We start from the raw sequence: 271,382 nt of genomic DNA, 5'->3' as shown, positions 1-271,382 counted from the left end.
GTGCCATGGATGAATCTCACCAGCATAATGGTGAATGAAATGAGCCAGACACAAGAGTATGTTCAGTATAATTTGTTTCATAAAACTACATACATAGGTGAAACTAATCTAATCTGTTAAGAAGTCAGGAGAGTGTTACTCTTGGTGAGGGAATGGGTAGTGTCTGGAAAGGAGCTCGAGAGGGACTTTTGGGGAACTGGTAATGTTTTTTTTGTTTTTGTTTTTTATCATGATGATGCTTATACAGGTGTGTTCAGTTTGTGAAAGTTTATCCAGCTGTATAATTACAGCATATGCACTTTTTTAAAATGTATATTATATTTTAATGAAAAATAATTTACTGAGAGGCAATTCTGTGGGGATAGAGTCCCAGAGAGCAGTTTCCAGGCTCTCGGCCTCACGTGGAAAGGTGCCGGCTAGGGTAGTAGATGGCCATCAGCTGTGACCGGTTAGCCATTAGCCACTGATATAACTGCCGTGGCTATGCTAGTTGGTGAGTTGGTTGGCAGAGAAGTGGACGGCGGATTGAGCATCATTTGGATCCTGCTTCGTGTGTCTCGCCCGGCTGCCAGAGACACTGGGGTGCAGGAAGACCCCTTGTTGAGGTACTGGTAGATGTTTGCTTTTGTGTCTCGACCAGCCGCCAGCGAGAATATAGTGGTATGCCTCCCCTACCTATGACTCCGTGGTCGTTCCTTTTTGGCCTCAACATGTCCTGCGTTCTTACGCGGGGCGTAGGAGCTGAGTCCCCGCATGACAAATTCTATGTACAGGAACATGGAACAATATGCAAGGTATATACAGTAGGTAATGGGAAACGCAGAAACAGAACAGTATGCTATTATTTGTGTAAAAAAATATATTTAGGTATATAAATTGTATAACACAGAGAACGTCTTTGGAAGGATACTGGAAAGAATGTTTGCCTCCGGGGTGCCTGGAGACAGAAATAGGAGGAGACCTTGCTTTTCAGTCTACATCCTTTTGTGCCTTTTGAATTTTGTATCCTGTATACTCATATATTTTATTCATTAAAATATTAGCTAAAGAAGACATTATACTAAGTGAAATAAGCCACAAAAAAATACAAAAGGATAAATACTGTATGATTTTACTTATATGAGGTACCTAGAAGAGTTAAATTCATAGAGACAGATAATAGAACGGTAGTTGCCAGGGGCTGGAAGGAGGATAAGATGGGTTGTTTTCGTTTAATGGACGCAGAGTTTCAGTTTGGGAAGATGAAACAAGTTTTGGAGATGGACGGTGGTGATGGTTGCACACCGATGTGAATGTACTTAGGACCACTGAAGTGTGTGCTTAAAAATGGCTACAATGGTGAATTTTATGTTATGTATATTTTGCCACAAGTGAAAAATAAATAAATACATTAATTAAGGCGAAGCAGTCATTTTAAGATTAAGATAAATTTATATGTGCTGGCTTTGTCATTTGCAAGCTCTATGACCTTAGAAGTTACTCAACTTCCCTGTGCCTCCATTTCTTTATTTCCTCATCTTTAAAGTGGGATAGTATTATCCCACCCTCGATCATATGGGGTTGTTGTAAGAACTGAATGAAAGAATACATGTAAAAAGCTTAGAAGAGTCCTTAAAATGTAAGTACTTAAGAAATGTTAACTATTATCATTTTTATATATTGTGAAATAGAAAAGCAAATTGCAGATTTCTATGTAAAATATCATCCTCTTTATATTTTTATGGAAAGAGTGTGTGTGTGTGTGTGTGTGTGTGTGTGTGTACACCTAATGTACTCACCCATGAGTTTATCACATATTTATCAAATACCTTCTCTGTGCGGGACATTGTGCTAAGGGTTGAGTAGACAATGGTGCACATGGAGTGTGGGGTACAGAATGGTGGTGGTGATGGGACTCCTGTTTAAATGGAGAGGTCACAAAAGATCTCTCAGAGTAGGTGCCAATTCTGAGTAGATAGTAGCAGAATACTGAAGGAGCCAGCCATAGAGAGATGAAAAAAGCTTTCTTGACAAAGGAAATAGAATGCTATGAGATCCCAAGTTTGAAAGCCTATTGTGGGTGAGTAAGGAGGAGAGTAGTGTGAGAAGAGGTTGGAATGTACGTAGAAAATTCTAGAAAATGGGAAAGAAATTGTTAAGAAAATTGTAGTTTTTCTGCTGGGGAGTGGGACTTAGGGAGGTGCGGAGAGGAGGGTGTGGAGTGGAAAAAAAGGAATTTTACTTTTCACCTCCTTCCCTTCTACATGGTTTGAATTATTTGCCATAAGCATGTATTCTGTTATAGGGGGGGAGCTGGTTAATAAAACATTGAAGAATCTTAATGATTAATAGTAAGTAATCTAATAACCTTTCCTTCTTTCAAGAATCACCTCATCTCAACTCTCCAGTTACTTTTCATGAAGCGAGAGAGTGGTGTAATTTATATCTGTTCATTGGTCTGAAAATAAGACAGACATTGCCTTCTCCTCCTATCTATTCAACCATCTTTTTCTTTGAGCCAGTAATAATTTTTTTCAATTCCCTTCAATGCAATCCTTAAATCATCTCTTCCACTAGGACTACTTTTATTTTATTCATTCATTCATTCATTCATTCATTTGCAAATATTGGGGAACAGTGTGTTTTTCCAGGATGTCACGTTGTTGTTTTTCAATCTAGTTTTGGGGGGCGCAGCTCAGCTCCAAGTCAAATCATTGTTTTCAATCTAGTTGTGGAGGGCGCAGCTCTGGCCCATGTGGGACTCGAACCAACGACCTTGGTGTTTGAGCACTTCGCCCTAACCACTGAGAAACGAGCTGCCCACCAGTGGCCCAGCTTCAAGCTCAAGCCATTGCCTTTCTCTGGTCCATGTGGGACTCGAACTGTTACCTTGGTGTTATGAGCACTATGCTGTAACCACTGAGCAAATTGGCCAGCAGCTCAGGTCCAAGCTCAAGCCATTATTTTCAATCTAGTTGTGGAGAGCGCAGTTCACTGACCATGTGGGAATCGAACCAGCAACCTTGGTTTTAAGAGCTTGTACTCTAACCAACTGAGCCATCCAGCCGCCTATTATTATTATTATTATTATTATTATTATTATTATTATTGGATGGTTTTTCAAATTCATGTAGGATTTATGCTTTGTGTTCACTGTAATGACAGATGCATACAGTGGCAGGTGCTGGGCTCTTCCAATTAGAGTAGGAAGAAGAGAGGAGATGGGAACAGAGGGGCTGAGGAAGGGGTAATTTGCCAGCAAAATGTATTCCAGAGGCTCCACAGAGCTGTGTGCTTCCCTCTTCTGCATCTCTACTGGGGAGCGAGTGCCTTGTCTAAGTGGGGCAGGAGTGAGAATTTCCCTATAGAGTGCCTTCTGGAAGGCAGAGAGGTTCTCCTTGTCCATATAGAATTCCAGCAGTGGTAAGACGGCTTAGACTCCAGCCTTGGTGTCAAGACAACGGATGATATGTTTAGGGCAGATCTGAAAACCAGCTCTGAGGCCGTGTGGATGGGTGTTTTGATCAGGAAGTCTCCTGGCATTTTCAATCCTCTAAAAAGAGCTGGAGTCAGAAAGGAGGACAACAGAGCATCTGATCTGTTGTTCTCAGCCTGCCTCACTGATCATTTCATTGCTCATATGGCAGCAGGAGGAATAAGGTAAATAACATCAATTCACAAACTTGCAGTGGGCTATTTGTATGCCCAGCCCAAGCTCCCAGTATCTCTTCTGTGTCCCCTGTATTAATTCCTGGACATTTTGATACTCATTTCCAACCTGGAAGAAGTATTTTAGTTACAACTTTATCTTTGGCGTGTGGCCCGAGGCAACACTTGGATGTCTTCTCTTCCAAGCCCTGGCACTGCCCTTCACGCTGTGTGTACGCCATTTCCAAAGTCCTCCTGTCCAGACAATTCCACACATTGCAAGGGGATATTTTCCTTTTAGGTTTGAACCACACAGTTCCTATTCTAGGAAGACTTCCTGTCTTCCCCCATCACTTTGTGTTTAGGAAACTCACTCTTTACCAACTGTGAGCCTTAATATTAGTAATAAACTACTTTTTACTGAGCACTTATGTCTCAGGCAGTATTCTTTACAATGGATTAACTCACTTAATCCTTATTATGACTCTGAAGTAGGTATGGTTATCGTCCCTGTTTATAGACAAGAAAACCAAGGCACAGAGAAGATGGCTTTCATAGCTTTCCTTTCTGCCAGGAGTCTGCTCTCTGAACAAGCCAGCCATTCTCTGTGCATTTAGAGGGCCCCTGCCAAAGGGGCCCAGCTCTGGGTTAATAATCTCTCCTTGATCTCACCATCTACTTTCACATCCTGAGCAAAAAATGCGTCCCAGATTCCTCATGCCAGCTCCATCTGTGAAGCATGTGGGCCGATGTTTGAATAAGAATGACTAACGGGGAGAGCGGTTTTATGAACTTCAGACTGTGAACTCAAGGAAGAGAGTGAGTCAGGCCTCCACATTCCTGAAATACTTTCGGGAGGCTTGGTGACCTCAGACAATAAGAACCTGAGGCAGAGCTCTCTGGTGTCCTTGGGAGGCCCCCCACAAAGAAGAAGGTGAGGACAAGCTCTCTGCACCTGGTTCCTGTGTGGGGTTGTGTGGGGTTGAAGGAGATCAGTAGCCAGAGTGGTCCACAGCTGTTGAGAGCACCTCCTCACTTTTGCCCAGGCTGTTCCTTCTGCCTGGAATGCCTTTCCCTAAGTCCTTGCCGGCCTGTCCTCCAAGGCTCAGCTGATGGGTCGTTTCCTCTGGCTGCTCCAGGCAGAAGCAGAGGCTCTGTGGTCTGGCTCCACAGGGCTCTGTGTGTGTTTCTCTCACCCTGCAAACTCGTGGCCCCTAGAGAATAGTGCTTTCAACATGTCTGCTCGACACACTCATTACACCTTCTGAGGTTGGCAACAGCTCCAAGGTTGAGGAAAAGGTCCTGTCCTGGAAGGTGGGAGATGTGGGTACCAGTCCCACCTCTGGCCTTGGCCATGCCATGGAACCTCCCGTACCTCATATTCCTTGTGAATTAAAATGGTTTGTTTTCACCTGTCTCTCTCACAGACGGTGACCTTCAAAGTAGAGGAACTTTCAACCCCAGACCCTGTTCTCATCAGTGAAATTCATTAACAGATCTATTAAGTAAGTTTAAAGAATGTTGGGCAAATCTTTCTTCCTGGTTTGTACCTCCATCCATTCCTTTCATTACCAAGTTTAACCCTATCGTTGGCATGGTGTACCACCACCCACAAAGGGAAAGTATCATCCACTAAGTGAAAAAAAGGTGACTTCTCGTTTATGCACTGCAGGGACAGAGCAAGCCAGAGGCTGCATGGGGCTGAGTTCCGGCACCACACAGGTGAATCGTGGAGAATGACTCTCAAGATGAACTATGCGTTACCTCAGGAATCGTTCTCAGACTTGCGCAGGGAAGGAGTGAAAGGTTGTACTTGGGCCCATTTTGTGGACGGAAAAACTGAGAGGGCAGATTCACTGGCAAGACAATTGTCTAACAGCTGCACCAGTTTCCAATAAGTGAAGGATGGATTGATGACATGGAACTAAGCTATTGGTGAGTTACTGGTCTGAAGGCCAAGATTTATTTAGATGCTTCAGTGCCCTGACTCCTTGGGGAAAGGGCTTTCAACTCTCCTTCCAATACATTAATTGCAGCTAATGAGATTGGCAACAGCACCAATGCCAACGAAAAGCCTGGCCCTAAAGGCAAGAGATGTGGGTTCTGGTCCCATTTCTGGCACTAATGAAATTCATGGCCTTGGCCCTGTCACGTAACCTCCTATGTTACCTCCTCGGTGACATGAAGACGATGGGCTGGTGAAGAGCTTAGGTGATGTCCTATGACTCCTTCCTACTAGTCCTATTCTCTCACGTCATCGACACAAATGTTTCTCCAGTGACCATCAGGTATCAGTGTTTCTCCAGGTGTTTGGCATTCACCCCAGCCTCTATTTTTACATGATACAGAGCTGTCACCCAATAGTTCCACCTTCCAAGAGAGGAAGGAGGGAGTAAATGCAGGTACACATATGGCACACATTCAATCAGGCAGAAGGGATTTTTATTACCGAATGAGTTTAACGTCTATTTACAGGTTGGAAAAGGGAGACCCTTTTCCTCCATCTCACCGCCATTCTTGCCCACTGGTCCTATCCCCATCTGACCCACCCCCGCCCAGTAGTGGTCTTTCTTTCATTCTGGCTGACCAGTGGAAGCTGCCTGAGGAAGCACAGTTCTGCCGTGCTAACCTGAGCTGCTCTGGTTCACCTTGCTGCACCTGCCAGATGCCTTCTGCCGCCTCCCAGGTAGTTAATGTTCTCCCCCTAGGCAGAAGAGCCCTTTAATAATTTACCAGAGTAGATAAAGAAAAAAGCATAGTTCTCTACTTGGAGGCCAATTAGACTGGCAATTCAGACAGTATGGATGGAGTTAAGATTGACTTCAAGTTCAAACCAAGCTTTTTTGTATAGGAACCCTGCCTTCTAGCTATGTATATAAAGCCTTATCAGAATCTCCATTCAGATATTTAAACATCCCAGCCCTTCTGTATGATCAGCTCTTTAGGGCTCCTTCACTGCTCAGGGGAATTGGCTATATAAAACAAAAGAAACCAAAATGCCCCAGGACAAAATGAGATTTAAACATTTAAAGAACTCTAGAGTAAGAAAAGTTATTTTGCATTTTCTGACTTATTCGGTTCCTTATCAGAATTTGAGGGGAAAAAAGTCTTTTTTTGGCAAGAAATTTTGTATTTCTTTGTGTCGAAAGTGCAGACTCTGTGACACAGTGTGATACAGTGATTTAAAAAAAAGTAATGCTTTGGAATTAGAGACCTCGGTTGAAATCTTGCCTCCAACTAATTGTGAGACTCTAAGGAACTTATTGAACTTCTCTGAACCTTTATTTCTTTATCTCTAAAATGGGAGTAATAATTCTGTCCGTGAGGTTTTTTTCATAGTCATTAATATGTAAAGAAAAAACCTGGCACAGCATAGACAATAAATGACGCATGCTTCTCTTCATCAGCTTTGTCCACATCCAGCAAAATTTGGATTTTGTAAAGACATGAGAAAAAAATACTCACGTTCAAAAGTATAACAATGAAATGTATTAAGAAGAAGAATAAACATGGTAAACTATAATACTGGTGGCTCCCAGTGCAAGGAACCACATCTCCTGGTACCCATGGCCTTGTGCAGTTTCCTCCCACAATGACTCTGGGTTTGACCGTGTGACTTGCTTTGACCAATGAGGCATTAGAGCGAAGCACTCAGAGGCTTAATACGTTCTTGCACAGTGGGGCTTGTCCTCTTGGCACCCTCTCTTAAAAGCCAGCTCTTTGGCTGTAAAGAAGCTCAGGCTAGACGACGGAATGATGAGAAACCACAAGAAGAGAGATCCTGGAGGATGAGAGGCCATCTTGCACATTCCAGCCCCAACCAACTTAAGTAACTGCATGAGTAACCACCCAACTGGATTTAGTCAACCAACAGAATTGTGACAAATTATAAGTCACTGTTATTTTAAGCCACCAAATTTTGGAACAGTGTGTTACACAAATGCCAAGTCCTAAATTTACATTAAGGAAAGCCAACAGTACGAGTAGAAGTGGTAGATTACTTTCACAGGAGTTCATAGGAAATAGGACGTGGGGTTTCAGTTAACCATGAGTATTGACATACTGCGAAGAAACTACATGCAAGCTTAGCCTGCTTTTATTAAACAAATGAATCGGTTGATTGACTATATAGTTATTACTTGCTTGGTTACCATGCTTTCTGCTGGGCCCTGGGGATAGCAAGAAAGTTTAGACCCAAGTCTCCTGTACCATGTTGTCTCTTGGATTCTGAAACTGAAGTCTGTACTTGTATTGAGGTCTGGGAAGACAGGAGAATAAATGCTCATAGTTTGGTAGGGAAGGTAGATAGCACACTTAGCTGATAGACTTGCTGGAGTTGGCACTCGAGGAAGATCTAACAGATTCTGTTCACCCACCAATACCCCATTTTTTGTGACCTTGACACACTCAAGTGTATCTAGAAGGAAGTAACTTGAAAAACGAAGATCTGAAGACCAGATCATAGGAGGAATACCTGTACCCACTGTAAATGTATATCCTGGGGTGGGGGGCGGTGGGAGAAGGAAAGAAAAGAAAGGCTTGGAGTACAAGTGCAGATGGAGCACTTAATTCTGAGGGATTAAGAATGACAAGTGGAAGAGGAATAAATTCATTCTGAGGAATGCCAGAAGGAGGACCATTAACAGTTTACTAAAACTTATAGGGAGAAGGATTTCAAGTTAATACTCAGAAGAAAGGCTAACACTTCTGAAGCATGAACTCTAGAAAGAGGCAGAGTGGGCACCATTTCTATCAATGAGGAAGGCCTGGATTGCCCCTTGTCAAGGAGGTGGGAAAGGGGTTCTGGCAGTAGGTGGAGCCAGGAACTTCTAAGTCTCCCAAGTGTAAGGTTTCACGATTCATCCCCGGAGTTCTATTACCCTTACCCGAACTGAATAATATTAAGAAGTAAAACAGATGACACCCACCTGCCAACAGTCAGTGGGGGGATTGTCTGCCGATGATGATAGGAGATTGAGCCCAGGGATTAGAAATATAAGAATTGAAGAGGTCGTGAGAACTTGTGTTTTCCGGGGATTATTTAGCACCCTCTGGGAGCACACTCAGAGGTGCAGTTCAGGCTAATATGAGCCTGCAGATTTCACAAACATGTGACCATTTAGGAAAGATGAGGGAAGGGGCCTAAGCAAGTATAGGGAAGTTATCTGGCATTTCTGATTGGGGATTACAGCCCTATTCCAGAAGCATCATCAGGGAAGCTAACTGGCTCTCCCCTGCTTCTCTCACCCTTTAGCCTGCAAAACTATAGGAGAGGAGATATTTTCAGGGGTGTGGGCCCCATTTTCTGTCAGTGGGTCCTGCAGCACCAATAGCACCAGGACTAGAGACAGGACCACAGGTACATAGGTCTGTAAGAAATAGGATATCTGGGAGGTCAAGTTCAGGATTTCCTGGAGACCCTGCAGTTGTGGGCCCAGTCAAGTGATGTCTTTCACCTACCTTACAGCCATGGCTCTGGGTGGAAACAAAGGGAGAGACTGCAGAATGCCCTCTGACTGACAATTCCCCGGGCTCCATGCTCTTGCACACCAGTGCCTTTGCACATGCTGTTTTCACTAGCCAGGCCACCTTTTCCCTATCCCCTTTTCTACCAAAACCCAATTTCCAGATTCTATCCCATATAAAACCTTCCCGAAGTCCCTCAGGCTGAGACAGCCTCAGACCTGCTTTGCATCGTTCAGCACAGTTTACTGCAACTGCACTGACTGTGAGGCCAGATGCAGAGTCTTGTGCCTCTCTTGATTCCCCAAAGAGGTGGCACAGAACCTGGAATGTTTCCGATGCTCAGCATACATGGGTCAAACATATGACGTGCCCTTCTTCTCCCTCCACACGCATGTGGCATGCTCACTTATGCTCTATTTTGTGCAGGGTACATACCTGCGTTATCGCTGTAGCCCATCTCTCTAAATGGAATGCAACCCTTGTCAGAAGTAACTTCATTCTAAAGTAAATGAAACAAAGGAAAATGTGGTCTCCATTTGCTCCTTCCACGACAGGGAAATCCTGGCATCTGGGGGAGGAGGTTTAATCTAACTGGGGCCTGAGCGGACTGGAAACCCTCAAGGGAGAGAGGCTCGTCATGGCACAAACTCTTCAAGCCACTGACCCAGCACAAAGACTCTACTGTGGGGAAACTCGATATAAGGGTGTGCCTTGCTCTACGGGAACGCGATACGCAAAAATCCAAAGTCATAAAATAGATAAATCTGGGGTGGTTATTGACTTTGCAAGAGAACTCACCAGCAGGTTCCTCTAAACAGCCAGCTCCCACAGTCCACTTAAACTGTGATTTTATTTTCAGGAGTTTGATATTACACACCGGTTTTCAGGAGAAACATAAATAGGTCCTCAGGGAGCCTGGCGTCGCAGTGTGTCTGGCCAGCAGCTCGTTGACCAGCCCTTAAGATGAGTGGGCCTTGAGCAGCTCTAAGTGCTGGAGGAGCTGAGGCTCAGGAGCTCCCTCCGTGTTTGCTCATCGAGTCTGGCTTTTTCCATTTGTTCGATGTGACAGCAAGATCCAGGCCGCCTCTGTACCTTCCTGCCTCTACTTCAGTAGGCTACTGATTGCTCAGCATGCTTTCCTGTAAGGGTCACATAGGATTTGTTTCAGCAAATCATGCATCATTCATGCAAAAGTGCTTACTACGTAGTTTCTCTGTGCATGACACTGCACTAGGCACAGCAAAGGAGTAAATAATGACTGTAAGGTGTGTTCCTGCATTCTAGAAACTTATGGTCTGCTGGGAGAGACCAGCCCCTGGATGTCACTGATTCTAAAAAGTACATTTTTTTTTTTTTACCCTTTAAGCTCTGAAATCAGAATGCATCTTACGACAGATAGTATAAAAGCTTAATTGGTGGATTTTTCTTAGCGGTAAGTAAAATGATAGTGTATCTCGCCATTGTCAGTGTTTTAGATGAAACAGGGTATATAAAAGTGCTAAGTAATGGTTTAATGATACAGGACTCCCAAGTGAGATTTGATGTTTGAAGGATAAAATTGAGCCGCTGTGTCATTATACCTCATGGGTTGTTCTTTGCAGAGAATGTGGGAGATGAGTTTGAAATAATGTTCCTTTGCCACAGCTATCCAGGGAAGCTGGGCTACAATGGCCTCATCCTTCCTCTCTTCTGGAAACGGGAAATGGTCTTGGCCAAGCCCTAATTCCCATCCATGCAAGTCCTGAGAAAACCAGAGGAGCAAAGTAGCAGAAACAGGTCTGAGGTAGCCCTTCAGGAATGAGGAAATTGGTATTGATTCTCTGACTCCTACATGGAAAGTCCTTGGTCCTCTGTACCTTCCAGCAGCAAGCTCTGTGCCTGCTATGAAACAAACAGGAATATAAACAACTGCGTGTGTGTGTGTGTATGTGGTTAGGTAGACATAAATATATGTACAGATATTTGTCAAATGAATGAATTTCTGTTACTGAGGCCAAATTCTATTACAAAAAAAGTTTAATGTGACTGCTAATCTTGACATCTTAGCCTAAATTCAGAACAATTTCTTATTTGTCTAATGTTACAGGGGATTTCTTTCCTTTCTTTTTTTTAGCTTTACCATTCCTCACTCCAAAAAACAGTGGCTCTTGTTGCTGGTGCTGAACTGTCGCCATGTTCTATTTGTTTAAATGGCTATGTTACCACAGCATGCCAAAAGATCTGGTCTCTAACTTCTGAGAGCATAAAGAGAATGTACAGCATCTAGGCAGATGACAGTGAGAATGACCGTGGGGGATAAATAAGTTCTTAGGAGCATATGTGGACACCTGGAATGGTTCAGAACAAGTGAATTGACAGAACAACATCATCCAAACCCTCTAATTCAATTATCCCTGATGTAGAACATAATGACCATAAATTACTTTAAATTCTTGTCCATACAGAATATAAAGCCACTTGGCGGTTTAGTTATGCCTTTTCTTGACATTCACTTTAAATGTGAGTGCAATTATGGTATTTATTTTGTGTCCGAAGGAATAGATGAGGTTTACGGCACCAGCATGGAGCTGTCCCCGTGACCTTCTGTTTACATGTTACATTACTGCAGGCTTTAAAATCTGGGGCAAGAGAGCTGTGTGCAGCTAGTGGTAAGCATGAGCTTTACTCCAGGAGGAACGAACCGGAAGCCATTTAGGGGCTCGCCTCCTTGGAGAATCTGATTTGTGGCACAAACACAAGAGCATCAGGTAGCAGTCACCAGGTCACACAGGCCACTTCTCTCTGGCTTTTTGCCTTTGCTGCTGGGTCCGAGTAGTCACTGGGGCTGCCTCAGGTGACCCCCCCCCAGTGGGTGAAGCCTACGCGGGGTCCTGTCAGCCTGAGATCGGCATGTCTCAGTAGGAGAAGCAGACTACTTTGTCTCCTGGTGCTTTGGTGCTGTCGTTGCACCGACCATTTCTAGCTCCTACCTGGTGGTGCCAATGCTAATCCCCCCTCTGCAGGCTGGCAACTCTTACTACTGTAACAGTGGTGGGTTTCCAAAGGTAACTGCCATGGAAGGGACAAGCCTGTCCCCATCACCATAGCATGTCTCCTACAGGCACTTCTGAGGGCTACTTTTCCTCTTATCAGCGATAAAGACCAAAATGCAAAGAGGCTCTTACTATTCGGGTTTTGTCTGAGGCTGTAAGTGCTGGCTTTGATAATATTTTCAGGTTTCAAATAATTTGGTGTTTTCCAATTTGGGGGCTAATTCCAAATAGCACACTGCTATTCATCCTTCCAGACCCAGTTCACAGGTTTTGCCTTCTGTGAAACCTCCTCTGACTGTCCTCTATGCTGTCGTGTTCCTCAGTTCTCTGACACTGTTACAATGCACCAGAATTGTTTGTATACATTACTATCTCTGCTGGACGTGACATCCTTGAAGCCAGCGACCACGTCTCATTATTTTCTTGTTTGTCACCAATGTCTGGCTTTCCTGTGGCCTGTCAAGTGCTGTAGACTCAGTAAATGTTAGGTAAATGAACGAATGTTATATTCCTGCCAGATATTTCTTTGCTGGTTCATTCATTCACATCTACGAGTATTTTTTTCTCCTCTCGGAGTGGTTATCACTGTGTTGTTTATAAAGCCCATAGGCCTCAAAAAAGGCCAAGTGTAAAATCATCAGGATGATTTTCACTGTAAGTAACAGTTGACTTAATGAAAAAAACTTAAATGATAGGAGGTTTATTATCCCACCAAACAAGAAGTCTGGATGTCAGGTGGCCCAGGGTTGGGTGATTCAGCAGCTTAGTGATCCCTTCAGGGACCTAGGGTCTTCCCACCTTTCTGCTCTGCCACCTTCCATGTGACAGTGATGCCTCTGTCCTCGACTTAGGAGGCGTGACTGATATCCAGCAAAGAAAAATGGCATTTCATTTCCTAGCATCATTTTTGTTGTCAAGGAAACCCTTTCTTAGAAGCTCTCCCTCCCCTGGGAAGATTTCTCCTTGAGTATCATTGATCAGGATTAAGTCACATCCTACCCTTGATAAGGAAGTGAGTCCATTGTGCTGGCTGAAGCCAGTCCTGATGCAGTCCCTGGGGTTAGGGTGGATGCAGGATTTCCTTTCCTGAACACACAGAGGGGGAGAACACCTGGATAAAATTGGGGCTCTGCTAGCAAGGAGCCAAGGAAATGGGGGTATGGTCATTGGGTGGGCATTCAATAATATCTGCCATACAAAGTATTTAAATAACTTATGGCACATCAATAATAGAATGAAAGTCTATGAAACCCTTACAGTGGCTGATGGAGAACTCTGTGTATCAACATTAATTGACTTCCAAGGTAAATTTTCAAACAAATGTAAAGCTCTATATGTAGTCTAATCTTTTCTGTTCGTAATAATAATATTAACAAATGCCAGGTTAAGCACACCCCAAAATTTATAAGAATAATGCACACTATGCACTTCAGAGTGGCTGTTTGTGTGCGCGTGTGTGTAAAGGAGAAGGTTTAATAGAGACCTCCATTTTTGACATTCTCTATTATTTTTTTTAAAACATTTTTTATTAGTTTCAGGTGCACAAAACAATGTAATAGTGAGACATTTATCATGAATATCCCTCACACAGTGACACCCCCTCCCCCTTTCTACTACTCCTCTGACATCACACACAGCCATTACATTTCCACTGTCTCTATTCCTAATGCTGTACTCCGCTTCTTGTAACTATATGTATATATGTGTGTGTGTGTGTGTGTGTGTGTGTGTGTGTGTGTGTGTGTGTGTATATATAAAATTTTAGTTGACATTATTGTTCAACTTCAGCTTCAGGTGTACAGTGCAGTGATCAGGCATCTACATCACCTCTGAGGTGGTCTCCCTAAAGAGAAAAGTGTCCATCGGATATCCTACAAAATCTTTACAACATTATTGATTACAGTCCCCAAATTGATTTTTGTGTCCCTGTGGCAACCATGTGGTTACCAACTGTGCTTTCTAATCCCCTCACTTTTCCCCTTATCCCCAGCCCCCCAATCTAGCAACCCTCCGATTTTCCCTCTATATTTCTGACACAGTTCATTTATTAGTTCATTTATTTATTCTTTTCTTTAGATTCCACATATAAGAAAGATCATATGGTATTTGTCTTTCTCTGTCTGACTTATTTCACTTAACATAACGTTCTCTAGGTCCATCCATGTTGTTGCAAATGGTAAGATTTCATTCTTCTTTATGGCTGCGTAATACTCCATTGTATAAATGTACCACAGTTTTTTAATCCAGTCATCTACCGATGGGCATTTCAGTTGTTTCCATGTCTTGGATATTGTGTATAGTGCTGCAATAAACACAGGAATGCATACATTTTTTTGAATTAGAGTTTTAGATTTCTCCGGATAGATACCTAGAAGTGGGTCATAAGGTAGTTCCATTTTCAGATGTTTGAGATACCTCCATACTGTTTTCCATAGTGGCTGCACCAATCTGCAATCCCACCAAGAGTGCACAAGGGTTCCCTTTTCTCCACATCCTCGCCAGCACTTGTTGTTTGTTGATTTATTGATGATAGCCATTTTGACTGGGGTGTGGTGGTATCTCATTGTGGTTTTTATTTGCATTTCTCTAATGATTAGTGAGGTTGAGCATTTTTTCATATGTCTGTTTGACTATCTTAAGAAATAAGAACAAAGTGGGAGGTATCACAATACATAACATCAAATTAAACTGCAAGGCTACAGTAATCAAAACAGCATGGCACTGTCATAAAAACAGACACATAGATCAATGGAACAGACTAGAGAGCCCAGAAATAAATCCATGCCCATATGGTCATTTAATCTACGACAATGGAAGCAAGAATTTATGGTGGGGTAAAGACAGTCTATTCAATAAATGGTGCTGGGAAACCTGGACAGACACATGCAAAAAAATGAAGCTGGGACCACCTCCTTACACCATATACAAAAATAAATTCAAAATGGCTTAAAGACTTAAAGGTAAGATCTGAAACCATAAAATACCTAGAAGAAAATATAGGAAGACACTTTACAGACATTACCCGGAGTAAAATTTTTACTGATATATCCCCTCAGGCAAGAGAAGTAAGAGAAAAAATAAACATGTGAGATTACATCAAACTAAAAAGTTTTTTCACAGCAAAGGAAACCATCAACAAAACAAAAAGGGATTCTACTGAATGGGAGGAGATATTTGCCAATGATATATCTGATAAGGGGTTAATATCCCAAACTTATTAAAAAACTCAACTCAACTCCAAAAAAAAACAAACAACCCAATTAAAAAATGGGCAGAGGACACGAAGAAACATTTTTCTAAAAAGGACATACAGATGGCAGACATTCTGTATTTCTTATAATATTAAATTGGTATAAGTATGCCTTTTGTTAAAGGGCCAAGTATCATTTTAAATGCAAGAAGTCAATTAAAGACACGGGCTCCTTTGCAAGAATTAACTATTTTCAAATATAGGAAGGACCTCCCTGAAAGTTTTGCTCATGAACCCAGGATTTAAACTCCCTCAATGAATAAGCAACTTTTTTTTTAGCTAGCAAAGCTCCTTAACAGAAGATCCAAACTTTTACCACGTTGAATCATTCTCTATTTGCTGGAGAAGGGCATCGTCCTGGCTATGGGATGCTGATGAGCCTGACTCACCTAGAGGAAACCCATGGGCGGAAGTCTTCCCAGGAGCGACATTGACACCGAAAATCAGCCAAACCTCCCAAGCCCGAGAGCTTTCCTGTGCCCCGAACACCTCTGTTAGGGATAAGCTCAGAGAATAAAACCTCTGAGGTCTACCTTCCACTCTGCTACTGGCTAGCTGACTATAACTACTTAGGCAAGTCCTCAGTGTTTCTGGAGTTCATTGAACACCTCTGAAAAATAAGTATTATTTGTGACAGCACTTGAAAGAGAGACTTTGTGTCGTTAAAAAAAAATTCTGGAGCAAACCTCCTGGCTATCTGTAGTGATTCCCCTGGAAAGGTTCTTTGGTTACTATAAAAATAGATGGTTAAATTCCACAGAGGTTCAGGATACGGTGTATATCTTTGATCAACTTATCCAGTGTCTGTTGGAAAATGTGACATGGTATAACAGATGGAATGGGTACACTTCACCAAAATACACAGATTAGAATCGTAGAAGGAAGCTGGCAAATGAGAGCATGCTTATGCTCCATGACAATTTGAAACTAAGTAGTTTCTATTCTTTCTTGGTTTTGTAACACGGCATTTCCATGCCTAAAATTATTTTTCTAAGTGCTATTATAGCAAAAAGCGTGCTCTAGGTTGTGCCATTTTTAGAAAGAATCTGGGTTTTTCAAAGATCACCTCTTTCTGCCTTTACACTCCCCAACCACACACAAAAACACACGTATCTCTTCTCCATTGATCTATACTGGTGAACTGCGAGGGCCCACTCTAACAGAGAAAGCTGCAACTCAGCTCCCACAGTGGAGAAGCTGCCACGTAAAAACTACAGTTCACTGCTGCCAGACCTATGAATTTTTTAAAAGAAGATAGAAATTTGGACTTTTTAAAAAATCTCTCAGTTTTCAACTATTGGCAACAAGTTTCAGTTTTCACAAACCCTATGTAGGCTGAACAAAACACATCTGTGTATTGACCCAATTCCACCTGAGCCACCAGCTTGGGGTCAATGTAGAATAAACTTGCTTTCTCTTCTTCTTGAAGATCTGAAGATGTCAGAAGATAGCTCTCAAACTCCTTTACAATCTATTCTTAGTTGGTACTCATTAACAAGAGTCTTCAAGGAGTTTAAAATTCAGCAGAAATAGTTAAACAACCGGTCACAGTATGGTGGTGTCTTTGCTAGGTCAGAAGAAGGAGCGCTATTTGTCTGTCTTGGGGTGTGTGCATGTATCAGGCTGTGTCCTACCATATCTATACAGATTTGAAGAAGGCCATTCTTTAGAGCTTTTTATAAGGATTCCCTCCACTCCCTGGTCCTGCAGCCATCCCGACTGAGATGGATCCTGCTGGTTCTGTATGGAGCTTGGGGTCAGTGTCTAGGAGACTTCTTGAGGTACTCCATGAATCTGATCAGTACAAAATGGATACTGGAACCCTTCCCCCACGTACACAAGCATGATGACAACACCGGGAGAATCTTAGATATAACTAGCAAAGCTTTTCCTTTTCCTGACTCTCTTCAAATCCATTCCATTTTAGAAAGTGCACATGAGTGTCTTGCTCCCAAAAGATTTTACTACACAGGTACTGTGATGGTTAATTCTATGTGTCAATTGGCTAGGCTGTGGTGCCCATTTTGTCAAACACCAGTGTAGATGTTGCTGGGATCTATTTTTCAAATGTGATTAACATATAAATCAGTGACTTTGAGTAAAACAGATTACCCTCCATAATGTGGATTAGACTCATCCAATCAGTTGAAGGCCTTAAGAGAAAAGACTGAGATTTCCCAAAGAAGGAATCTGGCCTGAAGACCGCACCATAGAAACCCTGTCTGAATTTCCAGCTTGCCTGGCCTGACCTGTGGATTTAACTCTTATCTGAGCTTTCAGCCTGCTGGCTTGCCCTGAAGATTTTGAACTTGCCAGCCCCTGTGATCGCCAGTTCCCTAATAAATCTCTCTCTTTTTCTTTATGTATACACACACACACACACACACACACACACACACACACACACACACAAACATGCACGCACACACACACACATATATATATATGTGTGTGCGTGCGTGTGTGTGAACCCAAAGCAAAAATACAAACTATTTCAAATGCTAATGTCCTACAAGCCTCTAAACTCAGGTGGTGTTGGTGTCTTTGATTTCTCTTTATGGCTAAGATGAAGAAGGTGTCACTGGATTTCAGAAATTTTCAACTTAAGCGCCAAGACTTTCAAATAGTTTCCAACCTATTTATCTTCCAAAGCGTAATGGAGGTGACCACTCCTCCAGGAATCCCTCTTTGACCCCAGTCCCAGGCAATTGGTAGCTTTTCCCTCCACCTCCCTCTGTGTCCTATTATACTTATTACATCGTATTTTTGGCTATGTGGTACTGACCACTAGTTCTCCCTTCTCTAGTTACAGAATCTCTGATTTTTAGCTCGGTACATGGCAATGCAGGATAAAAAGTATATTTCCTAGCCTCCCTTGCAACTAGATGAGGTCATGTGTTATGTGAATGAGGAAATGGAGGCCACTCATGGTGAACAACAAGATAGTAGGAGCTTTGCATAGAGACAGTGGAAATGTAACATCTGTATGCGGTGTCAGAGGGGTAGTAGATTGGGGGCGGGAGGTTGTCACTGTGTGAGGGATATAAATGATAAATGTCTCTTACATTGTTTTGTGCTCCTGAAACTAATAAAAAAATAAAGAGTAGGAGCTTTGATCCATAAAATCTTGGGGCACTACATCAGCATAGCACTGCTTATCTGGATTTTCACATGAGAGAAATATAAACTTCTATGTTAGTTAAGGCATTGTTTTTTGGGTTTTCTGTTATTTGCAGCTAAGCCTAACCTTCATCGTCGGACTCATTTTTGCTTACATGTATATCTCCTCTACCACAAAGTAAGGGAACCATGCTCCTTCATCAACTACTGTATAGTACTTGCCTGAAATATAGTGTCCATTGAGTGAATTTAAGAATGAAAGGATGAGTGAGTGAGTGACTAACAGGCTAGGGAAAAGCCCAAGCGGAAGTAGAAGGATGACATTGTACCAGTGAGAGGGTGCCTTCTAATTTCGCTTCAGCTTAAGACAACATTAATTCTATATTAATGAGCACTTAACTTTATGCCAGGCACAGCGTCAGGTGATGCTTTTATAGCAGTGTAAACAACAGACAAAAATTTCTGCTCTCATAGAGGTCATTCTAGAGGGGACAGACATAATAAATAAACAATGTCAGGTAGTGCTAAGTGCTATGATGAAAATAAAACTGCTTCATGTAATGAACTGCTTTAGAGTAGATGGGGAGGGAGGGTCACTGAGAAGTAGCGTTTATGCCGAGACCTGCAGGACGAAAAGAAGCTTAGGTCAAGGCAAGGGGCAGTTGAGGCAGAGCAACAGCTCGTGCAAAGACCCTGAAGAGGAACTTATTTGGATAATTTCAAAAAGGAAAGGGCAAGTGGGTTTCTAGTGAGTAAGGGTGAATGGGAAGAAGTAGGCAGGGTCCAGGACCTGTGTGCCAAGTGAGGAGCTGAATGTAATTCCAAGAGTAATGGTAAGCCAGGGAGCCTTCGGCTAAGATAGGCATGTTCTGATTTATATTTTTAAAGAATCACTCTGGCTCCTCTAAGGAAAATGGACGTTGCAGGGCAAGAATGGAACCCAGTGATGTTTTGGTTATCTATTGCTGTGTAATAATCTACATGTAAAACTTAGGGTCTGAAAATAGCCACATTAGTTTGCTATTTTATGAGTCAGAAATTCTGGTAAGGACTCGACTGGTAGTTCATTTTTGATTCACGAGATACCAGTTTGTGAGGCACCTGGGGCTGGAGGATGCACTTCCAAGATGGTTTCTTCACGTGTGGGTGATGAGCAGGTACTCCCTGACCTTTCTCTTTCTCCACATGGCATCTCTTTCTCCACATGACATCTCTTCCTCTAGGGCCTATCCATGTGGCATGGGCTTCTCACAGCCTGCTGGTCTCAGGGTTGTTTTGTTGTTTCAATGGAGGCTCATTTCAAAGAGAAAGGAAGTAGGAGCTCCTAGCCAGTGCTACCCTTGGAACCGGTACCACATTGCATCACTTCCTGGATATTTATTGGTTAAAGCAGTCAAAGAGCCCACCCAGATCCAAGATGGTTGAAAAGTAGACCCCATCTACTGATGGGGGAGTAACAGGGTCACATTGCAGAAAAGCGCATGGGGTGGAAGATATTACTGCAGCCCCCTCTGGAGACTACAATATACCCCAAGTGAGGAGGCCATTTCGGTAGTTCAGGCAAGAGAAGATGGTGACTCAGATTTGCCTGTTTGCACTGACCATGAGAAAGGGGTGGATTCAGAATATCTGAGCAGAATATATGAGAACTGTAAAGCACTAACAGATGCATCTGAGCACTTGTTTAATTGACTTGTACTTTATAAGTTTATGTGGATGAGTGTTGCCCACCACCAATAAAGTAAGTCACACATAAGTCTGTTCTATTCACAGGACACATACATCATTGTCATGCCTCACAATGTGTTTTGTTTCAGAGAATGAGTTCATTAAGGCAGGGACTTAATGAGGCCAGCTATCAGAGTTACACAGAGAGGCGAACCTATGGACTTACAGACTGTGAGATCCAGGGATTACCACATCCTATAACCAGCGGTGCTTTAAAAAGTAAAGAGGGCCTATCAACATTACATTTTCAAAGGCTTCATAGAGATGAGTGCATTTGCCCCCAGAAACACCTGAGCAGTTTCACTTCATACATTCAGTTGCATGACGACACAAAGTTTGCAAGATATGGGAATCAATGCACCAAAGAGACTGTATGAAAAAGAATGCTTTGAGTGACAAACATGCTGGAAGCTATTGTTCAATTTTAAGACAAGAGAGAACAATCCAGAAACTTGCCCAGAGTCACCCAGGAAATTAATGGCAGAGCTGGTGCAAAAAGACATGTCTCCAGATTCCAGTCTGGGATTCTTTCCACTGCATCACCTGCCACTCTGTGCAGAGCATAGCTTTGTTCTGTCTTACGGTCCTACTGGACCCTTGCTATTGCTCAACTGTCTTTCAAATACTGCCAGATGGCAGGAGAAGAGGTTGTGAACAAATCAAGTCTGATCTCTCTCCTGGAAAAAATAAGTCTAAAATATGCTTTGCTAATTTTGACCTAGTCACACCTCTTTGTAAACAGCACACACATTTATGTAAAAATCTTCATGGTGACACCACTTAACAACAGTTCTAAATGTCCAATGGAATATTTCTCAGAATTTACTAAAATTTTTAAGATTCTGAAGTCATCCTATAGCTCAGTGCTTATATCTCTACCAAAAAACAAAACAAAACAAAACAAAACAAAAAAAACAAAGAAACAAACAAAACCCAGCTCAAGAGTACCAGTGCCTTTTGGATTGGAAAGTGAGAACACATGATTCTTTGCTGTGTGTGGATGGGTACATAGTACATATATATTATGATTAATGTTTATGTATGTAACTTCTATTTCATATTTGCAGATGCATAGTTTTTTTGTTTTCTCAATATTTGAAATAGGCAGAGCTCCATGCCAGACATAGATAAAAGTTACATGTTCTAAATCGCATTATTTTCATTCTCAATTACTTTGAATTATTTCACTTTCTTCTATAGCCAAATAAAATGTACATAATTTGCATCTATTCTATTTTTTTTCTTAATTGAGCACTCTTATTTAAAGAATCAGCACTTATGCATTACTCTTATTGCATTTACCCCAAAATCCAGTATTTTGCATGCCAGGTTTTGTTTCACATTTGAGCTTATTTGGACAAATATCACCTCCCTACACACTTAAAGGATCTATAAAATATTGTTCCTTGATCTCTATGTAAGAAGTAATTTGCTGGGCTCTAGTGTTGGAGGAAAATACCTCAGGATTGGTGCCTGGGAATCTATAAATCTCACCTATGAATTTAGATGTCTGTTCAACAAGATTGTACCTCAAAAACCTCACACCTTTATTATGTTTCACGTTATGTTGCACTGACAAGTTTAACTGCACCTAAGACTGAGGCAGGTAGTGTTTAAATTCCCAAATAATACCTTAAAATTTGAATGCCTCAGGCAAGAAAAACTGACGACTCAGTAGCCACAAGTTGTATTTCAGACAAGACATTGTCAAAATCAGAATGAATGTCTTTGCCCATAGATTTTACTATCACATTTATATTAACCTTTATGCATTTCGGTAAGGCTTGAAAACAGATGCTTAGGCGGTGCTTTTCTGTAGGTCTTCAATAAGGCATCGATATTAAACTATTTTGAAAAATCACCCTTATAGAACCCCAGGAGCTGTACCCCCCCTTCCCTTTTAAAGCACTTTCTCTTATTGCATAAAAATTCAAGTACTCTCTTAAGCAAGTGCAGACTGAAATATTTCACTATGGATTTGAACAGGAGCCAAGAGGGTCGATGAAAGGAAAACTCTCTATAAAAGGTTTATTGTCAGCGCTTTCTAAAGATGTAGTTTCTTCTAAAACAGGCTACCAACGTTTTCACAAACATTGACGCAGCCTTCTCAACCTCTCCTAGACCTAAGATTCAGGTTCTTTTCTTTTAGGAATGCTCTGCATCTAGCCTTTGACCTTCTGGATGGCCGACTCTATCTAAGTGTTCCCTCCTCCATTAATATAATGTATATTATAAAACGGAAAGGGGGATGGGGTAGCTTGGTCCTCACACTGTTGGAAAAGTACTTGAAATTCCTTGCATTCTTTTGCATTAAACAGCATGTTTAGCTAATCACGGGCTTATTAGGATTAACACAAGTCATTGCTTCCAGCTCATTCAATGAAAACAAACTGATTCCTATAGACTCAAAGGTTGTTTTTTCTCTGATCGCAATCCAGGGTGAATTTTTAAGTAGTTCTCTTAAGTGTTTGGAACAATATTGGGAAAATACGAAGTTATAAACAAGTGACCTTTTATAACACATTTTCCAACCATACTTAATCTCGCCCATGGATACAGATATGCACAGCCTGAGTTATGGGCTGTTTTCATTCAAGTTTCTCTCCTCTACTGAAGTGACATGCGGAATAACCTAGTGATTAAAATGATAAATGACTTTACTACACCCACCTCACAGTGATTGGGTGATGGAGACCGGTAGGCTTTGAATTCTTATAAAAATAAAGCATTATTATTTGAATCACAAACTTGGCTTCAGATTCCTTCTTGTGCTTCTCACAATGCCTGGTGTTCAATACATTTTTTTTATACAGATTACTTTAAATGCAGAGATTTTTCTCTATTGAAGATATAAAAGGAATCATTGTCTCATTTTTGTAGGTTATTTCCCTGCTCTGTCCCAAGCACCTAGAACAGATCCTGACACAAAGCAGACACTCATTAAATCCTGTTTGAATGACTGAATGGAGAATCTAGATTGTTCCCAATGACTCTGGACAGCCTCTAAAAATACTGAATGCCATACACTCAGACATTAGGTAAATATTTCTTTATTAAATGATTAATTCCATAAATAAATTCTTCTCACTGAATATAAAATTAAAATCATTTACAAATTATTCCAGTATTACATTTCCCCACCCTCCCCGAAAGCTACATTTTGATAAATAAAAACATTCAGTCTTAAAAACACCTGATTTCTGTTTGCAGTTTAGAGTGCAGATAGCTGCCTCTCACAGACACTCACAGAGTGTCACCTTCAGGAAGGGATGAAGCCCCTCCCATTTACTTCTGTCAAAGGATGAAGGCTTTAACTGTCCAAGTAATCTTATTATCTTTTACAACTGCAGAACCAAAAGGGAAAAAGCCCAGAGACAAATACGCTTACCAAATAATTTACAAACAGAAAACAGAACAACGTCATCAACACCACAAGCTCCAAAATGAAGCAGTAACATGTGCTCCAGTATTATGAAGCAAAGTATTCTCCATCGCAGCTGCATTAGTGTCCATCTGCACCGGCACACCTGGCAGGTTCGAAATACCGTAATACTACTCAACAATGAGCAATGCATCCCTTCCACAATGAGTCCCTTCGCCCCCACCGCCCCCGCCCACGTCTCCGTGATTCTGGCACTCTTCTCTCCCGTTTGTCTACCCTGCGCTGGAAACCCAGGTAGCACTTAGTCCCTAAATTTGTGAATGTCATTGAACAGCCTGTAGAAGGGAAACGCCGCCTCATTTGCATGCGGGCAGTTGTAGTTGCATTTGCAGGACTGGATCATCATGACATTCTTGGAAAACGTCTCCCCATCTTCGCAGCGGAACCGCATCTTCACAGTCCTGGTCTGCTGGGGGGTGCAGCATCGGCCGTCCACGCAGGAACCACAGTACTTGGGCCGGTATTTCTTCACACTTGAACACCCAGCGTAAGTGAACTTGACTGGTTCCGGGGATTTCTTGGTCTTGCTGCATTTCTTGCCCTTCTGTAAGAAAGAGGAGAGCAGGGAAGTTAGGGGCGATGTTTCTCTTTCTCGGAAGAGAGGTTCACACCTCACCCAGCTGCCCAGGAACCGTCTACCTGCCACCGCAAGAACTTACTTTCAGGCTGCTGTACAGCGGCTGTCCACAAGGCCGCACTTCACAAATCCGGGTTTCTTTCACCAGGCGGCATTCAGGGTTGTCATTGGTAACTCGTGTGGAGATACCAGTTCCGCAGGTCTTTGAGCACTGAGACCATGAAGTTGTTTGAACGATACATTTCTGGCCATGTAAAGAAGGGTTGTATAGGATGCGAGGTTCCGTTCCAAAGACTAGAGAGACAAACAAGAGGAAAGATTTCTCACAGGCGTACTGACACAAACAGATTCGAGTACTCATTTTATAAAGTTTCAAACTAGGAACATATTTCAGTGCCATGTCTTAGGGGCTCAGTCTTAACTTACCAGGGAGCTGCTTCAGAGAGCCACCTTTTCCAAATGCAATTAATTCATTGTTTCTCGTTAACTCCACCTCTGAGGCATCGAATGTGGGCCCCTTGCCCAGGAGGTCGTCCCTCTCCTCCATGGGGTCCTTGGCACCATCCTCGTCACAGACCCACTCCTCACAGCACTGCCCGGTAACTTTGACCAGCCGGGGGTTGGGACAGCCCAAGTTGGGGAGAGAGAGTTCTTGGGGACACAGAGGAATGCAGCCCACGGCGCCATCAATACATGTGCACTGATGTTTACAGTTGGGCTGGAAACTTTCTCCGTTCTGGTAGATTCTGGAGTTATATTCACAGGGTCTGCCCTCTGACTGAGCTGCAAAGAGCACCAAAAGAGAAAGGGAGAAGAGGATGAAGTTAAGATTCCAAACCGTGGCCTGAAACGCATACATATTTTCTGCTGTTAAATTCAATTTATGGTAAAGTTCCCTACAATTCCCTGGAGACTCCAGACCAGAACAATAAGTTAGTCAGGAATCACTTTTCCGTATGCGCTTTTCGTTGGGCCCAGACACACTGAATTGCATTCCAGACTGCTGAAATCATGTGCCTTTCTGCCAAGCTACCAACAACAAAGCATCACCATACATGGTCTCAAAATTACTAAACTTCTGGACTACGGGGACTATTATTTTTTTAAAGGGGCCAAACCACAAGCCTCTTACCTCTGCAGATCCCCTTCAGAGCGGTGGAGCTGGCGCCGAAATTGCATTCCAGCCCCTTGGTGTGGTCGCAGGGCTGCGTTTTGCTGCAGTCCTCGTTGAGCTGCTTGGCGCAGACCTTACAGCAGCCGCAGCCGTCCCGGACCAGCCCGACTCCCGGGGCGCACTTGGGCGCCTCCAGGGGGCAGTGGCAGGCGGCGGGGCAGGTGGAGAGCGCCTGGAGGGGGGGAGAAGACTCGTGTGAGACTCGGCGCTGAGCGCAGGAGGGGCGCCCAGGGAAGGGACGAGGATCTCTGACCCTGTCGACAGGGGGGATTCTGATTCGGTCCAGCCGGGCCACCTCCGGCAGGGCTGTGTCCGCCAAGAGGCCTCGGACACATCTTTAGGGGGTACTCAAAGAGCTACCCCGAAACGCCCCCGAACTTTTTACTTTAGTTTTTTTCTGCCGTGGGCAATCTGGGAAAGGGGAAGAGACTGGGAGAGAGGACGCAGAAGCGGTGGCAAAACTCACCAGCCTGGCTAAGTGGAGCAGGGTGACGGCGACAGCGAGCGTCCTGGCGGTGCGAGAGCTCATTGTGGCGCGCAGGAGGAGTCCGGGAGAGCGCGGAAGCAAAGACGCCAACACACCGATGCGCAGCGGACAGGCCCGGCGGGGCTGGTTCGGGGCGGCGGGTGCGGTGGGCCGGGTGGCAGGGAGGCGAGGGCCGGAGCTGCGGGAGGGCTGCGGCGTCCTTCTGTCGAGGTCCTTCCGGAGGAGTGCGCTGAGGGCGCGGGTGCTGCTCGGGGGCGCTCTCGCTCGCGGTCTGCCCCAGCGCGCAGAGCCCGCCTTTTTATGGGCCGGCGCGGCGCCGCGTGTTGCAGTGACGTAGGCTCAGTCTGCGCGTTCCAGAATTCTCAAACATCTCAGGAATGCTGGTTGGCGCGGGCTGCTGCCAAGCGCCTCCCCTGGCTCCGTTGCACCTTTCTTTCTTTCTTTTTTTGGGGGGTGTGGGGGCTGGGGGAGTCCTGGATCCAAGAAAACAATCTTCCGTTTTTCCACTTTAAATAACGACTTGTATTGGGTAGGGCTCTTTTTGGCGTGATGGTGGTGATGGTGGTGGAAGGGGCGAGGGGGGCGAGTTCAGAACTTTGCCTGGACTGGGAGGGTGGGAGGACCTGAGAGGGAGGAACAAAAGTCGTTTTGTTTGGTGATGCCGAGTTGACCGGCAGCCTCGGAAGCCCTCACCCAGGAAGGCAGCGAGCTGTTTGCCTGTTTACAACCAAGGTGAGAGTCAAGGTATCTACTGAAGCGAATGGGAAGGGGGAGTGTGTCTCTGAGCCAGGAATCTACTTGTGGACTTCATAGAAGCATGCTCGGATCAAGTCCCAAAGCTTTGGCATGGTGTTTATTAGCCAAGTTAAGTATATTGCAAATTAATACCCGTAGTGGCATTTATGAATGAGAAAGGGGGGGAAATCAACTTCCTTCATGTCTGGCAGGTTTCCAGGCAGAGGTCTTCCCCCTCCCGCCCCCCACCCCCCCTTTTTGGTATGTCGAACTTGTTTGTTTTTGGAGGTTCCCACTTTAGTTCCAGCCCACTGCCTGGGTTGGAAGTCCGAGAGGAAACGAACGCAGGGAGCTCTCTGGCTGGCTGACTTACACTTCCTGACGGATGCGGGAGACCTGGGAAGCGCTTCCAGCCTCCCTCCGCTGGCAGGAGGCGATGCACAGTAAGCCGCCAGCCAGAAGCGGAGGGGACCACCGTGGAGTGATTTGTACTGAGATCATCACCTGTAAATACTTCAAGGTCAAACCAGATTCTAGTACCATTGTGCCCAATGGATCTCTGGAAAAAGCAGACTCCTTAAAGCTTGAAAGTGTTGCGGGATTTTTAATCCCGTTCCTTGGGACCGCTTAGAAACCTGCCGTTTCAAGTGAATTGCAATGCTTTTCTCTCCAAAAGAAAAAAAAAAAAGAGAGAGACATAAGAGGTTTAGGATGTAATATTCTGTAATAAAAATGTTAGCAGGTTTTAAGATCCTATTCTACTTGCAATACATTCGGTAGAAGACGCCCCTACAAAGCAATTTAACAGCATCAATATCGTTAGTGTGATTGATAAACTTTCCCTCAAAGTTTCTAAAATATGTATGTTTTTAGCAAAATATACACAAGAAATTATGCTACTTTCCTTTTTATATGTGCTTTAGAAGAAGAACTGCACGGTTCTTTTGTCCTTTTTAGTGTTTAGGGCTGTTCAGTCTTCATAATGTAGCAGTCTTGCTTTAGAAGGCCTTCAGTGCTGACTTTTCTGTGAATGACTGACAAGCACAATGAGAAGCTATTGTAATGAAAACACTCCAATGAAGAGCACCGACAGGAAAGAGTTAAATTTCATTCATACGAAAGTGCCCTTTCATAAGTCTAAGGCTTTTACTAGAGGGAGAGGGATCTCTAAGGCTTTGTTTGAGGGGTTTAGGGTGGGGGACTTAATTTTCAAGACAATAGATTATCAGGTGTTATGCAAATAAAGTGAGGAAAGTCTGGGCCCTATGTTGTACCCAGGCCAATCCATCAGTAATTGTTTAGAAAAATGGTTTTTCTTGTATTAGGGTTTCATTATTGTTTCCTTCTTAATGAAATGACTGGGGACAGGGTGAGTAAGGGCAGTGCGGGGTGGAGGAGGTGGTGAGAGAAAATGGATGGAGAGGAGCGTTCCTGGCTTCTGTTGTGGTGTCTTTTCTATTTGACTTCATGGTTGTAAGTATTTCCAGATGGTGAATCAGACACCAGACGTAACAATATTTCCATATTTGGGTATAGCAGTAGCTTGCGTTTTTAACATTTTTCTGCCTGTTATCCAACCACAAAGCATTCTTGACAGCTTCAAATGTTGTTAAATATAGACTTAACTTCTGTTCCCAGAGCAGGAATTCTTTGGAATTCCTTGTTTTTCACGCAATCTGTCTATCATGATTTAAAATAAAATCACAGTGGATGATCCAACTGGCCTGTGTATATACCTTGTTCCTTTATTGAAGTGTGTGTGGGTGTGGGGTGGGGGGCAAAGAAATTCATTTTACTGCATAGCATTCAAACGCACACCATTCCTGGAATTCCTTTAAAAATCAGATGAAGGTTTTTCTAACAAGAGCGTTTGGGTTTGTTTCTGGACTTTAACTAGAGAATCTTGGAGGATGAGTTTGCACCAGGGGAGAAATGGAGAACTCTACCATCAACTGCCCATTTAAAGCAGGCGGTGTGTTACAGGGAGGGGGTTTGGGAAGCTGTAGCAAACATGGCCAGGAGGTGGGGGAAAGAGAGAGACTGGAGTAACTTGTGTGCACAGCCTTTCCATATACTATGTCCTGGTGTGCCTGCTAGTAAACCATGCCATCAGGGGAGAGGAACAGCAGCTTCTCATGTCCTGCCCAAGGACCGTCCAGAAACCTCAGCCGTCCTGTCGCCTTCTCGCCGCCTCTGCTGAAAGCTGCAGATCAGTTCACGTTGACAGATTGGAGGGGAAATGTGCAAATATTTATGGGTAAGTGTTGCTTCGGGTGCTAATTCTGCATGGCTCTTTTGCTCTATTTCCTCCCTCTCTCCCTATACGGGTGCCCCACGGGGGAATAACGGCCGCCTTGTTTCCTTGGGCTGCAAGGCACGGAGAAGGGACTGCTTGTCTTCTGCAGCTCCTGGCTTTAGGCTGAGCAATGGGGACGTCTCTCGCCCGCTGCTGCCAGGCAATTTTAGGTCACCCAAATAAGGGTTCACTGTCTGGCGGCAACTGAGAATAATAATCACCTTAAACCTGGCGACTCCGGTTTCCTAGCCCTGAACCAGTGGTTTTCAAACGTAAGCGTGTCTCAGAATCACCTGGAGGGCTGGTTAAAAACCGATTGCTGGGTCCCATCCCAGAATTTCTTATTAGTTACATTTCTAACAAGTCCCTAGGTGAGGAAGCTGCTGATGGTGTGGGGAATCAAACCCTGGGAACCACTGCCTCGGACGACAGGAGTGCCAGTGATAGCTGTTTATATGTACGTACGCGTGTCTTCATAGTTAGGCACTCACCTGCACACATAGTCTCACAACGCCCCTTTTTATACCACCTTAATGAATAGAATAATTTATGGTGATTGGGAAAGTCCAGCTTTAAGGTGGTGCCCCGCGCCATCCTTTTTCTCTCCACAACCCTCCAACCCCTGCGCCCCACCCAGTGGAGTGATCGCAGGGAGAGCTAGAGGAAGCCGGGATGGCAGTGGGACCTGGGGGCCGACGCGGGAGGATGGGGCGCGGGGCCAGAGCCCCCGGACGCACTCGGCCTCCTGCTGCCCGCCGCCCCCTGCCGGCTGGCTGGCCCGCGCGCCCATAGTCGCCGCGGTTGCCAGGACTCGAGGTTTCCGGCGGCGCAGGACGTTTCCAGCCTTAGCCCATATTTGGTGAAAGTCTTTCAAGACTCCGTCATCCAGCTCTCGGGGGCAGCGGCGGCGGCGGCGGCGGCCCTAGGAGCCGGCCCCGCAACCGCGGGGCTGTCGCGTTGCTGAAAAGTACCCGCGCCCAGGCTTTGGGCCGCGGGTCCCTAGGGGGTGTGGCGACCCAGCACGCGGTCCGTGGGCAGACCGCCGCCGCCCATCCCCCTCCGCACCCCTGCGAGGGCCGAGGGCCGCCCTGCGCTGCGTGGGAGGCTAGCGCGGAGGGTGCCGCGGCCTGATTGTGTCACTTTACCCGTCCACCCCACTGTTGACTTGTCCTCCCAGTGGGTCAGTGAATGTGGCGCTGTGCCAAACTTAAAGGGTACGCCCAGGCGCGGGGTGTGTGTGTGTGTGTGTGCGCGAGTGTGTGTGTGTGTATGTCAGAGGGCGGTGTTTGCTCAGACATCCAGCCCATCGGAGAGCGAGAGCAGGGACATGGAATTGACTCTGGAGAGAAGTCCCAAAGGGCCGTGTCCCGTTATCCCTAAAATTTAGAGATGCTAGAGCTCAGTCTTGGTTTCTCTTAGTCTCCCACCAACCCTGCCTCCCTTTCTCATCAATAAGTTCCATGGCTGGGGGGGCGGTTGGTGGGGGGAGGAGAGGGCAAGCGTGAGAAGCCTGCATAAGAAGCCCTAGCTCTGCCATCCGCGAGCCTTGTAGCCGGCCATAAATCTCTCATCCTCTCCAGACCTTATATTCTTCATCAGTAAATTGGGAAAAAGAGACAGCAGGTAGTAAAACTGGAGCAGTCCTTTTCAGGGCTGAATCTCATGCCATCCTGTCCTAATAACGACAGAAGTAAACACGAATATAGATAGGGCTCACTCTATGTCAGGCACTGTTTTGAATGCCTACTGTAAATTGACTCATTTAACTCTCCAGTGTCCTACTGAGGCCGATCCTCTTGTCAACACCACTTTCTATCTCAATGAGAAAATAAAGGCACAGTAGGTAAGTGACTAGCCAACAGGCACTCATCTACCTGGTAGCAGAATTGGACCCAGGCATCTTTGGTTCAGTCGGCCTTACGCTTAACCACTCTGCTATACTGCTTACTCCCCATGTCTTACTTCAGATGTTCAGGCCTGTCTACTGGAAATTTACCTGTACTTAACTATCACAACTTACCCAAATATTCCAGGATAAATGCATCAGATAGAAAAATGGTTAGCAAGCTAACTGGAGCTGTGCTAACCTCTGAGAATTGCCTAATGTACTGGCTTTTGGAGGAGGAGAAGAAGAAAGGTGTCTGTTTTAACACAAAAAGTCTTAATGCAGATAAGTTTACATGCTGGACTTTTTGGCACCTTAGTTAGCTTATCTGGGACCTTTGAGGTCCTTCTGACACTTCACAAGCCACATTGATCTGGAAGCACCTACTTCTAGAGTTAGGCTTGGTCTGGTGGGAACTGCATTTGTCACTAAGATAAGTTTTTGGATGTTACCTACTTGATGGTTCATCAGTCTGAGTGATCCTTATGGGCTGGATATGCTTTTAACCGGTTTTTTCCAACTGTATGTTATGAGTACAATTACCTAAGTATCTGAAGACAGATTGTTTTTTCTCCCTAAACCCCAGATTTATTCGGAGCTCACTATGTGTCATCGCATTGTAGTAGGCACTGGTGACATAAAAAAGGACTTTAACTAACTGACCTTCCCTTTGAGGACTCTACAGTCTGTTGCTGAAGTGGGTACAATGTGCTATGTGGACACTTCCCTACCTGGGGAATGAGGATAGAACTAATCTGAGTCTGAAAGTTTGATCAAGAATCTGATACAGGGAAGGGCATTTGAGACAGAGGGAACCGCGCCTCAACTATGCTTAACAAGGGTCTACCTGGTATGGCTGGACCATAGGATTCCTTTGCAAGGGAACTGGCAAGAGAGGTCAGCTGGGACCTTCTGCAAATGACTTTTCCTGTCATGGCATCAGGCCTCTGCCCTACAGGCAGTGCTGTGAGCCATGTGAAGTTTTGCCTTGGTTTCCTCATTGTGGGTACAGAGTCCCAGAGAGCAGTTTCCAGGCTCTCGGCCTCACATGGAAAGGTGACGGCTCGGGTAGTAGATGGCCATCAGCTGTGACTAACTGGCCATCAGCTGTTACCGGGTAGCCATTAGCCACTGATATAACTGCCATGGCTAAGCTAGCAAGCGTGGATTGCAGTTAGCACAGCGGACTGCAGTTAGCAAGTGAGGTTGGTTGGCAGAGAAGTGGACGGCAGGTTGCGGAATGTGTGGCTCCTGCTTCCTGTGTCTCCAACCCAGCTGCCAGGAGAGTGTGGTGGTGCGACTCCCCTATCTATGGCTCCGTGGGTGTTCCTTCTTGGCCTCACTGTATCCTGCGTTCTTGTGCGGGGAGTGGGAGCTGGGACCCTGCATGACACTCATCTATAAGGTAATGGGGTTGCCTCAGCTCAAGGGACGTGCACTGAAGGGCTCACAGGGGTCAGCTGGTAACAAATGCCATTTCCAGGATTAGTACCGGCTGACACCTGGCTTTGTCTTTAGGGAAGCATGGGGATAGTAGAGACCAACAATGGGGGATTGAGTGGTTGGTAGGTGAAAATGTAGGTCCGGTGTTTGTTGTCTCATTTTATAAAGAGACACTAGACATGTGAGTTTTTATGTGAAGTCTTTTAGTTTTTAAACTGTTGGCAATTAATGCAAACAATGTTAAAATGCCACCTAACTGTGGCAAAAACCAAAGAAGACAATGTCTGGGCCCTGCCAGTTGTGATCTCTGCACTGAATGTCTCCGGTAACCTGTCCCGGTCCAGCATTGTTACTTCCAGCCAGTCCTGAAATATCCCGGCACAGGACCCTAGGCTCCATTTAATTGTCAGGTTTTATTTAATTGGCTGGACTGTCATTTGTTTTAGAACCAGGGCAGCCATTTGACTCAGTTTATAGGAGTCAATACTTTATAGGAGTTTATACTTTATCAACAAACTTGGAGTAAGTATCTTTTCTCATTTTCTACTTTACTCACTCCCCAAACAGTATTCAGTTTACATCTTTCTTTTCCCCCTGAACTTATTTTGTAAGCAGCTGGCATTGCCTTGGCAGCATGATAGGAAACACTTTTGTTTTTTAGGGCATCCGTATCCAGTGGGAACTATATCTGTTTATTTCCTCCACCTGGCATCTGTCCATAGGAAGCCAGGCATTTCTAACCTCCTTACCTTATAGAGTTTCTCGTTGTGTGATAACGTAGAAACATTTCGTTGGAATGGACCGGAAGGCACCTCTCCCACTCCACCCTGCAATCCATCTTCTAGACATGATTGAGCAATATGAGATATATTAATGATAAGTCACTATCAAATGGGTTGGCACCAGATTCAAGGGATTAAAAATTAACCTCCACCTCTTGTGTTTTATTTCCAAAGATACCTGTCTCTCTTCATTGCCCACTTAAAACGACACATACTACATTCAGAATTTAGAAAGGATTTGATTTGGGCCCAGTACACGCGCACTCAGGTAGATCCTACAGAGAGGTAGAAGCCATTTATTTGTGCCAGCTTTTTGCAGTTCCAAGGATTAAGTGTAAAGGAGGATTCTGGAAGTTGGGTTGATCATGTGAAATAAGACATAAGACATGTTTAGTGCTCAGCAGGATGCTGAGCTTAATAAATTACAACGGTCTACTGCTAAGTACCACCCTTCCCTTCACTTTTACTACAATTAGCATAGAATGACCTAGCCTTATTCTCTAGAGAATATTCTGTGTTCTTTAGACTAGATGAATTCTAGTTAGAAAATCATTTGATAAATGGCGTATAGGTGATGTGATTTAAAGGTCCACCCAGACCAGCATTCTGGCTTGCATTGGGGCCCCTTGCATAGGGGCCCCTGTGGCCCTCTAGGAAAGCACTCAAATGGCCTTTCTTATCACAGAATTGCAACTTTACCTGCAGGCAGTGGTGAGCCATGAGAGATTTTGTCTTGGTTTCCACATCTCTAAGATAATGGGATTGCCCCAGCTCAGGGGTTGCGTACTTAAGTGCCCCAGGGATCAGCCACGTATAAAATGCCATGCCTGAGGATTAGTTCCAGCTGACACTTGACCTTGGCATTGGGGAGCCATGGGGATAGTTATATCTATGGGGTCTGGGTTTTGCCTGCTAAAGACTAGGCAGTTAATATATACAGATGAGTTAGTGATCTCATCTAATGTTTATAAACAACCCTGTAGGGTGAGTATTTTTATTTAAATAACGAGAAAACAGGCTTAGCTTGTGTCAGTAACAGGTGCAAAGACACAGAGCTATTAAAGTAGAGCTGAGTGTCTGTCTCCACAGGCCATTCTTTGGAAGGAGAACTTGGTAGTGCCCTCCATAAAATCTGCCTTAAAGTTTAGGAACTGGAACTCAACTTCTACACTTCCCCTTCACAACTGACTGTGGATGTCACTTAAATATATTTCCAAATGTTTCTTGAGCTTATTTGTGTTTTCAGTAACTGTGGACTCCAGTTTCTTCATGAGAGTTTGGTAATGAATGAGTTAAACAATAAAAGAAGGTTCCTTCCTCAGGGACCGTTGTCTGAGCTTGTCCCTATTTCCTCTGGAGAAAAAGAGATGTGTCAGAACACAGGAAGAACTCAGAGATTGAGAGATACTTCTACTGTAACTTAGTCATCCATTGATTTTGTTACCTGAGGCAGATGGAGCTGCCACATCCTTCGACCTGTGGTCATCTGCACAGCAGTTACTAAGCACAAAACCCTCCAGGCACTCACCAAGAACCCTGTGTGTGCTTTAGGAAAGGTGTCCCCAGGTCTTGGATGTGGGCTGGGGGTGGGGTGACCAAAGTTATGGTGATAAATAAAAAGCGGAGAGCAATTTTAGATTAGTGCTAGGCATTTCTCTGAAATCTTTTACCCCTCTTCCTTGATTAAATTTTAGCTTTCCAAAGAAAAAACTAGCAGTTTTTAAACTGTTCTTTTTTTGATGTAGTTGTTTCTAACTTTCTTTAATTGAATATAATTGACATATAACTGTATTAATTTCAGGTGTCTAACATGGTTTAATGTATGAGTATATTGTGAAGTGGTTGCCACAATGTCTAGTTAACATCAATCATCACACAGTTACATTTTTTTTCTTGTGATGAGAACTTTTAAGATCTACTCTCTTAGCAACTTTCAAAGATACAATATGGTATTATTAACTAGAATCACCATGCTGTACAATACATCCCCAGGATTTCTTTGTTTTATAACTGGAAGTTTGTACCTTTTGGTCACCTAAACAGTCAATTCTTAAAGGACAAAGACTATATGTGGTCAGTGCTTGAAATTTCGGAGGCTGTCGGAAATGCTGCGAGGGGAATTATAAAGTGTAGAATACACAGTAAAGCACTGCAAGTCTAGAAGACGGATGGTTCAGTTCAATCCTATAAATATGACATGTATGACAGGCTTTGTGTTAGGTGGCGATGCAAAGAGGAATAATATCTAGACTTTGCCATCATGGCTCTTGCAGCCTAGGGGAGATACAGATGCTTAAACAGATAATACAAAACAGTGATTCATGCTCTGAGTGCAATGCAGTTAAATTGCTTTGGGAATACAGACAAGGGGCGTCTGACTTTGAGTCCCACTCTTTAAAGATGTGAGGTCTTGTCTGATTTGTATATCTCGATGGATGGAAGGGGTTGGGCGCAGTTGTCCCCTAACATACTCATTCCCTCTGAAGCTGGCAATTGCAGAGAACATGAGCATCTTTGTGAGACATCAAAATACACCTAAAAGTGAGCACCTTAGGATGAGCCTTCTAGAAATGCATGATTATAGACAGGACCAACCCTTTGGGTGCTGCTGGAACTTCTTATCATTATGGAACCTTCTTTCTGAGAGGGGAGGGAAGAGAACTGACATTTACAGGGCACCTGCCACAAACCAAATGCCTGAAGGGCTATCTCACAATGTTCAAGAGACTCCTCCAAAATGAACATTTTAACACCTTTCTAAGCTTAGGAAATAGGGGTTCAGAGAAGTTAAGTTCAGAGAAGTTAACTTGCCCGAGATCAGACAGAATGTCATCAAACAAGGATTCTAATCCAAGACTGATTCCAAAGCTAATGCCCTTTCTACATTTCTGCTACACCATCCTGGCTACCTGAGTTTCCACTCCCTTTATGAGTGTTCTTTTCTAGTATCTTTTACTGTGACTTCCTTGCCTTTATAGAGACAGCCCTTTAACCCTTTCTTTTCTTTTAATTTTTACGTTTATTTGATGTTTCCAAATATAAAAAAAGTCAAGGTTCTCCTTTAACCTTTTCTTATTACTTTCACATCCATTGACATTGAAGTCTTTGAGCCACTGGTGGGTCTAGCTTCTGAAAGGAGGTGCAAATGAAAGTGAATGGGATCGTTGCCATCATGTCTGACATCCTCATCATTATAATCAGAGAACAGGCATGGTGATATTGACCCTGCACTTACATTTGATTCCTTGCTAGGCACTGTATGAGAATGATTTAGGTACATGGGATTTCTGTCTTCTAGGGACAGATGACAAGTTCCCAAGGATGTGGAGTTTAATTAGAAGTAATGAAAGAAGTATGACTTGGGGATTTGGTGTGTGAAAGGCAAATGGGAAATGCCATGACTGCCTAAGGCTGTACCACTGCATTAAGAAGGAAGTTAAATGACCCTCTGAAGAAGGTATTGGACAAGTACACTGAGGTGTGTGTGTGCATGTGCATTTGTGTGCTCATGTGTTGGGGAAAGAAGGAGGGATGGAATGAGAAAAGCATACTGAATTATGACATTCCTATGGGTTCATTGTCTTTTCCTGTTACGACAGCTGATCCGGACTCCATTCACCTTCCTTTTCCCTGGGCTTTCTGCACTTTCTAGGTCACGGCTGTGCTAGTATTTTGAATAGAGAAGTCCTTGAATCACAGTCCAAAACAGTAACCAGAAAGGGCCTACTTTCATAGCCGGGAATATCCTGCAAACACTATGTTCAAGGGCTTGAAACCCTGAAAGCTGAGGCCAGGGAAGGAGGTAGGGAATGAGGGTGAGGGTGGGAACAAACTGAGGCAAAACTTCTGAAGTGACAGAAAGTGAGACTTGAGACAATTTCCACTTGAAGTCACCTCTCCACTGAATAGTTCTTAACCATCTGGAACCCAATGCAGTTCATTTAGCACTATCTTGGAAAGCGTATAATGTGAACCACATCCTATGGCCCAGGCATCCAGGTTTTGATCCTTTGTAAATGCCTCTCTTTTGGAATACAATTTGGTGTCAGTGCATAGGAACTAAGAAGGATGCCAAGTTGTGAGTCATTGCTTTCTGCTTTCTTCCAGAACACCGTGGGAAAAGGATGGGCAGACTGCTTTAGATGTAAAACCTAGTCCCACCCAAACTCTCATTGAAGTCTAGAAACAAATTCATTTTTTAAAAAATGTTTTAAAAATCTAATTGAACTCAGAAAAGAGATAACAAGCCTCTGTTTTTTTTCTGTTTGTTGGCTTGTTGGATGTAAAGCCTTGTTATGTTTTCTGTTAAATCTCCTGGCTATCACGTTGGTTATTGTCTATAACCCTTTAAATATCTATTGGAGATACAAAGATGACTAAGATGACATTCAGGAGAGTCAGTATAGTCTAGAGGGGTGACAGTATGTGTAAACAATGTGTGTGTGTGTATAAATACTGTGTGATAAGTGCCTTCATAGAAGTACAGTGTGCATGAACTGCTTCAGGATCCCTGCCTGAATATGGCCCCAATCTAGGGGTGAGGTGAGGTCTTCTCGTTGTACTAGATGGTATTGCTCTTGGAACTGCCAATGATTCCTCTGTAACGCTTGGAAGAACAAGCTATGTTTTTCTCTGCTTGGATTTAATTGACTATGCTTAGGACATAGTATCAGCATGTCTTGAAAGTCCTCTGACGACCTCTCATTAATAAGGGATCAGATATGTTTGTTTTGAATGCTTTTCTACTTCCTGTTGGTAAGCAATCCAGGCTTCCTGATGTTTATAGCCTTTTGGGTAAACTTATATCTCCTGGTGTTCTAATGATAGCTAGTGGAACGTGAATTATATTCTTGGCCATACAGAAATGGTACCCAGTTGATCTCAACATTTCTGTTATATGAGAGCTTTAAAGGTGAGTTCAGTTATTTGAAGTCTTTCCCTAGGCAGTGAGCCACAATGGAAGAGGATAAGAAGGGAGAACATATTGGGTAAGAGGACCAAAGTCCAGGATTCCATTACATTTGGTAGCATTTTAGGGTATTGTTTAATTTGAATCCACCATTGTCTGTGATGTGCCATCTGGCTTTATTTCCTTTCTTGTATACTTTGGGTTTAGTTTTCTCTTATTTGTCTAGTTTCTTAATGTGGAAGCTGAGGTCACTGATTTAAGATCTTTGTTCTTTCTATTATAAGCATTTAGTGCTACAGATTTCCCTCTAATCCTGTTTCAGCTGCATCCCACAAAGTTTGATATGTTGTGCTTTTATTTTCATTCTGTTTCAAAAGACTTCCTCATTTCTTTTTGACTCCTGGGTTATTTAAATGTGTGTTTTTTAGGATCCAAATATTTGGATATTTTCCAGGCATCATTCTGTTATTTATTCCTAGTTTAATTTCATTGTGGTCAGAAAATAAATTATGTATGACTTGAATTTTTAAAAATTTATATAGAGACTTGTTTTATGGCCCAGAATATGGACTATCTTAACAATAATGTCTATACTGTTGGAGGTGGAGTGTTCTATAAATGTCAATTGGATTAAATTGTATGATAGTGTTGTTCAAATGTTTTGATATCCTCACTGTTTTTTGTTTGTTGGTTGATTGGTTGGTTTTGTTCTGTTTTTATTTTTGTTTTTGTCTATCTATTCTTTGGAAATTGGGAAAGGACTATTGAAATCTCCAACTACAATTATGGATTGATCTACTCGTCCTTGTAGCTGTCAGTTTTTGCTTGATGTATTTTCAACTTGTGTTATTAGGTGCATAAACACTTAGTATTGCCACATCCTCTTGATAAATTGAATGCTCTATAATTATGAAGTGATTCTCTATGATAGTTAATTTTATGTGTCAACTTGAGAGGTAAGATGCCCAGATATTTGTTCAAACATTATTCCAGGTGTGTCTGTGAGGGTGTTTGTTGGATGAGATTAACATTTGAATGGGTTTCCTGAGTAAAGTAGATTGCCCTCCCCAGTATGAGTGGGCCCCATCCAATCAGTTGAAGGCCTGAATTGTATAAAAAGGCTGAATAAGAGGGGATTCCTCCTGCCTTCGCGCTGGGACATTGAATTTTTTCTGCCTTCAGACATGAACTAGAAATTATCTGCCCTTCCTGGGTCTTGAGCCTGCCAACTTTTGGTGCAGAACTACACTATTAGCTCTTTTGATTCAAGCCAATTGCAGATCTTGGGACTTGTCAGTCTCCACGCTTACGTGAGCCAGTTCCTTAAAATAAATATATTTATCTCCTATTGGTTCTGTTTCTGTGGTGAACACCTTCTTTATCCCTAGCTATATTCTTTGTTCTGAATTCTATTCCCAACTTCAGCTTTCTTTTGATTAGTGTTAACATGCTGTATTTTTTCATGCCTTCACTTTTAATCTATTTGTGTCTCCATATTTAAAATTGGTTTCTTCCATCAACAAAATGAAAAGACAACCTACTAAATGGGAGAAGATAGTCATTTTGATACATCTGATAAGGGGTTAATATCCAAAATATGTAAAGAACTCTTATAACTTAACACGCAAAAGACAAAAAAATCTGATTAAAAAATGGACAGAGGACTTAAATAGACATTTCTCCAAAGAAAACATACAGATGGACAGTAGACGTATGAAAAGATGCTCAGCGTCATTAATCATCAGACAAATGCAAATTAAAACCACAATGAGATAGATATCACCTCACACCCATCACAATGGCTGTCATCAAAAAAATCAACAAATAATAAGTGTTGGTGAGGATGTGGAGAAACGGGCACTGTCACGCACTATTGGTGGGATTGCAAATTCATGTAGCCACTCTAGAAAATAGTAATGGAAGTTCCTCAAAAAATTAAGAATAGAACTACCATATGACTCAGCAATCCTACTTCTGGGTATTTATCCTAAGAAATCCAAAACACTAATTCAAAAAGATATATGCATCCTTATGTTTATTACAGCATCATTTATAATAGCCAAGATATGGAAGTAACCTAAGTGCCTATCAATAGACGATTGGATAAAGAACATGTGGTACAGGGCTGGCCTGGTGACTCAGGCGGTTAGAGCTCCATGCTCCTAACTCCGAAGGCTGCCAGTTCGATTCCCACATGGGTCAGTGGGCTTTCAACCACAAGATTGCCAGTTCAATTCCTCGAGTCCCACAAGGGATGGTGGGCTCCACCCCCTGCAACTAAGATTGAACATGGCACCTTGAGCTGAACTGCCTCCCGGATGGCTCAGTTGGTTGGAGCTCGGGCTCTCAACCACAAAGTTGCCAGTTTGATTCCTCGACTCCCGCAAGGGATGGTGGGCAGCGCCCCCTGCAACTAAAATTGAACACGGCACCTTGAACTGAACTGCCGCTGAGTTCCCGGATGGCTCAGTTGGTTGGAGCGCGTCCTCTCAACCACAAGGTTGCCAGTTTGGACTCCCACAAGGGATGGTGGGCTGTGCCCCCTGCAACTAGCAATGGCAACTGGACTTGGAGCTGAGCTGCGCTTTCCACAACTAAGACTGAAAGGAGAACAACTTGAAGCTGAATGGCACCCTCCACAACTAAGATGGAAAGGACAACAACTTGACTTGGGGAAAAAAAAAGTCCTGGAAGTACACACTGTTCCCCAATAAAAAAGTCCTGTTCCCCTTCCCCAATAAAATCTTTTAAAAAAAAAAAAAAAAGAGTTCCCTGAATCTCCCAAACAAAAAAAAAAAAAAAAGAAGAAGAAGAAGATGTGGTACATATATACAATGGAATATTACTCAACCATGAAAAAGAATGAAATCTTACCATTTGTGACAACATGAAAGGACCTAGAGGGTATTATGCTAAGTGAAATAAGTCAGACAGAGAAAGACAAATACCATATGATTTATGAATACAGAGAACAAACTGAGAGTTGTCAGATGGGAGGGGGGTTAGGAGGGCTGAGTGAAAAAGGTGAATGGATTAAGTACAAATGGGCAGTTACAAAATAGTCATGGGGATTTAAAGTACAGCATAGGAAATATTGTCAACAATATTGTAATAACTATGTATGGTGTAATAACAATGCTGCACACCTAAAATTAATATAACATTGAATGTCAACTGTAATTTTTAAAATTAAAAAAAACATTTAAATAGGTTTCTTGGTTTGCTTTTTTATTCAATGTGACATTCTTTGCCTTTTAATTTAGGTGTTTAGACCCTTCACCCTTAATGTGATTATTGATATAGTTACAATATATCATCTTAGTATCTGTTGTCTATTTGTCCCATCTATTCTTTATTCCTCTTTTTTACTTTTCCTTCTTTTTTTAAATTGAATTTTTTTTAATAATTTTATTTTACTCCCTTTATTGGCTTATGAGGTATAACTCTTTGTTGTTTTATTTCAGTGGTTGCTTTAGAGTTTTTAGTGTACATTGTGAATTTATCACAGTCTACTTTCAAGTTATTTTATACTGTTTCACATATAGTGTAAGAAGCTTACAATATACTTCTATTCCCCCCTTTTTTGCTTTTGTGCATTTTTTGCCATATATTTTACTTCTGCATATGCTATAAATCCGATGATACTTTGCTAATATTTTGGCTTTACACAGTCAATTATTTTTCAAAGACATAAAAATAGGAAAAAATATTGTATTTACCCACATATTTACTATTCCTCATGCTCTTCATTTTTTTTGTTTGGATCCAGATTTACATCTAGTATTATTTTTGTTTCTACCTGAAACACTTTGTTTAATGTTTCTTGTGCAGTTTGTGCTGGTGATGAATTTTTTCAGTTTTTGTATGTCTGAAAAAGTATTTTTTTCATTTTTATTTTTTAAATTTTTATTTTGAAATAATATAGAATCATGAGAAGTTGCCAAAAATAGTACATAGAGTCAGTCCCATAAACCTTTCACCTAGCTTCCTCCAATGATGGCATCTTATAACTATAGTACAATATTGAAATCAGGAAATTGACATGAATACAATACTGTTAACTAGACTACAGACCTTATTCAGTTTTTACCAGTTGTTTCATGTACTCATTTGTGTATTTCACCTTCATATTTGAAATTTTTTTTTTATTGGATGTTGGACTTCTATATTGACAGATATTCTTTTTTTACTTTAAAGATATTGTCTCACTGCTTTGGCTTGTGTTGTTTTTAATGAGAAGTCTGATGGCATTCTTTGTTCTTCCCCATGCAACATATCTTTCCTGTGGCTGCTTTTAAGCATTTCCTCTTTATGACAAGTTTTAAGCCATTTGATTCTGATGTACCTTGGTGTATTATAGTTTTCTTCATTTTTCTTGTGCTTGAGATTCTTGAATGTGTGCGTTTATACTTTGCATCCAATTTAGAAAAACAATTTCAGCCATTATTTCTTCAAATATATTTTGGTCTCACCACACCCGCTCTGAACTTTGGAGACTCCAATTACTTGTGTATGAGTAACTTGAAGTTTTTTCTAATTCACTGGGAACTCTGTTCACTTTACTTTTACTTTTTTTTTTCTCTGTGTGTTTTACTCTGGGTAATTTCTTATGCTGAATCTTCAAGTTCATTAATCTTTTATTATAAGTATATAATCTGCTGTTAATCATATTTATTGTGTTTTTCATCTCAAGCATTGTAATTTCAATTCTAGAAGCTTGATTTGGGTCTTTTAAAGTATCTTTCATGTTGTTACTTAACATGGTTAATCTTTCTATGACTTTGTTGAATATATGTATATATTTATAATAACTCTTTTTTTTTTTAAATGTTTTTATTGGGGAAGGAGAACAGTGTGTCAGTCTCAGTTGTGGAGGGTGCCGTTCAGCTTCAAGGTGTTGTCCTTTCAGTCTTAGTTGTGGAGGGCGCAGCTCAGCTCCAGGTCCAGTTGCTGTTGCTAGTTGTAGGGGGCGGAGCCCACCATCCCTTGCGGGAGTCGAACCGGCAACTTTGTGGTTGAGAGCCCACTGTCCCATGTGGGAATCAAACCGGCAGCCTTTGGAGTTAGGAGCATGGAGCTCTAACCGCGTGAGCCACCGGGCCGGCCCTATAATAACTCTTTTAACAGGATATCCTGTCTGCTAAGTCTATCATATGTGTCATTTCTGGGTCTATTTCTATTAATTGGTTTTTCTCTTCAGTATAGATCAGATTTTCTTTCTCATTTGTATGTCTGGTAATTTTTGACTGTATATCAGACATTGTAAATTTTACCTTGTTGGGTGCTAGATTCCTAATGACATTAGACATATTCCTAATGACATTAGATTTTGTTCTGGACCATCAGTAAGTTAGTTGGAAACAATTTCAAGTCTTCTTTTTAGCTTTGTTAGGAACCAAAGCAGCATTTCATCTGACTAATTTGGCTCCGTTACCGAAGCAAAACGTTTCTGAGTACTCCACCTCATGGAGTGTATTCCATGAATCATTCCCTCTGCTCCTTTTAGGCAATCATTTCCTCTGCTTTGGGTAGTTCCCTCATCTGAATGCACTGATTAGTACTTAGTTGAAGACATGAGAGCTGTCCTTTTCAGATCTCTGAGGTTTCCTCTGTGCAGTTCTGCCCTGACCAGCACTCTACCCTATATTCTCTAGACACTTTGGTTTCCCCAAGCACCTCACTCTGTCTGGTCAACTTAGGGAGGCTGCTGGACTCTGACTGGGTTCCCCTCACCTGTGCTGCAGTCTGAATATTCTTTTCAAACAGTAAGCTGGGGTAATTATAGGTCTCATCTCTTATTTCCTCACTCTAAGTAATCACTATCTTATGTACTATTTTATGTTCTATTTCTACAAAATATTATTTCATATATTTTGTCCACTTTTATTATTTGTTTCAAATAGAAGGATAAATCTGATCACTGTTTCTCTATTCCGGCTGAAAATGGAAGTCCTGCAATTGGAATTTTGCTGAAGAAACTTTATTGGTTCCCTACGGCTGCTGGAGAAAGAACTACAAACTGGGTGGCTTAAGACAATAGAAACTTATTCTCTCACAGTTCTAGAAGTCTAAAATAAAGGTGTCAGCGCCATGTCATCTCCAGAGACTGTAGGGAAGAATTTCTTTCTTGCCTCTTTTATCTTGTGGTGGTTGGCTGCAGTCCTCATTTTTCCTTGACTTGTAGATGTATCACTCTAACCTTTGCTTCTATCTTCACATACCCTTCTCTCCTGTGTGCCTGTGTTTCTGTGTCCAAATTTCCTTTTCTTATAAAGGCACTAGTCATTGGATTAGGGTCCACCCCAATTCAATATGGTCTCATTTTAACTTGACTACATATGCATCTTAGTTCAGACTGCTATAACAGAATATCATAGACTGGGTGGCTTAAAAGACAGACATTTCTCTCAGTTCTAAAAACTGGGAAGTCCAGGACCAAGGTGCCAACAGACTTAGTGTCTGGTGAAAGTACACTTCCTCATTTGCAAATAACCTTAGGACACTGTGAGGACATAGTAAACAGAGCAGAAAAGTGATCATCTCTCTCATGTCTCTTTTTATATGGGCACTAATCCCATTTATGAGGGCTCCACCCTCATTACTTAATTACATCCGGAAGACCCCATTCATCACATTGGCAATTTAGGCTTTCACGTATGAATTTGGTAGGTAGGGATATAAACATTCAATCCATATCAATCTCCCAACACCCTATTGCCAAATAAGGTCAAATTCACAGGTATCAAGAGTTAGGATTTCAACATAATCTTTTGTCAGGGACACAATTCAACCTGCAATGGAAACTTTTATTCTTTTTCTTGAGTAAAGAATATTTTAAGTAGAACAAAGGTGATCTTTATAGGAAACTATTAAAATACTCTGCCTTATTAGTTTAGATATCATCAAGTATTAATGACAGTTATAATTTCTAAATCAATTACATATTTATCTTCTTAAATATGATTTGTTAATATAATGAAATTATTGCTTTAAAACTTCTCATATTTGTTGGGAATTTTTTGTTTTTATTTTTTTCTTTTAATAAAGCTATGGTATTTTTTGGCCTTCTCTTTCAAGCTTGACCAGAAGGATTACTACAGGTTAATTAAGAAGGGGTTAAAACTGGAAATTGCAGTAATCAGCTGCTTGATGCTATCTTCAAAGTAGCTTCTTGTCTGAGGGTTAAAATGTGTAGTCAATTAGTGGGAAATGAGGAAGGAAGGACCAAACGAATGAATGAATGAGGCCCAGACAAGTTACCTTTCTGGCTTTAGAATCATATCTACAGCCACACAGCTGGTTAGTGTTTCTCCTGGTTCTCAAGTAGTGTTTTTTACATCACCTATATTTATCATCTCTTTAAATCTCAGATCAGTATCCATAGTTTACTAATTTTATGAATAATAATAGGTAGCACTCTTATAGTACTTACTATCTTCTGGGTGTTTTTCTAAGTTCTTTCTATATTAAGTAATTTGATCCTTATAACTACTCTATATGGTAGGTACATGTATTCCTACATTACAGGAAACTAAAATCAGAGATGTTAAGTAATATGCTCCAGGTCACTTGTCTAGTAAATGATAAAGCTGACATTGGAACCCAGGCATTCAGGTACTAGAGTCTATACATAAACCACTATGATGTGTGCGAGGAAAAGTAAACTGATCTTTAATAATATAAACTAGCATAATAGAGATTTTATTACACAAAAAAACATATTTCTAAAAAATTTCAGTTGATTTTATTTTAAGATGCTCATTAATTTATTTATTTTCCATTGAAAAACACAGAATCAGTAGAAAAACTAAATTAAGGTCTATAAACTAATATTTCTGAGAAGTAAATTAAGATATTCCTTGCATAGCACACTTTCTGATAGTAGCTTAACAGGGGTTTTATAAACAATAACCAAAGTCAGAATTGATTCTTTATTTCTCCAAGGGGATTAAACCTTATGCTCTTTATTCTTTTCCATATAGTTTTAGTGTGAAAGTCATTTTAGTGCTATTCATTGTTTTATCGATTACTCTAGGGTTTGCGATCTGCATTGTTGTTGTTACTCTTATCACAGTCTTTCTTCAAATAATATTATACTGTTTCATGGATAATGTTAAAACCTTACAACAGTATATTTTCATATTCCCTCTCTGATCCTTTGTGCTATTGTATTTTACATATATGTTTCAAACTCCACAATGCATGGTGATTATTATTGCTTCAAATGGTCAATTACATTTTAAAGAAACTTTAAAATGAGAAGAAAAATATTTCATATTACTCACATATTTATTATTTCTGACACATATTATTCCTTTGTGTGGATCCACATTTCTACCTGATATGATTTTTCCTTTTGCCGGAGGAACTTCCTTGAACATTTGTCATAGTTCAAGTCTGCTGATGATAAGTTCTCTGCTTTTGTTGATTTAAAACAGTTTTTATTTTGCTTTAATTTTTGAAAACTATTTTTGCTGGACTTGGAATTATAGGTTAACAGCCTGCTCACTTCCCCCCATCTCTTTCAGAGCTTTAAATATGTGTTTCCATTGTTTTTTGGCTTGCATGCTTCTGAAAAGTAGTCAGCTGTCACTCTTATCTTTGTTGCTCCACAGGTAATAAGTCTTTTTCTCTGAATGCTTTAATATTTTCTTTTTGTCATCTATTTCCAATAATTTGATAATCATGTGCCGTGGTGTCATTTATTTTTTTTGTTTTTATCCTGCTTGGGTTTCATTGAGATGCTTGGATTTGTGGCTATTTTATGGTTTTCATCAAATCTGGGAAAATTGTTCACCATAATTTCTTCACATATTTTTCTATTCCTCTATTCCCCTCCTTCTGGGACCTCAGTTTCACATGTAGCAGACTGTTATTATTCCATAGGTCACAAAAGCTCTATGCAGTTGTTTTCTTTATGTCTTTTTTACTCTGTGTGCTTCATTTTGTATATATTTTAAATTGCTGTATCCTCAAATTCGCCAATCTTTTTTTCTGTAGTGTCTTATTTGCTATTAACCTTATCCAATAAAATTTTTGTTTCAGGTATTATATTCTTCATCTCTTGAAGTTCTAATTGATTCTTTTTAAATATCTTCCACTTCTCTCCTAATTATATTTATGTCTTACTTTAAATTTTTGTACATAGCTATACTAGTTGTTTTAATGTTGTTAACGTCTAACATCATTATCTTAGTTTTAGGTCCATTTCTATTGAACAATTTTCTTATTCTGAATTACATTTTCCTGCTTATTGGCATGTCGAGTAATTTTTTATTGGAAGCTGAGTATTATGAATATTACATTTTTGAGTTTCTGGATTTGTTGTCATTCTTTAAATAGTGTGGGGCTTTGTTTTGGCAAATAGTTAAGTTACACGCAAATCAGTATGACCCACTTTCCAGGCCTTATACTTTCCTAGAACAGGTCTAGAGTAGCCTTTACTCCAGAGATAGTTCAGCCTTACTACAAAGATGTTACTTTACTGGTATCTTTACTGAATGACCTAGGATGTCACTGAGGTCTCTCTAGTAGTCCAAGTTAAAAGTCAGGGATGCAATTTAAAATAAGGTGGTCAGGTATGGCTCCACTGAGGAGGTGACAGTTTACATATAGATGCTTTTATTTTACTTTTTATTACTGGATCAATGGGTATGAATTATTTTAATAATAATTGATATATAATGTGAAACTGCTTTCCAGAAGGTCATAGCATTTTATTTCAACTAACAGTTTAAGAGAGTGCCTACTTCACAATATTATTGCCAGCATCGAGTACAATGTTTAATACATTATAGTATAATCTTTTGGAAGGAATGTCATGCAGCCATTAAGCATCATATTTTGTTTCTTTTTTGTTGTTGTTGTTGTTTTTGAAAACTAATGACCTGGGAGAATGTAAACAATGTAAATTGAACAAATGCTGAACAAAAATTCCATATATATTAAGATCTCACTTTTATCTAAAATTTATGTTTGTATATATATTTTGCTTTGTTAATAGCATTTATCTGTTGATAATGGGATTGTGGGTGATTTTCATATTCTCATTATTTTCTCTCTTGTGCTCGCTTCGGCAGCACATATACTAAAATTCATTAGTTTCTCTGTGGTATGATTTTTATACTAAAAATTACCTTAAAATTTGAGGTATCTGATACCTGAGTATATGGAAAAGAAAGGGCTTTCCTCAGAACATGGAAATAACTGAAGGCAAGAAAATCTACAGACATAGAAACCATATACCCATAACAAAGTATAACCGGAGTCACATTTTTCAGTGTCTGTATTCATCAGGGATCTTCTGAGAATGGAGCTCTCTGGGCCATCAAAATGAATCCTGATAGCACATCCCACCTAATTAGAAACTTGCAAAAGTTGTTTAACTGGTCAATCTATGTCCATGGCAGTGAAGGAAGTATCTGCCTTGGATTGGTTTTATTTGTTTAGACTAATATGAACCAAATGCATTTTCCTTGGCTCCCGTTTTATACATTAACGCTGAATATTTGCTAGGACTGCCATAATAAAAACCACCAATCTGATGACTTAAACAACAGAAACTGATTCTCTCACAATTCTGGAGGCCAGAAGTCCAAGATCAGTGTGTCGACGGGGTTTGTTTCTTCTGAGGCCTCTCCATGGCTTGTAGGTGGCCTTCTTCCTGTGTCTTCCTATGGTCTTCCCTCTGTACATGTCTGTGTCCAAATTTTCTCTTTTTATAAGGACACCAGACAGATTAGGGCCCACACTAATGGCTTCATTTAATTTAATCTCCTCTTTAAAGACCCTATCTCTAAATACAGTCACATTATGAGGTACTGGAGGGGAGGACTCTAGCAGAGGAATTTTGAGGAGACACAATTCAGTCCGTAATACTGAGTAAAGTTGGCTCTTCTCTTTAAACTCCTCATGGATGGCAGCAGAGACAGAAAACTCATTGCTTTACAAGTATAAGCTGTAGATCCAAAGTGTCTGATGTTGAATTCCGGCTCTCTCATTTAAGAGATGCTTGACTTGGGATAAGATGTCTTGCCTCTCTACACTTCAGTACCCTTATCTCCCGAATGGAGACAATATAAGCACATATGGGTTCATTGCAAGCATTCAGTGCGCTAATTGATGCAGACCTGGTAGAAAACTGCTTGTTGCATAGCCATTCACTAAGTGCTAAATAAAGGTTAGCTGTTTTTGTTATATCAAATTATCTCATTAATGTAGCTATGTATTTAACATTATACTTGACAGAGAAGACATAGTGATGAACACAAAGATAGTCTCTGGCTTCACTTAAGAGGGATTTCCTCCCTAGATCTAGGTGTTGTTTTTATTTATGGTGAGGAAACTTTTGTTCTCCTTTTAAAAATGCTCTGTAGAAATACTTTGCTAAAGGATCCTGAACAGCCAAAGCATGCTTGATCCCTTTGCCCTTCCTTCACTGTGGGTACTGACTCTTACATATAGTTTATAGATTTAGGGAGAGGTAAAGTCTAAAAAAGAAACCTGAAATGATTCATTTTATATATGCTTTATGGTTATCTCCTCTTTCTCTACCCCTTAAACAATAACAGCATGCACGCACACACACAAACACACACACACTTCTACCCTTTTAGCTCTACGGGACACATTTTCTAAATCCACGTGCCTAGAATCTGCACCTAGATAATGCTGTTTTGTGAGTTTGTGGTATCTACTACATTAAGCAGTCCTTCTAGAATGCTTTGATGACTAAAAATATGGATGATATATCTGTCCTTGGTACACCAGCTCTCTCACTCTCATTTGGGAACATGTGCTTTGGGCACTTTTTCAAGCACTTTTTCAGACTTGTGCTGATCTACCTCATACATTAATTCTAGCTGTAGTAATTCTTTGGGGAAGGAATATGATCCCAAAATAACCACCAAGAGAAGTGTGTCATGAAAGGTCATGGCAATGGGGCAGAGGATGTTGGACAGGAGAGTTCTAAAAATAGGGAGCAAGAGATCAAAGGACCAGCAGCAGTGAGGAACCTTTTTTGGCTTTGATTCACAGAAGGAGGAGGCAACACTCCCCAGCCTGCTCTTGCCTTCTCCTCGACCTGCCACTCACACCTTACTTGCAGAACTGCAGGAGGTGGGAGGATGGTGAGCACATTTTTCTGTCCTGGGTGCTGACTGCCTTTAAATCATTTTGATGAAAAATGTATTTATATGACACTTAAACCGTGTCGAATTAAGCAACATGGAGAATTTTACCCTATTGTCACATTCCTAATATTGTAAGGAAAGTCCAAACATTTCTGATCAAGAATGCTTAATTTCAGCTTTCTTCTAGATCTTTAGGGTTTTTTTGTTTGTTTGTTTTTAATTAAAGTTTATTGGGGTAACAATTGTTAGTAAAGTTACATAGACTTCAGGTGTACAATTCTGCATTAGGTTTAAAAAGTTAAAGTGGATATTTCATTGTCTCCTTTCATAGAGTCTGATGGTTGTTTGCAAAGCCAAGCACTGAATTGTGTGTGCATACACTGGAAATTGGGTTGGCAGATTCACTCACATCAGATTCCATCAGGCACCCTGCGTGCTCTGTGAGAATGGGGTTCGGGCGTAGCTGGCTACAGTTGAAGAAAGTGATATTTTAGATATGCTGCCCAATGCTCTCCTCCTATAAATATAGCTGTGACAATAATGAGGAGGGTAGGTTAAGCGACATTAGAAACACGGGCCTCTTGAATGAATTTTGGCAGATGATTGTATTTGTGTGTGTGCATGCTTTGGGGATAGAGGGTGTTTGATTTCTACTTCTTTGAAAGCAGGGAATCAGGAAATCTGGGTTGAATCCCATAATTTCTCTAAAGGTCAATTTCCTCAACTGTAAGATAAGCTTATTGACACTTGTCTTCGAGTGTCAATAAATATGTGGCAATGCTTGCAAAATATACAGTGCTGTACAAATGGTCCTTTCAAATCACATGGTTGTAAAGAGAACCAGTCTATGCATTCAAGCGGAATCCACCCATTCAAAGTGGCTTCTTTTCATTCATTCCACAACTATTGACTTTGGTCCAGTGTACAAGGCAGTGTGCCAGGCACTGAGAGGCATTCAAAGATGAATCATACCCAGATCCTGCCCTCAAGGAACTTTGGTTGCAAGGAGCCCGATAAACCACTGAAGGAATGCACTGCTTAGTTTTTTAAATTGAGCTTCAAATGACTGTATAATTAAGCATTAATATCACATTTAAAAAATGACTTAGCAGTCCCTCTTAAATAATCATGTATGTGTTAATTAACATACATTAGTCTGTGAATAGACTAATTAACATGTATGCCATTATCAAGAATATTGAGAAATGCATATGAAAACAAAGGTGTCTTGACTCAAGAAAGGCCATTTCGGGTGCAGCAGTGATTAATGATGACTGACAGTGTGCTAATCCCAGCCCTTGTTGAGTGATCAGTCTTCATTAGGCTCCCAGACCAAAACTGACCTGAAAACAATTGATTCTGTCTGGCATGAAAGCCAATTTCTCCATTTGTTTTGATTCAAGCCTTTCCTAGCTTTAATCCCTGAGTGAAAGCCTCTTTTGTTTCACATTTTAGTTGCAGTATAGTTAACAAATCTCTGACTTTATTCTAAAAACAGAGACAAAGTTGAGATTTCTCCAGGAGAGTGGGAATCCTAATATTTATCTGAGGGAACTATGCAGTCATAATCCTGAAAATTATGTAATTTGTTGTCAATTTAATAAAAATAAGATATTTGCCTCATAAAGTTTCCAGCCATTTAAAAATCACTGCAAAAACTTACTCTTGTAAAATTCTAAGTTAAAGTCAGAATTATGGCTTCAAAAAATATTCCTTGAATAAAAATATTAAAGGTCTTCTGAAGATACAGGACATAATTCTAATCTATTTTCTCAGGAAAAGAAAGCTGCTTTAGCGATCAGAAACTCACAGTTTCCTTTTCAGAATAACTGTAATGGCCTATGCATTGGTCTCGAGTCTGCCTCTCCTTTAGGCATTAATAGAGTTAAATCAGTATGAGAGATCTTAAATATGGTCCTTAGAAAAAAAGAAGCTATTGTGAGTACAGAAAAGAGGAATGTTTCATTTAATTCTCGGAATAATGGTTGAAAACTATTAGGGGGAATCTGTGGTGGCTAACACTTAGCTAATGAGTTCCACAGAATGAAGGGAAGACAAATGTAAATACTGTATAAGAAATAAGTATAAGCTTCAAGTGAAAATGCTCATGGGAGGTGTAGAGGCCTGAGTTACCGTCTGAGGGCAGGACTCCCAGCCAGAACCTTCAGAATGTCCCTCCACAGAGAGTCCATCAGGCTGGCTCCAATTTTCCAACCTGCAGGCACTCTGACTAAAATGCCTCAGAAGGAGAGTTCAGATCTGCATCGCTGTGGGGACAGAGCCAGGAGTGCGGTTTCCAGGCTCTCAGCCTCATGCGGAAAGGTGCTGGCTCAGGTAGTAGATGGCCGTCAGCTGTAACCAGTTAGCCATTAGCCACTAATATAACTGCTGTGGCTACGCTAGGGTGTTGGTTGGTTGGCAGAGAAGCGGAGGGCGGATTGTGCATCATGTGGAGCCTGCTTCCTGTGTCTCCAACCCAGGGACCAGCGAGACTATAATGGTATGAACCCCCCATCCATGGCTCCATTGGTGTTCCTTTTTGGCCTCAACATATCCTGCGTTCTTATGAGGGCAGCGGGACCAGAGACCCCGCATGACAACCACGTACCCAATTACAGACTCGTTATGGCAACTTGTGATGTCTCTGTTGCCCATTGCATCTCAGTAAACAATGCCACCAATATTGCCATGGGTCCCTAGATTTATTCAGTTTATAAAACAGATATTTATTGAGCCTCGGATCGCCACCATCTGCCAGGTGCAAAGAATCTCTTCATGCCTCTGACCTCTGATTTTTGCTTCTACAGAGTTCAGTGAGCTTCTGCAGGCCTATGACAGGACACCTTCTGCTGGTCAGATTGGCAACACTGCCCTTTGCTGGTAGCCTCTGGGTCCTCGGTAGCTTCTGACCTCATGTTCACAGTTAGGACCCAAGTCACTCCTTGGTTCTCACCAAGCACCCTAAATGTTTTCGGGAGATCCCAGAAGTTTTCATTGTGAATTGGTCAGTGATGACAACTCTTTCAGAAGACTGACTAGCTTTAGGAATAAAAGATAGGGTCAGGGATTCATTTTCTGACCTTTCTAGTATCTACTGCTGTGAACCAAACCACTCCAAAACTTAGTAACTTAGAACAGTACCTGTTATATCTTATGGACTCTGTGAATTAGGAATTTGGGCAGGGCTCAGCTGGGAGGTTTCCTCTGTTCCTCCCGAAATGCCTGAGGTTACTCAACGGTACTCAGCTGGCAGGTAGACTGGTCAAGGGAGTCTAAGATGATTTTACACACCTGGCACCTTTGTGGGGATAGCTGGAAGGGTAAGCTCAGCTGGGCTGTCTACAGAAGCACCTACACATGGGGTCTCCAGTACCACCGTCTTACATGGAGGCTGAGCAAACGTCCCAAGAGAACCAGGAGGAAGCTGCATGACATTTTCTGACTTAGGCTCAGAGGTCATGCAGCATTACCTCTGCAACATTCTGTTGGTTCCAATAGTCATAAAGCCATCCCAGATTCAAGCGGAGGGAATAGGTTCCATTTCTTGATGGGAGGCCACATTGTAGAAGAGTTTAGGAACTATTGTTGCAGCCATCTTTGGAAAATACAATTTTCCACTTTGATCTCTAATCATGTCTCACTTATTTACTGCTTAACTGTCTCTGAATATTTAATTCTTGTCTAGGAGTCACTGTTCTTATCCAGAAGCCAACCTTCTTTTCTCTATCCTATCCCTTCTCCTTAGTCAAGATGCCCACGCCAAAAAAGAAAAGAAACTTTCCAAAGACTACATAAAACACAAGGCAGATTAAATAGGTGCTTAGTTGGAACCAGCAAGATGATATAGGTGAAAGAGGAAGGAATAATTATGATGAGTAGAATTAAAGGAGGCTTCATTGAAGAGGTGGGCATTATGCTGGATTTTGACAGACAAGTAGAATTTTGACAGATTGAGAATAGTAAGAAAGGTATATCATTGCTATATGAGCAAAAGCATAGAAGTGTAGAAAGGTACGTTGTATGAGAAAAAGCTAAAGCTGCTAAAGAATTTGAGCTGCACGCTCTGTAGCCACTGAGAAGCCAGGTTTTCAAGCTGTGTTTTAGGAAGACAACTCTGGCAGCATTGTGCAAGATGCATTAGAAAGGTGAGATTTGTGGGGGAGAGAAATGGCCAGTGTATGTAGAGGATAATATAGTATCATTTTGAAAGGAAAGGAGAGGGTTTTCTTTCTCTCCTGACCTATAAGAGAAGCAGTTGCAGTGACTCTTTCTCCAGCGATGATGGCTTAAACTGGTATGGTTCATCACTAGGCTTGGAACTTCCTTCAGCAGCTACTTGTCCAACTGTATGTGGATTGGATACTTGGTAGGACTAGTTATCCTTTTGCAATTTCATCCCACCCACCGTACCCCATTCCAGTGAACCTATGCCTCAGCAGTGTTGGAAACCCACCTTCAATTTCCTGAGTCTCCAAACTCTTGCCCTAGCTAAGAAGGTCTAGACTTTCTGCTGTTTCTTCCACCATTCCCTCAAACTCTTTGCTACAGCCACACAGAACTTCTCACCATTCCCTGACATGCCATGTCCTATCCCTCTGCCATGTCTTTGCATATGATCTCTCTGCCTAACATGTTCTGTCTATCAGCCTCTTCTCCACCAGGCAAATTCAGTCACCAGTTAATACCCAACTTTAATGTCACCTCTGTGAAGCATGATGTAAAAGGTGGCTATCTTCTGGTCTCCCATGACGTTCTATCTTTTAGTGTAACATCTGTCCCATTATTGTGTCTTGTGCATTTTATGTTTACTTAGTTGATTAGATTGAGCCCGCTGAGGGAACATACCATGTTTCATTATCTTTGTATTACTAGTGTCTCTCATAGGAGTTGGTGCTCAGTAAATATTACATGAGGAAGGAAAGTAGGAACTTCATTTGACTCTTGTTAATGTAAATGTTGGCCTGTGTTTCTGATCTAGAAATCCTGACACTCTGAGCCAGGAGTTGGTACCAATCAATGCAGAATAGTGGTGTTTAAGTCTGCTCAGAAAAAGCTGGGTTCCTGTTGACAGAAGGTTACCAAAGTAATCTAGATAATCAACCAATGAAAACCAGCAGACCTCAGAGTAGTAGAGCTCTAGTCACAAGCCTGGTTTACTTCTAACACTTTCCCAGAAGTATCATGAACAGCCCAATTTCCGTGTCTTTCATGCCCAGTCACTTTTAAAACTGGCAATTTCTTGCCTGGTTCCAGAGCTGCGGAGCAGCCCTACGTAGTGGCCTGGATTCATCAGTAACGTTCTCTTTGCTGAAAGGCTGACATTAATGGGTAGTTTAGGTCATTGTCAACTACTGTGGTCCTCTTTTAAAACCTAAGGTCACACTGTCATAAAATCTTTCCTGACATAGGGGTAACAGCGGGGAACTCAGCTTTCCTATCTACCAAGCCCCAAAGAGTGTTCTAAGGGCAGAGCCCAACTCACTTGGGAGAACTTTGTTTGCACAGGCTTTCAGAGCCTGGGTAGACGGGATGCTTTCCCTTTGACCCAGCCGCGAACTGCTTTGTATTACCAAGGCAGTGCTGGTGAGTTGGTGGTGGTGTTTCCACTATGGTTAGAACGCTGCGTGTGCCTTCTTAAGCCTCAGACTACATGGAGAACCTGTAACTTGTACTATTTTTTTTTTTTTATATACCCCTGGGTTGTTTGCTGGGCTTATTAAACAAGAATCTGTAAAGGTGTTAACATTGCATTCTTCTGAGTACAACACTTTGATTTAATTGTATCCATTAGTGAGCACCCACCCTGCCTCTCTTACTCAATTTCAGCTTTAGATGTTTTCACCTCTAAGGTGACACATGTAAAAATAAAAATAATAATTTTAAAGCTTGTAGATTATGGGTGATTCATCCCAACACCAAATAATTCTCCCCTAAAGTTGTCCTTTGAAGAGGGAGCTCCCCTATTCCATCCCAGGAGCACTAAGGACTTGAAGCAAAGTAGTTGGTGGAGAGTAGTGACCAGTTTGAACTGGTCACAGTTGGCTTGTATCCATGGGACTGGCACCTATCTGGGCCTCAGCTTTTCTTGGGACCAATCCCTCATCACAGATTTGATATAGTGAAATGATGGAGCCTTTAGAAGATTCTCAGTAAAGATTAGTTTCTGTCCTTTCTTCCTTGACAGATCAGTAGGGCTGGAGAGGGGGGACAAAAGAAGCAGAAACTTCAAACTAAAGAGTTAAGAAATAGTGTCATTTGGGCATATCTAAAATTAGAATATGTAAATATGTAAATATGATCCAAATGATGGTAATTTGACTTGCAATTTCCCAGGAACACATCTATTATACCAAGCAGTGCCAATTTTGTGATTCTGCAGCTACATATATAATCACCATTATTTTAAAGGGCCCCTTGACTCTATCGCTTCTCTAGCATCACGGAAATTTCTATTGTAGAAATTAAAAGTCTAGAATTGAAGGTCTATGGGTTGCAGTGAATGAGCTCCCAGCCCAAGTGTCAGTGATGTAAAACTTGTCTACAAAATATTACTTAATCACTCCTCCAAAGAGATAAGAATAAGTTCATGCTACTAACCTTTAATCCCCAAGAAAAAAATTAGAATTAAGAGTTTTACCTCTTAAATATACTAATACTGAATACTTGCAAGATATCTTCTTCTGAAATAGATCAAATATACTCTATTCTCCCAAATCCTTTCTTCTCCTTTGATTCCTGAAGCTTTTGAAAGTTTTGTAGATAAAAATTTAAAGCACAAAGAAAACACCATAGATATTTGGCTAAATATCCTAGCGTCAAACTTACAGAAAGTAAGAGACAATATAGGAGCCCTTGATGATGGAAGCAGAGAACAAACATATTCCATATTCTACTTCATGATCTGAATCTAATACAAAAGGGATTTCCAGTCAAGATGGCAGAATAGGTAAACGCTGTGCTGACCTCCTCTTAGGACCAATCAATTACAACTAAACCACAGAATTACCATCATTGAGAAGTCACCTGAAATCTAGCTGAACCAAAGCCCTACAACTACGGACATACAGAAGAAGCCACCTTGAGATTGGTAAGAGGGGCAGAGACACAGAACAGGCTGGTCCCACACCTGCATGTGACCATTAAAAATTGGGAGGGATCTCTCAGCTGCAGAAGTTACTAGCAGAGGAGCAAGGGCTCCCAGCCCCACACCAGGCTGCCCAGCCCAGGGTCTCAGTGCCAGGGAGAGACATCTGGCCATGAAAACCAGCAGAGATTATGGATGAGTGACATAGAGGATGGCTGCAGTCTCTGGCACTCCTCTTAAAGAGCCAGTGCATGGACTTACTTGCTGATGGACTCACTCTCTCTGAGTTCCAGTGCTGGGGCAGCAGCTCGAAAGGCACCAGGGACATTCAGGTAGGAACTGAATTGTCTAACTTCAGGGTGAGGGCTGGAGGGCAGCTTTCTCCCAGATAGAGGATCTGGTGGAAGCCATTATTTCTTTGTTGAGCCGTCCCCCTCCCTGTATTCAGACGCAGATAAATGCCATATTTGATTTCCATCAAACTGGCTATCACCTTTCCTCTGTACCGCCCTAGTGATTCCCTGAGACCCTGCCCCATCCAACTTTTGGGCACACCTTCCAGTGGCTTTTCCATACAAACAACCTGTCTTAGCTGATGTTTTGGACTTTCATAAAATTTCTCAAAGGTGCACAAAACCCAAACAAGCAGTATCTGGTTTTAGCATGTCCTGTGCCTCTGGCTGAGCAGCTCTAAGCCTGGCAGTAAAGACAGCCAGCCTTGGTTCACAGATTGGCCTCTCAAGGCACCTCCAAGCCCAGTGCAGGCAATGGCCATCTGCAGATTGCTTTGTGGCTTATACCAGGTGGCTCCAGGCAGGGCACAGGCTACAGCTAAACTTGGCCTGCGGTAGGGCCCCTCCCCGGAGGCCCTGGGCTGGCACGCCCCGTGGCCAGCTTTGGACCAAGCCTGAGTACCACCCAGCCACCTCCAAGGACAACACACCCAAAAGGCAGACTGGACAGACACCAGAGCCCCACTAAAGCAAGCCCTACCATGTAGGGTTAGCCCTTGCACCACAGCTCCTCTACTATAGACAGAGTCAGTCCTCACAACCAATCAGCCTGAGGGTCAGTCGCTCTCATTGACATGAAAACAGCAACTGAGGCTCAATTACAATAGAAGGAAACATACAACAGAAGGGACACACCTAGAACACCAGTTCTGGTAACCAGGGAGACTGCACCATTGGGTCTCACAGGTCACGTACTACAGAAGGCCACTATACTAAGACCAGGAGGCATAGCTACCCTACCTAATACATGGAAAGAAACACAGGGAGGCAGCCAAAATGGGGAGACAAAGAAACATGTCCCCCCAAAAAGAACAGAACAAAACTCCAGAAAAAGAACTAAACAAAATGGAGACAAGCAATCTGCCAGATGCAGAGTTCAAAACACTGGTTATAAGGATGCTTAATGATCTCAGGGAGAACTTCGATAGAAAGATAGGAAACATAAAAATAGAGATAGAAGACATGAAAAGAACTAGTCAGAAATGAAGACTCATGAAGAAAAAAAGAGAGAGGACCCAAATAAATAAAATCAGAAATGAAAGAAGTGACAGCTGGCACCACACAAGTACAAAGGATTATAAGAAAATGCTAAAACAATTATATGCCAACAAATTGAACAATCTGGAAGAAACGGATAAATTTCTAAAAACATACAATCTTCTAAAACTGAATTAAGAAGAAATAGAAAATCTGAACAGACCAATTACTACTCACAAAATTGAATCAGTAATCAAAATAGATAAAGAGGAGGTAGTCCATATATACAATGGAATATTGCTCGGCCATGGAAGGAAATGGATTATTGCCATCTTCAGCGGCATGGATGGATCTGGAGGGTACTGTGCTGAGTGGAGTATGTCAGACAGAGAAAGACAGATGCAGTGCGATTTTGCTTATATGTGGCATCTAAAGAACAAAATAAACAAAACAGAAACAAACTCAGAGACACAGAGAACATATTGATGTTTGCCAGATAGGAGGGGGATGAGGGGGGAGTGAAAAATGGTAAGGGATTAAGAAGTACAAATTGGTTATTACAAAGTAGTGATGGGGATGTAGGGGATAGCATAAAGAATATAGTTAATAATATTATAATAACTGTGTTGGGGTGATAGATGGGACAGGGTTGGGGGTCAGAGTGAAAAAGGTGAAGGGATTAAGAAGTACAAATTGATAGCTATGAAATAGTCATGGAATGTAAAATAAAGCTTAGAGAATATAGTCAATTATATGGTAATAACTATGCATATTGTCAGGTGGATCACTACACTAGTCAGGGGGATCATTTCTTAGATTATATAAATGTCTAACCACTATGCTGTACACTTGAAATTAACATAAAATAATATTGAATGTCAAAGTAAATTAAAAAGTGTTAAAAAAAAGAAATAAATCTAATCTAAGAGGTCTACATGCATGATATAGTCTCCAGACCAGCAGCATTAGCACCAAGCGGGAGCTCGTTCATCATGTAAACTCTCAGGCCTTATTCCAGATCTACTGATTGAGAAACTCCAGGGTCCGCACAGCCATTCCTGTCTTAATAAGCCCTCCAGGTGCTTCTGATGACGGTAAAGTTTGAGAACCGTTAATCTAGAATAGATTTTGAATAATAGAAAAACATACCCTTCAGATTTTCATGGTTATAAAAATTTTATTCCATGCTTAAAGAGAAACAAAAAATTAACAGTCTGTATAGTCCTCAGATAAATCTACCCCTAGACCAAAGAGCTTTCTGAAAGCTGATACCACTCTCCAATGACAATTTTTGGAAGACTCTCAAAGGTCACTTTTCATAGTCTACCACATTAACACAGAATATTTTAAGTGCCAAAGTTGGGTTATAACCTATAAATGGTCTGTGGAACTAGTTCCATGAAAGATTTATGTACAGAAGGGGTTATTGATGCCCAAATATTTTAGGGTACTCTGAGTTATGCAAAATGAAAGGGTTTTCTTTGTGAGAAATCTTACAAGAAGAGACCATGTTTAATTTTGTGTAATCCAGTGCTCTGTTAGACTTCTTAGAGTGAAAGTGTCATTACAAATTTCCAAAAGGTGATATTCTCTTTTGTGCAAGGCGGTTCTTTTAGTTTACGGTGCTTCTCAAACTTGCTTGGCCATGGAAACATTTTCTGTGGAGCATCCCTTGGGACCAGAATTCTACAGAATCTATTTTGGGAAATGCTGACCTGAATTACAGAATGCTAGGATTTCTGGCTTGGAGCTGTCTGGAGAAATCAATCAGTTGAATCCCTCAGTTCTAAACACCGGGCTTCACCAAAGTCACAGAGCTAATTATTTTGAAGTCACTTTTCACCTCCAGTTTGTACAGTTGCTAACCCTTGCAGATATGAGAATCTTTCTTAAACATTACACGTCATGGATGAACACTCACTTCCTGTACTCGTGTACATGTTAGTCACTGTTTTATTGATCAATTTAAAAAATACATAATGGATAAAAGTTACAACCAAATTTACAATGCTTTTAAAGAATTTGTGTTTTATTAAATCAAAATAGACTGCACGTGCGTTTGGGGGAAAAGTGTTGTATGTAGGTGCAAGATATTATTCATTCTACCATGTTTTTGATATGCAAATCAGTTTGCAGATCCTTTGCAGGAACTCCAAACATTTGGGGTTTGCCTACCACAAACAGGTTAGGAACCAGTGGCCTGTGTCAACCCATTTTTGTCTAACAATAGACTCTATTTTTTTTTAAAAAAAAATTTATATGATGAGAGAGTCCTCAGCCTTCTTTGTTCCATTCTTCCTGTATTTAAATTCCCTTGCAGATAATTTCTAATGTGTCTCTTTGAGCATGTTCGAAACCCATTTCCTCTGATCTAATCTTCTGCATACCTGGAGAGCTGGTCAGCATTTTCTTCCCAGTAACATTTTATTCAGAGTAAAACCTCTTCCTAAAGAAACTATTCTATTAATCAATTAACAATATTGTGTGCCCAGTATTTGAGTAAACACCTGTGGATAGGTAGAAGGAATTTGAAACCTCTTCTGTCACTTCAAGGAATTTATAATATAATCAGGGAATAAATTTATCATTTGAGAGTATGAGAGTATCCAAGTGCTATATTGATGGTACTGGTTGAAAATGCAGTTGATGTTCAAAAAAGGGCAAAATCAATGTGCAAGAATATTTGCAAAGCTCCATGAAAGAGGAAGCATGTTTAGTGCAAAAATGCTGAATTAGGAATCAGGATTTAAATTCTAATCCAGGAACGAATGAACTCACTGTGTGACCTTGGGCGAGATCTTAACTTCTCTAGCTAGATTTTAGTTTTGTTATCTGTAAAGTCAACAATTTGATTAGGCTTTGCCTGCTGCCTTTTATGGTGGGAGACCTTTATCCCCAATGGACATGTTCACATTGAATGCTCAGACAGCCCTCTGAGACAAGTACTATGTATGAGCAGCCCCATTTTTCACACGAGAACACTGAGGCTCGGCAGGCTTATGTAACCTACTACCACATACATAGCTAATAAGTGGTTGTTCCAGTCCTCCCACCGGGGTTTTCCTCACTCTTGCCTCTTTTTTCTTAATCACAAGGCCAAATTTCCCTTCTGAAGGGATAGGGAAGGGTTTGAGCTGGACCTTCTGCGAGGGCTGAGGGCAGAGATCGAGTTACCCTGTGGGTCTAACTCAATCCCCAGAGTACACGATAATTTAAAGTGCAGTTCCCTCCCTGAATCCCAGGAAGCCTATAATTTGTTGCTTATTCATTAACCTTTTCTTTTTTAAGCACTTCTTTACTGTTTTAAAATTCTTTGGTCATTTTAAAATTGCTTGTTTTCCCCTAAGTTCGCCTTACTTCCTCAAATAAAACTCTGCCTATTATCCTGTATACAGAAAGGTCGTTTTCTCCCCACCTCTTATAAATCATCAGCCTGTAAATCATCACCAGTATAACGGCACGGTTAGACTTTTAATAAAAGAATGCCTACATTGACTTTCATTTGCCTCTACCCCACCAGGAGTTCAGAACTCTTCTATCTGTGACTTTCGCTCCCTTAATTCAGTGTCGTTTGCATTCTGTCCTTGTGTGGTCTGCGTGACGCTGACCATTGCGAGATGGAAGAGCCAGTAGCACTAACCATGGACTTGGACTCAGTGCTCGCTTTGTTTCAGGTGTGTTATATTCGAGGTGTGTTATATTTAATCTTCACAACCACTGCAGAAGTTAGAAACTACTATTGTTCCCATTTTACAAATAAGGAAATTGAGATGAAAGTAATTTGTCCAATGTTGCATAGCCATTTAGCAGAGTCAAGAGTCACACTCAGAGTTTGGCACCAAAACCTAAGCCCTTATCCTTGAGACTGTGGGATATATCTGGGAGGATCAGTCTCCCCCTCTTGCTCCTGCTCCTCCTTTTCTTCTTTTTCAGGTTGAGTGGATTTCGATGGAGTTTATTTGAGCAGTGCAGGGAGATTAATTATTTAGGCGAGGAGAAATTAGCAGCAAGAGAAGGAAATTAAGCATGGGAACATTTGGGATATACATCTACATCTCATATACACCTCTTTCCCAAATGGAGAGTTGTTTCCTGACCAATTTTCTTAGTGAAAGAGGTTATTCACAGCTAGGAAAAGCACACCCCTCCACTGGCAGGATTCAACTGCCACTTCAGTCACAGTTAGTAGGGAGAGTTGGAGATATTAATAGCTTACTGTCATTTCTAACGTATTTTAATAATTGACAAATAAAAATGGATTCTTTAAAAAAGCATGAAAGGCTTTCGGAAATAACTCCCTCTGTCTTATTACCCCTGCTGTGTCTTACTGTCATGATAAAATCATGTGTCTGATATTTTCTTTTCCCCTGCTAATAGCAAGGCTTTAAATTATTAAGGGAGAAAAATGTTAAGTCCTCTTGCTCTGCTGTTTCTCTCCTCTCTATTTTGAGAGTTGGTTGACTCTTTGAGCTTCCCTCTCTGTGCCTTGGAAAGGTTCATTTTCTATTGGGAGTCACATCCCAGCCCTGCTTCGTGTTTATGAATGTGAAGGGCAGAATTTAGGCTTTGGTATGAAGCAGAGGAATGTTTGAGTGATGGGGGAAAGGGGTTGTTGACTTTAAAATTTTTTGAAAATATCTCATATGGTGTAGGTTTTGCAGCTCCCCTCCACCCCAGCTCTTTTCTGATCCCCGACTTTTAAATAAACGTGTAGAATTATAATGTGTACAGAGGAAGTTAGAAAATGAACTTCACTGTTTCTGTCTCCACAGGTATCTGTGCTGTGTGACAGGGTGAATGGGTCCTTTGGGAATTTTAAGGGGAATCCTCTGGAGCCAAATTCCTCAAGCAGGGCAAACTTCCATCAGCTGTGTAAATAGTGTGGCGATGTGTAGAAGCCACAGGCAGCTTCCTGATAGTCAGCTACTGTGTCCAGGTAGTTAAGGATTCGGGTTCCATCCATCCTGAGGCTAGCAGGGTGTGAGTAGAGTCTTGTAGTCCCTGACAAGTGGGTGGGCAGAAATTTTCTTTCCACTTTATTTAATGCAAGGGAAGACAGTCTGATGAAGATTGGTAGGGCTGGACGATACAACTACGCCTAAAAGAGGGCTGCTGGGTATCTGAGTGAAGACAAAATTGGAGACAGAATTGGGCACTCACTGGCAGACATTCATCCCAGCTCAAGAAATCCCTGGGACTAGGTTGGGACCTTGTGCTCTGAGGTTGTTTATTTAGCTGTTCTTTAGAATGTGAAGTTGAATGCAGTTCATATATCTAGTTTCTTTTCCCCACAACATCTGAAAGAAGGCAGCAACGCTGCAGGCTTTCTGTCCATCACGCGGTGCCGCCTATGTGTGCCTGAGCCTCTGCTGGATGTTGCGTTGCAGCTGCGTTAACCTCAGCTCTTCCCCATGCAGAAATCTGGATGCTCGCCCCAGCTAGGGGGTCTGAAGTTGTTTTATTTATGCATATTCTGCAGCCATCATCACTCTGACATCCAGTTTGTTTGTTTAGCTTAAATGAATAGGCATGGAGACAAAACAACGTAGAGGCAATCCTCTATGTACTTCTGTATATAATGTATTCCTTAAAATAGGAACAAATCTGCAAGACTCAAACAATAGATTCACGTTTTGCAAACAACATGTTAGTATCAAAGATGTAAAATTCTTTAAAACACATAAATACATTTTGTTTTTAGAAATAGTCTTTAATTACAAGTTCCTGGCATTTTGTTGTGCTCTTTAATTCTTTCCTTTCACCACTGGACACATGGAGTACTGGCTGATGTCCAACCATCATCCAAGTGAGGCAAAAGTTTCTCTGCTCTTGGGTTGGCTACTGTTTTCCATCTTCATCTTAATTGTATTAAGTTTGAGACTTACCCTTCTTATCAATATTATCAGTATTTGTTTTTCCATTTTTCAGCCCCACTTTTGTAGATGTATATGGAAAAAAATCCATCAAAATATTCAAATAATTAAACAACTACCCTCGTATAAAGATGGCACCATGCTGGCCCAAACAGAACAACTGTACCTGCCATTAAACAGTTTCACCAAGTGCCGTTTCTCCTTTCTTTAGTGTTCTCTCAACTTGCTTAAATCATTGCAGGAATTACCAGACACCACCAGGATTGCATGCTGCTGTGCGTATGTTTTCTTGAAGTGACCAACTTTCGTTTTGATTAATGGTCCAGAACCACAGGAGTTGGTGGAAGACAGGTTTAGATGCAGTTGCTTGTTTCCTTTGTGCATTACGAACAAATTTGCCTCATACTAGTCTGGGAGAAGCCTGTCTCCTACACAGATCTCAGAGTATCCTTCATATTTTGTAGTTGTTTTCTTCAAAACAATAGAATGTTTGAACTGTTGTTTTGTTGTTGTTTTTAAGGTTCAATGTGTTAACGTGTATATACGTAGATAGTTTTGACCAAAAATTTAATTAAGTGTAATTCCGGAGAGGAGGGAGGAAATGGAAACTATTGGGAGGTCTGAATCATTCTTTGTCTTTTGCTACTATATTTACTGGCTCTTGTGAGGATAATACTTTGATATACTATATTGGACTTCATATACATCTTAATAGCATCTAATAAACATCTTAATATGCATCTAATAAAAATAGATCAGAGAAGCAATGTAGTAGAATCATTAATAGCATAGACTTAGCATAGACAGAGAGTTTGGGTCCCAACCCCACCACTTTCTAGCTGTATAATCTTGGGTGAGTTATTTAATTTTGCTGAGCCACAGTATCCGCATTGGTAAAATGGGAATAATCATGACTATCTCTCAAGTTCATTATAAAGATTAAACATATATTTCATAAAATTTTCTGAGATCACCCAGTGTTAGCCAACCAACATAGGTTTGTTTCAATGGTTTCCTGGTGTGGTCTGAAAACCTGTGTTTTCCCGTTTCATCTCTAACAATTATTGGCAAAATAATAATACTAATCATGGCGGAAAGGGAATAGCAGATGGCTGGAGGGTATATGTATGCAACTGTACTTTGGGGTTAGACAAGTTGGGCCTGTGTCATCACTTTCTCCCTGTTTGTGGGTGGCTTTTCATAAATCATTATGTTGGTTGAGGATACAGATTGACAGAGGGCTGTTTCCTTAAAAAGACTGAAAAACCATTCATCTCATTCTCAGATCCTCACATCTTATCACCATTTATCTGGATTTATGATGTTGAAAGATTTTCAGAAATTGAGATAATGAGGTGACATACATTGCCTGTTTACTTGTGATGGGAATTCCAAGCCAGATAGCTGGAAATAGGAGAACTTGGACAGAAAGTTTGAGAGAGTAGAGAATTCTGATTTCTTCAGAATCTAAGCAGTAATGGGCTAAGGGAAAACATTTTAAAATCCCAAAGATTCTTGCATGTCAAAACTGTAAACTTTCAGGATTATTTACTCTTGGTATCTTTTGAAAGGTCAGGATATAGCGGCAGTTTATTAGACTCTTCCACAAATGGTCTCATATTTAAAAACATCAGTTTCTCAGATCATTTCCATAGAATTTTAGAAAATGTTTAGGCTGTGGAATAAGGAGATTTGGATTCAAACCAACCTCTACCATTTATTAGCTACATGATTTGGGGAAAGGATTCTTTAACAATTCTGAACCTCAGTTGATTGATTTATAAAATGTATATATTAATACTGACATCAAAGAGTTGTTTGGAAAAGTAAATGAGAAAATGTGTTTAAAATTTTTGTAAGCTCTGCCACTAAACTAAAGAGTTTTAATAGTAGATCATCACAGGATTCTGCTGTATTTTATAAAACATAAACAAACACAAATCTATACAGCATCATTTACTAATGTCTGAGACTGTAATAATGCAGAATACAAACAAATGGCAGTGAAGTATTTTTCTTTTTTAATATAACACTTTCCTATGAAATATTTGAGCAAGGGCCAAGGCCAAGAAATATTTCGGTTTCCCGCAACGACTTCCCCTCCAGGCGATGGCAAGAACAAAATGACAAAAAATTTCCACTTTAACACACAGGCCATTTCTTCTGTTTGTTGCTTAAAAGGTTTTTATGTTTTTAAAAGGAAGGTTAGTTTAGCCTAAGTTCTAAAGAGCTTCCTTCAACAAAATTTGTAATCTTAGAAAAATAAAAAGACTATCACTTAGAAAAAGTGCCGTTGTGTAGGCCATTAAGTTGTGACTTAACTGCTGCAGGAGAATGAACTTTTCTTGAAGTATACTATACCTCGATTCTTGGTTGAGTAGTGGCAAAATGCTTGGGAACTATCAGTCTTCATTTGGTCATAATGAATGATAGAGAAAAATGACTAAATGTGCTCTGATTGGTCATCCAATTGATACAGATTTTTAAAGAGTCTATTATATGCAAGAAGTTGCAAGGCTCAGCAGTAGAAACAGGAGGAAAACATTGGGGTAGTCGGGCAAAGATGTTTGAGTTACAGTCTGGATCTCAAAGAAACGTACACTCTAGTGGAGAAATGGAGTATACATAACCCCATCACAAGATACAAACAGTGGTTTCATCTGAGAATGCAAAATGCCCGATAGTTCAGAGGAATAGGAGGTCCTTTTTATTTGGCAATCAGGAATTAACAAAGGAGGGGGTGTTGGAGCCAGGCATGGAAGCATAGCTGTCTTTGAACATGTGGAGTAAGAAGGAAGGCATATTCCTGGTATAGGAGAAATCAAGGCCAAGACACCAGAGAGGGTCAATGTAAGGAACGTGAAGAGAAGGAAATAAGACGAAAAAGTTAAACCCTAGGCCAAAGAAAAAGGGAACATAGCATATTGGAAAGAGCATTGACTGGGCATAAAATGGGATGATATTGTATTTCCTTGAAAATATTCACTTTTTTCCTCATCTTAATATTTTTGAAATCAAGAAAGTTCTTACAGTCAATATGTACATTTAATGTAATATTTCGTTACTGCCTAAAATGAGATTATTGAATCAATGGTATAGCCACAATTGCTGGAAATATCTTAATATTTCATAATTAAAATTATGTATTTTATACACCAATACCCACTTTATAAGCTTTTTTTGAGAAACCAGTAACATGATATATGTAAAGCATTGGTCGCATAGTATGCTCGATAAACTCACTATTTTTATAAAAATAGAGTTGAACTAAGTTTCACAGGCAGTGGAGAAGTATAGAAGGATTTCAAAAAGGAGAGGGATGATGAATCAAACTAATATCAAAGTAACCTGCCAACATAATTTCAAGAATCAATTTAGGGGTGGAACCCATCTGGGACACTATTATAATTATCTAGGTAAGAGTTAATAAAGGGTTAATCTGGAGGAGAACGAGTAAGAGTGAATGTGACTTGTGCCTTGCCTTAAAAATGCTATCAACAGACTTGATAACTGATGGAGTACAGCAAAGGGAGAAGTAGATATGACTGAGAGGATCGTACTATTAGCAGAAATAGAAGATGTGGGACACGATATTGTGATCTATAAGAAAAGTATATATTTGTTCATTCAAATCACAGCTCCCAAAACCTTTGGAATTTCCTAAACAGTGAGAATTACAAACGTATCTCTTATGTTAACGAGGAGACTTTTTTGGACCTCACCTAAGGATGGGGGCTTATTGCCAAGAAAACCAGTCATGTGATTAGAAGATTGGAAGTGTCAGTCCCATTCCTGACCTCCAGGAGCGGAGAGGGCCTGGAGGTTGACTCAATCACCACTGACCAATGATTTAATCCATCATGCCTATGTCATGAAGCCTCCAAAAAACCCCAAGAGGACAGAATTCAGAGAGCTTCCAGGTTGGTGAACACATGGAGATATGGCGGGAGCTGTATACCTGGAGAGAGCATGGAAGCTCTGTGCCCGTTCCCCAGACCCGGCACTATGCATCTCTTCCATCTGGCTGTTCCTGAATTATATCCTTTTATAAGAAACTGGCAATTTACTAAGTAAAATGTTTCTCTGAGTTCTGTGAGCTGCTCTGACAAATTAATTGAACTCAAGGTGGAGGTCAGGAGAACCTCTGATTTATAGCCAGTTGGTCAGAAGTACAGGTAACGACCTAGACTTATAACTGGCGCTGAAGACCAAGGAAGGAGTCATGGGAACCTCCAATCTGTAGCCTGTCCTGTTGGTCAGAAGCACAGGTAATAATCTTGGCTTGTGACTGGTGTTTGAAGTGAGGTGGGGATGGAAGCAGTCTTGTAGGACCGAACCCTTAACCTGTGAAATCTGATGCTGTCTCCAGGTAAATGGTATCATAATTGAGTTGAAATATAGGACACCCAGCTGATGTCCTGAGAATTAGTGATCAGGAACTTTTTACAGGAAAAGCAACAAGTGTGGAAGCAAAACTGATATATTTGATTTGGGACACATTGAATCCAACTCCAGATGGAAATGTTAGGAGGCATTTAGAAATCTGTAATTTCATTTTGGGAAAGAGATGGGCCTAAAGAAGTAGTTCCAGAGTCATTTTCATTTAGGTGATAGTTGAAGCCATGGATGCAGATAAGATTTTTAAACAAAGGGAATATAGAGAGGAAAGAAAATAAAATTAAGAATGCAAACTTTAGAGAAAAACAACATGTAGACATTGAAAAGGAAATAGCGGAGGAACCAGAGAAAGAAGAATATGAAAGTTTGAAGAAGTAGAAAAGCGCCATGAATCTGAATCCAAAGAGAAAATAAAACTAGTCAACATTGCTAAGTATAGTTGATTCCACAGGCACACATGCATGGACAAATTGGTATGAATACATACCTCTTTTTTGTTGAGATATAATTGACGTGTAACATTAGTTTCAGGTGTACAACTTAATGATTCAATATTTGCATATGTAATGAACAGCATGGTGACTATAGTTAATAATGCTGCAATGTATATTTGAAAGTTGCTAAAAGAGTAAATCTTAAAAGTTCAAGAGATACTTCTTTTTTGAACACCGGATCTGTTCTTGAATATGTCTTGGCCTTCGGCTGCCATCTTTTTGCTGCTTTTACTTCTTTTGCAGCAACTTCTGAGCCCTTTCATTTTGACCTGCATTTCTGTGGTTGCTTTAGTAACTGAGTGTTTTATTTTCCCTCCTGTCTGTTTACTTATGGAAAAATGCAGAGCACAGACTATCTGAGGTAGCCTCTTAGGGTAATCCAACACTGATGCTTAAGAATGTCCCAGAAAGAAATGAAACCGAGCCCACCCGGGCCAATCATTGAGGCAGGCTCCGGTGTTCCCCCTTTTATGGCAATCTAACACTCATAATAATAATATCATATGGTTTACAATCTAAGCACAGACCTACCCTGATTCACCTTAAAATATCCTGGAAAAGATGCTCTTCCCTCTCACGTAAAGCTTTCCGACTTCTCTTTAGCTCTTCCCACTCTGTTGATGTTTCTATTTCCATGTTATTTTATACAGCAATTAGTTATTTCTTTACTTTGCCATTCAGGATCCTTTAAATGAGTTCACATCCACTGAAACCAGCTTAAATTTTGAACTATGTAACTTATGTTGAATGCATTATATACTTGCAGACAGTGGTAAGTCTCGTATTTGTCATAATCACATTTTCATGTGATAATGTATTACACATCAATAGCCTATTGGCAGTGCATTTAGTTCTAGTGTGGGAAATTTATAGGCATGGATTAGGTTTGGTTTTGATTTTCCTGCTGAGGGAGATAGTGATGTCTATATTCAGTCCAGCACAATATACCTGACTCCATTAATGTGTCAGTTTAAGTGCAAAAGCAGAATTGGCTTTACCAAAGAGAAAGAGAACACACTTATTGTTTTAGTGTTTTGTTTGTTTGTAGGTTTGTGTTTTCATTTTTAATAATGGGCTCAATAATATCTTTTAAAATGTTCTTGGTAACTGAACCAAGTTAAGACATTTGCATGAGAGCAACTGAAAGATGCCAGGGCCCAAAAGATTATAATTTATTGAGTCTCAGTCAAGACCTGGGCATCTTATTTTTAAGAAGCTTCCCTAATTTTTCTAATGCTATTTTTCTAATTTTTCTAATCACTATTTTTCTGAAATAAGTTCTAGAATGAGTTACAGAAAATTGAGCATTAGTAGGGAACTATCTAGTAAAAACTATTTAAATTAACTAGATATACTAAAATCTGCAATTACTTGTAAGCTTATAGCTATGTGCTAAAATGACCGACTGAGTAAAGCCTTTGAAAGATGGACCGACATTCTGAAAATTTGTGGAAGAATGGAGAACTTTCAGATAACTGAAAAAGTGCCAACGTCATATCTAAATATTTTTGGAGGAATAGAACAGATCCAGAAGGCTGTGTGTTTAATTTCCATTGCTGAAAAAATACACAGCACTGGGAATATCCTCATAATGTTGATTCGGTAAGTGAGTGACTGTTCTTCAACCCTCCTTAGGCAGAACAAAAGGAAATGGGCTGAAACTAGAGCGTGAGGGATTTAGGTTAGAATGTAAGAGTTTTATGACTGGGAGGAATATTGGAACCACTTCCTAAGAAACATTGTGCAACCTCTTTCTCTAGAGGTCTTTAAAAATAGGATAAATTTTCATGTCTGGTTTAAATCTGGTGCTGCCCAAAGGTGAAGAAAAGCCAAAGTGCTTTATTTTATGCCTCATATATATTTTGAAGACCTTATAAAGTCTATTTCCTCATTTTCAATATTAGAAACCAAGGATTTGTGTTATAATACGGCATCATTAATTTTTAAAATATTCTTTTAGCTCCAGTGAATTTTGCTTTACAAAATACGTGTATTGCTTTACCTTAAGACTTTCATTTCCATGGAAAAAAAGAATTGTTAAGCACATCTCTCTTCTCTGTCTCCTTTTTTTCCTTTTGCTTTGGTTCACTGTGCTTTTGGTCACATGTATACACAACAAAGTTCAAATAAGTGGTCACAGGAACCTTTTCTGGCAGGCTTTGGCAAATCAAGTAAATGCTACATAATGTATAATAATTATACATGGAGAAAAGAGGCAGAGGGCCCAGAAGCTCTTGGCAGCTGTGCTGTCTGGTTAGAAAAGGAAGCAAGTTACGGAGTTTGGACATTCAGTTCTGAGACATTATTCCTGAGTCAACAGGATTTTAATTATGTACGTGGCTTAGAAGAGACGTTTTCGCAAGAGAAACATTGTTGTCAAATATGTTTGTGATTTTGCTCATGGTTCAGAACTAGAAAGAAGCCCAAAGTAATTTCTGAAGGTACATCACTGAATGAAACGAACATAGAATAAGTGTCAGAAACATAACCAATATCCCCGGCTTTCTTTTCTCACCCCCTCATTCAACACACTCCTTTTCTTTTATAGTTATCTTTTTATTAAAAATATATATATATACATATATATATTTACGTATATATGTATGTGTGTGTGTGTGTGTGTGTGTGTGTGTGTATATATCCTTCCTCACACAGGACATTCATGCATTTCAAATCACACTATTTAGACACAAATATGTGTTAAATATTACTTCATTTTCAAATATCTTTTTCTCCTGTCATGATGTTGAGGTCACTTAAAGTTATAGTTTTTGTTGATAAGTTCGTTGCGTCTTTGTGTGTATTTCAGCCTAGTTTTGGATTGCACTGAACTCAGTGAGATGCTGCATGAGGAACAGAAGACAATTCTGAATTCTGGTGGATAACTTCTCTTTTATGGATAGATTAGGGAGGATCAAGGGGCCTGCAGAAGGCGAAGAATTTAACTTTTCAGAAAGGAAGCTTTCCTTTCTGTGACTCCATTCACTGATTTATTCTCTGATATATCATTGATTGATTCATTCATTCTTTATTCATTCAGTATTTACTGAGCGCCTACAATGTATCATGTAAATCTCAGCAGTAGACCTATGATTATCCTTGTTTAGTTTTAACTGACCTTCTTAACTTAACTTCTGAACTTACCATTGTTTAACTTACCTTCTCCACACTCATTCCTGTGTGCTGCAACGATAATGACATTTTCTGCTTTTGATAGCAAACAGTCATTGAGCACTTACCAGACATTGTCCTCAGGGCTCTTTATAAATTGTCTTACTTAATTTTCATGCAACCTTATGAGGTAGGTCTTATTAACAACCCCTTTTAAATAGGAAGGAACTGAGTGTGGGGAGGATAGGTATCTTGCACAAGGTCACATACTTAATGAGTAAACCCAGGTTGTAGAATGCAGAGCCTTTTTTCTTAACCCCATGCTGCATTGCCTCCTGGGATTATGTATTCTGTGGTTTTCTGACTTAATTTTTTTAGGTGCAAATTCTCAAGGTCACCTGTGTGCCTCGTTTAATGATCATTTTATCTTCTGTCTCTTTTACCTCCTTGAAAAAGCCATCTGTACCTGTTTTTAAGAAAACACTCAACTGCTTGAGTCAGTAGTTATTTTAGGTTTCTCAACACTCTGAATGCAGTCTTAATTCTCACTCAAAGCCTTATAAAGTAACCAAATCAATGTGACACATTTGTACAGATTAAAGTAAAATAGATTATCTTAGAACATAAAGTAACTGTTTCCTCTAATGTCCATATAGAGAAGAACAGTCCTGTGCTTTGAATAACCAAAAATACCCCAAACCCTATGAGGTTCTTTGGTTAAGGGTAGAAAAGTGCAAAATGTACCTAAGTATGTACAGTATTGGTTTTCTCCAACTTAGCAAAAATTACAAAACAGTCTTTGGGAAACTTAGAAATAACAACTATGATTTTATAAGCATGAGAACTTGAATCATGTTTCTTTAATTCCATATTATTCAGTTATATCTTCCAAAAAAACTTCCTTTTAAGATGAGCCAGATCTGCCAAACCAACATATCATCTTGGAACAATTAAAGGTTTTAGGGTTTCCCCCTCTGGAATCTTATTTCCAGTTGACAGATTTTGAAGGTTCCCCAAGGGTAACTATTTGGTAGATGTCATGTACCTTTTAATGTAGGGCTTGCAAAAAGCAAATGATCACTTTGTTAGAACCTGGGGGCTCATACTTGGCTTTGCTTTGTGCACCCCAAATTTAGCATCTAAAATGTCTAAGGACATTAAAAAACTATCTTCTCCCTCTCATACCTTGGCTCCACTACGTGCTAGATAGCTGTGTGGTCCTGGGCAACTTACTTGAACTCCTAGTGCCTTGGGTTTTGCTTCTATAGGATGGGGATAACAACAGTATCTACCTCATAAAGATGTTGTGAAATAATGTAATCTATGGAAAGCACATGGCAGAGCACCTGGCCCCTAATAAACACCCAGTAAATGTTAGAATTGTGTCAATCCCAACAGTGGTGAAATAGAAGATGACTTATGTTGAGCTTAGTTTTTTTACAGGAACTTCATAGAATTTATTTGATAGTCGCACTGTAATTCATGATTTCATAGTCCTAGAGACCTTAACGGTTTTTAGTATTTTTAGTTACTCAAAGCATAAAAGATTGTTTTTCTCTATATGGACATTGGAGATAGAAGTCCCTTGATATTATACTATAATTTATTTTACATTAACCTTTACAAATGATCCATTTGGTCATAAGGCTTGTAGAGAGGATCCAGAGTACAAATGGGCAGTTTTTGACTTCCAGTTTCTGCAACCAGGAGATGAGGTTAGTGAGATATGCAAATGGAGACAACAGGGTCTCCAAGAGGCAGGCGGAATCTAGTGGTACAGGGAGTGGACTCTGGTTTGGGAGAGGCTAGAGGTGCCTGATCAAGGGGAGGGAGCTGGTCCTGTGATTCCCAAAACTGTGCTCTCCCAAACTGTTAAGTGTAGTAGTAGACATAACCTACAAATAATGATCCCCTAGTCAAACAAGTTTGGAAAGTCCTGGGTTAAATGTGGTTAGATGGCTTTCTGAATAGTAGAGCCGTCAACAGCAGCCTTAGTCTGAATTCCAGCCCTGCCTCTTTCTAGCGGCGTAATGTTAGACAGATTGGTTAACTTCTTCAGTCTGTTGCCCCAGTTGTAAAATGGAGATAGTAATAGTACCTCCATTGGTTTATTATGAGTCAAAAGTTGGCAAATGACTCATAGTCAACACTATTATAAGTGTAAATCTTATTCATGTGGTGGAGGGAGCATAGGAACTGGTGTCATTAACTCCTAGCTGTGGTCTTTGGGCCACAAAACTTAATGTCTTTGAGGCACTAAAGATTGTCTATGAAATGGGGGCAAAAATATCTAGTTTTCAGCTTACTGTGAGCAATGTAATGTATACTAGAGATATTGAAAATGTAAAGCATGGTATAGTGTGAAAAGTCCGTGGTGGATATACAATAAATGACATGTATTATTATTCCCAAGTCTCTATTAATATTGTTCACTAAAATACCTAAATGCTGGGTTGATGGCATGGTGAGACATGCACAAACTGAATATAAAGTCAGTAGAAAGCAAACTGTGTATTTGCATGCGGAGTATCCTGAGCTTCTGCTTGTTTACCATTATTCCGAAACAGTGAGAAGTTGAAATGGACCTCTGTCAGGGTCCTCTGTGTCTTATATATGGTTAAATGTGTAGTGAATTCAGGCCTACGGAGTCAGGGATGGGGAGAGGCCTGGATCTTAGCGGGGAAGTCGTTTTGCTAATCCCAAACTGTTAACTATGATAGTAGGCGTTACCTTCAAATAAAGCTTCACTGGTCAAATTTGGAATGTCCTGGATTAAACATGGGTAAGTGACTTTCTTTATTGTAGAACCATTCAGATTCTTTGATGTGCTAATGTGATACTTTAATACGAATTCTGAAACTTTAATATGAATTCTGAATTGTTTGAAGCATTTCCTAAATCAGTCCTTTTCTTTTTTCCTTATAAAATGTTTTACGGGACTGGAATTCCTTAGACTACATTTTGGGAGAACCGACCTAGTATAATTGTGCATCTTTTGTGTCTACTTCAGTCCTTAGTTCTCCCAAAAGGCTGCTAATATGCCATTCAGGCTTATTATCAGCAGGATCAGCCTTGACTTGTTTCTAGCAATAATGTGACACATTTAAACCTCTAATAGGTTGAGCTATATAAAAATGTTGATATTTGACACTTTGACCTACTAAAATGACAGTTTGATATGGTTGAATCTAATAGGATAGTGACTGCAAAAGCCACTTGTGTCCACCTGGTTTAGGTACGTCTTCCTAACAACATCTGAAGGAGGGCAATTCATGTACCAGGACTGGATTCTCTGCTTTTACCTTCACTGAACAAATATGTATGGAAAGCTTTTTATAGGCCTTGGACAATGCTGCCCACAGCCATTTACCTGGTAACCATCACCTTCCTTCTTATCATTTTAGCAGTGAAATACCTGCTGCAAAATGTTTGGAGGAAGATAAGGCAAAAAATGACATCTGAATTTTTCTGTCAGACCCTGGGTGTCAGCACCTCTGCTGCTCCTGGATTTTCCAGATGCCTGGGTCAGCAGTTCTCATCCCCTCTGAGACTCACTGCTCCCACTCACGTGCTGCCTGGAGGTCCCCTGAAAGTGACCTCCCTGCTGGCTATTTTTTGGGGGGCTGGGGGTATGTAGGGACTGTCCTGAAGAGTGCTTGGCACTTGCTTCCTGACGGGCCAGGTATGTGGAGAAGGCTGACTCTCAAAGGGTACTACAAGGTAAAATGGTGATTAATTTAAAATTTGTTCATTTATCTATTCTTTCCCTCAGTACATTGTTATTGCCCCCAAAATGTGTACAGTTCACTGTGCTAGTTTGGGGATGCAAGAGTGGACAAGATAGAAACCCTGCCGGCCCTCTGCAACTTAGAGTGTCGTGAGGGAGGCAGAAGTCAGCAGGCACTTACAACTGGGTGTGGTGAGCGCCAGGGTGGGTGACTCAGGGGAGGCTGTGTGAAGAAAGCCAGGTAGGGGTGGGGGACAGAAGGGCATGTTGAGACTTGTGTCATCAGAGTTTCCTGCTCTGGGTGAGGAAGAAGTTTGTACAGTGTTTTCACTTCACCTGCCACTGAGGAAGGATCCATCCAGTCCAGGAAGACGATTCTCAATGGGTCGCTCTTGCTGTCTGTCTGTCTTACTGTCCAGGGAATCCACATTGTAGTATCTGGCATTTTAAAACACTTCTCTCTCAATACCAATTTGTGAAATCAATTTTGTAGGCAGCATCAAGAAAAAGTATAAGGAGGGCCCATTTTAATTTATGCAATATGAAAAAAAATCTAAATTTACAAACCAGATGGGTTAAAGTGGAATACAGTCTATTTCAAAATTAGTCATCTCTATGTATTCAGCTTACTGGGTTCTGACAAGCGCATCAACTTTATCGAGCAGAAGACTCCTGTATGAAGGCATCATTATTCACACTACAGAATGATTTGCCATTTTTCACAGATGGAGTCACTACAAATTTATTTAGTAATTAGCCTTTTTGGTAATTAATGTCTGATCTTATCTTCAAAAGTTAAACTTATAGGTCAATTTTAAGGAACCGAGTGCTCAGAGCTTGATTCTGCATTTATCCTCATGCTGCATATGGCCTTTTTATAATTCTAAAATGAGCTAGTAGAAGTCTGTTATGATAAAACCCAGACTTTTAATTTTGTGTTCTATTAAATATTATTATCTTTCTTTAAAAAAAATTGGGGATGGGGGTTCAGAAGCCTAAAGAAAAGAAGTAGCTTAATTTTTAAGGTTGAAACCTTGTGGAAAAAGTTAATTTCAAAGAAGAAAGGGGTTATATGACTATTCTCACTTTTTAAAAGTTAATATTCTCAAGAATGTGATTACATAAAAATAATGATCATAATGTAGCTTAGGAAAAGATACAGAGTCCTTTTATTAGCACTCATTTATTTCCTTGAATCATTTTAAATGGGTACCCATACTATTGCATTATAGCATTTTATTTTATTTAATAGGATTTGAAATTATTTAAAGGTCTAGGCAGAACAGTATTTTCTAAACTCTAGGTCAAGACCCATTAATGTATAGGGAAATTATCATGATAGATATTTTATACAAATGAAGAAATAGAATACAAAATACCAGAGTGTATCATACTTTGTAAAGGTAGGTTATGTTTCATGCTATTTTGTTGCAGATATATATATATATATATATACATATACATATATATGTATGAATATATATATACCTACTTATATATGTATATAAATAGCATATAAACATGCACATGTCAGTGTACTGAATCAAAATTTAAAAATTTTAAATGTGTTTCTTACTGTGGAATGTACAAAAAATTTGAGAAATCCTAAGATGGAGAATATTCACAATAAAAAGTAAAAAATAAATGACTGTGTCACTGTATACACTAAATATGATTTTAAATACCAAATATCTTTATTAAAGCAATGTCTCCAGCCTTAGCAAGTTTATAGTTATAATAAACAAAAGAGGCATTCAGGCAAAATGTATTCATATATGTGTATATATACATACATACAGACGCCTACCTATAAATAGAATTTTAAAAACCTTTAAATATATTTAAAGCCTTTAAAATATAATTAGAAATAGAATTTCCCGATTCCATGAATAACAGTTGTTAACGTAAAATCAAAAGTGCAGTTATGCTGATATTTTAACAGAGTTCACTCATTCATAATACTAATCTAGCCAGTATGAAAAAAAATTGTAGGTAGTTGCTACTTTTTAAATTTAAAGCTATTTAGTACCTACCCTCTCATTAGCCTGGGACAATAGTAGATGGTCTGTGTGATGCAGTTGGAATAGAAAAAGAAATTCTGACCTGCATTTAATGGTTGAGAAGAGGCAATCTTACCCTCACCTTAATGATTTTTATCTCCTGAGCTCTCTGATCTGAATCAGTCTTGCTGAATGAACATTGTAACACTGCTTTGCCCATTTATTCTTCATCATGGACCATATAGGCTATAAGCTTCCCGGGAACTCTCAGGACTAAAAACATTCCAGACATTCCTTAACACAACATTCCTCAAAAGGCTGGTTTCTTAGGATCCTGCAGGAGCAGTGCCTGCATGGTTCACAGAGACCGTTGCACACGCCTTTCATTAGCAGATGAGCCAGACGGCGGCAGCTCCCTCTTCGCTCTGAAAGACTTGCTTTACTCAACTGGGAGTCCATCAAACTCTCTTTTAGAGGGCTAAATGAGGACACTTGGATTCTTGGTAAAGAAGAATCAATCAGTGGGGCCGAGTTTCCAGCAGCACAGCGAAGCCACACAGAGACTGTATATCTTGGTATAATGTGTGTTTTCTTTGGAAAGAGGCATTTAAATGAAGTTTCCTATAGCTAAGTCTTGGCCCCCCAAATCCACGATTCTCAGTTAACGTTTAATGAATTCAAGAAATAGAAATTCTACACTGGAACTCTTATTAGCTGTCTTTCTTATAAAAATAATTACAGGACACACCATTTCCCTCTTTTTCCCTATTAATATTTCCGATTCTGCCTCTGTCCTCCCTCGTTCCTTCCTTCCCCCTTTGCTTCTCATATACTTCGTTTCTAAGTTCTCCATTCTCTTTTTAGACCAAGACAAATTGATATCACACATTCCAGAGTAAAAGATTTTCAAGAAGGAAAAAACAAAAACCAAGAAACTGCTTTCCCATATGACTGGGTCACTTCACATTGTTCCCTGCTGACGGGCAGTTCACTGCCAACTTTAGGGGTTTGATTTGCCAGTTCTCTTTACGCCCTTCCCAGTTCAGCCCCTCTGCTTGATTTCCACATTCCTTGATAAATACAGCCAAACCTAGCATCTTTCTCAGAAACACAAAACCCTAGTGCAAGGTCTTACACACAGTCCTCACTCCATTAAATATGAGTTCTTGACCAAGTGGTATAGGCTGTCAAAACACCTGGATCTGGGCAATCTGACCAGTGGAGTTTGTCCTCAGGCCCTATTCTTTCTCAGTGACCCATGAGATACTGAACAAATCAGAGGTGCTCTATATTCAGCAAGTGATTGCCAATGAAATGTGACTCAGAGCCCATGAGTGCCTCGCAGAATGAGGAGATGATTAAGAAGCTGGGGATGATTTCACTTGACAAATGCACAGTGTGGTAGCTGGAGAGAAATCTTTAGCTGTGGGGTGAGCATTGTTCTCTTCTCATCTCTCCTCCATGCAGCTGTGGTCTGGGGCTCACTGAAAGCGTTGCTAGAATGAGTGGAAGGTGGGTAGGGCCTTTTCCTGTAGCATGTATAGGACACGTACATGTCTGTGTCCCTTGTTGCCATGTTTGTTAGTCACTTTGCTGGTTCATCTATCCAAATGACTTTGGCATCTGTGGCAGAATTTTGAGATGCTAGCTCTGAGACAGAGAAATTCACCTAGGCGAGTCCCACAAGATGTCATCACCTAAAAATACCCCTAGTGGCTTATTGGGAGCAGGAAATGGAGCAGAGATAGCAAGTTCACACTGACTTTTAAAAGAGTCACTATGGAGTGTTTACAAGGATCCCACAGATGACTAAAATTAGTTTATTCTGCACAGCGTTATCCACTGCTGACTCAAGATGGTGATACAAGCAGTGTTAAGCTGTGAGCTCACCAGGAAGCTCATTCCCTAAAATTATTCTCTGGCAAGGAAAGACCCCTAGTTCACGTCAGCGGTTGCAAGGTGGGGTATAAATAGTAACTTGTTATGCCATCACTCAAGAGCTGTTCTTTCAGCTTATCTCCAGTTCTCTGATTCTTGCAGATACAAGGACCTCCTACTCAGTCTATTGTCTCTCAGTGCTCAAGAGAAGTGTGTGTGTGTGTGTGTGTGTGACATTCTTTTAGTTGTGCAATACAATAATTAAAAAATATAGAAGCTAAATGATCTAATAAGGATCATCCAGTGACTCACTGACACTCAAAACTGAGTTTTTGGTCCTATAATTTTCAAAGAAATTTTAAGCCTACTGAGCTCTTGCTGCTTCTCTTATAAGGCAAAATACAGGTACTATGAGCTGTCCTAAGTGTGGATGGTCAACTGATTAGAAACATGATTAGATTGGTGTAGGTAGAGAAGAATATGTAGACACATGTGCTGTTGAGGTGGTTTCTCTGTTATGAAAAAAGGGTTTCTGTATATTTAAGGGCAAGTTTATGAGAATAAAACTGCATCGATGCTCTACTAAGAGTTATTGTTTTGGCTTATTCACTCAAGTAGTCAGTTCAATAAAGAAAAAAATGTCATACACATCAACTACTAAATTAAACTGGCTAATTAATCAAAAAGGGCTTCCAGCATTTCTGTATCAGCCCATAACCTGTTATATTCTCTCTTCATGGCTGATTTTATATTCTTTTTCATACAGATTTTCTATAACATTCATTTCAGGGCACAAATCGATATTCTTTCATGTGTGTCAGAGTCATTTCGATTCTAAATCATTTGATTTCTCTGTAGGTGCCCATTCTCTGCCACTGATAACTTCCCCCATCTGTTTAATCCATTTTCTGGTTTATTAACTACTGGGATTATTTCTTCAGTGACAAAGCCCTTAAACTATGCACCGCTGATTTTTTTTTTTTTTGATTTTTTTTTGAGCCCAGGAATTTTCCTTGTTGGGACACTGAGTGCTTCATTTCTAATTAGACTTTCCTTCTTACTCATATTTGGCTTTGCTTTATCAATAAATTACATAACCAATAATTGGGAACAGGATCCCAGAATGTGCTGCAATCATGTTCCCAGTAACATGTGGAAAAGAAGGAGCATTCAGGGAGAAATGGAATTGGAACCGCAATGCAGGCAAGATGACTATCAGGCTTAATAACGTAATGGGAAGTTTTTAATTGTTAAGCAACAGCTGGATTCAGGTTGGTAGTAGTTCTATTTTGTCATCAGATGAAAGTTTTTAGTAGACACGATTCCATTTTATTGGATATTTCCTTTTAAATAACCTTTGTACCAGGAACCATCTTTAGATAAAGCCATTGGACCTATTCAATTGTAAAACCTGAGTTTGAGCATAATGCTCCAGAAGTCAAGTACTTTCTACGGTATGATCCTGTTCTAATGCCTCCACCTTGATGAAGTGTTTTCTCATCACCCCAACCTGGAACCACATCTCCATCCTCTCAACTGCGGCAGTACTTGTAGATAATCCAAGTAAGGCATTTAGCACAGAGCCTGGTGTAAAGAAAGCATTCAGCAGGTGTTCATTACTATTTATTGTCCCTGCCTCTTTGCAGCATGTATCACCTTCTGCTGGAAGGTCTAGTGCATCATTTTATCTTCACCAGTGACTTGCTCTTTCTGGGTACTTGCTAAGCCTGTATTGAATGAATAATAGATTTTCAGTCCTACTCAGGTATCTTTGTACCTTCAGGCCTGACATTCAGTAGACACCCAATAAGTGTGGGGATGATGAATGTTCAGTGAATGGATATAAACAAAACATTCCATTGTAACTCCTTTGAAAGGCCACCAAAGTTCAGCCTATGTGTTCACAGGTTAACTTTCTTAATCTCCTATTGGTGCCAAAGATATTAAACAACAACTTTTGCTCTTGAGCCCAGTTCCTATAAATGTTGTGCTGGTTGTTTAAATAACTGGCCAACTAGCTCCATCAGAACTTCCCACATGTGGAGTGAAATAATAATGGCTAATACTTTTGGGGCATTTGTTTTGTTCCATGCTCTGTTCTGAGCACTTTACATACACTCATGAATTTAATTCTCGCTACAGGTGAGGCGCTGTAACACAGTGAGGTTAAATCTCTTGCCCCAGGTCAGGCTCTTGCCAGATACCAAGTTACAGCTGGAGCTGGGCAAACAAGTTATGGTTAGATGGCACATATCTCCTTGTTTCATGCAAAATGCTAAAAGGAGAGCCAGTGCCAGAATGAGTCCAGCCAAGATGCTCCTACACAGGCTTAATGTCTCTCTCAAATATACCTGAGCTCTCAGCTTTCCTCTTTATTGCAGGTGTCCCTGGTGGAAATGAGGAGGGGAGCCAGAGAAGCTGTTGCTTGGCTTAAGAACACAGAAAATGTTTACTTAGAGGCTCAGACTCCATAACTTTGTAAATATTAATATCTGCTCTGTTCCATCCATAAGCACCACCCTGCCTCATCTACTCCCATTTTCCTTCTCCTACTCTGATCTCTCCCAGCTCTTCCATCAGCTTTGAATTTTCTACTTCCCTACCTTCCTCTGAGCCCGACAGTTCATTAAAGATGCAACTTAGATGGCACTTCTTCCTGGAAGCCCGCCCTAACCGTCCCAGACAGGTGTTGGATCCCTATTAGTTCCTGTGTATCCTCCTATTATGGCTTATCATTCCACATTGTAATTGTTGGTTTAATTGTCTCTGCTCCCAGACTGTGAGCTTAGTGAGACTGGAGACACTGTCTTGTTCACTGGTATCCTGAAAGCTCGGCACAGTTCTGGGCACATAGAAAGTGTCTCATAAATCTCTGTTGGTAAAGAAATGAATGAATAAATTAAAATATTCCCTTGCACATCCATTCCATTCTGAAAGTGTTACATAAACCAACTACAGGGACCATACACCTCCACATTTAGATGCCCAACATTGGCTGGAAAGACACAGCCAAGAATAACAAGTTAAAGATGTTATTTCTTTGTCGCTACATATCAGAGAGAAAATATCCCACTGCTATCCAATCCAAGACCATAGAAGTAAATAATTTTCAATGAGGAAAAAAAAAAAAGGAAGCCTAAAGAATTTGTGGCTGGAAAAAAATGTTTCAAACAGCATTTTATTTTTCCCTTCTGTGGGCTTATTGTGTAAATTATGTGTGAGACAAATATGTGATAGAGAGATTCAGTGAAATTACTTGTTCTCAAATGTTTGGTTAACCATGCCTCTTAATCCCACATACAGTAGCTTCGCACAGAATTAAATTCTGCCCTTTAGGCAGGATTAGCATTTGGAGTTTCTTGTTTCTATAGTTTAAATGTTTTTATCCCAATATTTGTACTTTTCCATTTAGAATAAATGCACTTGTGTGTGTGTGTGTGTGTGTGTGTGTGTGTGAATATAAATAGCATGGAATTTTTATGATTCAACTCACCGTCCTTATTGGTTTGTGGTTGAGTTTTATGGATACTAATGTTCTTTAATTACTCATCTGTAATTAGTTACAGGAACATAGAAAAAATTGCTAGACTGCTCTCTCCTCTAATGAATCCTCTCTTTGCCAATAATCAAGGTCTTTCATTTTATAAAGGAAAACATTTTTCCTCAGCCTTTCTTCTCAAAATGCCGAGACTTCAGGGCTGGTGTTGTGTGACATAATTAGGGAGAAAGGTTTTTCCCTGCTGCCACATACAGCAAGAATCGGAGGAAAAATTGCTGATCTAATTACCTGGGCAATCTCTTTACCTTGTATCAGTGGTAGCATTAATTTATTCATTCAACGTCCATTAGTGTACGCTGTGTGCCTAGAAGGTACCAGAAGTTGCTATTCACTGGCAATGTAAAAAGAACTAAGACTTGGTCTCTGTCCTTGAGGAAGTTACAGTGGAGTGGGAGACAGCTGTATAAACAGTTACAATCAACCAGACAAGTCTTATTCAGAAGTCTATACAAAGCACAGCAAGGCTTGAGGAGAAGAACGTGAGCTGGCTGGAGAAGTCAGGGATACGGATTCACAGAGGAAAGAGCATCGGAGCTGAGACATACAGGAGCCAGAGTTTAGCAGGCAGCGGAGCCAGTAACTGAGCAGTGGGGGAAGGCATTCTAGACCCAGGGCTGAGAAAAACATGTCGTTGGAATCTTTGGGGATTTATTCCCAGTAACATGTGGCCTATGACCCACCGCACAGACACATCCGTGTGAGGCAAACCCACTGTGAGGCCACCGCAGACGGCTTTAAGCATGGCGGGCGTCTGTTCAGATTGATCTAGAGAGAGAGGGAGAGAGTTTGCTCTGACAGCCAGTATGGTGGGGAGAGCATGGGGAAGCTGCCTCCGGATTCAGGCAAAATGACATGAGGCCAGATCTGGAGCAATAGTGGTGGGATCAGGATGTGAGCCGTGACGAGGAAGCAGGGGCAACAGGCGCCCTCTGTGCTGTAAACCACAAATCTGGACTGACTCAAATTTCCAGTTATGCTCATGGCCTCCTACATTCCCCCCCAGTAGAAATGTGGTTCAGCCTTTCACTCAAACTAATTTGAAGTCAGGAAGGTGGATTTAGCCCAATATTAGAATATTTTGATGGCATTAAATGGGATATTTTCAAAATAGATCGTCCTTTTGGGGGGAGGATATTTACCTGTGTTAATCTATTAAATTATCTCTAACCTCAGAGAGGTAATTCTGACACTTCTGGCAGGGAATGAACTGAGGCTTGCTGATGATTCTCCATCAGCATTCCCCTTTTTTCTTCCAAAGCAGCTCATAAATACCATTTAAGCCAGCAAACATGTAGGGAAGAAGGTGATTGTCATAGTCAATGTCAATCTCTGATGTCAGATCTATTTTCCTAGTAGCCTAAATCTTCTATTTAATCACATATTGACATTTTTCTGTGCTTATGTCCATGTAAATATCTGTATCTGTTTTCCTAACTCTTTAGAATTTGAAGAAGGAACTTTGTTCCAACCACTTTAATCCACTATTGTCCCCTGCATTCTGCTGACTGGGTCCCTTCTCTGTACCTCAGCACAGTCCATTTTCCTATCTCAATTGTTCCTTTTAGAAATCCATGAACCTCTTCTCCTTCAGAATCTGGCTCAAAATAACATTTTTCTGAGAGATTTAATCACTATGCCAATTGCTCCTTTGTTTCTTGACAATATTCAAGACCTTATTAAATTTGCATACGTGTTTCTGTTTAAGTCTTCATAAACATTTTCTTGTGTGTATTTTGGACATTTACAAACAATATCATCTTTAACCTATTTTGAGTGTTCAATAGATGGTAACTTTAACTGATGAACAGAAAGTGGTTCACCTACTCCAATTTTATGTTTACCTTTAAAATTTTAGAATTTTTTCTAGAATCCAAACTACATATGCCATCAGGATATCATCCCTATTTCTGACTTCTCAGCACAGTTCATAAAAAAAAATTTTTTAATAGTTTATATGAAAAGTAGAAAATGTAACAAACCAGAATTTTAAAAGGCAAATATCTTGTCATATATGTTTCAGATACTTTATTTTTGTTAGAAAGAAAATATTATAGATATAGTTGATATCCCCTTTATAACTGTCTCTCACACTGTTTCCCTTCTTTCTTCCTAGAAATAACTGCAGGCTTGAAATTGGCACTTTTACTTATTAGCTCTGTTCCTATACTTTTACTAAATACTGTCTGTCCATAATCAATATATTTATTAATGTCTGTGTTTTAAAATTTTACCTGAGTGGTATCTTCACATATCTAGATTTTGCTATTCTCTCCAATCTGAGAATCTCTGTATTTTAGCAAACTGATGTAATCTATTCATATTTATTGTGATTATTGAAATGTTTGGGATTATTTCTAGCATCTTACTTGGAATTTTTTATTTACTCACATTTTCTCAATGCTTTTTTCTTCTTTCTTGTCATTTTATGAATAAGCATTTCTTTATTTCCTTTTTGTTTCCACAATGATTTGGACAATAAACACTCTAGTTATCTTTCTAATGTGGTTATCACTTTAAATTTTAAAATACGTAGCGGCTGTACCTATCTGTGTTCCCACCAATAGTGTATAAGGGCAGGGTGGAGGTTCCTCAAAAAATTAAGAATAGAATTACCATATGACCCAGCAATCCCTCTACTGGGTATCTACACAAAAGAATCTGAAAACACTTATCTGTAAAGATATATGTACTTCAATGTTCATTGCAGCATTATTTACGGTGGCCAAGACATAGAAACAACCAAAGTGTCCTTCGATAGATGATTAGATAAAGAAGATGTAGTATATATACACAATGGAACACTATTCTGCCAGAAGAAAAGATGAAATAGTGCTATTTGCCACAACATGAATGGATCTTGAGATTATTCTGCTAAGCGAAATAAGTCAGACAGAAAAAGTCAAGAACAGTATGATTTCACTGATATGTAGGGTATAAAACTGAAAGCAACAACGGAACAAGACAAACAAACAAAGAAACAAAAACTGATAGACATAGACAATAGTTTAGTGGTTACCAGAAGGTAAGGAGGGAGGGAGGTGGTAGATGAAGATAAACAGGATCAAATATATGGTGATGCAAAGAGAACTGACTCTGGGTGGTGAACACACAATGTGATATATAGATGATGTATTACAGGAGTTGTACACTTGAAACCTATATAACTTTACTAACCATTGTCACTCCAATAAACTTTAATTAAAAAAATATTTTTAAATATGCATTATTAAAAAAATTCCAAGTCTGTACTCACCTTCTCAATCTCAATCTCTTAGTGTACATCCAGACATTTTTTTCCCTATGCGAATACAAATATCTATCTTGTTTCTCCTTTTACAAAAAAATGATTATATTGTACATACTCTTCTATAGCTTACTTTTCTCAAATATATCTTTTGAGCATCTTTCTATGTCAGTGGTTCTGTCTCAATTTTCTAATGCCCACATAGCAATGATGATGATATCTAACATTTGCTCAGTGATTCCTGTGTGCCAAGAGCTTGTCTCATCTACAGTTTACAAGAACCTTATGTGGAAAAAAGCTCCATTTTGGAGAAAAGGCCTCATTTTTAATGCTTAGAGAGGTGTGGTAGGAAAAATAATGGCTGCCAAAGATGTCTACGTCCAGTCTATGTCTGGAATCTGTGAATGTATTACCTTACATAGCCAAAGGGACTTTGCTGATAAATTAAGGTTAAGACCTTGAGATGCAGAGATTATCCTGGACTACCTGGGTGGGCTCAATCTAATCACTTGAGTCCTTAAAAGCGGAGCATTTTCCAGCTGGACTAGAGAGAGAGGTGATGGTGGGAGTAGGGTCAGAAAGATAACAGTGTGAGAAGGATTCAGTGCCCCATTGCTGTGTTTGAAATATAAGGGTCTATGTGCAAGGACAAGGCGCTAAGGGCAGCCGGCAAGGAAAGGGAAACCTCAGCCCTACAACCACATGGAACAGGATTCTGCCAACACCTGAATGAGCAAGGAAAGAGATTCTCTCCTAGACTCTACAAGAAGGACTCCAGCCCTGCCAAGACACTGATGTTAGCCCAGTGAGACCCAATTTGGACTTCTAACCTACCAAATTGTAACATAATAAATCTGTGTTGTCTTACACCTCTAACATTGTGGTAATTTGTATGGCAGCAATAGAAAACTACAAGCAGCCACAACAAATAAGTTACAGTAAAATGGGAATTCAATCTCAGGTGCTCTGACTCCAGGCTGAGTGTATGGCTAAATCGTGATTTATTTAGCCAGTCCACATTGATGAACATGTAGATTGCTTTCAATTTTCAGTATTTCAGACAATGGGACAGTAGATTTCTCATATCTGTATCTTCAAACATTTTAGATAGAATTTCTATAGGAAAATTTCCTAAAAGTAAAATTATTGGGTCAAAGTATAATCACATTAAACATTTTTATAAATACTGCCAAATTTCCTTGCAAAATATTCCCAATGCAGCTTTTAGACAAAAACTAAAATCATCAGGAAAAGAATAAATAATAAGTATGAATGGATCTGGCTCATTGGTGACGGCTCCAGCAAAGCAAAGAACTAAACTGACCATATAACTGAAAATGCCTTTCTCCTATATTTTAACTGGAGAACTTATAGATGTCTGTTCCAGAAAAGTCCTTCTGTTTCCGTCTTCTCTATGTGCTTTGTGGATAAATTCATTTTGTGTTTTTACTTCTGGGTCTTGCTTTTTACCCTTTGAGGCAATAAAGACTGATAAAAATAGTCTTTTTTCAGTAAGTATCCTTTGTACATACATGCATTTTAAAATGCTCTATTACTTTAACTTAAGCCAAATTTTCCCATGTGCACAATTAGATACTTTAAAATACTAATAGCATTTCATTAATTTTGAATGATAGGTTTTCCAGCAGGGCCCTGGAACCCAACTCTTAAAAGAAGTCACTGATTAAAGAAAATTTACATAGCAACCAGCTCAAGTGCATGGGCTCTGAGACTAATGGGTGTTCTATGGGAGTCACCAAAGCAGGCCCCGTCAGGATATAATGACCAATTCCTCATGTGACTCTACATCAGAACAAACCTCTTCACATTACAAGATCCCAGATTCTGAAAGACAGGGAGTCTTTCTTGCTGGAAATAACTTTTACTTTCTTTGGGTATCTAAACTCCATTCTTTTATCTAGAAAGTGGTCTTTCACTTCTGGAATGCACCAATGCTTTTGTTGAGCTTGTAGATTTGATGGTATCCTGCCTTTTCTCCCAGGCTCGCTCTTCTGTTTCAGAACTTCCTTTCCTCTTACTCCACAGCCTCGGAGATTTTGGTTTTCTCCTTAGACTGTGATTTTTCATCTTTAGAGTTGTTAAAAACTGTTGATTCCATTGTTACACTTGTTTTCTGCCTTGTGCTCAACTGCTAGAAGCTGGGACATTGTAATAAACATCCTCTTATCTGTGAAAAAGATTGATGTCTAACCAATGGTGTGTATTTGTTCGTTTAATGATTTCTTTATTTTTGCTTCATTTTACCCAGGAAATCAGAATGGAAAATTTGAATTTTGATACATTTTATGGTATTATAATGAATAATAACATCTCCTATTTATTTAACACTTAAACAATGTGCCTGACACTATGTATTTTTCAAAAAGTACTTTAACTTGGAGTCCTCAGTGTCGTGCTGTGAGGTAGGTGCTATTATAATCCCCATTCCATGCTGAGGAAATCAAGGCTTTAAGAAGTTAGACAACGTGTTCCCAGACTATATAGTAGTAAATGATAAAACTGAGATTCAAACAGAGGCTTGCTTGACTAGTCTGTACTCTTAATCACTACACCAGAATGTTCTTTGACATTTCAAATCATTCATAAGCAATACTTCCAAGAATGTTTTTAAATAGAAAAAATAAATAAACACACAGCTACTTAGTTGTAGTGAAGTAGAAAGAACATTGGGATAGCAGTCAAAAGAGGGAGTCCTAGCTGTCCTTAACCAGTTGAGCAAGTCCCCAAGTCCTCGGGCAAGTCGGTTCACCAGCCCCTCCCTTAGCTTTCATTTCTCCCATTTGTAAAAGTACAAACTAGCATCCTTAAAAAAACTTGATTTCCTCTTCTTTAATTTTTCCTATACTAAGATAGATGAAACCTGCCACTCCCGTATCATTTGTGACAGTTAAGGCTGGTATCGGATGAGTCAGTTGGCACAGGGCTGCTTGTCTTGAAAGAAAAAGGAAAAAGCAATGATTAAAATGCCAACCGCCTGGCAGAAAACAAGCCAAGCGTAATGACTCAAGTTCAAAGCCTAGAAAATCTTGGTGGAAACGGAGTGGATACATTGTTCTGTCTCCAATTTTCTCTGTGTATATTCATCGATGACCAGAGAAATGTGCAGCAATGTGTGGCTCATGTTGTAATCATCATCTCGAACGTCCTCAAGGCATTGTGGAGTAATAGTGCTGCCGAACTGTCTTTGCCCAGTCGTAAATGAAACCCAGACATCAAGAAGACTTGTTAACTTTCTCAAGCATGTATCTTCATTCTCTCACATAGCTTTTTTCAAATCCCGTAAGTTATGGGCTGAATTGTGTCCTCCCAAAATTCACGTGATGAAGTCCTAACGCCTAGGCCCTCAGAATGTGACTCTATTTGGAGATAGGGTCTTTAAAGAGGTAATTAAGGTAAAACAAGGTCATATTGGTGGACCCAAATCCAGTATGACTGATGTCCTTATAAAAAGAGAAGATTAGGACACAGAAAAACAGAGGGAGGAACAGCCGTGTGAGGACATAGGGAGAAGGTGGCCATCAGCAAGCCAAGGAGAGAGGCCTTAGAAGAAAATAAACCTGTTAACACCTTGATCTTGGACTACTAGCCTCCAGAACTGTGGGGAAATAAATTTCTGTTGTTTAAGCCACACAATCTGTGGTATTTTGTTATGGCAGCCCTAGCAAACTAATATACCATGCTTTAAATCCAGGATTATTTTAAGGTTTCTCCTTTACTTCCCAAAATATCTTCACCTTCATTTATTGTTCTTCCCTCCTTCACTTGACCTAGATTTTCTTGTCCAAATAAGTCATGCTCAGGTAACAAGCTTTATCCATGTATTGGGGTAAAGTGATTTCACAGACGTTTACAATATTTAAAGGGTACCCAATATTAGGTGAATCTTGACTGGTACTAGAATATTGCTTACCTTTCTACATCTATATAAAAATCCTTGTCTTGTCACTGTCTCACCTATGTATGTCAGTTATTAAATAGATTACTTTTATAACTAATGAAATAAAACACTGAACTATATATATAATCGATTTCTCATCCCCTATCCTACCGCATGAATTTTTCGACTTTGTTTTTACTTCCCATCTTGATAAAATGGCAGCAGGAGCAGCATCATCCAGGCTCAGGTTCTCAAGCCACGAACTTAGAGAGTCATTCTTTTCCTTGACAGTCTTTTCTTTTCCTTGCCTCACACATCCAATTCATTGCCCACTTCTGTTCATTCTTCCTTTAAAACATCTAATGAGAAAAGACTTATAATATTAAACTATAATACTAAATTTGAATTAGAAATATTGACATGGACTCATGAGTTAAAAATATATACATGTGTGTTTATCTATCTATCTATCTATCTATCTATCTATCTATCTATCTATCTATATCTATCATCTATCTATTCTAGTTTTATCCACTGAAAGAACATAGAAGTAATAATATACCTCTAGCAATAAGTACACCTTGAAACTAGATTTTGCTTTCTAGTCACCTTTATCTACTAAAAATAACAATGATCTTTAAAGAAAATAGCTGATTCTAGTTGTTGAGCAGGAAAACTACAAGGTGACTTTAAGATATCTTGTTGTGCCAAAAACGAAGGAAGTACTCAGTGATTTATGGGGACATATTAAAAGTACCCGGGAGCTAGTTGGAAAAGGCTCCCATTAAACAAATTTTGGACAATTTGAAGATGACTGTAATTGATTGTAAAACACTGAATACATAAAAATCCATGAGTTCATAGTGATCCTCCAAAAATTGAGAGGAGGAAGAAAAAACTCATTTGCATAATTGGGGGTGACTATTTAATAAATCTGTATTCTGAAATTGGTAGTAAAAGGAAAATAACTGAACATTTGCCTTGCCTTTCTAGGAGGAATAGTATATCATCCTAATTGATGAGGGAAAACAAAAAGAATGCCAAAGAAGGAGTGGTAATATTTGAACGCTGCTACTTTGCAACCCCATGAAATAATTGATTCAGTCAAGGATCATCAATGGTGAACGATTGTTGCAGAACAGGATATTCACACAGTGACCAAGCATCACAACACAGTTTACTTACTCGTTGCAAAGGGTACCAAGGAGAAATCTGACAGTCACCGCTTCAACCAAGTGATTGACTTTAGCACCGATAGTATGAGGTTCTTGCATTATGTTCCTTCTGATGTGATGCATATAAAACTCACAGAATTGTTTATGAACCAGTCTTGCCAAAAATGTTTAACCTGAATTTAATTAAGCCTTTAGACTAACTTCAAAAATATAGAAATTTCAGGGAATCAAAGAACAATCAAATTATAAGGAAACCTACAGTGGAATCTCAAATGTGAAATATCTATAGGACAACTTTTTTGGATTCTTCCAAAAGTTATTATCAGTGGCAGGAAAAGAGTAGGGTAGATTGTTCTAAATTAAAAGAGACTAAAGAGACATAACAACCAAATACAATATATGAACTTGATTGACTCTCGGCTTGATAAAAACAGCTCAAAAACATTTTGGAGACAATTGGAGAAAATTTGAATATGAAGTATATATCAAATGATATATCATATTGACAACCTAATACTAGTTTTCTTAGATGTGATAATGACATTGTGGTGATACAGAAGAAAATTCTTACTTTTAGGGGATGCGTACTTTTAGGTGTAAATACTCATGATTTCTACAACTTTTAAAACACACACATACACACACGCACACACACATCTTTTAACAGTGTAATCACAGAATGTCATTGCAATTAGAAATCTTCCAATACTTGCCACTGTATTTAGAATAAAATCCAAACTCCTTACCATAGTTTTATAAGCTGATGGTCTGGGCTGGTCTGTCTGTCTGACATCATGCCTTGTCATTCACTTCTTAAATCATTACGTTCTCATAACTTTGCTGTTCTTCCTGCCTAGACTTTTTTTTTCCTAGATTGTCATGTCATTAGGCCCCGGTGTCATCTTCTCAGAGACCTTTTTTTCACCTCCTCATCCAATGTTTTTCTCCCTTTCGTTTCTATTCCATTGTTCTACTTTATTTTCTTTTGATCATTTATCATTGTCTGATTTGCACTCATCAGGAACTGATATTAGTTTGTTTACTGGGAGCTGCATAAGAGCAGGCATCTATCTATTTTGTATTCCTAGCGTATGGGACAGAACCTGGCACATTTCATTTGCTCGGTACATAATTGTCACATTGGTGAATGAACTTTACCAATAGATTAAAGGACACCTGTATTGTCCAGTAGATTTCAACTTTTTAAAAGCAGGGGACTCTTTTATCAAACATATTTGGTTTCAAATTATTAGTCTCGGTGTTTCTTCAGTTCTTTTTACTTATTTCTTGATAATTATTAGGATTCTGTACACATAACAAGTTATTAACAAACACTTAGCAATTTAACGAGTCCTTGCTTGATGAGAGCTACCACCAGGGGGAAATAAATCCTCTGACCAGGAGCTGTGGACAATGAGAAAATGTGGCTGGAGAAGAAGCTGACCTGACCCCAGGAGACAAGGCCAAATGAGAGGCGCTGAGTGTTCTGGCAGCAGGGCTCATCCGGGGATTTCCCGCAACTCTGTAGAGCGAGGCAGTAGGAAGCAGGAGAGGCAGGGTCATCATTTGGAGCACCCAGAGGAGAAGCATCAAGAGAAGGCTCTTTAATACTGGCCTGGCCTGTGGCGAGAAGCTACCTGGCCTGGAGTAGCTCTAGGCCAGTGGCTGCAGCACTGCAGAAAGGATGGAAGTGGTGGTGGTGGTAGCAATGTAGCTATGGTTGGACCATAAGAACAACACCTCACGGAGGTACTGACATGTGCAGGAGCCCCCCACCATGCTCAAGTCAGGGGGGATTGGGAAGGAGGCAGTGATTGCAGTGACATGCCAGTGGCAGAGAGGAGAACATTTGACCCCTCAAACTCTCCCCAGTGACAGGAAGGGACTCAGGGACCTGGAATTTCAGTGGTTAAGTATGTGTGATCTCAGCCAGAACTACTGGTTTTGTTGTCACTTGGGTTTTTTATCTTTCAGTATCATTTTTAAAAATTACACACACCCAGAGATGACAGAGATGTTGGAATTAGCAAGCAAGGGCTTTATAACAGCTCTTATAAATGCATTTAAAGGATTTTTTTTTTTAAAGCAAGCAGAAAGTAAAGTTAGTAAGTTTTTCAGGATTGCTCCAATATTGACTTTATTTAATTTCTTTAAGAGACAGTTAACTAAGGCAAAAATAGTAACAACTTATTGTGGCGTTTTTCACATTTGTAGAAATATGATGTGTGAAACAATAGTGCAAAAGGCAAGTTGGGGAACAGGAAACATACTTTTGTAAGTTTTTTATACCATACATGTAGTGATATATTATGAAATCATAGTAGATTCTGCTAAGTTAAGGATGCACATTGCAATCTTTAAATCAGCCATTAAAAATAAAATAAAAAGGTATAGCTTTTAAGCCAGTAGAGGAGATAAAATGGAATACTTAAAAATTCTCAACAAATCCAAAAGAAGGAAGGAAAGGAGAAACAAAGTAACAGAAATCATGTGGGATAAAGCAAATAGATGGGAGAAAACAAATAGCAAGATGGTAGGTGTAAATTCAACATCAATAAGTATATTAACTGTAATTGGACTAAACACTCCAATTACAATGCAGAGATTATAAAACCAAACAAAAAAACAAGAACCAATTCTATACAGTTTATAAGACAGATGCTTTAAATATAAAATATAAGCATAAAGATACGAAAGGTTAGAAGTAAAGAGGGATTAAAAGGACATATTTATAGTCTATTCCATTGATCTATTTGTCTATCTTTTACCAGTAACACAGTGAATTTATTATTGTAGTTGAATTTAACAAGATCATCAGGTGATTCATATACACGTTAAATTTGAGAACCAGTGGGTAGATAACCCTTTTAAGGTGTTTAGCAGTGATAAAAGGAAACATTTAAATGCTTACCAATGAGAGAGGATATTAAGCATTAATGTGTACCAAAAACTTAGCTCTACAATTAAAGTGTTTTACTCATTCAGTAAGGAAGGAAAAAAGTAACTTCTATTTACCCAGATATTTACCATTTCCAGCACTCTTCATTTTTCAAGATCACTTTTCATTCGTCTGAGTTTCCATCTGGTATCATTTCCTTCAGCCTGAAGGATTACTTCAACATTTTTTATAGTACATGTCTATTGTTGACAAATTATCTCAGCTTTTGCTTATTTAGCAATCTCTCTCTCTCTGTTTCTCCCTCTCCCCCTCCCTCTCCCTCTCCCTCTCCCTCTCCCTCTCCCTCTCCCCCTCCCTCCCTCCTTCCCTCCCCTTTCCTTCATTTTTGAAGGATCTTTTCACTAGGTTTCTAATTCTAGGTTAAAGGTTGTGTTTCTTTCAGCATTTTAAAGATGTTACTCCATTGTCTTCTGGCTTGTTGAAAAGTCAGTAATATTATTCCGCTAAGTCTTGTGCAGAAAGAGTCTCTTTTTCTCTGGCTGCTATTAGATTTTTCTCTTTGATCCTTGGTTTTCAGAAATTTGACTATGATGTGCTTTCTGTATTTGTTAATATAATATGTGAAGTCCTTTACAACCCCTATCTGTTGGATTGGATGAAGCAATCCTTCAGTGAAATCACCATTGCTGTCCCAATGGCTACTCCTCAGAATCTCTTCAAAATTCATACTAGAAAAAGAGGAAAGCAGGATGCTTAGAGAGGAGGGAAAAGCCCTTTAAGTCTGTATTTTAAAATCTCATTAAGCTTCACTATTTTATGAAGTATACTTTGAAGAGATATATTTCTTCTTAGAAAGCAAGTTGTAAGGCACTTGGGAGTTAGTTCACCTAGGGAGATGCTGATAATTATACTTGAATTGTCAATAATTCCAGTTCTTGCTCCAAAAAACAAAATGCAAGTACTAAAGAATGAGTTTTACTGGAAATCTCTGGGCAAAGAAAGGCCTTTGCTTTCTCTCAAAGTCATCTGGTATGGGAATACCAGAGTTTGCATAAAATGGGTCATTGACGATTTAAAAAAAATAATATTTGACATGAGAGATTGAGTTTTTGTAATCATATTTTTTTGTGTGTTTTGTTGGTTTTTACATAGAAAACTGAGCTTGTCTTAAATCTGCAAGTGTCATATTTGGGTTAAAATTGCATTCAACAACATATTATACACTTCCTAATCATCTAAATATTTGCAATCACTGTGTATCTCCATTAAAATATATGTTTACATTATACTTTAAATCTGTATTTCCTTGGTACATTCTCATATTTTGTAAGAATAGAAAGCTTGTCTAAGGCTTCTCAATAATGGGAATGGAAACCTCACTAACATCTAAATCATGCACAGTGTGAAAAAAGAAAATTGGGGCCATTTCAAAACTCAGTACTCTTTCTTGGCATAAAATGATAGAATATTGGTGTGAAAAGAATCGCTTTTTAAGAAATATTTGAAGTGTTACTATGTACCATAGTTCTTCATCTTTGGAAATACTGTGGGCTTCAGGATCAACTGGCTGTGTGTCATATACTAGTAGAGAGGGTTCATCAGCTGTGGACATTCTTTGCATTCTTATGTTGTTCATGGCTATTTCTCTACCTCATGGGCTGTATGACACCTTTCATTTTTAAAAAGCTGTGTGTTTGTAATTACTATGCGTTAACTTATTGGGTCTGCGGTTGGCCTTCCAGCTGTCCACTGGCCTGAGCTCACAGAAAAGCAGGCACAGTTGTCAGTATCATTATGCTGTTCTATTAGGTTCAATCCAAAAAAACTGGTAGTATCCAAAAGCTTCTGGTATAAGGACTATTTTTGTCTGTTTTGAATTAATGAAGCAGAAACAAGCAATGAATAATGTTTATAAATAGCCTTGGATCTTCCATGAGGACTGTCCTCAGTGTTAGTACCTGTAAGAAGATACCATGTGTCATATTAGTTTTATAATATTAATGTTTGTACAGAATGATGGCAGGAAGACAAAATGGATGTATTCCTTATTGGTTATTATTGGTTGATGATAGTTCTGTGAGGGCTTATGATAGTAGGTTAAACCACGTGAAACTGGTACATGGCTCTAGGAGACAATATATATTTAACTAGTTTTCTGTCCATCATTATGATTCTGCTACAAATATTTGAAATTAATACATGTAATTTATAAACTGGAACTTGAAAGGCAAGATCTGTTTTTTCGCATTCTTGCTGTTTTTACTCTTGGTCATTCCTCCCTTATTCTCAAGGGTATGAAGACACTATAATCAGAACATCTCTTGACATTTGCCATTTGTAGCCACTTGAGAGGTAAATAGGTAAAAATGAAAATATTATTTAGTAGTGTCTTAAAGTCATCTTTCGATCCTTGTAACAATGATTTAAACTCGCAGCTGTTCCTTTATGAATTTTTATGACTTCTTTTGTCTACAGAGATGACAATTCCATCATAGAAATATATTAGAAGTATTGAAATGCTTTTCCCCTCCCTGCTTTTCCATATTTATCCAGTTGCAGTTTCATCTGTACAGAAAAAGAGCTCTGGTAGCTTCTGCTGAGACTTTAAGCACGAAACGCTACAAAAAAAAAAAAAAAAAGCAACAGCTATTTTGAAGACTGAGTTTCTAAAATTATATTCAGGTAAGTTACACTTTAGATGTCATCCCTTATAGCAAAAGTAAACACATTTGATTTAATCATGTTCATCAAAATGTATTTGCATTCAAGTGTTCTTATATACCAATACTACTGGATGGAGTTAAATTATATTGACAGAAAACATCCATTTCCTCACATTTTCAAATACCAAGCAGGTTTTAGAACCTGGTCTACAGCATGGTTGTTTTTGGAAGAAAAAAAAAAAAAAGTAATTCAGCCAAGGCTGATCTTGTTTTTCCTTTATTCTTTAAGCCAGAAGCAATTACTTTTCATTTCAGGATTAAGCAGCTGTAACATTACCATTCGTCGCTGAGGCTCCTGGTTTCAGCATGTCTCCTTGGTTCCCAGCCAGTCCTGGGTGTTCAGGTAGCAGCTGTGGCTGGGAGTGCCTCTCCAGCCCACATTCCTTGGCTATGAATTTTGCAGCCCTGTTTATCTGATGAAGACCTCCCCATAGTGAGTTTCTCAGGACATTGTCACACAGAACTTAATGATTGATATGGAAAGATACTGAGTATTTTTCCTCCTGGAATGCCAACCAATCCTGACTTTCCCAGTCTTTTCATTCTGGCTGATCACCACAAAGCCCTTGTGCTGAGACCTGTCAATGAGACCTGTCCAGGATGTCCATGAGTTCTCTCTGTGAGGCTGTCCCTCAAGCCTGTTCAGAGAATTTTCAACACCTACATTTGCCCAAACATTAACTCCCACATCTCTGCACTAATTATTTACTTCGATGTATATTTTCAATCTATAAATGCTATTACCAATTTCAGCACACAGAGATCTCTCTTTCTTCTCTTGAAATCCATGACTTTACTTGGGATAGCTTGGGATGGCTTTAGAGCATGGCTTTCTCACTATTTCCTGTGTCTTCATTTTATTTTCTCAAACCAGACTATAAATTTCTTGAGACAAGAGACCCTGAAAACTAGCAACACCTTGTATAGACAGATAGAAAAAAGAAAAAAAAAGAAAGATAACAACAACATTTGGACAAAGAGAACTTTGTTGCTTTTAGAAAACCAGAAAATTTCCCTTAATACATTCAACAGACTCTAGATCATGTGCTATAGTATATGACTCCTTTCCCCTGCCTGCCCTCTGCTGGAACTGCTAAATGAGCAGTAAGATGACCAAGGCAGAATATCGAATGGGAAAACTAGGACAACAAGGGGCTTGCCTGACTGCAAAGCAACTGAATAACTGTGGTTTTTTAGCCTGGATCTTTGAAGCTCTACACTATGTGCCTTGGATAACTAACAGTCTCATCAGAAGACCCTTTACTGTTTCAACCATGCACTGGGGTGTGATTCTGCCCACTGGCATGAGATAGACCAAATGACCTTGGCCATCTTCTGTGCTTGTTTCATCTCCAGAACAATTCTGTAGATGGCAGAGCGCTGAGCCAGGTAATGGCCCCTCCCAAACACAAATGCCCTCCCTGTTCACCAGCCCTCAAGCCTTCACCACCTTCATGTATAATAGACATTTTACCAGGATCTGGTGAGACTGCCAGTTTGGTAATGCAATGCAGGAGATAAGTTTGAAACTCTAGACCAGTTTCCTGTTTCGAAGGGCAGCAGGATGTGACAGCTGCGCAGGCAGCCTATTTGCCCTTGGAGAGGAGAAGCAAGAGTGTCTGATCACTAGATGACCTCTCCCTCCTGCTGGCTCAGGAGTGGTGTGGGCAGTCCCCCTCCCACTCTTGGTCAGGTGGCTGGATGTTATGGAAAAGAAGAGGAAAACATGTGTTTTGCTTTTTTTATTATTAAAAGAGGGCACTCTCTGGGGAGGCAGAATCCATTAGCTGAATCCATTTCAGTATCTATGGTTAATTCATTTAGGCAGCTTTAATGCACTTTTTATTATGTAGCCTTTAAGAGCTGTTCTGATAACTATCCATCCCGTAAATATTAGTACTACTTTATATGTAGAATGTCCTTTGTGGAAAAATGAACCTGAATTATTATCCAGATATTAATTTGCACAGAACCCTGTCCAGACAAGGCAAAAAAGCTTCCTCTGCTCAGTACGTTTCGAAGTGGGAAAAACTGCTTAGATATGACATTCTACATTTTAAGTCGGTGGCTAAGACAGTCTGGTAGCTTCCCAAAACATAATTTTGAAAACAAGTTTTACCATACTGTGGATGGAATAATTGATTTCTGCATTTCATTCTGTGAATTAAACACTAGACTGAATTACTAGAAGAAGTAACACAGTTCGCCAATAAACCTTTCTTATAAACTGACAGCATTTTCATTGATTATATTTCTTATAAAATGACAGCATTTCATTGATTAGCATTTATCCATGGCTAAGTTTTCATCAATCAATTTTCCATTTAAAAAAGATGTCTCTGGAAACAACAGTGGAGAAATGCTGAGTTCCGAAAGCAATGTTGTGAAAGGCAGCAGGTCTAGCATTCTGGGCACACGTTCAACTAAATTATGGTCAATAACTCTGTGGCTCCAAGTATAAACCCACATTTTTTTTCACATGTCCACCTTATGAACGGACTCTCTTGGAATGTCAGAGTTTTCAAGAGAAAATATTTAAATTTCAGTATTTAAGAGGTGTGCTATATTTGTTCAAAATTACAGCAACCTCTGATATTATTTTAAAATATTTATTTTGCCACTTTGACAGACTTCTACACTGCTCTTGGGTTTTCATTTTGTTTACAGTAGGACATTTCAATAGTTGGCTTCAGATGAAATGAATCTTAGTACTTTGTGATGGTTTTATTAATTGGTTACTTTTGAAAACTATTTTAAACTAGAAGTTCCTTCAAAATAGAAGCTCTAAGAATCACCACCACCAGATAAATGTTCATTTTAAAATCACTTATTCATTTCATTCATTTAACAAAATTGTGTTTAACACGTAGCAGGACTGACATCCATAGGCAAGACAAGCGTGGCACCTAAAGCTCACAATACACGCAGGAGCCTGTGCAGATGTTTTAATTTTTTTTTAATTAGAAGAGAAAAAAATGAGATGTTAGGTCAAAAAAATGTTTAAATATATCATATTAACATATTCATCTTTATATCAACATAGTCATAAAATATAATTTTTAATATTTTTTATGGAGAAAGAGGTCCACGAAGGCTAAAGTTCTCAAGAGCCATGAAAATCACAATGCAACCTATGCCAAATTTTACCTCTATCAGATTCTACAGACAAAAAATGAGTAAGACGTAATTTCTATGTCCAAAGCACTCACAGTTTAATGAAGAAATTGGACATAAAACAGTTTATAATGTGGTTTGCTTGAAGTTGTTTGAAACAGTAATTATAGCTTGAAGACTATAAGAGTTTTACTACAAAATGTTTTTAACATGTAGACCTGGTTTTATCCTTATTTCAGTTAAACTTATACAAAAATAGGGTTTATGTGTGTTTTAATGATATGTAAACAGCATGATTATATGTTCATTCATTTCAAACACCTCTGATATTGCCATCCAGATCTGTAAGTCAAAATGTACGTATTTTATAAGCACACTTCATCAACAGGGCCACAAAGGACATGGCAATCTCTGGGTATTGACGGTCTAATGAGAAAAATGAGAAATGAGGTTTGATCCTCCCTAGCTTAGCAAAGCTTACCTTATGTCCTTCTGAGTTTTATTGAGGCTTCAGAAATGAAACAGACTCTTGGCTGCTCTTTCAGTCTTCATAAAATGTCTCATTTATATAAGATTCAGCGTTTATTTTTTTTTCAGTGACTGTTTCTAATGCCATAATTGGGGTAGTCAGAATACTCTTCATAACTTAAATCTTCCTTGTTAATATTTGGGCCTACTTCCGTATTTTTGGTTGTCAATTGGAGAATGATTTTTGATCATTTTCTATTTTTAGAGCAACTTCACCTGAATGATCTTATTACACACACAAAAGCTTTTTGAAAAGTAGGGCATCATAGGACACTGGAAAGAGCACAGGCTCAGAGGCTCAGACAAACCTGGGTATGAATCAGAACTCTGTCCCTCAAGCTGTATTCATTTAACCTCATTGCATCTCAGCTTCCTCATCTATAAAATGGGGATCATTATGCATGTGTTACAAAGTTGCTGTGGGAAATAAAATAATGTATGTTAAGCATTAGGCCAGTACCTGGAATATAGTAGATGCTAATAAGTAGATGCTGTTATTATTTGTCATATTTTTCAAATTAGGAAACTGAAACAGAAACATATTAAGTGACCTTGGACAGCGTCAAGGGGCTAGGGCATCCAGTTACTACTGGAAAATTGCAGCCTTACTTTTGATCAAGGAGAATGAGACAGTAGGATACAAAGAAAGTGCAGAAGCAAAAGGTACAGAAAAAGCACTGACATAGAAACAACCAGATAATCAATATATATTTATTGAGCACCTTATAAGTATAAGGTATTGTGGGCCATTTAGGGTTGCAAATGACGGAACCCCAGCTTGCACACACAAAAAGGAAAATTTATTGGCTGCTGTAACCCAAACACAGGATTTAGGGAACTGGCCCTGAGGATGTCTGAGTACAGTGGCAGGAACGTTTTTAGGGCTCACAATCTCTGTTTCTGACTATTGCTTCTGGTTCTCTTTGCAGATGGCTTTCTCCATGCCATGGGGAACAAGGCTCCTAGCAACCTTGATCTCTCTTCTCATCCTAGAAGCAATTCTACTAGCAAAGCAAGAGGATTTCATCCTCTTTGGCTCTAGCCTGAAAATGATTCCAAGAGTTACTTGTATTGGATCAGCTTAAATCACATACTTCTCCCCAAAACAATCACCAAGCCAGGAATTGTCGTGATCAAGCCACATTGTCAAGACTACCCTTGGCATTAGAATGTCTGTTTGTTTGTTTCATGGAGGGAGGTGTATTGAGCAAGCAAAGATAGTAACCTTTATCTTGTATGAGATGTAATGATGAAATTAGTATTTCAATGATAGCATTGTTTTAAAGAGCCAAGCTACTAGAATCTCAGGATGTCTGCCTAAGGTACCACAAGGCCCAAGAGGACATGTCACATGGAATTTTCAGCCCAAAAGGGAAGCCTATCATACTTTATCTCCCAATATGTTAGCTCATAAAGTAAAACTGAAATTTATTTCTTAATACGCATACCTTTTAATGGAGAAAATTATAAACACCTGGGTACTGTCCCAGAAGAAGCAGAACTCTCTAAAGAAGGTGATTGGAGGCTGGACCACAGACCGACATATCTATTGTTTCAAAAACTGCAGGATCTCTTGTCCTGTGGGAATGCATTATTCTAACAACTGGCTTAATGTTTTTCCTTCCTCTGGAGTAGGCTGGAAATGGGAGCTCATAGCAACTTATAAATTGAATTGTATAGTAAATGAACTTCTCTTAAAGTCTGCTGGGGTTATTTAAGACTTCAAACTGTTTGCTCTTGGCTCCAGTACTTCAACATCCACTCACCATTACATTAGTGGGAGAACTATTGTATTAGAGATCTGGAGAGTTTGTGACTGGGTGAAGAGTCAGTATTTTGACTGTTTATGCCAACATCATTTCCCCACTGATTTCACATTTCTCCTGCTAGTTGGGCCTTCAATTCAAGGTTACCTTGATTACGTTCAAAGTCTTTAGTTGTAAATCTTTCTAAACTATTTTTACCTTAAAATGTTTATGTCTTTTTACCAACTCACATTTTCTTTTATCTAACTCAAAATTAGAGAGACTCCTGCGTTTTTCCAGCACTAAATTCTTCCCTCTTTCATTTCCTTAGGAAATTAACTTTATCCATTTCTTCATCTTCCATTTGCATCTTCAATTATCCCTCTCCACTGCATCTTTCTCCACTTATCTACCTACAAGACGATTCCCTTGAGATATCATCAAAAGAGATAACGTATATGGAAGTACTCTGTTGCTCTAAAGTGGAATATAAATCTGGGATAGCATTGTTGAAGAGCCAAAAGACTAGAATCTTGATTTTTACTTTCTCACTATTCAACTCATTACTTAATGTCTTAAAATCTGAACTCTGTCACCTAATGAACTGTTTTGGGGGTCCATATCTTTGTTTATCTTTCTTCCAGCGTGTGATACAATTGACTATACCCTCCTCTTTTGGTTTCTATAAACTCCCTACCTTGGTTCACCTTCTCTCTCTCTGATCACTCTTCTCTCTCCTTTCATGCTCATGTTTTTCCTTCTCCCTTTGAATGTAAGTGATGTCCATCATTCCATCCTTGCTTCTTCTTCCACTGCCCCCTCATTCTTGTTCTCATAAGTACTTCTTGAAACAATTCCCAGATCTCTCTCTTCCCTTCAACCTGTTAAATGCCTGCTGATAATTTTAACCTACATGTCTCATTAGCCTCCAAACATAGTGTATATAAAAATCAACTCTTACCCTGTCCTAAATATCCTCCACCCTATCTCAGCCAACAGTGTTACTTTTCTACCCGGTCACCTAGGCTTGACACTTTGGTTCCATTTGATTCCTCTCTCTCTTATCCCTGAATCGAATTTCAGCCATATTGCAAGGACACAACGTTGTATTCACCTTCTCTCTGTCTCTCCCCTCTGCCTTCTCTTCCTTCAAGCAGGAATAGTTCAGGCTGCTGGGATAGTACAGTCTATTATTTTACTGTCAGTGAGGTTGTCTAGAAATATTTTATGGCTACACTTTTTTTTCTCTTCCTTATCCTTGGTTTTTTTCCTTTTCTGGGCTAAATAACATTTGAACTTTCTTCATAGAGATCACTAAATATTCTTGTATTCAAATACTCTTCTCAGGAGTTAAATATACACTAATGTGTTTAGAATGGCCTGTATAACATGTCTAGTAAATAACAGTCAGATATAAAATGACCATTGTTAATAAGCAATGGCATAAAAAGTACATTTCATAGCCATATGTTTTATTAATGTAATTTACATCTTTAAATACAGTCAGTGTCTTCATATTAGGGCAAGCATATTTAATTTAGAAAGCTGAATTTTAAAAAATTATTATTATTAGTTTCAGGTATACAAAACAATGTACTAGTTAGACATTTATACCCCTCACAAAGTGATAACCCTCCTCCCCAATCTACCACCCCTCTGACATCACACACAGCTGCCACATTTCCACTGACCCCATTCCTTGCACTGCACTCCACAACCTGCGAATATATATATATAAAAAATCACAGTCGACACCCATCACTATTCAGCTTCAGCTTCAGGTGTTCACCGCAGTGGTTAGGCACCTACACCATCCATGAAGTGGTCTCCCCAATAAGACAAGTGTCCATCGGATACCCTACACAATCTTTACAATATTACTGATTACACTCCCCAAACTGTCCTTTGTATTCCCGTGGCAATTTCGTGGTTACCGATTGTGCTTTCTAATCCCCTCATCTTCTCCCCCATCCCCGCCCTCCTCCCATCCAGCAACCCTCAGTTTTTTTCTCTATATCTCTGAGACTGTTTCTGATTAGCCTGTTCATTTATTCTATTCTTTAGATTCCACATATAAGTGAGATCATGTGGTATTTGTCTTTCTCCATCTGACTTATTTCACTTATAGAAAGCTGAACTTTTGGGGACCTAATGATTGGCTAATGAACGTACACTAAATATATGTGAGTGTTGATACATTTCCAGCAATCATCAGAATATAATATAATTATAGCTTATGTGTAACCTTATCAGAAATATCACCTTTGATTCTCTAAGACTTGTGTCCTCTTACTTTATTGCTGCAGATCCCGTTGACAGGGAATAAAGCACAGCTTCAGTTTTCCCAGTTTCAACATTAAAGATGTATGATGTAACAGTAGTACACTGTGCAGCTCTAAAAAAAAAAAAAGAAAGAAACGCTCCTTAGTGTTTATATGGAAAGATCTCTGTTACGAACAGAATGTTTCTGATCCTCACCCCAAATTCACATGTTGAAGCTCTAATTCCCAATGTGATGGTATTTGTAAATACGGCCTTTGGGAGGTAATTTGGGTTAGATGAGGTCATGAAGATGATGCTCTCATGATGGGATTATTGTTCTTATAATAAGAGACACTGGCAAGCTTGCTGTCTCTCTCTGCCAAGTGAGAACACAGTGAGAAGGTGGCTGTCTGCAAGCCAGGAGGAGAGCTCTTACCAGAATATGAACATGCTGGCACCCTGATCTCAGATTTCCAGCCTCCAGAACTGTGAAAAAAATTAATTTCTGTTGTTTAATCCATCCAGTCTATGGGATTTTGTTATGGCAGCCAGAGCAGACTAATACAATCTCCAAGATTTATTTTTAGATAGAGAGAGAAAGGTGCCAAAGTAGTGTACGCTCAAGGTGGAAAAAAAAAGAAGAGAAAGTAATCTGTACTTGTACTGACTTGAATATATATTTTAAAATCCTGGGAATTAAGTGAGAAACTAATAGTGTTGGTTACTTGTTTTGGCATAGGAACTTGGCAGACAGAAAACAGGAGTGGAAAGGAGATGCTGCTGTATTTCTTATACTTTTTGATGCTTGAACCCTGTGAATGTGCTCCCACTTCAAGAAATTAAATAACTAAAATGTATTTAGAAATAATAACAAAAACATTTTACTTGGAAAACAAGATTATATTGAAAGAAGATTGCTGGATAGCAGAATAATTATAGCATAAATTGACATTTGATGCAGGCACAATTTGAAGAAGATGAAGGAATATAAACAGTTGAATTAAATTGCTTTCTCAGTCAGTTACTTAATAATCTCCATGACAGTGTAGATAGGTCTTACCTTCTACTGCTCTTTCTTTGGATCTGCACTGATTATTGTCAGCAGAGCTGAAGTACCCCACGTGACATGCATTTGATTGAAAATTGACGATGGTCACCAGCAATGCCAGTATGGTTCCTGAGAGGAATACCTTCTCCTTCATCTTCCCTCAGTTGGTGGTTCTCTATTCCAGGGCAGCAACTGCTGAGAAAAAGACCTGGTCATTCATTTGAAAGTCAATGCCTCTTCTGTGGACAAGGATGTAACTTTTCTTACAACTTACTTCGGTCAATTAAACATCCAATTGTTTTAGGAAAATTATGTCCTACTACCTCAGAGTGTTATCCTTAACTGTAATTCTGATCATTTCATTTCTGTTTAGCATCTATTAAAGAGTTCTTCTCCATTCATCATCTGGCCTCTACCTATCTCTCTACTCCCACCTACTCATATTGAGTGGTTTTGCCACGACCAAAAAGTGCCTTTCTTCCTGTCCCCATGCCTTCTTAAATTCCATTGCCATTGCCTGGACCACCCTTCTATTTGTTCCTTATGATGAAGCTCCCCCAAATGGAGGTGAGTGTTTTTCCTGACATCACCCTATATTTATTGAACATCATTGAGATTCTCCATAAACTTGTTCCTTCCCATCAGAATCAAGAAGTTCAGGGAGCATAGCATATTCATTTTGCCTCCCCAATGCTGACATCCAGTAGGCACTTGATGGTTGAATGAATGAATAAATATAAAGTCTGGCTGAAATGTTAAAGACAAAAATATCACAGTATCCTATAAGAAAATCCTAAACAATGGTTAGGGAAAATGCTTTAGGGGAGGATTCTAACTTTCTGCATTGTAAGTGTTATTTAGCCCCTGACTGACTTGCAAGAGCTGAATTCTGTCAGGACAATTCTCCACGAGCCTTTTGATTTTTTTTGGAAAGCTCTCCATTTTTTAATGTGTGTGTGTGTGTGTGTGTGTGTGTGTGTGTGTGTGTGTTTTGAAGACTCTGCTGGACATCCCCATACTAAGGCATCTCTGTGAGGATATTCTCTGTTTTAGAGCATTTTATTTCTAACATTTTAAAGCATAGACAGTTGCTTTCAATGAGTGGATTTTCATCCTTATCTCCAGAAAACCATACTTCTGCTTTGTGGTGAAGTCACATATCTATAGAAACACCCTGTGGCAGTGAGCCTTTGGATAGGAGTTCAGGTCCACATTTGCTTGCCAGAGAGCAAGCGTGACAGCAGGGTAAACTCTACTACTTTGTAACTTAGATATCTTTCTTACGCATCTTCCTCAAACAAGTCCGTTTAAAATGTTACAAAATTTGCAGAAGAAAAATCATTAGTATTTTCTAGCTGAAAGAATTCACTTTGCAAACGAAAGGGGCTGATTTTGGAGGATTTCAGCTGTGTCAGTAAGGCACTAGTGAGACAGGTTTTAAAAGTAAGCCCATTATCTTTTCTTAATTCAGTTTACCCTGAACAGAGTAGATAAAATAAATGCTTGAACTCCAATTATTCAGACATGCTTGTATGAACACGGCTTCATAACAATTTGTTTTCAGAGTTCACTGACTTTAATTGTCCTACTGATGCTGTTGAATTCTGTCCATTGATACATCTCATGCGTTAGTATCCATTTTCTATAGTAGCTTGAGATTTAATATACAGCATGATGACTGTAGTTAATAATATCATATTGTATACTGGAAATTTGCTAAGAGAATAGATTTCAGGTGTTCTTGCCACAAAAAAAAAAAAAAGAAAGAAAGAAGTAAATGTGTTAGGAGATGGATGTGTTAATTAGCTTGACTATAGTAATCATTGCACTATGTATACGGTTATCAAAACATCATGTTGTACTCCTTTAATATATACAATTGTTAATTTTTTAAAAAAAACCCAAGATTTGCAATAGATTGAATGCAGAAGGGGATGTGAGAACCAGCTGTCCTCCATTTTTCAGAAATGGAAAATAATGCCACGCAGTACATGTTTTTTGATTTGGAGATTATGGTTATTGTTTTTTTCATTAAAATATATTATTTGTGTCCACCTTGAAAAAAACCTAAACATAATTTATAGTAATGAGCACTATCACGAGCCTGAGTTCAATATATTTTTTAGCACAACCCTGACATTTTTCTCAATATAAATAGCACATTTGCTCTTGGTGACATGTGGCTAAAGACAAAACTTAAATCCAACAGAATTTTCTGGACCTTAGTTCTGATGCCATTTCTTGCAAGGTTTGGAGATAAAAATATTAGGAGTCCTGGAATATTTCCCACTCCAGAACTTTAGTTATTTTGCAGTCAGCACATCTGCAAAATTTCCAGATTGGCCCTCCTCCAGGAAAGAGTATCTTAATTAAATAATTAATTAAGCCCTTTTAAAAAGTCAGCAGTTCCCTGTGGGTTCCTTCTATAATTGCCTCTTCTCTCATCAACTAAAGGTTTACTCAATATAATGTTTTACGTATTTAAATCCAGCAATTGTTTACTATAAAGCTTATATGTCTCTGTTTGGTGTCATCATCTGTTCAAAATTGGAAGGTCCCAGAAGACAAGACACAGGTATCCTTCACTTATTTTCTCTATGCAACAATAAATGATATTAAATAGGTAGTAATTACTTTTAGTGTGATACGGACAGGAATCTATAAAAGCTGATAGAATGTGAATTTAACATGAACAAAGAAACTTACTGAAGCTCTGGTTGAGCTATAGAATGTGAATTTAATATGAACAAAGAAACTTACTGAAGCTCTGGTTGTGCTATTCATAGCTCACAGTAGCCTGTATCAGTTTCTAAGAATTTAGTATTATGTGAAAACAGCGATAAAATAGCCAACTCCCAATGACTCATAAGGTATATGTGTCCCTGATGTTGTGCGCCTGATTTTGCCCTAGGGCCATGTTTCTACCAGAGGCTGAAAAGGCATATAGGAGGTCAAATCAACCAATTTGCTAAATACTGATAGTTCTAGTAATAAGGGTACTTGAAAAGAAGCTGGTAATGATTACCTAAACCATTATTTTGAGGGCTTTTTGTGGAATTTAAATCTTGATGGTCAATTTGTATTAACAAATCAACATTTATTGAATGCATGGTTTGTAAAACCATGAACAAATTCCTTTTTCTGTCAAAAGCTCAGTATGTTATGCCTGACTGTATCCACAGGAGAAAATGAAATGGTTCATCTTGATAAACTAGAAGAACTTGGAGGAGCCAGCCTTAAAGACAAAACAGTTTTCTAGAACTGAAGAATTTAACCTTTGCTCTAGTCCTACCTCTGTCAGCCTTGTCAGCAGAAAAACTGTCATGGTTGATTTCAAATGAATCATCCTGGGCACTTTCCCCCCTCCCAAAACCACTTACCTGGCACTTCATGGAAATTACTACTGGTCCTTAGTGGTAGGTATGCAATATTAGACAGTACACACTGTTCATTATACCACAAAAGTTGAAAAAAAAGAACACATTATATATAATATAAATTATAAATAAATAAAAAAATTTCTCCTAAACTGGCTCCGTATCATTAAACTCAGCAGTTTTATAGTTAAGGTCTGAAACCACAGCCTTTTGGTCTCTTAGCTGCCAGTGTTCTTCCAGGAGAGATTAGGAAATGTTTGGCTTAGAGACAACCTTTAAAGAGTACTAAGAAATACATTTTGCCAGCTCTATTAGTATTACTTCTATTTATAAAACCCACATATTTCTTGATGTTTTTAAACTATTTGTAAAGTATGTTTATAACAACATTTCTTTCTCTTTTAAAACAACCCCAAACCCCTTAAGCATTCACTTCTTCAAGACAGACTTAGAGCATTTTCACTCCTGGAGTACATGTCTATGATCAAATACGATCATAAACTCTAACATGATTCAGAATCAGTTTTATGACTCCTACAGTTAGAGCCAGTGTTAGTTTAATGAGCTAGGAGCTGAGAAATAGATATCAAATGACACCTTGCACAGGTTCTGGTTCTCACTCCCCACATTTCTCATCTAGGTCCACAATCCTTAATCTGCAATTCGGAAATCCAAAAGGCTCCAGAAAGCAAGACTTTTTAGTAACAAATCTGGTGGCCTAAACTAATGAGAAGCTTTGTAATCCTTATTCTAATAGTCCCATCTCACTAAATGGGAATATTAATATGTTATATTATGGGGTGCTGCCCCAGACCCACTAGAAGTGTTATGTAAATGCATACACTCACTTTATTACCTAAAATCCAAAAAAGTCTAAATTTTGAAACCAATATGGTGCTGAAGATTTTGGATAGGGAATTGTGAACACTACCTTTCCTTACAATACTAAAGACTTTTACAAAATTATTGGGGGCAGTAACATGTTAAATCTTCCATTATTTATATAGGTGTCTAGTTGTTCCCGTAACACCTTGTACCACTTATATGATAATACTTACTATACTTATTATAACGTCCTAATAGTTTGTTTTCAATCTGGTATTTTCTAGATTAGACTGACAACTCTTTCAGAGAGAAATTATCTTTAAAAAAAAAATCATGTTTATTGTTTGTTTTCTGATTATAGCCTAAGTATACGCTCCTTCAAAAAAATTTGGAAAATACATAAAAATTTGAAGAAAATAAAAATCATACATAATCCTACTTCTTAAAGATAAACCAAAATTACTATTATATTTTATTGTCTTTTTTTCCTATGAACGATTTTAAAATACAACTGGTATTATATTAAAGCATTATTTTCTTTTTTTCCTAGTTTTATTGATATAGTTGATGTACTACACTGTGTAAGTTTCGGGTGTACTGCATAATGACTTGACATACATATATAGTGAAATGATTAGCACATTAAGTTTATCTAACATCCATAATGGATGGAAGCATTCTTTACAACATCATGACTTTTAGTGGCTGAAGAGTGTCCTACAGATATGGATGTACAATGATTTATTTAACAATTCTTTTATTGTGGAGCTTCCTAGTTGTTCCCTTTTTTTTTTTTAATAAATAGAGAAACTGTTTCTTAAGCAGATTATTAGCCACAGTGCCAAGTACGCTTAGTCACTCAATAAAAAAGTATTGAGTTAATTGAAGTTATTTTCATCTACTAAGATCGTAGTGCAAATCGGTTTTTTTGGTTTAATTAGATGCTTAGGGGGAGTCTGAAAGAATGAACTCTGGAGCTAGTACATCTTTTTTTTTTTTTTTTTTTTTTTTAGCTAGTACATCTTGGTTATGGAAGGAAGCAGTTTAAGCCTAGGCATGAGAATTGCTAACAGTGTGTGGGTGGGGAGCATTGGAGAACTTCTAAGATAAATTTTGACTCTGTCACAGTTTGACCTACTGATATAAGTGTTGAACTATATGCAATGCTTTCGTTCTTCCACTCTTCTGAAGGAGCTATTCTGTCGCATATTCTGTTTTCTCTTTTAATTGCGTGTAGTTGTTCCTATGAGAGCAGACATGTGCTCTTTGAATTGAATGTCTGTTTTAGAACAATGTGACAAAGAAATACTATCTTCTTAGATTCCGGTATCTGTTAAGATGGGTATAGTCATTTCTGGAAATTCCCGATTCAGATCTTGGTGAACTCTTCCAGGAAATGTGATTAGGCCAGCCCAACAGGACGCTCCCCCAAGCAAAACCAAGCAGATGGAAGTTGGAAGCACCATTTTCACCCTAAAGCGATTAAGACAAGACCCAGCAAACAAAACTAGCATTATTTAATTGTCATTTTGATAATACTCACACGTGCTCCACCTCCAGAATGCCTGTTCCCATACCATGAAGAACTAACACTGCCTGTTTTGATTTATGGCCAAACCTACTTTGCTTTCAGACTGTGTGAACATTGTCATAATACTCAAAAAAAAACCCCACAAACAATTAGTGCTGCAAACACTGGTCATGGTAATATTAATATGCGCTAATTTGTTTAATTTAATTAAGCATTTAATTTCCTTCTGGTATTTTTTTATAAAAGAAACAAGAGGGTGGAAAAGTAATCTCTGGTTATTAACTACTTAAAGTTTTGCAGTTATTACCTCTTGGCCTATTGCAAACCATGACTCTTTTAAAAGCAAAGTGCAAATTAAAGTAAAATAAAAATTACGTTTGCATTTTCAAAAGGCAATGAAAATATAATTCCTTTTAAAGGTTGTATTGGTTCCACCATATTCCTTAAATAAATATTATAAAGTAATTTAAAGTATACAGAATACAATATTATAGAGCAATGTAAGGCCCTAGAAACTATTCCCCCAAATGTGAACAGCCCACTCTTCATCAGTTGACATTCACCCGTCTTTCCTGAAAATGCCCAGCTTCTTCCCCTGATCTCCATCTTACCAGTCGACGACCATTTCTGAGGTTGGATCAGAACGATGAGGATCAGAACGACGTTGCAATGAAGCAGACAATACTGTGACGTTCAAGAAATATGAACTAGGTTATAAAAGGAAGCGTACAACTGAAAGGATAATCCCTACAATTAATTTGGATGTCAGAAGAGTTCTTGGCAAAAAGCGAATATAAGTTGAAACCTCTTTCTTCTTAAAGAGGCAGTGTATGGTCTTTGTGGGAATTCATAGGTTTTCCATAAAAGTGCAATTGTGATTGGTTTATATAGTAGTCTCCCCTTATGTGTTGGGGATATGTTCTAGGACCCCCAGTGGATGCCTGAATTTGTGGATAATACCGAACCCTATATATACTGTTTTTTCCTATACAAACATACATACCTATGAAAAAGTTTAATTTATAAATTTTATAAAAAGTTACAGTAAGAGAGTAACAATAACTAATAATAAAACAGAACAATTATAACAATATACTGTAAGAAAAGTTATGTCACTGTGGTCTTTCTTTCTCTTTTTGATAACTGAGCTGATAACCAAAATGGCTACTAATTGACTAACGGGCTGGCGCATGGATATGCTGGACAAAGGGATGATTCATATTCCGGGCAGGACGGATAGGATGATGCAAGATTTCACCACACTATTCAGAATGATGCACAATTTAAAATTTATAAATTGTTTATTTTTGGAATTTTTCATTTAATTTTTTTGGACTGCTGTTGACCCTGGGTAATTAAAACTGCAGAAAACAAAATCATGGATAGGGGCTGGGGACTACTGTATAACATTCTTGTCCCCTTTCTCCCTAAAATGATGTATCTGTCACAAGCATTCCCCCAGGACAAAAACAACAACAAGAAATTTTGCTTTCCAAGGCAATCTTGCTTTTTTTCCTTTGTTATTTTAAAAAAGTCTTACTTTAAAAGACCTTTCTAAACTGTTTCCACTTTTGAGTTGGCAGCTGGCATAGTTAATTTTTTCAATTATAATAAATACATTACAATTATCTTAAGAACTAAACAAAGAACTGAAGCCTCTATATTAGGTTGTAAAAGCAAAAAATATCTTAGACTACTAAATTACAGATAATCTATGCAATGACTTATATTAATGCATATACTGATTTGCTGAGGTGTTTAAATAATTTCTCGAAAATTTAGTAAGTAGCTACTTATGTGATCTGTATGCTGATAAATCACCATTTTCTTCTAGTTTTCACATAAAAACTGAAATATATATAATGGAGATAGTAGTGTGAATCATACACCATTTTAAAAGAGTTAAATAATTGGCATGAGTTAGTTTTGATTTACATGTAAACTACACTCTTATCTGTAATACCTCCAGGATGTGTAATATTTTCCGTAGGTGATGTTTTCTTAGGATGATTTTTTGTGCTGATTTCTCTGACTCTGGATGACGCTCACGTCAGACATCGTTAGATCTGTGGCGGACACTGTGCTACTTGTAAAAGGCTATGGAAGAGCCTGAAGGCAGGTGGCCCCTCAATGGCAAACTCCTCATCATTGGGTAAGCTTGTTCAGTGGAGCCCTTTCCTTGTCTCAGGCTCTCGGCTAGGTGCTGATCCTCAGTTTCCTTACTTTTGAAACGAGGTTAACAATACCACCCACATTCCAGCTCTTGTGCATGGCGTTTTCTTTTCTTTCCTCAAACACATTAAGCTCCCTCTCACCTTTTGCCTTTGCTTATATGTTCCCATAGTTTAGAATGCTCTCTCCAATTTTGGTTAATACCTACCCATCTTGCAAGTCTCAGCTCAGAGGTCACCTCCTCAAGGAAGCCTTCCTTGATCCCCCGGATAGATGGAATTTCTGTTATTGTATTGATACATGCTCAGGGTACTCAGTTCTTTTATAGCACTTAGTTTGTAAGTATTTAATTATATGATTCTTTTATTAATATCTGCTTTCCCTGCTTCATCGTACTAGTACCTAGCACTAGTTGGTAAATAACACTAGTTTGTAAATAAATTTGTGTGTATGGACCCTGATTTTAATTCAGGAAAAGTTAGCTCAGGAAATGGAAAGCAAATTCTCTGAGAAAGTTATATACATACTATACTGGAATAATAACAGAACTTGGAGAATAAGAAGAATATGGTCAATTAATGATGGGCCTGTTTTCATCAATAGGTATCATGTATTTCCTCTCTCTTTGAGTCTGGACAGGCCTGTGACTGCTTTGACCAATACAGGAAGGTGGAAAGGATGCCATGCTAGTTCCGTGTGTGGCCCTTAAATGGCCTAGCAGCTCCCACCTCTCACCTCTAGGAAACCAACCACCAATGAAGAAGTGAGACGGCTCTGAGACCACCATGTTGTGAGAAGTCCAAGCCACATGCAGAGGCCCTGGAGGAAGAGACTCTTGTGGAGAGAGAGAGATCAAAGAACATTGAAGCACAGGAGATGTGAGTGAGGAATCCAACTTGGAAGTGAATCCTCCAGCTCCAGCTGCCCCAACCAATTCCACATGGATCAACCATCTAGACAAACTCCTGATCCACAAGTGATCAGCAGAATAAAATGATTGTTTTAAGCCATTAAGTTTTGGGGTAGTTTGTTATGTTGCAATAGATAACGATAACAAAGAGTGAAAAACACACATTCATAATGAGGAGGAATTCAGGAAAGATAATTCAGAGGAGAAAATAGGTGAAGGGTAAAATAAGGGAATGTGTAACAACCACCTGAGAGCTAAGAGTTCAGGTAATCAGGATGGTGAGGCTCTCTCTATAAAATCACTAGAAGTTTCCAAGCTCCCTATTTATGTGTGATGCAGGCCCTAATTTATAAGACCCCTATTATAATTTGATACTGGTGCTGGCACGAAAACAATGTGGGGAAATAATCTGACACTATTTTTTGCATGACCTATATTTCTAAGGGTTGTGCCTGTACATTGTCAAGCATATGGAATATAAATAACTTAAGTTATTTAAAATGTAAATTTTCACCAACATTCCATACAAGACGGTTCCCAGGGGAAGTTGGGCAACAATTTTGTTATAATGGGTTTTGACCCTAGAATTGATAAATGAATTCATTTATCATAAGTGTAACGGGAAAGTGTGGGGACAGAGTCCCAGAGAGCAGTTTCCAGGCTCTCGGCCTCACGTGGAAAGGTGCTGGCTCAGGTAGTAAATGGCCATCAACTGTGATTGGATGGCCATCAGCTGTGGCTAGCTGGCCGTCAGCTGTAACCAGTGAGCCATTGGGCACTAATATAACTGCCGTGGCTGAGCTAGCAAGGGCAGATTCCAGTTAGCAAGTGAGGTTGGTTGGCAGAGAAGCGGATGGCAGGTTGCGGATCGTGTGGCTCCTGCTTCCTGTGTCTCCAACCCAGCCGCCAGCGGGAACATAGTGGTATGACTCCCCTACCGTGGGCTCTGTGGGTGTTCCTTTTTGGCCTCACCATGTCCTGCGTTCTTATGTGGGGAGCGGAACCAGAGACTCGGCGTGACACCCTACATGATAGAAAGAGAAAAAGGAGTAACTTTCATTGAAAGCCAATTATTGTCAGCTTTTGCATATTTTATTCTTCCTCTCCTCTTCCTTGTTCTTTATCATCATCATCATCACCATTACCATCATCATCACAGAAATTGAGAACATATGTTGAGTGTTTATATGCTGCAAAGCCTACATGGATTTTCTCATTAATCATTATAATACCATAAGGTAGATGTCATCTTCATTTTACAAATGAAAAATATCAAAGTTCTGTGAATGAAACTGGTTGACCAGGACTGTACAGGAGTTAAGTCGTGGAGCCAGGATTTGAACAAAGGGCTATCTGAATACTGACTATTTCATTGTGTTAATTGATTTCAAATTTTTGTTTCAAAATGTGTCAAAGATCCACAAAAAGTAAAAAGTTGATATTTTGACTATTTTATCCATTTAATAACATTTTGAGCTGCTTTGTACATAAATGACATCATTTGTATTTTAAACCTTTGTTATATGGTAATAAATTTACCACTAGATTGAATTTTAGCAAAAAATACTCAAAACATAATAAGTGGCATCAATTAGATGTAAGTATAGATAAATTAGAATCTAATGGCATTTATGACATAAAAAAATTATTACAAAATGTCCCACAATATGACATACAAAACATCTTTGTTGTTGATAGTGCAAGCCACGGGAAGACATATCTGAACCACTGCAGCAAAATTAAGCAGTGGGAAGGATAAGGAGAACATATTTTTTACATTGTTTAAGTGAATTTTATTTAATCCTCTTAATATTCATCGAAGATTGGTATTACTATTCCTGTCTTACATATGAGGGTCTGAGGCTTAGAAAGTTTAAGCAAATCGTGTACGATCACACAGCTGTCACAGAGCCAGGATTCAAACCCACACTGTGAACTCTCTACTGCCCTACGGCAATTAACAAGCATCTGAAGCAATAGAATCACAGACTCTTGGAGCCGGGAGGGGGCCTAGTATAATCTTATTTTGTTAGAACGGAAATCCATTCTTATGAAAATGGGCTGATGAGCGTCGAGAGAGGCGAATGCTATCCACTGCTTTAATTAAGCCATTCTCTAAACACCTGAATTAAAGATTCAGCGATAAAAAAATGTGTGTATCTGCCAAGAGCTCTTCAGACTAGCAAGTAATACAGTACTGTGTGGTGGGAGTGAAAACAGGGATACAGGTGCCTCACATCCAGCCTGGGGTGGGGGGAAGGGGTGATGCCTTTACTGAGTCTTAAATGAGGGTTAGGAGTTACCCGAACAGGGATGGGTCAAGCACATTCCAGGTGATAGAGCCCGATGTGCAGAGGTGCATGTAAGAGAAAGGATGGGGAAGTGACTAGCATGAGGATGGGCAGGGGAGTCCTGTGGGCCATGCTAAGACATTTGGACTTCATTCTGAGGGTCCTGGGAGGCTGTGGGGACAGAGCCAGGAGTGCAGTTTCCAGGCTCTCGGCCTCACATAGAAAGGTGCTGGCTCGGGTAGTAAATGGCCATCAATTGTGATTGGATGGCCATCAGCTGTGGCTAGTTGGCCGTCAGCTGTAACCAGTGAGCCATTGGCCACTAATATAACTACCGTGGCTACGCTAGCAGCAGATGGTGGCTGGCAAGCGCGGATTGCAGTTAGCAAGGGGTTGGTTGGTTGGTTGGTTGGTTGGTTGGTTGGTTGGCAGAGAAGCAGATGGTGAATTGTGCATAGTGTGGATCCTGCTTTCTATGTTTCCAACCCAGCCTCCAGCAAGAATATAGTGGTGTGACTCCCCTATCTATGGCTCCATTGGTGTTCCTTTTTGGCCTCACCATATCCTGCGTTCTTGTGCGGGGAGCGGGAGCAGAGCCCCTGCATGACAGAAGCCACTGGAGGATTTAGGCAAGAGAGTGACATGGTCAGTTTTGCAGTTTAGAAAGATGACTCTGAAGAGAAGTCTGTTGCAATAATCCAGAAACCAATAATATGTTATGGACTAGGTGGTGGCAGAGTGTGTGGAGAGACATGGAGGGATTTGAGCTGTTTTAAGGAGATTAATCTGTCAGAACATGATTATTGATTAAATGTAGAAGCAAAGGAGATGGTGAAACTAAGGATAACATGCAGATTTCTGGCTTGAGCAACTCTCGGTGTGAATGGAAGAGAGAATGAAAAGGGAGAAGGAGCAATTCTGAAGAGAACGCAATGAATTTGGCTTTGGAGTTCCTGTTGGACAGCCAAACAGAGACGTCTTCTAGGCAGTTCTGAAGCTCCGAAAAGAGCACAGGACCAGAAATGAAGGTTTGGGCATTGTTGTCATTAAGGTGGTATTTGAAGTCATGGGCCTGGATTAGTTCACCTGCAGGAGAGCGTAAGAAGTGCTGGAGGAAAAGAGAGTGAGGCCAGGGAACTCTGGGAAACACCAACATTTAAAAGAAATGGAACAGAAGGGGGCGGGGAGAGACAGAGAGAGAGTAGAAAAGAAGGCCAGAGTGTAGTGTCCCTTATGCAAAAGAGGAAAGCATGAAGGAGGATTCCTGGGACAGGTGTATTCTAATGCCATTAAAACAGTTGTGGATTGTTAGCACAAGAACAAACATGACAATTCCCTGGTATTGCAAAACTGACATTTTTATTGTTTTTCATAAGGAAATGAAGCAATTTAATTTCATAAGGAAATGAAGGGGCTTATCAGAGCCCTGGAGAGTGCCCGTGTGTGTGTGTGTGTGTGTGTGTGTGTGTACATGCACACATCCATATGTATAACAATTTCAACTGTAAAGAAATGTTTTTCTATTCTTCCACATTTAAACTGCCTAAATTTTGAAAAGGCTTTTCCCTTAATCTATTTCTTCCACCACAAATATACATTTGGGAAGAAATAATCATTAAAAATAGTTTTAGAAAGATAATGTTGCAAAAAGCTCTGAAAAACTGAAAAAAAAAAGAGAAATGTACAGGGCCACACTAATCTCTGCAAATCCTCATAATACACCACACTCTTTGTGTTCAAACTCAATACATTTATAGAGTACTTTGTACTTTTCAGTCTACTTTGATCATCTCATTAGCCCCTAATGTGGTTGTAATGAAATGGATGACGCTGGCACCAAAGAGTGACTACACTGCTAAGAGAAAGTAATAAGCAGCATAAGAGAGGACTATAGAAAGAGTTATGGAAATTCAAAAAAGGAAAATGTTGCTTACATGGGAGAAGGTGAGGAGACGAGAAGTTGGACCTTTGAAGAGCCAAGAACACTTACTGAATGCTTCCAGTGGTCCTGTGATGGAGGTAGGCACTGTATGCGTTATATCATTTGAAGAACTTGGATACATTGACTGGAATGGGTATTTTACACAGTGGCAGATGGAAACTTTGGTATTTATCATAGTGGCTGGCACCGATAGCCATTAATATTAGTGGTTCTCATTAATTGAATACTTCCTGGTGCCAGGTGCAATGCTAAGGCCCTTTTTATGTGCTGTCACATTTCAGCCTCAAAACAATTCAGAGAACAAGGTATTGTAACATTTACTTTACACATAAATTCAAGTGACTCACTCAAGTAAGGCCCCTGGTGAAAAAACAAATGGCATACTCAGCTAACAATTTTGAAGAGAATGTTTAATAAGGGAAATGTTTTTAGAGGTGTGGGTAGAATAAAAAAACCAACAAAGGATGTTGAGGAACTCAGCGACTAGCAAAAATGGGAAGCCATTATCACCCCTAGATGTAGGTAATTCAAGTAGTTCAACCGAGGTGTAGTAAATTGGCCACTTCTTTCTAGAGCATGGAAGTTAGGAATTCTAACTTGGCTAATTTCATTGACATGTTTACATCAAACATGTGCTTGATGGTTATGTCAGATCCATCGATTACTTCTGCAGCTACTCTGGTCAATATTCTCAATGTAGAATTCGCAATGCCAGGAAACACTATGAGAAGCTGGAGAGAGGTGACCAGAGAGTTAATGGTCCCAGGCACCACATCCATATGTGTTGAATATTGCCAAATGCTCTGTCTGAAAATGCTGAGTCACCTATTTTCCACATCTTTCAAAAAATATAATGTCATGCGCTTAAAAGTGGGTTTATGTGCTGCTTACTTCCACGTAGGTAGTTACCTGGGGTTATCAGAAACTAGCTGGGAGATGGAATCACCAAACAAGGTCCACCAGACAGAAGCTGTGGTTGTAGAAGAATGCAGCTGTTGCGAGAACAATGAAAAAGCAGGAAGGGAAGAAGAGAAATAAGCACCTTTTTGACCTCTCTCTCCCTCGGCCCTCCCATCCTTGTAGTGTCTCCCATTGGCCAAAGCCAACAATGATGGGATCCCAGGTGACATAGTCCACGATGCACAGTCCTCCAGGACTTACAGCAAGACAGGAAATGGTGGACAATGGGTCTGGGGCACATCAAGGCTACACAACTAGAATACAAGAGGGCTGGGAGTCAATGTCAGCTTCATCACGCCTTATTCACCGCTTTTCTGCCTTCCTCTACCATACATAATGTAGGTGCTTGGTAAATAATTCTTTAATAAATGAATTCCCAGATGAAAGTTGAAGAAACCTCAGGAGGCTACGTATCTTGACTTTAGGAACCAGAGCCCTGGCTACCCTGGAACCATATCCTAGTCTGTAACCTACTACTTGCCCCTTTGACCAAACATCGCTCACTCCTTGGACGTCAAAGGTGCTCTGCGGCAATTGGTTTCTGCCACAGTAAAGGTGTTTGTGTCAAATTTAATGATTCTCAGGACTTACTGTGACATTGCAGATGTATGGTGCTTACTTGATCCAGTATTTCTAGAACTTGGGGTGCATGAGGACACCCTTGAGCCCTCATTCCATTTTAGGATTCCAACCTCTACCCCCAAACACTCATCCTCAATAAAAGTAAATCTTGTATTTGCTAAAAATAGAGTAAGAAAGGAGTAACGCAGGAATAATTGTTTAAATCCTGAAATATTTGCTATCCAAAATTGACATCAAATGCAGGTACCAGCAATATTACCAAGGAAAAAGAAAAATTGCCTCTCTATCAGGCGTGTTCCGCCAGGAGAATAGAAACAGCTGTAGTTATTTCAAATAGAGGGACTTTAAACAGGGAATTAGTTACAATGGTCTTGAAATGTGTGCAAGAGTGAAGAGCAATTTGACCAGAAGCCTCACCTTATCCTTTACAATTACATTCCCGTACCTAGCACAGTACCTGGTATGTAGCATGTATTTAATAAATACATATTGAATCTATGATAAAATTTGTGAATGAGATTTGATCTGTCAACCTAGAAAGACCAGGGGTTCAGTTGGAAAGAATTAGGATAACTCTAGGACTCTGATAATTTAGTGGATGTAGATATGTGCGTGGCCTTTGATAGGAAATCATGTACAAAACCTTCTGTTCAAATATGTCAATGGAGGGGCCAGCCCGGTGGCTCAGGCGGTTAGAGCTCCATGCTCCTAACTCCGAAGGCTGCCGGTTCAATTCCCACATGGGCCAGTGGGCTCTCAACCACGAGGTTGCCAGTTCAATTCCTTGAGTTCCGCAAGGGATGGTGGGCAGCGCCCCCTGCAACTAAGATTGAACGCGGCACCTTGAGCTGAGCTGCAGCTGAGCTCCCAGATGGCTCAGTTGGTTGGAATGCGTCCTCTCAACCTCAAGGTTGCTGGTTCGACTCCTGCAAGGGATGGTGGGCTGTGCCCCCTGCAACTAGAAAATGGCAACTGGACCTGGAGCTGAGCTGCGCCCTCCACAACTAAGATTGAAAGGACAACAACTTGACTTGGAAAAAAAAAGGCCTGGAAGTACACACTGTTCCCCAATAAAGTCCTGCTCCCCTTCCCCAATAAAATCTTTAAAAAAAAAAAAATCTGTCAATGGATAATACTTATTGAGCACTTATTAGGTGCTAGGTACTATTATAAGCACTTTTCTAAGCACTTTGCATTATTGATTTAACCTTCATAATAACCCTATGATAATGGGTTCATTATTTTCCCTTGTACAGAGGAGGATGAAACTGTGGCAAAGAGCTTTTAAGTAACATGTGTAAGATCATACAATAAGAAAATAGCAGAGCCAAGCCTTTACGCACAAAGTCTGGCTCCAGAAGCTACTCTCAGTCTCCACACCTACGTGTCTCCATTGCTCAAGTGATGAAAGCTTAGCCCACCTCTCTACCTTTATTTCCCACTTTCCCCATTGTACTGTGGACAAGAAGCCAACCCCCATCTTCTTTCTGGGCCCACAGAGGCTATATTTCCAAGAGCTTCCTTGTGGTTATCATAGCTGTGTGACTGAGTTCTAGCCAAAGGATTGTGAGCACAGGGGCATCCTTCTTGACCTGACCCAGTAAGTCTCTCAAACATGGTGCTGTATGTTCTTTCCCATTCTTTCAGCTTGAGGAAAGTGGGCATGGTAAACTTGATACCAAATTTTGAAGAGCTGGAGCCACAAAATGGAAGAAAGTTGGATCTCTGAATGTTGCTTGGAGAAGAGTCCGGCACCAATCAGGAAAATCTGTGTTAGGCTTTAAGTGAACGTGAGATACATGTCTATCAACTTTGTACCATCATACGAGTATGTGTTGGGGTTGGTTTGTTACTGCAGCTAGAGTTATCTTAACCAAAACTTATGTGAATTGAGCTGAACTATTCCATGAACATGTGTCTGGCTTTCGCACATACTTTTCATTAGAATTCTCAATTATTCACATCCTAAAGGCCTAAACCAAGTCCAACTGTCTTTAAGCAGCTTTCTTCCATCCCCATCAGCCACAGAGATCTCTCTCTCTCAACTTCCTGTAACATTTTGTTGTCTCTACTTCTGTGCCCTTACCCATATCTCCAAATACGGATGTCTTGTTTTTTCAGTGAGATTCTCAAGGTCAAGGATCATGTTTTTATGCTTTTGTATGACTCTGAAGTACATAACAGGGTGTTGTGCCTTGGGAATTTTCAATAAATATTTGTGGGGAAAATGAATTTATAAATGTATTAGGTTCAATACAGTCCATTGACCTAAAAACAGTTCTTCATTGCTCAGGCAGAAGGTATGTAAATTATAATTTAGACAGTTGGTGTTTTTATTATTCTTTTCAACAATATACACATTCTAACACTTTTTGACAACTGCTTAGAGGAGGCAGAATGTGTGCTTATTAAATTTCAGATGACACAGAACGAGAAGTAATAAATAATGTGCAAGATGTCAGAATCAAAATTAGACAAGTTGGAATGAAGCAGATAACATTTAATAGGGATAAAAGTATGAATTTAGACTTTAAAAAACCAAGAGCCCAATTTATAGGAAAAAAACTTTCAGGTTTCAATTGGCTGTAAGGCTGACATGAGCCCAGAGTGGTACACAGGACTCTGTTCAGTTAGGCTCAGTAACTGGATGTCAGGCAAAGCATTCAGGCTCTGATAAGGCATGGGCATGAATTAAGGTTGCTAGGGAGAGGCCAACTGCAGGTGGATGGAGCCTCAATTTGGAGTAAAGGAGTGAACTACATCCTACATTTTAACCTGGGCTCAGCACATGGGTCAACTTTCACCTGTAGCAGTGGTGGGAATCCACTGTCTGAAGATACCATTCAGTGATTTCTGACACTGAGCTGCTGCCAATGGCGCATCCTGGGCCCCCTTTTTTTTTGCCTTAGAAGTAGAACCTAGTAGGTCTTAAAGGTTTATTTTACTTTTGGTCCCACTCCTCAGTGTCAGGGTCAAAGATGTCCTTCACTTAAGACCCCTCATCTTTAAAGATAAGAAATGCCACATCATCTGGGTAAACTCAAGTTTTACCTTTGGGAGAGGGGAGACAAGGCAGATCACATCTTCTCTGACCTCAGCTGGGACAACTGTTCTACCATTCTTAGATAGATCTGCTCCTAGAAACCTTTATATCCTGAAAACTGGGGTCAGAGTTCTGGCAAGAAGGCTATGACCCAGGCCTTGGAAACAGACTACCAAAAAAGCAAATACAATATGAATCACTATTAATAAAAGCCTAGCATCTGGAAAAAGGGTTCTGTTGTAGTCTGTGTGGGGTCATACCGCACAGGTAGAATTGTTTTTATTTCCAGATACCATGATTTAAGAGGCATACAGGCAAACTGGTGTGTCTCAAAAGGAAGATGACCAGAATGCTGCTTGAAGGGGTTTAAAAACCAAATCACTAGTTCCTTTTTGGTGATTCAGGCTCAAGGCCTGGAAGGGGTCAGGATGGTGGGGCGGGGGTAGTATCAGGCAGAATAGACATCAGAACTGTCTACAAATATGTGAATGCTGTCTTGTGAAAGAACACTAGCATGTTGGGTAATGCCAAGAGGCAGAACTCGGACCAGTGGGATTTAAGCCCAAAATGAAGTTTTTAACCATATAGCTCTTCAAAAGTGGAATACACTTTCTAAGGAAGAGAGGTTTAAAATGCTCGAGATCTAATGACTGTCATATGTGTTTTAGGTGGAATTCAAGAACATTGTGTAGGAAGTTAGATGAGAGGGTTTCTAAGGTTCCATTCAAATCTAATATTCTATGATCTAATCAATCTTTACATTAGAAATGTATTACACAAGGTGAGGAAAGATTATTACCTGAGATTATTTTGGTGTTATAACCTGGTTTTTGAAGTGGATATTCCCCTCAAAAATAGCAGAAATACCATTAAGAAGGAAAAGGCACTCCCTGCGGGGTATGGGAAAAGAAACGTTCAACAGATACCACGGGAATTCTAGAATCTGTACAGGCTGAGGGGAAGGCCCGGGAGGCTGGAAACCTTTTCTCAGTAGCAAGTAATTGTAATGCTACACGGTGGACACCGCACAAGGTGAGCACAAGTCTGTCGTGGGGAAAGCAAGTTTGGTCTTTGCCTCCTTACCTCTGTGGGCCCTGGAAACAAACACACCAGAATCACATTGTGAGCGCGGCTTGTCCTTGAAATACTGTAAGTTTCTATGTCTCTATTTTTCTTCTTGTATGTGTTTCTCGGACCCTCCCTCTTTCTCAAAGACTGTAAGAAAAATGATCTTTATATACTCTCGAATCTCACGTGGGGCGAGAGGTCATTTGCAGAGAAAGTCAAGGTAATGTGCACTGGGTACGAAGGCAGATTCTCAAGCTAAGTAAGAACTGCGGGAGATGCGGGGTGGTGGAGAGTAGGAAGAGAGGTCAAACTATTTACCCACAAAAGAAGCATCCCATCCTGTGCCTCCTGACCACCAAGAAGCCTTTCAGTCACTCCCCAAGTTCTCCTCGGAGGAGATGCGAGATATGCACCTGCGGCAGAATACAGGTAACGTCAGGTCCGGGTACGGTGACTGTGCGCCGAGGTTCCCCCACCTGCGCCCACCTCTCGCGCTCACCGCTTCCACGGTCGACCCCCGTTCCCCGCCCTCCAGCCCCACTCTGGGTGCGGTGCTCACCGCTCCAACTCCGGCCTCGGCTACCGCAAAACCCGGGAGCGCCGGGGTGGGCGCGCGGGCTGCGCGCGGACCGGCGCCCGGAGCTCTGGGCATGCTCAGTCGCGCGGGCAGGGCTCCGGGCGCGAGCGGGCTCGCTCTGCATCACATTCATCGGCTGCCAAGGGGAGCCGCCGGGCGCTCTCAGGCTAGGCGCGCGCTGCCCGCGGGAAGTGCCGCTGCCCACCCCCGCCGTTGCGCCCCCAGCCGCCGCCTCGCCGCCGCCCGGAGTCATGGCCGCGCTCGTCCACCGTGCTGTCTTCGGCCAGGCCACCCACGCCGTGGTGCGGGCGCTCCCCGAGTCCCTCACCCAGCACGCTCTGAGGCGCGCCAAGGGCGACACGGTGGATTTCGCCCGCGCGGAGCGGCAGCACGAGCTCTACGTGGGCGTGCTGGGCAGTAAGCTGGGGCTGCAGGTGGTGACGCTGCCGGCGGACGAGAGCCTCCCCGACTGCGTGTTCGTGGAAGACGTGGCCGTGGTGTGCGAGGAGACTGCCCTCATCACCCGACCCGGGGCACCGAGCCGGAGGAAGGAGGTAACTGCCCTCCGGGCCACACGAGGGGCGCGGCCGGGGACGCGCGCCGGGCCCTCCCCTGCTGCCCGCGCCCGAGTTGCTTGGGGAATCGCGGGATTGGATCCGTGGCTAGTTCAAAACTTGCCATTTTGGGGGGGAGGTTGTGTATATACGAGTCAGAGAGAGAGAGAAGTTCATTGTTCGCGCCTCCCGGCTGTCGGCGCAGCTTGGGTGCCTTCGAGACAGCCCGATTGAGTGTGGTTGTGCGGACTCGGGCAGGTGGGTGGGGTGGGGAATCCATCTCACAAGCAATTTTCTTTGGAAAGATTAAAAAGCGGAAAAGACAATGCAATTCTGAGTGTTTCCCAGGGGCAGTAAGGGGTGCCGCTCCAGGCCGACGGGTAGAGACTGGGCGAGGACTCCAGGGGGTAGTGCCAGTTGGTTACACTGGAGCCCCCAAGTCCTGCTTGGAGCTGGGAGCAGGGCGCACCAGATGAATGAACGGGGTGTCGGTGCCCACAGACCTAGAGTGTCCCAACTTACTTTTCAGTGGTGGCGAGTGAACCTGCAGAAAGGGACTGGCAAGTGAACGAAAACAAGGGGCGTGGTTTGTTGGTGACCTGGGGTCAATGTGCGCATGAAATAGCCTAGGTTTGAAAAACCGTACTTGGTGTTGGGGGGGGGGGGGGGTGTGTGTGTGTGTGTGTGTGTGTGTGTGTGTGTGTGTGTGTGTGTGTGTGTGTATTTAATTAGAAATAGTTGTTTCACAAATTCCGTAATATTTGTTCTCAATATTTTAAAACATAACAGAGCTTTTTGTGTTCTCAAGGGATAGCGATTACTTTAGAATATTGCAGCTTGTGAAAATGGCTGTGATGGCTTTAAACACAAGGTAGGTTAGTGAGGAGAGACAAATCGAGTGAGATTGGATTTTAAAATGCCATCTGGTCTGGGATTCTTCTCATTGTCCTCTGAGCCAAGGCTCAAGACTCAGCAGTGCAATTTACATGGAGTAGTATTGCAGGTTTCTTTCATATCTGGAGGGTTAGGGATTTTTTTTTTCTATTTTGTCTTTATTCAGTTCATATTGCACATGCCTCATACAGCTTATCCTACACATGCTTCACTACTTGGTTGATAGAACCTTACAGTGTCTAAGAGAATAAGCATATTTCATTTATTTCTCAATGAGATAATCAGTTTTTTTTCACCCTACTTGAGCAGAAAACCAAAAGTAAAGGTTTCATTCTCTTTGCTCTTTTATCTCCTTTGCTACACCTCCATCTTTGAGTCTGTGAGATGACCCACTCTATTTTAAACTGATAAGCGTGGGACCCCATTTGAATACTTCCTAAGTTGTCTTAGGCCATATGGCAGAGCTGTGGTTTAAACGTAAAAGAGTCAAATACATTTCAAAAACCCTTTCAAAATGGTACTTCCTTGATGAGGGTAGTTCAATTTCCTGCTAAAATTCTGTCACATATTCATCTATTCCGTTTTATTCCTGTAATAAAACCTTCCACGTTTTGGCCTTCCTGGCCAAAAGTGGGGAGTGACCTTTCTTCCCTGTCAGATTTTGAGGCATACATTTTAAATTGGCTTCACCCTCGTATCAGCCTGGTGATCCACTGCCAGAGGCCATAGAGCATAGTGGATGAAAACATTAGACTGGATTTAATTCTGTGGCCTTGGGGAGTGTCTCTTGCCTCAGTTTTCTCACCTGTACAGTGGACATAATAATACCTAATTTATAGAGTTGTTGTAATGAATTTATTAATCCACCAGAAATTTACAGAACAGGAAATTTTTGTGAATGTTGGTTGTTATTATTCACTTAACAATGGGTTAAGTGATTTACTCCTTCTTGAGTAGTAAGAACTCTACTGTACATTGATGTAGTTACAGTGACATTTTCCCTTCCCAGAGTGAAGGGGGAGTCGTCTTCATGCCTTAGGTTCCATGCTAATCTGCAATGTAGCACTGCCTCCCAGCTTGAGTTTCCTGCTGGTGTGTGGTTTCTCCCCAAAATGCCTTTGCCGCTGCATGTGATCTGGATTGCCAGAGTAACAGACCTTTCATTGGAGAGGAATACAGGCAGTGGTGTTGGATGGGGTGTTTATGGAAAGCAGGCCATGCAGAGTAATTCACTCTCTTTGAAGTCTCTCAGAACACCAGTTCACTGACCTCACTGGTGTTAATAAATGCTTGTTGAGTGAATGAATGAATGAATGGAGTGCTAATTAGCTAATACCAACAAGCTGATGATAATTACTTTAAGGCCCTTGTTGAACTGTTACATATTTTTTTCATGTGACACCTGCCTCCCTAACTGTGAAATTCCACAACTGCCAAGGCATTATTTTGAAATGATTATCGCTGACCCCCTTACTTCCTGTCTCCTGACTCTCCATTCCATTGTCCGCACTGTGGCCAAGCTGGTCTTTCTAAAACTCAAATCTGATCCTGTCCCTCCTGGGATTAAAATTCTTGAGGAGCCTTTAATGAGGTTGACAAATCCTTTGAGCTTAGCTCTGATTGCCTTTCCAGCTTCAGCTGTACCTCTGAAACCTCTCTCCAGGTGCCTCAAGCTCACCATGCTATTGCTTTTCTGGGTGTGCATTTATCCTTTGCCTGGGACACTCTTTCCTCCTTCCTCTCCTCCGTTTTACCTGGTTGTACGCCTGCTTCAGTTCTCAGTTTACTGTTACTGTTAATATTATTAGCTAATCGTTATTGGGTGTTTGCCGTTTGCTGGATATTGTGCCAGATTTCTGACATGCATTTCAAGGAATGATCACATCAACTCTTTGAGCTCAATACTATCACTATTTCTATTTTAAAGTTGATGAAACTGAGGCTTGGAAAGATTAAGTAAATTAGCCAAGGTTATAGATTGGAACAGGTGAAACCAGGATTTGAACTCAGATTTGAAGAACTCTAAAGCTCCAGTCCCAGTTAATGGGATATTAGACATCACCTTCCCAAGCGTAGGCTTGGTTCTCTTTCTATGAGCAGCTATAATCCTGTGCGTTCCCTTTGATGGTATTTATCACACCACATGGTAATTGCCAATTTACAGTTCTGTATCCCCCCACTGTTACGAAAACTGTGAAGGCAGAGAGCATGTCTGCGGTGTTCAACATTTTGTCCTGCAAGACCTTGGTCATGCAGCAAATATTTTATTGGACAAATGTGTCCATGATTTGAAGTCAACCTTTGTTTTCCCTCCTAATGACATATTTGGTGCTTTGCAAGCATTCCCAATCAGTAGAGTCCCAAAAGTTTCATTACAAGTATAGGTGATTTAAACTGTTTTCTCTCCCTCTCCTTTTCCCTGTCTCTGCCTCTTGTTGTTTTGTTTTTATAAAATTCCTGATAAGTTCCTTCTTACTTAAAACATCATGCTATATTTAATGACTTTTCTTACTTGGAAGAAAGGACTGAGAACAAAACTCAAGAAAGTAACCCTCTGTAAAAGCTCCAAGTTTGCCACAGTGGGGCCTCCAAAGGTTAATAAAACACGAACTCTGTCTGCAGGAAGTTTAAGTTTTAGTGAAGAAACTGTATATAAAGGAAGTCAGCAATAATGTTAATTGTCTAATAACTCTGTGTCTTCATGAATATGAATATTTTAATATGTTTAATACTTTGAAAACATACATTAGCCTTGATAAGCCAATCATATTTTAAATGAATCCAGCTTACTTTTTAAAGGAAAAAAAAGTCAATTTCAAAGTCCTGTAAACAACTATCTAAATGCTCAAGTAAGACAAGTGACAGGGTATGAGGACTGGGTTTTTTTAAAAAAAAACTAAAATTTTCAGATAGATTATATATACATGCCTTCAGTACCAAATTCAAAAGGCACAAGAGGCTATGCTTTGAAAGTAAACCTCGCCCTCCTTTCTCCATGTTTGTGTGATTACCCACTTCCCTTCTGTAGAGGTAGCTACTAATACCACTTTCTTCAGTTTCCTTCCAGAAGGTTTTTAGTACCTAATAAATGATTATGACAATGCTTACGCAAGCACAATTGTGAAATATATCCTGTGCCCTTTTGCTCTTCTTTCAGAGCCCTTTTATCTTTCCCAGGTACCAAGGATTAGTATGTGTGATATTGCGTGTAAGCGAAAAATCACACAAACTCATTCTCACAAAGCGGATAGTGGCTTTAATTATCCTTCCCTGGAGAATTTGCATTGTTAGGGACCTCTTTAGGAAGAAGGCAATGCTTAACACAAGGTAATAAATCCCAAAAGTAGAATTAGACATCAAGGATGGGACATGAGGGCATAAGTGGAAGGGATGGATAATATGTATTTGAATAGCAATTCCCCTTCTATTGGGGCTCTTAACTATTCATGCCTACATATTTTGGTCCTGGGATTATTCTTTGGTTAGGAAAAAACATAATTATGCTGATCCCAGAGGCAGGGATGAGCATCAAGGTCACGTCTAATGACTAATGAACGTGTGTCAAGTATGTGTGTGAATCCCAAAAGGTGGTATTATTACTAGCTCTATTTAAAAGATAAGGAAACTGAGACTCAGGCAACTAAGGTTAAGTAACTTGTTCAAAGTCACACATCGCTATTAAGTGGCAGACCTCCTGAGATTTTCATGAACGTACAAAGGTCATTTTTGCCTGAAGTGCTTGTTGCCAGTGGTAGTTAATCATAACAGAACGTTAAATCAATAGAGAAGAGCTAACTGAATCCCATTTGCACATACTAACAATATATAATCTAACTTTGATTTAACTAAGTGAATTATTTTACTTCCCTTTTCTCATAAATGATTGTTTTCCTTTTAGTTATTAATAAAAATAATAATCATTCATTTACATGAAACCCCAAAATTGCGTAGGCGCAGTTTGTGCATTACTGTGTCTTATTTACCCGCAGACTGGATGAGTGCTTTTTTAAATGCACACATTTCCTCAAACTTCTGTTTAACCTCAGGTGAGAAACTGCAGTAAACCATAATTAGAAATTACTTTCTCACCAAGGTGGAAAGCGAACGGGCGGAGGCTCTTCACATGACAGCAGATTAATGGTTCTTGATAACTTGTCATCTCCAACTGGTTAGAACAACTGTTCCCTTTCAGGATGTTTCTTTCTCAACTCTTCTCCATGGCCTTGGTAATAAACGTTTAGAAATTGGGATGCATCCAGTAATGTAATCTATTCCCGTGCAGTTGATCTTGAAAGCCTTGAAAATAAAGAACACGATGAGCAGGGAGTGACTTCTATTAGATACTGTTTGTGAAAATGAGCTTTCTGCAGCGATTCCTAGAATCATTAGAGAATCGTTACAAGACTGAGGAGGCAGGGATGGATCCTTTATAATTCAGATATGCTGGAAAATTGCTTTTGCTTGTTTTTGAATTCTTAATGAGCTCAGATTTCTTCAAAATTAGTTTTATTACAGTAATGGTAGGTATCCATCCACTAATATAAACCACAACACAGAAAAATCTCCTTAAGACTTTTGAACAAACAGATTTACCTTCCATGGTCTTTGCATCATAAATAAATTATCCATAGCCTCTTATGAACCTCAATATAAATTTGGAGGTGCATGTTTAAAAAGTGAGTGCTGGTTATTATTTATTTTATGGCATTTGCTGTTAAAATCTGTAACCACTTCAGAGAGCCTAGTTTTCTTTTTTTTCCCCTATATTGGTTTTTTTTTTATTAGTTTCAGGTGCACAAGACAAAGTAATACTTAGACGTTTATCATTTATATCCCTCACACAGTGTCAACCCCCCTGCCCCATCCACTATCCCTCTGACATCGCACAGAGCCATTACATTTCCACTGTCTCTATTCCTAATGCCGTACTCTGCTTCTTGTAAGTACATACATATACATATATATACATATATATACACATATGTATGTATATATATATATATATAAACTTGTAGTTGCCATTCATAGAAAGCCTAGTTTTCTGACTGGAGATCTGGACATGTGGTAGAGTTTATTCCCCTCATCAAGCTGCATCATAATTAAAGATAAAATAACAGAAATCTAATGAGAGAGAAAGGTTTTATTTCTATCTTATACAGAACACAGGGCATTGCTCACCCCAAGTAGTCAATAAATATTTATTTACCGTAACTAAATCCCTGATGTTTCATCAGAATGCTCTTCTGACCTTTGAAGTTAGCTTTCATTACTTTCCCTAAACTGATATTAAATCTGTCAAAGTCCTCAGGCTCATTTCATAAACAAGCACCTGTCATTCAAACGAACAAGCAGGAATAATCTCGAACAACAAATTCCATTAAAAAATGTGTGTGTGTAATGTCATTCTAGTTTACTTCGTCATTGTCAAATAATTTAATATGTGAAAATGTGCATTGTCTTCCTGAAGCCGAGTGTTGAAGGAGCAGTGGCATCCCATGGAAAGGAATAAATCATCAGACTCCTGTTTCTTAATGTCGGGATTGTCCCGCAAGTATGATCAGAGAAATCAGTACTGCAGAGTATGAAGCTAGAAGTACAAACTATTTCAGGGTTGGTTTAATTTTGTCCAGCAAATCCATGAGGGCAAAACTGACTTAGTTAGGTTAGCAGATTAGGAATACAACTTTTCAGCCTCCTTTGCAATGTACAGGGGTGAGTGGTCATTCCATTGAAGATGAATACATCAATACATGGCTTGATTTGAATATCTGTAAGTAAATAAACCTTTACTTTCATTAAATATATATTTTTGCCTTGATTCCTTTGTTCTTATTTTAACAAATATTAAAGGTTTCTAATTTGCTGATGGCAGTAATTTTGAGTGCCATGATTGCATTAAAAATGACTGTAGTTTGCAAGGTGAAGGAATGATAGTTGCATCACGCATGCGTGTTTGTGCATTCAGCAGCTGTCTACCACTTGTCAGGACGTGTCTGGGGCCGCGGAGCTATAGGGGAATTCAATTCCACTGTTGCCCACAAGGACCTCACCGTCCCGCTAGGGAGGCAGATCAGTGGCAGACACTTGCAGGTTTGGTGGGGTCTCTCTGGTGCTGTGGAAACTCCAGGAGATGTGTCTGGCCCACGCCAGGACTTCTCAGACGAAGCAATTTCTGAGCTGGAAATGAGCAGGGGAAGGCACAAAGGAGCAGTCTTCAGAGACAGAGAGCATTATGAGGTAGGATGAGGGTGATACTACAGTAAGAATTAATCCCTTTATGTTGGGAAGTATGCAGGTCTAAAAAAGCCCTCCTGTGCCCTCTCAGACCTCTGAGATTTGGGATCCCCAGTGCCAAGTTCACCAAGAGAACCACATCTTTAACTGTACGTACTGTTTTGGGTATAGAGGGATTTGGTCGAGAGGGATGTGGGCTTAGAGGAATTTGGGGCTGAGCACACCCCATTTCTAACATTTCTCCTACCGCCTACTCCCTAAGGGTTTGGCACCCTTTCCAGGATTCTTCACCAGCACAGTTTGGGAACAGTGTAGCCTGCCCTGGAGTGAAGTGAAGTCCACTCCAAGTTTGAGAATCATTTCTTGAGGTTGTAGAATGTCATTTGACTGTGAAGTAATGTTCTCCTTTGGTCAACATTTGCCACATTGGGGTGTGTCAGGCAAACCCGGCATCTGTAATATATAGGTATACAGTTGACCTTTGGACAACATGGGGGTTAGGGGCACTGACCCATGAGCAGTTGAAAATCCATGTATAACTTTTGACTCCCCCAAAACTCAGTTGTCCCTCAGTATCTGCAGTGGATTGGTGTCAGGACCCCTTTGGAGACTGAAATCCACAGATGTTCCAGGCCCTTATATAAAATAGCATAGGACAATGCATACAGTCAGACCTCCGCATCCCGAAGTTCCTCACATGGATGGAAAATACTGATCTGCAGTGGGTTGAATACATGGATACGAAACCTGGGGATACAGACGGCCAACTGTATGTTCAATGAAAAAAATGCAATTATAAGTGGCCCCACGTAGTTCAAACTCATGTTGTTCAAGTGTTAACTGTACATAACATTATCCATCTCAATGGCAAGTCAGGGAAAGCTATCTCCTACTTGATGTGTGTAGAAATTTGTTTTTAATTCACAAATATCTCCATCTTGGCAATAGACACCATTGAATCTTACATTAATATAAATCAAACGCAGCCTAAACTGAGTGGGCATCTAAAATCCTGGGCTGGATCTTGTACATGCTGTACAAGTCAGCATTGTAGGGCTACAACACTGTTCTAGGGGTTAGGGAACACTGGTTTTGATTTTTGCAGTGATAACATCTAACATTCTTTCCACCTTGGAGATGCTATACTTTCCTTTTAAGACTCAGGGTGTGTTGAGGTGGAAGTGACGGGTGGGAAAGAAAACAGGAGATGGAAAAATGGAAGGGGAAATTATAATAACTTACATTCATGAGATGGGATTAGGGTTTGATGAATAAAAAATACTGGGTTTTATTCAGTCTAAGACATTACACTTGTTCTACTTAGTCAACAGTTGTGTAAACTCATGCCTTGCTAGTGATAATCCACTATGAAATGAAGTTGAATTTGCTAACTCTATTTCAAAAGCTCTGCTTACTCAGCCATTTATAGAACATTTGATAAATAATTTTTCCTATAGAAAACTTTAAATAACAGCCACTGAGAGAGTGTAAGATTCCTAGACCCACATAATTTCTACCACCACACATCACTTTTATCACTCTCTACCAGTCGATGTTTGTGCAGTAAAGACGAAGAAAGAATAACTAGTTTGGTTTGGGGTCATATTTTAGGCCATTTGTGATATAAACATGGTTTCCAATTTGAGAGTTATCTGTGGAGAAATTTAAAACTAGTACTTTATTTTGAAGTAATCAAATCATTTTTTCTGTTGCTTTTTGGTATTCTTCTAACTTTTTGTATGCCATCTTAGTTCTCCATCAGGGGTCTTGATTTTCCGACTCCCCTTTCTCTGAAAAATGCAATATTGGGAGACAGAGGTGACCTAGTAAGGGCACTGATTTCTTCGTTTTTTGCTATGTTCCTCTCAAACTAAACATATTTAAAGCTCTAGGCCTCCTCTAATCTCTAAGCTTCCCAAGGTGTTCCCCAAATATATAAGCAGTTTAACTCTGAATAGAGCACAACTTCAAGACAAGGCATTTTGTACACTTGTGTGTTTTCAAATTGCTGCTCTCCACCTACTACAGTGGGGTCATGAAATCAATTTAGTGGGTCGTGACTAGCTCATTTATTTTTGTTAAAATCAATAGAAAATGTCAGAGTACACAGCAACATTGTTGTTTCATGAAACTTTTAATTTGTATGCATTTGCATTTATATGTATACTAATTAGGTATATAAAATATGTTTCTTAAAATGGGTCATGGTAAAAAATAAATGTGTGAAAACCCACTCACTATATCTCCTTTCAACCAGACCGCACCACTCAACCTCTTTATAAAAATTCTAGAGGGCCATGCCTATTGCCCAGGGGGTTGTGGGAATTGGCCACAATCCCGAATGTTTCCCTGTGCAGATCAGGTCATGCTTGATTTCCACTGGCCTCCACTGACTCCTTACAGTGTTGAGGTCCTAGCTGTTCGGACCCCTGTCCATCTAGGGATGGAAGGGAGGGAAAGAGGGAGGGAGGGAGAGAGTTTAGAGAACATGAGGAGGAGGACAATTGTCAACTTTACCATTTGCTAGCAGGTGATTCTACCTCTCCTTCTTTGGTGACATTCTAAACCAGTTAAGGGAAGGTTACATTGATTAATACAGAAAAGCACAATTTCCAGCTGAACTTACGTCTTTTTCATTTTTTGAGAGTATATTCGGTGGGCGCAGCCCACGCTGCACCCTTTGCGTCAGGAGGGGTCACACTCTTACCATCTCCCTATCAGCAGCCCCAGGTGGAGGCTGAGATCGGCCAGGACCAGGAGGCCTCAGGATCCGAAGTCAGGGTTTGGCTGTGGGTACTCTTTAAATGGGGATGCAAACTCAGAACATGGCTTCTTGTTCAAAGAACCCTAGAATGTATCAAAACACAGAGTGTGCTAAAACAGTTATAACGTTTTTGTCATTCTCAGACCACTGCCTAAAGATAGGGAAGGGACCTTGAAAATCACTGGTTTTACCATTTTTTTCCTTCACATTTCTTCAATGCTAAATAGATGGAAATCCAACTTAAAGCCTTTACGGAAGAATGCCCAAAGGAAATTTAAATTCTTTTCCCTAAGTAACCCATTTAAGCAATATTTGATGGTGATTGTGCCCATTAAGTATGAGACATTTGGACTGACGTAGGTTGTGGTTAATTCTGACAGAGTATTTTGACTGATTAATAACGAGTTGGTCTGTGACTACAGGGAAACAGCATCCGATTTTCCGTCGTAACCCTTTTTTCACAGCTGAACAGCCGAGTACTAAGCGTGGAGTGTATTCCCTCACACATGCTCTTTTGTCCCCCGTAAAAGGAGTGCTTTGAAAATTTTGATAAGAGACATTGATGATAGAGGCAAACAACGTGTGGCTGTGACTAGAGAAATCGTGCGTTTGTGGGAATAGAGCTCAGAATTGTGCATGTTGGAGCTATAATTACATGAGAAACAAATGGGTAGTGCGATTGTCATGTCCGCGTCTGCATTTCTCTTTGTGAGCACTTAGCTGGATAACTGAAGCCTCTGAGTGGTTTGCAGAAAAAAACAGGATTAATATTGCATCTCAGCTGGACCCCAGAGAGAAGTTCTTGGTGAGATGGGAGGGGAATTAACGGGATTTAAGTTAGAACATTTTCCTGAAAGTAAATGCAGGAAAACATTCAAGATACAGCCCACTGGCCTCAATGCAGCGAAGGGCTCCTTTATGATTCGGTACCCACTCCCTGAACCGCTCGCCTGCCCTGAGGTCAGCCCACTGACTAGAAATTCCACAAATGTAACAGCTACTATCCCTTGACCTGTTTTAAAAATACAGAGAGAGAGAGACACACACACACACACACACAGAGAGAGAGAGAGAGAGAGAGAGAGAGAGAGAGAGAGAGAGAGATTCGTTCTGAATCAGGCTTGGATAAAATCAGTTTTCTAACAATGCCTTCCTTGTGAATAATACCTGGTATTGCGAGTCATCAAAAATGATTAGAGGGATTCTTGAGTTACATTGTTTTGGTGCACCACTAGCCATGAGAAATGTGTTTTTAAGTGAATTCTATTTTTTCACAGGGCTCTTTCAGTCTGTGATCACCTCCATATTGCCTTCCCTTTCTCTTGAGTTCACCATTTTCTGGAGCTGTCAGGGGAGGAAAAAGAGTATATACATTTGTTCCTGGAGCTTCCCTTTCCTTCTTTACATCCCCCTTATTGGGTAGTTCCTGTAACATCATGGATTTGTCCTCATATTCTAGGACTGGATAGTGACTGTCAAATTACAAGTTTCAACTCAAAAGTGGATCATAAAGTCAGCCTACTGGGTCTCTCCACTTCTTGTGTTTTTTGTTTGTTTGTTTGTTTGTTTTTGTAAATGAACTGGAATCAAATAGAAACAATCAGAGTGCATTACCCATAAGACAACAGGTTTTGTTTCATATAACCTTTGTCTCATTTATACACATACATACATATACGTGTTCCCTTGTGTGTTGTGGATTCCAATGTAAAGTGTATTTCTTACTGTGGGTCATTTTCATTGAAACCTACTTATCTATGAAACGAAGACAAAACTTAAATAAACTATCATTTTAGCTTTCGTTGACCATCTTTGCTGTTTGAAGCAACAATAAAATTTTGGCGTGTGTCAAAGGTACTTGACATTCAATGCACAAATGGGAAGTTTGGTCTTAGACACTCCTGTTACCTAGTAGGAAGGTAAAGCCACTTGTCTGAATGCAGCAAAATGCAGGAGACAGAGGGAAAGAGAAGAAAAGTGAACCGTAGAAAGGTAGCGAAAAAATAACGTGGAAAGTCTTGGGTTCTTCTCAGTGAATAGGCATTTTCAAATATCAAGGACGACCTCACATAAATGCTATAGGGTATTTCCATACACTTAGAAGTTTTAGAAGTGAACATATTACCATGTTTCCCTGAAAATAAGACCTAACCAGAAAATAAGCCCTAGCATGACTTTTCAGGAGGACACCCCCTGAACATAAGCCCTAATGCGTCTTTCGGAGCAAACCTTAATGTAAGACCTAGTCTTATTTTCGGGGAAACACAGTAAAATGTTCACTTGTAAACCAAATTCTGATGCGTTAATGCAGCCCAGGACGGCGGGTGTTCAGAAAGCACACTTCTTACTGAGAGGACAGCATGAGAGCCCAGTACATTTTTATGTTTTGTTGACCCCGGCCTCATTTCCACTGACTCTCCTTCCCCCTGCTCCCCACTGATATGCCCGCCTGCATCTTCAGCTTGCTCCACTCCCCAAATCCATAGTCGCATGAAGTGCCAAATCATCTCAGGTACTTCAATCATCATTGTCCGCAGACCTCTCACACAGAGCCTGGTTTCTAGAGATGCGTGCTTTTCAACGGACTCCGTGATGCTCTTCGAGCTGTGCTTTCTCCTCCTTTCCACGTGCCCTGAGGGGCGGAAGAGAACAACTCTGAATTCAGATTGTGGTTCCACCGCTTGTTAGCTATGTAGCCTTGAGCAAGTTGAGCTTCTGTTTCCTCATCTGTAGTAATTGGCAGGGTTTTGATGACCCTATCACTTTGTTATGATAACGAGATGCATTAATATGTTGAAGAGCCTAGCAGTATCATGCGAGAAAACCTCTTCCATCAGTGACCAGTCCTCTCTCTGCTGTTATTTGCTGTCTGTCTTTCTGTCTTTCAAGCCCCTGAAGACTGGTGCCGTGCTTTTCTCCTGCAACTTCCTCTCCGTGGAAACTGGACACTGCTACTCCTTTGGCTGTCGCCTTGCTGCCTGTGGCCTGCCCAGACATTGAGACTCTGCCCAGCAGTTGGGATCATGGCTCTTGTGTTTTGGACTCCAATACAGACTCCACCTGCAACATGCCAGGAGATTGGGAAGACCCTTAGAAATATCCACTTGAGCCTAGGAAGGCAGGTGGGCCAGTCCCCCAGCACCTGTGCTTCCGTAAACACAGGTCTAAGTGGCCACTGGCCATCTCGCCACCTCACCTTTTTAGGAGTAAGTGATCACACTCAACCGAATCAAAAGATACCACCCTGTCCATGATTCCACTTCGTCCTTCGGATCTTCTGAGTGAATGAGTACTTAGAGAATCTGCCTTTAAACCTATCAGTTGATCTTGAACTGGTCGTATGGAGGTGTTTAAGTTTGAATTCCCATTTCCAACTTCTGTACACATCTAATATGTTTTCCATTCTGAAGAACTTTTAAAATTCTTCTTACACTGCAAGGTGAAATTCCACCTGGAGTTGAGTCTTGGTCCCACTTCTCAGTTACATCATCTTGGGCAATTCACGAGTTTCAGTTTCCAGTAAAGTATATTTCTGCCTGCTTCCCAAGGGTGTTGAAAATCAAAGTGTTCTGAACACTGTCACACCCTATACAAATGTGATCACACCTGTAGCACTGTTCCGATGAGTGCCAGATTGTACATTATGGTGATAGTCACATTATTATTTAGGAACTGCAAATGACCAGCTTATTCTTTTTTTTTAATTTAATTTTTATTCTTTTTATTATTATTATTATTATTATTATTTTAATTTATTGGGGTGACAATTGTTAGTAAATTTACATAGATTTCAGGTGTACAATTCTGTATTACATCATCTATAAATCCCCTTGTGTGTTCACCACCCAGAATCAGTTCTCTTTCCATCACCATATATTTGATCCCCCTTACCCTCATCTCCCACCCCCCGACCCCCCTTACCCTCTGGTAACTGCTAAACTATTGTCTGTGTCTATGAGTTTTTGTTTCTCATTTGTTTGTCTTGTTCTTTTGTTGTTTTTGGTTCATATACCACATATCAGTGAAATCATATGGTTCTCTACTTTTTCTGTCTGACTTATTTCGCTTAGCATTATAATCTCAAGATCCATCCATGTCGTCACAAATGGTCCTATTTCATCTTTTCTTACCACCAAATAATATTCCATTGTGTATATATACCACAACTTCTTTATCCATTCATCTATCGAAGGACATTTTGGTTTCCATGTCTTGGCCACAGTAAATAAAGCTGCAATGAACATTAGAGCATACTTGTTTTTATAGATAAATGTTTTCAGATTTTTGGGGTAGATACCCAGGAAAGGGATTGCTGGGTCATATGGTAATTCTATTCATAATTTTTTGAGGAACCTCCACCCTGCCTTCCATAGCGGCTGCACCAGTCTACATTCCCACCAACCATGTATGAGGGTTCCTTTTTCTCCACAGCCTCTCCAACATTTGTTCCTGTTTGTATTGTTGATGATGGCCATTCTGACTGGGGTGAGGTGATATCTCATTGTGGTTTTTATTTGCATTTCTCTGATGATTAGTGATGTTGAGCATTTTTTCATGTGTCTATTTGCCATTTGTATGTCCTCTTTGGAGAAATGTCTCTTCAGGTCCTCTGCCCATTTTTCAATTGGGTTGTTTGTTTTTTTGTTGTTGAGTTGCATGAGTTTCTTGTATGTTTTGGATATTAGCCCCTTATCGGAGGCACTGTTTGCAAAAATCTTCTCCCATTCAGTTGGTTGCCTCTTTATTTTGTCGATGGTTTCTTTTGCTGTGCAGAAGCTTTTAAGTTTGATCTAGTCCCATTCATTTATTTTAGCTTTTACTTCCCTTGCCTTTGGAGTCAAATTCATAAAATGCTCTTTGAACCCAAGGTCCATAAGTTTAGTGCCTATGTTTTCTTCTATTCAATTTATTGTTTCAGGTCTTATGCTTAAGTCTTTGATCCATTTTGAATTAATTTTGATACATGATGACAGATAGCAGTCCAGTGTCATTCTTTTGCACGTGGCTTTCCAATTCTGCCAGCACCATTTATTGAAGACATTCCGTGCTCATGGAATTTTCTCGATTTTATGTCTTTTCTCGATTTTATGTTTTTTGCTTCTTTGTCAAAAATTATCTGTCCATATTTATGTGATTTTATTTCTGGGTTCTCAATTCTATTCCATTGGTCTATTTGTCTGTTTTTCTGCCAATACCATGCTGTTTTGATTATTGTTGCCCTGTAATACAAGCTAAAGTCAGGGAGTGTGATACCTCCAACATTGTTTTTTCTTAGGATTGCTTTGGCTATTCGGGGTCTTTTGTGATTCCAAACAAGTCTGATGATTTTTTTATTCTATTTCTTTAAAAAATGCTACTGGGATTTTCATGGGGATTGCATTAAATCTGTATATTGCTTTGGGCAGTATGACCATTTTAACTATGTTGATTATTCTAATCCATGAGCACGGAATGTCTTTCCATTTTTTGTGTTTTGTTTAATTTCTTTTAAAAATGTCTTATAGTTTTCAGCATATAGGTTTTTCCCATCCTTGGTTAAGTTTATTGCTAGGTATTTTATTCTTTTTGTTGCAATTGCAAAATGAATTGTTTTTTAATTTCTTTTTCTGAAATTTCATTGTTAGTATATAGGAATGCAATGGACTTTTTACGTTGATTTTGTAACCGGCAACTTTACTGTATTCGTTGATTGTTTCTAATAGCTTTTTGGTGGAGTCTTTAGGGTTTTCTATATATAGCATCATGTCATCTGCAAAGAGTGACAGTTTAACTTCTTCATTCCCAATTTGGATGCCTTTCATTTCTTTCTCTTGCCTGATTGCTCTGGCGAGGACTTCCAACACTATCTTGAAAAGCAGTGATGATAGGGGACAGCCCTGTCGTGTTCCTGAACGTAGAGCAAAGTGCTTCAGTTTTTCACCGTTAATTATGAGATTAGCTGAGGGTTTGTCATATATGTCCTTTATTATGTTAAGGTATTTTCCTTCTACCTATTTTATTAAGAGTTTTAATCATAAATGGATGTTGTCTCTTGTCAAATGCTTTTTCTGCATCAATTGATATAATCATATGATGTTTGTCCTTTATTTTGTTTATGTGATGTATCACATTGATGGATTTGCAGATGTTGAACCATCCTTGTGCCCCGGGGATGAACCCCACTTGGTCGTGATGAATAATCTTTTTAATGCATTGTTGCATTCGATTTGCTAGAATTTTGTTTAGGATTTTTGCGTCTGTATTCATCAGCAATATTAGTCTGTAGTTTTCTTTTTTTGTGTTGTCCTTACCAGGTTTTGGTATCAGGGTAATGTTGGCCTCATAAAATGAGTTGGGGAGTAATGTCTCTTCTTCAATTTTTTGGAAGAGTTTGATATGAACAGGTATTAGATCCTCTCTGAAGGTTTGGTAGAATTCGCTAGTAAAGCCATCTGGTCCCGGACTTTTGCTTTTGGGAAGGTTTTAGATGACTGATTCAATTTCCTTACTGGTGATCGGTCTATTTAGATTTTCCAGTTCTTCATGATTCAGCCCTGGAAGGCTGTATGTTTCTAACAACTTGTCCGTTTCTTCTAAGTTATTGAATTTGGAGGCATATAGTCCTTCATAGTATTCTTGGATGATCCTTTGTATCTCTGTGCATCCGTGATTACTTCCCCTCTTTCATTTCTGATTTTATTTATTAGTGTCTTTTCTCTTTTTATGTTAGTGAGTCTAGCCAAGGGTTTGTCAATTTTGTTAATCTTTTGAAAGAACCAGCTCTTTTTCACATTATTTTTTTCTATTGTCTTTTTGTTCTCTATTTCATTTAGTTCTGCTCTGATTTTTATTATTTCCTTTCTTCTGCTGACCTTGGGTTTCATTTGTTCTTCTTTTTCTAGTTCTTTAAGATGTAACGTGAGGTTATTTATTTGGGATTTTTCTTGTTTCTTGAGATAGGTCTGTAATGATATAAATTTCCCTCTTAAAACTGCTTTCGTTGCATTCCCAAAAATTTTGGTAGGATGTATTTTCATTCTCATTTGTTTCTATGTATCTTTTTTTAAAAAATTATTTTTTAATTTATTGGGGTGACAATTGTTAGTAAAATTACATAGATTTCAGGTGTACAATTCTGTATCACATCATCTATAAATTACATTGTGTGTTCACCACCCAGAGTCAGTTCTCCTTCCATCACCATATATTTGATCCCCCTTACCCTCTTCTCCCACCCCCCAACCCCCTTACCCTTTGGTAACCATTAAATTACGTTCCCCAGATTAATTTTCAAACCCCGTGGCCATCTTGTGGTTACCGACTGTTTTCTAATCCCCTAACCTTCCCCCTTACCCCCACCTCCCCCGCCCATCTAGCAACCCTCAGTTTTTCCTCTTTGTCTCCAAAACTGTTTCTGATTAGTTCATTCACTTATTCTTTTCTTTAGATTCCGCATATAAGTGAGATCATATGGTACTTATCTTTCTCTGTCTGACTTATTTCACTTAACATAATGTTCTCTAGGTCCATCCATGTTGTTGCAAATGGTAAGATTTCTTTCTTCTTCATGACTGTGTAATACTCCATTGTATAAATGTACCACAGTTTCTTAATCCAGTCATCTACCGATGGGCATTTCGGTTGTTTCCATGTCTTGGCTATTGTGTATAATGCTGCAATAAACATAGGAGTGCATAAAGATTTTTGAATTGGAGTTTTGGATTTCTCCGGATAGATACCTAGGAGTGGAATTACTGGATCATAGGGTAGTTCCATTTTCAGATTTTTGAGATACCTCCATACTGTTTTCCATAGTGGCGGCACCAATCTGCAATCCCACCAACAGTGCACAAGCGTTCCCTTTTCTCCACATCCTCGCCAGCACTTGTTGTTTGTTGATTTATTGATGATAGCCATTTTGACTGAGGTGAGGTGGTATCTCATCGTGGTTTTTATTTGCATTTCTCTGATGGTTAGTGAGGTTGAGCATTTCTTCATATGTGTGTTTGCCATCTGTATGTCCTTTTTAGAAAAATGTCTCTTCAAGTCCTCTGTCCATTTTTTAATTGGGTCGTTTGTTTTTTTGGAGTTGAGTTGAGTGAGTTTTTTATAGATTTGTGATATTAATCCCTTATCAGATATATCATTGGCAAATATCTTTTCCCATTCAGTAGGATCCCTTTTTGTTTTATTGATGTTTTCCTTTGCTGTGAAAATTTTTAGTTTGATAGATATAATCCCACATGTTTATTTTTTCTCTTACTTCTCTCGCGCGAGGGGATATATCAGTAAAAATCTTACTCCGGGTAATGTCTGTGAAGTTTCTTCCTGTATTTTCTTCTAGGTATTTTATGGTTTCAGACCTTACATTTAAGTCTTTAAGCCATTTTGAATTTATTTTTGTATATGGTGTAAGGAGGTGGTCCAGCTTCATTTTTTTGCATGTGTCTGTCCAGGTTTCCCAGCACCATTTATTGAATAGACTGTCTTTACCCCATCATACATTCTTGCTTCCATTGTCGTAAATTAAATGGCCATATAGGCATGGATTTATTTCTGGGCTCTCTATTCTGTTCCATTGATCTATGTGTCTGTTTTTATGCGAGTACCATGCTGTTTTGATTACTGTAGCCTTGTAGTATAATTTGAAGTCAGGTATCGTTATACCTCCCACTTTGTTCTTATTTCTCAAGATTGCTGAGGCTATACGGAGTCTTTTATGGTCCCATATAAATTTTAGGATTATATGTTCTATTTCTGTGAAAAACGTCATTGGTAGTTTGATAGTAATTGCGTTGAATATGTATATTGCCTTAGGCAGTATGGACATTTTAACTATATTAATTCTTCCTATCCATGAACATGATATGTGTTTCCATCTATTTATATCTTCTTTCATTCCTTTCTTCAGTGTCTTACAATTTTCTGAGTACAGATCTTTTACTTCTTTGGTTAAATTTATTCCCAGGTATTTTATAGTCTTTGGAGCAATTGTAAATGGGATTGTTTTTTTAATTTCTCCTTCTGATGTTTTCTTATTGGTATATACAAATGCAACTGATTTCTGAATATTAATTTTGTATCCTGCTACTTTACTAAATTCATCTATCAGCTCTAATAGCTTCTTGGTGGAGTCTTTAGGGTTCTCTATATATAGTATCATATCATCTGCATATAATGATAATTTTACTTCCTCCTTACCAATTTGGATGCCTTTTATTTCTTTTTCTTGTCTGATTGCTGTGGCTAGAACTTCCAGCACTATGTTGAATAGAAGCGGAGAAAGTGGGCAACCTTGCCTTGTTCCTGATCTTAGGGGGAATGGTTTTAGCTTTTCCCCATTGAGTATGATGTTAGCTGTGGGTTTGTCATACATGGCCTTTATTATGTTGAGATATGATCCCTCTATTCCCACTTTCTTAAGGGTTTTTATCATAAATGGCTGTTGGATTTTATCAAATGCTTTTTCTGCATCTATTGATATGATCATGTGATTTTTATTTTTCATTTTGTTAATGTGGTGTATCACATTAATTGATTTGCGGATGTTGAACCACCCTTGCACACCAGGGATGAATCCCACTTGATCATGGTGTATGATCTTTTTAATGTATTGCTGAATTCTGTTCGCTAATATTTTGTTGAGAATTTTTGCATCTATGTTCATTAGAGATATCGGCCTGTAGTTTTGTTTTTTTGTGGTGTCTTTGTCTGATTTTGGGATCAGGGTGATAGTGGCTTCGTAAAAAGTGTTTGGGAGTCTTCCCTCCTTCTGGATTTTTTGGAAGAGCTTGAGGAGAATAGGTGATAATTCTTTTTTGAACATTTTGTAAAATTCACCTGTAAAGCCATCTGGTCCAGGGCTTTTGTTTGTTGAGAGATTGTTGATTACTGATTCAATTTCCGTGGTGGTAATCAGTCTATTCAGGTTTTCTGTTTCTTCTTGAGTTAGTCTTGGAAGGTTGTACACCTCTAGAAAATTGTCCATTTCTTCCAGATTGTCAAATTTGTTGGCATATAGTTGCTCATAGTAACTTCTTAAAACTTTTTGTATTTCTGCGGTGTCCGTTGTCACTTCTCCTCTTTCATTTCTGATTTTATTAATTTGTGTCCTCTCTCTCTTTTCTTAATGAGTCTGGCTAAAGGTTTGTCAATTTTGTTTATCTTCTCTAAGAACCAACTCTTGGATTCATTGATCTTTTGTATTGTTTTTCTGGTTTCTAATTCATTTATTTCTGCTCTGATCTTTATTATCTCCTTCCTTGTGCTCCCTGTGGGCTTATTTTGCTGTTCTTTTTCCAGATCCCTTAAGTGTGAAGATAAACTGTTGATTAGTGATGTTTCTTGTTTCTTTAGGTAGGCCTGCAATGCTATGAATTTCCCTCTTAGGACTGCTTTCGCGGCATCCCATAGATTTTGGGTCGTCGTGTTTTCATTTTCGTTTGTCTCGAGATATCTTTTGATTTCTTCCTTGATCTCCTGGTTGACCCATTCATTTTTTTTAGTAACATGTTATTCAGCCTCCATGAATTGGTGTGTCTTCCAGTTTTTTTCCTGTAGTTCATTTCTAATTTCATTGCATTGTGATCAGAGAAGACAATTGGTATGATTTCAATTTTCTTAAATTTATCAAGACCTGTTTTGTGGCCTAACATATGGTCTATCTTTGAAAATGTTCCATGTGCGCTTGAGAAAAACGTGTGTTTTGCAGCATTGGGGTGAAATGTTCTGAAAATATCGATTAGATCCAAGTGGTCCAATGTATCATTTAAGGCTGTTGTTTCCATATTGATTTTCTGTCTGGAAGACCTGTCCCTTGTTGTCAGAGGTGTGTTGAAGTCCCCGACTATGATAGTGTTACTGTTGATCTCTGTCTTTATGTCAGTCAGTACCTGTTTTATATATTTAGGTGTTCCTATGTTGGGTGCATAGATGTTTACTAGGGTTATGTCCTCTTGTCGGATCGATCCCTTTATTATTATATAGTGCCCATCTTTATCTTTTAATATGTTCTTCATTTTAAAGTCTATTTTGTCAGATACAAGTATTGCAACTCCAGCTTTTTTCTCATTTCCATTTGCATGAAATATCTTACTCCAACACTTCACTTTCAGCCTGTGTGTGTCTTTTGTTCTGAGGTGAGTCTCTTGTATACAGCATATACAAGGGTCTTGCTTTCTTATCCACTCAGCCACCCTATGTCTCTTGATTGGAGCATTTAATCCATTTACATTTAAAGTGATTATTGATAGGTACATAGTTATTGCCATTTTTAAATTTGTAGTTAGGTTGTTTTGATCTTTCTTCTATTTACAGAAGTCCTTTTAGTATTTCTTGCAATGCTGGCTTGGTGGTAATAAATTCCTTTAGCTTTTTTTTTTTCTGGAAAGCTCTTTATCTCTCCATCAACTTTAAATGATAGCCTTGCTAGGCAGAAAGCCTTGAAAGCAATCTAGGTTGTAGGCCTTTGTTTTCCATCACTTTGAGTATCTCCTGCCACTCCCTCCTGGCCTTCAATGTTTCTGTAGAAAAGTCATTTGATAGTCTTATGGGAGTTCCCTTGTATGTAACCCTCTGTCTTTCTCTTGCTGCTTTTAGGATTCTCTCTGTCTTTCAGCTTTGCCATTTTAACTATAATGTGTCTTGGTGTGGACCTGTTTGGGTTTATCCTGGTTGGAACTCTCTGCACTTCCTGGGCTTGTATGTTGGTGTCCTTCATCAGGTTGGGGAAGTTTTCAGACATTATTACTTCAAATATGTTCTCAGTCCCTTGCTTCCTCTCTTCACCTTCTGGTATTCCTATGATGCCCATGTTGTTGCACTTGACATTATCCCAGAGGTCTCTTAAGCCATTCTCATTGTTTTTTATTCTTTTTTCTTTCTGTTGTTCCGTTTGGGTGATCTCTGCTACCTTGTCTTCTAAGTCGCTGATTCGATCCTCTGCTTCATCTAACCTGCTGGTAATTCCTTCAAGTGAGTTCTTAATTTCGGTAATTGTGTTCTTTAGTTCTAACTGGTTGTTCGTTATGATTTCTACATCCTTCTTTATGTCTTCTCTAAGCTCCTTAAACATTCTTATCACCTGTGTTCTGAACTCTGTCTCTGAAAGTTTGGTTACCTCTGCTTCATTTGGTTCCAGTTGTGGAGGTTTCTTCTGTTCTTTTATTTGGGACGTGTATCTTTGTTTCCCCATTCTGGCTGACTCTCTGTGTTTGCTTTGATGTGTTAGGTAGAAACCCTAGAGTTCTTAGTTCTTGCTAGGTTATCTTATGTAGTATGTATCCTTTATATTTGACTTGCACTACGTCGTTCTTCTCCTCTGCGTTTGCTCCAAAGGTGACTCTTGTGTTGTGTATATTGTCCTGTTCAAGAAGATCTTTAATTGCTTTTTGCTTGTGAGTAGGTGGGGTTAACTCCTAGTCTGACTCGTTGTGAGACTTGGCTCTGCCCAGCGCAGGGCGTTCTGCTGCGTGAGGGTTGACCACTTAAATGTGGTTTGGCCTCTATGGGCTCTAGTGCCTGCAGAGAATTCCCTCTGGGTGTATGACTTGTAGGTCAAACCCAGTAGTACTCTGGTTTGGTCTGGAGTTGGCCTCTGGATATGTGGAATCTTGTGCCTCTTAAGCTGGGCCCTGGTAGGGCAGTTTCAGAACAAAGCAAATCACCAAGCACAACAGCAACAACAACAACAAAGAAAAAAATCAAATACATTCACATGTAAAAACACCCGATAACCCCCACTCGACACAGGCAAAGATATCAAAGATATAAAGACAAAGCAAAACAAAACAAAACAAAGCAAAACAAAAAGCAGTGCCAGTCTTGGCTTAAGCCCACCAAGTAATGTCCAGGTTGTCCTCTGCTGTACCAAAGAACCCCCTGCTTATTGCGCAGGCAGATCCGGTCACCTGGTGCCCAGAGTGACTTTGGGACTGTAGATTTAAATGCGTGGGCCTGAGGGGTCTGGATGATAGTTTTTACAAAGTCAGTGCAGTTTCTGCCCTTGCCTGCACATATGCACACTGAGAGTAGCACCACCAGCCCTGTGTCCAGTACTCCTGAGTCTTAGGGCACTTCTTCAGTGTGTGTGTGCATGGGGGGGTGCGGGTGGGAGATTTCTGATCTGCTGAAAGCCCAGAGCTGCGCCTGCCTTACTGCTGATCCCTGGGAGTGTCTCTGCAGTTGCACTTGCCCCGCCCTAGGCAGGCCAGAAGGGGTGGGGGTTGGGGGTGGAGGGGTCTTCTCTCTCCCAGCCCAGCCGCGCGACACCCTCTTCCCGCAGGCCAGAAAAGGTGGTGGCTAGGGGTGGAAGAGTCTCTTCTCTCCTAGCCCAGCCAAAATCACACTCTTCCCAGCCTCTTCGCTGGGTCAGGGCTGCCTGTCAGGCTTCCCCGAGCCTGAGCACTACTACGGCTCCTCTGTAATCTGACACTACTCCTCAGTTCACGGGCCAGTTTAAGTCTCTGAAAGGGCGGGGGTAGGATTGGAAGAGCAGGGGAGGGGCCCAGGTATGGAGTCTGTGTTCTTTGTCCGCCCTAGGGCCCACTAGCCGCCCTCCTGGCTGGAGAAATCAGCCGTGGGACACAGGGAAAGAGCCCATCTCCTGGTCTCTGTGCTCTCCATTCCGCCCTGGGATCCCGTGCGGGCCCGGAATTGCGGGAGCCACCTCGGTTTTCACTGCCGCCGTCGCCACCGCCGGCTGGCACCCTGCCGCGGGCCCGCACGTTTTCACTCCGCTCCCTTCGTTCCTTCCCCTGCTCGCCCAATTAGCGCACCTTCAAGTAATCCTTCCATGAGTCACTTAGCTGTTCTCTGTCCCCCCAGGTGACTGGTGGCCACTCAAGGAAAGCCGTGGGCAGTCCTGATGGGTGCTTCTCTCCTAGAACTCTCCAGCAAACTTGGCTGCTGACAGCTTTTCAGCTTTCTTTGTTTCCTCGGAGTGACTGGTTTCTCTATGTATCTTTTGATCTCTCCTCTTATTTCTTCTTGGATCCAGTCGTTATTTAAAAGTATGTTAAGTTTCACATATTTGTGGTTTTTCTTGCTTTTTTTTTTGTAGTTGATATCTGATTTCAAAGCCTTGTAATCAGAGAATATGCTTGGTATGATTTCAATCTTCTTAAATTTGATGAGGCTAGTTTTATGTCCCAATATATGGTCTATCCTTGAGAATGTTCCATGTACACTAGAAAAGAAAATGTATAGTCTGATGTTTTAGGATGAAGTGCTCTATATATGTCAATTACGTCCATTTCATCTAATGTGTCTTTTAGGGCTGCTATTTCTTTATTTATTTTCTGTTTGGATGATCTATCCATACCTGTCAGTGATGTATTTAGGTCCCCTAGTGTAATTGTGTTTTGGTCAATTTCTCCCTTTAGTTCTGTTAGTAGTTGCTTGGTATATTTCGGTGCTCCCTGATTGGGGGCACAAATATTGATGACTGTTATGTCTTCTTGTTGTATAGTCCCCTTTACCATTATGAAATGTCCATCTTTGTCTCTTGTTACCTTTTTTACCCCGAAGTCTTTTTCATCTGATATCAGTATGACTACACCTGATTTTCTCTGGATACCATTTGCTTGGAGTGTCAATTTCCACCCTTTCACTTTGAGTCTATATTTGTCCTTGTAGCTGAGATGTGTCTCTTGGAGACAGTATACAGTTGGGTTTAGTTTTTTGATCCAATCTGCTACTCTGTGCCTTTTTATTGGTGAGTTCAGTCCATTTACATTTGGGATATTTGATTTCTTATCATTCTATCTTTAGTTTTCTGGTAAGGCTGTGTCTCCATTGTTTCTTTGCCTTTTTGTTGTTGTCTATTATTTCTGTGTGGTGGTATTCTATGATTTTTCCCTCTGTTTCTTCTTATATTACAGTATATATTTCAGTTCTGGATTTTTTTTTTTTTGAGTGGTTACCCTTAAGTTTATGTAAAAGAAAATTTGACATTTAGAGTATTCTGTTTTGTTCAGCATGCTTATTTTCTCCATTCCCATATTCCAGTTCAGGCCTTTACTCTCCCCGTTTTTATGTATTGGTTGCCACAAATTGTCCCTGTTGATGGTGGTCGAATAGCCTCTTTTAGTATTTCTTGTAGTACAGGTCATGTGTTAGAAAATTCCCTCAGCTTCTGTATGTCTGGAAAGGTCTTTATTCCTCCTTCATATCTAAAGGATATCTTTGCTAGATATATTATTCTTGACTCATAATTTCTCTCTTTCAATAGTTCCAATATTTGGTTCCACTCCCTCCTGGCTTGTAGAGTTTCTGCTGCAAAATCTGATGATATTCTAATGGACTTTCCTTTGTAGGTTACCGTCTTCTTTTCCCTGGCTGCCTTGAGGATTCTTTCTTTGTCGTTGATTTTAGACAGCTTCCATACAATGTGCCTTGGAGAAGGCCTGTTGGGATTGAGGTAATTAGGTGTTCTATTTGCTTCTTGGATTCGAGGATCCAGTTCTTTCCACAAGTTTGGGAAGTTCTCATTGACTGTTTGTTTGAATATACTCTCTGTTCCCTTCTCTCTTTCTTCTCCTTCTGGTATGCCCATTATTGTTATATTGCTCTTTCTGATGGAGTCAGAAAGTTCTTGTAGAGTTCTTTCATTTCTTTTAAGTCTCAAGTCTCTTTCTTCTTCCATCCGTGTCCTTTCCAGTTTTCTATCTTCAATGTCACTGATTCTTTTTCTCCATCTGGTCAACTCTACTTCCTAAGCTGGCTATTTCGTTCTTCATTTCTTTTATTGAGTTCTTAATCTCCAGAAATTCTATTTTGTTCTTTTTTAAAATTTCAATCTCTTTGGGAAAATGTTAATTTTGTTCTCTGATTGTGTTTCTGAGTTCATTAAACTGCCTGTCTGTGTTTTCTTGCATCTCGTTGAGTTTTTTAAGAACTGCAATCTTGAATTCTCTGTCATTTAAGTCACATATTTCCATATTTTTAAGTTCATTTTCTGGAGACTTTTCATTTTCTTTCTGAGCTGTCTTGTTGCCTTGGTTATTCATGGCCATTAATGATTTATTATTTCTCTTCCTAGACATGTACAGAAGTGGGTTCTGCAACAGGTTCATAGAAAGGGGGCTTTCTTTTGTTTTCCAGTAGGTGTTGGTAGAATGTTTTATTTTCTCTCCGAATGCAGCCTTTTATTCTTTCTCACACTCTACTCTTATGTTTTCTCTGCACTATTCCGGCTTCTCACACAATGGGGGGATTCCCTGGAAGGCGGGCTTCTCCTCTGTGAACAGGTGGCCTTGGTCATAGGGCAGCACCTCCATGAGGGAATGTGGAGAGCTCTGAGGTTCCAAAGCTCTTCCTGCCCCAGATTCAGAGCCTGTGTGCTTCAGCAGCTCTTTTTACTCCTGCAGGGATCTGCACAGATAGGTGGAGACAGGGGTGGGGTGCGTTGTGAGAGGTGGCCCAGAGCAATGGCTGCAACCACCACCACAGCCGGTCCTGCTTCCACAGCTCCCTCCCTTTGGCCGGAACTAGTTGGGCTGCGAGTCAGAGTCTGTAGACCACAGTTCTCAGAAATGCAGCTAGGTTCAGTGCCTATGGCTTCCATTCTCTGTGGCAGTGAGGGCTTAAACCACCGTTTTCAGCCTTCTTCCTTAAGTCTTTGCTCCGAGGTCTCTGCCGTGAGCGTTGGGTTCAGCTGTGTTATATGCTGCCCCCTCAGCCCTGTGGGCCATAAGCGGAGTCCTAGCAGTCTGAGTTCTTCCCTCTCCTGCAGTTGCGGTAGTTCCGGGATGCAGTGAGCTCAGAGCACTGAGCTAGGTCTGCATCCTGCGCCCGCGAGGCTCCATCTCCGCACTTCTCCCTTCCCTCCTCCACTGCTGGCGCGATTCGCCCACTTTAGGTGAATTCAGGAGTGGGCCTCTTCGTCTTGTCTGTCTGCTGTGCAGGGAGTCCTTTGTGGAGTTATAGTTGTTCAATTTTTTGTAAATTCCAGGGGAGATTTCCAGAGGCTCACCTCACACTGCCATTTTTTATGATGTCTGACCTGCTTATTCTTGATGATGTTTTTGACTTACTAGATTTGACCAATCCCTCACGCTATGATCCGTATTGACAACCCTTTGAGAGGGACCCTGATAGAAAGAGGCTACTCTTAGAAATATTCAGTAAACTCTAGAGACCCAGATCTACTACTTTATTAGCAAGGTAAACTTGGACAAAGAACCTTTGGATATAGTTTTGTCATCTGTAAAAATGGGTAACATGACTTTTATTCAGTCAACAGGCAATTATTGTTGAGTGCCTGCTACATGTAAAACTGATAAAGTAAACAAATATGACACTTGCCCTGATGGAACCTATAGTGTAATTGGGGAGATAAACAAAATAAATAATTACAAACATATGTGGACTTAAAAACAGTGGTAAGTGCTGCAAAGGGCAAGAATGACTTACCTCAAAAGGTTGTAAAAAATTGATAAGAGACTTTAGCTGGAAAAGGCCTGACTATCAGTTCTTAGGTAAGAACTCTTATTGAAGAGTAGGCAATAAATGTTTGTTAATCAAATGATGAATAACTGGTCTAACATGGTGTTCCCAGAGACCCTCTCCCAGCAGGAAAGAGGTAGGTCGGCATTGAGTAGGACCTAGACTAGGTCCTACTAGTTAAAATTAAGACCTAGAAGTCTTAAAATCTCTACTTACAAAGCTCTGTAGCTGAGAGCTCATAGGTGATCGCTGTGGATGTCAGGATTCCTATCTGTAGACTGGGGATAATGCTACTCTCATTCAACCTCTGTTTTGTTGATGTTTAAATAAAGTAACGTGTGAAAAGCATCTTGTAAGGATTTTGGTTGTGGGTGTTATATAGCGGCTGTCTCTGAACTCTAAACTCAGCATCCATAGGAATCAGGCCACAGACCGCCCTGCCACACCTAAGGTGGGTTCCCAGTCCCGTACGTCTTCTGCAGGATCCTTAGAACCACACGTGGAGCCCCTGGCCTGCCTGAGATGGCTCTCAGAGCTTTGATAGTAGGCTCTACAGAAGTGGCACAGAGTGTGCCTGGCTTTTTACTCCATGTTAAGGGACTAGTTAGTTTATGGGACTCCTGGGGAGAAGCCTCTAGCTTTGAGAGATGCAGGAGACCAGGAGACTAATACATGAGAATGTGCACCGTATATAAGTAGAATTTGGGAGCTAAGCAGGCTCTAAGCACACACATGACTTCCACTTATTGTGTGCTATGCGTGCTGCTTTGTTTATCCTACTTTATCTCACCCATACAACTGAAGAGAGGTTACATGACTTACTTAAGGTTAAACAGTTGCTAAGTAGTAAAGCTGAGATAGGAGCCAGGTCTTTCTGACTCCAAAGACCAGGCATTTGACCACCACACCACAGAGGAGGCACGAGCTACCATACCACCCATTAGAGAATTTGGGTTAGTGAGACCCTACTGATACAAAGCCACACCACCAAAGGGCAGCTGTCCCACCCATTACTGAGGACTCAAATAAGAACGAGACATAAAGGTTTCTCTTTCTGAAGATAGGATTTCAGCTCAGCAAATACTCATCCCTCTATCCCTCATCCATGAGGCTCGCCCAGAATCCTTCCCCCCAGGAGAATCACAAAGGGGCTGGCCAGTGTCTCCAGCCATGCATTTAGTCTGGGCTTGATATTTGTTGGCAGGGTTCCTCGCCAAACAATTAAGCAACTCATGGAGAACTTTGACCTTAACTTGTACACACAGGGGAGCATGCTGAGTAAGTCTGACCAGCAATCCCAGGAATAGCTGCAGCTCAAGGGGTCATTGCTCCCTGACTCTTTGGAGTAAAAATCAAGGATTAATTCCATCCATACACCTACACTAACTCTTACTCAGTCTCCCCAGAGTGGAATCAAAGGGAAAATTACAAGAAAAATACACAAGAGATAGGGACACAGATTGTCACCATTCTGGAAATAGATGTTACCCTACCTCTATGTGTGTCTCAGTTGGTAGCCCAAGTCAACAAGACAATAATACAAATCACGATACAAGAAATAACACAAGCAAGCTGCAACTTATCTGATTCCTGCGCACCTGCATTTTGGTTGAGAGAAAATGCGCACAGAAGTCCCCTGGACCTTGTTCTCCCTCTTTCTTAGAGGAGGGAATGTAAGATGACATGCCTGGCTTTGGACCCCAGCATCCCTTAACACCAGAACTAAGACGCTTAACTTTTGTGATGGCTTGGGTAAGCCCTTGGCTCTTGCTTGGCCCCTTACTCTGCTCTTTTCAGTCTTGCTCTTGGGACCAGTGTTACCCATATTCAAGAGAAATCAGTGCATTTCCGATGCCATTGCTTTTGTTTGTACAGATCTGATTTTATTCTTATAAATACTCCCTCACTCCTCTATAGGGGACTAGAGTCCTGCCCCTGTACTTCAGCCCCATGGGGACCTGCTTCTGGCCAGCTTTGACTTCCGGAGCCTGCAGTCAGCCTGTTTCTCTTCCAGCCTGTTTCTGCTCACACCTGTCAACCTCACCTCCCATTTGTTCCTGTCACCATGCTTTCCAGAGATTCCTCCTTACCTGTGTGGACTTGCACCTATCAAATGTGTGTCTCCGTATGCCTGGGTCTAGTTTTCAGGTTCCTTTCAGGACCCCATCCAGTGTGAACTACCTTCTCTCAGCTAATCCTTTCACCTGCAATAAACAACAGCAATAATAATATCATTTATCATGTATTTATTGTGCACCAGCACTTTCAGTCCTTCATTCTCACCAGCTGTCTTGGTCCCGTTCCCAGCTCTTGGAGCAGTCTGGTCATTAGCAGAGGGAATAAAAGGACCCCTTGGTCAATAGGTCAGTAGGATAGCCTGATCATTTCTGCTGTTGGTACTTGCTCATTTCATATGCTGAGGTTGTGCCCTGGTTCCATTAGCTGGTTTTATATTTTGATCCCTTTTGCTGATTCTTGCCTGGATCCCCCATGAAAGACCTCAAGACTGACCTGTAGTCCTTGTGTGAGAAAATCCCTGAAACTCACTGCCAAGCCATCTGGTGCCATGTTATGCCAGGCCTCTTATACAGAAGGTGCCAAACAAAATATATACATATTTTCAGAAAGGAAAAAAACTGTATTAAAATTGTTAATACTCAATATACACCGTTAACAAAAGATGAATACAAGTCACGTTTGACTTCTGCAATTACAGAAGGTGCTCAAAGTGGTTCCCATCGGCATCCAGACACTTCTGACTAGGGCGAACTACTGCTTGAGCAACGGTGATCAAAGTGTCCACTTGTACACATTTTTTTTTTTGGACATCCCCAGTATATCTGCCTGGTGAATGTGTCAGGCCAAACAGCAGCCTGCCTTATGTTGGGGTGAACCTATCAGTCTGGTCCCTTTTGCTGGGGGTCCCTCTGCTGCTGCTGCCATGCTGACTCTTCTTCCTTCTGTCCTCACTTGGAACCATCTCTGGTCACTGGCCTTGCCCTGATGGACCATTCTGCTCGCTGGACGTCAGATTCAACACATGCTTATATGTTTTAATGTATTTATTAGGTCCAGCCTATTAGGATGTTTGGGGTACGGTGACTTGATGGCAAACTTAATTTTCTCCTTCCCCACCTCCTATAGTAATTAGCTATCGATTAAATGCTATTCTTCTGGCTCGGTTTAATAAATCAGGTTGTTCTTGGAATGCTCACTAAACTGACTTTAGCACAGTTTAGTAAATTGGCATTTGCTGGTAGAAAAATAATCTTACTGTGTTTAACTAAACAAGTTAAAATGTGTTGTCTCAATTGTCAGAACTGTTTTTATACATTTCCTGTGTTTTGTGTTGTTTTTTGGAGAAGAAAAATTATTCACATTATTGTAATTCCATATAGTTCAAACCCAGAACAAAGGAAGTGATGCAGATCCTTTAGCAGAAAGGTCATTTGAGTCATTGGAGTCCTGAACCATAGTGGGGACTAGAGCTGCTGTTGATGCACAGCAAATTTCTTCAGAATATGACACCACTCATTATGGAGATATTTTCCCATGTGAACATTTGCACTGCAGGAGAGCCATAGAGAGACATTCACTTGTAAACAAAGGTGGGCGGTGTGAGGAGGAAGGGAATCCTCCATAGAACTCTAACAGATTCTCAGAACATCTTGCTCAATAATTACTGCCATTCTTTATCTTTTAGAACAGAGGTGATTGAGAGAATGAAAGGAAAGCATTAACGATAATAAAAACATGAATTCTGATAGGTGTTCTAGGATAACAACTTCAAACTAATAGACCTGATGTTCTCATCAGAGAGGCTGGTAAAGACTCTGTCTGACTCCTGATCAAAATTGCTTGATACTTACTGTTGAACACACAGCACCGAGCAAGGTCTCCATGCCTTCCTTGAGTTGGTTAGAATAAGTGATTAGAAGAAGGGGCACAGCTAGCTTGTTTTGATGATTTATTTCGCATTTGTGAAGGAAGAGGGTAGTTTTGCAGAAGAGAAATCTTTCCAGTGTTTCCATTGAGAATTAGCCTGTTGATGAGGAAATTCAGAGAGCAAAGGCCAGTGTAACTTTTGGTTAACACATTGCATAATTCAGACTGACTAAACCTACAATTCCTGGTAACTCAATTGAATCTTGGGCAAGCTTTGGAACTAGATAGGGAGTTATCAGATCTACCTCCAGCCTAAAACTAGCAATCGTATTATTGGGTCAATGATTTTGCATTCTGGTCAGATTTTTTTAGGGTTCTTGCAAACAACAGAGACCTATCCACATCTACTGCAAGAAAAAGGAGGAAGATTGCAAGGATATAGGGAAGTTGAAACCACAGAATCATTAGGAACATGGAGTCTCTTTTTCCTCATGCTCTTCTCTCTGTGGATCTGCTTCATTCTGTTTTGTTTCCTCATAACTTCAGCTTCCTAGTGGTCCAGAATTTACCTCATAGCCCTTTAACTTAGCTGCCATATCAATCTGACTCAGACTTCTAGTTTCATAATTTCAAATTCCCAAATGGGGAGTCTCATGGGCCCATATTAATTTTTTGAGCCAGGCAACCAAGTCACAGGTAGTTAGTCGGCCTAAGAATAGACTGGATTTGTCAGGAGCCCAATATTTGTTCAATCAGCTCTAGTCCAGGGTCAAAGAGCAGAGTTAGTTTGCTTGGAGCAGCAGAGGCCATGGACGGGGCAGATTCCTGCATATAAATAGACAGGCAGTGGTTAGTGTTTCGTGGATGCTAGTAGTGAGTCTGAACACTGAACTGGAGTGAAAGAGAAACCAATGCTCTGGGTGGAGACCACAGTCTAGTCTTCTTTCCTTTCAAGTTTTGGAATTCAATGATGATGACCTTTTCTCTCCTGTTAGAAGGTGGTCTGTCCTATATCCCTTCAGTGAGAACACTTCTCTCCTGCCCCCAGGTAAAAATTAAGACAAAAACCTGCCAGGAAAGTGGTCACTGAGAAGAAAAAGGGCAGATGGGGAGAAAAGGAGCAGAAGAATGGGGGACGAGCTGGCTGGAAATGAGATCCTCAATTTCCACTCAGAAAATTGATGCATTTCCATGATGCAAAGACATAAAATAGACGATGGTGGGGGCGGGGGGTGACAGGAGGTTTGAGGGAGAGGAAGAGGGAAGGACATGGGGATAAAACGGGGAAGACAACATGAAGGAGAGGATTTTGGATAGTGGGCCTCAGGAGGTGGGAATTCCACCTTGATATCTTTGAAATAATGTTGCCAAAGGATAGGACAAAAGGTGGACTTAAAATGGAGATGAACCACCAAGCCAGGCTGGCTTTCAGTTTTCCCTCATCCTGAAAGCACGCCAGAAGACAAGTTCATGAGCAATCTCGGAGGCAGTACAGCTCAGCATGAGTATCTCAGCTTCTAAAGCGGTGCCAATTAGCGATGTACCAGAAAACAAGCATTTGGATAGTCCAGATGTCTGTACTGGGTTGTAATATCTTGGTTTGTCATTCGAACCGATGGTCAGAGTTGCAGATGACATTTAACTGTTGGGATAAGTTCATCTGGCTTTATAATAGCAAATGTATTTTCATTGAGCATATACCCTTTAGGAAGAAGAGAAAGATGTCTTTGTTCTTTTGCATATTTTAACTTGCCTCTAACATTATCCATCTCTTCTAACTTAATGTCCTATGGTCTTGTCTGGAAAGCCAGATATGTTCAAGTTCCTAAATATTTGGTCTTGGGCCCAGTGCTTACCTTGCACAAATCACTAGAGTAATCTTTTACCCTTCTTTTCTTGGCACTTAAAAAAGGGTCTGCTTGCTGAACTCCTGAATTCCTTCTATTAAACCTAGCGCAGACGCCCCATGTCCTCGAAGCTCTCACAAAATCCTAAAGTTACTGTGTCCCCTGCATTTTGGTCAGCATGCACCACTCTGTATTGTAGTTACGTGTCTGCATGACGATCTCCCCCAGTAGTCTAGGAACTCTCTGCCCACTCACCTGTGACTTTTTCACTTCTGAGCCTCTTACATGGAGCGTAGTGTGACTGGCCCACAGTCAGGAATCAACGAATGTTAGTTGAATTGAATGGACTACATATGTTCAATATGGTCCAGCATTCACAGTATTCTCCGGGCCCCTTCTTGTAAGTGGTACCTTTGGTGTAGAAGGAAGAGCACTGGCCTTGGGGTCAACCCTTGCTTTGTTCATTAGGAATGTGTGGCTTTGGTTACAGTCTCCCTGAGCTTTGGTTTGCTCATATGTAAAATAGGAGTAATGATTCCTGTTGCTCAAGGCTTTTGTGAAGATGAAATGAAAAAAAAAAAAAAAGATGAAAAGTCTTTATAAAGTGCTGTATTTAAGCAACATAACATGAGAAACATCCTTTTGGAATTTCAAAAAATAATCCTTCTTAGGTGTGCGCACCAAGACAGACCTTCTGCTGAATCCTGCTCCAGAGTTGGAAGCCATGCTGTTGTGAGAACACTAAATACAAAACATCTGGTACACTGCCTAGCATTTAGTAGTCGCTGAGAGAATGATAGCTGTCATTACTGTTATCACTGCTATTATTAGGATAATGTAGCATTTTCTTGGCTGGCTCCAAGGAAACCAGTTGTGTTATCTGAAGAGTAGCATGTCTTCAATTTTTATATAGTTCTATAACCCTCTATCCCTGGACAAGCAACTGGTTTCTCGTCTCCTTTCTCTGTGCTCTGTTTTTCACTGGTGTGCTGTCAGGGTGGCTTTGAGTGCAGGGAAAGGGAGCTGTAAAAATTCAGGTGAGCATGGCTGTCCTCTTGAGCGTGCACTTTGATTCTTATTATCTGTGTCTGTCAGACAGTGGAGTCTCTACTGAGAATGGTGAGGCTGCAAAAATGTCTGCATTTATCTGCAAGGCCGATAAGCTACTTTATTTGGAAGTCTGGGTGGAGATGGAAACCTTTCAAGTACTTGATGCCATTGAGCCTTGTTAATTTGTGAAAGGGTTTTGTACTTGCCCTCTTTCTTTCTTTCTCTTTTTCTTTCTTTCTTTCTTTCTTCTTCTTCTTCTTCTTTTTTTTTTTAACCATTCTTAATTTTCCAATCCTGCTTTTTGTTGGCTTCAAATGTGCTCACCCGAGTCCTGCCAGCTTTAGTTGGAAGGAATATATTTCCGAGCTTAGTTGGACATCAGTTTTTTTTGGGTCCTGCCCAGACTTTTGACAGAGAAGGTAGTGTTAAGGGGGTTGATGGTGTCTAGACAGTAAAATCAGAAACTGTGTAATTTATGTTGTATTACAGACATCCACTTCCCGGATTGGAAAACGGAAACTGGTTTTTATCTAAGGAAGTTACATTAAAAACCAAAGCCCCTGGGTATTTCTGACCTATGAAACGTTGAAGCTTGAATAGTTTTACATAACATTCTCCAGCCCCTTCAAAGACAAGAATTAATGAGAATATTACTCTATAGACCCAGAGATGAGAAATAAACTTCCAAGTTTCAGGGAGACAATTCATAGTGATCTTTCCTGGCTACTCCCCACTTATTAGACCCCAATAAGCTCACAGTGCAATTGGGGTGTTATACATCGGTTTCCAAGAGATATTGGAAAGTTGGAGAGGAGAGAGGCTAATAGCTAAAGAGGATGGAGTTTAAAACTGTAAAGAAGATTGAAGATTTGACTTGGGGATTAAAAAAAAAAAAATCAGATTTTGCCTTAAAGAAAAAGCATGCTCTGGATTAGGAAAAAGTATAATAAAAAATTTTAAATGCCTCAATTATACCGCAATACTTTATGTTTCTTTTTAGGTAAATGCTCATAAACATAAGAGACTCAATATTCGTTATTGTGGGCAAAAATGGAAAGACGAAATCTTAAGCCAGGCAAAGTTTTTGTGGAACTAAAGATTTTCAAAGCCCAGGAAAGCTTTCGTTTTGTTTTGACTTGGATAATTATCCAGATCTTCAATTAAAACTCTGTTTCTTTCAGAAAAGCATTAACTCCTCTGTGCAGAGCTATGATACATCATATCAAAGGCTGCTATCTGAACCTTTGTAGAACACATGCATTTGAAAATGCTATAGTCTTATTAGTATTAGGAATTAAACTTTGCTTTTCTATCATTCTTTTTAAAATATCTTTTATTAATATCTCTTAAAATAGGAAAGTTAATCATCCATCTTTATTCATTACCAAGGATTGTCTTGTTATCCTTATCAGCTACTAGGTTACTCTACTAGATTTAAATTTCACTTTACTAGTTCTCACTAGATTGTTAATAGGTCCTAACAGGTGCTCAACAAGTGTTGGTTGAACTGTGTGTTGAGTTGCTTCTAAATCTCCCATGAAAAGCATTTTTTAAGGCATAGTAGCTGACAATTAAAATTTGTTTTAAAGACCAGATAATTTCAGAAATATTTGACATTAGATGTTAATATCAAACATTACAAAATACAAAAAGAGGATAATGTATAATGTATTGATTGCTGAATACTCGTGATATGTATAATACACAGAACTCTGTGTAGCAGGCAGGGATTGTGATGAAAGCCTTTTCCACAGCATTGTAGCCCTTTGGCAGGAACACTTGGAGATCAGAATTGCATTAAACACTTGGGAATCTGAATTCACTTGCTCAACCTGTCACCTCAGTTTGGGATGTTTAGATTGCTGGCTTCCCACGGTGACAGTCTACATTCTTCAGTAGTTTCCACAGTTGTAGCACAATGCTGAGAATGTAGAGGATACAGTGGGAAATTCTTGATTCACTGGTGTATTGTCTGTATAAAAGAATGCTTTGGTAACCAGCATGAGCTGGAACATTTATATTTCATTACTGCTAATTATGGTAAAGTGCAACGATGGGAAAACGGCAGAAATAGCAATAATAATAGTCACCGTTAGTTAAAGGTAATAACAGTCATCATTAATTCAGTACTTAGTATCAGCTCACTTAATCTTTCCAACATTTCTGGGAATTTGATATTATGAGCACAGTTTTCCAGATATGCAAATTGAAGTCCAGGGAAGTTAATTAAGTAACTTGACTAAAACCACAAACTTAGTAAAGACTGAAGTTATTTAGATTCAAATTGGCCTATCTTGAGTCCAAGATCCATTCTCTTTATTCTCATCCTGTTATAGAACGTTTGACTCACCTTCTCCACTAGTTTCTCCTAAGAAGTTATATTCTGGCCTACCCTCGTCTCCTGAACAGACCCCTCCACGTAGCCATATATCATACCTTGAAAGCTAAGGGCCCTTTGAAAATAGATCTTCCCTCATCTTCATCTTGAACCTTGTTCTGGTTATTTAAGCTACATTACAAGTTATCCCAAAGCTTAATGGCTTCAAGCAATGACAGAATTTTATTTGCTCATGGATCTGCAATTTGGACAGGACTTAGTGGGGGTAGCTTGTCTCTTCTTTACTAGGTGTCAGCTGGGGTGGCTCAAAGAGGAATAGAATGATTATTTACATTTCTGGCAGTTGATACTGGAAAGACTCAAACAGCTGGAGGCTGACGCGGCCGAGGCTCCACAGGCCTCTCTCTCCTTCTCTCTGTGATTTGCCAGGTGGTCTCTCCAGCGTGTTGGCGTGAGAGCTGCCAGGCTTCCTACACCCGAGAGAGAGTTGGGGTGGGAGAGAGAAAGTGAGACAGGTGGAAGCTGAATTGCTTTTTCTAACTTAGTCTTGGAAGTTATTCACCATCCCAGTTTTGTTTTGTTTTTTTCATTAAAAGCCAGCCACGAAGGCTGACCCATACTCAAGGGAAGGGGAAGTAGTCTTTACCTCTTGATGGGAGAATGTCAGAGAATTTGTGAATTTGTTTGAAAACCACTGCGGTGCCATGAACCTTGATTGAGGAGCTCCTCCCCTGTCTCAACTTTCAGCAATAGGGCCGGCCCTGGGCAGAAACGTGGAAGAAGTGTGAGTTGTCGACAACACCCATCACTGCACAACTGTGGCCCGCACCCCTTTCGGGACCTCTCCTCCCAGCAGTGATGGCCCTGTGTGGCTGTAGAGCTTCTCTCCTCTCCCAAGCTCAGAAATTTCCATCTCAGTCCACCCCCGGCATCTCCACGGTCATGCTTATCTAGATGATTAGTTCACCCAGGACAGTGAAGCCCAGAGAGATGCTGGGCACCCTTAGCAACGCAGTCAGCGGGCGCCTCCCCGCCCCCAGCCGCCTCTCACCAAGGCCAAGATCGCCGTAGCACACGTTTTCACCAGCCATACATCACTGCTTCGCTTCGTTGCCGTTAATGATATGCCACAGCTTTCCAAGGGTGTTTCTACCAAAACCTTCCTCATCCACTTTAGTACATTGCACTCACGTGTTCCCTGAAATATTAAATCAACATGGCATTAAGAGCAGGTATGAGCTCTGGTATGGCCAACGCCTGTTCGATGGCATAGGAAAGAGGTGGGTTAGTTTTTCTAGGAAGAATACCGTGGCTGCAGAGACAAAGCAGGATTTTTGTTCTTTGGCTCTCCCAATGATTTCAGTGTGCTGGAAAATAAAACATAGCACATCGGGATTAGCATAAATCTTGCTGCGTATTTTTCTCAAGTTTGTGAAAATGCATTTTTAGAAAAGAAAATTTAAGTACTAAACCTTCCTAGAGTTTTGAGAAATACTAGGGAATACTGGTTTATGTGCTACTAAAACAAATTAATATCGTTTTGTCTGGAATGTTTTCTGCCTTATTTCCCAAATACCATATTTTCACTGTGTTCTTAAAGCTGAAGTAGTCTGTAGGGTTTATGGTGTGAGGGCCAACGGCTCTACACCTTGTTTTTAATCATCTTATAAATTGCATAGTGGTCTCTGAGGGCACAAGCCAAGTACATTTTCTGACTTTAAAATATGGTACTTGACTTGGGGAGTGTAGACATGAACCTTAGCTCCTAATTCCTAATCACTTGGTCCTATGTGAGCAGTGGGTCTTATGCTACTTGACTGGACTTCCGGACTCTTTGCTCCCCAGGAGGCCGCAGTCACCTGCGCCGGGATCCTGGGGTGTTACCGCAATGCCGGGTGACTAGGCTGAGTTCAGACACAGTTGGCTATGACCATCACGAGTGGCCACTTCGGGAGTGCTTACTGCATGCCCAGGGACTGGAAATGGTTCATCTCATTTCATCCTCTGACATAGGGGTTCATGGCCGTATTTTACAAGCACAAAACCAAAGCTTTGAGAGATTAAGTAGTTTGCCCAAGAGTGCCTACTTTTCATGGTGAAAACTTGGTTCTAACCTGGGCTTTCTGACTCCCCAGCCCTTGCTTTTAGCCTAATACTCTATTATAACCTTTAGTAGAGTAATTTACTAATTCTCCGTCCTTTTACCGTCTTTCACTAACTTACCATAATGCAAAAAATTCCCAGTTCCTGGAGGGTTCTCTTTCCTTGCAGTATTGTTGTGCAATAAATCCTTTCTCTCATGTACTGTGAGGTAACATGTATAGTACTAAGAAGAGAATCCAAATAGAAGTCTGAGAGCTTGCAGAGTTTCTACTGCATGAAGGCCAAATAAGCCTTGTTGGGTTCAGTGACATTGTGTTGCCACATAATGAATATGTTTTTATAATTGCATTGAACTCATGGGAAGCATTGGAACTCATAGTCAGCCCTGCACTGAGACTGTGGAAGAAGGAAAAAGGACCCCGTCTGCTTCCCACTGTCCTGTGTTCATTGGATAATTTTATGAGCAAGACTGTTGGGGGACTTTGCAGAGTCAATGAGATGATAAAGTATGAGAAAATGAAAGAGCAAGTCTAGTAAAAGGAACACTAAGCAAGAAATGCCTTTAAAAATGAGGAACCAGGGGCCGGCCCGGTGGCTCAGGCGGTTAGAGCTCCATGCTCCTAACTCCAAAGGCTGCCGGTTCGATTCCCACATGGGCCAGTGGGCTCTCAACCACAAGGTTGCCGGTTCGATTCCTCGAGTCCCTCAAGGGATGGTAGGCATCGCCCCCTGCAACTAAGATTGAACACGGCACCTTGAGCTGAGCTGCAGCTGAGCTCCCGGATGGTTCAGTTGGTTGGAGCGTGTCCTCTCAACCACAAGGTTGCCAGTTGGACTCTCACAAGATTGCCAGTTGGACTCCCGCAAGGGATGGTGGGCTGCGCCCCCTGCAACTAGCAACAGCAACTGGACCTGGAGTTGAGCTGCGTCCTCCACAACTAAGATTGAAAGGACAACAACTTGAAGCTGAACGGCACCCTACACAACTAAGATCGAAAGGACAACAACTTGACTTGGAAAAAAGTCCTGGAAGTAGTACACACTGTTCTTCAATAAAGTCCTGTTCTCTTTCCCCAATTAATGAGGAACCGGGAGGGTGAAGGGTACTTCTTCCCCCTCACCCAAAGGTTGCTGCAGAAAGAAAGGAGGAAGAAGAAACTCCCAGATTGGTATCCGCATAGAAGCAGTGAAAATCACGATTCAAAGTCTTGTCAGCTGACTCTAATGTCAGTGGCAATGAGAGGAGTTTGTCCCCAAACTTCTGATGGCAATTCTCTTTAGACTTTGGCTTGTGGTGTCATCCAGCCAGCTCTTACGATAAAAGACCTACGTGAGTTCAATGTCTAAGCACTATACCGTAGTCTGCTGGGCTTGGGGGTGGGAAGAAGAAAAACCAGACAACTGTAACAGTGATAAGAATTGTGATGGAGAGAAACTGAGTACAGTTGAGGTGGGGACGGGCCCCCATCTAAAATAGATCGGCCCATGAAGACTTACGAAAAATGGTGACATCTGAGATGAGATGAGCATTTCGTTATTTTTAAGATAGCTTTATTACTTTCAGGTGTGTGTGTGTGTGTGTGTGTGTGTGTGTGTGTGTGTGTGTGTGTATTTGTATACATTTATCCCAGAGAAACTTTAAAAGCTTATACAGTAGATGTTGAATAAAAGTGATTGTTCCTGATCTAAGAAAGAAAGCATTCAGTCTTTCACCACGATTACCTGTAAGATTTTAATAATCTTTATCAAGTTAAGGAAGTTCTCTATTCTTACATTTCTTATGTTTTTGAGTGTTTTGATTATTGAGTGGGTGTTGATTTTTTTTAAATACTTTTCTGCACCTAGTGATATGGTCATATGATATTTCTTCTTTAACCTGTGAATATGGTAGATTAGGTTGATTTATTCTTAGAATATTGAACCAGCCAATTTGATTATGGTATATAATTTTTTATATATTTCTGAATTCTATTTGGTAATATTTCATTATGGAATTTTGTGTCTATGAGATATATTGGTTTGTTGTTGTGTGTTGTGGGGCGTGTGTGTGTGTACGTGTGCTGTCTGGTTTTGGTATCGGGATAATACCAGCTTAATAAAATGAATTGGGAAATGTTCCATCTTCCATTTTCTGGAAGAGATTATGTACAATTAGTGTAAAATCTTCTTTAAACGTTTGGCAGAACTCCTCAGTGAAACTGTGTGCCAGGAGAGTTCTTTTTTGAAGCTTTAAAATTATCAAGTCAATTTCCTTTATAGTTATAGGATTATTCAAGTGCTTGACTCCATCTTGAGTGAGTTGTGATAGTTTGCGTTTTTCAAAGATAGGTCTGTTTCACCTAAGTTATTGAATTTATGAATGTGGAGTTCTTTGTAGTATTCCCTTATTTTTCCTTATATGTCTTCAGGATCTGTAATAATATCCCTTATTTTATTCTTGATGTTGGTAATTTATGTCTTCTCTCTTTTACCTTTGTCAGTCTTGTTAGAAGATTGTCAATTTTATTAATTTTTTTCAAAGAAACAGCCTTTCGTAACGTTTTTCTGTTTTCAATGTCATTGAGTTCTGTTCCTTATTATTTTTTTCCTTCTGCTTGCTTTGATCTCACGAGGTTTTTGGTTCTCTTATTCTGTCTTCTTGAGGTGAAAGCTTAGATGACTGATTTGAGACTTTTCCTCTTTTCCAATCTAAGCCTGCCTTTAGTGCTATAATTTTACTTCTTAGTATTGCTTTAGTTGTGTCCCACAAATTTTAACATTTTTTATTTCATTTCAATGTATTTCCCAATTTTCCCTGAGACTTCTGTTTTGATCCATTGACTATTTAGCAATGTGTTGTTTAGTTTTAAGTGTTTGAAGTTTCTCCTGTTATTAATTTCAGGTTTGACTCCATTGTGGTCAGAGAACACACTCTGTGTAATTTCGCTTCTTTTAAATTTGATGAAGTTTGTTTTACGGCTGAGGATATACCCAGTTAAACATATCTTTAAAAGAATATGTATTCTGCTGTTGTTGGGTGTTCTGTTATGCCAGTTACATTCTGTTGGTTGCTGATGTTGTTGAGGTCTTCTGTCTCCTTCCTGATGTTATGTCTACTTCTATTAATTGCTGAGAGAGGGGTGTTGAAGTCTCCAACTCTAATTGTTGATTTGTCAACTTCCCTTTTGTGTTCTATCAATTTTACTTCACATGTTTTGCAGCTCTATGCTTTGGTTCATAGCCATTTAGAATTGCTATGTCTTCTGCATGGACTGACCCTTTTGGCATTTTGTGATGTCTTTTTCTGTCTCTGGTATTTTTCTTTGCTCTGAAATCTTACTTTATCTGACAATAACATAGCTACTCGTGTTTTCTTTTGGCTAAGGTTTGTATGATGTATCTTTTTCTCATTCTTTTATTTTCAACCTTCCTACATCATTATGTTTGAAGTGAGTTTTTATGAGCAGCATATATAGTTGTGTTAGCTTTTTCAATCCGATTTGTCAATCTCTGACTATTAATTGGTATACTTAGACCATTTGCAGTTAATGTAATCAATGATATTTTAGAACTAAGTCAGCCATTTTATTTTGTATCTTCTCTTTGTTCTGTTTTTTTATTTCTCTGCATTTTTCCTGCCTTCCTGTGGATTACTTGAACAATTTTTAAAATTCCATTTTCATTTTTTTTTTAAAACACATTTAATTCTTTTTTTTTTTTAAGGTTTTATTGGGGAAGGGGAACAGGACTTTATTGGGGAACAGTGTGTACTTCCAGGCCTTTTTACCAAGTCAAGTTGTTGTCCTTTCAGTCTTAGTTGTGGAGGGCACAGCTCAGCTCCAGGTCCAATTGCCGTTTTCTAGTTGCAGGGGGCACAGCCCACCATCCCTTGCAGGAGTCGAGGAATCAAACTGGCAACCTTGTGGTTGAGAGGATGCGCTCCAACCAACTGAGCCATCCAAGAGCTCAGCGGCAGCTCAGCTCAAGATGCCCTGTTCAATTTTAGTTGCAGGGGGCACTGCCCACCCTCCCTTGCAGGACTCGAGGAATTGAACTGGCAACCTTGTGGTTGAGAGCCCACTGGCCCATGTGGGAATCGAACCAGCAGCCTTCAGAGTTAGGAGCATGGAGCTCTAATTGCCTGGGCCGCCAGGCTGGCCCCCATTTTCATTTATATATAGTGTTTTTTGAGCATGTCTCGTTGTGTAGCTTTTTTAGTGATTTCTCTAGGTATTATGTTACATATACATAACTTACCACAGTCTGGTTTTGACATTTTACCAGTTTGAGGGAAGTATTGAAACCTTTTTCTCCTTTACTTCCCTTTACCTGCGCTCATTTAAAATACAATTGTCTTAAATATTTTCTGTACTTACTTGACATCAGGTGGTATTATAATTTTTGCTTCAAATGTTAAGCATTATTTAGAAAATTCAAGACAAAAATGGTATGGAATTTACTCACATTTTTAGTTTCTATTGTTCTTTCTTCTTTCTTAATGTTCCAAGATTTCTTCTTTTATTATTCCCTTTCTGTTTAGAGAACTTCCTTGGGCCTTTTTATTATTATTTTTTTATATATATATATATTTTTAGGTTAAGATTGCTGGTAACAAATTCTCTTAGTTTTCATTTATCTGAGAACGTCTTGATTTTCCCTTCATTCCTGAAGGATATCCAATAGAATATTGGATTGACGATTTTTATTTTTTTTTTAGTACTTGAAAAATATTGTGTCATTTCCTTCTAGCCTCCATAGTTTGTGATGAACAGTCGCTTTTATTTGAATTATTTTTCTTCTATAGATAAGTTGTCATTTCTCTCTTGCTGCTTCCAAGAAATTTTTTTTGTCTTTAGTTTTCAGAAGTTTGACTATGACGTGTCTTGGTGAGGATGTTTTTTTTTTTTTTTTTAGGTTTATCCTTTCTGGAATTTGTTAAGCTTCTTGAATATGTAGGTTTATGTCTTTTGCCAACTTTGGGAAGTTTTCAGCCATTATATCTTTTAGTGCTTTTTTTTTAGTGCTCTTTCTCCTCTCCATCTGGGATTCTGATGATACGAATATTAGAACTTTCGTTATAGTCTCATAAGATCATTTGCTTCTTTTTTATGTCTTCTATTTCTTTGCTACAACTTTCAATTTTTTTTCATTTGTTTCAAGCATGTCTGTAATTGCTCACTCAAGTATTTTTATGATGGCCGCTTTAAAATCTTTGTCACGTAGTTCTAACGCTTCTATCATCTCAGTGTTAGTATCTGTTAATTGTCTTTTTTAAAATTCAAACTGTGATTTTCCTTGTTCTTGAGATGATGTGTGATTTTCAGTTGAAACCTGAACATTTTAGGTATTATATTATGAGATGCTGGATCTTATTTAAGCCTTCTGTTTTAGCTGGCTTTCTCTGCCACTGTTCTGGCAAGGCAAAGGTGAAGACACTGCTTCTTTACTGCCCGGTGAGGGGCTTTGTCTCTGACTTCCTTTGTCAGCATAACCTTTTGAAATTCCTTCATGTCATTGCCAGTATCGGTAGGTTGTTCATTTTTATTTCTGAATAATATTCATTATATGCATAGTATTCCTGAGTACCTATGAAAAATTCCACAATTTGTTTTCATTTACTTTTTACCCATGTGTTTATTAATTATATCAAATCTGTAGATCAATTTTAGGAGAAATGACATCTTAATAATATTGAATCATACAAAGAAGACCCAAATATTTATTTAGATTGTATTTAATGTCCCGCTGTAATATTTTGTAATTTTGTAGTTTCCTTATCTAGTTATTTTTGGTGCTATTATAAATGGTATTGTTTCATAAAATTTATTTTCTCTTCTAGTTGTTTATTGCTAGTATATAGAAATACAATTGATTAAATAGTATATGGTGACCTTGTATCTGCAACCTTACTAAATTCACTTATTCTAGTTTGTGTGTGTGTGTGTGTGTGTGTGTGTGTGTGTGAACATGTAGGATTTTCTATGTACGTGATCATGTCATATTAAAAAAAAACACATAATTATACTTCTTCCTCTCGAGCAATGTGCCTTTTCTCCCTTTCTTTTCTCTCTCTCTCTCTCTTTCTCTCTCTCTCTCTCTCTCGACTTACTACTCTAACTAGGACCTTTAATACAACATCAAAAGCAGTTGTGAGCATGAACATCCTACCTATTTCCAATCTTAGGGGGGAAGCATTCAGTTTTTCACCATTAAATATGATGTTAGCTATAAGTTTTTCATAGATGCTCTTTGTCAGCTTGAGAGATTCCTTCTGTTTCTAGTTTGCTGAGAGTTTTTGATTTCATGAATAAGTATTAAATGTTTTCATATGCCTTTTCTACAGCTATTGAGCTAATCATATGGATTTCTTTATCCTCTTGATATGGTGCATTGACATAAGTTTTTAAATATGATAAATAATAACTAGTTAAATCAATGATCAACATAAAAGTATTTCTATTAAAATTTATTACAAGATAAGGAGACCTGTTTTCACCTTTATTTAATATTGTTCTTAAATTTCCAGCCAATGCAATAAAATATAAAACAAAAATAACAGACCCAACACAATCAGATGCCTCCTTATTACTTCATTTACTTTTATGTGCTGCACTCACTCGCATTTGGCCACTCCTTTCTTAGGGTTTTGCATTACTTTCTCTGTCTGCCTTGAACACTTCTCTCTCAGGCATGCGTATGTCTCATTCCCTCTCTTCATCAAGCTACTCAGGGAGGTTTGCATAGACCACCTTATTTTAAATTGCCAAACCAAACCCTCCCCTCCTGCATTCCTTGTTTCCCTTACCTTGCTCTATTTTTCTAGAAAATTAATCACCTTCTCACATACTGTATTTATTTATTGTTTTTATCCCCCACTAGAATGTAAGCTCCATTAGGGTGGGGCTTTTTGTATCTGTTACTCACAGATGTATTCCCATTGTCTAGTATTGTGCCTAATATAGTAGATGCTCAATAAATATGTATTAAATGAATGAATAATAATTGGAAAGAAAGAGACCAAAATCATGATTATTTGCCTTGCTAAACTGTCTAATTAGAAATCCCAAAGCAATCAAGTAGAAAACTATTAAAACTAATAGGCAAATCAGGTGGAAAGATCAATTTTTATTTCATATAGTAGCAAAAATCTATTAGTTAATATTTTTTAAATCTTCTGCAAATATAAAATGCTCAGGAAAACCTTTTATTAAAAAAATTACAGGGCCCATATAAGAAAAATTATAAAACATTACTTAGAGACATAAAACAAGAAAAAGATAAAAGGGTATGTTTCTGGATGATCACTAAATCTCAATATATATTGTGAGGATTCTATTTTTTCTAAATTAATTTATATATTTAATAATCTTTAATATTTATATTATTTAATATTTTATATCTAATATTGTTCCAATAAAATCACAACAGGATTTTTTGCCTTCACAAATGAGTTGAAGTTTGTCTAAATTCAAGAATAAGTGGGTAAAAATAGCAAAGAATAGCAATATTAGCAATAATAGCAATATTCTCTATTGATTAGAGAATATCCCTTATTATATTAAAGAATAATATTGTACTGTAATACTTCAAGTGGTACTGGTGCAAGAGTAGACATAAAAATTAAGGAAACATCATAATGTACATAAGAATTTAATAAATGTGATAAAAGACATCACAAATCAATGGACTAGGGCAACTGATTAATCACTTTTTAAATTGGGTATCACATGACTCGTCAAAATAAATTCTATATGGTTCAAAATGTTAAATGTAAAACCTACAAAGTAATAAGCCATTAAGGAAAAGAGAAACAAGTCATTTTTATGTGCCTTTAGCATTGGGGTTGGAGGAATCAATGTAAGGGTAAAACAGGGAAAGGAATCACAATTGGAAAACTCAATCACCTTAATTACATTTTACACCCTAATAGCATCCCTTAAATTGATTTTTAATTAATAAAAATATGGTATACAAGAACGTTGAATTGTTGTATTTGAATCCTACATTTGCTTTATATAACTAAAATAATTCCTTGTGATTTATGTATGTTTCTTTTCTACAAAATCAAATATCAAAAATAGCTAACATATTACACGTGGATTTCAACTTAAGTAAATCAGAAATAGTAAAATATTTTTCTCTTTAGTTTTCAGTTTCCCTAGTTTTTCCCTTCATAATTAATGTAGCGTGGGCTACAAATAATACATCTATTAATAGATGGCACTGTATGGTTGTTAGCTTGTTGGCATTGTCTTTATGAAATACTATGGATGATTTTAATGAAAAGAATGGTATTAAATACGAAAGTGAGATTTTTAAAAATTCGCTCCATTTTTTTCTAGCTTAAGAGTTCAGTACAAATTTTATGTACATTACTTATTTGCCTAGTTGTTGGATTAGCAATAATACCTGTGAAATTCCTTACTATTGTGTGTATTAATTTGCCTTTTCCAGAAAATTCTAATGATGTTCTCAGACTGTGTACTAGTTGTACATTATTGCAGTTGTCATTGTTGTTTAAAATTAAGGACAGGAATCTCTACAGACGTCAACCAAATACTTGATGCATTTTCCAGAAATCATTGAGGGGAGGTAGATTTCATATGCAGAGGTGAAAAAGAAAAACCCTTCTCCTCCTAGCCGAACTCAAACCCACACAACTTTCTCACTGCTCCCTTCCTCTGGGTTTGCCAGCTCCCGTCCCTTGCCAGGTCCTTGATGTTTTACCTCCTCATGACAACTCTTCCTGGCACCTCAACCTTTCTATGAAAACTCACTAAGTGGCACATGCAGAATCTTAACAAAAAAACAACAACAAAAAACAAATACTGTGTGTGTAGACAGCCTGGGCCCAAACCAGTGTTTTGCATGGAGTGGTATCACATTGTATAAGTATCAGTGTCGTGGAGTGGATTCCATGGTTAGGAGTCATGTTCTCTGAACCAAAAAGTTTAAGCCAAAACTAAATGGAGAATTATAAGGTCAGAAGGATTGTTATGTTTTGTTGGTTTGGGTTTGTGAGAGTCAACTCCAAGTTTTGATCAGATCATGCCCCTAATTTGTTTTCACCACACTATGCCTTCAAGATGCTAAAATGCCAGAATTAAAAGTGAGAAATTCTGTTGGTTGTGTGGATGCCTTAAATACTAATCATGTGAATTAACTAATGGAAGGTGGAGTCGATAACTTAATCATTAAATAAACTAAAATTCACTTATATTTGTTTCTGGAGTATGTTATGTGATCTTTTCCTGGGAAGAGTCACGTTCTTAATTACATTTGGTTTACAATAATATTAAAATAACCACATTTCCTGAGTACAATTCAATTGTGACATTAAGGGATGGGGTTTTCTTTCATCATTCCCGGCCGGGTGGAATCCACTGGGAATAAAAATTGGCCATGAATAATTCACAAAAATAAAATAGATTTGACTATATTTAGAAACATCTATAACAACAGAATTTGCATTAACCCTGTGCTCTAGTGTTGCTTAGACATCTTAGAATCATCGCCTTGGGAAGAAGAGTATTGGGCGTTCTTCTCACGGATGTATCATAGGTTAGCTGAGGGTCTGCTTTATCCCATGTACTGTGTAAGCCCAATGGGAAAGGAAAAGGGAAGACGGAGAGGCCACACCCTCAAGGAGTTCCCTGCCTGCTGGGGCTCCATCTAGCTCTCTGGAGCCTTTGTTCATTTATTCACCCTCCAGGACTACCAGCAGCCCTCCGGGAGCTCACAGTCTCGGAGAGGATGCAAAAGACGAGCTGAAAAGTGAGCGTACATCCCACAGAATCCTTCCAAAACTTTCTAACTCTGCAAAGTCCCCTCACGTTTTCTGAGGCTCTTTCAGAAACACCTTTTATTATACTTAGGGATGAATAAAATACTGAACTGTAAAGCTTACCACGTTTGAGTGACCATTGATAGGGCTCATGGGAGAGGTGAGCACAAATCAAGTGCTTGAGGTTGTGGGAAAATACACCACCCTCTGAGTGCTCTGCCTCCTGAGTCGCTTCCCACAGCACCCTGGGTGAGACGTGGAGGGCACTTTGAGAGCATTCACCTCACTGAGCTTGACTTTTCTGCTCCTTTTATGAGGCTGTAAACGAATGTAGGTAAGGAAGATGACTTACGCCTCCACGCGTCAGCTTTGTGAGAATGGAGGTGCTGCTCACGCAGTAATAGGTCAGGAGAGGCCTAACAGAGTAATGCGAGTCACTGCACGAGGGAAGACATGCGGAAGAGTTTTAAAACACTATCATAGAATTTTGTTTTAAAAAAGAAGGGAGGGTGGGAGGAAAGTTTTCCTGGTTAGTAAACACAGGAGGAGGACCCTAGCTTAAGGAGCAGCCTAGTCCCTGGAGCTTTTGTCTTCTCGCTGTCAGACGGGGAAGGTGAGGCATTTGCTCTGCAGGCCTGTCCTAGTTATCCCCAGCGGACTCAGAAGCTTCCTCCCCGGTTTCCCAGCCTTCCGTCTGTAGCTCTGGACTTCAGCTGTTGCCTTCTTTGCCTGCTTCACTTCTCCATGTTTCCATCTCTCGCCATGTGGCCACAAATTCTCATCTTTTATTGCACATACTCAATAGAAGAAGCTTTCACTGGAAAATTATAGCCCAGCAGGGCCCTAACCCTCTGGGGCGAAAATGCTTGATCATCCTGAATAAAGCTTTCTTTGCTGTCCAGACAGGTACCTAACAGGCAGGCTGTTGGTGTGTGTGCTGTCTGGAGTTAGCTGTCTTGAGTCTGCTGCCGGAAGTTGGTGGGGAACAGACCGCTCCCACTGCCTTCTCAGGTATCTGTTCACTGACGTGGCAGCAACCTTACCCTTTTGCGTGGCTTTCTTCTTTAAGCAAACCTCTGTACCTGCAACAATATCTTTCGCCTTAGCCTTGATTCTAAGAAGTCTGGAGAGACAGATGGATAACTTGAAGGATGTTAGGTGATATAACATCTTGTGTTCTTAATGTGGATAGACAGCTTCGTGGCGTTTAGCTGGGATGCAACAGGTTAATAGCAGCCCATAACTTTCCATGAGCAGGAAGGCTGCAATAGGGATTGGTACCACAAATGGAAGAGTTTGGCCTCAGTACCTTGTACTATGCTTCTCTCCTTCGTGTTCAGATCTCAATGCGGGAGGAGACATTTGACACCGGAAGGAGCAGAGCCCTCCCACACCTGGGAGATTTGGGGGACAGTGCATTAGGAAACACATTAATGTGTATGAATGGGAAGGGTGCAAAAAGGAAAAATAAAGCTCGGATAACAAGGTTCCCTGTTGTGACTTTTTCTATCCCTTCCACATTTTCTCTCTTGCTCTCTGTCATGACATTTACACCATGTTTGTTTGTTTTCCAAAAGCAATTGACAACAGTCATGTAAACACACACAGTTTAACGACCATGTAGGAAGGTAGATGACTATTCTGGTCTGTTCCGTTGAGCTGGCCCTGCATGGGCGGGCAAGACACAAGCATTTTCCACGTGCCATTTCCGTATAGAGATCTTACAGCTGTAAAAGTCTTTCTTACATCCAAGTTATCATGTGAACCAGTTGAAATGAAAAACTCCAGAGCTCCATAACTAGTTTGTTTCTTCTGAGCCGACCTCTTGACAGCTAGAAATCAGAAGCTTACCATTAAAATGTTCAGAAAATGAACAGATCTTCAGACATGCCGTAAAATAGACTACCCTCTTCTCTCGTTCGTTTTCCATGATCTCTTCCACTTCTTTTGAAAAAAAGAAAGAAGAAAAGAAAAACCCAGAGCCATAAGAATAATGAGCTCTTTACACACTGCAGAACTGAATAGGGTTTGAATGAGAATCGGAGACCTGTATTCTATTTTACATGTGCACGCACCCAGCTCATACTTATCTTTGGTCAAATATGAAATGGAAACTGGCACCGACACTAACTAGCTATGATCCTGAGGAAGTTACTTCACTTCTCTGAACCTTATTTGCCTCAGCTGTAGATAAGGAACTTGAATTAAGAGCATCCAGAAGATAATAAGGAAGTTTAGAAGCTTTAGCCCAAGTGGGTGTGCAAAGAAAATTTTGAACACCTTTGAGATCGCAGGTAATTTATTGATAGCCAACGTTAAATTAGCAAAAGTTGTTTGAGTAACCCAGTAGCTAGTTATCTACTTCTAAGATGGTGTCTTGGGTCTCAAGTATTGCCAGGACTGTTTGAACAATGGCTGTGCAATTGCTTAGGCAATAAATTAACATTTAATTCAGTAAACACAAACCAGGGATTTCTGAGTGCAAGGACTTAATGTCAGGTGCTGCAGCAGGACATCTTTCACCTGTGTAGCACTTGATAGTTTATAAAGCACTTTCATATGGATTATTTCATTTGATTTTTCATGCCAACACTGTGGAGTGGAGAGGGCAGATAGTATCACCATTTTACAGATGAGGAAATTGAGGCTCAGTAATGTACATGGGACACTAATTTCAGTCTGTTATTTCTGGGTTCCAAGGAGACAAAGAATGGGGAAAACGTAAAAGGAAAATTTTTTATGAAAATTAAATATCCTATAATGATAATGATGATGGCAGCTAATTTTTAATGAACTATCACTGTCTGCCAGATGTTCTAAATGTTTCATGTTATTAAGCAATGTAATTCTCACAACAATCCTGTGAGGGAGGTACTAAAATTATTCTTAGTAGTGATGAATGCACTGGTAGCTCCACCAGGACAGGACCATTTATCTGTTTTGTTAACTGCTTTATTCTGAGCAGTTAGAATACTACCTAACACAAGATGGGAACTCCATAATTTTTTTTTTAAGAATCTCTGTTTTTCAAATAGAGAAACTGAGGCACAGGAAAATTAAGTTACTGTCTTAATCAAGATCACTCAGCTAATACAAGGTGGATGTAAGATCTGAGCTTAGCTTCATCCAGAATTCTTTAAGACCAGAAGCTATCTTTGTATTAAAACAAAACAAGCCACCAACCAAACTAAGTATGTGGCTTTAGGGAAAGTTTTAAACTACTTTGGAAAAATCATAACTTTTTTTAATTTTAGGTTTAGTTTCTTGCAAAAAAGCATTTAATTGATGTAAAATTCCAGAGTTGATGTATAATCCTTATATATTGACGGTGATCAGGCTTGGAAAACAGTTGTTTAACTGAGTATTCACGTACTTCTGTTTAAGAATGTATTCTCTAATTAAATATGTGATGTTTTATGCTTGTGTTGGCTGAGGTGCTCATTACAAGGTAGGAAAGTCTAGCTCTAATTTATCCATTATAGAAATATAAATGTCTGAGAGATGGTTTGACTAGGCATAGAAGCTTGAGGTGGTAGTGATGGGGAAATAATGCAAATTCAGATCAGTCAAAATAAAATACTTAAGAAAAACTGAGTCATCTGAAAGTTGCTAGCTTGCAAAGATGAACCAGTGAAAATCTAGAAAGGAAAATTACACAAGAAAAGAAGTGATGGGTTGCCTTTGAAAAGTACAAGTCTGAAACACAATCCTGAAATGAGATTTTGGTTTCAACGTGAAAGAATTGCAGTGTGAAATGTAACACCTAACTTCAGCCAGTAGTTAATATGACATGACAGCTCACCTAGAAATTAACTGTGAAGAAATGCTTAATTTAAAAATGATATCGTATGCTCTCGACAATTGAGACATTAAAGGCTTCTCAGTAAAGCACAAGTAAATGTTTCAGTAAAAGAGCATTGACAGTGTGTGACAATAGACTGTATGGCTGCACTAATTTACATTATTGTTTGTATAACTAATGCAATTTTTACCTCTTTTTGGTGTATTTATACTTCTTTTTTTACATTGACAAATTAGAAAGGGAAGCCAAAGACGGATTGATTCCTCTTTATTTTGCAATTTCTTTTCTAGTTATAAAACTAACAAAGACATGCTCATTTAGAGAAAAATAGGAAAATGTAGAAAAATGTAAAAAGTTTTAAATCTCAGAGTTTAGAAATTTTCTTTAGAGAGGTGGTATATATATTTATGTTAAGTCCTTTAAGGAGTTCAACAAAATTGACTGGTAGTTTTTAATTATACACCCATGTGAATTAAAGAGAAGGGAGATAATGATGCCCATTTTTACATTTGAGAAAATGAGATGCTGGCTAAGGAAAGAAAAAAAATGAATTTTTTTAAGGTATGCTCATTAGATTCTACATGCATCTAAGATCTTCGTTTCTGTACTTATATCTTGTGTTGTACTTATGTCATGTGTTGACAGATACCACCTTAGTTCATATTTGTGCAAAAAAAAATGGGTATGTCAGGTTGCATAATCCATTCTATACCCTAGTCTCACTAGTCTCCTAGTCCCTTTGCCATCTTGACCCCAGTGTAATTAATAACCTTCAAAAGAAAAGAAAAGAAAAGCACCAGACCCAGTTGGTTTCATTGGTAAATTCTCCCCAACATTTAAGGAAGAAATGACACCGATTCTCCATAATCTCTTCCAGAAACTCATTCCTAACTTCCTAACTCATTCTATGAGGCCAGTATTACCCTAATACCAGAACCAGATAAAGACACTACAAGAAAGGAAAACTAAAGGCCAATATCTCTCCTGAACGTAGATTTAAAAATCCTCATCAAAATATTAGCAAATTGAATTCAACAATGTATAAAAATGAATTATACAGCCTGACCAAGTGATATTTATTTCAGATATGCAAGGCTGATTCAGTATTCAAAAGTCACTCAGTGCAATCCACCACCTGAACAAGCTAAAGAAGGAAAATCACATGATCCTATCAATAGATACAAAAAAAGCATTTGACAAAATCCAAAACTAATTCATGATAAAAAAAAATATATATTCTAAGCAAATTAGGAATGGAGAAGAACTTCCTCAATTTAACTACAGTTCATCTACAGAATACCTACAGCTAATCCATACTTAACGGCGACAAACTAGATGTTTTCCCCTACATTCGTGAGCAAGGCAAAGATGTTCTCTCTCACTACTGCTGTTCAACACTGTACGGAAATTCCTAGCTAGTGCAATAAGACAAGAAAAGGAAATAGAAGACATACAGATTGGGCAGTAAAAAATAAAACTTGTCATTTGTTCGTAGATGGCATGATTGTCAACATAGGAAAACCCCAAAGAGTTGACAAAGCACAAACAAAAAACTTCTGGAACTAATAAGGAAGTATAGCAAACTCAGGGCACAGTGTTAATATACAAAAGTCATTGCTTGTCTATATACCAGCAATGAAAAATTTGAATTTGAAATTAAAAAAAACAATACCATTTACAATAACACAAAGAAAGAAAATGAAGAAAGGAAGGAAAGAAGGAAGACAAACCTAGATATAAATCTAAAACAATATGTGCACGATCTATATGTGGATAACTACAAAATTCTGTTGAAAGAAATCAAAAAAGACCTAAATGAGAGATTCTATGATCATGTATTGGGAAGTCTGAATATTTTTAAAATGTTAGCTATTCTCTACTTGCGCTGCATATTTGATGCATCCCCAATCAAAATCCCACCAAGCTATTTTGTAGATATGAACAAACTGATTCTAAGGAATATATGGAAAGGAAAGAAACCTAGAATAGCCAGCACAATACAGAATAAGAACAAAGTAGGAGGACTCACAACACCTGATTTCAAGGCTTTCTACAAAGCTGCAGTAATCAACACAATGTGGTATTGGTGAACAGACATATCGATCAATGGAACTGACCTGGGAGCCCAGAAATAGACCCAGACAAACATAGGTTAAGACATGCAAATGTATTTCTTGCTTTGTCAGCTGAGAGGGCCTAGAGGCTACACCTCAGCAGCAATGATCAGACCCAGCACCCAGATCTTGGTTTCTAATACCATTCTCCAATGAAAGGAACCAGGACTCTTAGAGAAATAGCTGATTCTAGATCAGGAAATACACAAGATTAGCCTAGAGCATCTTGTAGTGCCAGAAAATACTTTAACACGCACACACCCCCAATGATGGAGTATGTGAAAGAGCCACAGGAGCCAATCGAGCTCCCAGTGACTAAAGATGGAACAATATGAGCAAGAAAGTAAGTAAAGTTCTATTGGATTACAACGCAAAGTATAAAATAAATATACTTGAGTTCATACTGCTATAAATAAATGACTGAATAAATAAATGCATGTGGGAGAAAAGAGAAATCTCCCATGCAGAATTCCGAATGATTTATGTCAATACTCTACCCTCAAAGAGACAGAGCAAAACTCCCCACACCTTAAGTGTGATCTGCACATAGTGACTTCCCCCAAAGGTACAGTCTAGAAAAGAGGAGAAAAATAACTTTACTGGGGAGACAACTGACAAACACTATCTCAACCAGGTGATCAAGGTCAACATCAACAGTGATAAGTCATGTTGACAGTACATGCTCTTAATAAAATGTGATAAAAATGGCACTTTATCTCTGTGGTCTTTCTCCCCAAAAACCATAAACTCAGTCTAATCATGGGAGGAACATCCGGCAAATCCAAACTGAGGGACATTCTACAAAATACCTCATCAGCAGTCCTCAAAATTGTCAAAGTCATCAAAAACAAGGAAAGTCTGAAAAATTGTCACAGCCAAGAGGGGCCTAGGGAGACATGATGACGAAATGCCGTGTGGTATCCTGGAGGGAATCCTGAAACAGAAAAAGGACCTTAGGTTAAAACTAAGGCAATCTGAGTAAAGTATGGACTTCAGTTAAAAAAACTGTATCAGTTCATTAACAAAGTACTGATGTATGGTGATAAATATACTATACTAATGTAAGATGTTAAGTATAGGGAAAACTGATTACAGGGTTATAGGGAACTGTTTGTATTAGTTTCATAATTTGGGAACTGTCTGTATTAGCCTCATAATTTTTCTATAAATCTAAAACTGTCCTACAAAGTTTATTTTTTTTGAAATGTTATCCAGATTTTCTTGTTGCTGCTGTCCTAAGGGTTGCTGCATTGCACAACTCCAGGACACACCATTCATATAAAATTCAGTGTGAATGGTCTCTCCTGGAGTTGTGCAAGGCTGCAATACTTCTCCAACTTTAGTGGCTTTTTCCTAAGAAAAATGATCACGTTTGCCAGGCATCAACTTATGTTTTCCCTGTGTAACTTTTCATCGATTGATTTAGATCTTATTTCACAGGTTTCCTCAGGAGGGGGAGGTTGGGCTGAATCAGTGACCAACGTTTTTCAGAAAGAGGTAGGAAAGACACTTGCTGTTGTTAAGCAGTCATCCACCCTGCTCCCTAAGAGCAGAAGTGAAGATGGAGTCGAGTTAGGGAATCTGCCTGGCTTCTCCTGTCCTGGCCTGCGATCTGTACTCTACACCTTACCCACCACTGACCTCGGCTCTGGGGTAGGAACCACAGCATGGCACAAACGGCAACCCTGGTACTTCAACTTCCTGAACCAGGAACCAGCCCAAATGGGCCAGGAAAGCCCAGGGTACATGGAAATTATGTTGAAAGCAGCAGCGGCAATGTTTCTGAACACTGAGAAGAGCTTTTCCAATATCTAAAGAAATGCTACATCTTCGGCCTGCTTCAATGAGAACCTGAAAGATAAAAACTTTTGTTGACTACTCTGAAAACTTGGGCATTTAACTGAAATATGTAAATGAAATATTAAATCCCAATGAAATGCGAGACCTTCCCCTGGTAGTTGGTCCATAAATTGTGTTCCACTAAATTTGAGATCATGAAGTTCCCCTATTCCAGGCCAAACGAATGCTCTTTCACTTTTTGTTCCTATAAATTATAAACCCCAGATGTGTCAAATTATGTAATGAAAACCATATAAAAGGGAATTTGGTTTTTAAAGAACTTCATAAATTTTTTGCTTTACTGAGGTTTATTGGTCTTATTTTAATGGGACAGAAGAAAAATTGAAACTTTCATGTTTCTACTTTTATTCCACATTGACAGAAGATCCTGAATTGTTACAAAATTCAGGACAAAAGGGAAAAATGCTTTTCTTGGGCCAATTTTTTTTTTTAACAGAGTAAGTCCAGTTGCTGAGATAAGCCTCTTGCTGAATCAAATGTATGTTTTTGTATTTGGTCTTGGATCTTATCTGCCTGCAGCAGCAGCAAGCTTAATAACAAATGAGGTTCAAAGAGATGAAACTGCTGTTTCAGCCTCTTACCCTAGTGTTTTCAAAGGGCTCGCAGATGTGGTCTTATGCCCATCCTCATCAAACTCTTTGAAAGCTTATCTCCTGCCTTTTCCTACAGTCTTTCCGCAAGGCAGCCATTATTTGTAATCGTTAGTAGAATGGTATGTGGTGTGTAAATATACTTACTAGATATATGTCTAAGACATTGTTTAAGACCATCTCTTAAAGAATCTCAGCTTGACATGAATTTTTTACTTTTGGTTTTCAAATCAGAGTTTTTCTCAATTCTTTTGCACGCATTGCAGTTGATTTCTGAAATTGGCTCTTCAATTCCTGAGCAAATGGCTTTTATAGTGCAAATAAGTTCAATAGATGCCATTTGGGAGTATAGGTGACAGTAGAGATGGTTTTATTTTGTGTGGGGGGATAATTCTGCCAGAAAATGCTGCAGATGATAGGGAGAGTTACGCATGTAAAGGTCCATATAAAGCGGAACATTTTGACGGCTTTTTAAGATTTCCCTAGAGTTCAGTGGGATTCAGTCTAACCTTGGTTTTCTTCAAAGGACCCTGTTTGCTTAAATGCTCAGAAAATCTGATTGGATTTTTCAGTGGACTAAGTGGTGATGGTGGTCGGGAGCCCCGCCCTGAGGAAGGGGCCTTTCGCCATTTGGAGGCTCTGGGGGTGGTGATGACGGGAATGAGAAAGGCAGGACAGGAGGGATGGGGACCAAAATTCCTAGAACACAAGCACATTGAACCCACTTGCCTCTCTCTCAATGGGGCTCTGGACCACAGGCCTGGCTTCCCTCTCCTCCCCTCCCACCTCATCCAGCACAAGACTTACCCAGCCCTGCCAGGAGCCAGCTGTGCTTGGCCGGAGCCGGCTCCTGGCTGCACGCTGTGCTCCACTCAGCTTTCCAGGCCCGCCAGCTTGGCTAGGAGGCCTCCACGTTCATCTCCAAGTACTACCAGAGTCCCTTCACTAAAACCAGGTTTTTTTCATCTGGTGATTGGAGCATTTCTCAGCTCGTGGGTTTCATCCATAAAAATTGTCTTCTAGAAAATAAAATATAACCCAGTGCTATCTTGCGCAGTGTCACATGTAAGAATACGACCCAGTAAAAGCTACTGAGAGAAACCTTGGTTAAACACGCCAGTTCCGTGGTCTGAGCCCCTCCAGATCTGATCGCACCATTTTAAAATTTTTTTTTTGTAGATATTAGATACCTATTTTTAAAATAAATATTTGGGAATGTGTTACAAACTTCAGGAGTGTTTCCCTGCAGATAATCAACCTAATCAGGTACTATTTGTAGAAGGAAACAAAAATCACAGTCACACACAGACTATAACATGAGTGACTTTCTTAAAGTAAAAAATTTCAAAAAAGATAGTTTCTTCACACCTTGAACTAAAGGTTATGCAAATATGTTCTTATATAAGCAAACTCAAAGGTATGACTACGAACATAGATAAATTAGACAATCGTTTGTTTTTACTAAGGCTTTCATGATACAGTTTATGGATGTAGATAATTCCTATGGTAGGATTCTTGTAGAATTTGATTTATTTAAAAATGCAGCTCATATATAATTTTTTTAATTGTTGAAAAATGCATTATATAGTCAGAAAAGTGTTATAAAATATAACTGAACAGCTTAAAGAAAAACGATAAAATGGACACTTGTATATTTATCACACAGATGAAGAAATCAAAACTTAGAAAACCCCTGTATATCCCTTCTCAGTCACAATCTTTCCCCACAGAAGTAACTACACATCTAAATTGTGTATTAACCTAGTCCTTTGGTTGTTTCTGTAGAATTTGATCACCTATGTATTATCTTCCAAAATACTAGTATTTAGTTTTGTCTGTTTATGACTTTACATAAATAGTCATACTTTATACTTTTTGTGTGGCTTCTTTTGCTTAGCATTACTGTGTATTGTATTACAGTGTATGAACATATACAATTTTTTCATCCATTCTACTGCTGATTTACATTTGAGCTGTTTCTAGCTTCTTGTATAGACATAAGAAATGTCCAAATGTGCAGAGAACTTAAATGAGTTTATTTGAGCCTAACTGACAATTGCTGGAAAGCAAAATCTCAACGGATTAAGAAAATTCTCCAGAGAATGGCAGTTTTGCAGCTTATTTTATACTTTAGAATCAAAGGAGGAGATGTAAGGAGGGTTACATGAAATCTATTGGTGGTATATTAAGTGGGGGGGGAGAAAGCAAAATGGGGAAATCTCTGGGATTGGATAAAAAGTGAAATGGAAAGACATATTTCTTTTACATCGGTGGATACAGGATAGTTAATAATTTACATTTATAGCACATAAAGATGTAATTTGGGGTACAAGATAACATTGAGGGATTCTGTGAGCTGGGGCTCTGGTGGGAGATTGTGCCTTAAGGAGTCCAGAAAAAAGGATTATTCTGACATTCCAAGGATGTTATCTTAGATGCAAAAAGACAATAGACAGGCTCAGTTAAGGTAAAGATTGACCTTTATTAAGGAAGCTACAGGCCAAGGATATGACTACCTGTCTTGACCCACTTTTAGTTAGGAATTTTTATGTTCAGACGATCTTATATGGTTAATTTCAGTCTCTGAGTTTCTAGGGCCTGCCATGCTGGCCCCACTGAGCTTGTCTGGTTTACTATGTGGCCCTTGTGTTGTCCACACTTGCTATTATAAGCAATCCTGTAATTAATCATCTTAAACATGTCTCCTAGGCCACATACACAAGAAATTATCTCAAGTAGATAGATATCTAAGAGTAGATCTGGGTTATTTAGCTATACTAGGTAATGCCAAAATGTTTTCCAAAATGATTGTTCCTGTTTATGTTCCCACAAGCGAGGGATGAAAGTGCTCGTTGCATTACATCCCCTCCAACTTTTGATATATTTTTTTTTCCAGTGTAGTGAATAGGAAATGGTATCCCATGGTGGGTTTCATTTTTATTTCCCCGATTACTAGTGAGGTTGGACACCGTTTCATACTTTTATGGGCCACTTAGTTTTCATTCATTCAACACATGCTGTTTGAATACCTCCCATGTTTCAGGCACCGTTTGGGTCTCTCTTCCACTTCTTTAAAATATCTAACTACTGATCGCCCGTTTTCCTGGTAGATTGTTTTCTTTTTTCAAAGGAGTTCTTTATATGTTCCAGAATCATCCTTGGTTGGTTATGTGTTTTGCAAATAACCTTTCCAAGTTTGTGGCTTGCCTTTTCACCCTATGGAATTTTTTGATGAATAAAAGCTCTTAATTTTAATGTGGTCAGATCCCTTTTCTTACATTGTTTTTTAAAAGCTTTAGAGTTTTGACTTTCAAATTTAAGACGTTACTTCCATTTGAAATGTATCCTTATATAGTGTATGAGGAAGGAACTCAATTTCTTTCTTTTAATTTTATTCCCCCATGTGGAGAACTAACTCTTCTGGCATCATGACTGAATGGTCTCGCCTTCACCTGCTAATCTACAGTGCTCTCTTTGCCATGAATTGTGTCCCCATGTAGATGTGTGGGTCTGTTCCCTTCTATTTCATTGTCCTATTTGTCTCTCTCTATGCCAGTTCCACGGTGCCACTGTATTAATTACTCATCATAAAAAGGATAATAATTATTTTGGAAGTTAAATGCACATGGCCTGACCTACATTGAGCAGTCAGTAGACGTCATGTCTTTTTATTTTAGTAGGGGACACATTTCAATATGTCGTTTTAAATAATATTTAAGTACTATGTAAATAGTTAAATTAGTCAACATTCAGTGGAAATAACCACTTCTTTTTGCATTCGATCTGAGTTACCTGGCTGTCCAGAGACTTAAAAAATATATTTGCATAGTAATTCGCCTTGCCATCCTTCTAAAGCATGTAGGGAAAGGAAAAAGATGAACTCTCTAGCTTTGGCTTCTTTACTAATCCTCCCGCTGCAGTCTCTTAGAAAGGTTAAATGAAGGAAGCTTAACTTTGGTAGTTTATTTCTTTTTCAGAATTGAGTTTTGGAAGAGAAAATTATATGAAAGCCTCAAGATGCATCTTTAGGAAAGACTTTCAGTGATAAATATCTAGAGCATCCAATTTTCTGCACTTTGCTTCCATTCCATATTGTACTTGTTATAAACCACCTCAGACTCTGTATAAAATAAACCCATTTATTTGATGAAGGAGAGGGAAGTGCCACAGTTTAACTATTACTGAAAGAAATGTTCTTTGCACTGTTGGTCTTGGACTTCCACAAAATACTCGATTCCAGATGTTAAATTGTTTTTTCAGAAGCCTTGTTAAAGTGCCAGAGCATTAGATTTTTGAAGGCATTTCCAAACCCCAGCTGATTATCACAACACACAGGAATCCAAACTTTCAAAGTTTCAGCTTTGGCTCTGAAGTATATCAGCAGCTGCAAAAAATATGTGCGAAGACACAGGTTCACAAGACTGGAATCTAGTGTCCTTATATGGTAAAACTGTAATATAAGTACATTTTCTTTACTTCCTGGTTATCAGAGATTCAGTTTAGTTGTTCAAAGGGCACTGAATTTTCTTGATTCCATTAAAAGTAATTGTAGCTTGATAAAGGTACATGTAGCGAGGTGATATGTCGGTTCTATTAAGTAACACTATAGATTTTAAAATTTTTCTTTAATTTTATTTCTTCTACCAATATATACACAGTGATGAACTTATTTTACATCTTACTCTAGCTATATATTCCAGAATACATTAACAAAGTAACCTTTCCTTGAATTATTTTATATGTGTTTACTATTTGTATTTTTCTTGAGAGGCTTCAGTATTCTGTAGAGAACCACCTTTGTGCTTTCCCAAGAATGGAGAGCATGTCCTTTCCACCCATCTCATCTCCTTCCACCTGATGGCAAAGGGGTCATCACCAGATGCTCTCAACGTTATGAAGTCAGGAAGAAGTGGGATTAGGAGCGAACCAGAGGAGGACTTTTGAGCCGCATCTTAGCGCTTGGTGGTGAAGAAGAAGGAAAGACTTTTGAGGTGGGGGAGTGACTAAGCCAATTCACTGAGGCGGTACTGACCAAGAGACTGTAGTTCTAGGAAGGCGGTTGTCCCAGGTGGAGGGGACATCCGGCGTGTGAAGAGGGGGAACAATTGGTAGAAGATCCTAAAAGGTGAAATTCAGTGTATTCCAACATCAGACTATCATTGTGTTCATTTGTATCATGTAACAAATAACATTAGAGCATCTAGCATGGTATAGTAGAATTCCTAGTCAATAAATTCTTGTTGTCAGAGTTGAATTATAAAGACAGTTTATGGTAAAAGAGAGACTATCCCGTTCTTAAACCAAAATGCTTTAAATTAATTTTTTTAAAAAATTATTTCCTAGCACTAATATTCTGCTTGGAATTGGGTACATGGAGGAATTAAAAATATCAGTCCAATGCCTCTTTTTCTCCTAAATTCTACAGGTACATTCTATGTCGGCAGGATAGTCTAGAAGGCAGCCCCAATGATGTCAGTGCAGAATATCCCTCCAGCCCTGGGGGTAGAGGTTCTGCTTTCATCCCTCTCTGATTCCTTTTGCAGCTATGCCTTGGCCTCTACGGTGCTGAAGCCGACGAGTCAGCTGATCTTTTTCTGGTTTCTTAAGATTCTTCCCTTTCAGAGCAGAAGCCAGTATGATCAGAATACTTCTAAGGAATCCTCAGCAGCAGCCTCCGTGGGGAGCCTCAGAATGATAGTGAAACACAGCATTTGCCCTCAAATGGCTCAGCGGTCGTCCTCATGACAGTTAGCAGGAACTGCAGATGTCTTTTTCACAGTCGTCATATTTAGGGCCCAATAGAATTAATCGTCTGCTGTCCTGGAATCTGGATCTAGACAGATGTACTCTGAGCAGTCATTTTGCTAAGGGCTGGGATCCAAAACTGAAAGACAGACACAGTAAGAGCACAGTGTGATAATCAACGCAGCGTCAGTACCCCCAGCATCAGTACCCCCAGCATCAGTACCCCCCCGCATCAGTACCCCCCGCATCAGTACCCCCCACATCAGTACCCCCCAGCATCAGTACCCCCCGCATCAGTACCCCCCGCATCAGTACCCCCCACGATCAGTACCCCCCAGCATCAGTACCCCCCAGCATCAGTACCCCCCAGCATCAGTACCTCCCAACACAGCCCAAGCGTTTATTGTCAGGCAAAGAAGCATCCTACTTAAGGCAGGTCCCTTATCCTTCTAATTGTTTTTCCAGCTATATGAAGTCTTCTCTTTGTCCTACTTGACCTTAACACTTGTAGTTTGTTTTTTCTTTCATTTTACTTGAAGCTACTTATTGCAATTGTTCCAGATATTTAATGTATAATTCTTTGTCCTAGCTCCTCTAACTACTTTGTGAAGGTAAATTATTTTTTAAAAACATACAAAAGCAACCTCCTCCCAAAACAAAATAAAACAAAAAGAACCCTCAAGCTTACTTTCTTTAGGCAATAATTCTATTCCAAAAATCTGTGTGAAAATTTAATTTGGACAATTCATAATAATTTATTACGATCTCTTAGACTCCTACCTCTCTGTCAAACTGTTAGTGGTCTGTTTCATGGTGACGGTGGATGGATATTTTCACATGCCCCACAGTGGTTTTTGTGATGCTGTGATTACTTGGGCTAGACGAAAACTGGCTTCTCTGGGTCCCTGCTGGGTACACAAGCAGAGGACCTCTGAAGAATATAGTTGGATAGAGGGGGCTCCTAAGACATTATCCCATCCCCATGTGTGAACAATATACTGTCCACAGCAGCCCAGCCCCACTTTGATGGAGACTGTGCTTATATAGTGTTTCCCTCCCTTATCAGAGTGCCTTCTTATTTGTCCACATTCTACAAGGCTGTACATCAGAAGCAAGGGAGTGTTTCTCACTGCTTTGATGTTCCATCAGAGCAATAAAGACTCAATTTTTAATGAGATAAAGTTAAGTGATATTGATAATCTGAAATTTTCCTGGGACTAGATCATGCCTACCCCTGCAAAATTATCTATAAAAATGTATTGAAATTATACATTCTAAACTAAATCGTATTCAGTACCGAAACCTAAAAATATTCAATGTTAATCTCATTTTCCCTTTTCTCAAAAGGAGATAAACACTCATTTTAAGGAATTTCTTTAGATCTGCCGTTTCATAGTCTCGGCTGGTCTCTACATAGGGAAAATTGTTGATTACAAAGGCATCGGATTTGCCTGGTTAACTTTATTGCAACAACTCAAGTAGGGATGAAGACTAGTGGAATAGTGAGTCATGACCAACAGCTTAAGTTTTGATAAAAACTGTAGCATAGGACCCTCAAAATTGATTTTAATTATAATAATAAGCAACATTTCCTAAACCCAGCATTGAAAGCTCATATATGTGTTACAAATAATACTGAAACAGCCTGAAATGCCAGAGAGGTGAATGCATGCTGCTTTGGGAGCACAGAATACATACCTGCTGTGGGAGCTAGGTAGCCCTTCACAAAAGAGGCAATGAGCTGGGTCTAGGATGATGAGCAAGAGTTCCAGATGGAGAAAGGTGGACACTATTTTAGGCAGTATGAGAAAAAGCATGGAGAATGTCTACAGAACCGTCGGAAGTTTGATGTGACCAGAACTTAAAGTAACGATAGAGAAATTGGAGGTTAGACTATGAATGCCACGCTGAGATGGTATGCTTTGTCCTGAGTTAAGGGAAAATAACTAAGGGGTTTCATTAGGCCTGGTGACATGGTCAGAGCTTGCTGTTTGGGGATATCTCTGCTGTAGATTAGAAGGTCAAAACACTAGACTCACAGAGACCGTGTAGGGGCTCCTGCGCTAGTTTAAGCCAGAAACACTGAGAGTCTGGACCAATAGTGACTGGGAGGGGAGCGGAGATGAAGTGGGGGTGTATTTAGAGTGAGGCTATTGGCTCTGATGACAGGGACTGTGTGTGTTTTATTCACCTTTACTCTATGAAGCCCTCTGTACCTGTTGTGATCCCCAAGTTGACATGGCCCCTTTCTTGCAAGAGTCCCATCCTTTTTACTTTACTACTCAGTTGTACTGGTTGATCTAAATTGTCCAATGGAACAAGTCCATTTACAGCTTCTAACTGCCGTCAGATACGTAGAATTGTCATTAGTGAAGGAAGTAAAAAAGTTAAATATCCTCACTTGTCTGTACTTTTTCAGACATTTCTGTTTCATTCTGTTTGTCCATCTAGCTTATGCTCAAAGTGCAGCTACATTTTTAGTGGATGTATATAATTTGCCCCATTTCAGAAAGTAAGGTACATATTATGAAATACTTTTTAGCATTTTTTAACTGAAGTAGATTTATACGTACAAATATGGAAAGGTTTCCAAGAAGCATGTTTTGGTTGTTGTTTAAGTAATTTGGAGAACAATATTTGACAATGTATTAAACAGAAAAAGAAATACAAATCAAAATAATATATTTTACATGTACTTATATAATTACATGAATGTCCAGAAAACAGTATAAAAGAGAATACTCCAAATTGGTAACAGTGGTTACTTCTGAGGGAAAAACCAGAGTGGAGGGAAGATCTTTCAGTTCATCTTTACTGTTTGAATATTTTACCCCCAAAGAATGCAAGGCAAAGACAGAGGAAGAAAGAGAGGAGGAGGAAAAGAAGGAGAAGAAGGAGGAGGATGAATGTAAAGAGCAAAAGAAAATATGCCTTTGTTCAGCACTGGGAAAAAAGGATTTGGTTTCATGAATTATTTTTAGTATTGCTGCTGAAGTTGTGATTGGTGCAGTAGTGCAATGGATCTAATTCCCAATTTTAAATACTAGAAAATCTGTATTGAACCTGCCTTTGAATAGCTATGGGCTCAAGCAAACAATTAAAATTCCATGTGCATCATCTTCCAGCTCTAAAGCAGTAGAAATAATACTTACCCCTAAAAAGAATGTTGAAGACAAATTATAGATGTAAGCAAAGAGCTGACCTCTTTTGAATTTTATGTGACCATAAAATAGGGTATTCTGGTACAATCCCTACATATATGCATAAACTGACAGACACCAGGTATCTATTGCATAATATTAACCAATTTTAAATGTGCAAATTATAATTCAGGGTATTCTTGCATAATTCTTGAGTCAACGTTGCAAAAAACAATCAGTTCTTTCAGTTTCAGATTTCAGAAAGCCTCCTTTCAGATTTCAATTGAATGGGCAACCATTATTTTTAGTGCTTAAAAACACAGTGGCATCGTCCCCTCTGGGAAATCTCCAATTAGTAGCATCTATTGTCTAATTAGGTGAAAAACTATAATCTAAGAAAGTGTATAGATTGTTACAAAAGCAAAATATTATAATCCAAGCGTATTTCCAGATGCCGGTGAATTGCTGGAAAGCTGTAAGTTTGACTTTCCGCTCTGATAGAGTTTTAAAAGAGGTCAGGGTACATTTTACCATAGTGTCTAGCAATGTGAGTTTATTCAGACCTTTTGGCAGACATTCCTGCACACTCAAGCTACATCAATGAATCATCCATTGTTGGCTAGCTCCACTCTCAGTTGCTAAGAGATTTTCAAGCACACTGAGGCTTCATTCTACATGGTCTAAAAAAGGGGGGGGGGGGTATTAAATTTTAAAATGTCTCATCTTTCCTAAATTAGTAATTAAAACTTTGCCCAGAACTGTAATACTGGGGGCAATGGGAAAGTCAATGTGTAGCTGGAAGACGTTCTTCTTGGGAAAATACAGGAGAAAACTTCCTGTTCATAACTCTTCAGAAATGTGTATGTGGAGGAAATGGAAACATTTAAAAAGTGGTCACAGACATCAAAAACAAAAACTCAACTAGGAAGGTCTAAACTCTAAAGAATGTAATATGTGTTCTCATATATTTCAAGTGAAAATTTTCTTTTATTGAATATACTCTAATTTTCATCATTTCTCTTTGAGTCATAAAGACTTTCTTTGTAATTTACCCTGTTATTTGACAGTTTTGATATAGTTTTTTAAATGTAAAAACAAAATACCATAAAAGAATGAAATGTGATTTTTTTTCAGCTTGTCATTTATGAATATGTAAAGTGTATTATGTTCTATAATATATATCCTTCCTGAATATTTCAAGTTTAAAGATATATAATAGTTGTTTTATTTATGTTCTTTCTGGACTTGGTGATGATTTCACATTATTGAGAATCCCATAATTTATTGTAGATGTTAATCTTTCATTTTAAAGAGAAGAAAGGGATAATTTGGACTACAAATTTAAAAAGAAAGAAATAGAGCATAACGTACCTTAACTTAAAAACAATTTTTTTTTAAAGTTATTGGATTTGAGGCCATTCCTTGGTTTCCCAGGATAAAATACTATTCCATAAATCTCTCATGAAGATGAAGCTTTGAGATAGAACATGGGCTTTAAAGTTGGACAGGGCTGAGTTAAGATCCTGGCTTCTCCTTGTTCTGGATGGTGTAACTTTGAGCAAGTTACTCACCTTCTTTGGGACCCAGCTTCCACATCTGCAACATAATGCACATCACACCAGGTTGCTATGGGATTCATCTGAGTAAACATCACAGCCCTGGCAGATGGTGGGTTCTGGATCAATGTCAGTTCTCAGCTTTTCTGAACTGTTGGAGGCTAATCTCAATATGCTCTTACATGCTCATAACCAAACCCTGTTTAAGTTGGCAACACTAGTGTTTGCTTTACTTCTAATTTCAACAGAGATGTATTTGGGTGAGTGGGGGAGATCATTCATCTCATATGGCGGAACTTGGGACAAGAGCACGTGGAAGAGTCTTGTTCCTTGGCCTTCCTTCTGGAACCGAAACAAAACATTTGTGTTTATTGACTTCTTGCCTCCTCGCTCTCGATGAGGTCTTCTCTTTCTCATGTGGACCTCATCTGCTTTCAAGACCTCTATTCCAACATGCCATGTCCAGTTTACCATTCAAGGCTATAAAGCAGAACTTCATTGAAGGCCCGTTAATTTCAGCCAAAGATCAAGTATTTCCCCCGCCAGATGTGGAGCAGGCGACAAACCACACCTTAGTACCAGCCCTGTTCTGTTGATCCGGAACATTACTTTTGAAGACTTTAAAGCAAACTTACAGAAAAATAAGGAGTGACACTGTTTGTATGCTTAAGCTTCCGGACACCTGTGCTTGTTTAAAGGAAATAATCTCCGTGTCTGAACTAATAGTTTGATGATGTACACCCATTATGGAACTAGGTACATTATTTTTACAGTAAGATTTTTAATGTCAGGCAAAAACAAGATCTTTTCCTCAGGTGTTTCACAATTTCCTTCTGTAATCTTAGATACAGTTTAAACCCTATTTCTTTTAGATAATCTTGTTATGCTAGATTGTAGACCAAATGGAATCATGCCCAGTTGGCCTATCTATGGAATTCAACTGGAGAGAATTACTAGACTCTCTGCTCTCAGAAAGATGTGAAGTGGCAGCTGACTAGAACTGGTAGAGAATCTTGTAGCCCCTGCCTAGAAAGAGGAGGGCTCATGTAACGTAACAGTGGTATCGGCACAAAGAACACATCCGCCCTTGCCAAACTGAGATAAACAGGCAGGGTGCAGATGTGCTATTAGGTTCTCCAAGGGCAGATTGTAGAGTCGGTCATTCCCCGGCCAAAATGAAGCAAAACAAAACCCAAGAGAAAGAAATAGGGGCTTAATCCCGAAGAAATGCTGTTCCCCCCAAATAAAGAAAATCATCATAAACTGACTTAAGTTGCAGTGGTGACATTCAAGAGAGCAGTAGATGGAACAACTTCTGTTAGAGTTTCATGTCGCAATTATAATTTTTGTATAATTCAACTTGAGAGAGAGGGAGGGAGAAAGAGAGAGAACTTCCCTCACTTTCTAAATCATGGCTCAGTAGTGTGTTATAAAACACCAAGAACGGAAAAGCCATTACGTGGAATATAAAGAAACACTTGAATCTACAATATCATTGAACTCTTGGATTCAGTTTCAGCAGACATGCTCTGTATTCCCACAAGAGTCTGGAAAATTAACTTCTATTTTTTTTCTGTCTGAAGTTTGCAGTTAGTGTTATTATTTGCTCCATGGCTCAATCCGGGGTCAGACTGTTCTGCAGTAACACAGGTGGATGTGAAAACAGGGAATCTGTTGAAAAGATTGCGGAGGAACTGCTTCCCGAAGCAATTTTGGATGGCAGTCAGCTATGGTAAGGACAAAAGAAGCTTAGCAGGACCTTCTAGGATGTGGTCTTACAGGGTTTGTCACCTACAGTCCTACAGGTAGAGGTTTCATGTGTAATGGGTCATTATGACCCAGTGGCATTCTCTGAGATGGGGATCCTAGAAATGGGCGTCATTGAATTCTGAATGCTTGTGAATTGTAACATTGCTCTGCGTTTTTCTGGTTAGCTTTATTTGTGAAACATAATATGCAGTTCTTAAAGGAAATTTTCATAAACCTTTTTTTTTCTTTCATGTGGGCTTTAAAATATTCTAGAAATTTATTGTGAAAACTAGTTATAGAAAGAGTTTTTTATCCTATTAAAAGTATCAGGAGGGATATCGTTATGATTTAAAATGTAGAAATTGTTTTGCATTAACTAAAGTGTTTTATTGTCAGCACTTACATTGTTAAAAGGTAACATGTGAATTTTGCCAAGAGTACATCCCATATTCATTTGTAAGCAATCACACAAAGGGAGCTATACTTTATGATTCTTCCCATTGAATTATTTTTCTAGCAAACAACTTGACATAAAGTAGACCGAAACATCCATTCTTTTAACAACTATGTTAAATTACAGATTAATGGTCCAAAATAAAATTTGAACTGATTTAATACATAATTCAACAATAGAGGGGAAATGGATCTTTTTTCCAACTGAGGATGCACATAACTGTTTTCTTTGTGAGTAACTTACTTTCTCTTTAGTAAGTTTAGGACTTGCCTGAACCACAGCCAGCCTTAAGAATCCCTTTGTTCTGAAATGTTCAATGTTATGTTGACTAAGGAGCAACTTGGGGGTTGAAAAATAGATCAGTATTTCAGTTTCTGACTGTAGGCTATTTTTAAAGTAAAGTGCTGAGAGTTCCAAATGAAAATTTGCAAATGCTCCAGGACACTGTGCCTGGAAATAAGATTCCTGAATAGTAGAGCTTGGGGATGTGTAGGCTGCCCTTACAGAAATGAGCCTTCAAGTACATTTTAAGTACAGTGTGTCTTGCACGTTTTGAATGGTTCTTCTCAGATTTTTCTCGGATGTAACTATTCTATCTTGTTTTGCTTCTTTTCTGTCATTCTGTTTGGTAAACCCGGGAGTTGACATGTCCAAGGGGAAAACTCCCTCAAACTTGCTATCATTATTCTCCAGATCAAACCTTAGAAGGCCGTCAGGGTGGGTCCTCGTCCACTGCCAACACACACACATCCCTTCTTATCACTTAGAACAGACACTCCTCCCTGGGAACATACTCAACTCTCTTAAGAGAGCAGGTATTTGTTGAGGTTAAACTAATATTTTTGGAGCAAAAACAAGAATTCTGAGAAGATTTTTATGAGTTAATTGTGTTTTCTAGAAATGAAACTTTAGGTCAACTGTATTTACCAGAAAATCCACAAAGCACTTAGTGTTTGTAACTGAAATGATAGATTTCAGAAGACATTTTCAAATTAATCTGAGTCTAAAAGAATATGGGAAATCCGTATATACTGCCTCTTAAAAATATTTTGTCTATAAAAATTTTCGGAAAGTAGTCTAATTTGCTACTAGGTGAAAGACTGATTGAAAAAAAATTTCTCAGACTTGGAAGAGAGAAATGAGGTGAACTTTTAAAAGACTAGACTTTCAAGACACATTTAAAAAAGCTAGGTGCAGAACAGTTTATGAAAATGTTCTCTTTCAAATAAGATAGTAATAGTGTGTCTTTGTTAAAATATACGTATAACAATATCTCATTCCACAGTTGAATGGTAGAAATTTAAAAATAGTTCAAAATCTGCTTCTGTTAACATTCAAAGTAAACTTATACTTCAGCCTCATCACAACCGTTTTTCCTTAAGAAAAATGTTAACTGTGCTATTCTGTATATGCTGTTAGAACTATCTTGAGTATTTCTGATTTATTGAGTCATTCTCTTGTGCTCCCAGAAAGTGAATAAATCCAGGTAAAAAGGTATCAATAATGGATGATTTCACTTTTAATAAATTTCAAGTTTTCAAAGTAGTGTCCCTCTGTCTTTGGAGCTCTAGGCTCTTGGCAAAAGGAAGCATTCCTGTCATTTGACTGTTAGGCTGTGTCAACACAGTATATTATAGCTACTTTTAAATACTAAAAGGCAGTGTCTACATAGCACCAAAGTTTACTTATGAAAGAGTGTCAGTCTCGTGTCCTCAGAAGCGTTCTCTGTGCAGCCTACTGGTCTGTCCTTGTATAAGGACGTTCATTTATGCACCCTCTTGCTACTACACAAAGGGTATGGACCAGTTTAGAGGGATATGTCAAATACAAGGGAGAATCAATTAAAATCTGGATAACGGAGAAAATAAGAGTAATTAACGTTACGTAATGCCAGGAATGCAATTAATGATACGCACGACCTACACACTTACAGATGGGGCACGAATTCCACTGTAAGCTTTCTAATTGCCAGCATTAAGAGGTGAACCTGGTAGGTGTTTCAGCCTGCGAGGACCCAGAGATGCAGAAAAATCAGTTGCTGAGGAGAAGTGGAAGTATTCTTACTACTAAGCTCAGAGAGGAATTTCCTCTTGGGGACCCCGTGATGATGTAAATAGCATCATTTATCACATTCCTGTTGAAGATGCAACTCATTAAATTAGTTCAGATACACTTTTTAGAATTTCTGGAAGCATAGACTGTGTGTTCTTCAGGCAATTCTCCCTGATTATTTTCAATAAATAGTGCCAATGAGCCCAAGATTTGATTATGAAAAAGTGGCTGGGATAGGGCAAAACAAGGACAAACAGGGAAACAATCTTTGGGTCTACTCAGGCAGATAACAGAACAAGTAGACAAAAAAAAAAAAAAAAAAAAAAGGGGGGCTTCACAACCCCACAGTTCTGTTCCTTAACATGGCTGACATAGATGCTATTTCAAAAAAATTTTAAGGTCCTCTACTTGGACTCCTCGTGATCAAAATAAAATCTCAAGAAAACATGTATTGAACGTGGGCAATATTGTTTCCTTGTGTTTTCTCCCAGACGAGCTATTTGAGAACTGCACACCCAGGCAACCAAATGATTTAATTTCCCCCAGATTATTACTTATCAGATGAATAAACAATAAAATAACCTTGGTATTAAGATATTTGAATTGTAGTTTCATTGTTTTGGTCATTACTGTGTTATTATAAGTTTGTCTTATCAGGCCATTCCTAGTTAGGGACAATAAATCAAATCAGAATGCTTGGCTTTCTGCTATTTATAGCAGAAGAACAACATCTGTTTCATCCCCAAACAGTACAAGATAGTCTCTCTTCTAAATAAAAGTTGCACATAGAGCACGAGAAGTAGGGACCTTTATTTCTTTTCCTCATGTTTCCTTAAAGGGAACCATTGCAGTGAACCATTCTGGTCATCTGATCTATGCCAGGAAGTGGCTAATCTCCTTGGTCAGCCACATTTTTGAGTGGATTGGCAGGTCACTGCCTCAAAAGTAGGAAACAGGTTCCACCTTTTTCTCTTTGCTCAGCAGAGCATGCCGTGTGCCTCTGTTTCCTGTTTCCTTGTGGAATGTCTTAGGACAGGTGGGTGGAGTGGAGGATGGTGCCTTTGGGTTTTACATCACATTCACCCTGCTGCAGACGAGGCTGTGTGCAGTTCCCTCTGGAAAGTAGGAGACCTTGCCATTTCTCCACTGTTATCATTACCGGGAGACCCTGAAAAAAGCCAATATCTGATCCTTATTTGTCCTGTGTCTCTTCCTAATTAGTCATAGGGTAGAGGAGAGGAGGGAGGAGTGATTAGCACCCTGACCCAAGGCAAATAGGGGCACTGGAGCAGGATTGGGCTGGACCTAACATAGAAGACTACGTGCCAGTATATTCCTTTCTATCCTTTGACTTCAGATACGAAGTTGACTGGTTTCTTTTTCTATGATAAGTAATAAAGATATTTCTGGGGATGTTTTTTGTTAGAAGTTAAGAAGTCTTCTAGAAATGTCCAATTCAGTCACACATTATTTTGCCATTATTGCTAAACTGTATTGGCATAAGTGTAATAGAAAATGTTGGCATTTTACTCAAGATGAGGAAATTCCCCCTGCCTGAAATTTCCTCCCTAATCCTCTGGCTTCCATTCCCCTTTGGGGGTCTAATTCCAACTCCAGCTGGAACATGAGTTCCCTGAGGTCAAGGAGTTCATCTTCATCATCTTTGAATCATACCTGTCATTCATCCCTACTCATGTATCCGTCCCCTCCAAAAAATATCCAACATCTTGTTAGCATCTGTCATCTGGTAAGGCATGCCAGGCCCATAGTGACATCGCTGTCGGCAGGAGAGCAGAAATGCTGCCTCCCAGGCCTCACGGTCTCTGGGGAAGACCCTCCTGAGAAGAGGAATCCAACAAAGTAACCAAAGCACTGAGCAGGGGCCTGACACAGCATCAGTCACTCCTCCAGCGTCTGTTCAGTGGATGAATAAATTAGTGATGGAAGCGGTACACAGTCCATGTTCTGAGTTTTTCATGTGGATTGTCTGGATTCCCAGACTAAAATTTAATAGATTGTAAGTAAATAATATTTAGTGAACATTTGCTGAGGGTAGGGCACCATGCTAAGTGCTTTGTATGCACCATTTTTTCATCACAACAACCTGGACATTAAAAACAACTTTTAATGTCCATTTTACAGATGAGGAAACTGAGGCTCAGAGTATAAGTAACTTGTCTGACCACCTAGCAACTATCAGAACAAGGATTTGAACCAAGTTGTTCGATTCCAAAGCTTTGAATTTAAGCACTTTGCTCTGTAATTCCGGGGAGTTCTCTATTTGAATTCCTTTTAGTGACTCCTGAGCCAGTAGGACCTTAACAAAGAAACCGTCTATCAGTCAGGAAGCCAAATATTCTACATTGAAAGTAGATAAACATGTCTTCATCAGGTGAAGGTGATACTTCCTTTTTCTTTTTTCTTTTTTTTTTTTTTTTTTCCATTTTCAGAGAGCCACTGATGTCCTAGAATGGTAGTATCTACTAGAATTTTCCTGGGTGCTATATCCAGATAAGTTAAAGAAGCAATGCCTATGGATTCTTATAATGAAACTGTCATAAGTTTCTTAATATAAAGTGTAATATTATAGTTTACTAAGGGACCTAATGATTCTGGACAACACATTTAGAAATGAAACCAGCAGGGGAGGGAGGGTTGGGAATCTAAAACAAATGAAATGTGTTGTTTTACTCCATGCTTCCAGTTTCATTTCTAAAGGAAAACAACATGATTAAAATTATTTTTATATAATGACTTTTCATTCAACCACACAGGTTGTTTCTACAATCTCATAGTTTATAACATTTACTGTCTGTTTATATAACTTGTATTTACAAAGCTGGTGTTCAGGAGGCAGTCTTTTTTTTTTTTCTTAACAATAGTAGTAATAGTAACAGTAGCAAAAATTGAGTTTTCTATGTGCCAGGCATTGCACTAAGGCTTATTTTTACATGCATTATTTCATTTAATCATCACAGCAACCCTATGAGACAGTCACTTTAAAAACGAGAACCCCAAAATTGGAGAAGTTGAGTCATAGCTCCAGGTAAAGGAATCAAAAGTTGGAGAGGTTGACTAATATCTCAAGGTCACACAAGTAATAAATGGTTGATCTTACACTCAAAAGGCGGTCTGGCTGATTCCAATATCCATGAACGCAGTTACTCTCCTGGGCTACCTCCTTGCGAGGTTGGTCTAACTGCCAAATAAAGGGTCGTTACGTAAGGCCTTGTGGTCCAAACCTACGGGTTTCCCAGTGGCAAATGGTTTGAGGAAGAGACCTGTACATTTTCCAATTTGACAATATTCTTTTAAAATGTTTTTGAAATGAGATATTTCTCCTAAAAGCAAATTATTGAAGTACACAGTCATTAAGATAACATTAAGTACCTATTTTACTAACCTCTATTTTTTCCTAAGATGTTCCTGGTTTCCTTCACCAGAATTAAATGAGATGTTTTCTTTTCCTGAGCTATTCTGAATTTGTTTTTGCTTCAAGTTAGAAAAGCTCCCTAGGTTGTAGCTATGGTTCCATGTTTCCAGCTGCTTTGCTCCCTGCCGTGTCTTTGACTCTTTCAGCAAAGGTGCGCTGGCATGCAAAGGCTGTCTTATTCAGCAGCTATAAATAGATATTGCCGAAGAGAAGAGGAAAAGAATCAGCAGCAGTTATTAACTGTGCTTCTGAGTCGCTGTTTATTTTAATGCAATAGTAAATTTGCTTATTAATCACTTTGCGGGCAAGCCCATCTTCCAAACATAGTCCAGAGACAGACTGCTGTATAGTTACAAACGGCATCCTTAGTTAGCTTCCAACGCTCTGTTAGAGCTAACAGCTATGTTTTTAGAGCATAACAGTTTAAGTAATATTAAAAATAATCCTACAAGACTTTTATCACCTCATTGTCCACTCCCTCTCATGCTAACGTCACCCATATCATCAAGAATCACTATACTTGTTTCTACAGAAGAACAAGTAATTTCTAGGTCATCCATTTTATTTGTTAAAGGGGAAAATGTTGGTCCTCATTGTTTTAATGAGAAAAAAGTCATTTGAGTTGTAAGAAATTACATAATGTTGGCACAGAGGTTGGCAGAGAAGCAAAGTAACAGTGTTTAAATGTACAGGTTTAAACCTTCTACTTCCATCCCCTGACACCTATAGAAATTGCCCTTTTGCTGTAAACAGTTAGAAAACTTGACCAATTATGTGAAATAATGGTTTCAGACAGTGTACAACAGGAAGTATAGGACTGTGATCCCTGAGGGAAGAGAAACAAATGAAGTTAGGCCTACAGTTACCCCAGCTCATTGTCCTGAGGCAGTTTCCAAACCACAGAAGGGCGGGTAGGGCACAGAACAGAGCTTGGTGGTCTTGCTGAGTTGAGAGGACAAAGATCAGAGTTTGAGAGACCAAGATGGTTGAATTTTCAGGACACAGTACCGGAGATGAGGGAGCTTCATAGAGAGGGTATTCTAGAGAGGTGGAGAATTGTTCCTTCAGTCTTTGGCTGAGAATTTGTCTGTGCATGCATAAGAGGAACTACCAAGCCTGGAGAAAGAGCCACCAGAAAATAGGCCAAATAAGTATCAGAACCCACACACAGATGGGAGTAGTTGATATTCCCACCAGCCAGAATGGAGAGATCTCAAAATCCTCAGGGCATTGCACAGAGCCTCAAAAGAGCAATGCCTTTGTAGTGAAGGGAAATCAATACCAGAATAAAGATTGCTCTGGAGTCACCATAACAAAACCTAAAAGTAATTCTCAAAAGGATAAAACTAATCTGAAGTTATTTTACTACAGGTCGAAAAAAATGCCAACACACTTTAAAGAAATACAGTGAAATCTAGCACCCAAATGTAAAAGTTTACAATAGCCAGAATCTAATAAATTTAAAAAAAATTTTTTTTCCAAAAAAAGCAGGAAAATATGACCTATAGTCAGGGAAAAAAAAATTCATTAGAAAGAGACCTGTAAATGATAGAGATGGTGGAAGAAGTAGGCAAGAACCTTAAAACAGCTATCATAAAACCTCATAAATATGCCTACAGATATAAAGGAAAGTTCAGCGAGATATGAAAGATATATTTTAAAAGACAAATGAAATTTCTAGCAATTAAAAAAAGAATCTTAAATGGAAAACACAGTGGATGGGATTAACAACAGATCAGACACTGTAGAAGAAAGAGATCAGTGAACTTTAAGACATTGAAATGGAAATTTTCCAAAATGAAACACAGAGAGAAAAAAAGACTAAAGAAAAAAATGAACAGTCAGAGGGGGGGAGAGGACAGTAAAAAGACAGAAGAAATAATGTTGAACATTTTTCAAAGTCAATGAATACTATAAGCCCACAGACAAAATGCTGAATCAATCCCAAGCAGAAGACACATAAAGAAAGCCAAACCAAGACACATAATCAAATTACTGAAAACCAGTGATGAGGAGAAAATCTTCAAAGCAGTCAGAGGAAAAGAACACATTGAATATAGAGGAACAAAGATAAGAATGACAGCAAAATCTTCGTTAGAAACAATGCAGGCCACAAGATAATGTAATGATAACCTTTAAAGTACTAAAAACGAAAAAATGACAACCTAGACTAGAATTCTATATCCAGAGAAAATGTCTTTCAGGTCCACAATTACTTTACTGAAATCCCTGAAGCCAGAATATAGATGACATAAGTCTATAAATATCTTTATATCAATTCAGGTCAGATTTTGCCGCCAAATTTTTAGAAAAACTCTTTGTTTTCAGAATGTTGGTATTTCAGAATTGTAGATAAGAATTTTGTGCTAGTCATTTTTCTACATATTGTACCTGCATTACTTTTAATCCTTACCAAATGTATGTTATTATCCCAGTTTTGCCCAAGTGGAGGCTGAGATCAAGTAAATAGTGGAGTGGCTCCCAAGCAGGAAGAACCTCTGCCCACTCTTTGAGGTGACTGAGGAAACCAAGAGGAGGAATCCTCTAGGCTCCTTCTATCAAAGACACCATCCACTGCCATCATGTAACCCAAGGGCTCCATTTGGCAAATCCCAGAGACACTTCAAAACTCATGGAACCCAGAGGTTGACATGGGAAGTCTTTAGTAGAGTAGCAATAACTGACACCCTATCCCGGACTCGGTGTTACAACAGTGTGACACATGGACCTCTGTGGCCTTGATGTTCATATAACCTTCGTAGTCTACTGTCTCTCCACCATGAGTAGGTAGAGAAGAATGTGTGTGTGTGTGTGCATGTGTGTGCATGTGTGCAAGAAAAGAGCCAATAGTGCAAAGGGATCTTACAGTAGGGACTGGAATAGACGGCTAGAAAAGGCAGCATGGATGGTGTAAGCGGGAATCAATGGGAGTCTGACCATTTCCCCTATGACAGTGCCAGTGACCAAGAACCTGGGGCTGTGGTGGGATGATTGTACATCCTGCTCGGTGCCAGCACAGGAGTCTGTAAATGCTCAGTGTTAATGTCACCTAGGAAGGAAGCGGTGGAGAGGAAGGGGAATTTAACTGAGTTTAAATTTTAAACAATTGAGAAATTACTGGACTTGACGACTTTTACTTGGATTGTTTTCTGTCTCTGGAAAATATATGCAGTTACAAGAAAATAAAATTACATTTTTACATAACCGAATTGTGGTTTTTAAAATGATCTAATACCTATATGCACTCATAGTTCTCAATGTCGTGGGGCCTGGTTTATCACCTTTGAAATAGGGGGGAAAATACTGATTTCATGTAATTGTGTAAGATTGCAAGGAGTAATTTCTGGAAGAAAAAATGTTATACATTTAAAAGAAAGTTTCAAATGTGAATATTAGGTAAACTTATGTTTGAAACCAATAGGATTCCTGTTGTTTTACGAAATTACAAATAATTTCATTATTACTCTGGCTACAGTGTGTGTGATGAATTGGAGAAGGGAAGGCCATCAGGAGATCAGTTAGGAGGCTTTGCAGTTGTTCAAGGCAATGGGGAGTGAGGTCATCGTATGTAGGAAAGTGCAGTGCGGGTGGGTTCAAGAGCCTTTCCAGTGGGAGAAACGTGGAGAAGGGCGAGGAATTAAGGAGTCAAAGGTGATTCTAAGGTTCCAAGTTTGGTGACTAAGAGAGCAGTGGTGACATTAACTGAATTGGAAAGTAAGGACATCCGCAGGTTTGGGGGAAAGGTGAGTTCAGTTTAGAGCACATGGAATATAGAGTGCAAAGAGAAGTGAAAAGTCAGCGGTAGTATAATGCTCAGCATGAGAGCGTGGTGTTGCTCTGGAGGCAGACGCTTGCAAACGTTACTTACGCTCTCATCAGTTTCCTTTCTGTAGAATTGTGGTGAACATAGCACCTACCTCGTGGATTTTTTTATGAAGTTTGAGTATAAAGTCATCCAGATGGAGCGCATAGAAGGGCACCATCAGGGCATGTAGCTATTTGGCCATGCTATGGGTGAGAGGACGGTGCTAAGGACGTGGCGGAAAGAGCACTGCTCACTGCTCTGGGTGACAGAAGATACAGCTCTGAACTACCATAGCTGGTGACTTGGAACGAGAGATTCTGCTGGACCTCAGTTTGTTCATCTGTGAACACAAGGGATTGGATAATTCTCTATGAGGCCAGGTAGAGCTCTTACCCTGTTGGATCTTGTGTTGACGCTAAAAGCAAACTTTGCTACAGATAAACCATAATGGAAATAATTTATTCACAGATAATAGAGCAATTGATGATGTTTGACACATTTTTAGTACCTGTGTGTCCAGCCTAAGACCTAGTTTTGCATTTAAAGCACAGTAGGAAATTTAGACATGGTAAAGGTAAAAAGATTTTTGAAATTTGCATCTGGAGATTTGTTTTTTTAATTTAAAACTTCAACTGTGCATTATTCTGCTGGCTTTTTCTGTTTACCTGTCACTATAAATTTTCTTCATGGTTTCAGATAAATGTAGGGAGACTTCTTTTGTTATGCTTGGCTTAATGATGTCACAAAACATCTGTCTGGATGTTCACTTCATTTGCAGTAATAGAGTATTTCATTTGCCGAAATTTTCACGTGTTGAAAAGAATCCCAGGTTCCAAAGATAGGGTGCTAATTTAGTAGTTCTTGATAAACATCTTAGGGCAGAGTGCAATCCTTTTCCCATTAGGTTTCTAGAAATTTTTATTAATAGGCACATGCTAAGCACATAAACAAAGCTAATTTGCATTTTGTATATTTGGGGCGAAGCTTATGAGGCAGCAACCTTTATGGAGAAGCAACAATACAAAAGGACTCCCTCTTAATAGCTTATACCTGCTCTATCACTTTGCCTGTTGTAATAGGGGCTATTTCATTCACTTGCATGAACTTCTTTGATCCCTTTCTGGTTTTCAAAACTTGACACCCACTCACATGTATTAAACAAAAGTATTTTTCACTTATGTCCTTTGTAAATTGCAATATGCAGAATTGGTTGAAATAACATGATAGAGTCCAATAAGTCACCTAAAAAAAAATCAGTTTGTTTTATTACCTCATATTCATGCTGAAAACTTTCTTCTTATGACACGTTTTGTATTCACTTTAGATACAGTTTCAAAATATGCATCTATCAGAAATTAGAAACCAATACAAAAATTGTGTCACAGTTTATACTATATATTTTCCAATTTTTCATGTGGGCAGGCTTCAGATATTAAAGAAGAGAGATTGTCAAGTTACTTGAGAAGCCAAATCTTAAATCCTCAGATTACTCAAAGTGTTACCAGATATGTATGTGTATGTATTGTGTGTCTGTGTGTGTGTGTGTGTGAGAGAGAGAGAGAGAGACAGAGAGAGCGAAGGGGGGAGGGTAAGCTACGGGGGAGGGAACGGAAGGTGCAGGGAGGAGAGCCGGAGCCGTTTTTGCTTCATGAACCAACTTTTTACGTCATCTGCCCGACCTTGTGCATCGAGGTGATTTAACCACTTTTTTCTCATTCACAAACACACCTGTACCATTAACTCTGCATTGTGTGGAAACTTCTAAAGTGTCACGTAGGGGGATGATTCTCACTCTTGTCTTCCCCAGCGGCCACATTTATTCTGTGGTCTTTGGTTTTGTCAGATGGCAGATGCTCACTCATTTGATGCCATGAAAGGTGAAATCCCAACATATGAAAACTTTAAGTGAACTCTGGTAATTTGTACTTCATAAAGAAGACAATTTAAATTTAAGATGTATATAAATTAATAACATATTAATGATTCTCAAAACTTTTTAAATAGCAACAACTATTTATTAGTAGTCTTCACCTTGACTTTTAGTCTCAAAAACCTTTCTACTGAGCCAGGAATCTTTGTTACACGTTAAATAAGGGGATTTAGTCTAGTCCGCCTCTGCCCCCATGACTGGGGAAAGTTACTTAAACGTAATGGGACTGGTCTCTTGATCTGTAAGCCTGCTAAGTAAGATCTCTTCTGATTTTAATATTCCATGATTCTGTGAGTTATATATCCTGTGCTAGTTTCTTTTCATTAACTTTCCGGACCAGAAATTTGCCACACATATATCTGCATCTACCTTTGACATCTATTAGGTGATCAATATTTGTTAAAGTAATGGTGTGTTTTGCTGTTTCTGATGGATGTGAAATTACTCTGTAATTTCCCAGCATTTTATATTGGGCTATTACATTTTTATTTTGTTGAATCATATTATTTTGCTTTTTAACATTTACTTTCTCTTTACTTTACGCGGCTTTGTGCATGATTTAGAGTTAGTTTTTAGGAGTTCTCACTAAGGTGTCTCAGAGAGGAAAAATCTTTCACTACACCTAGTCTTGGTCACTCTAAAAAGATAGACACAAATATTTTCATAATCATAAAATAATCCAGAAATGAATTTTACTTTTATTACACTTGACTTGCTGGTGAAAAAAAAAACAGCCTGAGTGCAGGTTGTTCCAAACCAGTTGCCCTATGGAAAGAAATGCTACCCCAACCAAATCTACCTTTGAAAACTGTCTGGAAAGAGATGAATATTTGGTACCCTGAGCTTGTGGAGACCTATCCTTTCTTTTAAGGTTCTTACAAGTAGGTGGATATGCCAAAATAGAAAAAAATTATAGGAAAATAATTGCTTTCTGTTTGATGAAAGAATTTTAAAATTAAACATTTGTTCCCTTAACTTTCATGTATGATTTCCCCATACATATTCAATTAATCTTTAATAGGGAATAAACTAAATTAGTCACCGGTAGACTGTGTATGTAGCATATTAGTTCTTTAAAATGCCCAGTTCTATAAGATTATAGATTCAGCTTTATACTTTTCAGAATTTAAACACTTAATACAACAGTGGCTTAATATACTGTTTATAATAGAGACAGTTACGCTAGTAAAAAGCAATCTTTAAGCATTTAATTCGTTGTATATTATTGTTTTTTCTGAGAGACTAACTCAAGATTTATAAGGTTCCATTTTGAACCCCAGAATAAATGAAGGGAAAGGAAGCCAAAGCTTCCCTGGTGTTGAGGAAAACCTCTTGCTTTCTAACTTCCTATGAATGGTCGTATTGTTCAGCACCGTTAGTACACGGGAACCAGACCTGGCCATTCCATACTTAGGCTTGTTTTTATTTTATAAGGAATGTCGGAAAATTGTGGAAATGAATGTTTTTTTCTTTCCCCCCCCCTTAATCCTCATGGATTCTGACCTTTTCCTTGAAACTGGTTTAATATTGTTTCCTTTTAAAATTGGTCGTTGACCCAAAAAGTTTGGTTTTCTTTTTCCATGATCTCTCTAAAGAATTCTGTTAATAGCTAAACTGGATTACAAACTTACTGAATAAGTGCTTTGAATTCTGGGCAATTTTGGAATAAAGGGCACAGAAAGAGTAATACGCTTGGAATGAATTGGGCAAGTTGGTATAAAGGAAAGGAATGCAACTGTATGGCTGGTGTGATCAACATCTTCTAGTAGGTTTTAGCAATTTAATGGAATATGGTTATTCAAGCACAATATAGCTTCAGTTGAAATGTCTGCTCTGCTCTTTTTCCCATACACGTTGGATGAGAGTCGAATGTGACAATTGAGCTTTCAACAGGCTTCTTGAATTCTAAATCCTTTTTAGTCATAAAAATGGGGTACCCGGCATGTAGTCAGTGTGGACAAGGAGCTGGCAGCCTCATCGGGTGTAATGGATATCCGGTGTCTTCAAAAAATGAGGACCTGGATTCACCAAGTGCATTCTGGGGCTGCTGTGCATATTCACAAAGAACAGAGGCCCTCCCTCCATCCAACATTTAATAATTAATCCTTTTGGCAGTTGTGCGGTTACTTTGCCGCCAGCATTTGGTTCAAGATTTGAACTCCATATCATCACAGAAGAAAACCTTTACTGATGTCTCAGAAAAAAATATTTTTTGATAGCTAAATATTTCTATTTTTTTCTTATCTGATTCATGCATATTCAGAGAAGCTATGAATTGTGACATAGCTTTGTATCCTCAATTTTAATATACTCCCAATTAATCCTGAAGTATTTCTTTAACTATTTAAATGGGTTTTTTTTTAAGTTATTCCCAAATTCTCTTACCACCATAAAAATTTGAATCTTTATTTAGGGTTAAGTCTTGAAGTATCTGAAATACAATACAAGGAGCTTTACTTACTGTGTTTGGAATTACCTAACAACAAAAGGCTTTCAGAAGATATTTTTCAGAAAGTCCACTTTAAAGCAATCTCAATTTAAAATGTGAATTTATTCTTAAACTACCTTGTAACAATTCCCCATGTTTATTTAAATATAGAATATGTATGCTTAGGATATATTTTATAGTAATATGAGCAAAACATGTTTCATAAACATCCTTAATAGAAAATTCTGAAAGCTTATGTGACAAATTATTAACAGTGGGATCTCTGCATGGTGTTGGGATTACAAATGTTTTTAATGGTTTGATTTTATTTATCTGTACTTTCTAATTTTTCTGTATTAAATGTGTGGGATGGGATGTCTAGAGAGAGTGGGGCTTTAAAGCCAACCTCTCAGAGAGTTGATATAATTTCCTGCAACTGGAAAAACACCATGAGTGAGAATGTAGGAGGGTGAGAAACTGGCTACTAACCGTTTAGATGGGGAGTCAAAAGAGTACTACATCGCCGGGCATCCTGCACTGCCAGAGTTTGTGGACGTGTGTGCATGGACTGGAAATGGGTCCTGCAAGAGCAAAAGCTGAGCTGTGTCTGTTTCAAGTCGTCCAGTCAAGGGGCTAGCCCAGAGAAGCAAGAACCCCAATAGTGAGAGCCTGGATGGAGTGAAACTTGGATGAACCAGGGACAGATAGCCCAAGCGAAAAAGACTCTTTAGTATAGCTACAAGTGGTCCACTCTTCCTTACCCAGAGTCATATTAAATTTGGCTGTTTAGAATAAAGAATGTATGCATTGACAAAGCCATGTCCTCTATGCATACGAGTAGATCTGCCTTGGGAGCCAGAATGAACAGTGTTACTGGCCTTGTAGATAGTAGACGAAGTTTTAAATTTGTTCGGTATTTTCTAAAGTTCTACTACCAGCAACACAACTGTTATCCCCAATGAACCACACAGCTTTTCATTTTCATTTGCACATTTCCTTTTACTCTTTATATTAACAGTCATACTTTTTCAAAATTGTCATAAGCTTGTTTTTTGCATAGTCTTTTAACTGCTTAATTTATCCACACATCCTTCTTGTTCTTAGAGATAGTTCTTACATTTTTTCCCCTGGGTATTATAGGATACTCTTCAGTTTCATTGCACAAAACTCCACATGACGTTAATCACTAAAGAGACTGCTAAATTGTGCTCTGAAGACCTGAAGAGTTAGTCTACTTTCAAAATTCCTGAGTAACCATCCGAAATGGAAGCAACAAGAAATCTGGCTAACTAATAGTATATTGTCAATAAAAAATACTTAGGAAGTATATTTGCGTGCTAACAAAATTACATTTAGTTTTGACAGCATAAGCATTATGTGTTGACTAGGGATTTATTTCAAGATCGGAAGTGTCAACTTAATGTGATATTAAATTTAGTTCAGATACATCTGAAAACTAAATTCCAAATTATACCCACTATTAAACAAAGTGGTGTTTTGTCAACACATTGTGTGCTTTGTTAGGCTATGAGCTTTGTACATTTTATAATAAGCACATTCCTGTTGTGAAATGGAATGCATCTGATCCATAATAAATCTGGTTGAGAGACAGTGAACCCCAGCCAGCTCAGCCCTGGTTCAAGGAAAAAGACAATAAATAGGAGCAATGACACGTGTGAGAATCTAATTTCATCATGCCCTGCCTCATAAGAAGGGAATCCAGATGGCATAAAAGTTATTATTTTACTTTGAGAATTACTCAAAACCAGATATGAAGTCCCTTCTGTGGTATATCCCTTGTAGCTATTCCTCAAATGAAAGTTTTGTTCAAAAAATAGTTAAATACTTAGCGATAATTGGAAGCAGAAATAGACTTTTCTTTTTTAAAGGAGGAAAAACTATAAGGGCAAGGTTACCATATTTTTCTAAAGTAATTTGGGAAAGGCAAAACTCATTAGTTAGACGATAATTAGTTTTCCTTGGTAAAACGTTGACTGGAATGTTTCTATTAGGAAAATATTATCAAGTTGTTCCAGTCTCAGTCCCGCTGAGCATGCCCAAATTCGATAACAGAGAGGAGAAATTACTCACTATTTTTGTTGCTACATGTTAGAATATGGACAACCGTCAAAAACAAGGACAATTTCTTGACACTAGTCACTTTGTACAACTATGGTTGGAAATAAGCTTTTCCTTAATATCCTTTATCATACAAATACTCAGTTGGTGTTTTTTTATTAGCATTTTAAAAATAAGCTCCAAGAGAATCAAATGTTTGAACATATGACCAAGTGTGAATATTTACAAGTCACTAGCCACGCTACAGCCTGGCATCAGAAAGCACTTTCTCAGAATGAATTACTATGTACTCTGCAAACCCTGACTGGAGCCTGTCACAACCATCTCTAATGAAGTCTTCAATCACAACATACACAAAAACCCAGGACGAGGAAGGAAAACAAAAAAGGAAAAGCAGCATTCCAAAAAAATATTCCCAACATTCTAAAAACCATCCTAAATATTGTATGCAAACACTGGGCAATGTGGTACAGTCAAAACACCAATTTGTACCAGTTACAAAGAAAGCGTATTTCAATTGGTGAAAACATGGGGCAGTCATTGAGGATAAACTAATGAAGGGTCTCTGAGCCAAGATCTTTAGGGGACCTACTTGAATAAGGAAATAAGAATGTTTTAATTAGCACAGCAAGCATTCATTCAGTCCTGTGCTGCTGTAGGGCGAATGTATCTTGCACTGACTGATCTAAAACATGTCTCAAAGTTGTTCTTCCTGTAGCCATGCTTACTTTATTTGCTTAATGAACTTCACCTTGTCTCCTGTTTAAGTGATCACAATTTTAAAATTGATGGTTTCTGAAAGAATAGAATGTTATAATACGGTTCTGTTTTATAGTGTCCACAAAACTGACTTTAACAAGAAAATGTACAGGCAATTGGCAAGAAATAGCACTTGAAGCCTTCACACACCTATTATATTCGGAAAGTTCATTAAAATCCGTTTATGCATTTCCAGATGTTTATCTGTGCAATCATAATGAATGTCCTATTCGCAGTCCTTTCCTGCCAAAGGGAGATTTTTCCATCCATTGCTGCAAACAGCCACCATACCTTGCAATAGCAATGGACGAAAAATGTATCCAGGAGTCTCCGTCTTGGAATATTGTTAACAGGAATTGTCAAGGCTGGGTTTCTCATGTCACTTACTGCAGGCCACAGTTTGAGGTAGAGGTAGTGCTAATGTCCCTAGGTTTCATATACTGTTTTTATGTCATTGACTCCCAAATCTTATTTCCAGTCTGACTGCTCCCCAGAAGTGTAGATTAATACATTCAAATATGTTGACCTCCGTTTGACTATCTAGAAGGCATTTCAAATTCAACATGGCCAAAACAGAACTCTTGAATTTTTTTTCCCAGACTTGGTCCTTTCTTCTGCCTCTTCTATATCAGAAATTGGTCTACTATTCACCCAGTTGCTCAAGACAAAAACCTGAGTGTTATTCTTGATTCCTAGCTTTCCTTAATGCCCATATCCAATCTACCAGCAAGTCCTGTCAACTCTCCTTCAAAACACATCCCAAATCCAGCCACTCTTCTTTGTCTCCTCTCTTACCCCCTTGTCCAAGCCGTCATCATGTTTCATCTGGACCTACTGCAACTACCTCTGAACTCATTTCCCTGCTTCCATTCTTGCCTTCTAGTCCGTTTTCACAACGCATCTAGCCAGAATTATCTTTGTAAATTAGATTGTGTCACTCTCCTCCTTCAGACTTCCAGAGGCTTCTGACCACGCCTAGAAGCCCAGCCCTTTATGCTGGTTTACTAAGTTCTGTGTGATCAGTCCTCTTCCGGAATCCCCAGCTTTATCTGGTACCTGGCCGTGTTCGTTTTCTAGAGCTGCCAAAACAAAGCACCACAGGCTGGGTGGTTTAAACAATAGAAATGTATTTTTTTCATAATTCTGGAGGCTAGAATTCTGAAATCAAGGTGTTGGCAGGGTTGGTTTCTCCTGAGGCCTCTCTCTCTGGCTTTTAGATGGCTGCCTTCTCCCTGTGTCTTCACATAGTTTTCCTGTGTAGCTCTCCGTGTCCTAATCTCCTCTTCTTACGACACCAGTCATGTTGGATTAGGGCCCATCCTAGTGACCTCATTTTAACCTAATTACCTCGTCGAAGGCCCTATCTCCAAACACAGTCACATTCTAAGGTAGTTGGGGTTAAGACTTCAACATACGAATTGGGGGTGCGGGAGGTCACAATTCAGTCCATAACAGTTGCCCTATTCACTTAAGCCCTATACTGACTGTTTTTGTGTTCCTTGAACAAGTTACACTTATTCCCACCTTAAGGCCTTTGCACTGGCTCTTCTTGTTGAAACATTCTTCTCCCCAGTGGCACCAAGGTTGGTCCTTTCAGTCATTCAGGTCTCAGTGCAAATGTCACATTTTCAGAAAGGTTGTTCCTGACCTCCCACTCTACAGTAACCACTGACTCACTTCTTTTACATTGCATCCCCTGAATTCAATCTCTGCATGACACCTACCCCGGTCTAATATATGTATTAGGTTGGTGCAAAAGGAATTGCGGTTTAAAAGGTTAAAAGTCATTGCAAAAACTGCAATTACATTTGCACCAACCTAATAATAATTCTTCTGTTTTTATTTATTGTCTATATCTCCATATCCCCACCAGAATATACAGAGGGATCTTCTCTCTGCAGTGATGTAGCCCCAGGGCCTGAAAGAGTGCCAAGTATATTATAAATGCTGAACAGATGTTGATTGAACGACTAGGTAAATGAATGGTATTATTGGAGAGGGTACAGAGAAGAGTGGCGGTTAGAGATTGTTATGACGAATAGACCCAGGGTAGTTTTCTCACATGGGGGTCTTTAGAATAATAATGAGTATGCTCACCCTTGAAATGCTGTAGGAGTTGTCTAGGGCAGCGCACCCCACGTTGCTTCTGTGCTTTGGCTAAACAAGTGTGGATAGTTTTGCCTCATGCATACGTTTATGACATTTCTTGAAATTATGTCTAACTTGCAAAGTTGTTCAGCTGTTCATTCAGTAAACACACAGAGAGTCTACTGTGGCCAGATCTTTAGTTAGTAGAATACCCTGGGGACCCGGGAGCGCACAGGAGGCGTATCTAACCCAGCCAGGGCCTGCAGTTGGAGAGGGAACAGGGCTGTGTGGAAGGCTTCTAAAGTAGCTTACTGCCTACAATGTATTAGTTGTGTCCTCACCATACAAAATAGTTATACTTTAAGGCTGTTTGCCTTTATAAATGGTAACATGCAACTTCTCTGAATTCACAGAAAATTATGGGCACTTTTGAAGCTATCTGGTGCTTATTTTGGATGACATGCACAGCATATTTTTATGCTTCTCAACTTTCGGGAAAATTAGTTTAAAATTTTAAAAACTTGTCAGTGCCCTAGTTCTCAACATACTAAATTTTGCAGGCATTTTAGCAGCTGACACTTACTTTCGTTTGGTATTTGGTGATAAATCATATTTTCATTTGTTCTCTACAGACAGCATGTCAATTGCTCCTAGACACTGAATACATGTGTTGTATCATTATCATTAACAAGAACCTGGACCCCTTGAATTAGTACATTGTATGGCAGAAAAGTGACAAGATCCGCAGAGCGCCTGTCTTGTTTTTTATTTTAAAAGCTAAATATTGCTTCCAGCCTTCTTCCAGGAAGCTGTCTTGCTGTGACACCATTATGGAGTTTGTTGTTGTGTCGACTCCAGATAATGAGAGGGACCTTTCCCAGTTTTCTTCAGAGCTGTCTTATTTCTCCTCTGTACTCTGGCCCCATTAGTTTCCCTTCTGCATTTCTGTCTAACCTTCCTATTCGCATGTACTCCAGATCTGAGCACCGAGTGTTGGAGCGTTAACTTCCAAGTCTGACATATGCAACTGCAACAGTTGTGCTTTATCTACAGAACTGAGGCGTATCATACTTCCTGGAGTGCTCTTGGCTTTACAAATTATTAGTTATAACCTGCTGTTTTCTGTAAGCAGGATGGTTTTAGTGTTATAAATGGCATTTGATCAACATTTTTATTAGCCAAGATGCAGGCATTATCAGTTAAAATCACACCTTACATATTGCGCAATTAGTGAAATGGCAAGTCATGGTGTATTCCTAAAGAAAGAAAAATCCTCCGTAAATAGTTGTTTCTACATCAAAATTTAATGAGTTTTAGTAATATGGTATATAGTTAAGTACTCTTTAGATTTAGTACGGCTTGTCAATTTTGTTGTCCAAGTAAATGAGTTGCTTTAGCTGCACAGCAAATTTTTGGAAAACTGAATTAAAGATAGGTAAGGAAATTTTTTAAAATTCATATATTCAGAGCCAGGGCTCCAGGGTTGGTCGATTCATCAGCTCAACAATGTCATCAAGGACCCAGGTTCTTTCCATCTCTCTGCCCTGCCGTCCTTGATGATGGCTCTGTTCTCAGACCAGCACCAGTTCTAGGTACCATATCCAGACAATGGACAGAGGAAGAAGAGAGATGATGTTTCTTTTTATGCCAAGGAAACTCACAATAGACTTCCCCTCGGTGGCCAAAATTATGTCATTTGCACCAGTCCTGAGCAAGAGCAATGGAATGGCCATAACTGATTTAGCCTAGGAGGTACCTGAAGGAATCTGGTCATAATTACATGAGATAATCCATGTAAAATCACTTAGCACAATGCTTGACAGCTAGAAAAAGCTTAATACATTTTGCTTACTATGGATGATGATAAGTCTGTGGCATTCAAATTGTAAAAGATGGCCAGAGTTATGAGTTGTTGCAAAGTGGATTCTTAGATCTTGGTGGTGTTGATTGTATATTGAGGAGATGGAGAGAGATGACAGGGTCACTTGCCCGTAGCAGGCACCTGGAGAGTCATCTGCACTGCAGGGTTGTCGGACCAATGTGCAGATCCTTAGGGAGAGCACGGCGAAGGACCCACTCACAGGAGGTGCCAGGGATAAGTGATAGAACAGCAATCCAAGGAAAAGAACCATAGCAGTGCCCAACTATGTGGTCTAAGGTGGGACAAAGAATAAAGAACGACTTAATGCTAAATCCCAGAGCACCAGCCTGGATCTTGTTAGAGCCTCCTTTCTCAGGTCACGATTGGTCCTAGGAACTGGGGAAGGATTAACCAACCTAGTGGGGCAGTACTATACCTTATGAATATATAATAACCATACAATGAAAACTTTGTTGTGATGCTCACAACAACTGAGAAAGGTAGGAAGGTAGGCATCAGTACACCCATTTTTGCATGGGTAAACTGAGGCGAAGGGAGGATGAATGACTTGCTGACTCAAACCTCCTGAGCCCATGCTCATGTTCACTGCACTCTGTGTGATAATGATTCTCCTGAGGTCTCATCACAGAGCCCAGTCTCATCAGCACTGGAGGTGCTCATGCCTTCTGTTCTCCAGCTCTGTACATGGAAGTCCACTGGGCATTACAAGATCCTGTGCAAAGGCGACTTTGGGTCCCATGGTCTCTTCATATCAGTGATGGATGACATGTCTCTATATGAGGGTCTTAGGATGCTAAGGTGCGATGTGATTAAAATGCTTAGTAATGTGAATAGAATGTACAGATCACATGAGGAATGTTCACAAAGGGTGGCCTATATATTAATTACCACCACCCAACTGTGGGATGCCTTAGGTTCATGTTCAAGGAATGTTCACTAGTTCATTCCTAAATTTTCCCACATGTGCCGATTGAATTACTAACACTAACCAAAGCTATCAAAAACAAAAAACAAAAAACAAAAAACAATCGAAAAGAAGCTTAATGCTAAATGACTCAGTCTTAAAAATTCCTAAATAAAATACTGGAATCCTCTTCTAAACTCTAATTTTAGGACAAAGCTCTTAGGAGGACTTTAGTTAGCAATATAATAGCAGACATTAATACAGTCTTCCTATGTGCCCGACACTCTACTAAGAATTCATATTTAACTTGCTAACCTTTATAATCCGATCAAACAAGTACAAGCATTATTTCTGGTCTGTACGTGAGAACACTGAGGCAGGGTAGTTGACTCGCCCAGGCTCCTATAGCAGCAGGGCTGAGATATGAACCAGAGGGCTTTGCTCTGAAGTTTGTGTTCTTTTCTATACAGCTGGTCACTATTAAAAAGATATTTCGGTATCTACTATGCAAATGAAAATAAATGTTAGAGTGACTGTTAGGATCTAGAGCACCTCTTCCGAACAGATTATGTTCACTTTATTTGTTTGAACAACAATGTGGACTCGGACGTTCCGGGGAAATGAAGGGGCAGAGGCTACAAATTACAGCATCTGAACTTAGGTTTGGTTTCTCTAGATCCTATTCGTTTCCCCCAAGCATACACAAACTAAGGTTAATTAACTTGAGGAGTCACTACTTCATCTTTGCGATAGCTAGATCAGATTATTAGAAGCAGTGATTTGTGGGGAGATCTTTAAACAGTTGCTTTTTAGTTACAGTGAGATTACAAAAGCATATGGACATGTAGACATACTCCAAACCAAGACACTATGTACACCCTCCAAACCAATCCAATTAATCTGGAAAGATGAGAAGGGCTTCCACCACACTGGAAAGGATGGTAGGCAGCATTGTAAGACGGCGCCTAAGACTGCCACCCCCTGATGCACAGGCTATATTGTGTAGGTCTCTCCCTTTGAGTGTGAGAAGAACCTGTAAATGTGATGAGATATCACTCTCATGAATAGGCTGTGCTTCATGGTGCAGGTAAGATATTTTGCTGATGTAATTAAGGTTTCTAATCAGTTGACTTAAGTTAACCAAAAGAGAGGTTGTTATGGGTGGGCCTGACCTAATCAGGTGAGCCTTTCAAAGAGTGTTGAAAGATCAGAAGTAGAGGAAGTCAGAGAAATGGTCTCCTACTGGTATAGAAGAAAGAAACATTTTTTTGGAGCTGCCCTGGACGGGTCCTACAGGGCAGCCTCTAGGAACTGAGAGTAACTCCCAGTTGATGGCCAGCAAAAAAAAAACAGGACCTTCGTGCCACAACCACAGAAACTGAATTCTGCCAACAAATTAAATGAGCTTGGAAGAAGACCTAAACTTCAGATGGGAAACAGCCAGGTAACAACCAGGTACTCTGTGCCAAGGGCTTCCTACCTACAAAAACTAAGATAATAAATGGTATTCTTTTAAGTTGCTATGTTTATAGTAAGTTGTTACATTGCAACAGAAAGTCCCAACTTTAAACAGAAAAAGGCCTTTTGTCAGAAGTAAAAAATTGAACTAAATGTTGATTTCCAAGTTGTCTGTTCAAAACACAGCTCACCAAAACTTAGGATCTTCCTAAAAAGTTACCAATAAAACAATGTTTTAAATGAGTTTAGGGTCCCAGACCCACCAAGTTTCTTAATCTGTTATTTACTGAAAGGTTGTGCAGTTCTATTGTGAAATGCTGAAAACAGTTGCAGTACTGTTTTATTTAGCTGTAAATCTAATACCTGCTCACAGAAATTAAAATGACAAACGTATAAAGAGTAATACAAAGCAAAAATGTGCCTTGAGCCATCCCAATCTTATTCTCATTTTCATTCATTCAGTAAATATTGAGTGTCTGTTGTGAGCCAGACACCATGCTAAATAATGGTCAGTGAGCATAAAAAAAAAATAGACGTGGCTTCTTCTGCCGTATAGTTTCCTTAGGGTGACACACAGTAAAGATTCACACAAGCCAACACAAAGTTATACATGATATGATAAGGGTTTTGAAGGAAAACAATAGTGTGCTTTGAGAAATAAGAGGGCTGTCAGGTGTCAAAGAAGGTCACTCTGAGGAAGTAACATTTAAGCCAAGAAATCAAAATGTTAATAATAGTTATCTATCCCTGTTGCTGGGTCACCTGGAATTCTTCCTTAGAACCAAAAGGGATTTCTGGATGATCTTCAGATCATAAACGGCTCACCTTAGTCTATTAGAAAATTTAGCGAAGAACTTACTATATTAGAAAAATGGTCAACAGAACTAGAAGTTATTTAATACATGAAAATCTGCAAAAGTTATCAGAGTTAAGTAGATGTCATTAATGCTGTAATCATTCTGGGAGCTAATGATATTTATAGGATAGTTAACGTGTATACAAGTTTTATAACTACCTAGTTCATTTTCTTCTTATTTAACTTTTATATAGTAAATGTTACATGAATAAGAGCTCTTGAAACGTTTCCCACAGACTATTAAATATCCATTGCATTTTCTTCCCCGTTGATTACTTGGATTTTTAAACATGCTGGTTTATTTACAGTGACATGTTCTAAAAATTAACTAGGATATTTAGCAACTATGGTTTCCATATTTGTAAGATGAGGGGGCACAGCTTAAAAATGAGGTCATTTCCAGCTCGCGATTTCTGAGAGTTGTAGTCTCAAAACAATTTTTGGCATTCATAAATATGACTCTAACTGTAATTCTATCTCCCTCCCATAGTTTACTGAAAACATCCTAGGTGATTTTTCATGAGTAAAGTATTTTGGTATTTAACCAAATTCAATCATAAGTAAGAGGTTCGGTACATGAATGGGGGGAAGGTAGGGCAAATCCAAAAATGGATTAAAAAATCCGAGAAGCATGGGAACCCTCAGAGGTGACAGAAGGATTCTACTGCAGTCGGGGAAAACTTTATCTAGAAAAACAAGCCTGTGTGTCAACTTTAACACTGACCTATGACACTTATGTTTTATTGTATTTTTTGAGTAATCCAAGGTGCTGCTAATGACCTGCCAACAGTGAGAATAATTATACTATCCAGAGCATCCATCTACTATCCTGTGAGCAGACAGATGTCAGGTCCTGCTTAGCTGCTAACTTCCATGTACTTTCTCAGGCCCACCCATGACAACCTCTCTTTTGGTTAACTTAAGTCAACTGATTAGAAACCTTAATTACATCAGCAAAATATCTTACCTGCACCGTGAAGCACAGCCTATTCATGAGAGTGATATCTCATCACATTTACAGGCTCTTCTCACACTCAAAGGGAGAGACCCACACAATATAGCCTGTGCATCAGGGGGTGGCAGTCTTAGGCGCCGTCTTACAATGCTGCCTACCATCCTTTCCAGTGTGGTGGAAGCCCTTCTCATCTCTCCAGATTAATTGGATTGGTTTGGAGGGGTGTATATAGTGTCTTGGTTTGGAGTATGTCTACATGTCCATATGCTTTTGTAATCTCACTGTAACTAAAAAGCAACTGTTTAAAGATCTCCCCACAAATCACTGCTTCTAATAATCTGATCTAGCTATCGCAAAGATGAAGTAGTGACTCCTCAAGTTAATTAACCTTAGTTTGTGTATGCTTGGGGGAAACGAATAGGATCTAGAGAACCAAACCTAAGTTCAGATGCTGTAATTTGTAGCCTCTGTCCCTTCATTCCCCAGAACGTCCGAGTCCACATTGTTGTTTCAAACAAATAAAGTGAACATAATCTGTTCGGAAGAGGTGCTCTAGATCCTAACAGTCACTCTAACATTTATTTTCATTTGCATAGTAGATACCGAAATATCTTTTTAATAGTGACCAGCTGTATAGAAAAGAACACAAACTTCAGAGCAAAGCCCTCTGGTTCATATCTCAGCCCTGCTGCTGTAGGAGCCTGGGCGAGTCAACTACCCTGCCTCAGTGTTCTCACGTACAGACCAGAAATAATGCTTGTACTTGTTTGATCAGATTATAAAGGTTAGCAAGTTAAATATGAATTCTTAGTAGAGTGTCGGGCACATAGGAAGACTATATTAATGTCTGCTATTATATTGCTAACTAAAGTCCTCCTAAGAGCTTTGTCCTAAAATTAGAGTTTAGAAGAGGATTCCAGTATTTTATTTAGGAATTTTTAAGACTGAGTCATTTAGCATTAAGCCTCTTTTTGATTGGTATTTTTTTTTTTTTTTTGGTGGCTTTGGTTAGTGTTAGTAATTCAATCGGCACATGTGGGAAAGTTTAGGAATGAACTAGTGAACATTCCTTGAACATGAACCTAAGGCATCCCACAGTTGGGTGGTGGTAATTAATATATAGGCCACCCTTTGTGAACATTCCTCATGTGATCTGTACATTCTATTCACATTACTAAGCATTTTAATCACATCGCACCTTAGCATCCTAAGACCTTCATATAGAGACATGTCATCCATCACTGATATGAAGAGACCATGGAACCCAAAGTCGCCTTTGCACAGGATCTTGTAATGCCCAGTGGACTTCCATGTACAGAGCTGGAGAACAGAAGGCATGAGCACCTCCAGTGCTGATGAGACTGGGCTCTGTGATGAGACCTCAGGAGAATCATTATCACACAGAGTGCAGTGAACATGAGCATGGGCTCAGGAGGTTTGAGTCAGCAAGTCATTCATCCTCCCTTCGCCTCAGTTTACCCATGCAAAAATGGGTGTACTAATGCCTACCTTCCTACCTTTCTCAGTTGTTGTGAGCATCACAACAAAGTTTTCATTGTATGGTTATTATATATTCATAAGTATATATTCATAGTATCTGCCCCACTAGGTTCTTAACTTCCTAGCAATAGGGACTGTAGTTTTGTGAGGGGCGGGGGGGGGGGGCGGAGTTGTTGTTGTTTTTAAATATTTATAGCCTGGTTTTTTTTAAAAAAAACAAAAAAAAGTTGGCATCCACCTAGTAGTTGTCTACCTGAAATGTTGGTCAAATGAGAAAATGTATGTGAAAGCAGGATACGGACATTAAGTATTGTTATAAAACCATCCATGTGTGCTTGTCTAAGGGGCCACAGAACCAAAGATGTGTTGATTAACAAAGAACATTAATGTGACCCAAACAACACAGTGTAACTGGGATGTACCATCAAGTCCCAAGTCAGCCGCCCTTTCACATGCTAGACACGCCACTCCAGCTCCTTGAGTGGCTTCCTGGGCACTATCGGCATGTCACACTTAACATTAAAAGGCAAAACAGAATCAGCAACAGGTGGAGAAAATGAAACCATCTGACGACCAACAAAGCGATGTTGCTGCAGTTTGTCCCTTTAGAGAGCTAGATAAGAGTATAAGTAGGATGACAGTGCGATGTTTAAGCTCTTACAATATGATGAGTAACAAGGGACTCAGAGCATTTAAATGGGCATTGAAAACCTAGTGGTGACAATGACAGCACAGCCTCCCGCGCAGGGCAGCACGGTGGGTGACTGAGACGTATCAGCGGCAGACAGGCCAGCGCTGAGGGCCTCATCTGTAGTCTTCGCGTTCTGGCAGCTCATGGAGCAGAAGCAGCTCAAGGAAAGCAGCTCTGTAAACAGAGCTTGGTTTCTAATGGAGCCGCCGCGCAGAGCCTCAGGAGAACACTCACAACATCCAAAGTGAAGATACGAAACATTCCAAGTGAACATTGTTTAACATATGCGACGACGTCAACTTTGGGCAGAGCCAGCTGGTCAGAGTATTAACTGAATACAGTGCTACTGCAAGCCATAGCTTCCCAATAAAAATGGGTAAGATTTTATATTTGTTTTGGTATTTTGTGTTTGGAGGAAATTTTGCAAGAAGAACAGGCGAGTTGGAATGGAAAGAGTTGTATTTAATGCTGAAAGTGGTATGTTTTTATCTCTTATTTGTTTTTGAAAGGGAGCCTGCATCCAAACCAAGCACTGAGTTAATTTAGGGCAAAAAAATAATGATCTCATCAACTACTAGTTTTGAGCACAATGTGCCAGGCACTGAACTAGGTGCTTTCTGTGTATTAGCTTGTTTGTTACTCACATACTCCCTGTTAAAGAGAAAACATTATCTCATGTTCACATTAGGAAACTGAGGCTCAGAGAGGTTAACTCATCACAAGTCACATAGCTAATAAATAATAGAGCCTGTATTCAAATCCCCAGTTCTTTCTATCATCTTGAGAACCCAAAAGGAGTGAAATGAGAAGACAGGATGATGATGTAAGCATGATAGGACAAATGATGGAACAGAAATGAGAGCCATGAAAGAAGGTGAAAAGAGAGTGGAATAGAAAGGGTAAGAAAAGAAGACCACACATTGAGAAAGAGAGGGAATTCTTTAGACTGAGACCTTCTGAGTGGTAATATCTTTAGTAACGGATCATTCGGTAACCATTCTATATCAAATTGGCTGACACTCTTTTGAGTCCTGTGGGACATCTCACCAGCCAGGCCCACTTCTCACCTTACATAGTACTTCTGGGGGCTGTTTCAAAGCAGAGATTATGCAAGAAATCTACCGCATAGCCTGACACCTTCCAGGATCTAGAAGGCATCAAACTGGATTGATTTAAATTTAAATGTGTCCTCAGTGTTTGTGCTCTAACTTTACATTGGCTTTGTAAGAAAGACTGTAATTTTAATTCGCTGGAAAGCAGATGGGACCTGTCAAAGGGTAGTAAAACACAAGAAATTTGTCCAAATGTAAAAAAAGAGAGAGAGAGAGAAACAGCTTTTTCTTGTGGGTCAGTCTCATAGTACAACTATTTGTCACTGGGTGCACACATGCTGGGATTCATCAAAATAATAAAAGTCATGTCTAATGTTTATTGAGCAATTACTCTGTGTTAAGTGCTTTACAGGTATTTATTGGTCAGGAGGTGCCTAGGAAGTTGGTACTGTTATGACTAACCACCCATTTTAATGATGCTCAGAAAGTTAAACAACCTTAGGTCCCTTGGCTAATAAGTTAGAGCGGGGATTTGAATCCCAGGCCCTTGATCATAATACTACACTACACAGCCATTCCCAGTGGAGTGACCATGAATGTATAACCCCGATAACTCTACATTTTTTGAGATTAGTACTCCAGGAAAAAAAAAAAAAAAGAGGGAGGGAGGGAAGAAGAAAATGAAAAGATAATTACCTCGAAACTAGACCGGCTCTTGAAAAGAAAGACATGTGCGTTGGGTGATTGGAGGTAGCAGAGGTGGTCTGAACTCTCTGTGGCCAGGGAAGGAATCTGTAGCAAAGGGTCGAAGGAGAAGAGAGGCAAAAAGAAGTGCGAGTATAAAGTGGGAAGATGAAATAAGACATGTAGAGTGAAAAAGGAAGGAAGTGTATGAAAATTATGTAGCTAATTAAGGTGGTTTCTCTAATTTACCCTTTTTATTTCTAATTCCATGGGCTAAACTGAACCATTCCACTCAGCCTTTGGAATTAATACTGTTTGTTCTGATAGTGTCTCACTGAAAGGTGGGTGTGTTGTTTGGTCTTTTTTTTTCCCTCTTGAAAGTTAATTAAGTCAATATTAACCATGGCTATGCAACCACAGAACAGGCAGTTTCTTGACGGCTCATGGTTTGGATCTTTTCCTGCAAAAATTCCCTCTTCTATAGCTATATTTAGTGTTTTAACTGTCAGAGTCGTTGGCTTGCTGTGGGTCCGTGTGTCAGGGCAACGCTGGACCGTGTTTGCAGCCGAGTTTGTCAGCTTCATGGAACCCCTGTGCCAAGAGTATGTGGTTCTCAATGGACAACCTCCGGTCGAGCCTCTCTTGTTTCTTCTCCAGAAATTTCCCCCGGGGGTTAGCATTGCCAGTTTGATGCCCTATAGTCCTGCAAGTCTCAAAACGGTTTACTTGAGGCTTAAAAAAAGTTTTTTCACTTGTCCATACCCTTGACTCTGAAAGTAACATAGTAGCATTAGTGTTTATGGTATGGACCTATCCTGATGACTTTGTTTATATAGATGTAACTGAATATTTTTTTAAAAAAGGACTGCCTTTGCACAAAAGCCAGTTTTTTTCATGTCAGTGCAGCTGTTTTAACTTTTAAGAAACCACAAGCATTTTATCCTCTGAAACTTTAATTTGAAAGACATAGGACTTTTAAAGAAAGACAATGTTTCCGAAACTGGCACACGTTAGCCTCTCCACTTTTGTTCTCTTTTTAAGCTCTTAAGAGTTGACTATAGTTCCAGAGTTAAGATATTACATAAAACTTTTCACACCAAACTACATGTTATTGCTGAATTCCTAGTAATCTGTGAAATGTTCAGTTAATAGAAACAGTAGCACTCATAATAGAAACAAAAGGTAACAGTAGCTCAGTTCTCATGATCTCTCTCTAAACGGAGTGAATTTTCCGTGGACACAGAGGCGGATGCCAAAAGGAAACAGTTGTGTGTTTTCCTGGGTTCACTGCAACCCAGCCCGTCATGGCAAATGTTGCTTTGCTTCTTTTTTATGCTATAGCAGTGAATTCCACTTCCTGTTACATAGGAAAACCTATTCTGCTGTTAAAAGAAGTCACTAGGTGTATTTACTACAGCATTAAGACCATCTATCTGTGGAAATAATTTTTTTATTGTTCTGAGTCACTCTGGTTCGTGGAGTTTTTACAGGAGTTCCAGGACAAGGATGAGATGATGTATTTATTTTATTTTGTATCCTCTTTCATTTTTTACTGACTGCATGAAGGTCAGTCTTGTTGTCAAAGTAGTTCCATATTTTTATTACTTTAGAGGTTACTCTGCTTTATTTCTGTGTCCTGAACTCTTCATTGACAATTCACTCTATGAACTGGGCATGTATTTTGGCAGAACTACCTGCTTTTCCCAGTGTCATATAATTCTTGTTTTTCTCTTAGCCCCTATTCATGCCTGCTCCGTGTATGTCTTTACCGTGTTCGAGTTTATACAGAACTGTAGAAATATCGAAGTTATTTTCTTAAGCTGCCGGAAGGACTTGAGTTCAGTTTTGAACTTCAAAGGGCATTTGTTACGCCTCAAATTTTTTCTTGTAGTGAAGTAAACCTCACTGAAGTATTCCCTAGTTCAGCCCTGCATATCTCTGTACTCGAGACTACAGCCTGGAATCATTGAAAGTCCCTGAAATTCATTTTCAAATATTCTCTGGTTTGATTGCAATTACTGTATTTGTTAACCACCTCTGTGGACCCAGGTAAATTTAAGTAACAGTTCAGATTTACAGAGAAGCCTTAGATGTTCTGATCTTTTAGAAAATATTTAAATAGAAACCAGGAACTGTCCTATGGACTGAGATTTCAAGGCACTGATTATTGTCACTGATATTTCCTCCACATATTACTCTGTGTGTGTGCAATTCTGACTGACTGACTTAATGTTTAAAATTAAACCTTGTACTTCCTGGCAAGGGTAGGAGGTTTGAATGTTCTGCCTCCCACCTTGTTTGACTCGTGTGCCCTAACTAGTCACTCTTCCAACAGTGTCCTAACTAGTCAGCCTTCCAACAGGAAAAGGGACTATAATATTGACTTGAGGTTAGACTAGAAGGGTACAAAATGGGCACTTTCTAATGGATAATATCGTCTCTTGCAAATGCTCGTAACTGGTCCAAACTATACTACATATATTGATATATACACAAGGGTGTGTGTATGAGTATGCGCACGCGTCTGCATGTTTGCACATGGAGCATGATTCAGTATTCAAAAGTTTTAGATGATTGCTTCTCTTGTTAAAAAAGTGGTAGGATATTAATCTGAGTCTTTTTCAACAGGTTGACATGGTGAAAGAAGCGTTAGAAAAACTTCAGCTGAATATAGTAGAGATGAAAGATGAAATGCAACCTTAGATGGTGGTGACGTCTTATTCACAGGTATAGTTATATTTACTTTTTCCTATCCAAAAATATTTCTAATACCTGGCTTACATTTGCTTGTTTAATTATAGTTTTTTCATTTACCAAGTAAAAATGCTAAACGCAGAGACTTTGGAAAATACAGAAAAGTACAAAAGAGAAAAAACAACAATGAACTTCATTGAAAGATAAACATTTCAATATTTGAGTGTATGTACTTTTAGTACTTTTGTATGCATGTATTTGCATATTTTTTACAAGAATGTTATCAGTATGTACATATCATTTTATAGGTTTCATCTACTATGTTCTTCTACAATGTGAGTTTATAGGTTACATAGTTTCACGTTGTATAACAGTATGCCTGGTTTGTAATTAAAAGATTCTTAAGATGTGTTATTTACAAATAATAATTTTCCTACCAGTCAGCAAGATGAATTTAAATAATTATCAATGCAAATTCTCTGGCTTAATGCCAGATGAATAATAGCAGAACTCAACAAAATATAAACAACCAATATTATTGATCTAACTGAAATCAGTTTTGCAGTAGGTTTAATATAGCTGCTAAGAAACAGTAATTTAGCATTTAACCTTTCCAACTCTTTATGATTATATTATGGTTTTATAATGTCATATGCTAAAATCTGGATCTCCAGATTCATTCTAGTTGTACTGATAAGCAAGACAATCAATAGTAATTTTTAATTTATAGTGAGGACTTTATTATCCTCTATATGTCAGAGAACAAATACCTGTTTCACAGATGTAGCCTTCACAGCAGAGGCTGATCCCCAGGGACCTGGGAATGGAGCCCCAGGTAGCCCACTGAAAGCATAAGCTTCTTGCAAGTCTAATGTTTTAGTGGATGTGAATTTTATATGGAGTCCCATGCACATAGACAAAACATAGCCGTCTTCATTGTAATATAAAAATCTTGTATATTACCTACATTTTGATGTAAATTAATAATGTCCCTGGAGGAGGAGAGGAGGATTTATCCAGTGACATTGGGCAGTTAACTGGCTCCGTGTCACATACCTATGGGTGGGACCACTGTGATGCCAAGCTCGGCGGGGCGCCATTCTTATCATAGGTTGTGAACAGTATCTATGGGTTGGTGCCCTGCACACCCTGTGCTCCCTCTGTCATGGCCATGGCCCTGCTGCCGGGGTTTGGTTTGCATAGCCACTAAGAACACAGAACAAGGATTCAAGGAGGCCTACGCTCCTTCTCAGCTCAACATGTAGACTCAGGCATTCTTTGGATCTGCCTAGTAAGTTCCCCTTTGAATGTGCTTTCTGTCTCCTGTTGATGGCACTTTCTTTCTTATTGGCAGCACCAAACAACTGCCTGTTTCTCTTAGGAAATGGGCTTTTGTGAAAAGGTAGTGTGTAAATCATACTTTCTTTACAATAAAACTCCTTTTTACCAGAATATAGCCAAACACTAAATAACTTATAAGCAGGTACTGATAATATTTGAAGTATGATTTAAAACAAGCTGTATTCATAGCCATTCAGTTATCTTAACGTCTGAGCTGAACAGATTCCCTGAAAACTTCAGTGTTAATGGCAGTTTATACCAGGAAGCTCTTCCATTGTCAAAGGTCTTTCCACAGCATCTCAAGCCTAATGTTTTTGCACCAACTTCTAATTAGGTAATAAACATTGAGGCTTGCCTTTGACACTATCTGTGTAAACTTTATATATATATTGATATATATATAATCAATACTTGTTAATATCCTAAAAGTTATTTTTATTCAAACTGAGATTTGTTGGGATATTAAGAACTTTTATCTGTTTGGCACCTAATGTCTGGTCCTGCCTTCTATTTCCTACAGCTCAATTTTTTTCCCTTTGTAAAATTGTGGAAAAATATATTTAACGTAAAATTTGCCATTTTCACCATTTTTAAGTGTACAATTCAAGTGACATTAATTACATTGACAATATTGTACAACCATCACCACTCAAGTTTTGGATTAGACAGAGTTGGGTAAGGAACACAGTCTGCCGTACTTTCGTGTGCTTTGTGCCCTCTTCCTTCGTAACTCAGAGCTTCATTAATAACTGATCAGGAAATGGACAGCTTTCCAACTCCACTTCCACTGAGAAATCTGTCAGGCAGGTGAACAGCTCCTGGCAGAAATTGTTTCAATCATATTTCTCTTAAATAGACACTACTTTTATTTATTTCTTTTTATAAAATATGGAACCTTTAAAAAAGAGTTTTAAAATGTTTATGTACAGTGTAAAGACCAATGCTAAAATGAACAGCTGGGTGCCTACCACCTGGCTTAGGAAATACAGCATTTCCGGCACCACAGGGGCCCATTCCCAACCTCTCGCAGCTCAGCCTGAGGTAACCAGTGCCCTGCATTTTGTATTAATTAGTGTCTTGTTTTTCTTTGAGTCTCAGCTCAAAATATGTATTCCTAAATCATAAGTTCTCTAGTTTTGCTTGTCTCTAGCTTTATATGATAAGAGTCATACTATACGAAGACTTGCGTGATTTTTCTGCTTTTGATCTAATTTGATGCATGTTGCTATAGTTCATTCATTTTCACTGCTACGTGGTATTTCGTGGTAAGAATAGGCCATGATGTATTTACTCATTTTCCTACTGATGTATATTTGTTTTCCAGTTTTTGTCCGTTATCTTCAATGTTGTTACGTACATTCTTATGTGTCTCTCCTGGAGACATGTATAAGAGTGTCTCTAAAGTAAAGAGTTAGAAATAGAATTTCAAATGAAAAACTCTTTTTTTTCCTTCCCTGAGATGACTATATTATTTTCTCCTGTAGTCTATGCATGTGGTTAATTACATTAATTGATTTTCTGATATTTGACCAGTCTTGCATCCCTGCGATGAAACCAAACTTGATCATGATATATTCCCTTTTTACTACAGTGTTGGGTTTAGTTTGCTAATATTTGGCTTAAGACTTTCAGTGGCCTATAATTTTTCTTTCTTGTTGTCCTTGTCTGGCTTTGGTAAAAGAGTTATGCTAACCTCATAAAATAAATTAGGGAATATTTCCTATGTTCGTGTTCTCTAGAGTCAGTAGTATTTGAATTGTACATTTCTTGAACTTTAATAGAACTTACCTATAAACAGTCCTTGTGGTCTGGTCCTTTCTTTGTGGGGAGATTTTAAACACATTTCGTTTCAATGATTATATGATTATTGAGGTTTTTCTGAGTAAGTTTTGGTGAGTTATGTTTTCCAATATTTTATCTATTTTATCTAAGTTTTCAAATGTTGGGTATAAAGTTATTCATATCTTCTAAATATCTGTTTAAGCTTTGCAGCAATTATAACTATGTCCCCTTTTTCATTCATAAAGTTTATTTGTGCCTTCTCTTTTTTCTTGCCAAAGAACTGTCAATTTTCTATATCTTTTCAAAGATCCAACTTTTGACTTTGTTGAACCTCTTTTATACATTTCCTCTCCTCTTCCTATTTCTACCTTTATTTCCTTCCTTCAAATTTCTTTGTTTTCATTCTATTCTTTTTTCACATTTCAAATTTGAATTTTGTTTCTTTAATTTTGAACCTTTCCCTATCTTATTGTAAACATTTAAAGTTATATAACTTTGCCTCCAAGTGCTTACTTTAGCTGAATCTTTCATGTTTTGAGACAAATATTTTATCATTACTTCTAAATGTTTTCTGGATTCCATTATGATTTATTCTTTGACTCATCAGTGTATAATAATATTTTTAAAAAAGCATATTGGTCATTATTGTAAGTTGCTGGGACAAAGACTCAAGCATGGAACCTAATCTTTTCTTATGAATTCTATTTGCAGTAGACCAAATACTTGATCAAATTTTCCTTTTTAGAATTCTAGCCGGTAAATGTAGATCCCTAATGAATAATGGATCTGTGCAATGATCATCAAAGGTTGTTAAAGCCTTTTTGTGAAAGCCTGAGGAGGAACTTCATAAAGGAGCAGTCAGACTGATCCCCCCCGAAGACACTGATCATGCTAGTGTCACTGAAAATGTGGCAGTCAGTCATGTGCTTCACGATGTGATACAATAGAAGCAGAGCCCGACCACTGAAGTAGTGCTATCAAAAAGAAGGAAAAAGTTGAACAAGAATCTAATTAAGCTTCTACATGAAACTATCAGTTTATCGAAAATATAAGAATAAAGGAGCAATGTAATGTTAGGTGATAACACAAGGAAGCGATCAGCCAAATCTATAATGTATGATGGTCAATAGGACAAATGTCCTGGTTTCTCCTCTAAACAAATAAGGTGAGGTAGGAAAAGAAAAAGAGGGTGAGTTAGTATAGAAGAATATGATTTCAAAGACATACATGTAACACAAAACAAGTTTTTTAGTGTTTCAATTCCAGCACTTTAGTTGTTTTTATCAGGAAGAACTTTTAGGGGATTTAATCCCCCATACTGCCTGAAATAGAAGTCCACAGAAGTCCAACTTACTTTTTAGAGAGACAAGCAGTTTATTTTTCTTTGTACTTTCCTATCTCACCTTAGCCTTTGAAAATGAAAATAGTGTGCAAGCCCCATTATAAATTTGTTTAAATTTGCATAACACATTAAATGTTTTTCTTAAGAATTATGTATGTATAAGTCTAACTTATAAATCTGTTTTTATCTTAATTAAGGATATTTAATTTTTTTTAATTGCAGCTAACCTTTTTTAATAAAGTAAGTCAACTTTTGTCCAGTAAAAGACTTTCTATAACTTGAGTTTTGATTTGTATGTATTGAGTTTTCTTAAGGGACAACGTGATCGTACCATTACCAAAAAAATGTCAGTCTGCCACCAAAGAGTCCTGTGTCTGCCAACAGCATAAGCCATTGGAACTTATTATAACATCATTTGACCTATATCATTTACCCCTTTTATAAGGACATTATGAAGATTAAAGTTGTAACATTTGTAAAATCTATCAAGCAGTCTTTTCTACATGGCTGCTCCTCTTATACTTTACCCTACTGTTCTAGGGCAAAAATATACTGACTTCTCTTTGAATGTTTTTCCCTCCTTTCATGTAGAATTCTTTTCCAAAGAATAAAAGGAGGATAGGAATCCCCACATTTTTTGTACTGCCTAATTCTATCCACTATAATTGTTAGTTTGCCTATAACTAAGAGACAATTTTTATTTAGTGTTTTGCCTTCTGAGAAGAAAAAAATGTAGAATTCCAGAAAAGCCAAATAAGAAGAAAGTTCTATCCTCCTAAACTTTAGTATATGTAGACAGGCATCTTTGATGTTTTGGGTTGAAATAAATGGCTATATAGTTTTAAAGAGAGCTCTCAGAGTCAGACCTGCAGACCAGTTAGCACTAACCTCGCCTTACCCAGATGGTTTGTTTCTGCGGCCCTTACATCATCGTTATAAGAAAAGGAATCCAACTTCATCAAGAATGTCTAGTACTGTTCTCTTACCGGAAAAAAAAAAAGGAAGCACCGCTAACTTATGATTGCTATTACTTAATTTCTGATGAGAGATTATTAATGCGTTTAATTCTATTATTTCCTAAATAAAAACTTCATCCTTTTATTGTGGTAAAATATCCATAGCATACAACTTACCATTTAACCATTTTTAAGTTCAGAGGCATTAATTCACATTGTTGTGCAGCCGTCACCACCATCCGTCTCCGGCACTTTTTCACCTTCCCAAACTGAAACTTCATACCCATTGAGCACTGACTCCCCCCCCTCAGTCCTCGGCAACCACCGGTCTACTTTCCACCTCTATGTGTTTGAAAAAGTTTATTTCTGAGGGCAATAGTTTGAAATCAGATTTGTTTAAAGAAAGCAGGGGTCAGAGTATAAATACAGTTTCCCTCTGTGGTAGGAAAGAACTGTGTGATGCTTTGAGGTCATTATTTATAGATAAAGAAATAGTGTGCCATCACTGGTATCACCCACTCACTATATTCCATGATTATTGTAGGCAGAGAATTTTTTGTGGGCCTTTCCAAAAGGACAAATCAACGAGGTGCTGAAATCTTGGCTGATACTTTTAAGGTAGGTATAAGATAATTTATGCCTGGCACAGAATAATTACTTAATGAATATTCATAGACCCATTGAATTGATAGGTCATGAAGAATGTCACCGGCTTTGCAAAATAACTCCTAATATTTGTATGTTTGCCAGAAGTTTCAGAAGCTATCAAATTCAAATGTCTCAATAAATAGGCTACCACAACAGCGACAAAGTTATCGAGGACCTCTGTTTTCTCCTAGTGTTTAATCATACCAACACAGATGTTTATGGCACAATGACTTAAAAAAAATATGGAGACCCAATTGGATTTTTCAGATCAGAATCAAGGATTACCTGTACCTGGCTGCCTACTATGTGCTGGAAACTCTTCTAGGTTTTGCACATACATACTCTCAAGTTCCCTGTACTCTATTGATCATTAGTAGGTTGGCTCACCAAACTGCTTAGGAAGGGATAGAACCCCCCTGAAGCTCTGTTCCCCATGAAGAAATGAGGCTCTAGTTTGCACAGGATGTTCAGACGCATCCTTCTCAAGCAGCCCACTCCATAGATCAACTGGCAAAGCTGTTGACGCAGTCACACATCTGGAAGAAGGCTCGGCACTTTCTTCTTAGAAGCAGTCTTCATTTAACAGGCAGGACCAAAACCTGCGGGTTCCAGTTTTTCTTTCAGATATTCAGGCCCCTGGCAGCCTCCAGAGGAGCAAGCATGTTTCAGGCAGGTTTACATGCCTTGTAGAATTCTTCTGTAAGGCCGAACTGCTTGTTTCTGTTGTATGCGTAGGACTATGCGGTCTCCACAGTCCCGGTGACCGATGCTTTGCATTTGAAGAGTTTCTGCAGCATGGCTGGGCCTAACCTGATCGCAATTGGATCCAGTGAAGCTGCGCAGAAGGCTCTCAAGGTAAAAAACTACGTATATATCAGGCACCTCCTAACTGCAACAAGCCATGCCTGCCACTGGGTCTTTCTAATTTTGTCTGCTAGGTGGCAGGCAGCAAGCAGGAGTGGCAGGGAGAAACCAGGCTGGTACTTGAGCTTTCTCTGACGTGCACTGTCACGAGTTCTCATTCCTCAGGAACCAGGAACACCTAAGTGCGGGATTCCCCGAAGAACCAGTCTTACCCACACACCAAATTTCCTAGAAGGGCTGTGATTCAGAATAATAAACCCCAAACTCATCACAGTTATGTGTGATGAGGGGGCCCCCAGTAGAGCTCCTTGTAATGTTTCTCTCTTCAAGTCAGGTGATTGGGACCCAAGGAGTCATTAGGAGATACAAAAGTCTTATCCTTTTGTATATCGGAAATATTTCATAACCGTCTTGTGGAACGCCATGATTCAGAAGTACAGGACTTTTAATGGTTGTAGCAGAACAGTCTGACTCACAGTCTGAATTTGGTGGCCTTTTCTGTATTTCCTTTAGAGAATGTGTTGTTCTGCTTCATCTGGAAGGCTTTGTCCACTACCAGCACACAAAAAAGATGGTGTCTTGAAAGAGAGAATCTGATGCATGGTGTCACTTAGAGGGTCTAGGAAGATTACTTTTCTCCGTAGTGTGGTGTCCATCTATGGCAGCTGGTTGGTCTGTCTGCACATGTCTAAAGTTGATAACAAGAGAAGGAGAGGGCTGAAGCTGGCTTATACAGTGCCTTTGTGTGAATTCGCAGAAAAAACACCTCCTCCGGGTAGACAAATTAGAAAAAGTAGCCCCATCTGCCATTCTGGGTAGACTAAGTCCCTAACTCAAATAGCCTGGTCCCTAACTCAACATATCCCTAACTCAGTAAGTCCCTCACTCAAATAGTCTGGAGAAACTAACACATAACAAAGTAAGAGATAATACAATATGGTTAACTAGCACTACATTACATGAAATAGCCCTGACTGCTATTCAGAAGGAGAGAAGGAAGTTCCTTGAGAGCTAAATATTGAGAGAAAGCTTCATGGAGAAAACTGGGGCTAGATGTGAGTCTTAAAGAATTTGGCAGGGTGAGATTCAGCGAGAGAATGTTCCAGGTGGAGACATGGTATAAGCAAAGATTGAGCAAAGTATGTACGTGAGATGTGAGCAAACTAGTCCAACTAATAAAGAGTTTTCTTATGAGCTCCTGGAGATGCACCTGGATCAAGCAGGTGGAGTCGGAAAAGGTAGGGACTTAAAAGTGTGGAAGAGAATGAGTTTATCTCCATGAAGCAAGAGCCTGGATATCCATGAGGCTCTGAGCAGAAGGGTCTGTATTGCTTCAGAGACGTTGGACCATCATTCCTTTTGCCCAAAAGAAAGGGGGGGTGGGAAAGGAAGAACCCTGCAGTCACAAAGGAGGACCACTGATGACCTAGAAACAGAAAGCCAAGGCTTTATAGTCCTCCTTCCTGTAGATTCATTCAAGTTAGTGTTAATAGTGATGCTTGCTCTATACTTGAAACCTTCTGTGTCAGAAGCCATAGATAATCCTCACTGACTAGAAAGAAAGGCATTTTTTGGAGATCGTACTTTCCATCAGCAAATGTGCTTCCTAAACCATGGGCCTGTGGAGTTGGCAGACGCCCACCCACCGTGTTCCTAGCATCAAAAAGGTCATCTTACCTCGCAGTGGAAACAGGAGGACAAACTGAACTGAAGAATAATGAGATCTCTGTGAGGGTCAGAACTAGGGGGGTTGGTGAAATTCAGATTTAGTGAACCAAAATGCTTACTTACTTGAGAACAGTTTGGGATCCTCTATTGGGACAAGCAACTAAATTGACAGTGGGATAAATCCTTCTACTCATTGGGAGATATAAATGCTAACAGAGGTAGGCAAGAAGACAAATGGATAGAGACCGATAAATCATTTGCAAGTAATGAGAGCACATCAGTTTTTTTCCGTTTCCCAGATGAAAATACTGAGATCTGATGAAATAAAGGATTTTGAATAGGATCTTACAGTTTCCAAAACAAATTTCTTAGGTCCTGATTCTCTTCTCCACAGTTGCCCACCCACACCACCCCACTCTCATTCTTTTCCTGTTGGGAAACCCTTCCTATTATTTTGTCATGAATTGGTTCTAGCTGAATATCCCCTTTCTCCTCCCTTCTCTCCAACTATTTCCCTCTTCCCATTTTTTGTGCTGGTATCCAGGATCTGACCTGGTATCTCAGGAAAGATGTGAGTTTGGTCCTAGATGTCTGTTTTTCCCTTGCAAATCTTGATGTCTAGTCTAGTCTCTGTAAAGAAACCTCTGGCCACTTGGGCATCTCTTTGAAGGGCATAGCATCTAAACAGAGGTGAATGGTGCCTTCCTGTGCCACGCATGAAAGCTTGATTACTTCCCACATTTGCCATTGCTTGCGGAGTACTTGCTTCCTTCAGAGTCTGAAAACCACTTCTTACGTATTTATGAAAAGTGGGGAGCCCAAGGGTTTCTTATTGCATTTAAAATACTTTGTAATGGCTTGCCATGTAGTCTTGGCTAATGAAGTGGGTTCTTATGGAGATAGTCATCATACCTGTCTAGGCTGTAGTAGATTTAATAGTGTGTGCATTGTATATTTCAGTGAAATCAGCCACCTAGGGAGACTTCAGCAACTCTCTGCTAAAAAGCTCAGAACAGATTTTTTTCAGAACACATTTAATACAGAGTACATTTAATACACATTTAACACAGTATATTTACTACAGGGAACGAAAAAAGAAAGATACATTATTACTGCCTTTTACTGTTGATATGGCCAACATACTGGAGGTTAGGTTGCCTGAAAAAAATTCTCAAAGATATCTAGCAAGTCATCTTAGAAAAATACTATTATCTAAGCAAAATTAGTCTTTAGAGCAACCAGCCTTTCTACAGTTTTTCTCCCACACTTTTCCATTATTCCTTTGATGCCCCTGGGCGACTTCCTCCTTCCTCCTGCCCCTCCAGCTATAAAAGAAAATCCTGTAAGGTTAATTCATTCATGCACAGGCGATAGACCTGCTAGGATCTTGCGGAATGAATCCTTGCCTTCTCAAAGACATGAGCACTCCAGGTGCTGCCCAGCGGGAACTGTTGCTCACAAGCATAATTTGAGCAAAAGTCAATCTCTAAAAAACATATACTCTTATTTCATTCGTTTAGAGTTAAACAAGAGACGAAACTATTCTGTGTTGTTAGCAGTCAGAATAGGGGTTACTTTGAGGAGGGAGGGAGTCGTGGTCCACAGGGCCACTTTGTATGTTCTACTTTAATTTTTTTTAAGTTTAGAAAAATGTGCATATACTATATTGTTGGAAGAGGGCTATGATTAACTTACAGAAGTAATTCTCCAATAGTAAGGTGTAACTCTCAAACCCCTGCTTTACCTTCTACATGATGCCTGTCTTTTCCACAGCCTAACCTATTTTTTTAAGAAAAACAAAAAGAAGACTGAAACTTTGTATGCCTTGACTAACATCTCCCCATTTCCCTCCCCCAGCCCTTGTACAACTTAAATATATACAATTTTTAATTGTTAATTACACCTCAACAAAGTCAGGGAGGGAAAAAAAATAATATGGTAAAGAGTGGATCTGCATCAAATCTCACCCGTTCTTTTTCTAGATCCATTCCAAAATCGACTTCCTTTGTAGGAACCTGGATTAATTACATGCTCTCTGTCACAGGAGGACCGATTGTAATTCCTGCCCTTGGGAGGGACTCACAGTAATGATTTTAAAACAATCTCCTTTGTAGCCTTCAGTCCTCCAGTGGATGGATGGGGAGAAGGGAAGAGGGGAGGAAGGAAGGACAAAGGAGGGAGTCATGGAAGTAAGGGGGTTGGGGAGTGACACCTAGCTAAAACTTTCCTGAAAGTAATCAGGGCAGGAAGCTACTAACCAACCAGAGCTTGGAGTTGGAGGGGCTGCAGTACTGACAAGTTGGGGGCTGTGCCATTTGCTGGCTGGGCAGCAAGAGGACCATTCTCACCTTCCTAATAACCCCATGCAGGAGACCTGTCATTTTCTCCTTTTGTTTAGTGGCCCTTCTTTTATTAATAATTCTATTCTTCTGTATCACAAGGAATTATTATTTAAAATACTTTTAATAGAAGTACTAAAAAGAGGTAGTAAGAAAAGAATCATGAGATCACCACTCCATTTTTTTTTCTGTCTTTGTCTTATAAATGGAGCTGAAATATAGTTAAGTGTAATTCCAGTAGACTTGTAATTTTAAATTAAAATGTTCATAATGCATTTTGATGGAACTGTCTTTTAGTTTTCTTATCTACTTCCAGAAATAACTAACTGCATTTGTAAGATTCCTTGAATGGGGATGTCGGCTGCTTTGCAGCTAATTTAAATTGCATAGCACACAGCATGTTTTTTCGTTTGAATGACTGTATAACAGAGGTCACTCAGTATTTCCTCTCGTTTTTGACTCAGCTTCAGCGTTGGTTTTTATGTCCAAAAATGTCCATGTTATTTTATAGATGGTCATATAAAAAATGAAGGTAGAAAAACCCTTAATGTGTTTTGATTTTGTATGTTTTTTTTATTGCCTGGAATTTCCTTTAATGATAACTGGAACAGCAATAGCAAAAACCAAAAAGATGGAATGAGAGCTAACTAGTATCAACAGGGTGAATGAAATAGAAAAATAAAGACTGAATTTTTAGTTGTTACTGTCACAGAGAATCATAGTGTACAGCCACAAGATTTCCCACGTTGGGTCTCTACTGTGAAAGGCATACGGACAATCCCATTGTAGGTTTAATTCAGTCTTATTACTGGTTGTCTGTTCCAGTTGTATTTATCAGATCCACAAAACAGTTAGTAAAAATAAAAAAACTAAAAATTACCATGTCTGAATTTAAAAATTAACATAAAATCAAATAGTCTTTGAGTTTGTAACAACTGTTTGTGCTCCTTTTCCTGGCTGCAGTTGCCTTATCTGACACTATTCCCCGCGCTGTATGCCAACAAGGCTGGGGTGGCCAAAATAAAATGCTTTGGCATAATAGGGCAATAAATAATCTGAAGCCGTGAGACCAAAACAGTCATGATGAATTTCAGCACTAGTCCCAAGGCAGGAAGAAGGCAAAATTGGCCAAGTAGGAGAAAGGGAATAATGTTATTTTTTTCTTTTGAGCTTACAAGAAAATGTCAGAGAAAAAAACAAGGAAGAAATTATATTCAAAGTGCTGTTCATTTTGTCCATTATATGATGGGATGTCAAAAAGTGTTCAACATACTCTAGCGGCAATTTAAGCATCTGTTGGGTGGCTGAGCAAATGGTTTTTTTCAGGGGCCTTTCAATCCAAGGCACTTGCTTAATACAAAAGAGAAAGTGTCTAGTGATCTGTAACTAGCGGTTCCTAGTGGGAGGTGTGGTTTAACATCACCTGAGGAACTACCTGTAAACACACTGCCCTGGGCCTCTCTCAGAAGATTCTGCTGTGCTGGGTCTGGAACTGAGCCCAGGCCTGCTCATGCTGTTAAAGCTCCACAGGTGATTCGGCTGCACAGACTAAGTAGAGAGCCTCCGCCTTCAAGTATTCCTGCAACTTCCAATCGCACCTGGTTTGGCATCCTGAATAATGTGCACAGGGAAGAAGCCCAGCACTGTGTAACATAGGTACAAAGTAACATATTCCAAACAGCAGGAAAAGTAGAGAAAGCTTCCCCATTCGAGCCATAAAAAGCTAGAAACTCCTGACCTTTTTGCTGCCTAGAGTTCAACATTGTATAAACTGAAAATTTATAAACTTAACCCTAAGTGGGTAAAAGCTTGAATGCCATCATTCAATCCATTTGGCACGCTAAAATTCCTTAAAATATTCCGAGTTACCAAAAATCATTAATGTTATCATTTTCTGAGAACAGGAAATTTCCATTGACTCATGTTTCCATATCCCTTCCCCCAACACACACACACACACACACACACACACACACACAGAAAACTCTAACAAGACCTGATCTTGATGTGTAAAGATCTGTGCCAAAGGGGAAAAAAAGGTTAAACATCATTCTGTTATTGGTATTAAAGAACTTACTTTCAAAAATAATCACATGTTGATTCTACTAAAGAAGCATAATTGTTTAGAGGACCAAAACGGCCAGGAGGACAAAGCAGATAACCTCAAATCCAGATTCGCAGGTTGTCTTTCTGGCTCTACCTGCAGCTCCCCTGTGTGGCCCTGGTCTCCTGTACTCAGTCTCGTCCTGAGAAAAACAAACTTGAATCAGCCTTACTAGGGAATGAGAGCTTCCTTCCTTCTCACCGGAAATTCCATGACATGCAGTCAGAAGTGAAAGACTGTGTCTTGGACCTGGGGGTGAACTTGGCAAAAAGTAGCAACCGTTTCATTATAAGGCACCAAGGATTGGTCCAGAGTAGGTGCTCTGTGGACACTTGACCACCGTAATATCCTCCTCTCAGTGGTTGTAAGTGATGGAAGACTGGTGCTTACCTGAGCACCTTCATGCCTGTTAGAGGATAGAAAACCACCAGTGCTCCAAACTAGTTCCATTTTTCTTCGAGGAGACTTCAATGGCATATATAACTATTAAAATGGATAGCTACCAAATGGCATCATTTTCTAATTCATACCTGAAACTCTGGTAGGAAAAAAAGGTAAGGTTTCCAAAAACCATTTATTACTGTCTCTTCTGCAAAAAGGACTTTTAAAAAGGCAGTTGAAAAGAGATCACAGTTGAGCTTGACGCCTGGGATTGTTGAGCACCATATAGCAATATATACTGAGCAGCAATTGTGTGAAAGATACTGTCCCAAGCACAGCCGACACTGAGATGGACTCAAGTCTTCTCCAGCTTAACTGGAGAAACAGGATGGGACAATAAATACTGTCACAGTGTAACACCAGGGAAATGCCAAAAAAACGGTACAGGGTCCTAGTAGAGGTGACAGAGGAGTTCTGAGGTCGGAGTGATCACAAGAGGCCGGAGTCAAAGTCTGAATGAACAGAAAGCCACAGACTGGCACAGAGGAGGGGTCATGACAAACAGGACAACCGGGAGAATAGCTGTTCTATAATCAAGGCAATGGCAGGAACAAGGGGCATGTGCCAGGAAAGAAAGAGAATTAGGGCTAAGATGTAAGTTTGGTCAGGTCCAAAGCCCAAAGAATTGGGGTTTGCTTTCCTTTTTTTTTTTAATTAAAGTTTATTGGGGTGACAATTGTTAATAAAGTTACATAGATTTCAGGTGTACAATTCTGTAACACATCGTCTATAAATCACATTGTGTGTTCACCGCCCAGAGTCAGTTCTCCTTCCATCAACATATGTTTGATCCCTCTTACCCTCATCTTCCACCCCCCACCCCCCTTACCCTCTGGTAACCACTAAACTATTGTCTGTGTCTATGAGTTTTTGTTTCTTCATTTGTTTGTCTTATTCTTTTGTTGTTTTCAGTTTTATATACCACATATCAGTGAAATCATATGGTTCTCGACTTTTTCTGTCTGACTTATGTCATTTAGCATTATACTCTCAAGATCCATCCATGTTGTCGCAAATGGTACTATTTCATCTTTTCTTATGGCAGAGTAGTATTCCACTGTATACCTATACCACATCTTCTTTATCCATTCATCTATCGAAGGACATTTTGGTTGTTTCCATGTCTTGGCCACCGTACACAAAGCTGCAATGAACACTGGAGCACATATGTCTTTACGGATAAATGTTTTCAGATTTTTTGGGTAGATATCCAGGAGAGGGATTGCTGGGTCATATGGTAATTCTATTCGTAATTCACACTGCCTTCCATAGCGGCTGCACCAGTCTGCATTCCCACCAACAGTGTATAAGGGTTCCTTTTTCTCCACAGCCTCTCCAACACTTGTTACTATTTGTCTTGTTGATGATAGCCTTTCTGACTGGGGTGAGGTGATATCTCATTGTGGTTTTTATTTGCATTTCTCTGATGATTAGTGATGTTGAGCAGTTTTTCATATGTCTATTGGCCATTTGTATGTCCTCTTTGGAGAAATGGCTATTCAGGTTCTCTGCCCATTTTTTAATTGGATTGTTTGGTTTTGTTGTTGTTGTTGACTTGTATGAGTTCCTTATATATTTCGGATATTAGCCCCTTATCAGAGGCGTAGTTTGCAAAAATCTTCTCCCATTCAGTTGGTTGCCTCTTTATCTTGTTGATGGTTTCTTTTGCTATGCAGAAGCTTTTTAGTTTGATATAGTCCCATTCATTTATTTTAGTTTTTACTTCCCTTGCTTTTGAGATCAAATTCATAAAATGCTCTTTGAACACAAGGTCCATAAGTTAGTACCTATGTTTTCTTCTATGCTTTTATTCTTTCAGGCCTTAGATCCATTTTGAGTTAATTTTGGTACACAGTAACAGATAGCAGTCTAGTTTCATTCTTTTGCACTGGCTTCCCAATTCTCCCAGCACCATTTGTCTTTTCTCCATTGAAGGTTTTTGGCTTTTTTGTTGAAAATTATCTGTCCGTATTTATGTGGGTTTATTTCTGGGTTCTCATGAATTTGGGTTTTCTTATGTGCAGACTATGGGCAGCCGCTCGGAGATTTTTTAGCAGAGGTGTAGAAGCTGAAGATGGTATTTTAGAAAGATCTCTCTGGTAGTATACCCGTAATGATTTAATAGGAAGAAAAATTAGGAGTAATAAAAATAGTTAGATACAATCATACAGTCCATAAATAACGGCAAGGAGGGTCTGGACTAAGAAAGTAGCCATGAAAATAGAAAAGGCCATGCAGAAGGTGAGGTCTATTTAGAGATGTAACAGAACATTGTGACTGATGGACCTGAAGGGGCAAGGGAGAAAAAGAGGAGGAGATCAACACTTCGACAGAGATTTATAGAACTCTTGTTCTGCAGCAGGCACTGTGCTTGGCCTTGCGGGACAATGATGAACAAAATGACTTCAGAAATGACTACCAGATCGGGTGCCTTTGGTGGAATTTTTGGAAAAGACTTCAAACTCTCCCCTGTCACCATGAACTCAGTTATTCTCATCTACACAGGAACAAACTATAGAAAATTGGTCAGAAAAAGTATGTTGCTGGATTTCACTGACCTAGATTCACATTTTGGGAACTGAGCTGTACTCAGACACATCCAGCTGACAGCAGCTCTGGTAGACATCCGATGTCTAAGCCTGTAAGACCCTAATGAGCTTGGCTCCCATTTCAGTTTCCATTGGCAGCAGTCACTGGCTCATCTGAATGTGGAGTCTCTGTCCTTTACCCTTTTCCATTTATTTTTTATTGTCTTTATCTAGTCACTCTCACACCAAAAAAAAAAAATCACTTTAACATTTGTATGCCCTTCATCTCCGGCAGTGTCCCGTTGTTTCTTGGCTCAACTAAGTTGGCGAAAGACTGCAAAAAAAGACAAGATGATTTCTGCCTCACGGGCTGAAATTGTACATCACCACATGACCAATGCGACACTCTGGGCCATGCCAACACCAACACCCATGATGTTGAAAGGATTAGGAAATGTGTCAGTTGAGCTGGAGGGAGGATGGTTGAGTTTTGAGTTACTGTTTCTCCATGGAAATCACATGTATTAAATGCCTTCGGGGTTGATGAGTATCCTATTGCTGGCCTGAATGCTAATAATGCATATGGCAAAACGAAGATACTAAATTAGAAGTGACATTTTCACTGTGAATTATTCTCCAGTCGCTAGGGAAAACATCCACACTATCTGATATAATATGAGGCTTGGACCATCCTTAGAAATAATGGCATGTAAGAGAAACAAATTAAAAATAAATTTGCCACCACTTTCCTACAAAACCATTCTGCTAGTATTACCCTGCTGTTAATAACCGCTTACTATTTCTCCTTGTTTTCATCTTTCAAAATGTCACAGGAATCCAGCAATCTTTAAGAATATTTCTAAATCTATTTTTCTTTTATGGTCACTGGATACTGTGGTTAGGGCCCATGTTACTCAAACACTATCTGTCTACAAATGTAAAAGTCAGCTTTGGAGATAGGTCACAACAGCCGTTCCCTTTTCTCTCTCTCTGAAGTGGGACCAAGTTCTAAGCTGTGATCACATATCCAAAGGTGACTCATGGTACAGAGTTTCTTAAAAAAACATTTAGAAGTTAGATGAAAGATGTTGATTTTATTACATTTTGTGCCTTTTCTAGTCATTCATTTCTTTTTCCATACACACCTTGGCAAGTGATAAGAGCTCAATATAGGTTAGCCTCCAGTAGTTGTAATGTCAATAGCAGTAATTAACACCTTTAAGATCATGTTAATTTAATTTGAAAAGTCTTAAGTGGTTTTCAAACTTTACCGCACCCAACAATCACGTAGAGTGCACATTTGAAATGGACATGACATTCCTGGGGTTCCCCATGAGAAATTCCGGTTCAGGAAGACTGGGAGCGAACCCAGGAGCCCCTGCATGATTCAGAGGCAAGTGATCCACAACCCACACTGTGAGAAACACAGGCTCTGTCTGGAATTCACCAGACATCAGTTCCTACACTAGCATTTGAGGGCAGGGGAGACGATTCATTCCCAAAGTAAATTGTTATATCTTTGAATAGAAAATGCCACTTACTATCATTCAGAATATCATATTGAGTAAAATAATTGGCACTTCAGAGAAAGAGCTCTCAAGTGAAGGAAAACTATGCAGAACTCCACAAGATTGTTGAAATACAAATGCTTACGCAAAGCTAATTTTTCTCTCAAATGTTGTGTCTTTTGAGGGAAATGCTTACAGGATAAAAGATACTGGTCACACATGTAGTGCCTTTCTCACTGTTGCTAGCGTTTGTGTATTAAAATAGAGGGTACCTGCAGTGAGCGCTCCTTGCTCTCATTCCCATTAGGTTTCCCATTAGGTGCACAGGCCCTCGAACTTGAATAGAAAAGTCTGCGCTCCTTCCCAGCTTGAAAACAAACATGATGCTAAATTCTTCAAGTAGGAATAGTGGAAGGAGGAGGGAAGCCCCAGTCTCCATGTGGATAAGATGTTTGTCTGTTCCCATCCCTGACCTTGTTACAGAAAATTTGAGAAGGGCCTCCGGAGAGCAACCAAAGCTGATTAAAGTTGGAGATTGAGGGGCCAGTATTGATTGCACAGAAGGATGTGGCACAAGCGCAGATTGACAGCTCTTTGCTCTTCACTGAAGGTTAAGCTCTGAATGAGTGTGTCTTATAGGTGATTGCTTCCGATTTTAGGAGGATTTTAAGAGTTATTGAAACGCACTGTGAAGAAATCATTCATCCATTCAACATTGAACAAAAAAATGGATCGAGAGTCTACCACATGCCACGCTTTGCTGCAAGGCGCCAAACCAAGGGCCAGTGCTGTTACTGTGCCTCCCCGGAAGCTTTTCAATAATCGTCTTCTGGGGTGACTTGGATACCTGGACTCGACTGAATTCAAACAGTATGTCAATTGCCTACATGGGCAGAGGTCAAAATACGTATAGTGGGAATACAAAAAAAATGTTACTCTCTGGATCAATTGATGACAGTCAGCCAGTTGCCTTCTCCTCCAACTTCCATTTCAACTTCCCTTCTTTATGGATTGAACCTTGAGTATTAAGTCAGCAACAGTGCCCCTTGGAATAACGTCCACATTTCTCAGCTTCCTTTGTACTAGGTATAACAATAAGACTAATTATTACCCGATGAGATGAAAGTAGAAGTGCTGGGTATGAAATCCAGGCATCCTGGATTGGAAAGGGAGGAATTGTGCCCTTCTCCCCTTCCTGAATCTTGCTGCTTCAAAAAAAAGATGTAATGGTTGGAGCACCAACAGCTATTTTATATCGTGAGGACAAATGGCTGTATTCCAGGTAGAGCAGAGCAAAAGCTAGAGGGCGTCTGGATCCCCAATGACTGTCAAGTCTCTACACTACACTATGACCTCAAAACTCTTTTCACCTGAGAAACAAAATTTTTCAGGTCACTTTGAGGGGCCCTAGAGGCACCACGAATATCTTACTGAAACACTAAGGGTCCTGTGAATCACAAAAGGAACCTCTGGCCGGGAGCCTCAGCCCTGGAGTTAGGGGTAGAATTAGCTTCTCCCCAGCTATGTGGGCTGCACAGGAAGGTGTGGGGATACAAATGAAAATTGGGGTAGTTACTGAGAAAGCAGGGAATTGATGTGGGGAGGCAGACACTTGGAGGAGCTAACCCTCAATTCCTTTTAGGGGAAAAACTGTCTTTGTTTAGGAAAATACAAGTCTTTTATTATGAAAACTGACACACTTGGAGGCTTGGGGACAATACAGCAGGAGACGGTACAGCCAAAGAGAAAGCAAAAGTGTCCTTTGTTAGAAGCAATAGGAATGGAGAGATAGAGAAAGATGAGAGAAAAGGGAGTGGGGAGAGGTCTGAACCACAAAGCAGAGTTGTCAAGTCTTTGAAGAACACCAGCATTTAGTATTCTATTTTAAGTGTTTATATTACTGCACTACTCCAACCTGCCAAACTTGAGAAAAATCTATTACCCTATGAGAATAGGGGTTTTTTTTGAGGTAGAGAAAGACGGATGTTGACAGGGTTTCAGAGGAATAGCACCTGTGAAACAATTGTGTCTCCAAATGGATCTAATTCAGTGGAAGTGGGGCCAGAGATAACAGGAAAATACAAACTACCACTTTTCCTGCTCCCACCTTCTACCGCCAAAATTGGTAGAAATTATGGAGAGGGCACAGACGGTGGTCCTCAATCCTGCCTACATATTAGAGTCACCTAGGGGGCATTTAAAAAAGAAATACTGATGTTTTGCCCCCACTCCAGATCAAGTAAATAAAAAATCTCTATGGTTGGGGCCTAGAAATCTGTGTTTTTTTTAAAAGCTCCCCAGATGCTTCTAACATATAGCCAAGGTTGAGAACCACTGGCCTAGGACATTCCACACGTCAAAGAAGCTCTTTAGATCTTGAGGAGAAGAGAGATTCCTTGACTTGGGAGAGAGGGAGGGCACTGAGGAGCAGCTGGCATTGTTCCTCCTGGTCCCTCTCAATTCTCTCCACCAAACCAAGACCTCTAGAAGACACCCGGAGTGAGTCACGAGACCGGGGTTAGTCCTCACGTTGCAGTTCCCTACCTTTGTGTGATTTCAGGTTAATCGCTTCATTTTTCATCTCTCTGAGCTTCTGCAAAAGAGAAGTGGGCTTCCAAATCCCTGTCCAGTTCTCAAAAATTCATAATTTTCTATAAAATGACATCACTTTCCCTGGGGCTCAGAGTACCTTATCAACAGTCACTGTCTGCCAGTAACAAAGACCGCGTCCAGACAGAAACCAAGGTTTCTCCTCCCCATTCCAGAAATGTGAAACTTGAAACGCAGAGAACCCAGTTAACTTCCCACACAGGAGGAAGTAAGGTGGGAATGGCTGCTTTCTCCGTTAGCTATGGTTTGGTTGTGGTCATTTCTGAGGATTTTGGTGTCTTGTAAAAGGGAACAACAGCTGTTTTCTTAATTAAACACTAATGCATTTCTTTTTAAGGATCTTATTAATTTGGAGGAAGAATACAAGAGTAATCAGTATACTTATTGGGAAGTTTTATTTCTTTATCTTTCTTTTCCTGTTTTTCCTATTTCCTGTAAGTGTCTGCTCTTCTCCTAAAATATGAATAGATTTTATGGCTTTCTCCTAAAGACAGTGGTTCTCAACCATAGGCAACTCTGGGGCATTTTGCGATGTTTGGAGATATTTTTGTCACAATGTTGGGGGTGGGGGATTGGATGCTACTGGCAGGTAGTGGGTAGAGACCAGGGGTGCTGCTAAACAGCCTACAATGCACAGGACAGCCTCACAACAAAGAATCACTTGGCCCAAAATGTCAATATTGCTGAGGTTAAGAAACGCCATCCTAAAATATGAAGGAGATCTGTCAACCCAGCTTTACAGAAATTTTAGTTTCTGAGCTTATTCAGTTTCTGGTGCTTCTCTCCCTGACACATTTAGGGACAGCAGTGACTCTCCTGAACATCAAGTAGTGCATGCCAGCCAGACTGTTTTTCAGTAGCAGGGCATTAAGTAGCTAGATACAGCCCCAATATTTGTTAAATTTTGTATGACCTTATTTTCAGGCATTGGAACTACCGTGTTTCCCTGAAAATAAGATCTAGCCAGACCATCAGCTCTAATGCATCTTTTGGAGCAAGAATTAATATAAGACCTCGTATTATATTGTATTATATTATATTAGACCTGGTCTTATATTATGGTAAAATAAGACCGGGTCTTACATTAATTTTTGCTCCAAAAGACGCATTAGAGCTGATGGTCCGGCTAGGTCTTATTTTCAGGGAAACAGGATTTAGGTACATGGGCAAAAATGTAATAAATGTGAGACAATCACAGAAATTGAGTAACAAGACCACATGTAACTGCTTTAATGACTGCAAAGCCTACCAGACTTTGAGAGAAATGGAGTTTGGGCCCTCTGAATTGGGGTTTTCAGGCTCCTTCACTAACAAATTCAGTGTGGGGGGAGGGGTGAAGTTTTGTTTTGAGCGTATACAGGTATAAAAAAAAGACCTGAAGAAGCCATACCCATAGGGAAAAGGAGAAGAGATAAGAGAAAGATTGAACAGAAAGATCGAACAATAAAATTCACAAATTTTAAATGTACAATTCAGTGCGTTTTGACAAATATATTCAGTTGCAGTAAGTCTAACAGAACTTTAACTTTTCATACTTGCATCTTTTACATGAAGCTTGTAATTTTGTTTATAATTTATATTGTTGTTTATAATTAAAACACATGCTTTTAGAAGAACTGGTTGAAATTGTATAATCAGACCTCACTTCATTTTGTAACAGCAGCTTACAAAGATACATAAATTATAGCAAACTACCATAACCAGAAATAAAAGGGAAAGACGATGTAAACGGGGAAACAATGATTTGAATGGGAGCCAAGTGTAAGAATGCAGACCATGGATTCTCATTTCCTTGTTTACCCAGAGGACAATCAGACTTGAAGCTTCCAGTCAGTCAATGTGTAAAGGGAAACCCAGTAATCTTCTCTTGTGTGTTGGAGAACTTGAATGAATTTAGTCTCCTATTTAGCAAATCCAGTGTACCATCATTCCTCCCAAGAGGTCATGATACCATCAGTGTATTTCATAAACTTACTGAAGGTTCGTCCCCAAATATTGTCTGCCCATGAGGAAGCAAAAGATACGAGAGCCAAATTTAAAGTAAAGTGATCCATGGCATTAACAGAGGGTGGAGGGCAACTTAAAGTAACTTCCTAGGTACGGCCAACAGATGCTGAAATCCAGGAACCAAGTATTGTAAAACCATGAAGTCTGTGTAGGTCAGTGGTTTGCTGGAGCCAGCTCCCACCAGCTGATGAGGGCCAATTGTTACACTTTCAGGAATTTTGCCAGCTGATTGTTAAACACAGCCATTATTAAACTTTCAATTATATAAACTTACAGTTAAATAAATTATGCCAAAAACAAAGGTAATAAATAATTAAAACTCATTGCTTCCTAATTATTTACATTTTACCATTAGCTGTGCTCTTCAGGTTATTTACGTCTGTTGTGTTTTGTAAGCTAGTAATATTACATAATGGTAAGCCATTGCACATCTCTTCCCAACTCCATATTCAGAATGTCACATTGGTAACTTGAAATTGGGCACAATGGGAGTGTTTACATTATAGAATCAGCAAATGTTACAAAACAGGACTTGATTTATAATTTTATTGATCAACTAGACATAAGAAACTGATGGAGAAAATTTTAATCCTGCAGATTAAATTTAAGTCATGTGTGGATCCATTACACTGAGGAGAAAAATGAGGAAATAGTCTTCCAGTATTCAAAAACTATTATGCTGAATTCACTCACATCGTTGCCAAACAAGTGAAGTTGCAATATATATCTTCATTGTTTCCTTTGTCTCATTAGTGTAAACAAAAATATCAACCAACAGCCATGTTGGAGCTACACTGATTATCAACTGCAGGTTGGCCTCAGATACATGAGCTTTGAGAAAACAAAAGCATTCTGTGGGAATCAATTAGCAATATGAAATTTACAGTCAAGAGTACTGAACATTTTATTATTATTTATAAATTGTATGCTACCCATCCTTTATATCAGTAAGTTTTATAATAAACTTAGGTGGGTATATACACATATAATTTCCTCCACATTTACCAGCACACTCCTGCCTGAAATGGAAGATCTCAGGGCACTGAGCCCGTGCTGAAAACTTTCTTAGCCACCTAGGCTGAGTACAGTTAAATAGAATGCTATAATTGGAGGTCCCAGTGACATTTTTCTCCATCCTGTTCCAGAAAAAAAAAAAAAGAATGCTCTTGTGTGAGTATAGACTCTTCCCTAACCCTTTCACATTCAACCCTTCCACAAATGGAAAAGTAGGCTGGATGGAGGATTTTGAATGACTCAATGTAAAGCAATCACAATTATTTCAAAAAAAACTTTTTTTAGTGCATGCCGTACTGATGAGATAACCAAGAAATCATTTGTTCATGTGGAGAATAAGCATTAGTCCACCAGTGATTGGGTCAGAGTGAATAGGGCTGGCCCTGGACATCATTGTAAAGTGTGTGTGTTTGGCCATTTCTGGCCTCTCACCTTGGAGCCTGCCCCTCTGCTGCTCAAGAAACAAGAGTGCCTTGTCACCCTCTGTCTTTTTCTATTCTCAAAGACTCTGCTCCTCTTTTATCTACTTAAAGAATATAATAGCTAACTTTGAGGAAACCAACCCATGCAGTCCAGCAGCAAACTCAGATGGCTTCAGGGGCCAGGTCTTCTCTATCTAAAATGCATTCAAAGTCAAACTTTTAAAAATATATGGTCAAATAAATTATATCTACAGGAAAAATTCGCCCACAGGCTGCCAGTTCATGAGCTCAGAGTCTAGTCTTTCAAGGGACATTGGCAACGTGGTAGTTTGATATGACAGAAAAAGGTAGACATTTGGAGTCTGATGTACCTGAACCCGAATTCTGGATTGACTGCCTTAACATGTGATCGTGAACAAATTACTGAATTTCTCTGAACATGGGTTTTCTCATCTGTAAAAATGAATGAATGAGACGTGAATGAAGAATAGATGAACCATAAATAAATAGAAACTAGCTCAATGAATGCTCCAGCTGTTTCTTGCTCTCAAATGACCCAAGAGAACCTGAAAGATTAAGCCCCCAATACCCAGAATTAATTTTTGAGTGATTTTTAGGGTGCTAAATTTATGGTACAGATATCTGAGGAAGCATAACTGGGGCATGACTTCAATAGCCAAATAGGCAGCTGTCTACTGTTTTACATACCAAACGTGAGAATAAGAAGACTGTGGGAGATTTGCTTCTGCCACAGAACTCGTCTTAGAGAATGCATAGGCTGGACTAAGAAGGAAGGGTAGGATCCCAGATTTTGCATTTTGGAAGGGATGGTTTTGTCTGAATGTCTCTCATCTCCATCCCTAAAATCAGAAACTTAGGGCTGTGACTCACCCAGAAAATCTCCCTTGTTCCTCCTGCCTATGCCCTGCTCCCTAGCCCTCCACAGAGCTCAGGATGGTCCTCCGAGAGTGTGGAAGGTTCTCCCAGCTTTTCACAGAAACCATGGTTTTTGAGGGTCCCTTCCAGAAATGGTTTGTGTGATTTATGGTTGTTGTTGGAGTAGCAGAAATCTTCTTCCATATATTCATGTAAGTGGTATACTGAGCAAAAGCAGCCGCTCCAAATATGAGAGAGAATTTGTGGAGGAGATGGCAGCTAGCTTTGAAGGGAATATTTGGCATTGAAAGTATGTCCAGATTTAACTCAAAAGAATCATGTAACCTCATTCTTAGAATCTTACAGCCCATTAATTTAGACAGGGTGTTTAAAAGACAACCTTTCTCCAGTTCTCTTCATTTTGACCTGATCCACAGAAAGACTATGAAAAATGAAAACATGATATCAATTCTAGAATTTTTCCGTAGCTATATTGATTCAGCCTTAAAAGGACTGCCCAGGCCTGATGCCTCCTCTGTTGCCAGGCTCTCAATAAACTCTTGATGGATCAGTAAATAAATGAATGAATGATATTGGATATCCATTAGCAATGAAATAGTGCTTGATCATATATTGTATGTCTCAATCGAATCTATGATCAGTTGCATTTAATATCATCTCAGTTTTGATATGTTGAGAGGATACATACGTGTATGTCGTAACGATCAATTATGAGCAAGCCAAAAAATGTGCTCTGAATATTTCCTAAATATTCTAAATATCTTCTATGCACCTTTGCTTCGGTATTTGACCAATAAGTCTTAAATTGTTCTGTGAAAGAACATAGCCCAGGATTTTTTCTTTTCTTTTTTTTTTAACAATTAATGTAACACAAAGAAACCATGAGTAACAAGTGAGAGAATGGAGCTTTCCAGTCCTTTGGATGAGAAAATTCCCAGAAATGTTGGGAACTGCCGGAAATGCCTGGTTGTTAATACAACGAGCCATGTAAATCCTCTTGGGCTGAAAGCCAGACATTTCCCACTCTGCTTTGTGACAGCTCCACTCTGGGAAGCGAGGCCAGTTTCTCCAAACCAGCAGCTGTGTAACAGACCATGAAAGGGCCAAGATGATGCTACTCAGAGCGATTTCCTCTCTCCGGCATGCTCCCCATTAAGGAGCTGTCTATGGCAGAAGTGAGGTCGGCGTTCTTTTTCCTGCTAACATATGTACCTTCACATGCTTGTCCTGCCTTAACCCTTTTGCCGTGAGGATTGGCTATCTCCAAATGAATATTTCCATAAATTTTTATACATAAAAATAATGTCATTTATACATAAAGCAGCTCAAATTATTATTATTAAATGCATAAAATAGTCAAAATGTCAACTTTTTGGTTTTTGTGGATTTCTGACACATTTTCGGGAAAATATTTTGAAATCAATTAATGCAGCGAAAGAATTAAATTGTAGATTATCGTCTCCTGACGGCAGAGCCTAACTAAATTACCTTTGCATCTCTTTCCTTTTTCCCACCTTTCACGGCCATGGTGCATAGCCCAAAGGGGAACCTCCCTAAAGGACTGTTGAATTGAACCAAACACCAATTACATCCAATCCCAGTAATGATTATTACACAAAATGGAATGATTCCTTTGAGAAATGACAAAAGTCAGAAAAGGCATTTAGAGGAGCATCTTGATTTCTCAATTCTTCCCCCAAAGCCCTGTAGAATTCCTGTATATTATCCAGAGTCTGGGGTCTCTGGGGAATTTGTGGCGCCTGAGGATGGTTTAGGGCTTTCTCCTTTCGGTTCTGGCTTGGGCACAGTGAGAAGACAGAAGTACAATCCCTGTGGTTTAAAGAACACTGATTTACACAGAGCTCTGGAGCAATACACCGCCTACATCCTTTTTTAGGAAGAAATGTTGGAACCTGGAACTAAAGGGTCCAATAGCCACATTCTCAGGATATTTGAAATGATGCTCATCCTTTAACAAAGGCTTCTGGATATCCACAAAGCGGAAACAAAGCCTGTTCCTCCACTTCGCTCCGGCTCCTTCCTTGGGAGCCTGAGCTCTCTGAGGTGATGCCCTGCCAGGCAAGCAGTGGGCGTTCCAACAGGGGAAAGATGTTAGAGAACCATGCTGAATCTTTTTCTGTGTGTTCCCCCCTGAATGGCGAGCACCCTGTATTGTATATACACATTATCTCCTGAACCAAGCTATAAATAAATGGCAAGCTGTCTTTTTCAGACAATAACAACATATACTTGAGAAGAAAACAATCTCTCTGACAGGAAAAAGAGAAACCTGTTCTTTGTCCCAAAAGACAGAAACTGTGTTTAGAATAAGCACCTTTAGCTTTTTGATGGGAAAAAAAACTTTTTTGTTTATTATCTAGTTACCACTTCCTAAAACCTGTTTTGTTTTGTTTTTTAGAAAGGCTATGCCTGACATAGCTTTTGTATTTTTTTTCTTTTCACAGTTAAGCAGAACCAGTCACTGTTCCAAATGGGGCCTGTTCTATTATTAAAAGTCATTTCTTTTGGCACATTTTCTAACCTGTCTTAAAATGATAACCCTGTGGCCTTGATAAATTAATTGAAAATTTTCTCCATACGTGCTTTGGTGGTTTTGTTAAGTCATTTATGTTAAGAATAACTCTCAGTAGAATTTATCAGTGAATTACTTTATGTATTCCCAGCATTTAATTATTTCCCCACTAAGGATATTATAATTCCTTTCCTCACAGTAATGAAAAAAATGAAACTAGTCTCAAAAAAATGCTAGGTTGGGAGTCTGTATGTTACCGCTGTTGAGTCGGTTCCGACTCCTGCGACCCTATGAATGAGCGATGTCCACCATGTGCTGTCCTCACAGCCCTGCTCAGACTCACGTCTATGGCTTCTGTTATGGAATCAATCCATCTCATGTCTGGTCTTCCTCTTTTCTTGCTGCCTTCTGTTTTTCTCAGCATGATTGTTTTTTTCCAAAGAACCCTGCCTTCTCATGATGTGCTTGAAGGACAGCTTCAGTTTTGTCATTTTTTACTTCAGCGACCGTTGCAGGCTTCCTTTGCTCTGAGACCCACCTGTTTGTCTTCCTGGTGGCCCAGGGTATCCTTAGAGCTCTCCTCTAGCCCCATGTGATTACTGGGGAAATTTAATGCTTCCAGCAGAAGCTTTCAATTGTAAATATAAAGCCCAGTAAAGAGAGAAACACTACATAGTGAGGAAAAGCAGTCATTAGAATTTCAAATAAATGCCCCTAACTGAAGAACAAAGCAAACACAGAGGAACTGGAGTGGGGGCGGCTGGGGAGGAAGGGGATTGTTCACTCAAGGAGGTGAGGGTGGAGGAGGGAGCACGGAGAGAGCTGGAGCCCAAGTAAATAAAGCACACCGGGGAAAGAAAACATAGTCTCCGTTATTCCAAAGAAACTGGGTACTTTCTGAGGTTGATACAGCCTTGGAATTTTCGTTTGTTCCCTCACCGATAAACAAGAAGTCAGCACCGACAATAATCCTTGGTAACACTTCCTCTGGAATGTACAACATTCCACATTTCTGGTTCATAGTCACCACCGGACATGCATGAGTCAAGCTGAGAGGTGGGAAATATGCCCAGGCTGCTTATGGGACCACTGAAGGTATAGTCAGCCTACGAGGTGTGGCCTTGCCATGCTTCTTTCTCTTTCAACTCATCTTGTACGAAGAGCCGTAGGTGATTTTTCTTTTTTAATCTATTGGAAGGAGTGCAGTGAATCATCTGTAGACCATGGATTAACCTGAAAACCAACTAGTGCTTTATAATAAATGGAGCCTGAATGCGATAGACCAAAATGTGCAGTTCTCCCAGTTGTTTCGAAAATTAAGTCAGTGGGAATACGAGATTTTCTGGGTTTGGTTTTGTTTGTGTCTAGGCTTGACCGGGTAATGGCTGTACATACCATGTTTTAAGGATCTTTGTGAGGCCCTTGAATCACTGGGGTTCAACTTAGTAGACCTCTGGCCCAGGGCACTGTCTCCTAACTGGTCCAGAAGAAATCCTGAACTTCTGGGGTAAATCAGGTCCGATCCCTGTGAAGGATGACAGTCCAGTTCTGACTGCAGACATGAAAAGACTGACTATCTTGGCCCACCTTCAACAGGACACAGTAAGCAGAGATTCGGACATTGCGTAATCCTACTCCCTGTACCTGGAAAGAAGCATGCTGGTCAGACGGACCAAGACTAATGGCTGAAAAGTCAGACAAATCCTAACTTCCATCTTGCGTTTAGAAACCGCCCCACTTATATCATGAAACAAACCAATCTGCTCTTTGGGTTCCTGGACTATTTTACTAAATCCGGAGTTATAAACTGACAGCGGAGGCCTGTGTGTTCAGTTTGCAATATACACAAAGCTATATTTCTTTTCTTCCTTTGTTTTAATGCTTTTAGGTGCTGTGCACTCTCTAGTTCACCCCAGGTCCTCCGTTCCTTACTATCTTACATCCAAAGTCATTTGGGTTAGGACCAGAATATACCACTGCCCTTCTGTACAGCATAGAGAGGAAGGCAAACCTTGACCTCATTGATTTTAGCCTGATTTACTTTTAAGTAATGAACTGTGTTTATATTTCTGGCCATAGACCACACCTTGTTTTTCTGAGGGAATGCAGTCGTTCATATATGTAATTGATGACAAAGTCCATCCTAGTGTGCTCCTGAGGTTCCCTATATCCTCTGCAAGGAATGAAGAAATGAATCAATGAGTTAAAACATATTTTGATCACCTGCGATATGCCAGGTGACTTGCAAGAAACAAAGAAGGAAGAGTGCTCACATTTATTACACATTTAATATATGCTAGGAACTTGTGCTAAGCACTTCCCATACATGATCTGCTTCTTTCTGTTTTTTAAAGTAATCTTGAAAGTTACGCTATGGGGAATAGGTATGACATTCTCATCCCATTTTACAGCTGAGGAGATTGAGGTTCAGAGAGCTTAAGAGAATTGCTCAAGATCCAGAGTTAGTGTGTGGCAGAGCAAAGCTTCAGACCCAGACCTTTCTGACTCCAAAGCACATGCTCTGTTCACTGCATTATGCCTGGACCTGCACTCAAGGATCTTTTGAAAAGAAAGAGAAACTTGTAAAAACTCATATTAAAATGTGCCCTAATTTTGAAAAGTCTGGGAACTTTCTAGCATTTCTCTCTATGGGATCCAGGCAGAAGGGATGCTAAACCTGAAAGACCGTTGGATTATGTATTAAATAATGTAGGTCTTAGAAAGAAGGAGGCTAAAGAAATCACCATAGGAATAGGATGGGTATTGTGTTCTGTGGTTTTAAGAATAGAGATTGACCTCCAAAACAAGTTATTTTAAGAGTGAGGTTAAAGGTTAAAGCTTTCCAGAATAGTAGATGGGATTGCATACTGGAAACTTGAACTTTGTCCAGTCACATGTCATAAAATACTAGTGGCTATTAAGGGATTATTAATGTGACTTATTATGTACATTATCTTCATTAAACTTTCACAATAAGTATGAAAGACTATTATCCCAATTTTATAGGTGAGGAAAACAAGAAGTCAAAAAAAAGAAAAGCTTAAATTTACATAGTTCATAAAGGTTACAGCTAAGACTCAAACCCAGGTCTTACTCCAGAGTCGATGGTCTTAATGTACCCCTTCCCACACAATAATAAATGGAAACCACTATTACTGTGTTTTGAAGCAGCCCTAAAGGAAGTCTGCATAAGATATAATTAAATAGCAATTCATAATAGAGAGAACAACGTGGGTTTGGATTATTTTTCTCTTATATAAGGCTCTTCATTGTATTTCTGAGCATATCCGTTTTGTAAAGAGAGCTAAATTGAATATGTTGTTAATTTGCTTAGAATAGTTCATCTTTAGGAGTGTCTCTAACTTCTTAATTGTCCACATATTCAAACAGATCCAAGGTTTCTCAATCAGGGCTCTCTAACAAGAGCCTACCCTGTGCCTGATCCACTCTGTAAGCCTATCCTTTCAGAGAACAATTGAAACTAAAAAGTGCAAGAGAGATGTCCAGTCAAGTCCTGTAGCTACACCAAACTATGCTATATCATAATAGGATTATATATGAAAAAATAATTTATAGTACCACAAGAGAATAAATAATAAATACCAACTGAATGCAAAAAAAAAAAAAAGTAGATGTTAATGGTAGTAAGAGAGAAAGATCCACTTCAGCTCTGGAGGTCAAGAAAGAGAGCAATCTACTTAGGAGATCCAAGATTGTGGAGTAGATAAAAACTGTGCCTGCTTCCTTCCATGAACACATTAAAATTACAACTAGATTATAGAACAATCAACCTGTTGAACCATCTGAAGTCTGGCCAAACAGAAGGTTTATAACTAAAGATATAAAAATAAGCCACATCGAGACTGGTAGGAGGGGTGGAGACACAAAACGGGCTGGCCCCAAATTCCATGTGGTGGTTGAGAACGACAAGGGGAATCTCAGCCACAGAGGAGCGAGAGACCCCAGCCGCACACTGGCCTCCCCAGCCCAGAGTACTGGTGCCAGGAAGAGGAGCCCCCACAACAACTGGGAGTGAAAAACAGTGAGGATTCCAAACATCCAGGTGAGATGGAAGGCTAAAGAAAACACAGATGCCCTCTTAAACAGCCCACACACAGATTCACTTGCTCTCAGGCATTCAACTTGGGTTGCAGCAGAGGGACAGTAACTCCGGCGCATTGGAGGCACACAGCGGGCAGACTGAGGGGTGTGGCTTTGGGGCAGAGCTGGAAGGCAGTCGCCGTTTTGCCTGTGGGGTCCTCCTCTGGTGCAGCTGGCAGATGGGCACCATCTTTTTTGTGTTGAGCTCCCCCCTCCAGCCAAATCAGAATCTGATTGGCCTGGTGGGCTCCTCTCCCTCCATCCTGCTGACTCACTGAGATCCCTCTCCACCCAACTTGCCTAACCCAGAGGCACTTTGAGAACAGCCAGCCCTGCCCACATTGCACTCTTTCTTGAAAAACTACTGGAGTCCAAAGGACCCAGGCGAATGAAAGCTGCCCTTGGTGTGCTCTGAGACTTTTGCTGAGTAGCTCCAGGCTTAGCACTGGCACAAAACCAGAGTCTACATTAACTTGTTGACCACAACTCTTCCCACTGTAGTGACTGAAACCCTGCCTCACCCAACTTGTATACCGCATGAGGCTTTATCAGGGTTGAACCATAAGGGAGCCAGCAGGTGGCAATACTTGTGTTTTGTCCTGGCTTTTTGTGGAGCTACCCCAGGCTCAGTACTGTTGGCAGCCATCCTCGGTTTGCAGCATGTCGTCTCCCAAATGCCTCCAACTTTAGCATAGGCAGCGAAAAACCATGGATCACTTTGTAGCTCCTACCACTGGTAGTCCCTGACCAGTAACAAGCAGTGGCTGACCTGGGTCTGCACCACAGCCCTTCCCAAGAGGCCCCAGAACCAATATACTTGGAGGTTGGCTTCAGACCATAGCAGAACACCACCCAATTAACCCCACAATTGGCACACCCAAAGGGTGGTCTCAACAGGCACCAGAGCCCACTGGGGTGAGTCCCACTCAGTGGGGTAAACCCGCCACACAGCAGCCTATAAGCTGTGGATGTGGCGAAACCCCAGAGCCAATCAGCCTATCCCACCCACTGATGTGCCAATAGCAACCAAGTTTCAACTATAACAGGAGGGCATACACAACCCACACAAGAGACACTCCTGGAGCATCAAAGCAGGTGACCAGGAAGACTGTGCCAGGGCCCCACAGGGCATCTACTATATAAGTTCACAGCCAAGATTGGGAGACATAGCAGATCTACCTAATACATAGAAACAAACAGGCAGCTAAAATGAGAAAACAAAAAAATACATCCCAATTAAAAGAACAGGAGAAAACTCCAGAAAAAAATAAACAAAATGGAAGCAAGCACCCTACCAGAGACAGAGTTCAAAACAATAGTTATAAGGATGCTTAAGGAACTTAAAACTTCAACGAAGAGATAGTAAGCATAAAAAAGGACATAGAAACCATAAAAAAGAGCCAGTCAGAAGTGGAGAATACCATAATTGAAATGAAGAATATACTAGAAGGAATCACCAGCAGACCGGATGAAGCACAGGATCAAATCAGCAATTTAGAAGATAAGGGAGCAAAAAACACCCAATGGGAACATCAAAAAGAAAAAAGAATCCAAAAAAATCAGGCAAATTTAAGAGACCTCTGGGACAACATCAAGCATAACAACATTCGCATCATAGGAAAACCAGAAGGAGAAGAGAAAAAGCAAGGTATTAAGAACCTATTTGAAGAAATAATGACTGAAAACTTTCCTAACCTGGCAAAGGAAATAGACATACAAATCAAGGAAGTGCAGAGAATCCGAAACAAGATGAACCCAAACAGGCCCACAGCAAGACACATCATAATCAAAATGGCAAAGGTTAAAGACAAAGAGAGAATCCTAAAAGCAGCAAGAGAAAGGCAACGAGTAACTTATAAGGGAGCTCACATAAGATTGTCAGCTGATTTCTCAGTGGTAACTTTTGCAGGTCAGAAAGGACTGGCACAAAATATTCAATGTGATGAAAAACAAGGACCTACAACCAAGATTACTCAAGAAAGCTATCATTTAGAATCGAGGGACAGATAAAGAACTTCCCAGACAAGAAAAAGCTACAGGAATTCATCACCACCAAACCAGTATTACAAGGAACATTTGAGGGACTACTTTAAGTTGGAAAAAAAAGATCAGAATTATGAATAATAAAATGGCAATAGCTACTCATCTATCAACAGTTACTTTCAATGTAAATGGATTAAATGCTCCACTCAAAAGACATAGGAGGGCTAAATGGCAAACAAAACCCTTACCTATGCTGCCTACAAGAGAATCACTTCAGATTGAAAGACACAGAGTGTAAAGGCATGGAAAAAGATATTTCATGAAAATGGAAATGAAAAAAAAAAGCTGGGGTAGCAATACTTATACTAGACAAAATAAACTTTAAAACAAAGGCTATAACGAGACAAAGAAGGACCCAGTAATCCCACTTTAGGGTATTTATATGAAGAAACCCAAATGCTACTTCGAGGGAACATGTCCATCCATATGTTCATTGCAGCATTGTTTACAATGGCCAAGATGTGGAAGCAGCCTGGGTGTCTGTTGATGGATGAATGGATACAGAGGAGGTGGTGCATATATACAATGGAATATTGCTCAGTCATGAAAGGGAATGGGTTCTTGCCATCTGCAGCAGCATGGATGGACCTGGAGGACACTGTGCTGAGTAGAGAGACAGATGTAATGTGATTTTACTTACAAATGGAATCTAAACAACAAAATAAAACAAAAACAAACTCATAGATACAGAGAACATGTTGATGGTTGCCAAATAGAGGGGGTTTGAAGGTGGGGGGGAAGGGATTAAACAGTACAAACTGGTTGTTACAGAGTAGTTATGGGGATGTAGGGTATAGCATAAGGAACGTAGTCAATATTATTGTAATAACTATGTATGGCACAGATGGGTACTAGATTTGTTGGAGTGATAGGTGGGAGGGAATTGGGGGGCAGGGTGAAAAAAGTGAGGGATTAAGAAGTACAAACTGTAGTTACAAAATAGTCATGGGGATGTAAGTAAAGCACATAGAGTATAGTCAATAATATGGTAATAATTGTGTATAGTGCCAAGTGAGTACTAGACTAGTCAGGGGGATCACTTCTTATAAAAATGTCTAACCACTATGCTGTATACCTGAAATTAATATAAAATAATATTGAATGTCAACTGTAATTTAAAATTTTTAAAAAGAGGGAAAGGTGAGGGAAATAGAGGTCCAAATTTCCAGAAAACAAATAAGTCTTGGGGATGTAATGTACAGCAGGGGGAAATATAGTAAATAATATTGTGATAGCATAATACAGTGTCAGGTGGTTGCTGGACGTATGGTGATCACTTCTTTAAGTATATAAATGTTGAATAACTATTGTGAATATCTGAAATATTCACATTTCAGATATTGCATGTTAGCTATATTTTAATAAAAAATCTAGAGAGAGAGAGCAAAGTGAGATGATTAATAAAGAAGGTTTTGAGTTGCACAGACCTGGGTTTGAAATCATCTCTTTGACCTTGAGCAAGTTATTTGACCTTTGTCAGTCCAGTTTCTTCATCTATAAAATGGAGATTTTTGACATGAGATAATACACCTAAAATAGTAACATAGTGTCCTGCTTATTCTTATTGAAATTGTCTATTTGTCTGTCAGTTTCCTCCATTAGACTGCGACCTCTTCAAAAACTGGATCTCTGTCCTGCTCACCTTTGTGTCTCCCAGCCTTTGATAAAGTGCTGAAGCTCATGCCCATTCCTGATGTTTCCTTCTCTCCGAAGGCTATTCCGTGATCAGATTACTCTGGGTCTCTCTCGGCTCTTGGCATATCCCCTACTAGGAAAAGTGAATGGTTTACCTGACTGGTGAGTCAGGAAGGGCTTATTCCGTACCATTCTTCACGATCACTTGGAAGAGTCTCTTCCACTCTTCCACACTACAAATCTAACTGTCCAATGCCACCACAACTGAATGGGAAGTCTACCTAATTCTGGGGTCTAGTAATATGAAGCACATTTTCACAAAAATATTGAAAGGTGAAGGGACACCTGACTGGGAAGATAGATCAGAACCAGATTATGGAAAAAGCCGTGTTATACCTCCATTACATGACATTTAGGCTGATTCCTTACAATATATGAATATTGATAAAGAATGGAAAGAGTCTACATGACTAAACCTAAAACAATACTTCCTTTGCTGTAGATGTTTAGATTTTTTTTTTATGTGTGTGGTTTAGGGAGAGGATTATTTGGGGGGATTTGTTTTGATTGTGTTGAAGAGGTGAGGATGAGGATCAATATTTTAAATTTTGTGCATGGTTGTTTTTGGTGTTATTTTTAAAGTTATACTAAGTTACTAATAAACCCATTATTTGATTAATAGACCCACTAAAGCAGTTTTTATCTAAGTGTGCTCCAGGAGTCTGTCTGAGAATTACCTGGAGGGCTTTTAGAACCCAAATTTCAATGCTTCACCTCAAATCTGCCAAACCGGAATCAGGTGGCATGGGGTGAAGCCCCTTGAGTTTAACATTCTCTCCAGGTGATTTTTATGCACATTGTATTAATGGCATAATCTGCCAACAGACAAGTGAATTGAATTCAATTTAAATGTTCATAGAAGAGGAAACTATGTTTGCGTGTATATAGTTATTGCTAAATTAAATTATTGACCATTCTGATTGCTGTCAGTCTGTTTTTGTTTTTTATTTGTTTTTTTGGTGTTTTTTTGTTTTGTTACGGTTTTTTTTCAGACAGACCAAGTCAGCCCTGCTTACGCAGCCAAGAATATCATCAAAACCCCAGCTGGGCCTTTCATATAGTATGTGGCCATTTTGTGTCTTACTGATAGGTCTTATGAACAAAAAATAGAAAAATTATACACCACCCACTTTTAATAGAACAAGAAAGCCCCTTGCAATTCTTCCAAAGAATCACAGCTTCTTCAGGTTTTCCTCTTCTGGTTCTAAGTGACTACCTCTAGAAGATGGGAACTTCACCACAGGAGAGTTCTTAGGCATTGGTTGCAACCTTGTATTATTCCAGCGCATTGACTTCCTTCTGCTTGAAAGTGTGGGGAGGCACTCTGCTTACGCCTGCTGTGTTTCTATTTATAGATCATGCAACAAATGAGTGACCACCGCTACGACAAACTCACTGTGCCTGATGACATGGCTGCAAATTGTATATATCTAAATATCCCTAGCAAAGGCCACGTCTTGCTGCACCAAACCCCAGAAGAATATCCAGAAAGTGCAAAGGTAAAATGCCATCCTTCCTGGCCACTGCAGTTAGGGAGGCCTCCCTGATAGTCATGCTGCCTGGGGATATTTTCATGATGGAGTGACAACTAACCAGGGCTTCCTTTTCCTCTGCACATATCGATTTATTAGGAAAGCAGAAAGGATACTATAATTTCGGGCACAAGGAGAGTTTATTTAACTCATTGATGTCACTGGTCACTAATGCATGCACAGTAACGGAGATGGTCATGTCTGCTATTCAGAGCTTTTCACATCAGTCCTTGTGCTCAAGCTCTGATTAAATATCCTTCCCCACACTCAGATACTCATTAAGCATAGAGACCTACGATTAGATAGTCAGCTGTGTCATTGTTTCCTGACAAATCTGAGCTGCCCCTCCTTAGAGGGTCATTTGATTCTCAAAGCATAGACGTATGAAGGATGCAAAGTGGTGGGTCATTGTCAGGGCTCATTGTCAGGGCTGCAAACAGAAGGGGCTGCACACTTTATGCAGCATAACAAGCATTAAAAAAAATACTTTGTTGAAAGGATAGAGCAGGAAGAAATAGAGTACACTTGGAATCAAGTGTCCCTCTAAGAGTCTGCATTTGGAACCCAACAAGGGGATTGTCCCTAGATATGGAGTTCTTTCCTGGTCTAACCAAATTTTCCCTGTCTTTAGAGCACTCTGCCAGTCTCATCTGCATACTTTAGTAATTTCAATTTAATCCCACCAAGCAGATAAAACAGTGCTCATCCACAGATCCTTCAAGTGTCCCTATCTTTTAATCATGTCAGCATCTTCATCTCTGCCCAAAGGGACAAGATATTTATACTAAGTATTATAGGCGAGCCTTTAGTAACTGTTGATCTTATTTGTTTTACATCTTAAGCTGTAAAAATTTTAGATACTTTATGCCACCATTGAAATGTGCAATACTGTGTAATTTCTAGGCTTATCCTCATAATCGGTCTCCCTCTTAGCACGTAAAAAGAGAATGGTAGGGGGAGCCATAAATAATTTCTATTTCCATGGCTGAAAGTGTGAACCTGAGAAAAATATAGGACTCCTGACCCCAGACTGCGCTTAACCAGCACTTGATAAATAATGGACGTCATACTTTAATATGACGTTATTTAATATGAGGTTATTTAAAAATACAGGTTCCTGGACCCCCACCCTAGAATCTGTGATATCAGCAAGCACTCGTGTCACAGAATTCACTTGGAGCCTCACAGCTCTGGATGCTTCATGCCTGTCTAACCACATTGATCGTCTGACAAGCAGACGCTCATTAACTGCTTCTGAATTCAGCCCCGTGTCATCACCGAAAATGGTAACCTCCATGTTTACCGAGGGCTTCCCGTGTGCCAGGCGCTGTGCCAGGCATGCTACATGCATTATCTTATTGATTCTTTACAGCAGCCCTGTGAGGGCACCATTTTTATTCCAGTCTTTCAGAGAAGTAATCCGAGGCTGAGAGGGGTATCACTTGACTGAAGTCACACTTTAGGTAGTAAGTTGACAGCACCGGGTTTGGAACCCAACTCTGTCCAGCGCCAGTGCTCTTAAACTCCATAGTGAATTTTAAGGAACGAAATGCTTCCTAAAGAAGAATGGTAGATTATTTTTAGGCAGTGTGTTTTCAAGTGATTTTGTTTTTTATTTATTTTTTTTTTTAAATGTGCTTTGTTTGATCAGGGAAAGAAATCTGTGGATCTTTAGTTTGAAGTTTTGACACATGCTTTCTGTGAGTGTCAGAAGATGCTATAAAATTCACACCTGTGGTTTAAAAGCAGTTTGGCCTGAAATGCTTCACTTAAATTATATTTTGTCAAGTTTTTCCCAGTGGCATTGGTAAGGAAAGAAACATTAAAGTATACTTGAAAGGGTTATAAAGTGTGAGGAGAAAGTAATATTCAGACTGAAAACATGGCCACCGCCTTTCATGTATCACTTACTCTACCAATGACAACAGCAGAGGAAAGGCACATTTACCAACCACATTTCTGACACATCTTGGCTTTGAGGTTAAAGCACAGAGCTAGTGGTTAACCAGTGCTCCTAGCTCTGTGGGTATGGCTGTGAGCACGTGTGTGGTCTAGATTGCCATGCACCTCTTGGGGTTAAATGGGTTGAAAAGCCTACATTCACAACCAAATTAATTCTCTACACCAGGTGGGGAGCAGGTGGTAAGACAGAAGCAGAAACGTAATCCTCCTTGCTCCCTTTCCTTGATCCCTGCTCTAGGTTTATGAAAAGCTGAAGGACCATATGCTGATCCCTGTGAGCCTCTCTGAACTGGAAAAGGTGGACGGGCTGCTCACCTGCTGCTCGATTTTAATTAACAAGAAGGCAGACTCCTGAGTTGCCGTTCCTCCCTGCAGCTGGCAGTCCTGCACTCACAGGCCAACAGCTGTCCCCACGCCTGTCGTTTCCATTGACAATCTACTGTGCCACGTGCTACTAACTCTGGTTTACAACAGTTTAATTTTGAGTGTACTTGCTTTGTTCTGCACCCTCCTTCCTTCTCTCCCCTCACGGTGGTACAAAGCTGTGGATTTGCTAAATGAATTAAGCAACCTAGAAAATATAGAGCTAATGAATTATTGAAATGTGATTAATGATTGTAAGGAAACACTCATTTAGTGTTTGTGTTATCAATGTGAAAATCATGTAGTTGCCAACATGTGCTGAAGAATGTCTTCTTGATCAATCAGATAAGCTGGGTTTTTGGGGTTTTTTTTTTTTTCTTTATACCATTAGTCATTTTTGCTTCCTATGAAATTCCCTGGTCCATGGATTCTTTTCCATTCCCTTTTTTTTTCTTGCGAACTCTAAAAACTGTTTTTCCAGTTACTTTCTTTTGCTTTTCACACTTCTATCAGAATCACCTTGACCTTGGGAAAAATCAGGGGTCTTGCCTTCTGGATACCTTCCTACAGGTTTGCCCTGTCCACCATCTGCCTCTTCTGCCTCATGACTACATCTTCTGCTACACCCCAACTCTCCTGCAGAGGGACAAACAGGCCCCTCAGCAGAACTGTGACCAAAATCAGAGCCACTGTTTGGGGGAGAGCTTACCGCACAGAGACACATCCTGACAGTGTTTCCCGAGAAATCTAAATTCCAGAAGAAGTAGGGCATCACACCGAGAAAGGGAAATTCAGCACCAGATGGTTGCTAGGGGATCGTTGATCAAGAAACTTGGAAACACCCCATGGCACAACAAAAAGTCTTTAAGTCACATTCCATGAATTTTTGTTTCATTATTGTCCATATACAGACCTTAGGAAATAGTCTCATTTTTTTCCTCAGCTCATTTCTGTTCCTCCTATTGTGACTCATCCTATTTCTAGCCTTCTACCCCCAGCAATTATCCTAGCCTCGTAAAGTTATTTCTTTCAAAAGAGACATCACATCTAAAAATGATTGTTGATGGTCTAGTGTGAGCCAGATGGAAGTTCCGGAAGTGATTGGCCTGGTGCTTGTGACCAACTGTTGACAATGGACAATATTACCTTGAAATACCCATGAATACTTACTGTGGAATTCAATTTAAAACTTCTTTCCTCTCTAGCCTTCTAATTGCACAACCTTAGACTGACACGAATCTCTTACATAGAACAATACCTCAGTGAAGGGAGAGGTCATTGTCTTTTATTTAAACCTGCAAGAATCAGCCTTTTAGCAGGCTAGAGAAATGGTACTTTCCAAGGAATGGTGACTGATTCGGGCATGTTTATCGAACTTCCTAGTCATCCCCACCTTTCCTGTATTGCCTGTAGGTTGTTTAAGAGTGAGAATCAGGGAGATTAAGAAATACTACTTCAAGTCTTGCTCTGCTTAACTATGTGTAAGTAATCAAACATTCCTTATTTTTGATGATCAAGAGAAAATTACCTTCATTTCCTCTCCCCCTTAGTAAATGGAAGTGGTAAACTCTGAGAAAACCAATACATCCTTAGCCACTCTCTGTCTTTTTCATTTATTTGATGATTTGCCAGAATTTGAAGAAGTTCCTTCTCCTACTCCTCTTCCTTGTTGCTTAACTTTAAAATTTATTTCACATGCAAATATCTAGTTATGTGCATTCCTATGAATAAACCATATCTTGGTCAATGTCATATTTCCAACTATTTTATCATGGGTGAGTAGTAATATGTTTTACCAGAGAGAGCATAAATGTTACCCACATGCCCACGTTAATAAAGAAAAGTTGTCCTTAGCGTTTACAGTTACCCCTTGGAGTTAAATATGGCCTCATGTGGGCAAAAGCAGAAAACCCCTTACGAGAGCTCAACATCTCAAAAACAGCCACAAGAGAGCCAACCCAATCCACTGGTTTCGGCTTAATCCGCATGGGCAGGTAATTGTCCATGTCTTTACTTCTATCATCCCAAATTAAAGAACTATTTGTTCTCTATTATGTGTAGTCAATTGCAAGTGAATAGATTTTTTTTTTTTTTAGTAATTTGTTCTACAGAAAGCTGTTTTTCACTTTTCCTTTGCTTCTTTCCCTCTTCTCTTTGTCTCAAGAAATCACTTAGAATCTGTGTGCCTCTTCTAAGAATCTTACTCTGCATCGCTGTGTCTCGGACTAGGCTGGCTTCTTTGGACTCCCTGTGTGATATGATGGTGTGAAAATCTAAAATATTCGCAGCACAGTAGTATGACTTCTTGGGTGTTCTCATCAGCATAATGTTATCTTTGAAGAGGAACAAAAACCTGGTACATAGGTTCCCCTCTCGTCCGTTGTGATTTATAACAATAAATAACAAAAACTGCTTTTTGATGTTATAAAGACATTAGTAATTGTATTTAAGTAAGTAAAAGTTGAATTACTTGATCAGTCAGTATGATTCAATTTAATAAGGACAATATAGAGAAAGTACATTATTTAGCATCATTCCTTCAACTATGATGGATTGCTATAGAAATCAATAGGTAGATCTCGCTAACGTGTATTGATTGTTCTTTTAATCTACAGTGAACAGATTTCTGAGGCCATCTCTTCATCTCTAAGGGGAGAAGATAGTCTATAGATGAATACTGTGACTTATCTAGAGTTGCATGTTAGTCTTTGTAATTATTTACTCTTTAACGGTCTACAGAACTCAGACTTGATTTCCACATGGTGTTAGGTTTGTGCATTTTATTTTCCTGACCATCTTGTTCCAACTAATGTATGGTGATACACTCTGTGTGCCAAAACCAGTAATGCCTTTCGCGGCCCTTTAGTCCAGAGAAGTTCTGCACTGATGTTAGTCTCTTGCTGTCCTGATCCTGCAAGTACGCCAATCACGATGGAATAAAGTGTGTTATACTATGATCAACGGTGTCTGTCTCTCTCTCTTTTCTTTTTAACAGAAATTGCTGTGGTGAATCAAGCCATCATTTCTTTACTATCAGAGATGGAAGTTTTCTCTCTTCTATGAGCTATGGGATTAGAAACACTGTACCTGTAAATCAACTACCATCAGTAGCTTGGATTAAAATGATAGTGAAAGAGATACTTTGTACTTCAGGCACTTAAAAAGTTTGCATACTCCCCATGTTGGGGCAGGAAGTCTTCGATTTCACACGTGCTCCTCCTTAAAAAGGTTTCCTTCTTCCCTTGACTGTTAACTGTGGTCAGTACATTATATGGCTCGGTTATGGAGGCAATTGAACAATTTTTTTCTTTGCTCATACAAGACTTTGTTTTTTTATTTCTGTTTGTTTTACAGTGAGCATCTTTTAGGAAATTTGAAGATTTTTTTTTAATGAGACTTTCTTATTTTCAACATTTCTTTTCCACACTGAAAGTAGCATTGTTTTCTTTTTCTGATTGTAAAAATACCTATTCAGTGTAAAAATAAAATTCAGACAATACAAAGAAACTACAAAAACAAAATTAAAGAAAACATTACCCAAAATCGTATCACCTAGAGATGGCTACTATTAACATCTTAGAGAATATCCACACCTCTGTGAATAGCTATGGATATAAATGTGGAATAATTCTACATAATCATGCTACTCCACAGCCGGCTTCCTCCACTTAGCAATATATTGGGGCATCTGTCCATGTCAATAAATATAGATCTACATCATCAATTTTAACAGCCCTGCATATTCCATGATGCTGTTGTTGATGCGTCTCTAGTTTATGCGGAGCGTTAGCTCACAGACGTTGCATGTGCCCACACTGCTAGTAGCTGGGGGTCTTCGAGCTATCAAAAATGTGTTGTCTCCAAGGCTTTACACACACCCAGAGTTCGTTCAACCTGGTGCCTTCTTATCGTAATGGAATGGTGCATACAAATGCTCACCAGAAGCACAGAGCAGCACTAACATTCCTTGGAGAGGTCACTGATTTAATCCCACCTTCTCAGTTGATGTTGCACTGATTAGTTCTGCCTTATTTAGGTTGGTGTTGATAGAGGAGATGAAGCTAAAAGAAAAAAAAAAATGCCAACAGCCAGCCCTGCAAACCTGCTGTGGACCCCAGTATCAAATGGAACCCTCCTCCTAAGTGCCAGAGTGCTCCTCAGAGAGAAGAGAGACACATTTTAAAGGAAGTGTTGGCAGGGATTCCCTCACCCACCAGATAAGAATGAGAAAAATCCCCCCTCGCAATGAGCTGCAGATTCTGGAAATGGGAGTTTTACTGAGTGAAGAATTCTGGCCAACAGTAGTTTTAGATAAGTGAGCACATATTTAACATACCCACACTCTGCCAGGCTCCAGGAACAGGCCCTGTCTTTCAAGAGCTGCCAGTCTGGGAGGGGCAGGGAAGGACGACGACACATGTGCACAAATGATTATGACACAGCAGAAGGGTAGGTAGGAACTAAAAAGAACAGTATTGTGGTAGTTCCCAAGCAGGGGAGACCACACAGAAGAGTCAGGTTTAAAAAAAAAAAAAAAGTCAGGTTTGATGTGAGATCGGAAGGGCAGCTCTGCCTTCAACAGGCCGAGATGGGAGTGCAGGCATTCAAGGCTGAGGGAATGACATGAACAAAGGCATGGCAGTGGGAGAGCACAGGGTGCCCTTCCAAGGCACCTACTGTGTGCCAGTTAACTCTGTAGGCCCTGTGGATACAGTGGTGACAGTCCCTGCTTGCCTGGAACTTACATCCAAATGGGAAGACAGTTATGAGACAAGTTACCGCGAGTGTGATGAACACTCCGACAGAATGAGGTGCTCAGAGCAGATGGTAGGGGCAAGCGAGTGGGTTGGTTTGGCAGAATCATGGGAAAATATAAGAGCATAGTGAGATCATGTAGATTTGGAGTGTGAGGGCCTTGCCTGGTAAGGTAGACGGAATTGGGCAGTCTGTGAGGATGCCCTGAAGACTTGTGGGTCAGCGAGTGATGTCACTGGCTTGCTGTGGCAGCATTGTATTGGAGGAATGGGAACTGAGACTGGCGTTTCTCTAAGTTTAATTTCTCCAAGTTTAATGTGTCAGTTAAACATCTCTTCTCATCACCAAAATGGAACCTGAAAGCTGGGCAATTAACTCTCTCTGTTTTCTCTCCTGAAACACAGATTAATAACACCTTCCCCTCCTCCAATGGGACATTTTCAACGCAAATGAGGTAAAAGGATTGTAAGGTTCTTTGGAAGAAAGGTATAATGTAAATATCATTATCATCATCATTATCCTCATTAACTCCTATCATATTGAGTCTGGATCCCATCAAAATGTCACCTTCTATTTGAAACATCAATCACCTACTCCAGAAATAACTCAGGATTTTCATCATTGATGCCTCTGAGCTGGCCTGACAGCTTCCGTGGCAAATTCACAGGTTCCCTTGGTAGCCGACACAGCTGCTCCAAAGACTCGCTTCCGTTAGGCAACTGTTTGCAATTTGGAATGTTTCCCACTTCCCTTCCCCCTCCAAGCACTCATTTCTAACTCAGTGAAAGTTGGGCCACTTACAGCATGAGATAACGGATTATCAGGCTTTTAGGAGAAACTGTAAGTACCAAATATGTTACTATCGCTATAAATAAATACAAGATCCAAACCAGTGTGCCAGCTAACCACTTGGTAAAATATAGCCTCGGCTGGCTTGTGACATGATGGGTCCGTCGGTCTTGGGAAGCCCCTTTCTTTTGATAAATAGAAGATTTAGTCATTTGGCTAGGAGTAAATACAAAGAGCAAGCTTGGGTGAATTAACACAGACCTAAGAAGGTAGTTTGCTTTTTCATGTGCTTAAACCTTTTACAAATATATTTTTTAAAGCTCCTCCTGCTCATGGACAAGGAAGCGTATTAATTAGTTCAGACTTGGGACAACTGCTCAAAAATTAAATTAGGATACCATGTGCTATGT

The 271,382-nt window shown here is 39.6% G+C and overlaps 2 protein-coding genes and 1 long non-coding RNA gene across 5 annotated transcripts; 2 read left to right on the top strand and 1 right to left on the bottom strand.

Annotated features, from left to right (window-relative positions):
• Window positions 1-23,256: 23,256 nt before the first annotated feature.
• CCN1 (cellular communication network factor 1) lies at window positions 23,257-26,181 on the bottom strand. The gene is made up of 5 exons (XM_033115994.1): window positions 25,883-26,181; window positions 25,375-25,588; window positions 24,669-25,025; window positions 24,325-24,536; window positions 23,257-24,209 (listed from the first exon to the last, which is right to left on the bottom strand). The coding sequence occupies exons 1-5, from the start codon at window positions 25,943-25,945 to the stop codon at window positions 23,907-23,909; spliced, it is 1,149 nt and encodes a 382-aa protein (XP_032971885.1). The 5' UTR covers window positions 25,946-26,181; the 3' UTR covers window positions 23,257-23,906.
• A 2,314-nt stretch (window positions 26,182-28,495) lies between these two features.
• On the top strand, window positions 28,496-115,215 carry LOC117026466 (uncharacterized). Of its 3 annotated transcripts, none has more exons than XR_004423779.1 (3): window positions 28,496-28,895; window positions 114,058-114,219; window positions 114,981-115,215. It is a non-coding gene; the product is annotated as an uncharacterized LOC117026466 (long non-coding RNA). The 3 variants fall into 3 exon arrangements; XR_004423780.1 differs by having other exon boundaries at window positions 114,843-115,215; XR_004423778.1 differs by lacking the exons at window positions 114,058-114,219; window positions 114,981-115,215 and adding exons at window positions 97,468-97,596; window positions 102,209-102,978.
• Window positions 115,216-125,710: 10,495 nt separating this feature from the next.
• On the top strand, window positions 125,711-268,385 carry DDAH1 (dimethylarginine dimethylaminohydrolase 1). Its single transcript, XM_033115449.1, is given in 7 exon segments — window positions 125,711-126,166; window positions 226,663-226,720; window positions 226,723-226,761; window positions 232,694-232,767; window positions 233,533-233,652; window positions 262,927-263,070; window positions 265,304-268,385. Coding segments are annotated over 7 exon segments (855 nt in total). The 5' UTR covers window positions 125,711-125,863; the 3' UTR covers window positions 265,421-268,385.
• The last annotated feature ends 2,997 nt before the right edge of the window (window positions 268,386-271,382 follow it).

This window comes from Rhinolophus ferrumequinum, chromosome 9, assembly GCF_004115265.2.
Source record: "Rhinolophus ferrumequinum isolate MPI-CBG mRhiFer1 chromosome 9, mRhiFer1_v1.p, whole genome shotgun sequence".
In the NCBI taxonomy this organism is placed as follows: Eukaryota; Metazoa; Chordata; class Mammalia; order Chiroptera; family Rhinolophidae; genus Rhinolophus; species Rhinolophus ferrumequinum.
The sequence above is the reverse complement of the archived record's forward strand: the minus strand, read 5'-3'. Positions and strand labels throughout refer to the sequence as shown.

Bases quoted from the DNA above. Each gene is read 5' to 3' on its own strand.
- CCN1 (XM_033115994.1), bottom strand. From the start codon at position 25,945: ATGAGCTCTCGCACCGCCAGGACGCTCGCTGTCGCCGTCACCCTGCTC. The intron at 25,589-25,882 runs GTGAGTTTTGCC...CCCCCCCTCCAG, and splicing joins TGCTCCACTTAGCCAGGCTG to GCGCTCTCCACCTGCCCCGC. The intron at 25,026-25,374 runs GTAAGAGGCTTG...TGCTCTTTGCAG, and splicing joins TCTGAAGGGGATCTGCAGAG to CTCAGTCAGAGGGCAGACCC.